Source organism: Cervus canadensis, chromosome 5 (assembly GCF_019320065.1).
Source record: "Cervus canadensis isolate Bull #8, Minnesota chromosome 5, ASM1932006v1, whole genome shotgun sequence".
Taxonomy (NCBI): domain Eukaryota; kingdom Metazoa; phylum Chordata; class Mammalia; order Artiodactyla; family Cervidae; genus Cervus; species Cervus canadensis.
The window spans coordinates 3981472-4237244 of record NC_057390.1 but is presented as its reverse complement, the minus strand read 5'-3'; the positions used below and the strand labels follow the sequence as shown (position 1 = coordinate 4237244).

Genomic DNA, 255773 nt, shown 5'->3' with positions numbered 1-255773 from the left:
AGCTTCTAAAGCAGGTCTGTCCAATAGGACTTTCTGCAATGATAGAAATATCCTTTATGTATTGTCTAGTATAGTGGCCACTAGTCACGTGTGGATGTTGGCAGGTGAGAATTCTACTACTGAACCACCAATGAAAGCTAAATGTTGGAATTTGAAATGTACAGAGCACAAATGAGGGACTAAGCTTTAAATTTTATTTCATTTTAATAACAAATTCAAAAGGCCACATGAAGCTAGTGGTTACTATTTTCAACAGGGCAGTTCTAAAGGATCAAATTGTTTTCAAGTAAACTCACTGCATTTCAGGATACAACCTACACATATTTAAAGGAAACCCAAAACCTCCAGCATCAACAATGTCAAATCTGCAACATCTGGCAGTCAGGAAAGATTTGTGTGCTCAGTTGCTAACTTGCGTCTGATTCTCGGACTATGGACTGTAGCCTGCCAGTCTCCTCTGTTCATGGGATTCTCCAGGCACAAATACTGGAGTGGGTTGCCATGCCCTCTTCTAGGGGATCTTTCTGACCCAGAGATGTAACCTTTGTCTCCTGCATCTCTTGCACAGGCAGGCAGATTCTTCACTCTGAGGCACCTGGGAAGCCCAATAAAAACATGTTGTTGTTCGGTCGCTAAGTCGTGTCTGACTCCTTGTGACCCCATGAACTTACCAGGCATGAAAAGAAGCAGATGAATGTGACTCATAGCTAGGAGGAGAAAATAGGTTAGTAGAAACAATCCCACTGGGACTTCCCTGATGGCTCAGCAGTAAAGAATCCACCTGCTAATACAGAAGACATGGTTTGATCCCTGGGAAGGGAAGATCCCCTGGAGGAGGAAATGGCAACCCACTCTAGTGTCCTGCATGGGAAACCCCACGGACAGAGAAAGCTGGTGGGCTACAGTCCGTGGGACACAAAGAGTAGGACACGACTTAGCGACTAAAAGGGCAACAACAAAGGTGGCATACGTAAATACTTGAACTCTTCTAATTTTTTTCCCTAGAGGAGGTACTTTCCCATCTCCTATGTTAATAATCACCTTCACTCCGCAAGCCTTCAACATCATCAGAAAGTTTTGAGGTTTGTACATTTTCCTCTATTTTTTTCAATTAATGCTAGATAGATCATGAGAACACTTTATTCAAAATAATCTTAGTATCTTAAGAGGAAATGAGAATACTTTGTTTTCCCTAAAATAACATTTTAGGGTGGTCTTTGAGAGCTCATGCTTCTTGTAACTTATTTTATCAGTTAGGTACAATTATATTTCACAGAAAATGTATCTCTTGGGACTTCTGCCTTTATCTAAAACAACTGGGACATGATTTAATTTTTTAGTATCTAGCTATACTTACAAAGTTTTAAAATCTTAATGCAACAAAATGAGAAAATGTACCGGCACAAATAATGATAAAAAATAGGAGATGGGAAAAACATATGGCACATATTAAAACGCACTTTTATGAAATTTGTTCTAACAAAATTTATTTATGTCTGTCAATAATACATTGTGGGGAAAAAATGAGTACTCATCTGGCAAAAACAGGAATAGTTTGTCTCTTCAAAAGTGAGATTACATTTGAAATAGACAGGCGAATAGTATATCAAGATCATCAGAGATCAGCTATAAAAACCTAGTTTATCTATTTCATCTGTGGAAAAGACAGGGAGATAAAGTCACTATTAGAGTTCAGAAGCCCTTGGGTTATTTAAGAAACGTGGAATATGTTAAACATTAAGAAATGCTACAAAGACTAAACAGTTCTTTTCCAGTTGGCAGAATAATGCAATTTTCATTCTTTTTTACTAAAAAACTCCTTTCTTCACTTTTAGCTAATATGGTCAACATTAACATAGTCGGATGGCCAAAAATAATATTATACCTGGTTAAGTTAAATGAGTGTTCCGAGACTGAAGGCTCCTAATAGAGAGAAGACAAGTTTAAACTGTATTAAACAGGAAAAGAATCGATACAATATTAAATATCAAGTGAGATACTCTACCCTTTCGGTTTTTGTTTGTTAACCGTGATTAGTTTTGGGGGGGGACTTGGAGAAGGCCTCAGGGAGGCCTGGCGTGCTGCGATTCATGGGATCGCAAAGAGACGGACGCGACTGAGCGACTGAACTGAACTGGACTGAACTGGATAAGGCCTGGCTTGTGGAGAAGGTATACAGGTCAGGAATCTGCAGTCACTGTCCTCTCCCTGTCATTCCCAGATTCAACCCAGACTGGATGGTGCAGGGCGGTCGGGGCTCCCCAGACTCTGCAGGCTGCGGGCGCTCACCCCAACAGGCCGGCTCACTCTCGCGGGGCTGCAGCAGCAGAACCCCACCAAAGGAGGCTCCCCGCACAGCGGCCCCTGACCGTGGCTGGAGAGCGCACCACCCTCCCAGCGCCCAAAAGCAGCTCTGCGGAGTAACGAATTCACTGATCTGTCCAGAATGGTGACCGATCCCTGGGAAAATAGCACACAAAAGCGGCAGTAAAGCAGCAGGTATCCCAGAGCTAAGGGAAGACAGCCAGAGGGCAAAAAAAAAAAAAAATGAGAGAGAGCGCGCGCGCGAGAGCGAGCTCTGCGCATGCGCACTGTACCCCGTTAGGGTGGCCACACGCAGGAAATAGGGGAAAAGTCTTGGAAAAGTGGGTGGAGGCTGGTTACTAGGAGACGGGACGCTCTGGAGGGTCGTCTAGGCGCTGCGTGGGCTTGCGCCTGCGCGGCGCGGATGGACCAGGAAGAAGCCTTTCCAGGGCGCCCTGTAAGGCAGACAGGCGGACGTACGCGACGCTACGTGCGTGTGTGCGCGCGCACGGCTTGTAGTCCCCGCGAGAGGGAGAGTCGAGCCAGGTACGCGTGCGCACAGGGACTTGGGGCGCGCGGGACGGAAGCGGAGTGAAGGCGCCGGGGAGGTGGAGGACGAGCCCCCTCAGGTACAGAGCGTGAGGGCGGGGCGGACGGCGACGCCGGCCGGCGCTAACCGCCCCCGCCTCCTTCCCGCCTGGTCCCGCCTCCCTCCTGCCCGGTCCCGCCTCTCTCCTGCCCGGTCCCGCCTCCCACCGCCCCCCGGGGAGGGGCCAAGTCGATTTGGGGTGGGAAGGGAGGAGGAGTGGGCGGAGGATGGAGACCTTGAGGGACCTGAATCCCAGGCGGAGACCGAGTCCTGGTAGTCGCCGGGATGATCTCCGGGGAGGACGACGGGCCAAAAAGCCCGGGGAGGGACCCACTGCCCCAGGTAGAAGCACGGGGATGCGCCGGGTTGGGGTAAAGCATCTCCTGGTCGGCAGGCCTTTGAGAGGGCAGCTGCAGGGGGCGGGTGTGGTGGGGATTAGGGTCTGTGGGCGACCCTTGAGGTGGATTTTGGCTGCTGGCGCCGCCGTGAGGGGTGGTAGCGGGCAGAGTTGAGGTCCAGGGAAACCCTCCCGGAACAAACTTTGCGCGTGTTGTCGTTTCTGGGGAGCTTAGGGTTGAGCTTATGTTCCTATGGTGACCGCTTCGCTTTCCGCCGCAGCTTTCCGCTTGGTTGTTGGGGGACTGTTCTCTTTAGAAACGCTTTGGAGTGGCGCTGAGGAATTTGGAAGTCAGAGATTTGGGGGTTCAACCAGGGTCTACGTGACCCCAGCTTCTCATTTCTGAGCCACTTTATAGACTTTGGGAGGTGAAGGGCCGAGATTACGTAGGCAGTTGCACGAAAAATCTCGTATCATTACAGTAGAAATTATACACAAGAAAGGCAGGGTAAGCTGGCTTTCCTTTGAAAAAGTGTTTTGAGATTTAAATTGAATAACTTTGCTGCGATCATGGACATGATACCTAAACACGCAAAGGAATACACTTTTAATTCTTTAAATAAAGTCAATAGCGATTTCAAGAAACATTGCATAGATGACAGTATCTCTGTGTTTGTTTTCCTTCTTCCAGTCTAGGTCATTATATCTCAGGATATTCGTTATTTTAAATTTCCTCTAGTGGTTTTCAGAATTTCAAATACACTTTTTTCTTTAACCCGTAAGGAAATAAACAGAATAATAATCGGGTTGAAATTATAAGAAAACAGATCAGTTATAACTATGAAATAATAGTTATAACGAATCTATTACAGTTTAGGACATAACTAACCTATTATAGTTTAGGACAGGGATACCTAGTGTGCTGCTGTTCATGGGGTCTTATAGTGGGACACGAATGAGCCATTGAAGAACAACATAACTATGAAAGGAAAGTGTCCCATTATTCAAATCTGCATCCAGGATAAAACTGATTTTTTGTTCGTATTTGAATTGATCAAGGAACTAGACAGACCATTTAGTCTTAATTAGTGGGTAATAACTAGGAAGGTATATTCATGAAATATTTATTTTAAACAATATACACTTTAGCATTATTTAATGGCAACTTCCAAAATAAATCTTGTTTACCTTCTGAAAAAAGTCACTGCTTATGACTCCTCTGAAGTAGACGTTCTCAGTCTCTTTCTTTTTCAGTTTGTTTCAGGATAATTTGCTTTTAAAGTACTCCAGTTAGAAGCGGTTAGAGCAGGTGTTATGTTTAAAATATTTATTTATTATTTATTTATTTGACTTTGACGGGTTTTAGTTGCAGCATATGGGATATAGCTCCCCTACCAGGGATCGAACCCAGGTTTCCTCCATTGGGAGTGCACACTCTTAGTCACTGGGCCACCAGGAAGTCCTGGAGCAGGTGTGTTATTTTTCATTCCCTTTTCCCATCATACTTGCCTCCTTGTCCCCAGATGTAGCCCCTATCATGACTTTTTGCTTTTCTTTAGATTTTCACTGTCATTGTATGTGAAGTTGCACTCTCTAGCTTGGCTCATTTTGAACTTTGTGTACTTGGAATTGTACTAAGTTCTCCTTTTATTTTGCTTCATTACTCAACATTGTTTTTAAGGTTGATCCTAGTTATCGCTTGTAATTAGTTTGTTGCTTGTTGTTCCATTGTAAGAGTATACCACAATTTATCTACTGTGCTGTTGGTGAACACTATAGTTTCTACAGTTTTGGGTAAATATAAACAGCACTGCTGTGAATTTTCTTACACATGTACCCATGATAATCCTTTGAAGTGAGCTAGTTAGTAAGGTGGGCTTCCCTGGTGGCTCAGTGGTAAAGAACTTGCCTGCCAGTGCAGGAGATGTGAGTTTGCTCCCTGGGTGGGAAAGATCCCCTGGAGAAGGAAACAGTAACACACTCCAGTATTCTTGCCTGGGAAATCCCATGGACAGAGGCACCTGGCTGGTCACAGTCCATGGGTCGCAGAGTCAGACATGACTTAGCAACTGAACAGCAAACAAAGTAAGGTAGTTCTCTTTGTCTTAGTTATGTTGTTAACATCAATCTACATTATTAAATTCTTTTGATTCAGAAAAGCCTCTTGACAACAAGAGGAAATGATAAATGATACTTCTCCTAAGGCCACTGTTTTAAGCTCCTTAAAAAAAGCAGGTTATTTCTTTACAGTAAGGTCTGGATTGGAGAGAAATGAGGAGCTTGGGCTTGGATGGAATGACTGGAGAGATTATTTCTTTTCAAGAAAAGTTATCAAGTGACCTTACTATTTCATTGGAAGTGAATGCCTAAAACATTTATTCACTTATTTTTATTATAAATACAGAAACTACCTCAAAATTATTCATAAAATTTTGTGTGGTTTTCTCCGTCCTTCTCTGTTAGTGAAGCTATTCCTTCTTACCTCAAAGTGTCTTTCAACCTAAACTTTTGGAGACAATTTCCTTCAAAGAAAACAAGTTGACCTGCTGTGAAACCAGATTTCAGAATCCCATATTGGATAACTCCACTGTTTTCAATTATTCAGCCAAAATATTTAATAGACTTTTGTTGAACACACATTATATGCCTGATATTTTGCTCAACGCTGATGAATACATTTTAAATGCAACTGATTTTATTAATTTATTTTAAAATTTTATTTATTTCTTAATTTACTTTTGGCTGTGCTGGGTCTTGGTTGCTTTGTGGGCTTTTCTCTAGTTGCTGCGATTAGGGGCCACTCGTTAGCTATGTGAGGGCTTCTTTTTGTAGCGGCTTCTCTTTTTGTGGAGCACAGGCTCTAGGGTGCACCGGCTTCTAGTAGTCGCAGCACATGGGCTCAGTAGTTGTGTTCTGGGCTCTAGAGCACAGGCTCGGCTGTGGTGCGCAGGCTTAGTTGCTTTGTGGCACGTGGGACTTTCCAGACCAGAGATTGAACCCATGTCTCCTGCATTGGCAGGTGGATTCTTTACCACTGAGTCTCCAGCGAAGCCCCTGATGATACTTTTTAACACATGATCTTAACTCCTATAACACTGAAAAATTAAAATTCTGCCAGGCAGGAACTTTAAATTTCTGTCCCTTCTTATTTAAATCTTCAGTTGACCTTGCTTTTTCTGTCTTGTCTCAAAGGACAGTGCACACCCTTTACCTGGTTTCCTCTTATTAGCTCAGGGGCCTTTCTTCACTAGCCCATATCTTAGGAATCGTCATTGTGTTTATACTGTAAGAATTCTTATCCTGGAGTACAAGAACTTTGGGGAATTCTTGAACCCCCGGAATGATTTGTAAACTTTTGTATGTGTTTGCATTTTCCTGAGGTCAGGACTCAGGTGCATTCTAAGTTGCTTCAGTTGTGTCCAACACTTTGCGACCGCATGGACTGTAGCCCGCCAGTGTCCTCTGTCCATGGGATTCTCCAGGCAAGAATACTGGAGTAGGTTACCATGCCCTTCTCCAGGGGATCTTCCCAATCCAGGGATCAAACCTGCATCTCTTAAGTCCCCTGCAGTGGCAAGCAGATTCTTTACCACTCAGGCCACATGGGAAGTCCTAGGACCCAGGGCTTTGCTTATTCCTGAAAGGGGTCCTTGACATACAGGAAATTAAGAAACAAGTTTTTCTCCCCTTGCTTTGGCCCTTCACCCTTTCTCTACCTCTTTTCTCACAATCAGGCTTTGTAAAAGAAGTCTACATTTTCTATTTCTTTTTCTTTACTATTCCTTCGTTTGTTAGTCCTCCTACCATTGAAACTACCTTATTTGAATCATCAAAATTTATTATTTGGGAATGGTTTTTTTGAGTACCAACTTTGTGGTAGGCATTCCTCTAGACATTAGGGACATAACAGTGACCAGACAAGTGCCTAGAATGCTTGGAGCTTAATTCCGGTAGAGGGTGACAGACAGTAAACAAATGAAGGTATAAATGATACAATTTCAAATCTTGCTAAGTGTGAATAACCTAGTGGGAGAGTAAATAGGAGAGAGGGTACTTTAGGTAAAAAAAATCAGGAAAGGCCCTTTGAATATTTGAGCTGAAGAGCTGAGGGTAAGAAGTAGCCATTCATGCAGAGGGCTGGGGAAGAAAATGTTCTCAACAGAGGGAAATCAAGGGAGGAGGCCCCGAAGTGGAAAGGATTGGCTTAGTAGAGGAACAGGAGGAAACCCAATAGAGCTGGTGGGTGAACAAACAAGAGAATAGGAGCTCTACTCGGGCATGTGAAGGCAGTGGCCAGATCAGTCAGACCTTAAAAACTTTGGTTTTTATTTTGATTGCAGTGGGGAGCCATTGGCGTGTTTTTGTGCAGGATCTCATTATTTTTAAGTGATTGTTTTGATCTTTGTTTGGAAAACAGGTCACAGGGAGCAACAGTAGAGGCAAAAAGATTGGTTAGGAGACTACTTCAGTAATCCATATGGGAGATGATGCTGATTTGAACCAATTAGAAGGCAATAATTAAAATGTACAGAAGTGGATGGATTGAGGGTATATTTTGGAGATACATTCAAAAGGGCTTGTTGATGGGTTTGATAAGGTTCAGGGGAAAACGAAACAAGGACAACTTCTTGGTTTCTGACCAAGTGCCATTTGACACAGGAAAGACCAGGAAGGAACATGGTGGAGGCAGGGTTGAGAGCAGGAGTGCAGTGGGGAAATTCAGAGGTCTGTTTTAACATGCTGAAGTTGGGATGACGGTGGACATGCAATAAACCCAACACACTGTGTTAGGAGCTTCAGTGGGAATATGTTTGTAGTTGGAGGGAAAGTGGAAAATATGTGCTGAGTCTTTTGGGGGAAAGTGAAAAAATGAAAGTTAATCATTCAGTCATGTCCGATTCTTTGCAACCCATGCTCCTCTGTCCAATGAATTCTCCAGGCCAGAATACTGGAGTGAGTAACCTTTCCCTTCTTCAGAGAATCTTTCCAACCCAGGGATCAAACCCAGGTCTCCCACATTACAGATGGATTCTTTACCAGCTGAGCCACAAGGCTGTTCATAAATTTGTTTGATAAGTGGATAAAGGTCACAATCTGATAGTATGAACTGAAACAGTGATGGTCATGATGGAAAGGCACGTGTTTGAGAGAGATTTTAGTGAGGAGATCAGTAGGAAATGATGGCCAATTAAATAAGTTGATTGGTGAGAGAAATTATTGATACTAATTGTAAATAACAATTTATATAACAGTTGTAAATAACAATAATATTTAATAGTTACTATTTATTGCCAAGCCCTATTCTAAGTGCTTTACATACAGTAAGTCCTCACAACAACTCTGTGAAGCAAGTACTGTTATCATTCCTATTTTATTTTATTCTTTAGATATTTATTTGTTTATTTGGCTGCTCTGGGTCTTAGTTGCGGCATGCGGAATCTTTCGGTGTAACATGTGAGCTCTTAGTTGTGGCGTGTGGGATCTAGTTCCCTCACCAGGGATTGAACCCACTCCTACTGCATTGGGAGCACAGAGTCTTAGCCACTGAACCAGCAGGGAAGTCACTGTCATCCCTATTTTAGAGATAAGGAAGCTGGGGCCAGAGTAGTAATTTGCCCATGGTCATGCAGCTGACAAGGGGCAGAACTGACGTTATGAACCGAAACAGACTGAGGCTACAGAGCATGCTCTTAACGACTGCTGTCTTGCTTCCCCAGTGAGAAGGATTGTGATTCTAGCTTGGGTGATAGTTGCTGATCGCAAAGTACTCTGTACTTTATTTACATGCCTTCTCTGACCTCTGTTCCATCCAGAGGTTATAGGAAGGTGGAAGATATTCAGGTGGCCCAAGGTGGAAAAACTGGCAGGCCAGGCATGGCCATTTCAGATAGACCGATTTCTCTCCCTCTTTATTGCTTCCAAAGCTAGTGCAGGGAAAGCAGCAACTCTAATATGATGGCTCACAATTGTCAGGTAAACTCTTGATCTCTATACTTTTAATTTCTAGACCTGACTGACAGTAAGCTTGACTGTTCATCCTACCAAAAGAAGAGGGAAGCTTCCTTTTCTTAAGTTAATGTTTATTGGAGTATAGTTGCTTTTCAGTGTTGTGTTTCTTGCCGTACAGCAAAGTGAATCAGTCATATGTATATACGCGTCCCCTCTGTTTTATATTTCCTTCCCGTCCAGGCCACCACAGAGCCCTGAGTAGAGCTCCCTGTGCTGTCCAGTTGGTTCTCATTAGTTAGCTATTGATATTCTGTCCATAGTTGTGTATATACGTCAGTCTCAACCCCCAGTTCTGCCCTTCCACCCTGGGAAGGTTCCCTTTTGTCTGCTTTAGTACACTGCTTCATTAGCAAGCTCTACAAATTTGTATTGACACCTTCCTGTTACCCAAAGAATTCTGTGCAGATTTTGTGGGCACAGAGAGCCATTTTGTGGGCTAGAGAGCTCTAGCATATTGCTTGTTCTTAAGATACTAATCAAATCCCTTACGATTATACAGTGGAAGGGAGAAATAGATTTAAGGGACTAGATCTCATAGACAGAGGTTCGTGACATTATACAGGAGACAGGGATCAAGACCATCCCCAAGAAAAAGAAATACAAAAAGCAAAATGGCTATCTGTGGAGGCCTTACAAATAGCTGAGAAAAGAAGAGAAGCGAAAAGCAAAGGAGAAGAGGAAAGATATACCCATTTAAATGCAGAGTTCCAAAGAACGGCAAGGAGAGATAAGAAAGCCTTCCTCAGTAATCAGTGCAAAGAAATAGAGGAAAACTATAGAATGGGAAAGACTAGAAATCTCAAGAAAATTAGAGATGCCAAGGGAACATTTCATGCAAAGATGGACTCAATAAAGGACAGAAATGGTATGGACCTAACAGAAGCAGAAGATATGAAGAAGAGGTGGCAAGAATACACAGAAGAACTATACAAAAAAGATCTTCACGACCCAGATAATCACGATGGTGTGATCACTCACCTAGAGCAAGACGTCCTGGAATGTGAAGTCAAGTGGGCCTTAGGAAGCATCTCTATGAACAAAGTGGAGGTGATGGAATTCCAGTTGAGCTATATCAAATTCTGAAAGATGATTCTATGAAAGTGCTGCACTCAATATGCCAGCAAATTTGGAAAACTCAGCAGTGGCTACAGAACTGGAAAAGGTCAGTTTTCATTCCAATCCCAAAGAAAGACAATGCCAGAGAATGCTCAAACTGCCACAGAATTGCACTCATATCACACTCTAGTAAAGTAATGCTCAAAATTCTCCAAGCTAGGCTTCAGCAGTACGTGAACCGAGAACTTCCAGATGTTCAAGCTGCTTTTAGAAAAGGCAAAGGAACCAGAGATCAAATTGCCAACATCCACTGGATCATCGAAAAAGCAAGAGAGTTCCAGAAAAACATCTATTTCTGCTTTATTGGCTATGCCAAAGCTTTTCACTGTGTGGATCACAATAAACTGTGGAAAATTCTGAAAGAGATGGGCATACCAGACCACCTTACCTGCTTCCTGAGAAATCGGTATGCAGGTCAGGAAGCAACACTTAGAACTGGATATGAAACAACAGACTGGTTCCAAATAGGAAGAAAAGTACGTCAAGGCTGTATATTGTCACCTTGCTTATTTAACTTATATGCATCATGAGAAATGCTGGGTTGGATGAAGCACAAACTGGGATCGAGATTGCTGGGAGAAATATCAATAACCTCAGATATGCAGATGACACCACCCTTATGGCAGAAAGTGAAGAACTAAAGAGCCTCTTGATGAACGTGAAAGAGGAGAGTGAAAAAGTTGGCTTAAAACTCAACATTCAGAAAATTAAGATCATGGCATCCGGTCTCATCACTTCATGGCAAATAGATGGAGAAACAATGGAAACAGTGACAGACTTTATTTTTCTGGGCTCCAAAATCACTGCAGATGGTGACTGTAGCCATGAAATTTTTGACACTTACTCCTTGGAAGAAAAGTTATGACCAACCTAGACAGCATATTAAAAAGCAGAGATATTACTTTGCCAACAAAGGTCCGTCTAGTCAAGGCTATGGTTTTTCTAGTAGTCATGTATGGATGTGAGAGTTGGACTATAAAGAAAGCTGAGCACCGAAGAATTGATGCTTTTGAACTGTGGTGTTGGAGAAGACGCTTGAGAGTCCCTTGGGCTCAAGGAGATTCAACCAGTACATCCTCAAGCAAATCAGTCCTGAATATTCACTGGAAGGACTAATGTTGAAGCTGAAACTCCAATACTTTGGCCACTTGATGCGAAGAACTGACTCACTAGAAAAGACTCTGATGCTGGGGAAGATTGAAGGCGGGAGGAGAAGGGAATGGCAGAGCATGAGAGGGTTGGATGGCATCACCAGCTTAATGAACATGAGTTTGAGTAAACTTCTGGAGTTGGTGATGGGCGGGGAGGCCTGGTGTGCTGCAGTCCATGGGGTCGCAAAGAGTTGGACACGAATGAGCAACTGAACTAAACGAGCTGAAAGATACTAATAACTGTGTGAGGAAGACCACAGAAAATGCATAGCTACATAAATTGTTGTATTATCAGTATCTTGGATGTCAGTGAAGAGGTGATCACTATTTGACAGAGAAGACAGAGAAAATCTGGTGAATTTGGAATTCAAGCCTTAGAAGTTTCTTTACTTTGGTGGAGAAAAGGGTGAGGGCAGGGCTCGTGAACAGAAGATAATATGGGGTTATCCCTGACGGTCCTGTGGCTAAGACTTCATGCTGCCAACGCAGGGGACCCAGGTTTGATCCCTGGTCAGGGAATTAAATCTCACTTAGCGTGACTAAGAGTTCTCATGCCACTTTTTTTTTTTTTTTAGTATTTATCGGAGTATAGTTGCTTTACAGTGTTCTGTTAGTTTCTGTTGTACAGCAACGTGAATCAGCCCAATGTATACATATCCCCTCTTTGTCACCACAGAGCATTGAATAGAGTTCCCTGCGCTATACAGTAGGCTCTCATCAGTTATCTGTCTTATTCCTGGGATCAATAGGGTATGTATGGTTTACTTGCCAAGTCATGTCCAACTCTCATGACCGCATGGACTGTAGTCCGCCAGGCTCCTCTGTCCATAGCATTTTCCAGGCAAGAATACTGAAGTGGGTTGCCGTTTCCTTCTCCAGGGGATCTTCCCGACCCAGGGGTAGAATGCAGGTCTCCTGCACTGCAGGCAGATTCTTTACCGACTGAGCTACCAGGGAAACCCCAGTGTATATATGTCAGTCCCAATCTCCCAATTCATCCCACCTCTCATTTCCCCCTTTGCTGTCTATATGTTTGTTCTCTACGCCGGTGTCTGTTTCTGCTTTACAAATAGGTTCATCTGTATGAGAAACTTTTTCTTTTTCATGTTTTATTTACTTTATTTTTATTTTTCCAGTCGTGCAACTTGTGGGCTTGCAGAATCTTAGTTCCCTGGCCGGGGATTGGATCCCAGCCCCCCCTGCTTGGAAATAAGCAGTCCTAACCACTGGATCACCAGAGAATTCCCGCTGAGCAATTTCTTGAAATGCAATATTTCAGAGCGACTGTGAATTTAAAAAAAAAAAAAAAAAAGGCATTTTAACAAGATTCCCAAATTGTTCATGTTTACTAAAATTTGAAAAGTAGTGAGGAATCATTTGAGTGTTATACTAAGTTGCATGTTTATAACTAGGAATATGTTTTTCAACAGAAACTATGTAAGAAATGGTTAGGATTTCAGCCTAACTGATAAAGGCCTAAAACGATTCATAATTAGAAATGCTGTGTGGAATCTAATGCTTACGTTCCAGGACAGGCAGGAACTGCTGGACTGGAGAGCAGAAAAAGCAGATTTGTATCTTGGTTAGAGAAGGGGGAAAAGAAAAATAAACGTATCAGACTGCTATGGGCTGATTTGCACAGGGTGTGACACAAGGTCAGTGACTGGGGATGCTGATCCTGTAATTTCCCAAGAGCCAGGTTCTGGAGCACAGCATCTGTGTTGCTCTGCTTGTAGCAAATTCTCTCTTAACATAATGGCAGCCTTGATTGAGAGAACAGATTATTTCCGTAAATTACACAGTTTCTAAGATACATAGTCAAGTGGAAAAAAGCACAGTGCAGAGTAGTATGTATAGTATGCATGTGTGCGTTCCAAGTCCCTTCAGCGGTGTCTGTCTGACTCTTTACGACCCTATGGACTGTGGCCTGCCAGGCTTCTCTGTCCATGGGATTCTCCAGGCAAGAATACTGGAGTGGGTTGCCATGCCCTCTTCCAGGGGATCTTTCTGACCCAGGGATCGAACCCATATCTCTTTTTTTTTTTTTTTTTTTGAACCCATATCTCTTATGTCTCCTGTATTGGCAGGCAGATTCTTTACCACTAGTGCCACTTGGGCAATCCCATGTGTAGTATGCTAAAGTGGAAAATCTTTAACACTTGTTATTTTGCTCATGCGCAAATATGTATGTAGAAAAATTCCTAGAAATGGAATTATTTGTACAGAAGCTACGTGAATTTGTAATGTTGCTAGATTTTACCCAGTTGTTTCCATACATATTGTATCAATTTACACTGCTACTAGTGATATTAGAATGCTAAGTTATATAACCAACTTTATGATCTTTGCCAATGCAATGGTTAAAAAATGGTATTTCAGTGTTGTTTTAATGTGTATCCCTCTAAATGGTGAGATTAAATATCTTGAAATGTATTTAAAAGTCATTTCTGTGAAATATCCTGGTGCATGGGTGCGTGCTCAGTCCTGTCCAACTCTTTTCAACCCGTGAACTGTAGCCTGCCAGGCTCCTCTGTCCATGGGATTTCCCAGGTAAGAATACTGGCATGGGATGCCATTTGCTCCTCCAGGGGATCTTCCCGACACACAGATTGAACCAGGGTCTTCTGCATTGCAGGTGGATTCTTTACCACTGAGCCACCTGGGAAGCCCCTTATTCTTGGCCAGTTTTATATTAGAGTATTTCTTTTCCTTTTTTTATTTATAGGCATTGTTTATATATTAGGGAATTTAGCCCTTTGTGTTATGGGTAGCAAATCTTTTTGTTAATACACAAAAACAGCAATGAACAGGTAGCTAGTGGCCGCCGTATTTAATATCATAGGCCTGGAAGTTGACCATGTAATTTGCTGCTGACCCCTGTTTCCTTAGATATGGTGGGGTATGTCTTTTTTAAAAATTGTGTTCAAGATTGTAGTTCCATATATAGAAAACACATGGAAAAAGTTTTGTAATGTAAAGTTTTAAGAAACTAAAACTTGATGAAGTCCTTTTACCTGGTGGAACAAGGTTAAAAACATTTTTTTAATTGAATGTTACTAATTTTCAAAATTTTAATTGTTGTGGGAAATCACATGGCTGTTTTAAACCTAAATGTCTCTGTATTATTCTCATTCTTTCCACCAGGTTACCACCAAAGAACATGATTTTGGTCTAGGGGCTCCAGTTTCTGAAGCTGAAAAATACCAGAATATTCTCCAGCTAGAGCAAGAAGTGAGAAATCAAGACAAATTCATCTCTACACTGAAATTACAGGTTATACTTAGCTTCTGTGCATATGTCCCTAAGTTAATTTGGGAGGGGGGCTTATATTAAAATAAGATAGAGAATAAATTCTCATTCAGTACTCATTTAAATTGTATAGGTCTAAAATCATTCCATTTTTATCTTAACCATCTTGAAAACACACAGAGTGAGTGAGTACAGACTATGTGCCAGGTATCAGATCAGATGTTTTTAAGTACATAATCTTATTTCATCATCCTGACCTTGTAAGACTGTGGTATCATTTCCACTTTACAGATGTGGAAGCTAAAGTTCCGAGAGGTTAAAGAATTATTATATTTGACTAATGAGTGACAGAGCTAGGATTTCCCTGAATTCCCAATTTAGTTAGAATTTGATTCCAGTTCTGTGAACTCCCAAGTTCAGTACTGTTTCTGGTCTTCTGGTGGAATAGCTATTAATGAAGCGAAAAGTTAGTCATTTAGTCGTGGCCAACTCTGGCAACCCCATGGACTGTGGCCCACCAGGCCCCAGGCTCCTCTGTATTTGGAATTCTGCAGACAAGAAACTGGAGTGGGTTGCCATTTCCTTCTCCAAGGGATCTTTCTGACCCAGAGATTGAACCTGGATCTCCTGCATTGCAGATAGGTTCCTTACCATTTTTCCGAGCCAACAAGGCTGTTAAAAGAAACTTTCTCTTCTAGGAAAATGGAGTAGACTCACTTTTCCTTACTCTTTCCACTAAGTACAGCTAAAACCCTGAATATTGAGTGTGAAGCAAACCTAAGAACACTAACAGGTGAGCAAAAGGAAGACTGGCTAGGGATCTCAGTGCACAATGAATGTTAGGACATGGTAGGGAGTTTCTGGTTTTTCTTTGTGCTCCAGGTTTCCCAGGCAGAGTACTGGAAAAACTAGCAACCAGAAATAAGGGATGCAGATTAAAAAAGGTCTCAGAAAAGCATCCCTCCTAGCCAAAGGACTAGGAAATGGGCTATCTAGCAAGGCAGATTACTCTTTGACAAGAACTGCCCACTCTTAGCAAATACCAAGGAGAAATCTAGCCCCATTCCTGCCAGCAAAGGCTGAATAAAGAGCCTGGAATAAAGAGCCTCATACTATAACAAGAGAGCCCACCTTGCCTCATCCCCTGCCATCCTGCTCCACAAGGCCCCCATCCCACCAGTGTTGTATCAAAGAAGGCTAAGTGGGGAACCAAGACTTTAGTGTCCATCAGGCAATAAGGAAGCCCCCAACCCCATATTGTCAGCAGAGACCATGTGGGGAGCCTAGAAGTCCACTGCCTCCTGGTAGTAAGAGATGCTTCCTATTTCTGTTTGCTGGGGTGATATCAGAGGTGACCTAGTGCAGAAGCAGAACCTTTACCACCCTACGACAGTAACAAGTCCACCCACCCACAGTGGCAGTGGGGAGTACGTGGGAGCAGTAATAAGATGCCTCTGTTCCTGCTCGCTCTGGTGGTATCAGCCAAGGTCTGAATTCTCATCCCTGCCTAGCAGTCACAAGAGGCCCCACATTTCCTGGGTGTTACCCGAGGCCCTGTGGAGAGACTGGACTTCCGCTCCTGTCCACAGTAGCAAGGCAGTGTCCCTCTTTTCTTCCTGGAGCAGTGTCACAGGAAGCCTACTGAAAGACACGAGTCGGTGTCTTAGACTGCCAGACCTCAATAAAAGATTAAAATCACTCCTCATCCCCCAAATCCGGATGATCTCAGTCTCTGTGAGAAAAGACAATGAAGAGGCACCAATGCAGAGATGCATCAGATATGACAGTTATCTGACAAAGATTTTAAATTAGCCCTCAAATAAATGCTTTAACAGGCAGTTTGAGCATGCTTGAAACAAACAGAAAATCTCATCAAAGAAACAAAAGATATAAAGTATTAATAGAGCCAAGTGGAATTTTGGAAGCAAACAAGATGTTCTTCAATAGGTGAATAGATAAACTGTGGCACACAGTAGAATATTATTCATTGATAAAGAGAAATGAGCTATCAAGCCATAAAAAGACATGAAAGAACCTTGAAAGGATATTGTGAGGTGTTAAAAGCCCATCTGAAAAGATCATGTACTCTGTGACTCCAACTTCAGGACCATCTGGGAAAGACAAAGTAAAGACTTTAGAAGATCACCGGTTGTCAGGGGTTTGGAGGGAGGGGTGAATAGAGCACAGTGGATTTTTTAGGGCAGTATATATTCTGTATAATACAGTAACAATAGCTACATGTCACTATACGTTTGTAAAAACCCACAGAATCTACAACCCAAGAGGTGAACCCTAATTGAACTCTGGACTTTACTTAATAATAATTTATAATGTTGGTTCATCAGTTGTAACCAATGTACCACACTAAAACAAGATGTAAATAAGGGGAAATCGGGGTGAGTGGGAGAGGGGAGAAGGGGTGTGTGGAAACTCTCTGTACTTAAATGGTCAATTTTTCTCTAAACCTGAAACTGCTCTGAAAAAAGTAAGGTCTGTGACCAAAAAAACACATGGGAGAAAAGATTTACAAATTATGTATCTGCTAAGGAGTTACTATCCAGAGTATATAAAGAACTCCTTCAACTCAACAAGAAAACTCAAAACAACTCAGTTCAGAAATGGGCAAAAGACTTGAGTAGGTGTTTCTCCAGAGAAGAGATACAAATGGCCAATAAGCATATGAAAAGATGATCAGCATCACAGTCATTAAGGAAATGCAAATCAAAACCACAGTGAGATATCACTTCACACCAATTAGGACCACTCAGTCAGTCAGTCAGTTCAGTTGCTCAGTCGTGTCCAACTCTGCGACCCCATGAATTGCAGCACGCCAGGCCTCCCTGTCCACCACCAACTCCTGGAGATTACTCAAACTCATGTCCATCGGGTTGGTGATGCCATCCAGCCATCTCATCCTCTATTGTCCCCTTCTCCTCCTGCCCCCAATCTTTCCCAGCATCAGGGTCTTTTCCAATGAGTCAACTCTTCGCATGAGGTGGCCAAAGTATTGGAGTTTCAGCTTCAGCATCAGTCCTTCCAGTGAACACCCAGGACTGATCTCCTTTAGGATGGACTGGTTGGATCTCCTTGCAGTCCAACGGACTCTCAAGAGTCTTCTCCAACACCATTAATTCTTCGGTGCTCAGCTTTCTTCACAGTCCAACTCTCACATCCATACATGACTGCTGGAAAAACCATAGCCTTGACTAGACAGACCTTTGTTGGCAAAGTAATGTCTCTGCTTTTTAATATGCTATCTAGGTTGGTCATAACTTTCCTTCCAAGGAGTAAGCGTCTTTTAATTTCATGACTGCAATCACCATCTGCAGTGATTTTGGAGCCCCCCAAAATAAAGTCTGACACTGTTTCCACTGTTGCCCCATCTGTTTGCCATGAAGTGATGGGACCAGATGCCATGATCGTAGTTTTCTGAATGTTGAGCTTTAAGCCAACTTTTTCACTCTCCTCTTTCACTTTCATCAAAAGGCTTTTTAGTTCTTCACTTTCTGCCATAAGGGTGGTATCATCTGCATATCTGAGGTTACTGATATTTCTCCCAGCAATCTTGATTCTAGCTTGTGCTTCTTCCAGCCCAGCGTTTCTCATGATGTACTCTGCATATAAGTTAAATAAGCAGGGTGACAGTATACTGCCTTGATGTACTCCTTTTCCTATTTGGAACCAGTCTGTTGTTCTGTGTCCCACTAGCTATCATCAAAAAGCAAAAAATAACAAATATTGATGAGGATGTGGAGAATCGAGTTATTTATGCATTGCTAATGTAAAATGGTTTAACAAAAAAGTTTGATAATTCCTCAAAAAGTTAAGTATAGAATTACCATGTGATCCAGCTACTCCATTCCCATGACTATCTTCAAACGATTAAAAGCAGGGACTCAAGCAGATACTTGTATTCCAAAGTTCATGATAGCCAAAATATGGAAACAACCCAGATGTCCATTGACAGATGAATGCATAAACAAAGTGGGGTATGTACAAGCAACGGAGCTTTATTCAGCCTTAATTCAGATAGGAGACAACAAGGTGGATGAGCCCTGAAAACGGTGTGCTCATTGATATAAGGTACAGGGCAAATATTGTATGATTCCACTTACAAGAGTTAGACAGATTCATAGGTGATTATTTAATGGGTACAGTTTCTGTTTATGATGAAAAAGTTCTGAGAATTAGATATGGGATGGTTGCACTATGTTTTGAATGTACTTAATGCTACTGAATTTTAACACTTAAAAATGGTTGGAGTGGAAAAAAAAATGGTCGGAGTGGTAAATTTGGGGATGTTCTATTTTACCACAAAAAAAAGTTTTAAAAGTACAGTAACTGAAATTAAAAACTCAATAAGCAAAAACATGGAGAAGAGAAGAATGAATCACTGAACGTGAGAGTAGAAACAGAGAAATTACCTAATGTGAACAATAGAAAATAGATTGAAAAAATTGAGCAAAACTTCTGGGATAGGTGGGCCTATAAGAAACGCTCTGCATTTGGATGGTTGGAGTCCCAGAAAGAGAGGTAAGAGAAGGTGGGGTTGAAAAAATATTTGAAGAAATAATGGCTAAATATTCCCCAAATTTGAAAGAAGGTGGGTGAAAACCTACTAGGGGTCTCCCAAAGAAATCTACCCTGAGACACTTCATATTCAAACTGAAAAGTATAGACGAAAAACATCCTGAAAGAAATGAAAGAAATAATTCATAATTTATAGGAGAGCACCAATTTAAATGATTGCAAATCTGAAAACATGGATAGCAGAAGGAAGTGGCACAACATATTTTCAAGTGCTGGAAGAAAAGAACTGTCAACCTAGTACATATTCTGTATTTAGAGAAGTTTCCTTCACAAATGAAGGGAAAATTAAGATGTTCTCAGATGAAGAAAACTGAGTTTGTTGCCAGCAAAGCTACCCTAAAAGAATAGCTGAAGGAATTTCTCTAGTGAAGAAGGAAGTGGTAAAAGGTGTAGTCTTGGAAGAACAAGAGGGAAGGAAGAACAATCCATAGAGCAAAAATATGGGTAACTTTCATAGAATTTCCTTTTCTACTTTTCTGAATTATGTCTGTCAAACGTATTTCTCAATGCATGCAAAGGGAATATTTAAGACAATTATTTTATTAATAGAGGAGGGTAGGGGACATAAAGGGAGGTAATAATTTTCACTTCACTTGAACTAGTAAATGTAGGCTGTGATGTGTGCTCAGTCACTCAGTTGTATCTGATTCTTTGCAGCCCCATGGACTCTAGCCCACCAGGCTCCTCTGTCCATGGAATTTTCCAGGCAAGAATGCTGGAGTGGGTTGCCATTTCCTACTCCAGGGAGTCTTCCCTACCCAGGGATCGAACTCGTGTCTCTTGCATTGGTAGGTGGATTCTTTACCAATTGTACCACCTGGAAAGCCCGTAGGCTGTGATAGCTTATGAATATAAATGAAACACCTAGAGCAACAACTAAGAATCTCTACAAAGAGATATACTGAAAATTGCTATGTATAAATCAAAATGGAATTCTAAAAAATGTTCAGGTAACTCAGAGGAAAGCAGGTAAAATAAAACAATAATTTAAAAAAAAAAACAGAAAACAACAAAAAAATCACACTTGAATCTTAGCATAAAAGTAAATACATTAAATATATGTAATCTAAATATACCAATTAAAAGAAATTGTCACAGTAGATTAAAAGAAAACATGACCTAGCTTTATGCTGTCTATGAGAAATTCACTTCAAATATAATGATATAGCTAGCTTGAAAGGCATTCAGACCTGAATGAAGAAATAAAACTTTCCCTGTTTACAGATGACGTGATCTTCTTCCTGGAAAATCTTATAAAATCTACAGTGTAGAAACTGGAACTAATTAATAGGTTCAAAAGGTCAGAATACAAGACAAACATATTGTATATTTGTATATTATAATTAAGTTGTAGAAATAAAAAATGCAATACCATTTACACTCAAATAGAAAATGGAATCTTTGGATATAAATCTAGCTAAATAAGTGTGCACTTACATTCTGAAAACTGTGAAATGTTAATAAGAGAAATCAAAGTAGATTTAAACAGATGTTCAGAGATTGGAAGCCTCAACCTAATAAAGATAACAATTCTTTCCAAATTGATATACAGATTTAGTGTGATTCCCATCAAAATCCCAGGAAAAAATAATTTTGGAAAAGAACAAAGTGGAAAGAGTCATTCTCCTTGATATTAAAACTTAATATATGGCTACAATAATCACGATTGTATGGTATTGCTAGAGTAATAGACTCAGGTCAATGATACAGAATAGAGAATCCAGAAATAGCCTTACACAAGTACAGCCAGACGATTTCTGGCAGAGGTACAAATGTAGTCTAATAAAGAAAGGGAGTCTTTTCAACAAAAGTTGTTGGATATCTTTTAGGGAAAAAAATTAGCCTAGACCTAAACCTCACACCTTACACAAAAATTAACTCAAAGTGGATCAAATGTAAAACAAAACTATGAAACTTTTAAAAGATAACAGGAAAAAATCTTCAGGATGTTGGACTTGCTGAAGAGTTCTTAGACATGACAGCAGAAGTATGATTCATAAAAGAAAAAGTTGATGATTTGAATTTCATCAAGACTTAATTAAGCCCTTTGCTCTGCAAAAGACCCTGTTAATATGATGAAAAGATAAGCCACAATCCCTGTTTCTGTCAAAGGACTCATATCAAGAACAAATGTGGAGGACTCTCAAAACTCAACAGGTTAAAAAAAGCAAACAGTTCAAGTAGAAAATGAACAAAGGATATGAAGATATATTTCACAGAATGAAATATTGTAGACAAACAAAAAGATGTTCATCTTTTCTAACAGGGAAATACAAATTAAGACCATGATGATATAACAATGCATATTGTTGAGAGCAGTTAAAATAAAAAGTAGTGATAATACCAAAATCTGGCAAAAATGAGGATCACTCATATATTCCTGATGGCAATGGGAAATGGTATAGCCACTTTGAAAATAGTTTAGTTCTTAAAATACTAAACGTACATTTACCGTACAACTCAGAAATTTTCCTCTTGGGAATTTATTCCAGAGATATGAAAATTATGTTCACTCAAAAACCTGTATATAGTTGTTCATAGAAGCTTTATTTGTTGTAGTCCCAAACTGGAAACATCTAAAATTTTGCTTAATTGGTGAGTGATTAAACAAACCACGGTAATCCATACTGTGAAATATTATTCAGCAATGACAGAGAACTGTTGCTCCACATAGCAATTGAGATATCAAGGGCACTGTTTTGAGTGAAAAAACCAGTGTCAACATATAACATGCTGTGATCTGTATCACATGACTCTGTTTATGTTATGTTGTTGTTGCTAAGTTGTGTCCAACCCCAGGGATTGCAGTGCGCCAGGCTTCCCTGTTCTTCACTGTTCCTGTAGTTTGCCCAAACTCATGTTGATTGAGTTGGTGATGCCATCCAACCATCTCATCCTCTGTTGCCCCTTCTCCTCCTGCCCTCACTCTTTCCTAGCATTAGGGTCTTTTCCAGCGTGTCGGCTCTTCACGTCAGGTGACTGAAGTATTGGAGCTTCAGTTTCAGCATCAATCCTTCCAATGAATATTCAGGGTTGATTTCCTTTAGGATTCACTGGATTAATCTCCTTGCAGTCCACGGGACTGTCAAGAGTCTTCTCCAACACCACACAGTTCAAAAGCATCAATTCTTCGGCACTCAGCCTTCTTAATGGTCTAACTCTCACATCTGTACATGACTACTGGAAAAACCATAGCTTTCACTATGTGGAATTTTGCCAGCATTTATTTATGTTGTCTACCTATTTATGTTGCATTCTCCAAACGACAAAATTATGAAGATTAATGACTGTTGACATTTAAGGGTGAGGAGGGAATGGCTGTGACTGCAAAGGAGTAGTGGGAGGGTGACCTTTGTGGAGATGGAATAGTTCTGTATCTTACGGAGGTGGTAGTTACAGCAGTTCACACAAGATAAAATGATATAGACCAATAGATACACGTTGTTCCAATGTCAGATCTCTGGGTTTGATATTGTGCTGTAATTATTTAAGATATAACTGTTGGAAAAACTGGATTAAAGGCACATGAGCCTCTCTACTACCGTTACAGCTTCCTGTGAACTTTTAGTTATTTCAAAATAAAAAGTTTTTTTTAAAATAAAAACTTGTGTTTGATTACCTGTTATCTGCCAGCAATTTAACTTGAACTTTTAGATCTCTCTAACTTTCCCTGCAAATTATAGGTATTCTCCCCACTTAACAGATGAGACTTAGGAGGCTTCATTTGTTTTTTTTTGAAATCAGATGCATCTCTTAGGATCAAGAAAATCTGGTAAATTGCCTCAGGTCAAGTGACTGGTGAAGAACTACAGCAAGCTTTAAACCTGGCTGCCTCAGTCCAAAAGCCCATGTCCTAAAAAAGAAAAAAACAAAAAGAAAACAAAAAAAACAAAAGCCCATGTCCTTTCTCACCTCCTGCTCTTAGTACTTGTGTCTTGGAATTAAGTAAAAGTAGGGCTTAATGTTGAGGTGAGGGGAGTATTTATTTATTTATAATGTTAAATGATAATTTAGCATTATAGGCTAGATAAATGATAAATGACACAGAAATGAGAGGTATGTTGATCCAGAGATTAGAAACATAAGCCCTTTAAAGTTACTTAGAATTTAGTGGAAGGGTCAAGGAAGTAAAGACATAATTATAATAGATCTTATAAAAATACTAAGATAAAACTATATAAGAAGCTTTTTATATATATAAGAGGTTACAGGCTTCTCTTCTCCAGAAGAGAGAAACCTGTAACCTCTCCTGGGGCAGTGGAAGGTTAGCAAACAGGTTTAGCGTGTTCTTGTTGCTCAGAGACATGGCGCTATAGAAGCCGTGAAGAGAGACAAAAAGACAGACAGACAAATTGAAGTTTGTTTGATTATCCCACATCCTGTAGTTTGAGAAAAATACTAGTAATGAAAGTAGGTAATGAGAGCAGGGGAAAGGAAAGAAACAGTGCAATCATGGATGAGAAGAGCCAACAGGATATCACTGCATGGTTTCTGTACTAGTTACTGAAGGTGAGCTGCAGGTTGTTTTAAACGTCCTAGAGGCAAAGGCAACAAAGAAATTGTAGTTAAATAGTTTATGATCCAAAGGATAAAAACAAGGAAGTACATTTTTTCCTGAAACCGGAGACCTGAGCAAAGTTCTTCATGAGGGTTCTGTCCTTTTTTAATTTATTGAAGTATAGTTGATTTATAATGTGTTAGCTTCTGATGTGTATAGCAAAGTGATTCAGTTATATGTATATTATTTTTCATATTATTTTCCATTATGGTCTATTACAGAATATTGAATATAATTCCCTGGGCTATACAGTAGGGCCTTATTATTTATCCATTCTGTATCCCTGAGGATTCTTACAAAGAGGGTTCTGTAACATAGTATATAGCACTTTTTCAATAAATTCCCTAATAGAGGTTTTAAAATCAGTTTGGCGAGATTGTTTCTTTTTTCTTAATTAATTTTTATTGGAATAGAGTTGCTTTACAATGTTGTGTTAGTTTCTACCATACAGCAAAACGGATCAGCCATCTGTATACATGTCTCTCCTCCCTTTTGGACTTCGTTCCTGTTCAGGTCACCATAGTGCTTAAGGAGAGTCTGTGTGAGACTGTTTCTTACAGTCTGTCTAGAAGTTAGGTATATACTGAAGACGGTGGAAAGGGCTTTACAGGCAGTAGGCCTTGGATCACAAATGGAATTTGTTCGTCTCATTCTCACTGTAATGAAGCACCATAAGGCTACAGAAATTACCTCAAATTTGCACTTTCAAAGAATTTTTAGCTGTTTTTGAGAGAAGACCAAAAAAGAAGAGAGTAGGAGGTATTGCTATGATAAAAGCTCAACTAAACAAATAAGTGCATTTACAGTTACCTTTTTGCTTTTTTTAAAGAAAAAGTTTCTTCACATTTTTTCTCCTTTCCTGGGTTTGACAACTTAAATTCTTTACATGTAAATCTCACAGGTTAAGGTGCCTTGTTTTACTGTTGTTTAGTCGCTCAGTTGTGTCCGACTCTTTGCAACCCCATGGACTATAGCCTGCCAGGCCCCTCCGTCCATGAGATTTCCCAGGCAAGAATACCAAAGTGAGAGTTGGGTTAAAATAATGACTTTTCTCATCTTCTTGAGCATAATAAATATCATTGTACTACACTTAGTTATATGTAACTCATGACCTTTAGGATACTTCCTTATATATGTGACAAATATTACAGTTTATATTTTTAAAGAAAATTTTGTTGATTTTGATAGTTTGGAAAGAGCTGTCTCTAGTTCTTTGAAAAGGGCACGGTTATAACAAAAAAAATAATGCTAGAGCTAAGAATAATGTTACATAAGGGGTTTAGCAATTTTAGATGCTCTTTAAAGACCAAAATTGTTTTTTCTTCTTTTTACATCTTACACCAACATAGTACCTTGGATATAGTAGGTACTCAGTAAATATTTGTTAAATATACAAGACAGATCTTATGGAAAAGGACCTTTGTGCCACCACTTTATCTCAGATATTTCTTTTATGGCATTTACATACTGTATATGTGTTTTCTTAAGTAAACAATACATTCTCCTTGAGCAGATACTTAACCTATCTTTGTATCTTTTGAATTTAACAAAATTCTTAACATATTATCCTTATTCAATGACTCTAACATATTTTTTTTCCTTTAAAGGCATTTGGATACCTTCGTGATAGAAAAGGCCCTTTTCTTCATCCGTTGATGGTTTGCTAGTGGGCTGGGAAAGGAAGCTGTGGTCCTCCACTTTAGTCAGCAAATACTTGATTGATTTGGTATCAGTATTTAGCTTAGTCAAGTAAGTTACTGATATGTTCAAAAGGATTTTTCTAAAGAGTTGACATATTTTGATAACAATAATTAGAAATTTAATTCTAAAGAATGCCTAATTGGTGATTTTAATGATAATATAATTATTTCAAGACTGGTTCCTTGTCTGCAGATACAAGTATTTGGCAATTTTTCTAAAAAATCAACGCTAAGTTTTTTTGTTTCTAAGCTGAAAATTGTCTTGAGAGTTACAGCTATATAAACCTTAAAAGTATTTAATTAGTATATATTTTTCAGATAGGTAATATAGTCACGTGGGATGAAATTCAGAAAAAAGATACATAGTTAAGTTTCCCTGCCAGGGAAGCAAACCTCCTTTCTTGAATCCAGTCACCTAGTTGTTCTCCTCAGAGGGAAGCTAAGGAAATCTTTTAATGTGATTATTTTCTTTCTCATTACAACAGATTGAAGATCTCAAACAGACAAATCATGGGTTGGAAGAATATGTTAAGAAACTCTTGGATAGTAAGGAGGTGGTAAGCAGTCAAGTAGATGATTTAACCAGCCACAATGAGCATCTTTGTCAAGAATTGATTAAAATTGACCAACTAGCAGAGCAACTAGAAAAAGAAAAAAATTTTGTGGTGGATACCGCTGACAAGGAACTTGAAGAAGCAAAGGTACTAGATTTATCACTAATTAGTTTTTTTTTAATTGAGGTATAATAGACATGTTACAATATGTTAGTTTCAAGTGTGCAACATAATGAGTCGAATCAGTTTTTTTTTTAAATTGAGGTATAATAGACATGTTACATTATGTTAGTTTCAAGTGTGCAACATACTGAGTCGATATTTGTATGTATTGTAAAATAATCACCGTAACAAGTCTAGTTAACCCCCAACTAACTACTGATCAGGATTTTAGTTCTATTTAAACATCATGCAATTATTAATTCGGGCTTCCCTGGTGGCTCAGTGGTGAAGAATCCGCCTGCCAATGCAGGAAACGCAGGTTCAATCCCTGGGTTGAGAAGATGCCCTGGAAATGACAACCCTCTCCAGTATTCTTGCCTGGAGCATCCCATGGACAGAGGGGCCTGGCAGGCTACAGTCCATGGGGTCAAAAAAAGAGTTGGACACAGCTTAATGATTAAACAACAACAAATTATTAATGCAGTAGGAAAAGTGACATACTCATTTATATCATCTGAAGGTTTTTTGGATTTGACATTGTAATTAATTGTCTATTCTAAGGATTAAATTATATTGTGCTTCATATTTTATTTCTTTAAAAAAATTTGCTCAAAAAATTTCCTAAGTAATATGTGCTCGTGCTCAGTGGTATCTGACTGTCTGCAACCCCATGGACTGTAGCCCTCCAGGCTCCTCTGTCCGTGGGATTCTCCAGGCGAGAACCCTGGAGAGGGTTGCCATTTCCCCCTTCAGAGGATTTTCCAACCCAGGGATCGAACCTGCAGCTCCTACATTTCCGCACTGGCAGTCGGATTCTTTACCACCGAGTCACCTGGGAAGCCCAAGTAATACATAGTCACAGTAAAAGCTTTAAGCAATGGGGATGTTCTATATGTAGAAGAGTTCTCTTTCTCCTTAATCCTTTTTTTTTCTCCTTAATCCTTTTATCTTCTGCAGAGGTATCTGCCAACAAATAGATATGTATATTTCCATTCTTCTTTTTTGTTTTCACACACACACACACACGAAATTTATTTCACACTTAAAGATGTTTTTCTTAAACCTCAGTTTTAAGTTTCTATGTGGTCATATTTATCAGTCTTGACCGACTTCTGAGTTTTGATCTTTGATGTTTTTGAGTTCCCACTCCCTTTTTAAAACATTTGAATATATTTTACCTTTTTAGAGCAGTTTTAGGTTCAGAGCAAAATGAAGCAGAAGGTAGAGAGATTTCCCATATACTCCTTGCCCCCACATATGCCTACTGTCCCCCATTATCAGCATCCCCCAGCAGTGGTGTATTTGTCACAGTTGATAATGAACTGACATCATGATCACCCAGAGTCCACAGTTTGCATCAGGTTTCACTCTTAATGTTGTACAGTCTACAATTTGAACAAATGTAAAATGACATATATCTACCATTATAGTATAAAACAGAGTAATTTCACTGCCCTAAAAATATTCCTCTGAAAATCTCCACCTAGTTTTGATCATTGTTTGGGAAGGCCTTCTCATCTCAAAAACAACAAGAATATCTTCCACAGTTTTAAGAGTTGTAGTATATATATTTAAAGTTTTAATCCTTCTGGAATTTCTTTTTGTTCTAGTATGAGGTAGAGTTGACTAATCCTTTCTTCAGTCACTGATTTGAAGTGCCATTTTAACAGCCACTAAATTCTTATATGTGCATAGATATGTTTCTAGACTTTTTGGTTTCATTGATTCATTTGTCATTTTCTATGCCACTATCATATTATTTTAATAACTAGCTTTATGATTTTTTTTACATAAAAACATTTGTTTATTTATTTATTATTTTAAAATTTTGACCTTGCTGGGTCTTCGCTGTGGTACATGGGCTTCTCTTATTCTGGAGCATGGGTTCTAGAGCACATGGGGTCAGTAGTTGCAGTGTGCGGGCTCAGTTGCCCTTGTGGCATGTGGCATCTTAGTTCCCCAAATAGGGATCGAACCTGCATCCTCTGCATTGGCAGGCAGATTTTTCAATCACTGGACCACCAGGGAAGTCCCATGATATTTTGATAAACATTTTATTTCTTGATTAAATTTTGGTACTCAACCATGACCTTTAGAAGATAGGAATTTAAGCAGTATTATAAGATGAAAGTTTCATTTCTCTTTGCTGTCTAATAGCTTATAGGCAAGACACAGAGTATGTCTGAAAGCCAAAAACCAACCTATTGAATTTTTAAGTGAAAACATGTGATTGATTTTATTAATCACTAAATTAATAAATTGTTATCTGTGAGAAGATAGTTTCCCAAAGCTAATTGTTGTTGCATGTTAGTTCTTGAACATCCTTTTAATGCATTCTTGGTAGCATATGATAAAGCACTTAATGATCTAGCTGCAAACATAAGTTATTAAAGACATTATTTATTATAGTAATTTGAAACATAAGAGCTAGTTATGAACACCAGGCTGGTATTTGCTTATCTGCAGTAACCTCACTTACTTAAAATGTGTAAAAGATGAGTCTGTAGTAGTGAAAAGTCTGAATAATGGAATACTCAAATACATGAAGTTTATTACACTATCTTCTTTAATAGTGTTGCCTGGAGGAGGTCCTTAGAAGAACTACTTGAGAGAGTAGATAAGAATGATTTGATTTGTGTTTAATTTGCAATTTATCTTATAATGGTTGCTGCCGAAGTCTTTGGAGGATATTCAAAAGTAACTTAGGACTTCCCTGTCGGTCCAGTAGTTAATAATCCTAGCTTCCAAGCTGGGAGCATGGGTTTGATCCCTGGTGGGGGAACTAAGTTCTCACATGCCATGTGGCCAAAAATATAAATAAATGTAGCTTAACTATTTTAAACATTCTTAATAAATTCTTTTGTTTGTATTGTTTCTTTTAAAATAATAGTTATCCTTCATTCACAGTTTAATGGTAAATTGAGTTCAGTCTTAATTATAAAAATTATCAAAAAACACTGAATTGATGTTTAATTATGTCTTTCTTGTTTTCTTCTTCAAATTTGAAATTAACAGCATTCCTTCCCAGACTGTGGGAAGCCTAGTTGGCCAAATTCTTCTATAAGGAGAATGCCTAGTTTTGAAGTATTGATTTTAAAGGGTTGTTAGAGTCTGTGTTCTAGAGAGAGAGTCCTCTTTCAGAATGAACCTTCTGCTATCAGAAAGGGAGAATTTCAGGAATGGAAAACATCTAAAATAAAAGATCTTGGATTTACCTAAAACTGAAAATATTAAATTTGTAAATGGAAATTCTGTCCATCTCAGAAGAGAGTGTTTCTAGGAAAGAGATATCCATATATGTATAATGTGGAAAGTCTGGTGTACTTGAGAATTGGAAAGCTATTTGTAGAAGAGGTGGGCTGCAGTTTTAGGGAGAGATAACATTGTTGATACAGGGAAAGTATTAAAAAGTTAACAGAGAGAGGACACAATGGAAATAGGTCCTTTTTGTTGGTGAAAGATCCTGAAATGAAAGCACCAACCTCAATGAACAAATGTGCCACGTAGAATGGGGATTAGAAAAAATGCATGACCTGTGCTGGGAATATGAACCCCAGTGCATGTTGTTATCATCAAGTCACTGGGTGTACAGTTTAGACATCCAGTCCCAGGGTAGAGAGTCTTTGTCTGATTTGTGAGATGAGACTTGAAACGAGAATTTCTAATCTGAGAGATGAGAATGTTTGGGTTCCTATACTGTTTAAGATTGTGCTTTAGGTATGTGGAAGTAGAGTCTGAGGCTAAAGCTACTGTTAGTTTGTCTAGAATTGAAATAGTATTAATTTTATTTACTCAGAAGAGTTTATTTTTAGCCATGTTTTTAAAGTCCACTGAGTAACTTCTTTCCATCATTTATTCCATTAAAATGTTTTGAGGAACTTCCCTGGTGATCCAGTGGTTAACACTTTACCTTCCAATGCAGGGGTTGCAGGTTCAATCCCTGGTCCGGGAGCTAAGACCACCTATGCCTTGGGGCCAAAAAACCAAAACACAAAACGGAAGCAGTATTGTAACAAATTCAGTAAAGGATTTTAAAGTGGTCCACATCAAAAAAAATCTTAAAAAATAAAAAAATGAAATGTTTTGTTTCTTCATACAGTTTATATTTCTAATTAAAAACGAGGCCATTATTGGATAGCATGACCGATTGAATGAATATGAATTTGAGCAAACTCCAGGAAATAGTGAAGGACAGGGAAGCCTGTTATATTATCTATAGCCATGTAACAAATTACTATTGAACTTTAATGACTTCAAACAACAAATATTTACATCTCACAGTTTCCAGTGCAACTTAGCTGAGTAGTTCTGGTTCATCATTTCTCAGGAAACTGTAATCAAGATGATGGTCAGGCTGTAGTCATGGCTTGACTGTGTACTGGTAGATTTGCTTTTAAGATGATTTATTCAGATGACTCTTGGCTTTTGACAAGAAACTTAGTGTCTTGGGCTTCCCTGGTGGCTCAGTGGTAAAGAATCCATCTGCAATGCAGGAGACTGGGGTTCGATCCCTGGGTCTGAAAGATCCCCTGAAGAAGGGAATGGCAACCAACTCCAGAATTCCTGCCATGGACAGAGGAACCTGGTGGGCTACAGTCCACAGGGTCACAAAGAGTCGGACACAACTGAGTGACTAACAATTTCGTTTTTCACTTACTTAGTTCCTTGCCAGGTGGACCTCTCCCTAGGTTGTTTGATATATTCTTTGTGGCAGCTGGCGTCCCTCTGCCACAGTGATCCAAAAGAAACAAAAAGGAAGAGTTTCCAGTCTCAAAATTTACACACTGTCACTCCCACATACCTTCTTAGTTAGAAGAGAGTCCCCAAGTATAGACAGCACTTAAGGGGAGGGGAATTAAGCTCCATTTTTTGCAGGCAAGAGGATCAGAATTTTGAGACATATTTTAAAGCTACCATGAAAAAAAAAAATAAAGCTACCATGACCATAAGCCTACTTTTATCTTTTCACTTTGAGTTTATCATATACGACTTAATGCAGTGCTTCCCAGAGTGTTGAACACAAGTTTCTGAAACATGAAGAAACAGAACTGTAATTTTATCATCACTAGTTTTGTCATACAATTTATATTTTTAATTAACATAGGGCCATTATTAGACTGGATCTCTGGTAACTCTTGTCATTACTGTTACTTTATATGTGATTCAGTCAAAAATACTTTAGAACCTACCATGTGGAAGACAAAGCATAAAGCCTGTGTATGTGTCTAACCCACGGCCCCAACCACACATACATTGATTCCCTCCTCTCTCTCCCCTGCTTCATTTTTCTCTAGCACTTTCCTCCTTCCTCCCTCCCTCTGCTGTAGCCACACTGACCTCCTTACTGTTCCTTGATTTAGCAAACAATCTTTTCCCTTTTGCTATAGCTGTATGCTTTGTCTGGAATATTTTTCTTCAGTTTTTCAATGGTTGACTCCCTCAGTGTGGACTTCCCTGATCACCCCATTTTAAATTTTATTCTTTGTAAACACTCCCAATATCCTTAAGGATATTACTCCTTTTTTCTAATGTACTATATAATTTATTTTTAGGTTTATTTTTTGTCATCTACCAACTAGACTATAAGGTGTCCAAAGGCAAGGATCTTTGTCTATTTCATTCCCTTTTTAAAAATCTAAAGTATAGAACAGGTGTGAGTGTTCATTATATTTTTCCTTGAATGACATAATCACTCTCTGATATATACTTTACCTATTATCTTTTATTTTTCTCTTTTCAACTAGAATGTTAGCTCCATGAGGGTAGAGGTTCCTGTTTTATTCCGTGCTATAACCAGCATGTGAGACAATCAGAAACACAGTAAGATCCTCATTGAACAATTGTCAAGTGAAGACAGTAACATCTTTTCATTTGGGCCAGTTATAAAATTTTTTTTCAGAGTGGAATAAGCATTAAATTTTTTTATCTTGATAAAAGTAATACATTTTTTTAAAATAGAAGAGTATAATGAAGAAAATAATATGTACCATAATCACACCTTGCTATACCTAGACATAATCTATCTTGCTCAGTTTACATACTATTGATTATAGTCCATCTGTATTTGGGATATGTATGTATAAATTCATTTTTTACCAGAATGTGTCATACTGGATAAAATTTTTGACAGTGTGAGTTTTTATACTTAATTTTTATGAACACCTTTACACATAGACCTATGCCAACAAAGTTCCATCTAGTCAAAGCTATGGTTTTTCCAGTAGTCATGTATGGGTGTGAGAGTTGGACCATAAAGAAAGCTGAGTGCCAAGGAATTGATGCTTTTGAACTGTGGTGTTGGAAGAAGACTCTTGAGAGTCCCTTGGGCTGCAGGGAGATCTAACCAGTCCATCCTAAAGGATATCAGTCCTGAGTATTCATTGGAAGGACTGATGCTGAAGCTCCAGTACTTTGGCCACCTCATGTGAAGAGCTGACTCATTGGAAAAGGCCCTGATGCTGGGAAAGATTGAAAGCAGGAGGAGAAGGGGACAACAGAGGATGAGATGGTTGGATGGCATCACCGACTCAATGGACATGAGTTTGAGCAAGCTCCAGAAGTTGGTGATGGACAGGGAAGCCTGGCGTGCTGCAGTCCATGGGGTCACAAAAAGTTGGACACGACTGAGCGACTGAACTTACACATAATTCAGAATAGATCCACATCTTTTTAGTGTTTAGATAGTAGTGAAAATTAAAGCATTGAAAATTATTCAAAATTATATATAAGCTTATCCAAACTGTACATGAGTTATATTCCATACTACAACTAACCCTTTAGTATTTCATAAACTAAAATATAACTGCCAGAGAAATCTTAGAACTTTGGTCTAAAGAATAAATGAGAAGAAATAATTCCAGAAAATTCAAATTTTAAAGGGAAACATTTTAGTTTGGAATAACAAAGGAGGAGGTTATAAATTGAGAAATAAATCCATTAAACTAATATGCCAACTTTTAACAGAGATTTACAGCTTTGCATAAAAACATAACCACTATTCCCTGGGAATGTACAGTCTAGTCATAGACTAAATATATGACTACAAGGCTGTTAAGACAGTGTCATAAAACTGATACAAAAAGTATTTTGTTGGTTGGATTGAATTAAACTATTAAAAGAGCTCACAGGAAAGAGTAATCATTTCTGACTTGGGAAAACTTAACTTCATTCTAGTCATTCTTTTGACTTCCTTATTCTCATCTTCAGAATTATAATTAGTATTAACATTTTCTTTTAGTTTATGAGCAGTAGTTTGGTGACGTGAAATCAATTAGTTTTTTATACAAAACATTAGATAATCTAAAGGAACTGCTTCATTTCATTCTAGGTTCTTTTACCATCAAAAGTAGGTAAATATAAAGGAATAAGTTACCTTTTCTCTCATAAAATATTTACTGTCTGCATGATTTTAAGTGGCTTCTGTTTCTTATGCTCTCTTTCCAACAAAAGCAATTTAGACATTTCCCACCTAAATAGCATTTTTTTCTGGCTTGTTTTTCAGATTGAGCTCATTTGCCAGCAAAATAATATAAAAGTATTGGAAGATACAATAAAAAGGCTTAGATCTGTAAGTACATTTTTCATAAATAAATGTTAAGGAATCACTTTTGTTCTGTTAGTAGGACTGCAAAAAGTTATACATATGTTTTGGCTCTCATGTAATTTGTGAAAAATAAAAAAGTGTTTTGTTTTCTAAAATCAGCACTCTCCCTGGTGGACAGGAGTCCTCCTATCTGTAAAAGCAATGCTGTTCTTGCTCCCTTTCCTTAGTCCGTCCTTTCTTAGAGCTAGAGAGAACTTTTGCTTGGTTTTATTAATGTTCTTAGCTGTTACTTGATTAAACTGATGTCTGTGAGTAATTTAATTCTCAAAATATAAGCTGTATTTGTTTACACATTAACTTTTATCCCTCTTAATAATAAATTTTTTAAAGTCAAATGTTGTTACTTAGTTCTGAGTAATATGTTCTCTTTAACAATGTGAGATGAAAGTTGCTCTGTTTAGGTATTTTAATGTTGTCATTTAAAATATTTGAAACACCCTCTCTAAAAGTATGTCTGTACTTTTATCCCAATAAAGTATTGGTAAATAAATGTAAAACAAATGCTTCTAAATATATTAAAGTGAATGGAAATGCACTTGAAAGTATATACAAACAGAACATCCAGCATTCATTTAATTTATTCAATTATTTTATTTTGTTCAGTAAATTTATTAAATTAATCCAACTTTAATTTATTCATTGAACAATTATTGAATAAAACTTGAAACTATAAATAGATGCTTTAATAGCATACAAGTTTCTCTAAGCAAATTAATTTTATTTCTAGAACTTGTAACTAGGTCTCTTATAAGAAACAATATTGGCCTCTGAAATTTCTTTACTATTGTTTCTTCAAAATTATTGTGTCAGCATAGGGACATTTTCAGTGAAATAAAAATACAGTACATTCAGAAATCCTGGAAAAGAAAGGTACTAAGTGCTTTTAATTTTTTTTCTAACTGCTTTTTAAAAAGTATTGCTGAATTATTATTTTTTGAATTATTTCAAAATGCTAAATTTATTATTTTTAAGGATCCTGTTTGCTTTCAACTTTCATTTAGAAAATGATGATATAGTTTAGCTTGAAATAATGGCCTAATTTTTTCCTCCTTGGCAAGATAATTTTAGAGACTGAAAAAGCACAAAATAAATCTCCTTCCAGACTTGATTCCTTTGTCAAAACTTTAGAAGCAGACAGAGATTACTACAAGAGTGAAGCTCAAAATTTGAGAAGGATGATCAGAAGTAGATCTAAAAGCCCACGACGCCCATCTCCATCTTCTCGGGTAGGTGTTTGGAAACTTGTAAATGTTTTGGAATTTTTTGCTGAAGCAGTGGGTTTTATTTTTTGATTCACCTAATCTGGAAATAATTCCTTTTAATTTGGCATGACTTGGTGTCTCAAGGAGAATGGGAGATGGAGCTCTCTTTGGTGGCACCGTGGACCATCAAAATTGGTCCTTTATCCCCAGCATTAGTAGTGGTTGGGGGGTAATCAGACAAATGTGGAGCAATCTGGGATGATGTTGTTTAAAAGAGAAGTGATTTTTAAGCTTTTTTTCCATTATTTCATTATATACTCATGTTTGCTTAACCAAAAATTGTGTGCTGCCACCAGTAGTGTGTGTGTGTGTGTGTTGTTGTTGTGTCCGACTCCTTGCAACTCCATGGACTGTATTAGTAACACATGTCAAGGAAGAATTTCACATTTTAAAAAAAAATTTTTGCTGAAGTATAGTTGATTTACACTGTTGTGTTTAATTTCACTCTGTACAGCAAAGTAACTCAGTTATACATACATATTTTCTTTTTCATATTTTTTTCCATTATGGCTCATCATAGGATATTGAATGTAGTTTACTTGTGGTATACAGAAGGACCTTGTTGTTTATTCAGATTTCTCATGTAATAATTGTAGGGTACAAACTGTGATGTAGAGCTTTTGAAGACAACTAGAGACCGTGAAGAACTCAAATGCATGCTGGAAAAATATGAGCGTCATTTGGCAGAAATTCAGGGTAATGTCAAGGTTCTCACATCTGAGAGAGACAAGACCTTTCTTCTGTATGAGCAGGTAAACTTATTTATACGTAAACAAAATATGTAAATACTAGCATTCAGGTCTGTGTGCGTGTTTGTGCGTGCTCAGTCACTTCAATCGTGTCCAACTCTTTGTGACCCTAGGACAGTAGCCCACTAGGCTCCTCTGTCCATGGAATTCTCCAGGCAAGAATACTGGAGTGGGTTGCTATTCCCTCCTCCAGGGGATCTTCCTGGCCCAGGGATCGAACCCAGGTCTCTCATGTCTCCTGCATTGGCAGGTGGGTTCTGTATCCCCCCGGGAAGCCAGCATTTATTTACTGCTGCTGCTGCTGCTAAGTCGCTCCAGTCGTGTCCGACTCTGTGCGACCCCATAGACGGCAGGCCACCAGGCTCAGAGATGGGTAAATTCTTTCAGTTCTGTGAGAATACTTAAATCTATTAATCAAATTAACATTTTGGAAGTACCTTTGTTCTTATGATGTTCTTAATGAAATATAAAGTATTTGTGTATGTGTACACACACATGTTATCCTCATACCCTAGAAAGATGATATACATGCATAGAAATAGCCTGATTTTTGAAATAAGAAATGAGAAAAGTGTTAAGTAACCGGATACAGTGAGTTCAAGGTGAAAAGATTTGGATTTGGAGGTTAAAAAATATTAACACATCACTTGTGGTGTACTGTCAATCACTTTAGGAATTGCCATAAAAATTTGTTTAATTTCAGAGAGTAAAATCAATTTGTCGTTTATCTGTATTTTTAGCTTATGATTGTACAACCCTTATTAAACAAATAGCTTCTTTACTCAATTAAACCCCATATATCACCAACATAATTTTTTCAAAAATATCAAATTTTATTAAGAATTGCAGCTACTAAGTGTAAGGTTCTGGGCTTGTTACTCTAAAAGATGGAAAAAATAAGACACTCTTTCCTATTTTTACATTCTAGTTAGGAAGAGAAATATATTGTGTTGTATCTATTTTTTGTTCTTTTAGCATAAGTAGTCTAGAAGATATTATAAGAAATAGAAGAGATGGGTATTTTTTAGTTTTGGCAATTAAGATATTTGCTGGACTATATGGAGTTTAAGTCCTGAAGGAAGGTGGTGTTTCTCTTATCTTGAGAGGGGTAAAAAGGAACATTCAAGCTAAAGGAATGACCTGAAACAAAGGGTAAAGGCAGGAAAAACAGTACGTGAATGAATCCATTTATGACTAGAGCAAAAGGTATATGTCAGTGGAGTGAGGTGGGAGCCAAGGCGTGAGAGGTGGACTGGACTAGAGCAGCAGCTTTCACACTTTTTCTGGGAAGGCCCGGATGAAAAGCAGCTTGGGCCTTGCAGGCTGTGTGAGCGCTGACCCAGCTGTCAGCTCTGTTGTTGCAGTGCAGCAGCCCCGAGAGATAACAAACAGGAGAATGAGTTTGTTCCTGTTATTCAGTCGCTCAGTTGTGTCCAGCTTTTTGCAACCCCATGGCCTGCAGCACGCCAGGCTCCCCTGTGCTTCAGTATCTCCCTGAGTCTGTTCAAACTCATGTCTGTTAAATCAGTGAGGCCATTCAACCATCTCATCCTCTGTCGTCCCCTTCTCCTCCTGCCTTCAGTCTTTCCCAGCATCAGGGACTTTCCCAATGCGTAGGCTCTTTGTATCATGGGGCGAAAGTATTAGAGCTTCACCTGCAGCGTCAGTCCTTCCAGTGAATATTCAGGGTTGATTTCCTTTAGGATATGGCTGTGTTACAGTATAATTGATTTATAGAGACACAAGTACTTGAAATTCCATAGAGTGGTGGGTGTGGGAGTCAGGTTAGACTGGGGTAAGAGAGTGGGTGATAAGGAACAGGCAGGGTGTACAAACCATGACACTTAAAAAAAAAAGCTGTCAAAGGAAAAAGAGACAAATGATGATAAATGGGACGGTAGGATTAAGTGACAGTTTTTCAAGATATGGGAGCCATGTGCATGGTTGAAGAAGTAGAGAAAGAGCCAGTGGAGAGGGTGGTATTTAAAGTGAGACAAATAATTAAAATTGAATTAGGGGTATCTTAAAAGACACTTCAGGAAATGAGGTCCAGGAGTCTGGTCAAGGCTTACCTATGAAATTGAAGTAATATATCTTCTTCTGAGACTTAGATACTAGCTGAATAGATAGTGAGCAAAATCAAGAGGAAGTAAGATAAGGGACGGAAGTAGCAGAGTAGGGTATGAAATCACCTGCAGATATGGGATAGACTTGGAACCCAAGGATAGTTGTTGAACCAGTATGTGAAGCACAGGTTGGGTTATCAGTAAGGATCAGTGGGCCTTTCTGTCGGGGTGAAAGTAGTCAAGACATGGAAATGGCACATACATTTTTGTAGAGGAATACTGGAACACTATGATAATATTTATTAAACCAGTGTTCTGCCTATATTGTGCTGATTTCAAATTTATTACAAAATGGATGATATATATTGTAGGTACTTCTTAGTAAAACACTCTCTCTTGCATTAACTGCCTCCAAATAAATTTTTTTAAATTTTTGGCAAAGATAGTGTAAACCAAACTTATGTTTGTAGATATTCATTTACATTTGGGGCATCGTTTGCATTTATTTGTGTAAGTTCATTAACGAATTATATCATTATCCTGCTGCATGCACATTAATTAATATAGGCTTGCATTTTATCTGGCTGGATAGAAGATAGCAGTCTTTATTTCTGTCCTAAAGCTTGTTAAACAGAAGTCTATGTATTTAAATAATAGGCACAGGAAGAAATTGCCCGACTTCGACGAGAAATGATGAAAAGCTGTAAGTCTCCTAAATCAACAACAGCACATGCTATCCTCCGGCGGGTGGAGACTGAGAGAGATGTGGCCTTCACTGACTTGCGAAGAATGACCACAGAACGAGACAGTCTGAGGGAGAGGCTAAAGGTTCGAAAGAATTTTATCTCTGTGAGGATCTGTGAGATGCAAAATAGCAACATTAAGAGCACCTTTGTTTTGTTTTTGTTTTTTAAACAGATTGCCCAAGAGACAGCATTTAATGAGAAGGCTCACTTGGAACAAAGGATAGAAGAGCTGGAGTGTACAGTTCATAATGTAAAGAAAAGTCACTTTCGCACTTTGGGCTATAAACTGTCAGTGGCTCCCCACTTTCCCCTTTTTCTGTGTTCAGAAAAGTTGGTTTTCTCAGATAGCATTTGCAATCCTAAGATGTTTAAGTTGGTGTATATGCTGTAAATTGTCACTTTTTCATTATTTATTTTCTTCTAAAAATGTGAGTAAAGTCTTTTTTGTGTTAGGTTGTGTATGCTTTTTGTGTATGTTCTTTAAAGAAAAACCATTAGGGATGCATTCTCAGTGATTTTAACACTTTTTCATCTTCCTATTTCATTAATGATTACATTGCCAGGGACAGAGAACCTGGCTTATTCTTCCTAAACAGTAGCTAGGGTAGAGAAAATTATAGCAAAATGAAAACCAATGAGAAAAATATATTTACTCTGAATTTAATTGTGAAGCATCACCTTTTTACTAGTTAAGGCTTTGAGATGCTGTCCATATATATTGGAGATATTATGACTATATAAACAGAATTAAGGGAATTCAGCTTTCCGTTACCAACTTTAATTGACTATATTTCTAAATTCATCTGTTTTATGTTGTATAATGAGTTTTTTTTTTTAAAGCAATCGACAGGAGTAGACAGAAAAAAACAGGGTTTTTTTTTTCATAATCCCAGTTTGTATGTGTAACTTGTTCATATTGAGCAACAAATAAGAAATCTTCTTGCAAATAGGCTATGTGTGCTATAGTTTAGCTGAACCAGATTGAAAATGTGCATCTACTGTGATAGGCTTTATGGATAAGCTGTGGGCAGCTTGCCCAAGTTCCTACTCTACAGTACCTTGTCCTTGTAGCCTCCAGAAGGTTCACGTCTAATCTGACCATCTCATATACCAGTTTGTACAAAGACAGAATGTCTCTCTTGAGAGATTACTGAGATGTTTTTAGTGATGGCAGTAACCTTGTCATTCTGCTTGTATAGCTTGATGATGAACGTATGGAGCAAATGTCAAATATGACTTTGATGAAGGAAACCATAACCACTGTGGAAAAAGAAATGAAATCACTAGCAAGAAAGGCAATGGATACTGAAAGTGAACTTGGCAGACAAAAAGCAGAGAATAATTCTTTGAGGTAAAGTCAATTACCGTTAAACCAATGGTTTACTATAAATAATAGCTCTGCTTTTTGAAGGATATTTTAGGGTGATAATTAAGTTATTTGTTGACTTTAATTTTTGAAAGGATTATTATGAAGCAGTAGTGGACACGTCAGCACACATTAAATGATTTCCTAAAGGTCAGTTACAGACTGACAGACTGGGAATGCCACACTTATAGGAATCAAACTTCTAGTAATTTTAATCTTGTATTTGCAGAAAGCTTCAGTATTTAGCTGAAATAGCGTTTACAAAGCCCTTCTGGATAAAGAGCATGTTTGACCTTGGCCTTTCACTGTTTAATTTACCTTATAACTTAAATTATGTTCTGGGATCTGAACAGAATAAGAAAACACAAAGGACAGGTTTGACCATAGCTTAGAAAAGGGGTGGTTTAACATCCAATAAAAGCTATAGCAAAGAAGTGAGAACATGTAACAGAACTTCTGTTAACTGAATGCCATGTACTGTGTAGCTGTTCCTACATACTGCTCTGAAGCAGGAGAAATTCCAGTTAAAGCAACCTACAGGCAGTGGTGTAGGGGAGTAAGTTTTTAAAGATCTCCATGTTAATAGTTTTACTTGTAGTGTCTATTGATGTGAGAAATAGAAATTCTACACATTCGCTCAGGTTGAATTTCAGTGTATCTATGAACGTGTGAAAAATAATAGTTCATGAGTGTGAAATACATTATTTAGTCTACAGATAATACTTGGTTCATATACAAATTCCCAAAGTCGCCTCTTTGGTCTTTCAAGGGTCTGTGGTACATATTGATGCATTGGAATCACTTGTCAGGACAGAGAATTACTCAAATTCTTTCCCTTCTTTCTTTATTTATTTTTAATTAATTAATTTATTTTAATTGGAGGCGAATTCCTTTACAATATTGTAGTGGTTTTTGCTCATACATTGACATGAATCAGCCATGGGTGTCCATGTGTTCCCCATCCTGAACCCCCCTCCCATCTCCCTCCCCATCCCATCCCGCTGGGTCATCCCAGTGCACCAGCCTGAGTGCCCTGCCTCATGCATCAAACCTGAACTGGCGATCTGTTTCACATATGATAATATACGTGTTTCAGTGCTATTCTCTCAAATCATCCCACCCTCGCCTTCTCCCACAGAGTCCAAAAGTCTGTTCCATACATCTGTGTCTCTTTTGCTGTCTCACATATAGGGTCATTGTTACCATCTTTCTTAATTCCATATATATGCATTAATATACTGTATTGGTGTTTTTCTTTCTGACTTACTTCACTCTGTATAATAGGCTCCAGTTTCATCCACATCATTAGAACTAATTCAAATGCATTCTTTTTAATGTCCATGGTGTATATGTACCACAGCTTTCTTAGCCATTCGTCTGCCGCTGGACATCTAGGTTGCTTCCATGTCCTAGCTATTGTAAACAGTGCTGCGATGAACATTGGGGTGCACGTGTCTCTTTCAATTCTGGTTTCCTTAGTGTGTATGCGCAGAAGTGGGATTGCTGGGTCATATGGGAGTTCTATTTCCAGTCTTTTAAGGAATCTCCACACTGTTCTCCACAGCGGCTGTACTAGTTTGCATTCCCACCAACAGTGTAAGAGGGTTCCTTTTTCTCCTCACCCTCTCCAGCATTTATTGTTTGTAAACTTTTTGATAGCAGCCATTCTGACCAGCGTGGGATGGTACCTCATTGTGCTTTTGATTCGCTTTTCTCTGATAATGAGTGATGTTGCGCATGTTTTCATGTGTTTGCTAGCCATCTGTATGTCTTCTTTGGAGAAATGTCTGTTTAGTTTTTTGGCCCATTTTTTGATTGGGTCGTTTATTTTTCTGGCATTGAGCTGCATGAGCTGCTTGTGTATTTTTGAGATTAATTCTTTGTCAGTTGCTTCGTTTGCTATTATTTTCTCCCATTCTGAAGGCTGTCTTTTCACCTTGCCCTTCATTTATTTTTTACTCTGATGCTTGAAAGGATATTGCAGGTTCAAGTGAAATAATAATAATAATAAAATAAGAACAACAACAAAGAAAGCCTTGAAAAATAGAGAAAGTTTCCAAGAAATTTAAATCACCCATGATTCCATAGCCCAGGGAAAATGCAGTAATATAGATTTGTTTTTCTAGCCAGAAGTGTTTATGTCTGTATATAAGCTTTCCATGTAATTGAGCTCATCCTATATTAAGTTATATATTTGGCCAGTTTCACTTAATCACATACCATAAATATTTTCACATGTAGTTGGAAGTTCTTTGAAAGCATTTTAGTGGTTTATTAAAAATATTCTGAAAGATAAATATATAATAAATTTGCGGGTTTTGTGTACATTTGTTTTCTTTTAACAGTATTATTAAAGTATAATTGACATACATATAGTAAACATTGCACATACTTAAAGTGTTCAGTCTGGTAAGTTTCGACCTTTGCACCTGTAAGGCTTTCACCACACTCAAGACAGAGGCCCTGTCCATCAGTGTTCAGAGTTTTCTCACGCCTGTCTATCCTCTTCCCCAGGGAACCACTGGTTTGCTTTCTGTCACAGAGACTTATTCAGATTTTCTAAAATGTTATTATATAAGTGAAATCATGCGGTGTATATGCTTTTATAGGGCTGCTTTCACTCAGCATAATTACTTTGAGATTTGTCCATGTTGTCACATACAATCAATTGTTCATTCCTTTTTATTGCTGAGTAGTGCTCCATTGTATGGACATACCACATGACCGTTTCGGCTGTTCCCACCTCAGAGCCATAGTGTGAACTGTTAGAGCATGCATACACACGTGAGTCTCTACATGGGCGTGTGCTCTGACTTCCCTGGGTAGACACCTGAGACTGCAGTGACTGAGTCACATGATGAAGATGTGTTTAATTTCTGAAAAACCCATTAAACGGTTTTCAAAGTGGTTGTGCTATTTTATTCTACATTTTCACCAGCAGTGATTGAGTGTGCCAGTTGTTACATATCCTCATCAATACTTCATATACAGTATCTTTATAGTTTTAGCCCTCCTAATAGGTATGTATTGTGGTTTTGATTTGCCTTCTCTAATAACTAGTGATTTTGAGCATCTGTTCATGTCATTTTGTGCCATAAATATATCTTCTTTAGTGTCTGTTCAAAACTTTTGCAAACTTTTATGGAGTTATATGTATTAATAAGTTGTAAAAATCCTTTCTATATTCTGGATATAAATTCTTTGTCAGGTACAATATATGTTTGGCATATATTTTTTCCCAGTCTGTGGCTTGCCTTTTTATTTTCCTAAGCATCTTTTAAAGAGGAAATATTTTTTTTTTTTTTTTTTCCAGTGGGTTTTGTCATACATTGATATGAATCAGCCATGGATTTACATGTACATGTACATGTTAAAAAGCAGTAAGTTTCACTTAATCAATAAGTGAAACTTACTGCTTTTTAAAAATTTATTTCCAACCTTTGTATTCTTTTAAAGAAATTATTGTCAAGCCTAAGATGAGATTTTTCTCCTGGATTTTCTTCTAGCAGCTTTATAGTTTCAGTTCTTACATTTAAATCTACAATCCATTTCAAGTTAATTTTTGTTTATGGTAGAAGGTGTAGTTCACCATTCACTTTTTTTTACATATGAATATCCAATTGTTCTAGCACCACTTGTTGAAAAGCTTTCCTTTTTTTCACTAAATGGTTTTGTAACTTTGTAGAATGTCAGTTGTCCATATATGTGAAGGTCTATTTCTTGATTGTCTGTTTTGTTTGGTGGATCTATTTCTATGTCTTGATGCCAGTATAACTTCCTGACTACTTTTTTAGTCCTCAAATTAGGTACTGTTAGTTCTCTAACTTTGTTCTTTCTTTAAAGTTGTTTTGGATATTCTGGTTCCTTGCATTTTTATTTAATTTTAGAATCAGCTTCATAGTATAAACAGAAAAGCCTTGGGAATTTGGAATTGGTGAAAAACCCCTACTCATGAACACTTCCATTTCTTTCTTTTTTTTTTGGCCATGCTTAGTGGCTCATGGGATCTTAGTTCCTGGACCAAGGATCGAACCTGGGCCACTACATTGAAAGCAGCAAGTCCTAACCACTGGGCCATTACTAGGGAACTCCTGTCCATTTCTTTATTTAGATCTTCAATTTCTCTCATAATGTTTTATAATTTTCAATGTATAGCTCTTACATTATTTTTGTCAATCTATCCCTAAGTATTTTCTGCTTTTTGATACTGATGCAAATGGAACTTTAGAATTTTACTTTCTGATTGCTTATATATGAAAATACAAATTTTTAAAAATGAAACTTTGTATTATAGAGAAGTTTTAGATTTACAGAAAATTTGTGAAGATAGTTCAGAGTTCCTACATACCTCACACCCAGTTTCCTCTGTTAATAACATTTTGCATTAGTATGGTTAATTTGTTAAAATTAGCCGATCAGTATTGATACACTCTAATAAAGTAAAGTCTGTAATTTATTCAGATTTCCTTACTTTTTCCATAATGTCCTTTTTCTGATCCAGGATCCCATACAGGACACCATATTACATTTAGTTGTCTTGTCTCCTTAGGCTTCTCTTGGCTATGAAAGTCTCAGACGTTCCTTGTTTGTGATGACCTTGACAGTTTTGAGGAATACTGATCAGGTATTTTGTAGAATGTCTTCCAATTGGAGTTCGTCTGATGACTTTCTCGTGGTTAGACTAGGTTATGTTTTTGAGAGAAAGGTCACAGCAATAAGGTGCCATTTTCGAGTATACAGATATTCAGGTGTCATGAGTACATCTTACCAATATGATGTATCACTGTTGATTTTGACTTCAGTTGCCTGGCTGAGGTAATGTTTGCCTTTTCCAGAATGTCATATAATTGAAATCATATGGTACATAGCCTTTTCACACTGGCTTCTTTCACTTAGTAATGTGCATTTAAGGTTCATCCGTGTGCTTTTCATACCTTGATAGTTCATTTTGTCTTATTGAATAATATTCTATCGTATGTATGTACCACAGTGTGTTTATCTGTACACCTACTGAAAGTCATTCGGTTGCTCTAGTTTTTGGCAATTGTTAATAAAGCTGCTATACACTTTCATGTGCAGGTTTTTGTGTGGACAGAGTTTTTATTTTTTTATTTAAATTTTTATTTTGTCTTCTCCTCACAGTTTGCAGGATCTTAGTTCCCTGAGTAGGTGTTGAACCTGTCTGTGCCCTCAGCAGTGAAAATGCAGAGTCCTAACCGCTGGGCTGCCAGAGAATTCCCAGAGCAGAATTTTTTAGATCAGTTCAATAAATACTTATGAGCACAATTGCTGAATCATATAGTAAAACTACATTTAACTTTGTAAGAAACTACCAAATTCTCTTTCAAAGTGAGTATGCCGTTTTGCATTTCCATTAAAAGGAATGAAGGAGACTTTCTGTCAGCATTTATTATTGTCAAATTTCTGTATTTTAGGCATTAAAATAGGTGTGTAGTGATCTCTTGTCATAATTTGCAATTCTCTGGAGAAGGAAATGGCAACCCACTCCAGTATTCTTGCCTATCCCATGGACAGAGGAGCCTGGTGGGCTACAGTCCATGGGGTCGAAAAGAGTCGGACACGACTGAGTGACTTCACCTTCACCTTCAATGACAGGTAATGTGGAATCTCTTCTCATATTGTTGTTTGCCGTCTGTGTATTTTTGGTGAGGTGTCTCTTTAGATCTTTAGCCCAATTTTTCAATTGTTTATCCATTTAGTGTTGAACTTTAAGATTTCTTTATATATTTTGGGTCATGTTTTTATCAGATAAAGTGAAAGAAAGTGAAAGTGTTAGTCACTCAGTCATGTCCGAGTTTTGCGACCTCATGGGCTGTAGCCCGCTAGGCTCCTCTGTCCGTAGGATTCACCAAGCATGAATACTGGAGTGGGTTGCCATTCCCTTCTCCAGGGGACCTTCCCAATTCCGGGGATTGAACCTAGGTCTCCCACATTGCGGGCAGATTCTTTACCATTAAGCTGCCCAGGAAGCCCTCTCAAATACATTCTCCCAGTCTGTGCTTTGTCTTTTTATTCTTTTAATAGTGCATTTTGCAGAGCAGAAAGTTAAAATTTTGACAGTGTTCAGCTTAGCAACTTTTTCTTTCATGAATTGTGTTTTTGGTGTAATATTTAAAAACTCGACTAAATCCGAGGGCAAATATTTTTCTCTTATGTTTTCTTTTAGAAATTGTATAGTTTAGCATTTGATACTTAAGGTCAGTGATCTGTGTTAATTTTTGTGAAAGCTGTAGTTTACTTAATTTGCATATGGATGCTCTAAAATTGGCATCACTGACTCAAAAGACATGAGTTTGAGCAAACTCTGGGAGACAGTGACTTACAGGGAAGCCTGGCATGCTGCGATTCATGGGGTCACAGAGTCGGACACGACTTAGCGACCGAGCAGCAACAAAATTGTCCCAGCACTTGTTAAAATACTGCTCTTGTGCAATTGTCTCTGCTCCTCTGTCAAAGATCAGTTGCTTATATTTGTGTGGGCCCATTTCTGGCTCTCTATTCTACTGGATTAATTTTTTTTTTTTTTGCCAACCTGTACTGTCTTTTTCCAACTTTGTGAATTATCCAACTTTGTCCTCTTCAGTATTATATTGGCTATTCTGGATCTTTTGTTTCCATGTGGACTTTAGAATAAGCTTGTTAATATCTGTAAAATAGCTTTCTGAGATTACAGCTGGGTTTGCATTGAATCTGTGGATCAAATTGGAAAGAACTGACATAATAATCTGGAGAGTTTCAATCCATGAACATGGAATATTTCTCTATTTATTTAGATCTTGGATTTCTGTCATCAGTGTTTTGCAGTTCTCTGTATATAGTATGTTAATTTTGGAAAGTTCTAGGTCATTGTTACATCAACTATTTCTCATGTTCTTATTCTTTTCCTTTTTTCGCCTTCTGGCATTTCAGTTAGACTCACAATTCTTGGATATTCTGTTCCGTTTTTGTTTTTTTTTTTCTTCTCTTTGCTTTTCAGTTTGGGAAGTTTTTATTGACCCATTTTTAAGCTCAATGATTTATTCTTGACCGTGTCCAATCTACTGATGAACCCATCAAGGGCATATCAAGGATCTTGTCATAGTATTATGCTATCATTTTCATTTTATTTTCTCAGAGTTTCCATCTCTCTTCTTCTTCTTCTTTTTTTTTTTTTCAATCTCTCTTCTTATGTTATCCACCTATTACTGCATGTTGTCTACTTTTCAGCCATGGTTGAATCTTGCATTGATCCTTCAGGCTGTTTTTGCTTGCCTTTTGGCATGCCTTGTAATTTTTTGAAAGCCAGATATTTTGTTTTGGTTGTTTAGTCGCTAAGTCGGTCTGACTCTTTTGTGACCCCATCAACTGTAGCCCGCAAGGCTTCTCTGTCTGTGGGATTTTCCCAGCACGAATACTGAAGTGGGTTGCCATTTCCTTCTCCAGGGAACCTTAACAGCCCAGGGATTGAACCTGAGTCACCTGCATTGCAGGCAGATTCTTTTTAGTTAATTGAGGAAAATAGGCCTGAAGAGGAGCATGTAGGGAAGCCTAAAGTAGTCAGTAAGAGAAACAAAAACAGGACAATAGAGACATGAAACACCTCTGGCATCTGCAGCTACAACAAACGTTGACCAAAGTTCAACACTTAGAACTTTGCCTTTGCCTTTTGCTTCTTTTCTCAGCTATTTGTAAGGCCTCCTCAGACAACCATTTTTGCATTTCTCTTTTCCTGGGAATGGTCTTGATCACTGCTTCCTATACAGTGTCCCAAACCTCAGTCCATAGTTCTTCAGGCACTCTGTCTGTCAGATCTAATATCATGAATCTATTTGTCACTTCCACTGTATAATCGTAAGGGATTTGATTTAGGTCATACCTGAATGACCTAGTGGTTTTCCCTACTTTCTTCAATTTAAGTCTGAATTTTGCAATAAGGATTTTTTAAATTTTGCAACAACCCACTTAGAATGGGCTAAAGACCTTAACAAACATCTCATCAAAGAAGCTATAGAGATATCAAATAAGTATATAAAAAGATGCAACACATCATACATCATCTGGAACTGCAAATTAAAACAAGATATTAAAACATAGCTATTAGAATGGCCAAAATCAGAAGCACAACAAATTCTGGTAAGAATGTAGATCAACAGGAGCTGATGGGAATTCAAAGTGTCACAGCCACTTTGTAAAGCTATTTGGCAGTTTCACACAAAACTAAACATGCACTTAACCGTATGATCCACCAATCATGCTTATTGATATTTACCCAAAGAAGTTGAAAATGTTATGTACCCACAAAAATCTACACATAGTGTTTGTAGCAGCTCTAATCATAATTGCCCAAGTTGGGAAGCAACCAAAATCTATAATAGGACTCTGAGCTAGAGATGGCAACTGTATGTCAGATCCCACATTAATGTCATACTGAGAACCTTCACTATATGATTTCTGGCCAGACAAATCACCTGTCAAGACGTTTTCCAAAATTACTCTAAAAATCTGTCATTTGGTTCTGATTATGTCATTTTGTGAAGGAAGCATTCTATTCTGTGCACTGAGTTTTATAATAGGTACAGATTTCTCATTTTGAATTTTAAGCCTTAGAGTCATTCTGAGGTAGCAAAGCATAAATTTCAGTCTCTGCTCTCAAACTTGCTTGTAATTTTCTTTGGTAAAATGCTGAATGGAAACTGTAAAAAGCCATCACTATACCTTGTAGCTTGGTTTATGAGTGCTGTCATCTGTAGAATTTTCTGTTTCACTAGTTTGAGTTTCTCTGGAAAATCTACTTAATTAAAAATAATTATCTATGAAAGCGTTATTTTGAGTGTCTCTGAATGAGTATTTCTTTAGAACTGGGCAAAGTGTGTACAACTGAGCACTAGTGGAGAGTGCAGTTTGAGAACCAAACGGTAATTTGTTTTGAGAATAAGACCATAAAGAGGAATCAGGAGAATCGCATGCTATGCCAGAACCCTTATTTTTAACACCTACTGAGGGTGCACAGAGGAGTTGGTTTTAAGCTCCAAAATAACCATTTGAAAAAAAGTACATCAGGTAGTTTATAATCTAAGCCCCTTTGGGCTTTGGTATAAAAACCTCCTAAATATATCTTGAATGAGTTTTCTGACATTGGAGGGCCTGTTAGAAGAGTCCGCAAAAGAAGATACCAGCTTTATTTCTGAAGTTTCTGTTTCTTGAATGTCTGTTTTCGGTGTGGGTTTATGGGTCAGTTTTAAAAGTCTGATTTGAGAACTTCTAATTGTGCATGCAGTTTTCCATTTTCCTATTAGATGTATTCTTGAGTTATACAGGGATCTTATGGCTATTTTGGAAAATATGCAGCTTCAGTATAGTTTAACAGGATAAGGATGGCCACAGTGCACACCAGAAGATTTTGTCACATCCTCTGCCTGTCTTTCCAGGACTTATTCATTGTCACATGAATTAATACACTTATTATATTTATGGCTCTTATATTAGCATGTATTTTCAAGAATATTTTTATTAAAGTAAGGTTGATTTACAATACTGTGTTGGTTTCAGGTATACAGTATAGTGATTCAATTACATAAATGTATGTTCCTTTTCAGATTCCTTTCTTATGTAGGTTATTGCAGAATATTGAGTATAGTTCCCTGTGTGATAGAGTAGGTCCTTATTGGTTACCAGTTTTATATATAGTAGTGTGTATATTTAATCCCAGCCTCCTAATTTACCTTATCCCACCCATCTTTCCCCTTTGGTAATCCAAAGTTTATTTTCTGTGTCTGTGAGTCTCTTTCTGTTTTGTAAATAAGTCCATTTGTGTCTGTTTTTAGATTCCACATATAAGCGATATCAGATGGTATTTTTCTTTCTCTGGCTTACTTCACTTAGTATGATACTCTCTAGGTCCATTTGTATTGCTGCAAATGGCATTATTTTATTTTTTTATGGCTGAGTGATATCCCACTGTATATATATACACATCTTCATCTGTTGCTGGACATTTAGGTTGCTTCCGCGTTCTGGCTATTGTAAAGTGTTGCAGTGAACATTGGGATGCAAGTATCTTTTCAAAGTGTGATTTTCCCTGGATATATGCCTAGGAGTGGGATTGCTGGATCGTATAGTAGCTCGGTAGCCCTATTCTTAGTTTTTTTAGGAACCTCCATACTGTTTTCCATAGAGGATGTATACCAATTTACATCCCACCAACAATGGAGAAAGCACTGGCACCCCACTCCAGTACTCTTGTCTGGAAAATCCCATGGACGGAGGAGCCTGGTGGGCTGCAGTCCATGGGGTCGCACAGAGTCGGACACGACTGAGCGACTTCACTTTCACTTTTCACTTTCATGCATTGGAGAAGGAAATGGCGACCCACTCCAGTGCTCTTGCCTGGAGAATCCCAGGGACAGAGGAGCCTTGGTAGGCTGCCGTCTATGGGGTTGCACAGAGTTGGACACGACTGAAGCGACTTCGCAGCAGCAGCAACAAGATAATAGGATTCATCTTTCTCCACACCCTCTCCAGCATTAATTATTTGTAGACTTTTTGGTGATGGCCATTCTGACTGGTTTGACATGATACCTGGTTGTAGTTTTGATTTGCATTTCTCTAATAATTAGCAGTGTTGAGCATCTTTTCATGTACCTGTTGGCCATCTGTATGTCTACTTTAGAGAAGTGTCTATTTAGATATTCTACCTAGTTTTTTATTGTATTGTTGATGTAGAAATCTTGTCTCCCTTTAAGTCCTTTTACCCTCCCCCATTTACTAGATACAGATTTGTTTTTTGTTCTACCCATGATTTACATTCCCTTAAAGCTGGTTTTCATGTTTTTCATTGATATTTCTTTTTTTTTTCATTGATATTTCTTTAGCGTAAGATTTCATGTGTTATATGAGCCATTGTTTTTTTGAATATTGTGTTTGTTCTTTCCTGGAATCCCTATTAGGTAAATATTGGACCTCGTCATTCTGTTGTTTATGTCTCCTAAACTTTCCTTTGTATTTGTTCCGTCTTTTTTTGTTTGTTTGTTTGTTTTTGTTCTGTCTTTTTATCTGTGCTCTATTATAGATAATTTCCCCTGATCTGGCTTTTTTTTCTAGCTTACTAATTGTCTCTTTAGCGGTATCTGTTTTGTTCTTAAACTTGTCGTTTGATGTCATTTAAAATTTTTATTTAAATGCTCTTAGTTTAATTTCCTGAAGTTCTCATTGGTTCTTTTTAAAATCTGCTGGCTCTTTTTATTATATATTTTTATTACACTTTTTATGTATTAGTATTTAAAATTATTTTAAAATTTCTGTTTAATCAGGCTATAATCTGAAGTTCTTTGAGATCTAATTTAGTTTGTGTGTCTTTTGACTCCCACTACGTTTGGGTTGTTTCTTAGAATGTTTTTAAGATTGAATTGTGAGCTCATTTTGTAAAAATTTGTTTTCAATTGAAAGATAATTACAATATTGTGTTGGTTTGTGAGCTTATTTTCGACAGACTCTTGTCTGGGGTTTAGTTTGTGCCTGAGTTGAAGTCATGTCCCTCCAGTAAACTTTTGTGTATTTCCACCAAGTTTTCTAGATTATATTACCGTCCTGGAACCAGATTTCATTTTGATTTCTTATCTTGAGATTGAGATTTCCCAACGAAGATGTTTAGTTATTTTTGTTACCCTGCCTTAGCAATGTTTGGCAAGCTGATTTCCTCTAGTCTGGCCTCTCCACTAATAGTATAGCTCTTAGTGGCTTTATGTGGGGGATCTTATTCCTAAAACTTGTGTTGCAGACATTTCTGTAGCCTCATCTTCTGTTTCTGAGTTAGAAGACAAGACTCTAGGCTATTGAGACAGGTAAACCCCAACCATATCTAATATAACATCAGTTCATAGTCTTATTACTCTGATTTGACACCAAAGGACTTCTCTTACAGATGGTTCTGAGTTTTGCTATACATTTTAAAGGATGCTTCTTACATCTTCTTTAGTATGTGTGTTTTGTGGTGAGAGTACTTTCAGATTATCTAGCTTCCATATTTCCAGAAATTGTAGTCTGTCTACTTATTTGTTTATTGACTATGAATTGCATGAGAGCAGGGTCCCTGCCCATCTAGTTCACCATAGTGCCTGCTACATACTTAGTAAGTGTTTGTGGATTCAGTGAAATACTGTTCATTACAGATTTATTTATGCTAATGAAAACCTGAAATGAACCCAAATGTCTAATATTAGGGGAGTACTTAAGTAAATGGTTATATTTACTTGAAAGCAAATGGCTATTGCTCATATAAAGCTTTTCAGTAGAAAATGATCCTTTGAAGGGCTAAATTATAAGACTGAAAAGTGTTAAAGATTGAGTATAGGTGAAAAAAATCTGAACTCAAGTTTGAATTTAGATTATGGTAACTTTATGCAAAGCAAAAAAGCACTAATGAATACTAAAGTTGTTTATGTTACAGTGATAGATTGAGGATCCCCTTTTACCCTTTATATTTCAGACCTCCTATAGTGTGTTTTTATAATGAAAATACTAAGAAGAAAAAATGTGCATTAGTTTCCTTAAAAGTTCTTAGATTTAAATACACTAAAAAGTTGATAAAACATAAAATTTCAGAATTAGTTTTATTATTAAAATGTTTACAGACTTTTATATGAAAACACAGAGAAAGATCTTTCTGATACTCAGCGACACCTTGCTAAGAAAAAGTATGAGCTACAGCTTACTCAGGAGAAAATTATGTGCTTGGATGAAAAAATTGGTGAGTTTTTTCCTGATGTTCCTTTTTGTTTTTTAAGTCTGGAAAAAAAAGTTTTCTTCTCTTCAGTTATAACATAGAGAAACTTAGAAATAGACCCTTAAGTTAAAAGTTTTTAGTCAAAAATCATGAGAAAATGTATTTTTCTTTGATAGTAAAATGTTTTACTTAAACTTAGATCCATAAATACTTAGACATGGCTTCATATTTTTCAATGAAGGAATAGCTAAACAAAGCAGCAGTACTTTGTAAATTTATGATGATCAATTTTAAACTTACAAGCTTTTATATTATATTATATCATGCCCATAGCTGTTGTAATGAAATGTATTACATATATACTATTTTTGGTAGAAAGTATACATAGATTTGGATATATCTATAGTTCATTTGAGTTTATAGAGAAGATTATTTTTATGAAGTCTCTTCTGATTGTTTCTTACCAGTGTTCTTTATCAAAATATGGTCATAACTTAATCTTCTTGTAACTTTAAATTAAAATTTTGGTCAGGACAATAAAAGTACTCATTTTAAAATTGAATAAGACTTTTAAAGTTTGCTATTATGCAGATCAAAAATATCTGACATAAGCAATTAGGTGGGTGGGGTGCTTTTTACTGGGGCAGAAAGTAAATATAAAAGGAGAATATTGAAGAACTCATTTTTGGATTTTAAGTTCAAGTAAAAATGTAGGGTAAGTAGGTAAATAGATAAGTTAGTATCTCAGAAGAGAAATCTAAGCTAAAGATACACATTTAGGACACACCAGCATGTAAATGATATTTTAAAACCGTGAAATCACCTAGGGAAAATGTAGAGAATGAGGAGAAGAGGATCCAGGACTAAGAAGAAGCCAAAGAAGTAGGAAGAAAACCCAGAAGTGAGTGTCATTTGGGGAGGCAAGAGAGCAATGTGTTTTAGAAAGGAGGATATGATCAATTGTCAGATACTTTCGAGAAGCGAAATAAGATGAGAATGAAAATATATTGATTGGATTAACACATTGGAGGTTTTGGAAACATGGGTCCCCCAAAAGTTTGAATTATAGTGTTAGATGAAAAAGATGGAGTAGTCTGAGGAATGATTGGGAATGAGATGGTATAGACAGGAGGGAACAGAAGTCAAACAGAAGTTTGGCTATTAAGAGTAGCAGAAAAATGGGGTGGTAGCATAAATGGGATGCTAGGAGATCCTAGAATAGGTTAGAGTTTGTTTTCTGCCAATGGGAATGAACTCAGATATCAGAACACCCAAAACAAGTGGTTTGCCTAGAAAAGAAACAAGATACATCCCTTTTGTATACATCACCCTCTTGTGATATGGAATTCCACTCTCAGTGCCGCAGTGGGTGGCCCTTAGTAGTTGTTTACCTAGAGGTCTAGTCACACCAACTTTCTTTGGGTAGAGATGGTCTAGACCAGTGCTCCTCAAACTTCAGGAGAGCTAAGCTCACTGGAGCCAGGCTCCTCGGAGTAGGATATGCCAGGGATTTTGTATCTTTCCCAGGGTGCTTGTTGAAACATAAATTGCTCTGCCCACTCAGAATTTCTAATTCAGTAGGTCTAGGATGGGACCTAAGGATTTGTATTTCTAACAAGTTCCCAGGTGATGCTGATGGTTCTGGTTGAAAAACCACAATTTGAAAACCACTTTTCTATACCAATTATATAGGACTTCAACACTGACACTGGCATTCCAGCATACTTACAAAGCAAATCAGACTTCTTGGGATGATTTTTTTCTAGGAATGTTTATAACAGTGCTGTGGAGAAAATCAGAATATTAGAAGATATTCGACTCCAATGATGACTTAACTGAATATATTTTTAAGATCTGGTAGTTACCAATTTATATGCAATAGTGATTTGAAGCTAAAGGAAGGTGAAATTAGAAGAGAAAAAAAATCAACATTCCATGTACTTTCTCCACACACCTTCCCCTCTCCCACCACACATTCTACTTTGAGAACTTGTTACATAGAACTTTCCTTTGCTGTTCTAATTCAAATGTGTTAATTGTGCTTTTTCATTTATAAGTCATTTAGAATGATTAATCTTCATTTTTAATCACTAACAACAAAAGCCATTTTAAAATTTGGAATAGAGTATTTTATCTTTAGTCATTGAATATAGTATAGGAGAATTTACTTTAAAAAGTACTTCACTCTGCTTGAACTGGAAAAATTTTTATCTTTTTTAAAACAATGCCTTTATGATTACACATTTAGATAATTTTACAAGACAAAGTATTGCCCAACGAGAAGAAATCAGCATTCTTGGTGCAACCCTCAATGATTTGGCTAAAGAAAAGGAATGCCTGCAAGCATGTTTGGATAAAAAATCTGAGAATATTGCGTCCCTTGGAGAGAGTTTGGCAATGAAAGTATGTTCTGAGAACTGTGATTTAAAAGAAATGTTTGAACTTGAATCTGAATAAAATAATAGGATTTTCCCAACTTTTTTTCCTTAGAGAGGTGAAACTTTAAAATCTGATTTTGAAATATTTCAGGATAGTCTTAGGAAATATGTGTTCAAATTCACTAGCTAATATTTTTAAATAAATTTTTCTCTCATCAATTTCTGATCAACTTTTACTAACAATAACTAATTCAAACATCTCAAAATGTAAAGCATAATTTAAAAAAAGCAGTGAGACTGATTTCTTTTTAAAAGCGCACCAGAACTTATATTTTCAAGTAGCCACCTTGGGAGGCAATATATGTCATTAAATACAATGAAGTTTATATTCAAAATTAGGATCATGTTTTTCCATCATCTTCAGCCTTTGAGAGTGGATCATATGGAACTGGTAAACAAATTGGGTGATAAACTTCATCCCACAGTTTTGTTGTTCAAACAATGACAAATAAAGGTGTTTTGAAATAATGACCCCCTTTCTAGCTCATAAACTGATTCTGAAGGCAATTCCTAAACTGTTTTCTACAAATGTCTTAAGCAAAGGCAGCATCACTGGCTTAGGGTCTTTCCCCTCTGTAAGGGCACTAACTTAGAGGGTCTTTCCCTCTAAGGGAACTAAGCCATTCACTCATCCATCCATCCATCCTTTCAACAAACATTTATTGACATGTACCAGGTATTACGTTAGAAACTGGGACTGAGTGGGCATACCTTCCAAAGGCCTGTGGTATAATTCAAAGCAAGATAAAGAAAGATGCTGTTATGATGGAATATGCCAAGCGCCATAATGGCACATGCACAATGTATGAGTGAAGTTTGGCAGAAACATCTGATTCAGGCCAGGGGTTGGATTAGGGGAGGAAGAATATCTAGGAAGCCTTCCATACGGTGATGGTGCTTATACTGCCCTGCAAGATGACTAGAAATTAGCCAGAAAAAGATTTAGAGAAAGGAGTGATCCAGAATGGTAGAGCGCTGTTTAGAGAAAAGGTGATCCAAACAAGTAGAGCAACTTATATGGAAGCCCAGTGGCTTTCATCAGAGAATTTGGTGAGATTTCTTGATAGATTTCATACTAAACTATCAAGAAATAGAGTGCAAGGAGGGGCATATGGGGGCATGAAGACAGGTAAAAGATAAGATGGGATAGATAAGCAACAAATCAAAAATACATGAGATGTTGAGTTTAGATACCATCATCATGGATGTAGAGGATCATTGAAATCATGTAAATGAGTTGTTACAATTAGATCTTTAAAGCATTATCCTGTCATTTGTTAATCCATTGTAAAAAGTGGGTTGTAGGGAAATGAGAGTAGTGATAGGACATAGTTAGGAGTAAAGTGATAAGAACTGTATTAGGAAGTGACAGTGTCCATGAGAGAAACAGATAGCTCTGTTTAGGAAGTAAGACTGACAGGATGTGCTTTCTGACTTAGGAGCCCAATGACTAGTTCCTGTGTGTGAAGTAGGAAACACAGGACACAGAGCAAGCTTAGTGAGGAAGGTTATCAACATGCCTTTGTGACATGAGTTGAATCTTGTATTTTAAGGTTTGCAGAGAAAATTGAAGTTAATAGATTTGGATATCATGAGCATAATTGAAGTTATCAAAGTACACGAGGTAGTAAATTTTGGCTTAACTGGAAAAGTCTGATTAATTTCACGTCTTCCACTCTGCTAACTGTACCAATATTATCTTCTCCTTCACAAAGAATATTGAGTTGCAAGTCCATTTCAAAATTGAGTATTATATAGGATTATGAATGTAAACACATCCATCCTATGAAGGGAAAACAGTGTTACACATTCAAAAGAGGAAACGTTCTATACAATGATATTTCAGAGCTGAATTTATAATACCTTTCAGTGAAAAATAGTAGTTTTATTAGTTTAATCTGGAGACTACATTGGAAAAGTAATTACTATGGAAAAGTCTATATTATAGTGAATAAAGTGAATTTGGTCTGGTAAGCATAGTTTTTTAAAATTTGTTCTACTACTTGATATCAATTAAAGTTAGAAAATTCAATAGCAAGTTCATAGACTTTTGAATCATAAAAGTCAGAATTATTTGTATAAAATTTTAGTTTGTTTCTTTTTTCTGAGTAGATATATGACCACCCTGTCCACGTTGAATTTTTAACAATTAACTTGAATCTATGTCTCTGATTGGACAAATATATTGAGATTGTACAAGGATTATCAAGTTGATAATGATATAAATTTTAAAAAATGGTACTATTAGGGTCACATTAAGAGAAAAATAGTCTAGGAGGATATATTATTGGATTCTATACAGTAATTTTGTTTGCCCGGAATACTTTTGCAGTATTTTTAGAGAATCTTTCAAGGAATTTCTTTTGATAAAAGAGAGATCTTTTTAGGCCTATAAGCCATGTTTAAATCTTAACCAAGTAACAGCTGTCAGAAATACTAGAAATTCAGTTAGCTTTTCAGAATTTATTTAGAAGTGTGTTAAGTTGTATTTCCAAAGCATTTGTAAATATTCCATAGTAAGCAGTATTTTCTCTTTGTTTTTCCTCCATTGGCTGTGATTCTTTAAGGGGTTTAACAGTTTTGCTAATGGATATTTTAACCATATACTTCAGTATCCATTATGGCCAGATATGGAATCTGTGCCATTCTGTCAGAAAACAGAATGGGAAACCAGAGCTAAAAATACCCTAGAGAGGAACACATGAGTAAGGACGTATCACACACACACACACACACACACACAAATACGCACACACACAGAGTTGTCTCTGATGATGGGAGCAGCACTGGTTGGGAACTACAGGTTTAATTTTCATCTTGTTACTTGGTTACTAGGAGTTGAAAATTTAAAAGGCAAAGTGAAATCTGGTTATTTTAGTGGAAGAATAATTTTTCTACTTTTTAAGGACTTAATGTCAGTGCTAAGTGTCTATGTGTAGTATCTGTTACTAGTTCCAGGATCAGCTAGTTTTTAAAGGAGGACATCTGGAAATGGTATTGATGGCATTAAGATATTCCCCCTCATCTCAGTCTTGATTGATTCCACTAATCCTACTCTCTCTCCACACCCTTGAAAAAGAAAAATAGAAATAATTTATTTCTTACACTTTTGCCCTAGGCCTGCTTACTAGCTTACACCTAAAATTAATAGTATACTTCTATAAGTAATCCCACTGTAACAGCTTTTTCAAGGTGATGTTGACGACTGATATATATGGTGTACTTTGTCAAGGTCATTATTCTTAATAACTAAATTTAATTTTACATGATTCACTTTCCTGGGTTTTATAACATGAAGAAGTAAGGAAGTAAATCAGTCCTATTTCCAGTAGAGAACCCAGTGCCAAATCATTGGGTTTCCTCCAAAAACAGAGTGCTTAAGGGGTTCTTATGTTGCTGGGTGACTGCACAAAACATCTTTTAATGGTATTTGATGTGATGATCTCATATCAATATACCTAAGTATAGTCTTTGTTTTGAGGAGCACAATCAATTGTTTTTATCCAGTACAGATACTCACATTGATAAATTAAGCATTAGTTTTAAAGTGTAGCAAGAATAGAACACAAGTGTTTAAAAACAACTGTAAATCAAAAAGGAGGTGGGAAATTCTTCTCATATATTCACTTTTAACAGAAATACAGTTTAAGATAATTTTGTACTTAATACTTATATTATTTTTCAAGGAAAAGACCATTTCAGGCATGAAGAATATCATTGCTGAGATGGAACAGGCATCAAGGTAAATCACTTACTCAAGAAAGATTTGATCACTTATTGGGGGGCAAAGTACTATGTTAGGTACAAAGATAGAAACAAGGGGCTTAGTGTTATGTATAAGATGCTAGCTCTCTAATGTTGGAAGGAGGCCTGAGTCTGTTTGAGGAAGTAAAGGGAAGATCTGGTGTTTGCCAAAGATAGGAAAGAGAAGAGCATTCAAGATAGAAAGGGTAGCAAAGAGCCATAGAGAACCACAGGTGGGGTTCAAAAGTCTCTGGAATGACAAGTAGGTAAATATGTTGGAACCCAAAGTGTAAGGGGAGAAACGAAGGAGAGGCTAGGCAGGCAGGCAGAGGCCTGTGATACAGACAGATGAGCCTGTGGGCAGTGAGAAATCACTAAAGGCTGGTGAGATGTCTTTTGTCAGAGAGATTGCACAGGCTGAATAGGTGTGAGAGACTGGCCTTAGGAGGCTGAGGGACAGGGGTGTGGTGTTTGTGAGGGAAAGAATCTAGGAAAATGCCAAATGCTAGTGATGAATACTAGACATGATGAACCTACATGGAAAAAGATTTTTCTTTGACTTTGAAGAGTTTCCAAGACCTTCTTGTAGGTATGTCTAGTAAGCAGTCAAATATGAGTCTAGAGTGTAAGGGGTGGCCTCTAGAAGCTGAGGCAGGGGTGGTCATTTCAGAGTTGTCTGAGTGTAGATAGGGTTGGGAGCCTCGGATATGAATAGGAACTGTCAGAGAGAAAGAAGTGCTGGCATGAGAAGAATCAGGAGGCTAAGAGTTAAGCCCTGAGAACCACTCATTTTCACAAGGGCAGAGGAAGAGGAGCATCTAGCATCTAGAGGTAGGGCAATGACTTTCTTATACTTGAACATCAGAAGTTTTGAATCTGTAACAAATCATTGACTACTGTGTGTATTTATTTGGCATCTTTTTCATAGTGTAATGTTGGCAACACAGAGAAACTTCAATGCACTATCTTTGCAGTATTTATTCCTGCAAATTTAAATGTGTTTAAAACTCTTTAAATGTTTTCATGCTGTCTATCTTCTGTCTCATGAAAATTTGTTATTCTGTTTCGGTAAAATGTCTCTTCTCCTGCCTGATTTGTGGAATAGACAGTCTACTGAAGCCCTCATTATGTGTGAACAAGACATTTCCAGAATGCGCCGGCAGCTGGATGAGACAAATGATGAGCTGGCTCAAATAGCCAGGGAGAGGGACATCTTGGCTCATGAGAATGACAATCTCCAAGAACAGTTTGCTAAAGCTAAACAAGAAAACCAGGTATACTTGTTCCTAGAATCTTTTTCTCTGAGAAAGATATGTTTCTTCTGAGCTACAGCCCTTGTTTCATTTCATAGAAAAGCTCAGGCTTTGGAACTAGCCATTTTTAAAATCTTTATTACACAGAAAATAAATGAAATTTTCAAACATAAGGTTAAATATTAGAGAACAGGGGTGTACCATTTGTATTAAATCTTAGGAAGTACTTCCTTAGTGAAGGGTAAATATTGGAATAAACTAGCAAATGAAGATAACCTTCAGAAATGGTGAAGAAAAGAGTAGGTTTATTTGATGGACTCTTTGCTCTTAATATGAGTATATTGACCATGGCACGTTATTTGGTCCTCTTTAGCACTGTGATTCTTTTTAGGAAAATTTCTCTTATAATTAGTTCATCTCTAAGCCAGTACAGTTCAGTTTTATCAAGAGCTCTCATTACCAGTATCACTTTTAATTTTATCATTAGAAAATTTTCCTTGAAAACTTTCTTCCCCCATTGAAATTCTTCAATACAAATGATTTCCTTCACTTTGCTGTCACTCTCAATGTGTTTAGTTTGCATCATAAAAGTCTGTATTTTTAAACTGTTAAATAATTTAATTTACATAATCAGATATAAAGACGCCAAGCTTTGTTAATTATTAAAAAGTTGTTTGAGGTGTTAAGGTATTTTTTTCAAAAGTTAATGAACACTGGGATCCTGGAACAGAAAAAGGACATTCCATAAAAATGGAAGGAGTAGGAATAAATTATGGACTTCAGTTAATAACTATCAACATTGGTTCATGAATTGTGACATGTACTATACTAATATAAGATGTTAATAATAGAGAAAACTGAGTATAGCCTATATGGGCACTCTCTATACCATTTTAATAACTTTTCTATAAATCAAAACTTTTAAAATAAAGGTTAATTTTTAAAAGTTAATAGCAGTAAAAACAAGAGATGTGAACTTATAGAATCTACTTTTGTGTGCTCTATTTACCGCTAAAGCAAATAGGCTAAAGCTAACTGTAACTAATATTTATGAAAATTAGATGAAAAGCTCTCATCTTTACCATGCAGTTATATGCTGTTAACTTTTTTTTTTATACTGATTTTCAATATACTTTACAAATTTTATACTGTCTTTTACATGAAATTTTTAATGTAGCTGGGATAAAACCACATACCACTTTACATCATGCTTTGTTCTACATGAGAAGACAACAGAGTGAAGTATTTAAGACTCACATGAGTGCAAGTCCCCCTTCCTGGCTGTGTGATCATATCAACTGTAAAAATGGAGAGTAGATGAGAATATGCCTGGCAAGAACTTAGAGCATCTAGCATTATCACTTGATAAATATTTTGTAACTGTTATTAGCTTACTATAACATCATAGTTGTTTGTTATACCTTAATAAACATGTTTCATAATCAGAAGAAAATTATTACCATAACAATATACAAATGTTCAAGAGTAAATTTTTCCTATGTTTGGGTCATAGGGCCCAAATGTAGAAGATGGACCCCTCTGTGTTGTTAAAAAACCCATATCATAGAAGATTTGGAAAACAGAAACCTTAAAATAATTTCTCGCTCAATACCACGATTTTAAACAAATTGAGATGTTTTTAGTGTTTAATCCTGATTTTTTCAAATATGCATTAACATTTTTCTCTGTTATTAAAAATTTTTTCCAAACTTTTTCATGGATGCATAATGTTTTGTGTGGTTTTACCACTAGGTGGATACTGTTATTTATTGCATCATTCACCTAATGAATAAATATTGTCACAGAGCAAATAATTCCTTACTAGACATTCCTTTTCATTAGGTTTTATAGATTTGCTTTCAAATGGAATCAAACGCTTATGAGGTGTAATTTTTAAATTAAGAAACCTTCTGAGTGGACATGAGTATAGTGACTACCCATGTATCCATCTCTTACCTTTAACAAAAGCCAACGTATTTGTCTTTCTTGTTTTTATGAGCTTTTAAAAATGTCTCTTAATACATCACCAGGTAGAAGATCACAGATTTGCTTTCCTCAAATTTACATTTATTCCAATAGTACATAAAAATGTACATTCCTTGCCATATCTTTGATTGCTAGTAAATTTTAACTTTAAGTATTATCCGTTTGTGGTTCCTTTTTTGTGAATTGTGTTTGGGTTCTTTGTCCACTTACTCTTAGGACTCCTGTGTTTTCTCACTGTTTTTATATGAGATTTATGTATTAAGTATATTAATTTTATTTATCATATTGTAAATATTTAAATATTTATGGTGGTTTTGATGTAGAACAATTTTCAGTTTTTTGTAAAATCTGTCTTTGTCTCATAGGCACTGTCTAAGAAACTGAATGATACTCATAATGAACTTAGTGACATTAAACAGAAGGTTCAAGACACTAATCTGGAGGTTAATAAACTGAAGAATATATTAAAGTCTGAAGTATGTATACATTTATTTTCCCTTTGGCCCAAGATAGCTGAATTTGCACAAGAGCTATTGATTGATTGCACTCATAGGAATGGCTGCATCAAGTGCATTTCTTTAATGCGTAGCATATTCTAATGTTGACAATTGTGTGTTAACTATATATTTAGAAGGTCACCAGTATCCAGAAAGGTAACTCAAGAATGCACCCCTTTTGTTTTGCCACTTAACCATTTTAGATAAGTAGAACCCTCCTAACTGGATGGAGGACAAGGGGCCAGAATCAACATGGGCTCACTTATATTTGGAAATGGTAATTGACAATTACAAACCTTTGACGAAAGAGGCTTCACCTGATTGCGTAGCAAATCAGAATTGATCACTCTGTTGTGGGACCATCTATTTCTTAGGGCCAGAGGGCAATGGCTCTCTTCTCCATTTCTCTGTTAGTAACCAGTTGACATAAAGCTGTAGGGCAGTTTTAAAAGAATGATATACAGTAAGTGCTACAGAAAGTTAAAGAGAGTAAAAATTGATGTGAGTAAAATTCAGTTTATGTACACTGTACCATGTATCTCCCAAGTACATACTCTGTACACAACTGTTATTTTTAGTACAGTAATAGGAAACACACATCTGATTCCTACTGGCACATCGGGAATATCTGAATCTTAAAAGCCAATACAGTAGATTAGTATGTTAACTTAATCAACAGACTTGGCACAGATCCTCCATATTGGTCAAGGTACCATTAGACCACAAGGTGGCGATATTAACTGAATTTCAACCAATCTCATGATTTATCATATTTGTGAGAACTTAAATCTTGATTTGAAAGTCTTATACAATTAGAGGTGTTGTTTATTGTAATTTTGGCAATAAATGTAGCCCGTGTTTCTAAACTGTTTACTAACAAGTAGGATAGAAAGAGATCAAGGGTCCTTTAAATTAATTATCAGAATTATAAATAAGTTTTTAGAATGGGTTAGTCAAACCATACTATTAAAATAATTTTTTTAAATGTATTTTGTAAAAGTAGCTTCATAATTATTATTCAACATAGTCTATTGTTTGTGGAGCTGATTGTTTTCTTTTAGAAATAAGCTCCTACTTTAGTCAGTCTATAGGGTCTAACAATGTGGTTCTTATTGTACGCCCAGTATATTCATTCATGTATATTTGGTGGGCTTCCCTGGTAGCCAACTCATAGGTTCTAACAATGTGGTTCTATATTGTACGCCCAGTATATACCTGAATGTATATGTATGAATAGTGTTTATCAGCATATTTTACTTCTGAGCAACTTCAGGCAAGTTGTTAGAACAGAGAGCAAAAGTGAGTCATAGAACAGCCTGTGGTGGAGAAGATTAAGGCTTGGGTTATGAATGAAAGGCAGGAACCAGATAGGAAATGCACCAAACCCAGAGATTTATCAGAAGCTGATGCTTAAGATATGCAAGCGGTCAGAAGCTCTGTAGTCACAGTACCGCCCAAAAGAGCAGCTGGAACCCCGGAATACATAGATACAAAAGGTCAGGTCAAGGCAGAAACTCAGAAACCAGACCAGCAAGTAGTCAGCAAGCAGATATATAGGGAAAAGAGGCAATGAGGAGTCTTGTTTAAACCAAAGCAAATGTAAAAACATATTCATTGAGGTCTGGAAGATAAGAGTAAAACCATAGCCGTACTAGAGTGTGTGTGACTCAGGAACCAGGGCAGATCCTTGGCCCATTCCCTTTTGTTAATTATTAATGGACCAATTTTCTAAATTGAGAGTATAGATAGGATTCCTTGAGGTTATGCTATAGATGGTCCTCTTGACAAGTAAATTCCTAGTGACCTGGCAAATAATGTTTAATTTGCATCATATGTTTAACATTTTACTCTTTTAAAGTAACACGTAAGATTTACTTTTTAGGAATCTGAGAACAGGCAAATGATGGACCAACTCCGAAAAGCCAACGAAGATGCTGAAAACTGGGAAAATAAGGCCCGTCAAGCAGAGGCAGATAACAATACCCTCAAATTAGAACTTATCACTGCAGAGGCAGAGGGGAACAGATTAAAAGAAAAAGTAGATGCCCTCAATAGAGAGGTCGAGCAGGTAAGTCTGGGAAAATATGCTGGTTGTACATCCTGCATCATATTTAAAAGAGTTTTGTTTAGCTTTCCATAAATTAAGTGTATAACAAACACTTAGGTTATCTAAGTATACTGTGAATTGTAGTCTCTCTGTTAAGTGTTCTCCACACTGTTTCTCTAATCTTTTACCTAAGTTAGAAAGTTAAGTCGCTCAGTCATGTCCGACTCTTTACGACCCCATGAACTGTAGCCCACCAGGCTCCTCCATCCATGGGATTCTCCAGGCAAGAATACTGGAGTGGGTTGCCATTTCCTTCTCTAGGGAATCTTCTTGACCCAGGGATTGAACCCAGGTCTCCCGCATTGCAGGCAGACGCTTTAACCTCTGAGTCACCAGGAGAGCCATCTCTTACCTAACCTGCAACTATTAATAGAATAATCTTTAGCATTTTAAAAAATTAGAAACTATTTCAAGCATACAAAAACAGTGTCCTCCCCAAAAGTAATATAAAAGGCCCACATAAGCCCATGTCCAAGGTTGAAGATGCTAACATTTTGCCATTTTTATAAAGAATATATTTATCATTTAAATAAAGTGTCTCTTTATTTAAAGAAACAAAACATTGCAGACCCAGCTCCACATCCTTTTCCTCCCCCGCTCTTGTGGTTGGTGTGTAGAACTTTGATGTCAGTGTATAACTCTCTTGCATGTTTGTACTTTATCTACATACCTGTCACCCACAAATGATGTATAATGTTTTGTGTGCTTTGAGTTTTGGGGGGTTTTGCTGTTTTCTAAAAAACTTTATTAGGGTCTAGCTGCTTAACAATGCTGTGTTGGTCTCTGCTATCCAGCAGAGTGACCCAGCCATGCGCACACATGGACCCGCCCTTCTGTGGACTTCCTTCCCGTTTAGGCCACCACAGAGCCCTGAGTAGCGCTCCCTGCGCTGTAGAGTAGGTTCTCATTAGTTTCCTATGTCATACATGGTCTCAGTAGTAAGTATGTGTAATCCAATCTCCCAGTTCATCCTATCTCCCCCTTCTCCCCCTTGGCACGTATGTTGTTTTCTCTACATGTTTTCTTTCTGTGTCTCTGTTTCTGCTTTGTAAATAAGACTGTCTGTACCAATGTTTTTTTTCAGATTCCACCTGTGTATGTTAATATATATTTGTTTTTCTCTTTCTGACTTACTTTGCTCTATAATAGGCTCTAGCTTCATCCACTTCATTAGAACTAACTCAAATGTGTTCTTCTTTATAGCTGAGTAGTATTCCATTGTAATATATGTACCACATCTTCTTTATCCATTCCTCTGTCAATGGACACTTAGATTGCTTCCATGTCCTGGTTATTATAAATAGTGCTGCAGTTAATTCTGGGGTGCGTGTATCTTTTGGAATTATGATTTTATCTGGATATATGCCCAGGAGTGGGATTGCTGGATCATATGGTAGCTCTATTTTTAGTTTTTAAAGGAACACCCAACCTGTTTTTCATAGTGGCTGTACCAATTTATTGAGACATTCCCACCAACAGTATAGGAGGGCTCCTTTTTCTTTGCACTCTCTACAGCATTTATTGTTTATAGATTTTTTTGATGATGGCTATTCTGACAGGTATGAGGTGATACCTCATTGTAGTTTTGATATGCATCTCCCTAATAATTAGTGATGTTGAACATCTTTTTCATGTGCTTTTAAGCCATCTGTATGTCTTCTTTGGGAAAATGTCTATTTAGATCTTCCACCCATTTTTTGATTGGGTTAATTGGCTTTTTTTTTTTTAATATTGAGCTGCATGAACTTCTCCTATATTTTGGAGATTAATCCTTTGTTGGTTGCTTCATTTGCAAGTATTTCCTCCCATTCTGAGGGTTGTCTTTTTGTTTTGTTCATGATTTCTGTTGCTGTGCAAAAGCTTTTAAGTTTATTTAGCTATTACTTTTTTATTTAGCTATTTATTTATTTAGCTATTTACTTTTTATTTTCACTATTCTAGGAGGTGGATTGAAAAAGATCTTGCTCCAATTTATGTCAAAGAGTTATGTTTTCCACCAAGAGTTTTATAGTATCTGGCCTTACATTTAGGTCTTTAATCCATCTTGAGTTTACTTTTGTCTATGGTATTAAGAAGTGTTCTAATTTCATTCTTTTACACGTAGCTGTCCAGTTTTAACTTCCTGTTTTAAGTTTCATAGAGTTCTTCTCTTATTTTTTTTCTTTTCTTCTCCTTCCTTTCAATTTGCTTCTTTTTCCAGTTTCCTACTGTGGAAGCTTAGATTATTGACTTTAGATCTTTCTTCTTTTCTAATAAATGCATTCACTGCTACAAATTTCCTTTAGCTACTGCTTTCACTGCATGCCACTAATTTTGATAAGTTATGTTTTACTTTAGTTAAAATATCAAAATATTTCTCTTGAAATTTCTTTTCTGAGCCATGTGTTATTTAGAAGTGTGTTGTTTAATCTCCACATATTTGGGGATTTTCCAGTTATCTTTCTGTTATTGATTTCCAGCTCAATTTTACTGTGGTTGGAGAGCATACTTAGTATGATTTATATTTTTAAAAATTTGTTAGGCTGGGACTTTCCTGGCAGTCCAGTGGTTGGGACTTCACCTTCCGAAGTGCAGGGAGTGTGGACTCAGTCTCTGTTCCAGGAGCTCAGATCCCACATGGCCCAGGGCCAAAAAACTAAAGCATAAAAAAAAGCATCAATTTTGTCACAAGTTCAATAAAGACTTTAAAAATGGTCGACATCAAAGAAAATCTTTAAAAAATTGTTAATGTATGTTTTGTAGCCCATATGTAGTCTCAGTTCAGTTCAGTTCAGTTCAGTCGCTCAGTCGTGTCTGACTCTGCGACCCCATGAACCACAGTACGCCAGGCCTCCCTGTCCTGGCGTATGTAGTCTACTTAGAGAATATTCCACATGAGCTTTAGAAGAATGTGCATTCTGCTATTGTTGAATGAAGTTTCTAGAACTGTCAGTTCCAGCGATTGGTACTGTCCAATTCAACCGTGTGGTTACTCATTTTCTGCCTGCTAGATCGGTCAGTTGCTGATAGGAGCATGATGTCGTCTCCAGCTGTAGTTGTGGACTTATGTGTCTCTCCTTGCCACGCTATCATTTCTTCCTTTATGTATGTTGACATGTTGTGTTGTTAGGTGCATACACTTTATGGGTTGCTATGTTTGGTGAATTAAGCTTTTTATCATTATTTAATGTCTCCTCTTTATCTCTGGTAAGTTTCCTTGCTCTAAATCAGCTTGTTTAAAATTAACTACTCCAGCCTTCCTTTGATTTGTGTTTGCATCTTTATATTAAAGTGAGTTTCTTGTAAATACATATAGTTGAGTTTTGTTTTTTCCCCATTCTGACATCCTGATGTCCATTCACATTTGCAATGATTATAGATATAGTTGGGTTAATAATTATCATATTTGTGACTGTTTTCTATTCATTGCCCTTGTTTTATGTTTCTTTTTTTTCTTTCCCTCACTTACTGCTTTTCTGGTTTTAGTTGAGCGTCTTTTATGATTATATTTTATCTCCTAAATTAACATATCAATATACTTCTTTTTTTAAACTTTTAAAGTGGTTACCCTACAATTTTCAGTATACACTTATGACTAAGTCTGCATTTTTAAATAGCACTATATGACTGCAGGAATAGTGCAAGTGTCTTTAACGTTGTGTTTGAAATTCCTCTCTCCCATCCTTTATAACATTACTGTCCATCAGTTTACTTATCCAAGAGCTATAATCACTGAATAAATTCTTGCTATTGTGTTGAACCAACTGTTATCTAGTAAATTAGTTAAAAATAAGAAAAATAAAAGATTTTATTTTACCTTAACTCATTCTGTCTCTAATGTCCTTCCGCTATTTGTGTAGATATGAGTTTCTCACATATGTTATGTAACTTAATTGAAAATCTCTTTTCAACTTTTCTTCCAAGGAAAATCTACTAACAACACAACCCAGGGATCGAACCTGGGTCTCCTGCATTGCAGGCAGATTCTTTACTGTCTAAACCACCAGGGAAGCCCATGACCACCATCAGTTCAGTTCAGTTCAGCTCAGTCCCTCAGTCGTGTCTGACCCTTTGAGACACCATGGACTGCAGTACGTCAGGCCTCCCTGTCCATCACCAACTCCTGGAATTAACCCAAACTTAGGCCTGTTGAGTCGGCGATGACATCCAACCACCTCATCCTCTGTCATACCTTTCTCCTCCTACCTTCAATCTTTTCCAACATCAGGATCTTTTCAAATGAGTCAGCTCTTCGCATCAAGTGGGCAAAGTATTGGAGTTTCAGCTTCAGCATCAGTCCTTCCAATGAACACTCAGGACTGATCTCCTTCAGGATGGACCAGTGGATCTCCTTGCAGTCCAAGGGACTCTCAAGAGTCTTCTCCAACACCACAGTTCAAAAGCATCAATTCTTCAGTGCTCAACTTTTTTTATAGTCCAACTCTCCCATCCATACATGACTACTGAAAAAACCATAGCCTTGACTAGATAGACCTTTGTAGGCAAAGTAATGTCTCTGCTTTTTAATGTGCTGTCTAGGTTGGTCATAACTTTTCTTCTAAGGAGTAAGTATCTTTTAATTTCATGGCTGCAGTCACCATCTGCAGTGATTTTGGAGCCTAAAAAAATAAAGTCTGTCACTGTTTCCACTGTTTCCCCATCTGTCATGAAGTGATGGGACCAGATGCCATGATCTTAGTTTTCTGAATGTTGAGCTTTAAGCCAACTTTTTCACTCTCCTCTTTCACTTTCATCTAGAGGCTCTTTAGTTCTTCTTCACTTTCTGCCATAAGGGTGGTGTCATCTGCATATCTGAGGTTATTGATATTTCTCCAGCAATCTTGATTCCAGCTTGTTCTTCCTCCAGCCCAGCGTTTCTCATGATGTACTCTGCATAGAAGTTAAATAAGCAGAGTGGCAATATACAGCCTTGACATACTCCTTTTCCTATTTGGAACCAGTCTGTTCCATGTCCAGTTCTAACTGTTGCTTTCTGACCTGCATGTAGGTTTCTCAGGAGGTAGGTCAGGTGGTCTGGTATTCCCATCTCTTTCAGAATTTTCCACAGTTTGTGGTGATCCACACAGTCAAAGACTTTGGCATAGTCAATAAAGCAGAAATAGATGTCTTTCTGGAACTCTCTTGGTTTTTTGATGATCCAGATGATGTTGGCAATTTGATCTCTGGTTCCTCTGTCCTTTTCTAAAACCAGCTTGAACATCTGGAAGTTCATGGTTCATGTATTGTTGAAGCCTGTCTTGGAGAATTTGAGCATTACTTTACTAGCATGTGAGATGAGTACAGTTGAGCAGTAGTTTGAGCATTCTTTGTCATTGCCTTTCTTTGGGAGTGGAGTGAAAACGGACCTTTTTCAGTCCTGTGGCCACTGCTGAGTTTTCCAAATTTGCTGGCATATTGAGTGCAGCACTTTCACAGCATCATCTTTCAGGATTTGAATTAGCTCAACTGGAATTCCATCATCTCCACTAGCTTTGTTCATAGTGATGCTTCCTAAGGCCCACTTGACTTCACACTCCAGGATGTCTGGCTCTAGGTGAGTGATGATACCATCGTGATTATCTGGGTCATGAAAACGTTTTTTATATAGTTCTTCTGTGTATTCTTGCCACCTCTTCTTCATATCTTCTGCTTCTGTTAGGTCCATACCATTTCTGTCCTTTATTGAGCCCATCTTTGCATGAAATGTTCCCTTGGTATCTCTAATTTTCTTGAAGAGATCTCTAGTCTTTCCCATTCTATTGTTTTCCTCTGTTTCTTTTCACTGATCACTGAAGAAGGCTTTCTTATCTCTCCTTGTCATTCTTTGGAACTCTGCATTCAAGTGGGTATATCTTTCCTTTCCTCCTTTGTTTTTCGATTATCTTCTTTTTCACAGCTATTTTGTAAGTCCTCCTCAGACAGCCATTTTGCTTCTTTGCATTTCTTTTTCTTGGGGATGGTCTTGCTCCCTGTCTCCTGTACAGTGTCATGAATCTCCATCCATAGTTCATCAGGCACCCTGTCTGTCAGATCTAGTCCCTTGAATCTATTTGTCATTTCTACTGTATAATCGTTAGGGATTTGATTTAGGTCATACCTGAATGGTCTAGTGGTTTTCCATACTTTCTTCAACTTAAGTCTGAATTTGGCAATGAGGAGTTCAAAATCTGAGCCACAGTCAGCTCCTGGTTTTGTTTTTGCTGACTGTATAGAGCTTCTCCATCTTTGGCTGCAAGAATATAATCAGTCTGATTTCAGTGTTGACCATCTGGTGATGTCTATGTGTAGAGTCTTCTCTTGTGTTGTTGGAAGAGGGTGTTTGTTATGACCAGTGAATTCTCTTGGCAAAACACTATTAACCTTTGCCCTGCTTCATTCTGTACTCTAAGGCCAAATTTGCCTGTTACTCCAGGTGTTTCTTTTTTTTAAAATTTATTTATTTATTTATTTTTATTTTTTTTTATTAGTTGGAGGCTAATTACTTCACAACATTTCAGTGGGTTTTGTCATACATTGACATGAATCAGCCATGGAGTTACATGTATTCCCCATCCCGATCCCCCCTCCCACCTCCCTCTCCACCCAATTCCTCTGGGTCTTCCCAGTGCACCAGGCCCGAGCACTTGTCTCATGCATCTCACCTGGGCTGGTGATCTGTTTCACTATAGATAATATACATGCTGTTCTTTCGAAACATCCCACCCTCACCTTCTCCCACAGAGTTCAAAAGTTTGTTCTGTACTTCTGTGTCTCTTTTTCTGTTTTGCATATAGGGTTATCATTACCATCTTTCTAAATTCCATATATATGTGTTAGTATGCTGTAATGCTCTTTATCTTTCTGGCTTACTTCACTCTGTATAATGGGCTCCAGTTTCATTCATCTCATTAGAACTGATTCAAATGAATTCTTTTTAATGGCTGAATAATATTCCATGGTGTATATGTACCACAGCTTCCTTATCCATTGGTTGCTGATGGGCATCTAGGTTGCTTCCATGTTCCTGGCTATTTATAACAGCTGCTGTGCATGAACATTTGGGTGCACGTTGTCTCTGCAGATCTGGTTTTCCTTTCAGTGTGTTGCCCAGAAGTGGGATTGCTGGGTCATATGGCAGTTCTAATTCCAGTTTTTTAAGAAATCTCCACACTGTTTTCCATAGCGGCTGTACTAGTTTGCATTCCCACCAACAGTGTAAGAGGGTTCCCTTTTCTCCACACCCTCTCAGCATTTATTGCTTGTAGACTTTTGGATAGCAGCCATCCTGACTGGCGTGTAATGGTACCTCATTGTGGTTTTGATTTGCATTTCTCTAATAATGAGTGATGTTGAGCATCTTTTCATGTGTTTGTTAGCCATCTGTATGTCTTCTTTGGAGAAATGTCTGTTTAGTTCTTTGGCCCATTTTTTGATTGGGTCATTATTTTTCTGGAATTGAGCTGCAGGAGTTGCTTGTATATTTTTGAGATTAATCCTTTGTCTGTTTCTTCATTTGCTATTATTTTCTCCCAATCTGAGGGCTGTCTTTTCACCTTGCTTATAGTTTCCTTTGTAGTGCAAAAGCTTTAAAGTTTCATTAGGTCCCATTTGTTTAGTTTTGCTTTTATTTCCAATATTCTGGGAGGTGGTCATAGAGGATCCTGCTGTGATTTATGTCAGAGAGTGTTTTGCCTATGTTCTCCTCTAGGAGTTTTATAGTTTCTGGTCTTACATTTAGATCTTTAATCCATTTTGAGTTTATTTTTTGTGTATGGTGTTAGAAAGTGTTCTAGTTTCATTCTTTTACAAGTGGTTGACCAGTTTTCCCAGCACCACTTGTTAAAGAGGTTGTCTTTTTTCCATTGTATATCCTTGCCTCCTTTGTCAAAGATAAGGTGTCCATAGGTTTGTGGATTTATCTCTGGGCTTTCTATTCTGTTCCATTGATCTCTAGTGCCATACTGTCTTGATGACTGTGGCTTTGTAGTAGAGTCTGAAGTCAGGCAGGTTGATTCCTCCAGTTCCATTCTTCTTTCTCAAGATTACTTTGGCTATTCGAGGTTTTTGTATTTCCATACAAATTGTGAAATTCATTTGTTCTAGTTCTGTGAAAAATACCGTTGGTAGCTTGATAGGGATTGCATTGAATCTATAGATTGCTTTGGGTAGAATAGCCATTTTGACAATATTGATTCTTCCAATCCATGAACACGGTATGTTTCTCCATCTGTGTCCTCTTTGATTTCTTTCATCAGTGTTTTATAGTTTTCTATGTATAGGTCTTTTGTTTCTTTAGGTAGATATACTCCTAGGTATTTTATTCTTTTTTTTTGCAATGGTGAATGGTATTGTTTCCTTAATTTCTCTTTTTGTTTTTTCATTGTTAGTATATAGGAATGCAAGGGATTTCTGTGTGTTAATTTTATATCCTGCAACTTTACTATATTCGTTGATTAGCTCTAGTAATTTTCTGGTAGAGTCTTTAGGGTTTTCTATGTAGAGGATCATGTCATCTGCAAATAGCGAGAGTTTCATTTCTTCTTTTCCTATCTGGATTCCTTTTACTTCTTTTTCTGCTTTGATTGCTGTGGCAAAACTTCCAACACTATGTTGAATAGTAGTGGTGAGAGTGGGCACCCTTGTCTTGTTCCTGATTGCAGGGGAAATGCTTTCAGTTTTTCACCATTGAGGGTGATGCTTGCTGTGGGTTTGTCATATATAGCTTTTATTATGTTGAGGTATGTTCCTTCTATTCCTGCTTTCTGGAGAATTTTTAATCATAAATGAGTGTTGAATTTTGTCAAAGGCTTTCTCTGCATCTATTGAGATAATCATATGGTTTTTATCTTTCAATTTGTTAATGTGGTGTATTACATTGATTGATTTGCGGATATTAAAGAATCCTTGCATTCCTGGGATAAAGCCCACTTGGTCATGGTGTATGATTTTTTTAATATGTTGTTGGATTCTGTTTGCTAGAATTTTGTTAAGGATTTTTGCATCTATGTTCATCAGTGATATTGGCCTGTAGTTTTCTTTTTTTGTGGCATCTTTGTCTGGTTTTGGAATTAGGGTGATGGTAGCCTCATAGAATGAGTTTGGAAGCTTACCTTCATCTGCAATTTTATGGAAGAGTTTGAGTAAGATAGGTGTTAGCTCTTCTCTAAATTTTTGGTAGAATTCAGCTGTGAAGCCATCTGGTCCTGGGCTTTTGTTTGCTGGAAGATTTTTGATTACAGTTTCAATTTCCTTGCTAGTGATGGGTGTGTTAAGATCTTCTATTTCTTCCTGGTTCAGTTTTTGAAAGTTATACTTTTCTAAGAATTTGTCCATTTCATCCAAGTTGTCCATTTTATTGGCATAGAGCTGCTGGTAGTAGTCTCTTATGATCCTTTGTATTTCAGTGTTGTCTGTTGTGATTTCTCCATTTTCATTTCTAATTTTGTTAATTTGGTTCTTCTCTCTTTGTTTCTTAATGAGTCTTGCTAATGGTTTGTCAATTTTGTTTATTTTTTCAGAAAACCAGCTTTTAGCTTTGTTGATTTTTACTATGGTCTCTTTAGTTTCTTTTGCATTTATTTCTGCTCTAATTTTTACGATTTCTTTCCTTCTGCTAACCCTGGGGTTCTTCATTTCTTCCTTCTCTAATTGCTTTAGGTGTAGAGTTAGGTTATTTATTTGGCTTTTTTCTTGTTTCTTGATGTAAGCCTGTAATGCTATGAACCTTCCCCTTAGCACTGCTTTTACAGTGTCCCATAGGTTTTGGGTTGTTGTGTTTTCATTTTCATTCATTTCTATACATATTTTGATTTCTTTTTTGATTTCTTCTATGATTTGTTGGTTATTCAGAAGCGTGTTATTTAGCCTCCAGGTGTTTGAATTTTTAACAATTTTTTTCCTGTAATTGAGATCTAATCTTACTGCACTGTGGTCAGAAAAGATGACTGGAATGATTTAAATTTTTTTTAATTTTCCAAGACCAGATTTATGGCCCAGGATGTGATCTATTCTGGAGAAGGTTCCGTGTGCACTTGAGAAAAAGGTGAAGTTGATTGTTTTGGGGTGAAATGTCCTATAGATACCGATTAGGTCTAGCTGGTCCATTGTGTCATTTAAGGTTTGTGTTTCCTTGTTAATTTTCTGTTTAGTTGATCTCTCCATGGCTGTGAGTGGGGTATTAAAATCTTCCACTATTACTGTGTTACTATTAATTTCCTCTTTCATACTCGTTAGCGTTTGCCATACATATTGCGGTGCTCCTATGTTGGGTGCATATATATTTATAATTGTTATATCTTCTTCTTGGATTGATCCTTTGATCATTATGTAGTGTCCTTCTTTGTCTCTTTTCACATCCTTTATTTGAAAGTCTATTTTATCTGATATGAGTATTGCGACTCCTGCTTTCTTTTGGTCTCCGTTTGCGTGAAATATTTTTTTTCCAGCCCTTCACTTTTAGTCTGTATGTGTCTCTTGTTTGAGGTGGGTCTCTTGTAGTCAGCATATATAGGGGTCTTGTTTTTGTATCCATTCAGCCAATCTTTGTCTTTTGGTTGGGGCATTCAACCCATTTACATTTAAGGTAATTATTGATAGGTGTGGTCCCGTTGCCATTTACTTTGTTGTTTTGGGTTCACGTTTATACAATCTTTCTGCATTTCCTGTCTAGAGAAGATCCTTTAGCATTTGTTGAAGAGCTGGTTTGGTGGTGCTGAATTCTCTCAGCTTTTGCTTGTCTGTAAAGCTTTTGAATTCTCCTTCATATCTGAATGAGATCCTTGCTGGGTACAGTAATCTAGGTTGTAGGTTATTCTCTTTCATTACTTTCAGTATGTCCTGCCATTCCCTTCTGGCCTGGAGGGTTTCTATTGATAAATCAGCTCTTATCCTTATGGGAATCCCTTTGTGTGTTATTTGTTATTTCTCCCTTGCTGCTTTTAATATTTGTTCTTTGTGTTTGATCTTTGTTAATTTGATTAATATGTGTCTTGGGGTGTTTCGCCTTGGGTTTATCCTATTTGGGACTCTCTGGGTTTCTTGGACTTGGGTGGCTATTTCCTTCCCCATTTTAGGGAAGTTTTCAGCTATTATCTCCTCGAGTATTTTCTCATGGCCTTCTTTTTGTCTTCTTCTTCTGGGACTCCTATAATTCGAATGTTGGGGTGTTTCACATTGTCCCAGAGGTCCCTGAGGTTGTCCTCATTTCTTTTGATTCTTTTTTTCCTTTTTTCCTTCTCTGCTTCATTATGTTTCTACCATTTTATCGTCACCTCACTTATCCTATCTTCTGTCTCCGTTATTCTACTCTTGGTTCCCTCCAGAGTGTTTTGATCTCATTCATTGCATTACTCATTTTTAATTGACTCTTTTTTTTTTTTTTTGCATGGCTTACTTTCACTTTTTATTCTAGGTCTTTATTAAACATTTCTTGCATCTTTTCAATCTTTGTCTCCAGGCTATCTATCTGTAACTCCATTTTGTTTTCAAGATTTTGGATCATTTTTATTATCATTATTCTAAATTCTTTTTCAGGTAGATTCCCTATCTCCTCCTCTTTTGTTTGACTTGGTGGGCATTTTTCATGTTCCTTTACCTGTTGGGTATTTCTCTGCCTTTTCTTCTTGTTTAGATTGCTGTGTCTGGAGTGGGCTTTCTGTATTTTGGAGGTCTGTGGTTCCTTTTTATTGTGGAGGTTTTACCCAGTGGGTGGGATTGGACGATTGGCTTGTCAAGGTTTCCTGGTTAGGGAAGCTTGCGTCGGTGTTCTGGTGCGTGGAACTTGATTTCTTCTCTCTGGAGAGCAATGGAGTGCCCAGTAATGAGTTTTGAGATGGGTCTGTGTGTTAGGTGTGACCTTGGGCAGCCTGTATGTTGACTTTCAGGGCTATGTTCCTGCGTTGCTGGAGAATTTGCGTGGTATGTCTTGCTCTAAAACTTATTGGCTCTTGGGTGGTGGTTGGTTTCAGTGTAGGTATGGAGGCTTTTGGACGGTCTCTTATTACTTAAAGTTCCATGTAGTCAGGAATTTTCTGGTGTTCTCAGGTTTTGGGCTTAAGTCTCCTGCCTCTGGATTTCAGTTTTATTCTTCCTGTAGTCTCAGGACTTCTCCAACTATACAGCACCGATAATAAAACTTCTAGGTTAATGGTGAAAAGATTCTCCCCCGTTAGGGACACCCAGAGAGGTTCACAGAGTTACATGAAGAAGAGGAGAGGGAGGAGGGAGATAGAGATGAGCAGGAGGAGAAAAAGGGGGACTCAAAAGGAGAGAGACAGATCTACGCAGTTGTCTGTTCCCAGAGTGTTCTCCGTAGCCCAGACACCCACAAAGATTCACAGAATTGGATTGGGAAGAGAAGGGGAAAGGAGGAAACAGAGGTGTTCTGAGGTAGAAAACGGAGAGTCAAAAGTGGGAGAGAGTAATCAACACACTCCTGAATAAAAATGGGAACTGAATATTGGATTCTTAAATGTTCACAATTTATATCATATACTGAAAAACAAAAATTAAAAATCTAGAGTAGAGGTTAGGCTATTAAAAATACTATATTAAAAACAAAAACCAAAACACACAAAAAAATTTTAGAAATATATATGAAGTTCGGTTTAAAAATAGGGCTTCTCTTCTTTTTTTTTTTTGGTAAGGTTATAGTGTAATGAAAATGAAAATTAAGGAGTAGTAGAGGAGTAATAGAGGACTTTGAAAAGAAATAAGAGAAAAAGAAAAATAGAAAATAGAAGAGAAAAAGGAAAAAAAAAGAAGAAAAAAAGAAAAAAAATTTTTTCCTAATTAAAAAACTCGTAAAAATCTATGAAAATGAAAGTTAAGGAGTACTGGGGGAGTAATAGGGCATTATAAAAGAAAATAAAAGAGAAAAAATTAAAAAAAATTTTTTTTTCTTACTTAAAAAAAAAAAAAAGTAAAAATATATCTAGGAATTTCTCTGGAGCTGTTGTGGTCAGTGTGGGTTCGGCTCAGTTTCAGATAGCTCCTCGTTCCAGCTTACACTTCTCGATATCTACAGGCCCCTTCCGGTGAAGTCGGTGTTACCTACAGGGATTTTGATCTGTTGCACCGGTCCCTTCTGAAGCGGTTCCCTTTGTTTATTTGGCTTCTGTTTGCCGGTCTCTTCAGTGCCTCATTTCTGCGCTGCGGGGAGGGGCTGGCGCTGCTTCCCCGCCCCCCCCCCCACCCGTCTATGCCGCTCAGGCTCCCAGCCGTTCTATATGGAGCATGCCCTGCGCTGTGCGTGGTTCCAGCCCTCGGGTGTTCCACAAAAGCGCGGAATAAAAAGCTGCACCTGCTTTTTGTGCCTTCCCCGTCAGCGCGGTTCAGGCAGCCAGGGGCTTGACGGGCGCACTCTCCCTGGGTGCGGCGCGCCTACTCTCTTCCGCTGTCCCAGTCTCAGTTTCCGCCTGCACCAGTCGGGTGCATGCACCTTCTGCCCTCTGCGTCTCCAGCCCCAGTCCCTGCCCGCGCTGGTCAGGTGCCTGCGCCCTCTGTCTCACCGCGACCCTCCTGGTGGATGTCGACCATCCAGAATCTCAGGAGGTCTTTGATTAGAAACTGGAGGCCTGTTTGCAGTGCGGTAGGGGATGTGGTCCTTGGGGCCGAGCCTGCCCCTTTCCCCTCACCCCTGTCTCCAGCCTCCGGCGGGGCTGGGCCGGCCCGCAGCCTGCAAGCTCTTCTCTGGACTTGCTCGGTCCCTTTGTTCTGCGAACGGCCGGCAGTGTGTTCGGGCTGGTTAATTCTCTCTCTCTCTCTTGCTATCCCACAGTTTAAGTCGGTAACTCACAAAAGCTCCCTCCGATTGTCCTCAGGGCACTCAGGCCCGGTCCTTACCCTAAGCAATGCCGCCCGCTCCTCTCCGTTCCGCCCCCACTTGCTGGTGGCGGATGCGGGTGTCTGGAGTACTTTTCTGCTGGGAGTTGCTTTTAGGCTCGTAATCTGTAGGTTTTATTTATTGTTCCCCTCCTAGTCAGGCTGCCCTCCGAGATTCAAACACTTCCCCCAGACCCGCCAGTGCGAGGGTTTCCTGGTGTCTGGAAACTTTCTCTATTAAGACTCCCTTCCCGGGACTGATCTCCGTCCTTAGCTCTTTTGTCTCTCTTTTTATCTTTTACATTTTGTCCTACCTCCTTTTGAAGACAATGGGCTGCTTTTCTGGGTGCCTGATGACCTCAGCTAGCGATCAGAAGTTGTTTTGTGAAGTTTGCTCTGCGTTCAGTTATTCTTTTGATGAACTTGTAGGAGAGAAAGTGGTCTCCCCATCCTATTCCTCCGCCATCTTGGCTCCTCCCCCCCAGGTGTTTCTTGACTTCCTACTTTTGCAGTCCCCTATAATGAAAAGGACATCTTTTTGGGGTGGTAGTTCTAAAAGGTCTTGTAGGTCTTCATAGAACCGTTCAACTTCAGCTTCTTCAGCATTACTAATCAGGCATAGACTTGGATTACCGTGATATTGAATGGTTTGCCTTGGAAATGAACAGGGATCATTGTGTCATTTTTGAGATTGCATCCAAGTACTGCATTTCAGACTTTCTTGTTGACTATGATGGCTACTCCATTTCTTCTAAGGGATTCTTGCCCACAGTAATAGATGTAATGGTCATCTGAGTTAAATTCACCCATTGCAGTCCAGTTTTGTTCACCCTTGCCACCTCCTGTTTGACCTTCCAATTTGCCTTGATTCATGGACCTAACATTCCAGGTTCCTATGCTATATTGATCTTTACAGCATTGGAACTTGGTTCCATCACCAGTCACATCCACAACTGGGTGGTGTTTTGCTTTGGCTCCATCCCTTCATTCTTTCTGGAGTTATTTCTCCACTGATATCCAGTAACATATTGGGCACCTACCAACCTGGGGAATTCATCTCTCAATGTCCTATCTTTTTGCCTTTTCCTATTGTTCATGGGGTTCTCAAGACAAGAATGCTGAAGTGGTTTGCCATTCCCTTCTCCAGTGGACCACATTTTGTCAGACCTCTCCACCATGACCCATCCATCTTGGGTGGCCCTACATGGTATGGCTCATATAGTTTCATTGAGTTAGACAAGGCTGTGGTCCATGTGATCAGCTTGGTTAGTTTTCTGTGTTTGTGGTTTTCAGTCTGTCTGCCCTCTGATGGAGAAGGATAAGAAGTTTATAGAAGCTTCCTGATGGGAGAGGCTGACTGAGGGGGAAACTGGGTCTTGTTCTGATGGGCGGGGCCATGCTCAGTAAATCTTTAATCCAATTTTCTGTTGATGGGTGGAGCTGTGTTCCCTCCCTGCTATTTACCTGGGGCCAAACTATGGTGGAGGTAATGAAAATAATGGTGACCTCCCTCAAAAGATCCCATGCATGTACTGCTACAGTCTGTGCCCCCAACCCTGCAGCAGGCCACCGCTGACCCACCCCTCTGCTGGAGACTCCTGGACACCCACAGGCAAGTCCAGGACAGTCCCCTCTGGGGTCACTGCTTCCTGGTGCACACAAGGTTTGTTTGATCCCTCTGAGTGTCTCTGGCGGGAATGGGGTTTGATTCTAAACGCGAATTTGCCCCTCCTACCATCTTGCTGGGCCTTCTTCTTTGCCCTTGGATGTGTGGGTTATCTCCTCACAGCCACTGCAGTGCTTACCGTCTTACTAGGGTTTCACTGACCTTGGACGTGGGGTATCTGGTTGGCCTTATTTGTTTTCCTTCCCAGAGATCATAGTTCTGTACTACCTTTTATCTGTTTTCTGAAAACTGATTTTTCCCTCCTATATTTTGTTCATTTTTCTAGTTGTTTTGGCAACAGGGTAATTTAGACCCTGTTAATCCCTCTTGTCTAGATAATAGCTGTTTTAAGGCCCTTATCTGCTAATATCATCTTTTGTCATTTTGCATCAGTTTACATCAACTAATTTTGATGCTCGTGGATCACTTTTCCTGTATCTTTACATGTCTGATATATGTATTTTTAAACTGAATGCTGGACATTGTGAATTTTACTTTGTTGAATGTTAGATTTTATTATCTTCCTTTAGAAAGTGTTGGATTTGTTTTGGCAGGCTCTTAAATTACTTGCAGATTAACTAATACTTTCAAGATTGTTTTTAAGCTTTGGTAGGCAGATCTAAAGTAGCCTTTCCTGTAAGACTAGTTTAGCCTCACACTAAGGTGTGACCCTTCCAGATTCTCTATTAAATGCCCACTCCAGGGTGTTCTACACTAAAGAGTTTCTTAATGAGGGTGAAAGAGGAGAGTGAAAAAGCTGACTTAAAACTCAACTTTCAAAAAACTGAGATTATGGCATCTGGTCCCATCACTTCATGACAAATAGAGGGGGGGGAGGAATGGAAACAGTGGCAGATTTTATTTTATTTGGCTCCAAAATCACTGTGGACAATGACTACAGCCATGAAATTCAAAGACAGTTGCTCCTTGGAAGAAAAGCTATGACAAATCTAGACAGCACATTAAAAAGCAAAGACATCACTTTGCCAACACAGGTCCGAATAATCAAAGCTATGGTTTTTCCAGTAGTCATGTACGGATGTGAGATGTGGACCATAAAGAAGGCTGAGTGCTAAAGAATTGATGCTTTCAAACTAGAGAAGACTAGAGAAGACTAGTGCTAGAGAAGACTCTTGAGAGTCCCTTGGACTGCAAGGAGATCAAACCAGTCAATGCTCAAGGCAATCAACCCTGAATATTCATTGAAAGGACTGATGCTGAAGCTCCAATACTTTGGCCAGCTAATGCAAAGAGCTGACTCATTGGAAAAGACCCTGATGCTGGGAAGGGTTGAAGGCAAAAGAAGAAGAGGGTGGCAGAAGATGAGGTGGTTAGGTAGCATCACCAACTCAATGGACATGCATCTGAGCAAACACCAGGAGATGATAAAGGACAGGGAAGCCTGGTGTGCTATAGTCCATGGGGTCGCAGAGTCTACCATGACTTAGCAACTGAACAATGAACCACCAGGGTGTTCATTAAGAACTTTTCACTTTCACAGGCTCAAACTTTGTCCCCAGCTTTGGCCCATTTGTTACCAGCTGACCTTGACTCATTTTCTTTATGTTTGGCATGTGAGAATTTCTCTTTCTTACCTACAAGTTCAGCTATAAATTGCAAAAATAATTTTTTTTCTATTTTATCCAGAAGATTTTTCTCTTAGCTTAATCAGCAATTTTACTAGAACCTGAAACCTTCCATACATTCTTTTCAAAACATAAAACTGATCACATAACCTCCTCTGTAAGATCATTTAGTGGAAGTAAAGACCTAAATTTTATTGATACCTGGGTTACCAGGCTCTGTTTTATAGGTTGTACGTGTTTTCAACTGTGTCTCTTTTCACTCTTTTCTGTGGTCTCTGAGCTCGAGACATAGGAACCTTTTCTCTGCCCTTGCTTCACACTTGGCATCCTCCAATTTGAAAAGCCACCTTCGCCTCACACATTGTGTATCCATTTGCTTTTCAGATCTCAGTTCAAGTGTCATTGACTCAGAGAAGGCTTTCTTGACTTCTCTGATCCTTTCAGTCTAGGTCACTTCCCTGTGTTATAGTTTTTTTCTCTAGAAATGTTTGCCTAATCTGTATCTACATATTCAGCTATATGATTATTTTATTGACCATGATTCCCCCATAGTCTGGAAGCCTCATGAGAACAGAGACCATTACCATTGGCTATGCATCTAGGCACATTGTTGGAACATAGAATATACCCAAGAAAAATGTATGGAATGGATGGATAGGTGGTTGAGTGGGGTGGATGGATGGATAGAAGTTTGTTTGAAGAATGTGTGAGTAGTTGTATGAGTGAAGAAGGAAGGAAAGGAGAAAGAAAGGAGTGAATTTTGGCCAAATAACTTATTCCAGGAGCAATTTTTTTGTGTGTTGTACTTGTAAAAACGCTTATAAAAGCAGAAAAATTTCTTGGCTTGCCTCTTAGTTCTCTTAGCCTCATATAATAGCAAATAATTCTCTGTAGATGGCAGCGCACTTACATAAGAACTTTTTCTGTAAAAAAAGGGGGGGGGAATTATCTTGAATATTTGAAATTTATTTATATAACTTGAATCTCATAGTACAGTGTTTAAAACATGCTCTCATTTTCTATAATATGGATATATCCTTAACTTATAGTTACCCAGTCTATTTCCCTCAGAGGCATTAGTGTTAGAGAGTTATCAGTCCTCATTTTATGATACTATGATCCATATCAGCATGTCATTCAAGAATGGGAAGGTAGGCACAGTGAATGAAACAGTGGCTAATGTTTTATCTTTAATAGCAGCAATATTTACATTATAGAATAATTGTAACTGTGGCAAATATAGACAGAACTACAAAGATGTATATGTCTCAACTAGCTTTGGGGCTGAGACTTTTGTTTTCTCAGTACATTAAAAAGAATGATCAGCTGACCACTTTACTCATGGATTTTGTATATGAAAACTTGAAATTGATCTTTCCCAGAATGTTTTGTACATACTCTTACCATCTACATAAACTAAAGTTCTTTATAGGGACTTCCCTGTCCTTGACCATTTCATGTAATGTCCTTTACCATTCCCTGTCTCATGGTTAAGGCTCCATGCTTCCACTGCAGGAGGCATGGATTTGATCCCAGTTTGGGGAATTAAGATCCCACATGCCATTTGGCAAGGCCAAAAAAAAAAAAGAGAGAGAGAGAGAGAAAGAGAAAGTTCCTTGTAATCTAAAAGTAGTGTCATTAAAAGATTTGCCTCACTTTGTTTTCCGTGTTGTGGGTTTTTCCCATGTTAAAAAATATATAATAATTTGTCCTTGCAGCACTTAAATGCAGAACGGTCTTACAAGTCCCAGATTGCTACTTTACATAAGTCTGTTGTAAAGATGGAAGAGGAGCTTCAGAAGGTTCAGTTTGAAAAAGTGTCTGCCCTTGCAGATTTGTCTTCCACAAGGGAACTTTGCATTAAACTTGACTCAAGCAAAGAACTTCTCAATCGACAGCTGGTTGCTAAAGATCAAGAGATAGAAATGGTACGTCATACATTTTTAAATGGTTCTTTTAGTAATGTTATCACTGTAAAATTTTTGTAATTTTAGAAAAACAAACTTTTTTTTTTAATAAAATGCTACAGCAAAGGTATGTCTTTCAACTTTAGATTTTATTTTTAAAGTCCAGGATATTAATTTCTGCTGTGTTCCAAACCATTCAAGACCATAACAGAGATTTTTCCTTTGTGTGCTCTGCATTTACTTTTAGTCAAAAGAATGATAAAACACACTGACATACCAGTCAGCAAAGAACCACGAGGTTGAGGTTTATCTAGCTAAATTATAATTTTAATGATATTGTTTTAAGCTAGATTTACTATTTGGCTGAGTTCTTTTCAACTGTAATTCACTTGATTTTATCTACCATGTGCCTGATGCCTGCCATCATGCTTGCCATGTGAACATAATATTCAAAAGGTACAGTCCCCCTCCCTCAAAGACCTCCTGGTATTGACATACAAATAATTTGGGGTGAGTGTGATACTAATAAGAAATACTCAAAAAAAAAAAAAAAAAAAAAAAAAAAGAAATACTCAAGGTTTCAGAGAGGAAATTCCCATTGGCCTGTGGGTGTCAGAGAGGAGTTCATAAAGGTGTACTACTGAACTCAAAAGGAATGAGGGAATAGCTTAGGCAATGGTATGGAGGTATAAATATAAATATAAACTCTGGAGTGAGCAGTAAGTTATTTGCAGTGGCCAGTGTAGCATGAACAAGTGACTGAGATGCATCTGAAGAAATAGACGGGACCTGAATCCTAAAAGAATGTATGTTAAAGTTGCATAGTATAATTGAAATATCAACACATTTTGGCTATGTTTACATTTCTGTTATTATCACACCCTGTTGAACTCCCTTATTTTGTTAGCCTACTGCTTGTTAGGAGGATATGATGCATTTGAGAATGATGTGTCTTGTTGGCTTCTGTAAGAAGTTCCATGTAAAAATGGATACACAATTGTCCTTAGCAGCATTCTTCATAATTGCCAAGAAGTATAAATAACTCAAATATTCATACATCTATGCAAGGGAATATTATTTGGCAGTAGCAGTAATGAAGGACTGATAGCTGCTAAAACATGGACAACTCTTGAAAACATTACACTAAGTGAAGGAAGTCAGTCACGTAAGACCACACACACACACACACACACACACACACACACACACACACACACACAGTATGTTTCCATTTATGTGAAATGTTCAAAATAAGGCAGATCATACAAAACAGATGAGTTATTGCCTAGGGCTAGTGCTGGGGCAGAGGTAAGGGAGTGACTGCTAATGTGTACTGGGTTCCATTTTTGGATGGTGAAAATGTTCTAACAATAAACTGTGGGAATGCGGTATGATCACATAGCTCTGTTAATACTGTGTTGGCCAAAAAGTTTGAATTTTTCCGTAAGGTGTTACAGAAAAACTCAAACAGACTTTTTGGTCAACCCAATATACTAAAAATCATTGACTTGTACCATTTGAATGGGCGAGTTGTATGGTATGTGAATTACATCCCAGTGAAGCTGCTACCAAAAAAGTGATGCTCCGTTTTGTATTCCCGCCATCATTGCCTATTTTAATGTTAATCAACACGCATTAAGACATTTGCCAATTTAATAAACTGCAGCATTGGTTCAACCAAAAGAGGTTTTTCTCCTCTGAATATTTAGCAATGTCTGGAGGTATTTTTGATTGTCACACCAGGGTTGGGGGGTGTTGTAGACCTCTAGTAAGTAGAGGCCAGGGATGCCGCTCAGCATCCTGTAAGGCACAGGGCAGCTCCCTATACCAAACAGTTACCCAACACAAAAGATCAGTAGGGTCAAGGTTAAGAAATCCTGGATTAGAAATACCATTTTGCTTTAAGTTATGTTTCTTTGATTATTAATATAAGATATATTATTCTCTATGTTTACTAATTAGCTAGCTATATTTTGTAAATTTTCTGTTCATATCATTAGTTCATATTTCTCATGAATTAGTTCATATTCCTTTTATTAGTAAGATATTAACTATTTACTGAGTTTATTTTCATCTGGTTTTTTTCCTTGTAAATTTTGGTTGTTTATAATGACTATGGATGTTTGTTTTTGCTATGGTCAGACATCATTTTAAATTGTATCTAGTCTAAAAAGTTCTTACCCTACCTGCCTGCCCCTTTCCTAATAATTCATTTTTATAGACTTTCTTTTCTCAGCGTTTCACATTAAATTTTTGAATATATATATATAATTTATTATAATGTATATTATGAGATAAAGAATATTTTTTTTCTAAATAGTGATGTCTGGTTTCCCTCCTTTTGGAGAAGCATTTGGAGAATGTATTTTAGGCTCAAGATAACCTTCAAAAAGTGAAGTGTTTCATCGGACCATACAAGAGAGGGAGTGTGAGATTACTCCTTATCTTTCTTAACCATGGAGTATGATGACATTCCATCAGGAAGTTAGGCATTTGTAACTTACCCAACTTGGGACAAAGCAATAGTCACAGATACTACCATGTCAGTCTTGCCAAAATATATTATAAGAAATAGCAAAGCTGGAAATTGTTTGACGTTTGGGATTAATAACTCTTAAATTAATGAACCTTCTAATACTATCAGAGAGTTGGGAAGTGATACTGTGTATGTGCATGTATCTCCTAAGAAGGACGCAATTTCAAATCTAGAAATTAAATGTGGTTGTCAGTTCATAACAGATAAATTTTATGAGTCTCTGATAATACCTGAGTTAAGTAAACAAGTGGGAATAAGTATAGATATCTTCCTATCATTGTGCAGATGGAGAATGAGTTGGATTCTGCTCGTTCTGAAATAGAACTCCTCAGGAGTCAGATGACAAATGAGAGAATCTCCATGCAGAATCTAGAAGCTTTGCTGGTGGCCAATAGAGACAAAGAATATCAGTCTCAGATAGCACTTCAGGAAAAAGAATCTGAAATTCAGCTTCTCAAAGAACACCTTTGTTTGGCAGAAAACAAAATGTGAGTTGATTACCAATATGATAACATTAAGTCGTATTTCTCAAGTTTTCGGTACTTTATAGGTTAGTGAAATTTTAAAGCTGGAATTTAGACGATTTAATGTCATAGTTTCCTATTAATTAAACTGAGAACCCAAAATGTTGTGATTTGTCTAAGATTTAGTACCTATTTCTATTATGTGTGTCTAATGCATCTAATGGAGAAGGCAATGGCACCCCACTCCGGTACTCTTGCCTGGAAAATCCCATGGACGGAGGAGCCTGGTAGGCTGCAGTCCATGGGGTCGCTAAGAGTTGGACACAACTGAGCGACTTCCCTTTCACTTTTCGCTTTCATGCATTGGAGAAGGAAATGGCAACCCACTCCCGTGTTCTTGCCTGGAGAATCCCAGGGACGGAGGAGCCTGGTGGGCTTCCATTTATGGGGTCGCACAGAGTCGGACACGACTGAAGCGACTTAGCAGCAGCAGCAGCAATGCATCTAAATTTAAATGTAACCATCTTTGTGTTGATTGTTTCCAACGGAGTTTTGGGTCTAATAGAACCTCTACTGATCTAACATATTGCCTTTGGGAAATATTATAACCAGCTTAGGAAAAAAAAGCACTTCTGAAACCAGAAGGATTTTTCTATTATGGGCCTTCTTGGTATTGCTACCCAGTCTCTTCACTTGTCACGTGGTATTTCCCGGTGCACTGGGCACCTGGAAGCACTACTGCATTCACTGAATGCTGGAGACTTCCCCCAGAGCACTGATGGTGACTTTTTTTTTAAAGAACGCCTAGTACTGTTAGCACCTTGTTACACCACTGGAGGCTTAGATGGAAATGCCTGCCTGCATGTGTGTGTCCTGGATGTGCTTAGTCGCTCAGTCGTGTCTGACTCTCTGGGACTTCATGGACTGTAGCCCACCAGGCTCCTCTGTCCATGGAATTCTCTAGGCAAGAACACTGGAGTGGGTTGCCATTCCCTTCTCCAGGGGATCTTCCTGACCCAGGGATCAAACCCCAGTCTCCTGCATTGCAAGCGGATTCTTTACCATCTGACCTACCAGGGAAGCCCCCCGCTGCCTGCATAGTAGATATTTTATTTTATCACCTTTGTCACCTGTCACAAAACCTGATGGGGGACCCTTAGCCTCTGTTCTTATCCATCCCACCTGTAACACCTTTTCATCCAGCCTCAGCTCTGCCCTCCCGTCTGAGTAGGGACGTGGGGAAGGACAGGAATCATGGTCTCAGGAACTGGCCACTTTTGGGAGCCCCTGACTGAGCACAGGCTGCAAAACCAGGGCTGGTTTCCTTCAGAGACTGTTTTTAGGTTGTGGCAGCTGTAACTGAGTCACTCTTTTCAGTCACTGCAGCTGGGCTTTGGACTGGACCTTCAGAATGATCCAGTTCTGTAGGATCATTTCCTCTAGCCATAGGTGGAAATTGCCTCAGTGAAGTATGCCAAAACTCCCACCTTAAGGGGCTACACTCTGTTTTAGACGGGCTGGTGAGTAGTGTCACCTAGAACTGTTAAGCTTTATAAACGCCTGTGTTCCTAGTCTCTAGAGTTTAGACTCCAGCAGTCCGTAGTGCAGTCCTGAAAGCCAGCAGAGAGGAGAGAATGTTCTGGCAAGAGTGGTCACCTCTGTCATTATCTTCCTCCTGGTAGTGTACTTATCACAGGGTTTTGGAGGCATTGTTTAGCCTTAAGGAAGATCCTGTTAAATTGAAGAGATTTTGTCTTTAACAGTTGGATATATCAAATTTCATTACACACACATATAAGGCATTTGGTCAATTAGATATACATATATGCACCAACTGCATATTTATTATGGTGCTAGTGAATTCCAGTGTTATATGCATTGGAATATGCACATCATACCGTGAAATAAACTGTAAAAATGATCTGCAGTGAATTGATAATATAGGTAGATAATAGTATTACCATATCTAAAAATAGGGAAAATGAAGTTTAACTAATTGAATGGGGCTGAGACAGCTTAAAGGGCTTTTAGTAGACTACTTTGCACATTTACTGCACCTAAAATTGGCATGTTTTATTTTAATTTATTTTATTTGTATAAAATTGACATATTTTAGATGCACCAATACATCTGTAAAAATCAGAGTGTTGCTTGGCCTCAGCTGAGAAACCGTGGCCAACGTGGTTTCAGGTGCCCTAGGAATACTTTGGTATTCTGCCTTTAATCGACCGTCATTCACGTTCTATATACAGGGCCATCCAGAGTAGGGACGTGGCCCAGTTCAGGAACGTCGTGACGCAGCTGGAAGCTGACTTGGACATTACAAAGAGACAGCTAGGGACAGAGCGATTTGAAAGGTAGGTTCAGCAGCCTGGAAAGCACTGTTTCTGGGATAAAAACAGACTTTGGTTATTTCATGGTGATTAGATTTTACGGTATGATTTGAACTGCAGTTTTACAACAGTGTTAATAATGTTGCTGGATATAAAAGTTCAGTTAAAGTGTCCCTCTTTTGCTTTAGGGAGAGGGCTGTGCAAGAACTCCGCCGCCAGAATTACTCAAGTAATGCTTATCATTTGAGTTCCACAATAAAGCCAAATACAAAATGTCACTCACCAGAACGTACTCACCATCGATCTCCTGACCGAGGCCTAGATCGATCATTAGAAGAGTAAGTGGCTTAAGGATCCATTCTTTAGGGAACCATATAGCAATAAGCACTGAATATTTGAGGGAGTGAGAAAACTCAGTAACCATCTACCATTAATAGTGCTTTTTAAACATCATTATATAATTGGATATGTTGACATTAAAAAAAAGTATTTTGATAATTAGTGTCATATAAATATGTTAAAGAAATATGTCTATTTTATCTAAAGTTTACATAAATTTTTAAAATCTGATTTTCTTTAATTTCTATAACATACATTTTTATATACTTTTCATTAACAAACTATTGGCTAAATATTGTAGCCCCAAACATACATATACTCTAGGAAAGTAATAGGCTAATTTTTCAAAGGAAAATATTTTAGCTGTATTCCTAAATGTCAGAAACTTTTTAAAAACATTTTTATTTAGAAATAATTTCAAACTTAGAAATTAAAAATAAAACAATGCAAAGAACATCTGTACACCTTTTATCCCTACTCAGTTATAAAAATTTTACTCCGTTTGCTTTTTCTGTGTTTATGAGGCAGTATGAACTGTCTCAGACATTCACACTCTTGCACTTTCTCCTCGCTGTCTTTCTCTCTTGCCTCCTCCCACCCACCCACTCCCTGCAACAGACATTTTTAAACAATAACCGGTACCTCCAGTTGGAACCATCCTCACAGGTTTCTCTCTTGCCTCCTTCCTTTCTGTATATGTATGACACCCATTTTTCTCCAGTGAGAGGCCTCAGTTCAGTTCAGTTCAGTCATTCAGTCATGTCCGACTCTTTGCAACCCTGTGAATCGTAGCACGCCAGGCCTCCCTGTCCGTCACTAACTCCCGGAGTTTACTCAAACTCATGTCCATCGAGTCAGTGATGCCATCCAACCATCTCATTCTCTGTCGTCCCCTTCTCCTCCTGCCCCCAATCACTCCTAGCATCAGGGTCTTTTCCAACGAGTCAACTCTTCGCATGAAGTGGCCAAAGTATTGGAGTTTCAGCTTCAGCGTCAGTCCTTCCAATGAACACGCAGGACTGATCTCCTTCAGGATGGACTGGTTGGATCTCCTTGCAGTCCAAGAGACTCTCAAGAGTCTTCTCCAACACCACAGTTCAAAAGCATCAATTTTTCGGCGCTCAGCTTTCTTCACAGTCCAACTCTCACATCCATACATGACCACTGGAAAAAACCATAGCCTTGACGAGACGGACCCGTTGGCAAAAGTATTGTCTTACTTTTTAATATTTGCTGTCTAGGTTTGGTCATAAACTTCCTTCCAAGAGTACGCGGTTTTAATTTCATGGCCATGCAGTCACCATCTGCAACGTGATTTGAGCCCCCCAAAATAAAGTCTGACATTGTTTAAACACCACATAAAGAATCTCAAACCCATCTACTTCTCCCATGAAGTGATGGGACCAATGCCATGAATCTTAGGTTTTCTGAATGTGAGCTTTAAACCAACTTTTTCTTTTTTTTTTTTTTCCTTTTTTTTTTTTCCCTTGTAACCAACTTTTTCACTCTCTTCTTTTACTTTCATCAAAGAGGCTTTTTTAGTTCCTCTATCACCCTTTCTTCTGCCCATAGGGTGTTTGTCCATCTGCATATCTGAGGGTACTTGACTATTTCTCTCGGCAATCTTTGATTCCAGTTGTTGCTTCTTTCCAGCCCAGCAATTTCGTCATGTGTACTGCTGCATATAGGTAAAATAAGCTGACATATAAGAAGGTAAATAAGCAGGGTGACAATATACAGCCTTGACGTACTCCTTTTCCTATTTGGAACCAGTCCAGTTCTAACTATTGCTTCCTGACCTGCATATAGGTTTCTCAAGAGGCAGGTCAGGTGGTCTGGTATGCCCATCTCTTTTAGAATTTTCCACAGTTTATTGTGATCCACACAGTCAAAGGCTTTGTCGTAGTCAATAAAGCAGAAATAGATGTTTTTCTGGAACTCTCTTGCTTTTTCGATGATCCAGCGGATGTTGGCAATTTGATCTCTGGTTCCTTTGCCTTTTCTAAAACCAGCTTGAACATCTGGTCAACATCAAAATGTTCACTCAACAATGATAACAGTTATTCCTCTGCTCAATCCCTCTACTCAAAATCTAAAGTACTTTCAAGATTTATTCATCTATGAACTACAATAAACAGTCCAACTTAGAAAAAAGTTCAAAATCTGTTTGCAATTCTTCCTTCCTGTCCCATACATGACCTTTCCAAAGTCTTGAGGGCATATAGTCAAATACTGTGTTCATAAATTATTTGGATTATTTTTTTTCACTCTCACTGTGATGATGGTATACATTTAAAATAACAGTAGATTCATTTGTTTCAGTTTGCTTTCATTTTTCATTTTTCTTTATTATGCTGAGATGTCCTAGCCAAGAAGAGATTTTCTGTTGGAACAATGTTCCATTGTTCAAATTTTCTTTGTGTCTTTAAGGAATGGTTTGTAGTTTTTCTTTAAATAGGTTTTGAATATTTCTTGTAAAATTCACTCCTGAATATTTTGTTACTTTTTTGTTATTATTGTAAATGGAGTTTTCTCCATATATTATATCTTCAAATGATGCTACTTTTGCATGTTAATTTCCTAGCATGTTATCTTGCTAAATTCTTTTATTTCATTAAATTTCATTATTAATTCTTTAGGGGTTTCTAGGTATACTATCATGTCATCTGCAGAAAGAGATATTTATTTCTTCTTTTCCTATTTTTATCTCTTGAATTATATTCTCTGGTTAATAGCATTTGCTAGTATCATCAGAATAATGACAGATAGTCGTGGCAAAAGTGGAATTTCTGTTTTAATTCTGACCTGTAGTGGGAATACCTATTTTTGTTGTTTTTTTTTTCCTGATAATTAAGATACTAGTTTTATGATTCATGTTTATATGTTTTATGGTATTAAGGAAATACCACTTATTCCTATTTTTTTTAAGATTTTTTTTATTAGGAAACTTTTTGTCAAGGACTTTTTTTTAGCATCTATGAAGATATGGTTTTTCTCTTTATAATCATTAATATGTGGATATATTAATTAATTTTTCAACTGTTGAACCATGTTTGAATTTCTGACGTACATGAGAAATTGGTCATAGTCTATTATTTTCTTAGTGTTCGGTAATATTTTATTTATTTTAGATTTGTATATCAATATTCATAACTGATATTGACCTGTATTTATCTCTTTGTGCTTTTTCTATTAAGTTTAGATATCAATGTTATATCTGCTTCTAAAAAAATAATTTGGAAGTTTTTGTTACTGTAGTTTGAAACAAGTTATACAGTTGGGGATTATCTGATTTCTAAAGAGCCTCGACTCTTTTTTTTGTGGGGTGTACTTCCTTGGTAACTTTTTCTATTTCTTCTTTGGAAATTAGTCTTTTTAAGCTATATCTGTTTGTGTAAAAATTATCGAGGCTTTTAACTCTAGGTTTTCAGCTTTATTTGCACAGAAGTAACGAATGCAATATCTTATAAACTTTTAAATTTCTTCTGTGTCAATAGTTATATCCTGTTGTCATTTCTTATTTGTGTATATGTGCTTCTCCCTTTTGTTTGTTGATTACCTTAGCCTGTGGTTTGTTTACTTAGTTCATTGCTTCAAAGAACCAGCATTTTGATTTATTGATTTAATCTATCTTCTTTCTCTACCTTATTAATTTCTGTTTTTATTTACATTAGTTCCTTCCTTGTGCTATTTTTTCATTTACTTTGTTGATTTTTTTTCCCCTAGGTTTTTCAGTTAGAAATTTAATTCATTTATTACTATTCTTTAACTTTTATCAATGTAGATATTCAGGGTTATGAATTTTTCTGTGATTACTGCTTTCAGTATATCCCACAGATTCTGATATATAGTGTTTTCGTGATCATTATTTTTCAGAATTTCTTTAATCTTTGTTTGTATTTTCATTTTTACCCAAGAGTTATTTGATAGAAAATCTTTTAATTTTCAGTGAGAAGAGTTTTTTGTTTGTTTTGGTTTCATTTTTAATTCTCAGTGTTATTGTGTATATTATTTGTAATATTTCTATTTTATAGAAACTACTGATGTTTTCTTTATACTTTACTACATGTTCACGTTTTGGTAACAGTTCATGTACACTTGAGAAGATATATTCTTTCTTATCAGAGTATAGTATAATATATCCAGAAGATTTACCTTTTTAATTTTACTTTGTTCTTTTATAATGTCATTTAATTTTTGTTCACTTGTTTTACTAAGAATGGCATTTTAAAATTTCCTATTACTGGTATGTTTTTATTTCTTCTTATATCTCCTATAAATTTTGTTTTATATAGGTGGTTTGCTGTTTTATCTGTTGCATAGATATTCTGAATTGTCATATCTTCACTGTGAATTTGGCTTTTACAAAATGTTATTTTCTGATGCACTTAATTTTTTTGGAAGGAGGAAGGACTTGACGTCTACTTTGTCTGGTACTAGAGTTACAGCTCCTATTTCCTATTTCCTTGGGTCCATTTGCCTGGTAAATCTTTGTCCATGTCTGTTTTTGAATCTCTGCATTTTAAATGTCTCTCTTTAGATAGTATGGATTTGAGTTTGACTTTATGAACCATTTTGAAATTCTTTTTTTTTTTTAATAGTGAGTTAAGTTCCTTAACATTATGGATATAACTCTTAAATTTGGTGTCAACTCTGTCATATTATATTATGATAACTGTTTACTATGTGATATTTGCTCTAATTCTTTCTCTATTTGGTTATTCTTCTTTGCTTATAACCATTTCTTTTGATATTCAGGAAGTTTAGTGTCTTCTTATAATAATTTCTTTTCTATTAATACTTTTAATAGTGTCCTTAAAGTATCCCTTTTAAAACTTTTAAGCTTTTGCTGTTTGTTTTAAATGGTACCTTTTGACTACCATCTAATATCTAGACATGGGCTTCCCTGGTGGCTCAGCAGTAAAGAATACACCCGTGAATGCAGGAGACGCAGGTTCAATCCTGTCTGAGTGGGAAGGATCCCCTGGAGAAGGAAATGACAGTCCACTCCAGTATTCTTGTCTGGGAAAGTCTTATGAACAGAGGAGCCTGACAGGTCCATGGGGGTCAACAGAGTTGAACACAACTTAGCGACTGAATAACATCGTCTAGACAACAGTCAGTGTACTTAATTTACTTTTCCCAACAGCCAGTCTGTTTCCTGTTCCTATAATGTTTTCTTTTCAGGTTGCCATACAAATGGAATCATGTAGTATATAGTCTGCAGTGGCTGACTTTTACCCAGCCACTGGGTAAAATATTAGATTTTTATAGTAGAGATTTATCCAGGTTGTTGTATATAGCATATATCACTGGATATTGCTTTTAACTGCTGAATAGTATTCCATTGTGTGGCTGTAACAGTTTTGTTTTGCTCTGTTTTACTCTTTATTTTGAAATAATTAGTCTCATAAGCAGATGCAGAAATAGTGCAGATGGTCCCACATATCCTCCGCCAGCTTCCCCAGTGGCCATGTCTTACAAACCACGAAATTGACATTGGTATAGTTAACTAGCTGATACACCTTATTCAGTTTTTGCTAGTGTGTGTGCAGTTTTTTTTTGTTTTTGTTTTTTTACATACCACACATAGAACACCACCACAGTCAAGGTTCTGAATTGTCCCATCAGCCCCAAGGAGCTCATTCCTTCACAATACCCTTCCATGGTGACATCCTCCCATCCACCTCCCTATCCCCGAGCAAACTCTACTTTCTTCTCTATCTCTGTAATACTGTCTTTTTGAGAGTGTTGTGTAAATGGAATCACACACAGGATGTAGTTTTGTGAGAGTGATTCTTCTCTCTTAGCACAATGCCCGTGAGATCCATCCAGGTTGGTGTATAAAGTCAATAGTTCTTTCCTTTTTATTGTTGAGTCCATATTATTGCATGATATGGATGATTCACAGCTTCTGAAAACTGGGTGATAAAATACATTATATCTGACTTCCTTCATAGAAGCTGAGGGGAAAAAAATCCCAAGTATTGCCAAAGTAACACTAGAATACATTTTTTAATACATCATAAAATCATTGAGTTAAAATATTAATCTACATAACTTTTTTCTCTCTTATAGGAATCTTTGCTATAGAGATTTCTGACACATGGAAAGATTCTTCACATCCTTGGGAGAGGTCAAAGTTTCAAACTGATTTTTTTTTTGCTATATGATTGCATTTATCTTTTGAATGCTTGACAATGTTAAATGAATTTATTAACGCCATGCCTCTGAATCTCTGTTTTCATGTGCCGTGCCATACCGCAGTGATCTGAGATGACTTATAAACACAAAAATGTATATGGCCCTTTCTATCCATACAGTAATAGTGAGTGTAAAATCTGCTTACTTCACTATTGACGACTGTTGTGTTAACTATCCGGAGTAAATAAAGAAGCTTATAAAAAGAGGGCAAAGTGTTTTAACAAAACTGATTTTTTTTCCTTTGTGATTTATGCTTTCATGGCTGGACAAATTGTGCCAAAAGAGGCGCAGTTTACCACTCCTGGCCTGGGACCCCATATTCCACTTTGGATCCAACCTGACATGAATTCCGGGCCATGCTCTGACTCCAAAGCAGTATAGTAGGCGTGTGTCAGGGTTTTTAAATCCTTAGTGTTGTACCATTAATTAGCATACATTTCCTACAATTGTTTACCCCTACTATTTTTAGAAAGGTAGGTAATACTATCTCTGTCAAGAATGTAAGATTATTTTTTAAAAAATCTGTACTTTTCATACGTTTTCCTTTAAAATATTAAAATACTGCAATCAACTTAATTGCCATTTTATTTATTTATTTTTGCCTGTGGCAGCTGTCTATAATGTAGTGTAACAAGTTCAGTGATGTTTCTTTTTTTCCCCCAAAGTCTCCAAAGTCTCTTACCTTTTCTGTCCATAGACTTCAATTTTATGTTGATATTACAGTCTGAACACTATTGTATTTTACTAATACAAGTTATTTGTACTCTTGCCATTTTAATAAAAAAAAAGTCCTGCCATTAATAGTATTCATATGATGTAGACAGTTTCTTATTTTATATAGTCACTACTCATTATGACTGCAGTAATGCAGGACAGTGCCCTGATTTAGGTCTTGTTTCGTTAGCACTCCGTTTCACCGTAAATTCATGCTATATACTCACTTTACTTTGATTTTTAAAAACCTTGAGTTTACTCCTCTACTTCAGGACAGTCACTATAGATTGGTTTTAAAAACTGAGTAATTAAAAAGATGACCTTTTATAAACATTGTGTAGAATAATATGCAAAAAGTTGTTCTTGCTAGTATTAAATAATATACCAGTGAATATGCAAAATTAACCTTTGCTAGGTTGCAAAGCACTAGGTCATCACAGCAGTCATTTTAGTCTCTCCACCTCCTAAAAGAGCTGACAAGGAGCTGAGTGTCAATCTGTTGTGTGCACTTAACACAGATTTTATGTGGAGAGGGCAGTAGGAGGAATGGGGGCATGACAGAAAAAGGAAGACGTTTCCATGCTTGATGAAAAGTATACTGTACTTGACTTGTGCCATCAATTGCGGAATACTTAAAAGGAAAATTATACGGTGAGTATAAAGGGGCCAGTGTTATCCAAAGGTAGGGAAACCTTGACTGTATTCTGTGTTAAAATTCAAAGAAAAGATTATTTCTTATGGTAATATTTTAAAACATTCTTTGTTCTAAATGAGATTCTAATTGCTTGAGGTAAACATATAATAGGCTATTGATATGGTAAAGATGCAATGCAAAAAATGCAATAAAATACACAATACAAAAGCGATATCAAACATATTCTTTCTTGATGACAAAGAAGTCTCCTGGAAAAGAGCTCTAAGTTTTGAAATGCCATGTTTAATACAAAATATCCACTTTTGCTGAAGTAAGGGTGTTTTAAAAGAAGATTAAATATCTGATTAATTAATACCCTCTGAGTTAAATGTCTCATAGGCACTGAGTCTGAATATGCCTAAACTCAACTCAGCAATGTTTCCTCCTAGCAGTCCCTACCCTGGTTTCCCACGGTGGAATGCCACATCAGCCACTGTGACAGACGTCTGAAAGTCCAAATGCCATCTCAGGTCACTCCCTTTCCTTCTCACTCCACACAGTCAACCTAAAGGTCACTTCCAACTTTGCAACATTACCTAAAGAAATTAAAGAAGACCTAGATAAGTGGAAAGACATCCTGCATTCATGGATTGGAAGGTTTACTATCCTTAAGAGGAAATATTCCCCCAAACCTATTATTTTTGCAGAAATGGAAAATCAAATCCTAAAACTCACATGGAATTGCAAGTGCTGAAGTTATAGAACCCTTTTAAGAAAATATTGAAGCAAATTTTCATGACTTTGTATTTCAGAGTGGTCTCTTAAATATGATTTAAATGATGAACACTATCAAATACAGATAAATTGGACTTAATCAGAATTTAAAAAACCTCTCCATCAAAGGACAGTATCAAGAAAGTAAAAGGCAACCCAAGTAATGTGAGCAAATATTTGCAGATCATGTATCTGGTAAGGATGTCCTCTCCAAGCTAAATAAAGAGTTTTTACAACTCAACAACAAAAAAGAGATATACTTTCAGTCATACTTCCATCTAGTCCATTCTCCACACTGTAATCAAAGAGTGTAAACACACACGTATGATGATCACTTCCTTCTCCATACATAACACAGTGCGAGTACCAAATTTATCATTGGAGTATAGTCCAAGCTCTTTAACATTTTATACAGCCCTCTTGATTTGTTGGGTTTTTTTAATCTTTTCAACTTCATACCTTACCATCCCCCCACTTAAAATTATGTATTACAGTTTTTCTCAATTGCTTTTGATAACAGTTTGTGCTCTTTTATCTCTTGGCCTTTGCACATGCTGTGGATCACTCTGAATCACTCCTTTTTCTCTTTCCTATTCCCCTCCCAGCCCGGAAAAATTCTTGTCTTAACGTTGTGTCCTCAACACCAAGTACAGAGCCTGGCACTGATATGTGTTTAGTAAATACTTGTTTCTAAAAGTAAACGTCTTTTTATTTCTTGTCTGATTTCATGTGTTATTCTATTAGCTATTAATGCTTAGAGAACGCATGTGCTCCATTGCATTCTTACTGTATCCTCTTGTTTGTGTGTCATGCCATTGGACTGTGAGCTCCATAAAGGTGGCTCCCAGTTAACATGTGTTTACTGAAAGAGGGTGCATTTTAGGTGGTATGGTTCATAACCATAGTCGTAGTTCTTGAGTCCCACTGCTTGACTTTACGTAACTGTGTAGTTGGGCAAGTTAGCACGTTCTCTGCTTTATTTTCCATATCTGTAAAAGGTGTATTTATAATAGTACCTAATATCAGTTTTCATTCCAATCCCAAAGAAAGTCAGTGCCAAAGAATGCTCAAACTACCATACAATTGCATTCATCTCACACACTAGTAAAATAATGCTCAAAATTCTCCAAGCCAGGCTTCAGCAATATGTGAACCGTGAACTTCCAGATGTTCAAGCTGGTTTTAGAAAAGGCGGAGGAACCAGAGATCAAATTGCCAACATCCGCTGGATCATCAAAAAAGCAAGAGAGTTCCAGAAAAACATCTATTTCTGCTTTATTGACTATGCCAAAGTCTTTGTGCGGATCATAATAAACTGTGGAAAATTCTGAAATAGATGGGAATACCAGGCCACCTTAGCTGCCTCTTGAGAAATCTGTATGCAGGTCAGGAAGCAACAGTTAGAACTGGACATGCAACAACAGACTGGTTCCAAATAGGAAAAGGAGTACATCAAGGCTGTATATTGTCACCCTGCTTATTTACCTTATATGCAGAGTACATCATGAGAAACTCTGGGCTGGCAGAAGCACAAGCTGGAATCAAGATTGCCGGGAGAAATATCAATAACCTCAGATATGCAGATGACACCACCCTTATGGCAGAAAACGAAGAACTAAAGAGCCCTTTGATGAAAGTGAAAGAGGAGAGTGAAAAAGTTGCCTTAAAGCTCAACATTCAGAAAACTAAGATCATGGCATCCGGTCTCATCACTTCATAGCAAATAGATGGGGAAACAGTGGAAGCAGTGTCAGACTTTATTTTGGGGGCTCCAAAATCACTGCAGATGGTGACTGCAGCCATGAAATTAAAAGACGCTTACTCCTTGGAAGGAAAGTTATAACTAACCTAGATAGCATATTAAAAAGCAGAGACATTACTTTGTCAACAAAGGTCAGTCGAGTCAAGGCTATGGTTTTTCCAGTGGTCAGGTATGGATGGAGTTGGACTCCAGAGTTGGACTATAAAGAAAGCTGAGCACCAAAGAATTTATGCTTTTGAACTGTGGTTTTGGAGAAGCCTCTTGAGAGTCCCTTGGACTGCAAGGAGATCCAACCAGTCCATCCTAAAGGAGATCAGTCCTGGGTGTTCATTGGAAGGACTGATGTTGAAGCTGAAACTCCAGTACTTTGGCCATCTCATGCGAAGAGCTGACTCATTTGAAAAGACCCTGATGCTGGGAAAGATTGGAGGGCAGGAGGAGAAGGGGACAACAGAGGATGAGATGGCTGGATGGCATCACTGACTCAATGGACATGGGTTTGGGTAAACTCCGGGAGTTGGTGATGGACAGAGGCCTGGTGTGCTGCAGTCCATGGAGTCGCAAAGAGTCGGACACGACTGAGTGACTGAACTGAACTGAATATAAAAATAGAATCATGTGGTTTAACTGAGCCAGTACATCCAAAGTGCTTAGTATCAGTAGAATGCCAGGCATACAGTAGGTGGTCAGTTGATGTTTTTATAATGTTGTTGAGTTAAAAAAGAAATCTGTAGGCCTCAATATCAAGAGAGAAAACTTGGCTAGAGAAAGAGATTTGTTAGTCCTCAGCAGGTATGGTAGTGGAGATCAAACAAATGAAAAGATATGGAAAAGGAAAAGCAGTTTAGGAAGGATAAGATCAGTTATGGTTTACCAGATGGCTCAATTGTAAATAGTAGGTTACAGCCTTAATAATGTAAACATTGAAATATAAATCTAGGCAAAATTACAAAATTAATTAATGAGAGGATGAAGGAATGGGAAAGAAGCAATGTGTCATAAAGGCCTTGAAAATAAATAAAGCAAATTCTCTTTTGTAGTTGTAAGTTAATGCTAACACCTAAAACTGTAAAGCCAAGAAATAGTGATGTAAGTATATTATTTTTTAAAAAAGGAAGCAATCAGCTAAAAGAGGTAAAACTGGTTTCCTCTGGGAGGGAAAAATTCAGGGATGGAAATGAGGCTGCCTGGAGTCTCTTCTTAATAATCTTGGGGAACTATCTGAATCTTTTGTAATTTTGATAAAAATTAAAATACATAAATATTAAAGTTTTTGTTCTCTTTTGTTTAAGAGAGAAAGTGAGAAACAGATCAGTAGCTGGAAGGCTTTTGAAATGTTCTCTAATCCCATTAGCCCTAAATTAGTTTGCCCTTCTCTGTCCTCCCATTAAAATATTTATCTTTTAAGGTATTTATCACATAATGCCTTGTATCATGGAGAAGGCATTGGCACCCCACTCCAGTACTCTTGCCTGGAAAATCCCATGGATGGAGGAGCCTGGTAGGCTGCAGTCCATGGGGTTGCGAAGAGTCAGAAACGACTGAGCGACTTCACTTTCACTTTTCACTTTCATGCACTGGAGAAGGAAATGGCAACCCACTCCAGTGTTCTTGCCTGGAGAACCCCCGGGACGGGGGAGCCTGGTGGGCTGCCGTCTGTGGGGTCGCAGAGAGTCAGACACGCCTGAAGTGACTCAGCATCAGCAGCATCAGCCTTGTATCATACCTATTTGTGTACTTGTTTTCATTTTCTAATAGACTTTGAATATTTTAAGGAAGGGAACATAGTTTCACCCATTTTAGTTTTTATCCCCAGGCTTCTCCTACTCAAAACAGTCCTTTGTACGTCATAGGTAGTCTTTAAATATATGTTGAATGGCTGAAATTGTTTTTAGCTAGGTTCCCACATCGTGTACGTTTGCTTTGTTTCACCAAATATAATACTGGGGTCCAGTTTTTGTATTTTTCCATCTCTAACCATGCTGAAAATGTAAGTGGGTACTTAATAAATGCTAGGATAGTTCACAGAAGCAGTATCAGAGCCCTAAATTTTGAACAAGATAAGATTAATCAGTATGCCAAAACTAATTTTCCGAAACAACCTACATTGCTCTAAAGTGCTAGAGATATAAAGTGGAACACACACCTATTATACATTTACAGCACTTTAATTACCATTTAACATTCTTTCCATTATTTTTACACATCATGATCTTTTGTCTGTGGTGTTCTCTGGCGCTGAGAATATACACACTTCGTTCCTATCCCTCAAAACATTTCCTTTGAGTCAAACCTCCAGTTCCTCCAGCCCTCCTCTTTCCCTCCCTTTATCCTTCCTTTTAATGGCCTTATTGAGGTATAATTCGCATGCCATATATTTCACCTATTTATAAAGGATGTAGTTTGAGGGTTTTCAGTATATTCACAGAGTTGTGCCACCATTGTCACAATCTAATTTTAGGAAATTTTTGTCACCCAAAAAGAAACACCATGCTTGTTCCCCTATTGCCTTCTACACACTCAACCCCCTGCCCTAGGCAATCTTACTAATCATCTTTCTGCTTCTCTGATTTGCCTGTCATGGACATTTCACATAAAAAAATGATACAACATGTGGTCTTTTGCCACTGGCTTCTTTCACACAGCATGTTTTCAAGGGCTTTTTGTGTTATAGCAGGTATTGGTTCTTCTTTAATTTTTATTGCCAAATTATATTCCATTGCATGAATATACCATATCTTATTATCCATTCATGTGTTGATGAGCACTTAGATTGTTTCTACCTTTTAGCTATTATGAATAATAGAATGAACATTCATGTACAAGTCTTTGTGTGAATATGTGTTTTCTAACCTCATAGATGTCTTTCTAGGTGGCGCTAGTGGTGAAGAATCCGCCTGCCAGTGCAGGAGACACGGGTTTGATCCCTGAATCCGGAAGATCCCCTGGAGTAGGACATGGCAACCCACTCTGATACTCTTGCCTGGAAAATCCCATGGACAGTGGTGCCTGGCCGGCTACAGCCCACTGGGTCACAGAGAGTTGGACACACGGAGCAAACACACATGCAACCTCATAGGTAGGAGAGAACTTCCTAGTTCATATGGTGATTTAGGAACTGCTCATCTGTTTTCCCAGCAGCTGTGCTATTTTATACTCCACCGGCAATGTATAAGGGTTGCAATTTCTCTGTATCCTCACCAACGCTTGTTATTGTCAGCCTTTATTTTTAATAGCCATTTTGAAGTGGTATTGTTTTGACTTACATTTCCCTAATGGCTACTGATACTGAATATCTTTTCTTGTGTTTATTGGTCATTTGTATGTCTTCTTTGGAGAAGTGTCTATTCAGATCCCCTGCTCACTTATTAACTGGGTTATCTTTTTATTATGTTGTAAGTTTTCTTTATGTATTCTAGATATTAGACCCTTATCAGATGTATGGTTTGTAATTATTTCTTGCATACTGGGCTGTCTTTTCACTCTCTTGATGGTATCACTTGTAGTACTAGCTTCTAATTGTTCAAGTCCAATTTATCTATTTATTTCCTTTTCTTAGATGTACTTTTTGTGTTGTATCTAAGAAGATACTGCCTAACTCAAGTCTTGAATATTGATTCCTATGTTTCCTTCTAAGAGTTTTATAGCTTCAGCTCTTAAGGTTAGTTCTATGTTGTTGTTTAGTCGCTAAGTTATGTCCAACTCTTTTGCGACCTCATGGACTGTAGCCCACCAGGCTCCTCTGTCCATGGGATTTCCCAGGCAAGAATACTGGAGTGGATTGCCATTTCCCTTATGTACAATGTGAAGAAGGGATTTAGATTCATTCTTTTGCTTATGGATATTCAGTTGTCTGGGCAACATTTGTTATAAAGACCTTTCCCCTTCAAATTGTCGTTGCATCCTGATGAAAATAAGTTAACCGTAAATGTGAAGGTTTATTTTTGGACTCTTCTGTTCTGCTGACCTATATGTCTCTCTTTATGCCAGCACCACCCTGTCTCAATTACTAGTTAATTTTGAAACCAGAAAGTTTGAGTCCTATAATTTAGTTGTTCTTTTTTTTTTAAGACAGCTTTAGTTACTTTAAGTTGCTTTTACTTCCATATGAATTTTAGAATCAGTTTTTCATCAACAGTGACAGGAAATGCATTGAACTTATAGATCACTCTGGGAAATATGGCCATCTTAACAATCTTCTGACCCATGACTATGTGATATGGATACCTTTCTGTTTATTTAAGTCTTCTTTAATTTATTTTGACAGTGTTTTGCAGTTTTCAGTGCACTCCTTTTGAAAAATTTATTCCAAAGTTTTTTGTCCAGTTTTATTAAGAAATAATTGACATAATCACTATAAAAGTTTGAGGTGTACAGCATGATGGTTTGATATACATATATTACATATATTGTGAAATGATTACCAAAATAGGCTTAGTTAACATCCCTCAGCTCAGTAAAAAGAAAAAGTATCTCCCTGTGAGAACTCTTGAGATGTACTCTCTTAACAAATTTCCTATAAATCATGTAGGAGTATCAGCTAAGGTCATCATGGTTGTACATTCCATCATTAGTGTTTATTTATCTGGTCCAACATCTATTGGATCATCAAAAAAGCAAGAGATTTCCAGAAAAACATCCACTTCTGCTTTATTGACTATGCCAAAGCCTTTAACTGTGTGGATCACAACAAACTCTGGAAAATTTTTAAAGAGATGGGAATACCAAGCACCTGACCTACCTCCTGAGAAACCTGTATGCAGGTCAAGAAGTAACAGTTAGAACCGGACATGGGACAACAGACTGGTTCCAAATTGGGAAAGGAGTACGTCAAGGCTGTATATTGTCACCCTGCCTATTTAAATTATATGCAGAGTACATCATGTGAAATGCTGGGCTGGATGAAGCACAAGCTGGAATCAAGATTGCTGGGAGAAATATCAATAACCTCAGATATGCAGATGACACCACGCTTATGGCAGAAAGCGAAGAAGAAGTAAAGAGCCCCTTGATGAAAGTGAAAGAGGAAAGTGAAAAAGTTGGCTTAAAATTCAGCATTTAGAAACTAAGATCATGGCATCTGGTCCCATCACTTCATGGTAAATAGATGAGGAAACAATGGAAACAGTGACAGACTATTTTTTTAGGCTCCAAAATCATTGCAGTTGGTGACTGCAGCCATGAAAAAAAAGACGCTTGCTCCTTGGAAGAAAAGCTATGACAAAACTAGACAGCATATTGAAAAACAGAGACATTACTTTGCCAACAAGGGTCCAATAGTTATGTATGGATGTGAGAGGTGGACTATAAAGAAAGATGAGCACCGAAGAATTGATGCTTTTGAACTGTGGTGTTGGAGAAGACTCTTGAGAGTCCCTTGGACTGCAAGGAGATCCAACCAGTCAATCCTAAAGGAAATCAGTCCTGAATATTCATTGGAAGGACTGATGCTGAAGCTGAAGCTCCAATAATTTGTCCACCTGATGTGAAGAACTGACTCATTGGAAAAGACCCTGATGCTGGGAAAGATTGAGGGCAGGAGGAGAAGGGGATGACAGAGGATGAGATGGTTGGATGGCACCACCAATTCGATGGACATGAATTTGAGTAAGCTCCAGGAGTTGGTGATGGACAGGGAAGCCTGGCACGCTGCAGTCCATGGGGTCGCAAAGAATCAGACACGACTGAGCAACTGAATTGAACTGAACTTATCTGGTAGCTAGAAGTTTATACCTTTTGATTACCTTTCTTCAATCCCCCCTCCCCCAACCCTAGCCTCTGGTAACTGCAAATCTGACCTCTTTTTTCTATAAATTTGTTGGGGGTGAGGGTTGGAGGGTTTTTTTTGTTTTGTTTTGATATTTTCTATATTCTACATATAAGTGAGATCATTCAGCATTTGTCTTTCTCTTTCTGACTTATTTCACTTAGCACAGTGCCTTCAAGGTCCATTGTCGAAAATGGTAGAATTTGCTTATTTTTTTATGATTGAATGATATTCCTTTGTATATACATGCCATACTTCTTTACCCACTCATCCATTCATGGACACATAGGTTGTTTCCTTGTCTTGACTATTGCAAATAATGCTGCTCTGAGCATGGTTCTAGTATCTTTCCAAGTTAATGTTTTCATCTGGATATATTCCCAGAAGTAGAATCACTAGATCTTATAGGAGTTCTATTTTTAATGATAAACCTTCAGAATATTTCGAAGTAGCTTTTTTTACTTCTTCTTTTTATAAAAAGGGTGTTTTGCTACATCTACTGCTTCCCTGATAGCTCAGTTGGTAAAGAATCTGCCTGCAAAGAAGGAGACCCCAGTTCGATTCGTGGGTTGGGAAGATTCGCTGGAGAAGGTATAGGCTACCCACTCCAGTATTCTTGGGCTTCCCTTGTGGCTCAGCTGCCACCTGCAATGTGGGAAACCTGGGTTTAATCCCTGGATTGCAAAGATCCCCGGAGAAGGAGAAGGCTACCCACTCCAGTATTCTGGCCTGGAGAATTCCATGGACTGTCTAGTCCATGGGGTCACAAAGAGGCAGATACAACTGAACGACTTTCACTTTCACTAATGAAAATAGAGGAATGAGATGATGGTGAGTTTCGGCTCTTGATGAGGAGTGAAAAGTGTTAGGCCTTTGACAAGTGTATGTGCTCAGTTCAGTTCAGTAGCTCAGTCATGTCTGACTCTGCAACCCCATGGACTGCAGCACGCCAGGCCTCCCTGTCCATCACCAACTCCTAGAGCTTATTCAAACTCATGTCCATCGAATTGGTGATGCCATCCAATCATCTCATCCTCTGTCATCCCCTTCTCCTCCTTGCCTTTAATCTTTCCCAGCATCCGGGTCTTTTCCAATGAGTCAGTTCTTCACATCAGGTGGCCAAAGTATTGGAGTTTCAGCTTCAGCATCAGTCCTTCCAATGAATATTCAGGACTGATTTCCTTTAGGATTGACTGGTTGGATCTCCTTGCAGTCCAAGGGACTCTCAAGAGTCTTCTCCAACACCACAGTTCAGAAGCATCAGTTCTTCAGCACTCAGCTTTCGTTATGGTCCAACTCTCACATCCATACATGACTACTGGAAAAACCATAGCTTTGACTATATGGACCTTTGTTGGCAAAGTAATGTCTCTGCTTTTTAATATGCTGTCTAGTTTTGTCATAGCTTTTCTTCCAAGGAGCAAGATGGGCACAAAAAGAAAAGAACCCAGATTCATGAATAATAGGAGTTCCTTTCCTCGAGGAGAGCTTATCATTGTTACTTTCTGTTAAGGTGGGCAGAGGTGTGGCAGGGACAGTCAGACAAGGGGCCAGTGAAGCCAAGTAAAGAAGTTCTAGAGGCCCCTGATGCATGGGGAAGCTCTCCTTATGAGAAAGGTCAGCTTTTCAGCTGGAAACACACTCCTGGTGTCCTCGATGAGTCCCTTCTCTTTCAAGTCTGTAGTTTAATGTTGGGGAGAAACCTACATCTCTTTAAAAATTTAGATATAATTGATATATAGCACTGTACTAGTTTCAGATGTGCAATATGATGATTCATTATTTGTATACTTTGTGAATTGATTACCACAGTGCATCTAGTTAACATCCACCACCATACATAAGTACTAAAATTTCTTTTTTTATGATCAGAACTTTTAAGATTTAGTCTCTCAGCAACTTTCAAATATGCAGTCCAGTATTATTAACTACAGTCACCATGCTGTACATTACACCCCCATGACTTATTTATAACTGAAAGTTTGTCCTCTTTGACCCTGTTCATTTATTTTGCCCACCCCTTCCCTTGCTCCCCACCTCTGGCAACCCGTCTGTTCTCTGTGTCTGTGAGCTCTTTTTTGTTTTGTTTTAGATTCTACATGTAAGTGAGATCATGCAGTATTTGTCTTTCTCTGATTTATTTCACTTAGCATAATGTGCTCAAGGTCTATCCATATTGTTGCAAATGGCCAGATTTCCTTTTTTTTATGGCTGAATAATATCCATTTTAGATACACACCACAACATCTTTATCCATTCATCCATCAATGGACACTTACATTGTTTCCATATTTGGCTACCGTAAATAATGCTGAAATGAACATGGGGGTTCAAGTTAGCATTTTCATCCCTTTGGATAAATACCCAGAAATGGAATTACTGATTCATATGCTAATTCTATTCTTAATTTTAGTATCTGCACCAATTTACATTCCCACCAACAGTACACATTCCTTCCCTTTTCTCCACATCCTCTCTAACACTTGTTATTGCTAGTCTTTTTAATAAAAGCTATTCTAACAGGTATGAGATGATATCCCATTGTAGTTTTGATTTGTATTTGCCTGATAATTAGTGATGTTGAGCATACTTTCATGTACTTGTTGACTATTGTATGTCTTCTCTGGAAAAAGTGTCTATTCAGATCTGCCCATTTTTTTAATCAGATTTTTTTTTTAGTGTTAAGTTGTATGGGTTCTTTATGTATTTTTCATACTGACCCCTTCTCAGACATATGATTTGCAAATATTTTTTCCCGTTTGGTAGGTTGCCTTCCATTTTGTTAATGGTTTCCTTTGCTGTGCAAAAGCTTTCTATGTTTTAAATTTTTTGTTGCTGTAGTTCCAGGAAATTTTACATCTCATACTTGCACATTTAAGTGTAAAAAGAAGACCAAATTTCATAAAGCCTCAACAAACAAGAAAATATAAAATATGTAAATATTTCACTTTGCCCCTCAGGAAATTAAGAATTTTTATGTTTATTTTGCTTTTGGAGGTAATGTTAATTATATGCATGGTAACATGAACTGTTATCTATTAGGACAAAATACAGCATCCTGTTTTAGATTTAAGGAAAAATTCTATCTTTTGCTTGCTACCTCTTTATATGTGTTTTGTTGAACTGGATTTGAACCAGTTTTATCTCGGTAGGAAACAGACATTACAATAATTATTAAGGCATTTGCATCATCTCTTAGGCTATGGCATCTGATATAATAAAGAGGCCATTTTACAATATTCTGAATTAGAAGACTTCAGACTCCTCAATAAGACAGAAATCTCTTCTTCTTCCTCAGTTTTCTTAACAGACTATGGAATGTCAAGGATTGCTATTAGAGTTTCTTTAATGATATTTCCATCAAAGTCAAGGCAACTTGAAGTTAGCCTGGCTCGAGAGAAGCTAATTAACTCCATCTGTGCTTGTCTGTAATTCAGGATAACAGCCTCTAGACTAGTGGTCCCCAACATTTTTGGCACCAGGGACAGGTTTCACGGAAGACAGTTTTTCCTCGGACCAGAGAGAGGGATGGTTTCAGGTTAATTCAAGCACATTACATTTACAGTGCACTTTATTTCTATTATTATTACATCAGTTCCACCTCAGATACCAGAAGTTGGGGACCCCGTCTCCAGACAAATAGACCTATGCTTTGGCTCACTACTAATGAGAGTGATGGAGAGAACTAGGGATATGCCTCATGGTCATCTTGTTTTCAAAGGAAAATGTTTTTATCTGTATTTAAGTGTAAGTCTAATTTGGTATTCACTTTCATATAGTTCTTCCTGTTTTTCTTTCATTGAACTGTTGCAACATTTTTCACCAATTCAGACTCAAGTACCAGTGACTCTGATCTAGTAGTGAAAGTGAAGCGAAGTGAGATGTTCAATAAATATCTGCCGAATGAACAAATGAGCGAAACCTATTTTTTACATTCTTGAGGGTGAAAGGTTTACCTCAGAACTTGCCTGTAACTCTGAGAGCTCACTGGAATTGCACTGCAGTGCAGGCAACCTTCACGCGATTCCCAAACTTCTGCCAAATGGCTGGTAAAGACTCTGCTCAGCCGAGGGATTCTTTTCAACTGCATTTACATTTTTGAAACATGGCCTATTTCTCTCCACTTTTGAAAAATTTCTAGCTAAGCAAAACATAGCTTAGGTACATCTCTGTAGTTGTCGTTCAGTCACTAAGTCGTGTCTGACTCTTTGTGATCCTGTGGACTACTGCCCGCTAGGCTCCTCTGTCTGTGGGATTTCCCATTGGAAATGGGTTACCATTTCCTACTCCAGGGGATCTTCCCAATCCAGGGATTGAACCTGAGTCTCCTGCATTGGCAGGCAGATTCTTTACCGCTAAGCCACCAAGGAAGCCCATCTAATGTAGTTACTTATTTAATAATTTCCTCAGAAAAAAGCAGACAGTGGGTCTTGGCAGAAGTGAGTGCTGAAGGCAGATCTGAAGAAGATGGTCACAGACAGGAAACAATTCAGGAACTCTTCCTTAGTAGCTCAGGGTTGTAAGATTCAGTAATCATGCTAACCCAGGATGAAACAAGTCTGTGACCATTTTCAAGATCTTCTGTGCAGAAGACAGTTCATCCTAGGTTTTGTAGGCACTGATGGAAGGATTTGATGGCTTATATTAGAAAAAAGTTATATTGAATGCCTTAAAAAAAAAAAAAAACCTTTAGTAGCTCCACAGACAAGTGAATACTTTTTATAATAAGTGATTGAAAGTTTTGGTTTTCTGTATGAACTCACACAAATTTATATAGTATGTGTCCACATAAACCTACAACTTTAGTTTCCTCTTGGAAGAACTTTCTACGTGTTTCTGTTCTATGTTTGGGGTTTTTGGCCATGAGTCATCTCGGATCATAGCTTCCTGACCAGGAGTCGAACCTGCAGCACCTGCGTTGGAAGGCAAAGCTTTAACCCCTGGACCATCAGGGAAGTCCCCTTCCATGTGTTAAAAAGTTCTAAGCTGTGTTATGGTTAGAATTTTACACTTGGTCCAGGTAAAAGAAAAAAAGGTTTTTTTTCTTCCAGTTCTGTACCTTGATTGAATTATGGTGACTGCTAGAACTGATCTTTCATTTGATTATTGCACCCCGCCCCCCGCAGCATCTTTCAAATCCCCCTGCCTACCTACACACCTCAGTCATTTGTGAAGTTTGAATTGTTCCCAGATAAGGGTTTTCTGCAAGTAGATCAAAGATAGATTTCTTCAGGTTTCACCAAGCTCCCATCTGGCAGCAGGTTAGCCTTCAAAGGTTTTGAAATAAACACCTTCACTGGGGCAGGTGGTTCATTCATACATGAAGCAAAAGAACAGTATCTCCCTTTGTGGCTGTGAATGGAAGATTTATGCAGGTTAGCTCTGATGAGAATGAATAGGAATCGCCTATTTGAGGAGTTGCCACATCATCAGAACCAAACAGGGAAGATGGTCATCTCTCTGGGTTCTTCTCTGTGCTGTTCTTTTTATTGCTTATTGTTTCAGAACTCTCTGGGGTAAAATGGAGCAGACATCTCTGGATTCTACAATGAGAAGTAGGACTTTTTCCTTTTCTGGCGAACAATGTCCTTGTGACCATGATCTTATAGGATCATAAGTCTAGTATCTGATAATGTCAGATACACTTAGAAAGGCTAGAAAATGTCACCTATAGCAGGGGTCCCCAACCTCTGGAATCTAATGCCTATGATCTGAGGTGGGGCAGATTAATAATAATAGAAATAAAGTGCACAAGAAATGTAATGCACTTGAATCATCCCAAAACTATCCCCACACCAGTACCCCTACCCCGGTCCATGGAAAAATTGTCTTCCATGAAACTGGTCCTTGGTGCAAAAAAGGTTGGGGACTGCTGAATAGGGATGAGGGAAGAAGTATTTGATTCCAATTTTCTGTATTTCATTATTAGAAAACTCTAAATTAAAATCTTAGCAATACTTCATAGAGTGCATTTTTGGCTATAAAGTATAACCATGTAGAAAAGGACAATGAAAAAAATACCCATAAAGCCACTGCCTGGCTGGGTCAAGATCCAGGGAGCACCAGCATCTTAGCAGCTTCTAGGATGCCCTGTCCCAGCTGCTCTTCCTTTCTCACCAAATAGCCAGGGTCCTGATGTCTGAGACTCCTAGTTTAGTATAGCATATTTGGAGACTTGTATAAATGGAATCCTAGTGTATGTACTATTTCCTTTTCTTCACTCAGTATTTTGTTTCTGAAATTTACTTACATTGGTAAACATAGTTTCCATTTTCTTTGTTGTGTATTATTCCATTGTACAAATATGACACAATTTATTTATGCGTTCTCTGGTAGAGATATATGGATTGCTTCCTGATTGGGGCTCTTAAGAATGATGCTGGGGACTAACCTGGAGGTCCAATGGTTCAGACTTCACCTTCCAATGCAGGGGGTATGTGTTCGATCCCTGGTCAGGGAACTAAGATCCCACATACCTTAAGGCCAAGAAACCAAAACATAAAGCAGAAGCAATATTGTAACAAATTCAATAAGAGACTTTAACAATAGTCCACATCAAAAAAATCTTAGATGTGGCACATATATACAATGGAATATGACTCAGCCATTAAAAAGAATGAAATAATGCCTTTTGCAGCAACATGAATAGTCACAGAGAGTGTCATACTGAGTGAAGTAAGTCAGACAGAGAAGGAGAAATACCATATGACATCCCTTATATGCAGAATCTAAAAAGAAATGATGCAAATGAAGTTATTTACAAAACAGAAACAGACTCATAGACTTAGAAAGTGAACTTCCAGCTGCCTGAGGGGAAGGGATAGTTAGGGAGTCTGGGATGGTCATGCACACACTCCTGTATTTAAAATGGATAAACAAGGACCTACTTGGAACTCTGTTTAATGTTATTTGGCAACCTGGATGGGAGGGGAGTTTGGGGGAGAATGGATTCATGAATATGTATGGCTGAGTCCCTTTGCTGTTCCCCTGAAACTGTCACAACATTGTTAATTGGGTATACCCTAGTACAAAATTAAAAGTTCAAAAAAACAGCAATACAAAACAAATATTAGAAAAAAAAAAGAATGCTGCTATGTGAACAGGTATATACATGTCTCGGTGCACATATGATACATTTAGAAGTGGAATCCTGGATTAAAGAGTATGAATAGGTTCACCTTAGTAAATAATGCCAAACTTATTCAAGGTAATTGCACTAATTTACACACCCACCAACAGACCAAGGGAATTCACAGTGCTCCACAAGCTTGGTAGTATCCATCTTTTTATTTTTTGTCATGGTGGTGGGTGTAAAGGGCTCCCCAGGTGGCGCTAGTAAAGAACACCCCTGCCAATGCAGGAGACATAAGAGACTCGGGTTCGATCCCTGGGTCAGGAAGATCCCCTAGAGGAGGGCGTGGCAACCCACTCCAGTATTCTTGCCTGGAGAATCCAATGGACAGAGGAGCCTGGTGGGTTACAGTCCGTGGAGTCACAAGAGTCAGAAAAGACTGAAGCAACTTAGGAGCAGCAGCAGTGGGTATAAAATGGTATCTCACTGTGGCTGTGATTCACAATTCCCTAGTGACTTAACGTGGTTGAACCCCTTTTCAGATGCTTATACCCAACTGGTTTAGGTAGTTGTGAAGTTCCTAATCAGTCTTTTACTTACTTTTCTGTTGGGTTTTCTATCTTATTAATTTACAGATCTATATATATTCTGGAAACAAGCCCATATATGTGTTGCAAATAACCTTTCCACCAAGGATTGGTTTTTCACTCTCTTAATGGTATCTTTTAATAAACTTTTTAAAATTTTAATAATGTCCAACTTATCAATAATTTCCTCTAAGGATATGCATTTTTTCTGCCCTATTTAAGAAAATTTTTCTTACCTTAAGGTTATACTGGTGTTTCATATTTTCATCTATAGACATTATTTTCTTGTTAATTTTAGATATCTGGAATTGATTTTTATGTAGAATTGAGGTGTAAGTATTGAGATTTTTTAAAACTTCATATAGATTTCCAATTAACTGAGCACTATGTGTTGGAAAGACTGTCTTTCCATTACTGCCTTGTCCTCTTAAGTGCCTAAATGTGTGTGTCTTTGTTTTGGGCTCTCTATACGATCCCATGGGTCTGTTTTTCTACCTGACAAACATCTCATCTTTATAATTATTGTATCTTTACAAAAATGTCCTGCTACCCACTAGAGCAGGTCCTATCATATTATTGTTCTTCTTCAAAAGTATCTTGACTTTTTCTTTCACATTTCTGTATAATTTAAAAATCATTTAGTGATGTTTCATATAAAATATGTTATGATTTTTAACCTACTACATCAAATTATGTATACATTTGGGAGAATAGACATCTTTCTAATACTGAGTCTTCTAGTCTATGAACATATGTTCTTCTATTTATTTATTTTCTTGGTAATATTCCATAGTTTTCTGTGTTAAGGGGTTGATATGCTAATTTTTAAGTATTTGTCACTAGGTATTTGAATTTTTTGATGCTTTTATACATGAGTATGTGTCATTTTAAATGTTTAATTTTTAAATTCTTGCTGACACATAAAATTCATTTAGATTTTGCATTTTGACCTTGTACTATATTTAGCAACCTTGCTAAAAGTCACTTACTCATTCTGATAATTTAGTGGTAAATTCTTTAGGACTTCATAAATATATTCAATCATTTCATCTGTGGAAAAAAATTTTATTCTGTCACAATTCTTATACATTTAATTTTTCCTAATCGAGTACACTGGCTAAGACCACCTATATGAAGCTGAATAGAAGTGATGATAATGGATACCTTTGTCTTTATGATCACAAAGGAAAATTTTTCAGCATTTCACCGTTAAGCATGATGCTTTCTGTGGGTTAATGTCCTTTTTTTTCTTCAAAGATACTGTTTATCAGATTAACAAAGTTAACTGCAGTTCCTGATTTAAGAGATTTAATCCTTGAATGGATGTTGAAATCTATCAAATGTTTTTCTGCATCTGTAAAAATATTTTGATTATCATATCAGAAGTTAATTTAACTGTGTAGTCAACTTGGTTTTCACATGGAAGCTTTTTATATACAGCTAGATTTGATTTGTTAATATTTAATTTGATAAAACTGAATGAAACTGAGTTGTGTAAAAGTTCATCCTTATAATGGCCTTGTCAGATTTTGGTATTAAGATTAAGCCAGGCTCAAAGAATAAATTAGGAACTTTCAGGAAGAGATCAGAGTGAAGTGATTTCTCCCTTAAATGTTCAGTAGAATTACATTGGTGAAGCCATCTGAGCCTGTAGTTTCCACTGTGGGAAGGTTTTCAATTACAAACTCATCTTTAATAGTAATAGGACTCTTCAGATATCATTCTTCTTCAGTTGGTGTTAGGTATTTGAATTCCTTTAATAGGAATTTGACCATTTAATTTAGACATAAAATTGTTCACGTGTGCATTTGTGTGCTCAGTTGCTCAGTCATGTCTGACTTTGCGACCCCATGGACTGTAGCTTGGCAGGCTCCTCTCCCATGGGATTTTCCAGGCTGGAACGCTGGAATGGGTTGCCAATTCTCCTCCAGGGGCTCTTCCCCACCCAGGATCAAATCCACATCTCTTGTGTTTCCTACATTGTCAGGTGATTTTTTACCACCACACCACCTGGGAAGCCCAATATGTTCATAAAATCCTGTAATTATCTCTTTAATATAATAAGATCTACATACCCCCTTTTTCGTTCCTAATATTGACTATTTTTGCCTTCTGTCATTTTTTTCAGGCTCACCAGGAATATATCAATTTTATTAATCTTTTCATAGAATCAATTTTGGGGTTTGTAAATCTTTTCTACTGTGTTTTTATTTTTCTATTTCATTAATTTCTTCTCTTTTTTTCTATTTTCCATTTTCAGTATCATTTGCTAATATTCTGCCAAAATTTTTAAGGAGGGATGCTGAAATCAGGTTTTCAGTCTTTCTTCTTTTCTAATGTAAGTGTTTTGGACAAGTAATACTTTTCCACTAAGGCAAAGTATTTAGGTGCATCTTATAAGTTTTGATATGTCATATTTTCATTAATGACTGCTTAAAAATAATTTCTAACTTCCATTGTGATTCCACTTTGACCCATGGATTATTTTATTTCTTAATTACCAAAGATCTAGAGATTTTTTTATTATACCCATTCTTTTTATTTAAAAAGTTATTTATTTTTGGGTGCGCTGGGTCTTTGTTGCTGTGTGTGGGCTTGCCCTAGTGGCAGCAAGCTGGGGCTCCTCTCTAGTTGAGTCGTGTGGGCTTCTCATTGTGGCGGCTTCTCCTGTTGCAGAGCACAGACTCTAGGCGCATGGCTTCAGTAGCTGTGTCTCATGAGCTCCAGAGCTCGGGCGTCAGTAGTTGTGTTGTACGGGCCCTGTTGTATGGGCTTAGCTGCATGGCAGGTGGGATCTTCCTGGACTCGTGTTGGACCCATGTGCCTGCCAGGCAGATTCTTAACCACTGGACCAACAGGGAAGTCCCTATTATACCCATTCTTGTGCATGTGTAGTGGCTTTGATTTGGAACACAATAGAACGGGAAAGACTAGAGATCTCTTCAAGAAAAGTAGAGATACCAAGGGAACATTTCATGTAAAGGTGGGTACAATAAAGGACAGAAATGGTATGGACCTAACAGAAGCAGAAGATATTAAGAAGAGGTGGCAAGAATACACAGAAGAACTGTACAAAAAAGATCTTCATGACCCAGATAATCACAATGGTATGATCACTCACCTAGAGCCAGAAATCCTGGAATGTGAAGTCAAGTGGGCCTTAGGAAGCATCACTATGGACAAAGCTAGTGGAGGTGATGGAATACCAGTTGAACTATTTCAAATCCTGAAAGATGACACTGTGAAAGTGCTGCACTCAATATGTGAGCAAATTTGGAAAACTCAGCAGTGGACACAGGACTGGAAAAGGTCAGTTTTCATTCCAATCCCAAAGAAAGGCAATGCCAAAGAATGCTCAAACTACCACACAATTGCACTCATCTCACACGCTAGTAAAGTAATGCTTAAAATTCTCCAGGCCAGGCTTCAGCAATACATGAACCATGAACTTCCAGATGTCCAAGCTGGTTTTAGAAAAGGCAGAGGAACCAGAAATCAAATTGCCAACATCCTCTGGATCATTGAAAAAGCAAGAGAGTTCCAGAAAAACATCTACTTCTGCTATTGACTATGCCAAAGCCTTTGACTGTGTGGATCACAATAAACTGGAAAATTCTGAGAGATGGGAATACCACACCACCTGACCTGCCTCTTGAGAAATCTGTATGCAGGTCAGGAAGCAACAGTTAGAACTGGACATGGAACAACAGACTGGCTCCAAATTGGGAGAGGAGTACATCAAGGCTATGTGTTGTCACCCTGCTTATTTAACTTATATGCAGAGTACATCATGAGAAACGCTGGGCTGGAGGAAGCATAAGCTGGAGTCAAGATTGCTGGGAGAAATATCAATAACCTCAAATATGAAGATGACACCACCCTTATGGCAGAAAGTGAAGAAGAACTAAAGAGCCCTTTGGTGAAAGTGAAAGAGGAGAGTGAAAAAGTTGGCTTAAAGCTCAACATTCAGAAAACTAAGATCATGGCATCCGGTCCCATCACTTCATAGCAGATAGATGGGGAAACAGTGGAAGCAGTGGCTGACTTTATTTTTTGGGGCTCCAAAATCACTGCAGATGGTGATTGCAGCCATGACATTAAAAGATGCTTACTCCTTGGAAGGAAAGTTATGACCAACCTAGACAGTATATTAAAAAGCAGAGACATTACTTTGCCAACAAAGGTCAGTCTAGTCAAGGTTATGGTTTTTCCAGTAGTCATGTATGGGTGGGAGAGTTGGACTATAAAGAAAGCTGAGTGCCGAAGAATTGATACTTTTGAACTGTGGTGTTGGAGAAGACTCTTGAGAGTCCCTTGGACTGCAAGGAGATCCAACCAGTCCATCCTAAAGGAAATCAGTCCTGGGTGTTCATTGGAAGGACTGATGTTGAAGCTGAAACTCCAATACTTTGGCCACCTGATGTGGAGAGCTGACTCATTTGAAAAGACCCTGATGCTGGGAAAGATTGAGGGCAGGAGAAGGGGACAACAGAGGATGAGATGATTGGATGGCATCACCGACTCGATGGACATAGGTTTGGGTGAACTCCGGGAGTTGGTGATGGACAGGGAGGCTTGGCGCGCTGCGGTTCATGGGGTTGCAAAGAGTTGGACACAACGGAGCGACTGAACTGAACTGAACTGAATGAATAATCATGTTGAACATCTTTTAATATATTTATTAGCCATTCATATAAAGAAATGACTGTTTAAATCTTGTGCCCACTTTTAATGGTGTTATTTTTTAAGGTAGTGAGTTATGAGTTCTTTTAATATTCTGCATGTAAATCTTTTATCAAATATATAATTTGCAAATATTTTGGTTGCTTTTCTATTTTTCTAAATTAATTTATTGGGATTCTAATGTCAGTTTACTGAATAGAGGTTCTGGTGATGTCTATGACATGTTATGAAACTCTGAGATGAAGAGGTAGTTTTGGAAGCAAAATTCAGTGGTCCAGCTGCTTAGGTGGCCAACACTTCCTCAAGATCCTTTTATGCAATGTTTATGTAATGTTTTGTATCCAGGAACTAAGTAAGCCTGCTTTATATGCATTCATATAGTTCTATTAAAACATATCTGCTACAGTGGTTTCTGTACAATATGGTACAAAGAGTAACACATAGTTTTAAATATTTTTTACATATTTACTTTTAAGTTGAATTTACTTAAAAGTAACATTTATCACTTTTTACTTTCTTGATGGTGTACTTTGAAACATGGAAGTTTATAATTTGTGATGAATCCCAACTTCCCTTTTATCACTTGTGACTTCTGGTGTCATATATAAGAGATCAGTTCATAAATCAAGGTCACCAAGATTTAACTGTGTGTTTTCTGCTAAGAGTTTTACAGTTTTAGTCTTAATTATATCTATGATTCACATGAGGTAATTTTTGTGTATGACATGAGGAAAGAATCTAAATCCATTCTTTGGCATATTGAATATCCAGTTGTTCAGCAACATGTGTTGAAAAGACTATTCTTATCTCATTGAATCATCTCAGCATTGTTGTCAAAAATAAATTAACCATGAGTGTTTATTTCTGTACTATCAGTTCTGTTCCCTCAATACATATGCCTGTCTATTGCCAGCACCACGCTGTCTTAACTTCTGTAGTTTTGTAGAAATTAAGAATGAACTTTTAAAAACTGAGCTATGAAGTCACCTGGGTCGATATAAAATTCACAACTTTGAAATGTCTTTGGAGCACGGACTCCTGGATGTGTTCCTTGTGCATCACGGCTCAGCTCACAGAACAGCAGAGCATCTTCTGAGAGGTTCACAGTGGCTCATGACTGACCTTCATTGCGGGTTTTCTCTCCATCATAGTCTGTTTGTAGAGTGAGCAGAAATGTGTTAGTTTAGTGAAGTCTGCTCTCAGGTCACAAGGGAAGACAAGCCACAGGAGAACACACCCCTTGTACCACTTTGTATGGGGCTTCCCAGGTGGCACTAGTGGTGAAGAACCCGCCTGCCAATGCAGGAGACATAAGAGATGCAGTTTCGATCCCTGGGTCAGGAAGATCCCTTGGAATAGGAAATGGCAACCCACTCCAGTATTCTTGCCTGGAGAATCCCATGGACAGAGGAGCCTTATGGGCTATAGTCCATGAGGTCAAAAAGAGTCAGACATGACTGAAACAGGCATAGAAGCAACATGGATGAAACCATAGGCAACTAGATAAAAAAATACAGTCAATAGGGACTTTCCTGGTGGTCCAGTGGTTAAAACTCTGTGTTCCCAATGCAAGGGGCACAGGTTCAATCCCTGGTCGGGGAACTAAGATCCCTCATGCTGCACGGTACAGCCGAAAAAAACAAAAAAACAAAGTAAAATACAATCAATAAAACTTTCAAATATATATGAAATAAATGAGATTCACAGACATGCAGAATAGCAAGAGATCATAGAGCTGGCATTGAAATGGTGAGCAGCTGCCTAGAGAGTTATCATGTCAGAAAGAGGCCCTCCAATTCTTTGAAGAAAGTCTTCAGATCCACTAAGGCCTTGCAAGCCCATACATCATTCCCCCTTTCCTCTTTTTCCATGGAAACAACGAAGAAATTAGTCCTCATCCTATTTTCATTCCAGACACTATTTTTAGTGTTACCATTTGCTACAGAAACACTCCCTTCATTCTTTCACCTGAATGTCATAATTTCACTGACAGAGCCACGGAAGAGCTGCTCTGGCAGTTAGCAGAAGAGGGTTGCCTTATGAACATGTTTTTGTTCTAACTCAAGCAAAAATAAGGAGCTGCCCAAGCAGTGACAGAAAATCTTTCTGTAATTAAAAAAAAGAAAAACACTTCTATGGTGGATGAACCTAGAGCCTGTTGTACAGAGTGATGTAGGTCAGAAAGAGAAAAACAAATACCGTATATTAATGCATATATGTGCAATCTAGAAGAATGGTGCTGATGAACCTATTTGTAGGGCAGGAATAGAGATGCAGACACAGAGAAGACTTAAGGGTGGGACAAATTGGGAGAGCAGCACTGACATATATATACTACCATATGTAAAACAGCTAGTATAACGCAGGGAGCTCAGCTTGGTTCTCTCTAACAGCCTAGAGGGGTGGGAGGGAGATTCAGAGGGAGGAGATATAAGTGTACTTAAGGCTGATTGGAGTTGTTGTATGGCAGAAACCAACACAACATTTCAAGCAATTATCCTCCAGTTAAAAAATTTTAAAAATATGTAAAAAACCTCCTCTACATATTTATTTATACTTTATTTATATTTATAATCTGTCAAATGAATAAGATACTGCTATCAAACAGTAAGCTCCTATTGAATGAATAGGAGTGTCTCTCCTTTGTCCTACCAAGAAGATAAGCTGTCTGTCAAGTTTTGCTGGTGATTTCCAGAGATTCAGGAGGCTACAGAATTAGGCAGAGGTAAGCAGATGCTGTTAACACACCTCCCTTTAGCAAAGTCCAGCCATCGGCATGTAACCTTGGGCTGTTCTCGTCCCCTCCAACATGAGGTTGAAGAGTCTGATCACTAAGATCCTGGACAGATCTCATCTTCCACACTGTAATTCCAGTCACGTAGCACATCGTGCTGGGGAGGCAAGACCAGCCCCAGGGAAGCTTCATCTAAATGAAAGTCGTGAACTGCATTGGGTACTCAGAAACACAGCAGTGTGTTCATTGGCAGGAGCGATCGCTCTTATTCAGTGCCTTGCATTTATACTCCCACATTTGTTCTCCTTGCTTCTAAATTAGTCAGTGTAAAGACTTTTAAAAGATTAGCTGGTTTAAAGCCACATTTGCAAAAGGAGCTATGTGGGCCAGCACATAAATCAGATACATGCTTATTTTATTTCTCTGGGATAAAACCAAAAGAAAAGTAGTGGTTTAGACTTTTTCTTTCTAAGAGTAATTAAAGTCCTCATTTTTCTTGTGGAAAATATCATTCCATATAAACACAGCATCAGCACCATGAGGGGTTCCAAAATAATCTTCCAGATTCATCCCCAGTCCAGAAAGCTGATATCTTTGGATAAGAAATTCTTTTGGGGTTAGAGTAAGGGTTAAGTATGAAAGTGCAGAATTTCATGGAAAATAACATAACTACTGATAAAAAAAACAAAACTATGATTTTTAGAAGCTGTTACAAGAGAACACACTTTCTAAAAGAGGGAATAATCTAAAATAAATCTTATAAAATTGGGGTGAATTAAAATGAGCATTTTTGAGTTATCAGAAGATACTGCTGTGGACATTACTGAAAGGTCTATAAATTGCTGTCTGTGTATGTATACTCAGTTGCTCAGTCTTGTCTGACTCTGTGACCCCATGAACTGTAGCCCGCCAGGCTCTTCTGTCCATGGGATTTCTCAGGCAAGAATACTGGAGTGGGTTGCTGTTTCCTTCTCCAATAAATTGCTGATCGTATTCAAATGACTGCCCAAGGCTTCAAAATTTCAGACTGTCAGTGTTCCGCATTTGCCCCCCGCCACCCCCCCACCAAAAAGTGCATGGAAGAGCCTTAGTTAAGAGTCTGAATCCTAGTTTGAATGATAACCTCCATTTAAAATATTAAGCTTGGAACCTCCCTGGTGATCCAGTGTTAAGACTCCACACTCCCAATGCAAGGTGCTCAGGTTCAATCCCTGGTCGGGACACTAGATCCCAATTTAAAAATTTTTAAAATATTAAGCTTATGCAACTAGGATTCAGTCAAATGCATGTCCAATGGGACCTCTTCTCTAGACTGTGCCAGTGAGTAGGCATGGAGAAACAGACTTTCCAGCAAAAAGACAAGGGGATTCTAAAATAAATTATTAGTATCCTATTGTTGTAGTAACAGATTACCACAAACTTAGTGGTTTAAACAATACAGTTCAATGATTTTACAGGTCTGGAGGGCTTTACAGGTCTGAAATCTGCTGTTTGTCTTATTAAGCTAAAAATTAAAGGTTTCTGAAGGAGTCTGTTCCTTCTGAATCCATGAGGGGAGAATCCACTTCCTTACCTTTTCCTTGAGCTTCTAGAGCCCACTTTTCATGGCTTGTGGCCCCTCCCTCCACCTTCAAGGTCAGCACTGTTGAGCTGAGACCATCTCAGGCTCCATGTCTCTGGTCTTCACTGCCTCCCTCCTCCCTTTTAGTACCCTTGTGATGATAGTGGGCCCACCCAGATCATCCAGGAAAATCTCCCTATGTTAAGGTCAGCTGCTTAGCAGACTTACTTCTATGCCTGGTAACTCTAATTTTCTATGGAATAAAGAAGCAGAGCCATTTGTTTGGAAGAGTGTGATGGGTGGGCCTGAGAGCGGTAAGAGCTATTGCTCTGAAGAACAGGAGAAGCTGCTGCCCAGGGATGAATGGAAGCACTGTCCACTTGTGTCATTCTGACCCTACAGCCTAAGAAGCCTTCACACCCCGTGACTCACTAGTGCCTTCGACCCATTCACAGCCATGGACTCAGGGCCTCCTCTCTGGATCTCTCCTAAAGATATAAATGCAGACAAATTATGGACAAGGCATTTGTCAGATAATTTTGTATCATACTTTTAAACTGGAAAACATGCAGTAGAGAGATAGTAAGATGAATAATGACATATCTATCTAATGGATATCAGTCGGTTATTAAAAAGTACATTTATGAACACTTGATGATCACATGGGAAGATACTTGGGTTATGATGTAGCTGAAAAAATGAAGACACAAAATTGTGTATTTGGCTTAATCTCAACTAGGCAGGAGACATCTGAGTCTGCAGGCTAACCCTAGTGTCTTTTTATAAAAGAAAAATTGGAAGGAAAAACAATAAAACGCCAACAGCATTTTCAATATAAGAATTGAATTTCAATATAAGAATCATATCTAGAATATATAAAGAATTCCTACTGCTATGTAAGTAAAAGATAGTCCAATAGAGGAGCCAAAGACTTGAATAAGCATTTCAAAAATAAGATATCAAAATAGCCAATGAAAAGATGCTCATCATTTGTTATTAGAGCAATGAAAATTAAAACCACAATGAGATACCACTACAACACTAGAATGACTAAAATTAAAGAGATTGACAATACCATATATGCAAGGATGTGGAGAAACTGAAGCTTGTGTGTGTATCATGGCCCATGTGTGTGTATAATGTGAATTGGCCCAACTACTCCAAGAAAATGTTTGGTAGTATGTATTAAAGTTGAACCTACATATGTCCTGTGATCCAGGATTCCACTCTTGGATAATAACCAGAAAAACTGAGTGTTTATGCCCACCAAAACATATATGAGAATGTTAATAGCAGATTCATTGTAACATACCAAGCTTGAAAACAATCCAAATGCCTAAGAAGAGTAGAATGGGTAAACTGTGGTATATCCATACAATGGAGTACTATGCAGCAATGCAAAAGGAATGAACTGATACAACATGGATGAATCTCACAGACATCATGTTGAATAACAGAAGTCAGATACAAAAGAAGACATACTGTGAAGGTCTACATATACCTATTCATGAGCCTTAACACCATAGGTCACTAATCTATGGTAAGAGAACGTGAAATAGTTCGCTGAGTACACTGACTGCAGAAGGGTACAAGAAAGCGTCCCAGGGTGCTAAGAATGTTCTAGATCTTGATGCGGGTGATGGTTGCATGAGAGAAATGATATGTAACTGAAAATTCAAGCTAAATACAGAGATGTGTGTCCTTTAGGTCAGTTATACCTCAGAAAATAAAAACAAGACCAAATCCTGCAAACAACAACAGCAAAAATCACTGGCAAGATTTAGCCCACCCTGAGACTGTAAGATTTTATGAAACTTATCATCCATGATAAATTTCTAGCAGAAGTGTAACCTCCCAGCCCCAGCTAATGCTAAGCCAGAATTATCAAATATCCCTGAAATACCTTGCTACAGATCAATGAACTGGCCAAAATGATAAATAGTATCTACATTAGGAAAAAAACATTCCATCAGGGAAAAAAATCAGAATTCCCTGAACTTGTTCTGAACATAAGCCCACTTGGTCTCTTAACGTGACATCTAATTTATAAAATAAAATGTTTTATACATTTATGAAAAAACATTCAGAACCACTGAAATAAAGGTGTGATTTCAAGGCAGAGCCTTATGACTCTTGTAATGGTCTTGAGAATAATCCCTAGTTACAGTGAAAATGCACAAATGCATGAAGCTGCTTGATTGTGTGGACAAAAATGTACCTGACTGGGTGTGTGTGTGGTGGCAGATGATGCTATGTGAATAACAGGCAAGGAAGGAGGACAGTGACACAGTTCAGTTCCACCTCTGTCATCAAGGCTCACCCAGGCAACGGGCTTGCTGTCATGAGAAAGCTGACATCTTTTTTGGCTAGTTGGCTCCTGGCTGGTCCTCGACTCCAATCCTCATCTGGCCAGATGGGGGGTCTGTATTTTTGGAACCCAAGGGGAAACAGGCGGAACGAGTGTCTTATGAAGACCCCAGAGCAGAAGCCTGGGGTGAAGCCATTTCTTGCAGAAGCGTCTCTTGGTACCAGCCTGGGCTACTGAGCCTGGTGCCTCTGGTGAACCCCCTTCTTCATCCCACCAGTGATAGCTCTCTGGTCTAAGTGATTATTCAGTAGAGAGGAGACTAGACTTAAATAATCTTGCTTTCTGAGATCCCAAAAGATGCTTCTTCCTAAGAGTGGGGAAGGGTGAATGTCCTTTCTTTTTTAAGCATCTTCAGTTTGTAGCATTAGATGCCGTTGGCAGAAAGGTGGGCTGCCCAGGGGGCGCACTGGTAAAGAATTGTCCTGCCACTGCAGGAGACACAGGAGATGCAGGAGACACTGATTCCATCCCTGGGTCAGGAAGATCCCCTGGAGGAGGAAATGGCAACCTGCTCAAGTATTCTTGGCTGGAAAATCCCACAGACAGAGGAGCCTGGTGGGCTACGGTCCACAGGGTTGCAGAGTCGTACATGACTGAACGACTGAGCACACAGCAGAAAGGCAGCCTATTCAGTGCCAGGACTGCAGACTGTGGGTTCAATCCTGGCTCTGCCACTTCCTTCCTGCCGCACCTTGGGTACCCGCCTCGTGTCTCCACAACAGGGGGATGACAGCAGTGCCTCATCTGTAAAACGGGATAATCGTAGGTCTTGTTTGATAGAAATGCGTTCCCAAGTGAGATGCAATACATTCATTGATTGATACGGACCACTTTTGAAGTTTTTTTTAATTGAATTTGTTACCATACTGTTTTTATGTTTTGGTTTTTTGACTGTGAGCCATGTGGTATCATAGCTCCCCAGGGATCGAACCCACATGCCCTTGCATTGGAAGACAAAGTCTTCACCACTGGACCACCAGGTAAGTCCTGAGGTAGCCAGCTTTAGCTCTTTCTTTTGCCTTATCAGCGAGGCTCTCCTTCCCCAGGAGGGAGCGTTCAGGGATAGATGAGCGAGATTTTTCTGGAGTTCCAGAATAAACAAAGAAGCAAAAACCAAAACCAACCCTCTGCTCGTTGCTTTGTGGTTATCTGTGCAAGATTCCAGAAACTCTACATGGGGGCTGTTTCCTTGAAACTGTTGGCAAATGGTCACTGACATTTTAGCCTTTTCTCAACCTGGCTTCAAGATTTGGCCCAAGAGGCATTATAGAGGAAAAGAGCTCCCTTGAAGGGCACTGGAGGAGCCCTGGGGCTGAGGAAGGGGGAGGGCATTCTTCCTTTCAACACTTTTAAAGCTTGCTCTACCAGGACCGGATATTTTCCCATTTTTCTAACCTGTTCACAAAGTTCCCCTACCCTTTCTATTTTGGGTGTTGACACCATGTTCTTTCTCAGCCTTAACTAATCACCAAGAACTTTTGGTTTTGTCCTCTCAAAACCTCTAGGAACTTCAAAAGCCACCCACAGCACACACAAATAAAGCCAGAAGTTTATGATAGTACAGAAACAAATGAAATCCTTACTTAGAAAGGCAATATATGGAGTCAGTAAATATTTAGGAGTTACAACAAAATAAATGCGATTTTTAACAGCTAGGAGCCAGAGGCTCAAGGTGGGAGAGAAGAGGGTGCAGGTTTGTTTAGAGTTGTTCAGTTTAGTTTGAGGATTCTGAAAAAAGCACACACACCGCTCCCCACCCGCCCCCCGCTCCCCGCCAGTCCTTGTCTCTTATCTTCATGAGTCACCTATCCATTGTGAATGCAGGTTATTAAATTGGGGGGCTATAGACTGATTCACAATATATTTTTATTCCTTTCACGCAGGAAATTTAAAGCACTTAACAACGGCAAAAGGGGTTTTTAAGAGAATGGCTTATTCCAAAGGGATTATACAAATTTTATTTTCATAAGTAAACTTCTCTTTATTTGCTCAAGTAAATGCGATCTGTCTTTAACTTCTTTCTGTGCCCTCTGGTGCTTAGTTGCTTTCAGCGTGTCCAACTCTTTATGACCCCATGGGTTGTATGTAGCCCGCCAGGCTCCTCTGTCCAAGAAATTTTCCAGGCAAGAATACTGGAGTGGGTTACCATTTCCTCCTCCAGGGGATCTAGCTGATTCAGGGACCGAACCCATGTCTCCTGCATTGCAGGTGGATTCTTTACCACTGTGCCACCTCAGAAGCAACTTAACCTCCTTACGCTGCCTCTGATGCTTTTATTTGGGATTTTGCTCCTTCAAAGCCAAGAGTGGAGAGAGACCCTTCCACCATCTTCTTCCCTGGCTCTTTTGCAGATAGCGGTACAAACGCGGGCTTCTTGGGTCTTCAGTGACCTCAGGGAAAAATCCCCAAACCCATCACCTAAGATGTGGTGCAGATTCCGAGTGTGCCCATATAAAGGCTCCAACATAGCTGAAGATTCAGATGTTGGTCATCAATCGACACGCTGCTAGCATGAGCTCTTCTAGCTGGCATGGAAGCTTCTCAAGGGTCAGCAGCAGTGGCCTCCGTTCCCTGCAGGTCACAATTCACGTGGGTCTTCCCTCCCTGCAGGTTAAGCTCCCCGCTCTGCAGGCACGTGGCCGGGGTAGGGGCATCTGGGGCTGTGTGATGGGCAGGCCCAGGCTTCAGGGCCAGCTCTCTGGTCACCCCTGAGCGACCACCCGAGGCCAGCACATTTCCCAAGACAATCTCCTTACCTGGACCGATCGGTCTCCACAAGAAATTAAGGCGAGGCTGCGAGGCCGCTGGCAGCCCCTTCTTCCCCATTTGCAGTGTCACAGCAATGATTCACCCCGCGAAAGGGCGGCAGCTTCCCTAGTTAGCCTGGAGACGCTCCGGACACACAAGGTTATATAGAAAACAACTTTTACTTCTATTCAAACACACCCTTCCCACTCACGGCGCCCTCCCTCCGGCCCGTGGCCGGCTTGGCGAGGCGGATGATGAGCGTCCCGGGCCCAGCGCCGTCGGGCAGCAGGGCCCTCAGGTGACCCCCGAGGACGAGGGTGCAGTCGGGGCCGCAGGGGCGCGGAGCGGGGGCACCTCATCCACCGGACCGTCGGGGTCGCCCGGGGGAGGCGGGGAAGAGGGGCTACGCCCGGCCCTGAGCTCCGACAGCGACCCCGCGCGGGCCGGCTTAGGCGGGGTCTCGGTGGGCTGGTGAGGGGGGTCCCCGCCGGCAGCCGGGCCCGCGGGCGCCACCCCCACGAGCTCGCGGCCCAGCGCGGCCGGGCGGCGGGAGCGGCGCGCCGCGGGGGAGGTGCGCGCGGCGGGCGAGCGAGCGGAGCGAGAGGAGTGAGGGGAACGGCGTCCGCCCCCGCCGTGCCGAGAGCAGCAGAGCCGAGCCGGCGCGCCCGGGCCGGGGAGCGCGCCCGAGGCCCGGCGAGAGCCAGCGCCGGCGCCGGAGGGTCGTGCCCGCGCCCGCGCCCGGGTCTCGGGCCCCGACCCGGCGGCGGCGGCGGCGAGGCCGGGCGGCCACCTGCTGCGCCGCGTGAGGGCCGCGCGTCCGCGCTCCCGGGGCCCCGCCGCCCCCACCCCGCGGACCCAGAGCCTCCGGCGCTTCGCGGAGCCGCCCGCGCTCCCGCGCAGGTACCAGGGCGGGGGGACTGGGGCGGGGGTGTCGGAGCCGGGGACCCCCGCAGCCACGCGGACGGAGCGCCCTCCCCGCGGCCGAGTCCGGCCGGACGCGCTCCCCCAAGTGCCCGAAGTTTCCCTTTGCTCACTTCGCCGGACTTAACTTTGAATCGTGAGGTGACGCCTCAGAAAACGCACGACGAGGGGAGTCGGTGTGCGGGGGAAATTGTTGGTGGACGAAGCGTCGGTGCCTCCTGGCGCCAGAGGCCGCGGCAGGGGAGGGGAGTGGACGGTCGTTAACTCTTCTGCTCCAGGTAATGCTTTATTTGTTAGACACGTTTTAGGCTTTGGTTGCCAGTGAGGGGTTCTGCGTTTGATCTAAGAAATGCTTACATTTTTAACCAACACTTATTTGTTGAACGGACGCCTCCTCTCAGACGGGGCGTTAATAGGAGGTGAACGGTGATCAAAGCCTGAGTGGTTACTCCAGTGGAGTAGTTGCCAACCAGGCTTTGGCTTTTGAAATGCAGAGTGTAAAGGAATACCACCGTTGGGGTTAGACTCGTGTCGGGACAGGCGGCAGCTGGCACGGTGTCACTTAATTTTGAGCTATAAATCCATCAAGTGGGGGACGAGCAGCTGAGTGCCCACCCCGCACCTTCCTCAACTGATAGCTTAAAATATCCCCACTCCCTATTCCAGCCGGCGCGCTTCCTTCATTTACATAATTGGGGCACGTGACCGTGGAATAGACTCTGTTTAGACCCTGGTCTCCCTGGAGCTCACACCTGGGATGATGGAGCGCCGTGATCACTCCCTAGAGCCACGTGAGGCGGTAGGAGTGTGGGGAGAAGCCTATCTAGAGCCTGTGCAGTAACATCAGCGGCCCCTGACTGTGGGGCCGGTGGAGGACGGAGCTGCGCTGGTCTCTCCTCTCTGCCCCAGTGTTGTGCTGAGCCATACTGGAGCCTAAGGTAGAAGGAAGATCAGTACTGCAGATCCTGTCTTTATTTAAAATTGTCACGTGTTTGTACGGTGTGGCTTCTGTGTTCATTGTGATGTTTTGAAACAGTCCATTGTACCGTTTGTCTCCAGGAGTTTTGGTACCTCCTGAAATTTTCTGCCTGGAGCGAGGGCCTCCCTTGGTCCAGACTTGCCTCCTGGGCGAGTTTCTTAGCTTCTTTGAGCAGCTGTCCTCAGTGAACAAATTAAAAAGTGGCACCTCCAGCGCTGCTGCGTGGCTCACACACAGCATACGGCCGCTGCGTGGGACAAGGCCCCTAGGGCTCAGAGAAGTGGATGTCCTGTTCATATTGTTGTTCAGCTTGGTCATCTTGAGCCGGTCACCAAAGCTGGATGAGTCTTGGTTTGACTTAGCAGAATGGGAGTGCCGGTCGCCAGCTCAGGGGCTTAAATGAAACTGTGGGTGAAGGTGCATTGCCCTCCTGGAGGGTAAGTGTTCTGAGGTGGCACAGTAGGCTGGGTCTGCCTGGGCAAACTTGCAGCCATCCACTCTTCCTTGGGAGGTTAGCTGCATGCCTGTGCACAGACATGCTTATAAACTCTGCTTGTGTTGCATGGAGACCCCGAGGAAGCCTTTCGATCCGAGTGGAGATGTTTCTTGCCCGGGGTTTATTGTGGAGGGCTGAAGGTCACCAGCCTCCCAGTTGTCATGTGCAAAGTTTTTTGGGTCAACTTAGTTTTTTAGGTGAACTTAATTTCGCTGCCCTGAACAAGGGACTTTGGTTCCCTTTTGATATGTCTAGTCCTAGGTCTTGATTGTGGTTTTCCTGAGCCTAATTCAAAGGATGTTATCTGAGTCGCTATCTAGCTTAAAGCAGCTTAGTCCCCGGAAAGTCAGTCTCCGTTTCTTCAGGTCGCTGTCTGGGGCCCTTTCTCACTGCAGGTAGTCTCCAGGCTCCAGAAGGTTGCAGCACTTCAAGGTGTGGGGAGCGTGGTTTCTTGCTGTCATCTGATGGGTTTCCCACCACTGAGCCTCCTTTTTCTGTTTCCATTGAGCATTGTCCAGCCAGCTGTCACTGGAGTGAGACACAGTTGGGGACCCGGCTCCTGCATCTGGCACTGAGGTCTCCACACCCTGTGTCTCCAACAGGTCCCTGCTGGGCACCTGGGAACCTGCCCAGTTTGTGTGGAATAGCCCAGGTCCCCAGTCTGAGTGGTCCTGTGTTCCCAGCAGTAAGCAGGACAAATTCCCCCCAGCCTTCCATGTCCCCCTCAATCCCCTGGGGTTTTTCTTCCCTCACTAACCCCTCTCGTCCAGGCTGGGTGTAAAGGGGCTGGGGGCTCCAGATTCCTCTCTCCCCGTATCGGACGAGCTTTTTTTTTTTTTTTTGACATGAAAGGCAGGAATCTTTCTTAGGTTGTATCTCCTGTCCTCTGGACTTGGGGGCTTAGAGTAAAGCTCTTGATGTATAGAGGGAATTTCAGCATCTTGTATATCTTAACTCCTCCCCTCCCTGGAGAAACCAGATGCACCCTGGAGATGTGGGAAGGAAACAGGGGGGCAGCAAACTGGGGAAACAGACCAGAAATTCCCTTCCCCCATACCCCATCTTCTGGGCAGGTCAGCTTCCATTATCTGCACTGGACTTCTTATCACCTGAAAAAGACTAGAAAGACTGTAGGGCTGGAGTTACCAGGCAGGGATGGGGAGGAAATGGAGAAAGAGTAGCTTTGAAGCTTTGGTGGTTGGAGGACAGAAGAGTTGTCTGCCTACACGCACTTGAGCTCAGGCCAGTAGACCAGGTTCATATGCTTTGGTGTTTTCCAAACAGTCATGCTATTTATGCCACTGATGCTTCATCATCAGAACGATCCACTGTATGCTTGGCATTTACCAAAAGCAGCAGGAAAAATACCAAAAATAAAGCTTCACAAGTCCTGGCTTTTGTTCACACTTTGTGGATAGAAGGCAAAGTGGTCAGGGAGGGCTTCTCAGAGGAGGTGAGACTTTAAGTAACATTAAGACTTGGCCATATGTGAGATTAAAGAGAACTTCCCATGGGGAGGACTTCTTTTTTTTTTTTTAACTTTTTAGTTTGTATTGGGGTATAGCCAGTGAACAATGTTGTGATAATTTCTGGTGAACAGCATGGGGACTCATACATATTCATGGATCCATTCTCCTCCAAACTCCCCTCCCATCCAGGCTGCCACATAACATTGAGCAGAGTTCCCTGTGCTATACAGTAGGACCTTGTTGGTTATCCATTTTAAATACAGCATGTATACCTGTCCATGCCAAACTCCCTAACTATTTCTTCCCCCCACTGGGAAGGACCTCTTGAATCCCTGAAGACAGAAGACTCCCCAGGAGTGGTCTTTGGGGCTCACCTCTTAGTTGACTCTTCCTGGCGTCATGCTCATCCCTTTTGTTGTCAGGGTACCTGTATCTGTATGTTGGACCATAGGCACGGTCAGCATTCTAAATGCCTGGCATTTTCCCCCAACTGAATGGAAATCAGAGGAATTCTCATCTAATCCTGTTATTCTCAGTTATCTGCACCTGGAAGTGCATTTCAAACTTTCAGGTTAGGTAAATGGTCCTTAAGGCACATCGATGATTCTAGGGAATTACTGCAGCATCCTTTGTGTTGCTTTAATATGCTATGACCCATAACCCTGAGCTCAGCAGGACACTCACCAGTAGATCCCAGGGAATGCTCAGCAAATTTAGCAGCAAATTGACAAGAAATGATCGGACGGGTGTGGCCTTGCAGCCAGGGACACCCCTACCTGGGTTGGCTCCTGGTGGACAGTGGCACTGTTCCCCTGCAGATCTGGGTAGGAAGGGCTCCCAGACATCTTTCTTATGATTAAGCTATCTGTGAAAAGAAATTGCAAAAGAGCCTTTTGAAAGATGAGGAGTAGGATGTTATTTATTTGCTCAAGTGTCTTCCTAGCCCCGGTGTGGGATGGGCTTTTCAGTGTATGAAGGTTGAGAACTTCTGGAATACCCACTCACCTCTGGGTTCCAGACAGTAGTCTCTTTTTTTTTTCCTGTCCCCAGATCCTCATGTCTGTGGGAGGCAGCAGAAGCCTTAGCTCAGCTGTGCAAGTTTCCTAAGAAACTACTCAGAATGGCTGCCTTGAGTGGGGGTCGTGAAGATGTCAGAGGTGTTTTGCTTTCTTAAAGCAGGTGGTCCAGCAGAGGCGGGCAGTCAGGGCTCTGGTTTCCACTCTGCCACCTAGAGTCCCTGTGACCCCATAGCATGGGGGTGGGGATTCACGCATACCAGCATCCCTTGAGATTCTGTATCAGCGGAGAAAATGCCTCATGAATTATTTGTAGTGGTTACTCTTCCATTGTCTTTCTTAATAAGCAAAAGGGCATTTATTTTGATTCCCGATTAGGATCCCCTAGGGGATTCCCTGGTGGCTCAGATGGTAAAGAATCTAACTGCAATACAGGAGACCTGGGTTTGTTCCCTGAGTCGGGAAGATCCCCTGGGGAAGGGAATGGCAGCCCACTCCAGTATTCTTGCCTGGGGAATTCCGTGGACAGAGGAGCCTGGCGGGCTATAGTTCACGGGGCTGCAAAGGGTCAGACACAGCCTGAGCGACTAACACTGCTACACATAAGACCCCCTGATAAAGGATCCTAAAGCAACGAAGGGTCTGGGGTCTGATGGCGACCCAGGACAATGAGCAAGTCTGCTGTGGAGAGCACTGCTGAGCCGGCCTAGTGGTAGATGTCCTTATTGTGCTCCGTCGTGTCTGACTCTCTCGTGACCCCATGGACTATAGCCCGCCAGGCCCCTCTGTCCATGGGATTTCCCAGGTAAGAATACTGGAGTGGGTTGCCATTTCCTCCTCCAGGTGGGAAATGAGCTTGATGCAGTTTAAAGTGAGGAGCCAGGGCAGAGAGATGAGGCAGGTAGCAGAGGTAGGGGAGGGTGCAAGCAGGTGGGATCCCCTCAGCACCTGAGTCCTAGGGCACACAGAATTCACGTGCTGTCTCCCTCTGCAGTGTCAGCTTTTCCTGATAACATGGTTACAAGTACTAACAGCCGGGCTACTGATGGAAGGTGCCCTGGACCAGTCACCCCCCCCCACACACACACACACGTGTTCTGCAGGCGAGATGTAGGGCCAATTTTGCCCTGCCGCATCTGTGACCTGCCGATGAGCATGACAAACAATGGTGGCTCAGAGGACCACGTTGAGTGTCGCCCATGGGTAACGGAATTACAGTCAATATCAAGTCCCTGTTGTATATTTAGTCTCCTGTAGATGAATACATAGTGAATATTTAGTACCTTTTCAGCACTGAGTGTATCATGAATATTTACTGCCCAGCTGCCTGGGTATATTTAGCACCTCGTGAATATCAGGTGTCTGTCCATCCTTCCACACCTCTCTGTGTTGTATGCACACATGCTCTCCTTACTGAGTGTTTGTCTCTACTTTATCTTAAGAGAGTCCTTCATCCTGTTTACTGTCCTCTGTGGACACGCTGCTCCGAGCCTTGCAGACTGCTCTCGGCTCCTCTCTCTCTTGGTCTATGAGCAGCTCTGGGGCCAGGCACAGCCTCAGTACCCCATGGGTGCCGGGGCAGGTGTGGTGGGCATGGGGGCTCTCTCCAGGGTCACTTGAGTTCCCTTCAAGGCTCTGCAGCCCATGTGGCAAGTGCAGTGAGCTGCTCTGAAGCAGCGTCTCCCCTGGTGCCGGCTCTTCTAACCTGGGTTGGATACTTAACTCCTAATCCCCATGTTCCATCAGCTTGCCTGCTTAATTATTCATTCTTCCTCCCACCGTGCTCCCCAACGAGTGGTTGCCATTGTTCAGTCGCTCAGTCGTGTCCGAATCTTTGTGACCCCATGGACTGCAGCACACCAGGCTTCCCTGTCCTTCATCATCTGCCGGAGTTTGCTCAAATTCATGTCCGTTGAGTTGGTGATGCCATCGAACCATCTCATCCTCTGTTGCCCCCTTCTCCTCTTGCCCCCAATCTTTCCCAGCATCAGGGTATTTTCCAATGAGTCAGCTCTTTGCATCAGGTGGGCAAAGTGTGAATATTCAGGGTTGATTTCCTTTAGGATTGACTGGTTTGATTTCCTTGCTGTCCAGGGGACTCTCAAGAGTCTTCTCCAGCACCACCATTCGAAAGCATCAGTTCTTCAGCCTGGCAGCAGGAACTTTCTCTTGGGTTCTTCTGAGTGGAAGATTCATGACTTAGAAGCTGCAGTGAGAGGAGGAGGAGGAGGATGGGGTTTGTTGGAGGTTTGACCCCACCCACTCGATGTCTGAACCTGCACCCCTCCGCCTGGTGATCCACCTCTGTGCCCTGGGGCCGTTTCCACGGGGATAGACTCAGCCCTGTGTATTTGGTGTGTTGCTGGGTGTCAGCTGCATGCTCCATTGGAAATCGGATCTTTCAATCATCACCTATTAGCGTTTCCAGTGTATTTTCAGGGTGTAAATGATTCTTAATGTACGAACACAAAACATCTTGCAGATGTTGAGTCACCTGTTTTCCGAGACTCAGCAGTGTCATCTTAGCGAGTGTCATCGCGCTGCGTCGGGCCTTCGTGGGCGAAGACGAGTCTGTGCATCAAGGGGTTCTGGTCAGCACGGCTTATTGGGCGCCACGTTCTAGAGCTGAAGTTACTAGGAGCGGTTCACAGGCAACCTCGGGGTCTCTCGGTGGCGGCGCGAGCACTGCAGACAAGACTTGGTCAGGCTGGCAAGCGGGAAAGGCCTGGAAGTTGGCGAGCCTGGCTTGGGGCCAGCCTGCCCGCCATCTGGGGCCCTGACGAGACTTGTGTTGGGCTCCGCCCTGGCAGCCTGCCCTTTGGCTGCCCCCTCAGGTGGCCCGAGGCCAGGTGCCGCTTCCACCCAGCAGACCTGGAGGCAGAGTGTGAGCAGGCGTAACAGTAACATCGGGGGCAGCATCTCCCCCCAGTCCTGGGGGGTGCCGGGCAAAGTATGCACATACACATGCATTCACAGGAGTGTGTCATTATGGCTGCCAGTAGGGAGGTGGGGAGGAGGGATAGTTCGGGAGGTCGGGATGGACATGTGCACACTGCTGTGTCTAAAACGGATGACCAACGAGGACCTGCTGTCCCGCCCAGGGGGCTCTGCTGAGTGTCATGTGGCAGCCTGGACGGGAGGGGAGTCTGGGGGAGAGTGGGCACGTGTGTGTGGCTGAGCCCCTTTGCTGCCCACCTACTGCAGCATTGTTAATCAGCTGTACCCCAATACAAAATAAAAAGTTTTTTTTAAGTATATATTAATACAGAGAAGTAACGTCTACATTGTTTTCTGGGCCACCTTTGCAGAATGGGTTGCGTGTGTTGAGTCTCTTCTCCACGCTATTGGATACAGCCTGCAGCACCAACTCTTCTGGCTGCAAAGGACTCCTGGTCAGGGCGGCCCCCACTTACTCAGCCACCCTCTGTTGGATGGATGTGTACCGAGGCCATTTTCAACCTTTTGTCCTTTAGCCCCATGAAAATGAAGATCATTGTCTGTGCTCTTTTGTACGTCTGTCTGGTTGGTTCCTTCCAAGTCCATCTCGTAAGATCGATTTCCTGTGTATACACAAGCCTCTTCCTTTGCTATGTCCTGCCAAAAGTCTGTCTGTCTTTTCATGCTAAAGTTTTCTTCCCATGAGATTTCATGTATTTTGGTCAACAGCATCTTCAGCGTCTGTGCTATTCAGGATTTGCTCCAGTTCCTTTAAGCAGAAGACGATTTAGTGCAGGGAGTTCAAAGCTAACAGAATTGTTGAAAGCTCAGCCTCCAACCAGACCTGCAGGGCTGTCCTGCTGGGAGCTGCCTCCCTCCCCAGACCTACCGCACAGGGGGCAGAGGAGAGGAGACGGGGGTCCCCCCCTGGGTCTCAGCATCCACACTGAGGCTCGGCATCCATCCTGAAACTGCGGCCAAAGGTCTGGGACCCCCACACCCCCACGTAGGAAAACGGATGCGTCCATGGTGGTGCCTTAGCAAAGCGGGACAGTAAACTCTGCCAGGGGGGCAGCGTGGCCTGGACAGAGGCTGGGAAGTGAGGTCTTGGTTTTCTAGCCTCAAGCAGGCAGTGAACAAGCTAGGTGGGGTGAACTGTATTTCAACCTCTCTCTCTCTTTTTTTTTCTTCATAATTTGTACATTTTGTCTTCAATTTGATGCATACAGAGGTGAGATTCACAGAATTTAGCCTTGGGTTCCGAGGGCCTGGTTCCTGCCTCGCAGAATCAGTCATTCGTCCTCTCCGGAGAATGTGAAGGTCGTTTCCCAGATAAGGTTTTCATTTCAGCCCCCTTCTCTTCAGAGTTCTTTTGCCGTGACCCTAGCCCCCTTCCTGCTCTCTCTCAGAAACCAGATTGGAAGCTTTCCCAGCCTGAGCTTCAAATGGATTTAAAAAAAAAAAAAAACCCACTATATATCTGTATCTGTATATCTGTGTCTATCTCAAGGTGAAGCCACATAGAAATAATTCCTGTAGACTTGCCTTTTAGATAGGCCAGGTATTTGAAAATCAACCCCCTGACCCCAGGCCTGCCTGCAGGATGGCGTGGGCCGGGGCCGGGGCAGGGGGCGTGCGGCTCTTTCCCTTGTTGGGGACGCCGGGCCGCGTTGCCCCTTCAGGCACTGTTACACCCCCATTGGACAGCCCTGAGCGCTCAGGCGTGGGTCGGAAGCAGGAGTTAGGTTACTGCTAAGTTAATAGCCAATTTTTCCCACGAGCCATAATTGATCAGCAGGCAGTGTATGAACCATATTTCTCCCTGCCTTTTCCAGCAGGCTTTTGTGTGTAATTAGTGTGAATTCAGGTGTTTGCAGAGTTCCAAACTCCCCCTCTGAGTCGTTTCTATATTTTCAGTTGTTCCAGGAAAGAATGCTTGAGGAAGGATTCCAGGAAAGACTATGTCCTTAGCAACCCACAGTTCACGGGGGGCCGGTGTCAGGGGGGAAGCCACCAGCCTCGGGGTGCACACACTCTGCCCCTCGTGGTCCTTGCCTCCCGTTAGACAAGCAGTCTTTAAAACGAGCTGATGCCCCCTAACTGAAAGCTCTGGGGTGGGGGGTGGTGAGGGGGAGCCTGCCCCCCTAAGTCCAGGTGGGAGCTAGCCCTTGGAGCATCCAGCAGCTCATGCTGTCAGCACGGCGCATCAGAGAACCCGTTTTTTATGTATTATTTTCAGGTTTCTTTGTGCTGGGTTTTTGTTGCTGCGCTCAGGCTTCCGGGGTTGTGGCTCACGGTTCAGTCGCTCCGTGGCAGGTGTGATTCTTAGTCCCCCGACCAGGGATAAAATCTGTCCCCTGCATTGGCAGGCGGATTCTTAACCACTGAACTGCCAGGGAAGTCCTCCCCAGGTCTTTTTTTTTAAAAAAGCAAAAATAATAGTGATTCACTGTATCCCAAATGATGTGCCTTAGCTTTCAAAGGCACCTGCTTTCTGTGATTTATACGTGACAATTATTTGCCGTTCTTTAACTTCAGGAGGTTGTACGTTGACTGTGTTTTAGGAAGTACACTGAATTGTTTTAGCGGCAACAGTTGTTTTTCTTTCAGTTTTTTCTAAGCACGTACAGGGAGATCCTGAATTTTGTGTGTGAGACATATAGTCACAGGATAATTCAGGCCGCGCAGTGCATGACCCCCTCCCCTAATCTCGTGCTTTCCGTAGTTACTGACGTGTGGGTCTGTGTGTGATCAGAACAGTCTCTTTCCCACCCAGAGAACAGGTGGTGTCGAAGCCTGTTCAACACCACGCATCATTTTGGGTCTTTAATCCGCAGCGTCTCATTCAATCCTTACGATCACCTTGTGCATTTTACAGAGAAGGACACTGAGGCCCAGAGAAATCGAGTAACTTGGCCAGGGCACCTCAGCTAGTGAGCCGCAGAGACATAGACTCGCCTCCACTCTCTCTTCTCTCAGGAGATACACACAGGCTCAGTCGTGTCCTAGACTGTGGCCCGCCAGGCTCCTCTGTCCACGGAATTCTCCAGGCGAGAATGCTGGAGGGGGCTCCCACGTCCTTCTCCGGGATCTTCCCAACCCAGGGATCGAACCCGCGTCTCCTGTAGGCAGATTCTTTACCACTGAGCTATCTGGGAAACACCTCAGGAGATGATTTCCCTCTGGAAATAGGCCGTTTGCTCATTAGCTGATACTCCAGGTGCTGCCAGAATTGCTCTCTACCCCCATTTTTATCCCCATTTTCCAGAGGAGCAAACTGAGGTGCAGAGAGGTTATTTGGAGTGGAGATTTGAACCCAGTGTCCTCTCCTTGTCTCCTATTTTAACCTGTCTGGAACTGTTAGCTTAGAAATGGCCAGGAAGTGTCCTTAGAACTGGCCCAGGGTTTCACTCAGTGGGAGTGAACATTCTTGGGCAAATTACCCCCCGGGGTGTGCACAAGGTCTGGGCACCTCCCCCCACAGTCACCTCACTGATTCCCACCCAGGAGCGGAGTCTCTGGGGACCCTCCTTTTTCTCTCCCGTCTCCAGCACCTGCAGCGGCTCCTGCAGGACAGCAAAGCAGGGGAGGTGGGTGGGAGCCAGGCTGACCCAGTGGGCCTTGGGCTCCCTTTCCTGCAGGGCTGTTGTAAGAAGCAAAGGCAGTTTGTGTGGAAGTGGCAGATGTGTTGTGACCAGTGGACGAGAGTGAGTTAGAAAGGATGTGTTACTGTAATTAAGCCTTACTTCTTTCTGTCTCTCTCTTGTTACGATCATTCATTCATTCATTCATTTTGGGCTGTGCCGGGTCTCTGTCGTTGCTGGGGCTTCTCTTTGGTTGCGGTGAGCGGGGGCTGCTGCGCAGGTGTGGTGCCGGGACCCTCATCGTGGTGAGCCCTCTCGTTGCGGAGCACGGGCTCCAGGGCGCGTGGGCCTCCGTAGTTGTGGCGCTGTGGATCAGTAGTTGCGGCTAGGGTTAAGTTGCGCCGCGGCACGTGGAGTCTTCCCGGATCAGGGATTGAACCTGTGTCCCCTTCATTGGCAGGTTTCACCACTGAGCCACCAGGAAAGCCCACTCCCCCTCTCCTGCTCTGTTTTAATGTTAAAACATTCCAGTTAAAGTTGAGCAAGACCTCGTGACTGGGAGCTCTGGGTGCAAAGTCTGACTTTCCCGTTCGCCAGCCGTGAGGCCTCGCAGCACCTCTGTGCCCGTCTGGAAAATGGGGATGTGACAAGCCCCCCACCCCTGAGGGCCGTCGTGTGGACCAGCTGGAGTCCTCGTGCCTGCAGCGTGCCATTGGAGAGGATAAAACCTGAACGAGTTGGAGCCCCGGGTAGCTGAGCCTGGGCGTGCCCCTGGCACTCTTGGGTACATGGGGAATGACATGGTCCTACAGCTTTAAAGAACATAGAGGATTATCCCTGTGTGGAGGTGAGGAACCAAAAGCTCAGGAGGGAGATGTGGCGTGTGCGCCTCTCCCCATCTGGGAGCCCTAGCAGGTGTAACCGACCACCTGAAACCTGGGGGTGGGCGAGGGGCTCCAGAGCTCCAGACAGGGACCACTCCCGGTCTCAGCACCACATCAGTGGTTGGGTGGCGTCAGGGTGGCTGCCTGTTGGGTCTCTCTGGCTCCGGGGGGCGATCCCAAGTGAACTGATCACCATGTGCTGGCAGGATTGGCTGAGGGAGCAGATATGCCCAAACATCACCTGTTCTTGTTCCACCCCAGTTCCCAAATAAACACTTCTGTTGTAACATCAACACGATATTACAGCAGTTCTTTGCTCTTCTCATGGACATACAGTCTTGTGTGCGGAGTTGCAGTGTAAGCTCCTTGCTGCCCATCAGAGTGGAATTCCCATCTGAATTTCACTTCAAGACACAACATCCAGGATGGCCAGCCATGGTGTTTGGTTTCTTAAAGGCTGTCAGTTCTCCCGTAAAGCCAGGGTTCCTGGTTTTTCCGAGTAGGAGGGTCCCTTTGTAACACTGAACAAGTAGAGAAACATTCTACGTGACAGCAACTTCATTTTCAATATATCAGTATGTCAATGAGGAAAATATATGTAAACAAAAAGATAGCATGAATTTCAAGGCTCATCTGGATGACTTATTTTATTGATCACATCTGCATGTATTTAAGGGCTTCCCAGGTAGCACAAGTGGTAAAGAACCCACCCGCCAGGGCAGGAGACACAGGAGTCCCATGTTCGATCCCTGGGTCGGGAAGATCCCCTGGAGGAGGGCATGGCAACCCACTCCAGTCTTCTTGCCTGGAGAATCCCGTGGACAGAAGAGCCTGGCAGGCTACAGTCCATGGGGTCACAAAGAGTTGGATATGACTGAACAACTAACACTGACTACTTTTTCACATGTATTTAAAAATAAGAACCTGTGTATGTATGTGACATAATATTGATGCCATTTATAGATAATGCTTGTCCGTCAGGGATTCACATGTAAAGAACTGAGGATTTGTGTTTGGAGATTTCATTATTTATAGGCTTTCAAAAAAGTAGAAATGCCCTTTTGCAGTTTGCCTTTTCCTCTTGGGTACTTTGCTTGTAATTTCAGGAGGTTCCACCAGGGGGTGCGTGAGTTCATGATGCTTCTGCAGTGGATGAGGCTCCACTCCTGCTATAAAACAAAGTGTAGTTTTCTGCACCCAAATGTTTCCTTTTCAGCACAGGAAAATGCCTGGAAAATCCCATGGACAAAAGGAGCCTGGCAGGCAATATAGTCCATGGAGTTGCAAAAGAGTTGGACACTATTTAGCAACTAAACAATCTTAAATAAAAGAAAACATAATTTAAGAAAATGCAGTCTAAAAGAGTTGTAACTGAACATTAAGACAGATTTAAAAGATGTACTAGGCTAAATAATACTAAAATTCCAATTATTAATTGCTGCTTAGTTTTCTCTGTTTCAGGCTTTATTTATTTATTTGTCATGCCACATGGCTTGCAGGATCTTAGTTCCCCAACCAAGGATCAAACCCAGGCCCCCAGCAGTAAAAACCCCAAGTCCTAACCACTGGACCAACCAGGGAATTCCCAGGATTTATTTTTTAAAAAGCAATCCCCAAGCATCAGCTACCGCACTCACTTCCAAAGGGTCTGAAGTGTCACAGCCCAGAAGAGCTTTAGGATTAGAAATATACAGGCTGCTTTAGCCACTTGGTGCCTGTGAGGCACCGTGGACCCCACTGTTTTTTACCTGGACCCTAACAGAAGGCTTTGAGACTCTTGCAGACGCATCCTTCTCTCAGCAGCTCTGTCTCACAGGCTGTCTTGTTGACCTGTGAGGGAGCTGAGTGTCAAACTAATTTGAATATGATATATAGAGCCAGGAAAATCAGGCAGAAGCTCCTCAAACCAACCTATTGGTTCATTTAGTAGTCCCACTGATAAAAATTCACTGCCATTCACTCTATTCCTGTTCCTTCAATTCACATTTATCGAGGTTCACGGCGCTCACGGGCTTCCCTGGTAGCTCAGCTGGTAAGGAATCCACCTGCAATGCAGGAGACCCAGGTTCAATTCCTGGGTCGGGAAGATCCCCTGGAGAAGGGATAGGCTACCCACTCCAGTATTCTTGCCTGGAGAGTCCCCATGAACAGAGGAGCCTGGCAGGCTATAGTCTTTGGGGTCACAGATAGTTGGACACGACTGAGTAAGTAAGCACAGCACAGCATATGACACTTGATCTACACAGCATCAGCGTATCAGCATGAGGGCGATGAGTGTGATGGATGGGGGCAGCAGACCCTCTGTGGCGGGGCCCTCGATCTACACAGCATCAGCGTATCAGCATGAGGGCGATGAGTGTGATGGATGGGGGCAGCAGACCCTCTGGGGCGGGGCCCTCGATCTACACAGCATCAGTGTATCAGCATGAGGGCGATGAGTGTGATGGATGGGGGCAGCAGACCCTCTGGGGCGGGGCACTCGATCTACACAGCATCAGTGTATCAGCATGAGGGCGATGAGTGTGATGGATGGGGGCAGCAGACCCTCTGGGGCGGGGCCCTCGATCTACACAGCATCAGTGTATCAGCATGAGGGCGATGAGTGTGATGGATGGGGGCAGCAGACCCTCTGGGGCGGGGCACTCGATCTACACAGCATCAGCGTATCAGCATGAGGGCGATGAGTGTGATGGATGGGGGCAGCAGACCCTCTGGGGCGGGGCCCTCGATCTACACAGCATCAGTGTATCAGCATGAGGGCGATGAGTGTGATGGATGGGGGCAGCAGACCCTCTGGGGCGGGGCCCTCGATCTACACAGCATCAGTGTATCAGCATGAGGGCGATGAGTGTGATGGATGGGGGCAGCAGACCCTCTGGGGTGGGGCGTGTGGGGCCTGGGTCCTAGAGACCCTGGCCGTGCTGGAAACTAGGTTCCGTGGGGAGAGTCCAGGGAACCCTGCGGGGCTCATAGTGGGGCCCGGCCCACAGGCCCAGTGGACACGGACAGCATGGTTCTGAGAGCCCATGATAGTTCTCGGGGCCCACAAAATGTCATTTCTTTTCCCTTTTTTAATTAAAGAAATTAAAAATCTTTTTTTGGCTGCACTGGGTCTTTGTCGCTGCGTGAAGGCTTTTCTCTAGTTGCGGTGAGCGGGCTTCTCGTTGTGCTGGCCTCTCTTGTTGCAGAGCACAGGCTCTGGGTGCTCAGGCTTCAGCAGCTGGGGCTCGTGGGCTCGTAGGTTGTGGCCCACAGGCTTAGTTGCCACGCAGCATGTGGGAGCTTAGTCGCTGGACCAGGGTTCAACCTGTGTCCTCTGTGTCGGCAGGCGGATTCTTAACCACTGGACTACCAGCAAAGTCCCAGAAATGTTTCAATCTTTTAAAACCAGAAGGAAAACACAAACTTTAGGTTAAAGAAGATGTTTTAATATGCAATAATATATTCATCTTTATCTCAAAGCAGTTGTAAAATATGGGCTTCCTTGGTGACTCAGTGGTGAAGAATCCGCCTGCCAAAGCAGGAGACACGGGTTCAATCCCTGGGTCGGGAAGATCCCCTAGAGAAGTTAATGGCAACTCACTCCAGTATTCTTGCCTGGGAAATCCCATGGACAGAGGAGCCTGGTAGGCTACAGTCCATGGAATCCCAAAGAGTTGGACACTACTTAGCGACTAAACAACAGCAACAAATTGTAAAATATATTTAAAGGAGGTTTTTAAATCGAGGACGGGACCCACGAAGGCAGAAGTGCTTAGCGCCCTAGAAGTCACAGTGCACAGTATTTGGGAATGTGGCGGGGGACCTGCTGACCCTGGGAGATGCCTCAGCAGGGTCACAGAGGCGGGGCTGACCCAGGCAGGACGGGGCTGCTCGGTGGCTTGGCTTCCCCACGCCCAGGTGCAGAAAGGGCCTGGAGAAAAAGCAGGGACCCTGAGAAGCCCCCCTCTTGCCCCCAAACCTTGGCTGTAGCCCATTTGATGAAGGCAAACAACCCTTGTTTCTCAGGCTCAGGACCAAGTGCTTGGGTGCCTGAGGCTTCAATGTCATTGGGATGGACACACTTGGCACTCTTAGGCCCTTCCGTGTCTTAGCTAAACCAGAGAAGGTTGTATTTCTCAATTATGGGATTTTTTGTTTTTTGGTTCTGGTTCCAGGCTGGTCACTTGGGGCTGACTGCACCTCTGAATGTGTTTCCTCATCTGTAAGTTGGGGCAGTAACTGAATTAGACCGTGCACGTCAGGCGCCTTCCTAGCCCAGCGCCTGGCCTCCAGCTGTTGTCAGATGTTTCCTTCTCCTTTGCTTGTCCACGTCACCTCATTCAAGGGAGGCCAAAGAGATGGAAGGCACTGGCCTGGGCCTACGTGGTCTTGGTATCAGCCCGCTTGTGGCTGCCCTGGCCTCACCTACCCGGCTGACTCAGGAGGTCTGGGTGGGACTGGACTTTGTGTGAACAAGCTTTGCACGTGGACCTGCCCTGTGGCCGAGCCTGAAAGCCTTGGCCTTCACCTGAGCGTGTCTGGGCCGTGGTTGGGCAGATCTGATTTCTCAAACCGCAGCTCCCACTTTGCTGTGGGAGGGAGGAGCCCAGGACCTTGTCTGGGGAGATTCCAGGCATGCTGGGCTGGCCTGCACCCCATCTGCGCCAAAGAGACACAAGCTCTCCTTTGTGCTCAGCCCCGGAGGCCTCCCTGTCTTCCGGGAGCCGTCCTTCCTTCTGGCTTCTCCACACCTCGGGCCTGCGCTTCCAGCTTCCCTCACTGTCTGTCAGCACCCGGCGTCCCCGCCGGAGCACAAAGGTAGACTGGAGGAAGGGCTCCTCCATAACCCAGTGGAAAAAATTTTTTTTTCAATTCCTAATATTTTATCTTATTTATTTTTCACTAATTTATTTTGAAATTGAGGTATAAGTGACATATTAGTTTCAGGTATACAACATGATGATTCAATGTTTGTATATATTTCAAAGTGATCACAATAACTCTTGTTAACATTAGCTACCATACATTCATTCCAACTTTTATGTAATGAGAACTTTTAAGATCTACTACTCTCTTAGCAGCCTTTAATATGCAATGCAGTATTCTTTTGGGGGGAGGGGGGGGGAGTGGACTTCTCTAGTGGCTCAGTGGTAAAGAATCAGCCTGCCAGTGCAGGAGACTCGGGTTTGATCCATGCACTGGGAAGCTCCTCTGAAGAAAGAAATGGCAGCCCACTCTGGTATTCTTGCCTGGAAAATCCCATGGACAGAGGAGCCTGGAGGTCTCCAGTTCATAGGGTTGCAGAGAGTCGGATGTGACCTAGCAGCCAAACAACAACATTATTGATGAAATCAGGTTATGGGGTGAGGATCATTTCTACAGTAAGAGGCACCTCCACTTGGAGGAAGGAGCTGGCGCCAGTGAGCTGGGACATGGGCAATGAAGTTTAAAGAGGAGACTGTGAAAACTGCGGAGGAAAACGCTGGCGCCCCCTAGTGGTCACAGCCCTGCGGAGTCTTCAGGGGTGGCCACTCAGTGAAGGCTTTGGAACCAGATGTGCTTGGCTTGGGGGACATTGCAGAGACAGCACCTATGTGCTAAATGTGCACAGTCAGCCTCTCTGCCCCTAAGAAAGTCAGAAAATGTGATGGGGAAGTTGTTCCACTCATGACAGAATCAAAGATGGGGAGAATGCTAATGGAAAATGTATGGAACCTGCATGAAGAACAAAGAAAGTTGACCTGGAGACCCAAGAGAATGGTTCTGTAAATGAAGGTATTTAACACTTTCCTGCAAGTGCTAAACAATTTCCTGTAATACTATTGTGTGTATTCATGTTGTTCCCAAATTAATTCATGGATTTAATGCAATTCCCAGCCAGCATCTGGATGGATAACCTATCCAATATTAAAACATATTATAAATTTGTAAGTATCTAAACATTTTAATTTGGGGCCAGGAATTGAAATCATACCCATGGAACAGAAAAGAAGGTCTGGAAAATAGGAGTTAACATTTAACCACTTGGAAAACCATCATGTTTCTCACTCATGTCAAACCCCAAAATATATTCCATGTGGGTTACAATTTTAAACGTAAAAATGAAGTTATTAAATCCACTTTAGATAAGAACTTAAGAAATTATAAGATGAACTGCATGCCACAACAACAATGATCCCGCATGCTGCAACAAAGATTGAAGATCCCCTTGCTGCAGCTAAGGCCTGGCATAGCCAAATAAATAAATAAATTTCTTAAGAGAAATTATGGGATGAGAAACATTTTTCTACATGTCCTATCAGAGGCAGAAGCCACAAGGCTAAAATTGTTTTGTTTCTTCATCTGGGGGAATCAAAGCTTTAGTATGCCAAAAGGGAAAAAAAAATCCAAAACAAAATAAAAATTCAGTTGATAAACTGAGAAAAAAATTTAGCAACGTGTATGAAAAATAGTGTTACATAAACAACTCTAATAATAAATATGAAGAACTGTTTACTTTTTAAAGATTTTTTTAATGTGGACCATTTTTAAAGCCTTTATTGAACTTGTTACAATATTATTTTGTTTCTAGTCTATGTTTTTTGCTTTTGGGGCTTCCTCATGGCTCAGATGATAAAGACTCTTCCTGCAATGCAGGAGACCCAGGTTCTATCCCTGGGTTGGGAAGATCCCCTGGAGAAGGAAATGGCTACCCACTCCAGTATTCTTGTCTAGATAATTTCATGGACAGAGTTGCCTGGAGGGCTATAGTCAGTGGGGCCGCAAAGAGACACAACTGAGTGACTAACGCAAGAAGCATGTGGGATCCTAGCTTCCTGACCAGGTAGTGAACCCTCACCCCGAGCATTAGAAGGCAAAGTCTTAACTACTGAACCACCAGGGAAGTCCCATGAAGAACTCTTTTTATGAATGAACTGGCCGGTAGGAAAGTTGGTGAAGGATGTGAATTCATTCACATGAGGAAAAGTAATACCAGGAAATGTGAGAGAGTAGTAAAGCAATAGGCACTTAATAAAATTAGATACCATTTTTTTTGCTATCAAATTAGCTATCAAATCTAGACAGTGTATTAAAAAGCAGAGAGATCACTTTGCCAACAAAGGTCCATATAGTAAAAGCTATGGTCTTTCCAATAGTCGTGTACGGATGTGAGAGCTGGACCATAAAGAAGGCTGAGCGCTGAAGAATTGATGCTTTGAACTGTGGTGTTGGAGAAGACTCTTGAGAATCCCTTGGACTCAAGGAGATCAAACCAGTCAATTTTAAAGGGAATCAACGCTGAATATTCATTGGAAGGACTGATGTGGAAACTGAAGCTCCAATCCTTTGGCCACTTGATGCGAAGAGCTGACTCACTGGAAAAGACCCTGATGCTGGGAAGATTGAAGGCAACAGGAGAAGGGGACGACAGACGATGAGATGGTTGGATGCCATCACCGACTCAATGGACATGAGTTTCAGCACCCGGGAGATGGTGAAGGACAGGGAAGCCTGGTGCTGCAGGCCATGGGGTCAAAAAGTTGGACACAACTGAGTGATTGAAGAAAAACAGCAGTCAAATTAGCAAATGTTGGGGTGTGTGTTGTTTCTGTTTGTTCCTGCGGAGGATGTCATTTGGTGCAAGTGTATGGCAACGACTCTCATATACCTTTCGGAGGGGAAGAAGATACACACTTTCTGCCAAACTGTTTGGCAGTTGTCCCAAAAACCTTAAAAGAATTCCCCTTAAAAGAATTCCTTCATCTTGGTGATTTTACTCCTAGGAATTTTCCCCAAGGAAAGAATTAAATCTGCCATCAAAAAGATTTCTATGCAAGGATGTTCATCACAATGTAATTTATAAAGATGAAAATTTGGAAGCAAGGTTAAACCCTCAGCAATGGGGAGTGAGTCACTCACTAATGGAACCCTCAGGAGTGTTTCCGAAGGGTGCTTAGTCACTAGGGCACTTCATGAGCTACGGGTAAATGAAGAGGGCAGGAGGGACAGTGGGTGAGTGCTGGAGGGGGAGCTGGGCCTGTGGCAAAGAGCCCGGGGCCAGAGTGAAGATGAGACATGTGCTTGGGGGATAGGCTGGTCTTCTCTTTTGTCAGAGCCAATACTGGGTGCAAGGCCCTGTCACGTAGACTCAGTTTGGAGAACAGGAAGTTTTGGGTGGGCTGAGCAAAGGAGTGCCCAGGACCAGGAGGTGCTCACCCAGGGTTGTGGACCACCTCTCTGCCCTGGGGCCCGGGTTCCACCTGGCCCCTCCGGAGGCTTCCCCTCAGGGACCCCGCCCCCTTCCCCGCCACCCACCCCCAGTGGGGCTGCTTGCCCCTGCTCCATGCTCCGTGTGTCTGAGGATGGAGTTCAAAGCCAAACAAAAACATCTCAGTGTATACAGTTTTTAAAAAGTCAAAATGTAAAAGCTTTTAAAAGAGGGGTTATAGTCTATAGGGGCTTCCCTGGTGGCTCAGATGGTGAAGAATCTGCCTGCAGTGCAGGAGACCCTGGTTTGATTCCTGGGTCAGGAAGACCCTCTGACGAAGAAAATGGCAACCCACCCCAGTATTCTTGCCTGGAGAATCCCATGGGCACAGGAGCCTGGCGGGCTACAGTCCACGGGGTCCCAAGAGTCGGACTCGACTGAGTGACTCACACAGGCAGCTCCTGAAGGACTCCAGACAGCCGTATCCGCCCCGGCCCCAAGCAGCCCTGGTCCCTGTGGTCCAGTAACAGGCATGACGGGCACAGGCCTGCCCCGCTCAGCCCGGAGGGTCCCGGGAGCAGCCTCCCACGCGCTCTGGAGCCAGTCCACCGTGGGACTGTGCTCTGGCCTCCCGGGTGCTCCTGGGCTCAAAGGAGGGGCTTGGCCACCTCTGGCTCCATGCAGAAAGGGGCATGCCCCTCCGGCCCACGCCTGCACCCCCTCGTCGCTGAGCCTTGGTCCCCTGAGCCCCGTCACGTGATGTCCTTTTCAGCCTTTGTCACTCTGATCACCCAGTCCCTGGGCCAGGTCAGGAAACGGACACTCCCATCCAGGCTGACCGCCCCCCGCCGCTGCCCCGAGCCCCCACGCCAGTTCTTCACCCCAGCTGCCCACACTGACAGCCCCGAGACGGGGCAGGGAGCTGACGCCCGCTGCCGGGGCGCTGCTCTGGACCACAGGCTACTTGTCTGCTGGCACCTGATGATTGCCTGTCACGGCTCCCGGGGCTGGGGACGGGCCCTGGGAGCAGCCTGGGCCGAGATTCAGCCTGCCTTCTTTCTCAGGGATCTTAACTCTCGGGACAAGACTCTCAAAACCGGAACCAGGAGGAAGGGCAGGGGTGCTGACTGCAGGGCACTGCGCCCCAGGGCAGCCGGCCTCCCTTTCTGTTTGAGCGGAGATGATAGGGAGGCCGGTGGTTGAAGGGCTCTTGAACTCCTGAACTCAGGAACCTGATCCCTGAGAGCTGAGAAGGGGGCAGGACAGGGCTCCCCTTCCAGTTTTTAAAGACGTCTCCTTGGAAGAGGAAGGAAGGAAACAGTAGGTCCACCTGGACCGCGTCCACCCGGATAATCTTAGAGCCGCGGTGGGGTGGTGGCGGGACCCAGCCTCCGTAACCCGAGGTGCGAAGGGTGAGCCTCAGGGAAGCGCTTTCGGAAGCGCCGGCGGGCTCAGCCCCGGGGACCTTGCGTTGCTGTGGCCGGGAGGAAGGGGCGGCGGAGCTGCTTGGGGCCGGAGCCTGGGAGCGCCTGCAGCGGCGGGGGCGGGCTGGGAGGCAGGGGGTTAGGAGAGGGTGGAGGAGGGCGGGGTGAGGATGAGGGTGGATGAGAGGGCAGCGGGAGCATCCGGGGGCGGGGACCCCGTCGGCGGGGGCTGCCCTTATAGACTTCAGGGGTGGGTGGGAGAGGCGGGACGCTGCGGGTTTCGCTGGAGCCGCCTCCTTTTGTGCGCCTTTCCCGCGTGTTTTCCCTGGTGGCGTCCACGGGCCCCTGCACAGCGGGGCGCCTTCCCGCTGGAAGCCGGGCTGCTGTCTGCACCGACTGGCTGGCTGTGCGGTGCCTGCGGCGGCGGAGGGGGAGACCGGCTTCCCAAGTGGAAGGTCCGTTAGAGGAACTCCAGGACCACCGGTCCCCGGGTTCGCTGGTTCTCACCTCCGACCCCGGGCTGCTTCCTGACTTTGACTCCTGGCTCCTGACCACAAGCGGGGCACATGGACAAGGCGGCCAGCCCCACACTGGTCCGTGGGTCACGGGGAGCCACACAATGATAACAGGACCTGCAATACAGAGCTGATTTCTAAGCCTGTGAAAAACAGGGCACTGTTCCGTCTTGTGGAAGGGGCTCAGAGGTTCCAGGTAACTTCTCCCAGGCCCTCCTGCTTCTGGATGGTGGAGCTGGGGTTTGACACCCCCACACCCCTGACTGTCTGTCGCTGAACTGCATTCCCCCAGCACCTTACACCTGGGCACCGCGAGATCACGGGCCCCAGGCAGGTGCCCTGCCCACAGCTTCCGTGTAGCTCATTTAATCCTCAGAACATCCCTGCAGTGGGTTCTGTTCTGATCGTTTCTTCTGATCACCGTGAGGCTCAGAGTGTGTAAGTAACTCGCCCAGCCACACACATTGGTCAGGGTCCTGCTGCTGTTTCAGAGAGCACTCCTCATGACTCACGGATGCCTGGACCTGCCCTCTGATGGGAGGTGTGGTCCTTGGTTACTAGGGGGCTTGGCCCTCCAAGCCTGACCAGCATTCCTTGCACCTAAGCACGTCTGATACCTACTCCTCCCCTCCCTGCCTTGAGGTTCCCTGTTCCCCAAACATCCCGGGATGCCGCAGACCTCAGCCCCGTGTCCTCTGCCCATGGGCTGTCCACTCAGCATGCCCTCCTCACGTCCAGGGCAGAAGTAACTGCTCCTATACCGCCCCCCCCCCCCCCGCCGCCGGAGCCCTGGAGCTGTCCCCCCACTGTGGGCAGGACAGAAACATCTATGAAGTTCTTTGAGGGTGGAGACTCTGCCTGAGGTCCCGCGGACAAGGAAGAATAACACAAGATAGATGTTCAGGAAATGGTTTTGAATTAGGCTGAATTGAGCTTTGAGATGTAAATTCTCCCTGCTTTTCTGATCTAATGCCTTTTAGGTTTGAGAATGTTGGCAGGGTGAGAAATTTTCACATGCCATACGGGTCTCAATGGTAAACAGTAAGACAGGTTCAATTTTTAACTCCAGATTTTAACTCCCAGACTGTGTACTGTCAGCATATAGCTGGACATCTCAGGGTATTCACAGAGTTCAAAATCAGGGCTCTTCCCCCGCTCCGTGTGATTTGTGGAGGTGATGCCAGGCCTCCCTGCAGGCCCGAGGACCCCTGGCCCAGGGCTGATGGGGTGCCCGTGGGCGCCTTGTGGCCTGTCTCCTGGCCCCTGCTTCTAGGCGCCTCCAAAATGAGTCAGAGCATGTGCGGCGTGGGCTTGTGCGGGTGGCAGGGAGCCCAGAATTAGCTCAGCTGCTTCAGCAGGGCTGCCGTGGGGAGGGGGCGGCCGTGCCAGGCGGGGGCGAAAGGCAGGCGGCCTGGAGCCACAGCGGGGGTCTCTCTTGGGGGGCCATCCCGGGCCTGGGAGGGTTGGGGGAGTGGGAGAAGACTGTCTGTACCTGGCACTTGCCCAGCTGGACGAGCAGTGGGTCTGAGCAGCACAACTGAGACAGAGCTGGGCCGAGTGGGCATGGCAGGTCACCCCCGAGGTGCAAGTGGCAGACAGGAGAGGCATCAGTGTGCTCACTGCTGACCTTCAGCCCAGAGCCTCTGCCTGCCTGCAGCACACCTGGGTGGCCGAGCCTTCCTGAACCCATGCCTGTCCACCGTCCGACAGCCCGCCCTCCTCCAGCTGCTGTCCTTCTTGTGTTCTTGCGTGGTGAAAGTCGCTTAATCGTGTCCAGTTCTTTGAGACCCTGTGGACTGAAGCCCGCCAGGCTCCTCTGTCTGTGGGATTCTCCAGGCGAGGATACTGGAGTGGGCTGCCATCCCTGTCTCATTTTGCAAACTACCTTTTTGTTCAAAGGAATGAGCGGTTAAGGCTTTAATAAACTGCCAAATGCTTTGATGTCCCTTGCACCTTTCCCATTCTCCCCAACCTCTGGCACAGGTGTGTGGTCCCAGATGCTGGTGGGTGTCACTTCCAGTTACAGCACAACAAGGGGTGAGGAGGGGCCTGGCACTTGTGTTGCCATCAGATGAGTCAGCCAGGTGGAACCGTAAAGCATTTAATCACATGGGTGTCAGCGTTGTTCTCGAAAGAACATTTTTCCAGGACCTGGTATGCAGGATGGGCACAGGCTGTTACCGCTGCGGTTTTCACATCGCCATGTGAGATGCACGCGAGCAGCGCTGTCGGTGTGCTTGGGGTTTCTGTGGTTTTAATCATGTGAATTGAACAGTTTGGGGAAGAAAACAAAGTGTCCGCAGGTTTTCAGGCTGGCCCCGCTTTGAGGCTCAGCAGGTAATTTCTGCCTTGGAGTGCCGGCCTGGCCATGGGCACCAGCTATTGGGTTCAGGAGGCCGCGGGGGGCCACGGGCACCCTGTCCGGCAGAGGCTTGGGCAGCTCCTGTTCCTGCAGTCACCTCCTGACCCTGGCACTGATCTGGGCGTGATGTTGGACACACCTGGACCTCGCACACCAAAGAGGCACAGTGTCAGCTGTGGGCATCCCAGGGCAAGGACCACATCTGGTCAGCTTCGTCCATTTGGTGCCCGACCTTGTGCTCTGTCCACGGAGAAGGTCCAGGCTCCTCAATCAGTGCTGCGGGTTGGCACCCAGGGCCAAGCCTTGGGGGCATCCAATGCACCACAGTCTGGAGAAACAGCTCCATCTTTACCACCATCTCTTTCTTCCTCCCTCCCTCCCTCCTTACTTGCTTCCTTTCTTGTCATACCCTTTGGCATGCGGTATCTTAGTTCCCTGACCAGGGATTGAACTTCTGCCCCCTGCAGTGGAAGTTCTGAGTCTTAACCACTGGACCGCCAGGGAAGTTCTCAGAACCATCTTTTTTTTTTTTTCCATGGCACAGCTTGCACCCCGCAGGCTTGTCTGGGCTCCCCATTAACTGTGAAGTGAGTAGAGCCAGAATTAATGAGCCCCTTTGAAGGATGAGGCATCTGAGCTCAGGAAGCGTTAGGGATGTGCTGTGTTGGGAGCAGACTCACAGGCATGTGGGGCCCCCGCCTCTTAGATCCACACCCAGCCCAGGTACCTGGGCTTGTCCCACCAGGACCCCTTCCCATCAGGCCGCCTCCAAAACTCTGGGTGTAAACACCCCATAAGTGAGACCCCACCTGCAGAATCTTGGAGCAAGAATAGACCCAACTTCTGTATTTTCCAGATGTGAACACTGAAGCTGAGATGAGTGAGGAATTTGCAGTAGGCTCAATATTGGAAAATTTATTTGGAAAGAATTAAAAAAAAAAAAAATCCCAGTCAAAGTTTATAGTGCTCGGCCAGCAACCCAGGTATGACATTCGTCTCATAGCTGCTCTGTGCAAACACAGCTGCGTGAGCCTCAGGCCTGGAGGCTGGACATGGGCTGCTGTGTCCTCCACTTCCTGGCAGCCACATGGGGTTGAGGACAACTTCTCAGCCTTTCTTGACAAATGAACAGTTTCTTATATTTTCCTGATTCTCTTTTTTCTGCAAGGTCACGGGAACCTGAGTCCTGAGTGGCCCCTTTTGCTGAGAGGTTGTTGTGTGCACCCTTGAGCTGAACAGTGGCCCTGCATCACCTGATTCAGTCCTGCCGACTCCTTGGGTGCAGTCGTCAGCGCCACTCGGCAGCAAAGCCCGGGTCCCCCTCTAAACAGGCCTGGGCCTGGAGGACGCTACGCCCACACTCCGGCGGTGGGTGGGGTGGGAGGGAGGAACACCTTAACGCCTACATGAGCTGCGTGGCTTCCAGGCTGCTCCTTGTTTGGGGAGAACGACTGTCATGGTGAGCCAGAGCTGACTGGTTCCAGGGGTCCTAGAAGTGGTGGTTTGGAAAACAAGGGACTTCTCAGGATGCGTTCCAGAGAAAATAACTGCTCTTCCTAAAAAGCATGTGGGGTGTCCTGCCCCAGGGTGGTCCTGCCCACCCCCTCTCCCAGAGGTCTCAAATCTGCTCCATGGATGGAGCCTCCGGAGGAGGGCATGAGCCGAGGTGGGAGGTGGTGCCAGGCTCGGGGAGGGAACAGCATTCTCCCCAGTGCGATGTGGAGGAGGAAGGACAGATGACAAGACGGGCTTACTGCTGGTGGAAGTTTAATTAAGCCGGAGGGTTGAGAACCTGCACAAAAGGCATCCATTTCCTCCTTCAGGATTCAGTTACCCCTTTTGAAAGCTGCCTGAGCCCTGCTACCCACTCTTTCTCCCTGTCGTCTCTCAGCCAGATCACTGCTCCTTTGTCATGCCTGCCCATGGGTTTTGGACCTGGGGACAGGCTCTGTGAGTTCACAGGTGGCGCGGAAACAGGATTCCCCAGGCCGAAAGGAAAGCGGGGAGAAGAGCAGCTGGCCAGGTGCTCGGGCGCACTGGCAGATGGAGGATTCAGCGCCAGGCTCCGTTCCCCAGGAGGCCGGCTTAGCCTGGAGTCAGATTTCCAAGGGCCTTCGCAGGTCGGAGCTGGAATGTGCAGGGAGGGGCTGCCCGCTTGTGCCAGGCCCCCTTTGCCCCTGTCACACAGCCTGACAGCTCCTCTCTTTGCACCTGGAGGCTTCCTGAGTGGTTTGATGGCAGTTTGTCCTTGTTTAGTCCCTAAGTCATGTCCGCCTCTTTGAGACCCCATGGACTATATAGCCCGCCAGGCTCCTCTGTCCGCGGGATCTCCCAGGCAAGAATACTGCAGTGGGTTGTCCTTTCCTCCTCCAGGGTAACCAGCCAGGGATTGAACCTGGCTGGCGGATTCTTTAGTGCTGAGCCACCAGGGAAGTCCCTGATGATAGTTGCCAGGGTCCAGACGGCATGGAAACAGCCCCTCCGGGACCCTCTATCTAAAAATCGTGACTGCGTCCTCAGACTTTGACAAGCATTCTTCCCTACCTGCCCACCTCTTTTTATGAAAGTGAGAGTCGCTCAGTCGTGTCCAACTCTTTGTGACCCCATGTACTTACTATACAGTCCATGGAATTCTGCAGGCCAGAATGCTGGAGTGGGTAGCTGTTCCCTTCTCCAGCGGATCTTCCAAACCCAGGGATCGAACCCAGGTCTCCCACATTGCAGGTGGACTCTTCACTAGCTGAGCTACGGGGAACACTGCAAAGCTGTTACATGTAAATCAAAAGAAAAGTGAAGAAAATAATTTCATGAACAAATAAGCTCCCCATGAGAAGCCCAGGGAATCTAATATCATAAGGGAAATACCATGAGGAAAATTTTAAGAGTTTGCTACTGCTGTTTAGGGCTCTGGAAAATATGAATTTTGTGGCATGCACAGAAACCTCATACAGAAATTGCCTGACAGCTCTCTGCCAATCTCTTCTAAATCTTTGCCAGATAGTTCTCACAGGGGTGTCTGAGGAAGCAGAGTTTCTGAAACGCTGATTCACTGTGTGAGGCTTAAATTCAAGGACATACTTGTCCAGCCTCTGCTGTTAGCATCTCTGTTAAGCTTTGAAACAGAGTGTTGTTTAAAAGCTTGGAGCAAATTTGGGGCAGTGGGCTTCTTCTGTGTAGACCTCTGAGCCTTTAGGATTCTTCTCTCTCTCTCTGTTAGTCACTTAGTAATGTTCGACTCTCTGTGACCCCATGGACTGTAGCTCGCCAGGCTCTTCTGTCCATGGAATTCTCAAGGCAAGAATACTGGAGTGGGTAGCCAGTCCCTTTTCCAGGAGATCTTCCTGATCCAGGGATCCAACCTGAGTCTCCCACATTGCAGGCAGATTCTTTACCATCTGAGCCTCCAGGACCCCGCCTTAGTGTTCTTCTGGCTGGTCCTAAAAGTGAATGCAGGGACTCTGTCCAGGCTGAGAGAAGACTGGCAAGGTGTAAGTGACATTCACTTATGCACACACGACTTGTACTGGACATGGTGAGGTTCAGGCCACTTCTCAAGTGGATTCTGGGCTTTGCTGCCCTACTGATGGAGGCAGTGCGGGGAGTGGAGGCGGGGAGGGTCATTGGATCTGTGAGCCACTTGACATCCGAGCCTTGGCCTGTTGTCCAGGGCAAGCGGCAGCTTGTACCAGGGAAGGGAGGGGGCGGCTCTATCGGGTATTTTGTCTGCCCGATTGACATTCACAGCAACAGAGTGAGTGTGAGTTTGGTAAAATCTTCCTGTTCCCTGACAAACTGTTAGGGCGACAAGCCGTTGGCAGGCTGTGGATGGGAGGAGCCCTGGTGTCAGCTGGCAGGGTAGCCGGGGAAGACTGCCAGCCTCCCCCTACCCAGACCCCTGTTTGCAGTGAGGGGCAGACATCTGCTCAGAAAATAACTTGTTGAGGGTTGACCTGGTCCTGTCCTTGCAGGAATAATGGCATGTGACCCATTTCTGCCCCAAAGCTGAGGATTTGAAATTGTCAAAATGGGACTCAAGGACTTCCCTCGCAGTCCAGTAGTTAAGACTTTGCTTTCTAACACAGGGGGTGCAGGTTCGATTCCTTGTTGGGGTGCTAAGATCTCACTTGCCTCACAGCCACAAAACCAAAACATGATGCAAACAGTATTATAAAAAATTCAACAAAGGCTTTAAAAATGGTCCACATTAAAAAAAAAAAAATCTTGAAAGGAGTAAATGAGAACCTGACTCTTGAGGGTGACCTTGGGGCTCTCCAGTCCACACATTTGGGCTCCTCTGTGCTCATGGTGGGTTTCCTGGATGAGATGGCCAGCTTTGAATGAGGAAGGAGCACTGCCCACTTCTGCTCTGGCTGTGGCTGAGCTCAACCAGAAAACCTCTGGGAGCATGTCCTTGTACTCCAGCCTTCCAAACTGCAGGTCTCTACCTGGTGTCAGAGATGAGGACTGGCTTCATGGTCCCCTGGGTTTATCTGAAAGTGTATTTTACTCCTGATGTCTTGCCAGATTTGCACAGGTGTTTAACAGGTGTCAAAGCATTACATTTTCTGTTCAAAGAAAAACTCCGTCATCAGCCTTCTTTGTGTGGTCTTAGGGTAGGTAGTTCATTTTGCAGTTTTCTTCCATACAGCAGCCAGAGTCAGAATATCAAAAGACTTCCAGTCCCAGGCATGGTGGAGTAATAAATATTGAATTTACTCTTTTTCCAGCAATTTTGATGATTGATTTGATTTAGTTGCTTAGTTGTGTCCGACTCTCTGCGACCCCATGGACTCTCACCTGCCAGGCTTCTCTGTCCGTGGGATTTCCCAGGCAAGAATACTGGAGTGGGTTGCCATTCTCTTCTCCAGGGGATCTTCCCGACCCAGGGATCGAATCCAGGTCTCCTGCACTGCAGGTGGATTCTTTACTGACAGCCTCCAGGGAAGCCCCAGTTTTTGGTACTGGGAAAAATATGTGAAGCAAGTGTTTTCAGGAATGGAACAATACTGAGTGGTCTGTGATTCTAATGGAAGTATGTGAGGCAAGCTCCACATCTTCCCGGGCTTGCTGTCGAGGAGGAACCAAGGCATAGTGGAGCAGAGACCAACAGAGAGCTGGGCAGAGGAAACAGAGGTCAGAATTTTGGGGTGCTGTAGCAGCTGGAATCTGTGGGACGCAGTGTATTGGGGAGGAAGGTTCGGAGCAGAGACTTCAGAAACCTTTGAAGTGGTTGCCTAGAGTCTTACATAATACTGAGTTGTGTTTACATAGGACAAGGTTCTTGGAGGCTCAGCAGAGTACAATTACTCAGGAGCAAATAGTGAGCTAAACAAAAATTCTGGAGGTCACGCGGTCTTAGGAGACTTAGTGCTCTATCCTGCCAGACTGAGGAGCTCTTACTAAACCCCTGAGATGACAGGAACGTCGCCCCTTAGGAACAGGGTTACTTTGGTCTATAGAAAGGACCACACGTAACCCGTGATATTAATAACAAGACCTAGAAACAAGTCACATTAGGATTACGATGATGTATCAGTCACCCAGCCATCTGCCAGAATAAAACTCAACACTATTTAAACCAAGTGTTATCTACAATATCCAGCATACAATAAAAAAATCGCAAGACATGTAAGCAATGTGACCAATAGCAAAAAGAAAAAAGCTCATTAGATACAGACTCATAGAAACATAATGAGAAAGCAGGTAGGAATTTGAATGGAGAAGTGGAAATTTAAGAAACAACCAAATTGAAATTCTAGGACCAAAAAATACAGTATCTGAAATGAAAAGTTCATCAGATGATTCCACAGCAGCTTGGGCTCTGTAGAAGAAGTATCAGTGAACTTTAAGGTAGATCGGTAGTAACCATTCAAACTGAAATAGAGAGTGAAAAAAAAATGTGAACAGAGCCTCAGTGCCATGTGAGAGGTCATATCAAGTGATCTGACGTTTAATTGGAATTCTAGAAGGAGAGAGACTGGGCAGAAAAATGTTTGAAGAAGTATCATCAAATTTGATGGGGAAAAAAAAATCTCAACACACAGATTTTAGAATTTCAAGTAACCCCAGGCAGGGCAAACCCTGAGAAAACCACACCAAGACCCACCAGAATTGGGTTCTGAAAATAAAGGTTTAAAAGCAGCCAGAAGAAAAAAGATATGCAGTTGACCCTTGAACAACATGGGTTTGGACCGTGTGGGTTCACTTATGTATGGATATTTTTAAGTAGTAAATACCATAGTACGTGGTCTGTGCTTGGTTGAATCCATTGATGCAGAGGAAGCACAGATACAGAGGGGTGCCTGTAAGTTATACACAGATTAACCCCCACGTCATCCAAAAGTCAAGTGTATTACATATAAGGTAACAAAAGTAAGGATATAATTGACTTCTTACCCAAAACAATGCAAACTAGAAGACGATGAGATGCCGTCTTTAAGGTTCTGAAAAAAGTTGTCTTTCAAAAATAAATGTAAAACAAAGACATTTTCAGATTGACAGAAGTGGAGAAAAAATTGTTCCCTGGAGACTATTAATACAGGAATCATTAAAGGAATCTTCAGCCTGAAGGGAAATGCCACCAGATGTAAAATGGATCTATATAAAGGAATGAGAATTGCCAGAAACTGGAAATATGTGGTAAATATAAAATAATTTGTTTTCTCATTTTGAAGTTTCTTTGAAAGACAGTTGATGGTTTAAAGCAAAAATAATAAGCTATTTGAGCTTCCCTGGTGGTCTAGTGATTGGGAATCTGCCTGCCAATGCAGGGGACATGGGTTTGACCCCTGATTCCGGAAGATTCCACACGCCTAGGAGCAATGAAGCCTGTGCATCATTCTGCTAAAGCCCACACACCCTACAGCCCGTGCTTGGCAATAAGAGACGCCACCTCAGTGAGAAGACCGTGCACCGCAAGGGAGAGTGGGCCCCACGTGCCACTAGAGAAAGCCCACTCACAGCAGTGAAGACCCAGCACAGCCAAGAAATTAAATAGAATTGTTTAAAAAGGCAGCCAGGAGAAATAAAAGGCAAGAAGTTTGGACAGAAAGGAAGAAGTGAAATGATCTTGTTTGCAGAAGACCTAATTCTAAGTAATCTATACAGATGCTACTAGAACTAAGAAGTGAATCTAGCAAAATCACAGGATAGGTGGTAAGTAGGCAAAAATTAATCATGGTTCTATATACTAGCCAGAGAAATTGGAAAATGTAATTTAAAAACGTGTCATATTGTGCCAGCCCTCTGCTCAGAACCTTCTGGTGGCTTCCTACTGCACTCAGAATAAAATCCAAAGTCTTGTCCACGTGCTTCAAGGCCCTCCTGCTGCGCACCCTCCTCCCTGCCCAGCACGACTCTCCTCTCTGCCCAGCCCGCATCATGCCCTCACTTCCCCCCACTGCCTCCCCACGGTACACTGTCCCCTGCTTCCTCTGGGTCTCTGCTCTGCCATCACCTTCTCAGAAAAGGCCTTCTCGTCACCTGATGTGAAATAGCACTTCCCTTACTTTTAATTTTTATTGATCTGTCTGTCCGTGTCAGGTCTTACTGCAGCATGGGGATTCCCACTGCGGTGCGTGGAATCTAGTTCCCGCACGCGGGCTCCGTAGTTGTGCACAGGCTTGGCACAACTTGGCACAACGTCCCGAGACACATAGGACTCAGTTCCCCGACCAGGCATGGGACCCGTGACCCTGCATTGCCAGGACGATGCCTAACCACTGGACCACCAGGGAAGTCCCCGCGTTGGGTTTCAGAGCCCTCACCACCGACACAGTGGATATTTGTTGGTTTGCCGCCTCTCTCCCCCTTAGACCGTGAGAACAAGGACTCTGTCTTCTGTTGTTGTTCACGGCTGGATCTGCAGCGCCTAGTGTGGTGCCTGAAGCTTAGTGAATGTTTGTTTCGTGAATGATTGAGAGCAAAGTATAATGCTGATCGGGACAAGATACTGGAGGGTACTGGAGGGTAACCGTCCTGAAATGGCAGTTGTTGGTTCAGGAGGCTCTTGAGTTCACTTAGATCTTTTTTGAAAACCTATGTGATTTTACCATGAAAGAAACACTTCCGTTTAAAATCATGATGTCTTGCCAAGTCCTGAAGCAGAACAGGGCACATCTATAGAGCAGGGGTCTCCAACCTCTGGTATCTGATGCCGGGTGATCCAAGGTGGAGCTGATGGAAAAATAATAGAAATAAAGTGCACAGTAAATGTAATGCGCTTGAATCATCCTGAAACCGTCCCCCCACCCACACACATCCGGTCCGTGGAGAAATTGTCTTCCACGAATCCAGTCCCTGATGCCAGAAAGGTTGTGGACCGCTGCTGTCAGGCACCTCTTGTCTGCATGACACCGCATTGCTTACAGAGTCCTCTCCTGGGCTTTGCCCCGGGCTGGCACAGGGCCCAGTGGTACAGAGGATATGACGGGATGCAGAATTTCACTTACCTGCCTACGGCCGGCCGTGCAGACGAGCTGAAGCCAGGAGACTGGATTTCAACCCCGCATTCCTTTCCACTGCACCCCATGATGGGAATCGGGCCCCATAACGGTTTTCACATGGTCCCTTGTGGACAGGGCAGCCCTGGGGTCTGAGCTTCCTGAGGATAAGCCTTCTGCTGTCTCTGCCCTGTGCACGTGAGGCAGCAACTGGAGGAAAAAGAATTTTCCAGATTTCTGAGCTCTGTTTTGGAGGCAGGATCTGGGGGAATGGAGACCAGGGCCAGATCAACATTAGTCAGGCCTCAGGTGTCTTTCATTGTATGAAATGGCACAGGAAGGGCCCTGCCGGCCCTGGGGTGGAGTGAGGGCCCCACAGACCCCTCATGAGGGCTCTGGAATGTGGATTGGCTTCAGCTACGAAGAGGAGAGGTCTGGGGGGCCCTGCTCTTGCCACACAGGCCACTTGGAGCTGCAGGGAGGCCGGTGGGGAGAAATAAAAAAAATTCTTCCTGATTGAAATATGTGTTAGTAAGCAAGGGTCAATGGCAGATGAAAGGCTAGGCATCCGTGTGTGGTCACCCACCCACTGGATCCTCAAAATGGACGAGAAAAATGCCTCTTCCACCTTCCCAAATGAAGAAGCAGGCAGAGAATGATCCTGTGGTTGTCGGAGGTTATTCCCATGGTAGATGGAAGGTCCGGCATTAGATCCTGGGTCTTGGGCTTGAACTCCAGGTCAAGGTGCTCTCTGGGGGAATTCCCCGGTGGTCCGGTAGTTGTGTAAGACTCTGAACGTCCACTGCAGGGGCTCCAGGTTTGATCCCTGCTCAGGGAGCTAATTTAAAGAAGTGTTCTCCAGGACAGCTGCAAGTCTCCATGGAGAATGAGTGGGACGGAGAGTGATGTGTGACAACTCTAATACCATAATCGTGAGGAGGCAGCTTCCCGTGGACTGTTCTGGAGGAAAGATGAATGAGGTGGCCCCAAGGGAGGATAGGGCTGAAATGAACTCATGTGGGTGTGTGTGAAGGAGTGGGTACATCAATTCTTCCTCTTGTGCGTTTGGTACCTGCCTTCTCCATGGCCCCTCACTTTGTGTGACTCTCTTCTGGGGATCATTTCACTTGTCCTCCCTGGACAAGCCTTAAAGCCTTAAAGACAAGCCTTTAAGGCTCTGACTCCACAGGGAGGCTGTTGGGAACTCAGGGTATCGCTGACGGTGGGTTGAAGGCAGCTCTGAGCTCCCCTGCAGGAGGCTGGGGCTCCCTGTTTTTCAGATGTCATTCTGGGAGTCAGACATCAGACAGGAGCACCACGCAGGGAAGCAGGACTGATGGTTGCAATAGCATTTCTGATCGCAGGACCACATACCTCTGTGTGTGTGTGTGTGTGTCTATGTGTACCTGTGTGTGTCTGTGTGTACCTGTGTGTGCCTGTGTGTGTGTGTGTCTTTGTGTAGGGGCAATGCTGGAAAGAGTGTTATTTTTCTAACTCAGTGATGCATCAGAAATAAAAATTACTACTAAGATCCACTTGCAGAATAATTGCAGGGTGAGGCATGTTAAGAAGCCTTAGCTCATCCTCAGTGCTCAGACTTAATGAGAATACAAATGTTTCTCATCAAAAGTATATTGTTGCTGCTGCTAAGTCGCTTCAGTCATGTCTGCCTCTGTGCGACCCCATAGACGGCAGCCCACCAGGCTCCCCCGTCCCTGGGATTCTCCAGGCACGAACACTGGGGTGGGTTGCCACTTCCTTCTCCAGTGCATGAAAGGAAAAGTGAAAGTGAAGTCGCTCAGTCGTGTCCGACTCTTAGCGACCCCATGGACTGCAGCCTACCAGGCTCCTCCATCCAAGGGATTTTCCAGGCGAGAGTACTGGAGTGGGGTGCCATTGCCTTCTCCATATTGTTGCTTTAGGGAAAAAAAAATCTGTTCCTGCGTTTAAGCATTTGCAGTGATGTAAACCTGTCTCTCGCCCATGAGCCTGTGGAGCTGTGGCCTCTTCCTTCAGGTGGAATTGTCTGACACAGTGAAGCCCGTTGTTGTTGTTGTTTAGTCAGTAAGTCACGTCTGCTCCTTGTAACCCCATAGACTGTAGCCCACCAGGCTTCTCTGTCCATGGGATTTCCCAGGCAAGAATACTGGGAGTGGTTTTGTTTGCTGGCATCTAGCTTGGTATTATCTATAACTCCTAATGAGTTCCTAGCCATAATCGTGGTAGTAACATTTGTTGTTGTTCAGTCTCTCAGTTGTGTCTGACTTTTTGTGACCCCGTGGACTAGAGCACGCCAGGCTTCCCTGTCCACTAACTCCCGGAGTTTGCTCAAACTCGTGTCCGTTGTGTTGGTGATGCCATCCAACAGTCGCATCCTCAGTTGCCCTCTTCTCCTCTTGCCCTCAATTTTTCCCAGCATCAGAGTCTTTCCAGTGAGTTGACTCAAATATATGTTTGCAATGCTGTCACTGCTTTGTGTTTAATGCCAGAAGGGTAAAAGGAACCAGCTCTGGGTACACGCAGCAGCTTGGCTGAATCTCAGAATCGTCTTGCTCAGTGAAAGAGGCCAGCCTCAAAATGTTACGTACTGTGCCATTCCATTTTTGTGACATTCTCGAAAAGACAGGAGCGCAGTGGGAGAGAACAGATCAGTGGTTGCCAGGGGCTGGGGGGTGGGAGAGGCGGATAAGGGAGCAGTGTGGGGGACGGTTTTCAGGGTGATAGACCAGTTCTGTGTCCTTGCACTGGCGGTGGCTGCATGAATCTAGGCAGGTGTCAAAACTCAGGGGACCGTCATCAAAAACAAGTCACATATACTGGTTAAGAATTTTAAAATAATTTCAGAAGGGTGAGCAGTGTCCGGGTTGTCCGGTCCCTGAGGACAGGTTCGAGTCCCCTCTGCTCCTGGAAGTAATTAACTCTGTACTGAGAGGTTTAGGAAGATTTCCCAACCCAGGCTCACTTCTGCATGCTGGTGTCCTTTGATGGTTGTCAGGATGCACGAAAGGTCACAATCTGATATTCTCTCTTCTATGACATATCGTGGAGGGACTTCCCTGGTAGTCCATCAGTTAAGATTCCGAGCTTCCAGTGCAGGAGATGCGGGTTTGATCCCTGGGAGGGGCTTTCCTGGTGACTCAGATGGCAAAGACTCTGTCTGCAATGCGGGAGACCGGGGTTTGATCCCTGGTCAGGAAGAGCCCCTGGAGAAGGAAATGGCAACCCACTCCAATGTTCTTGCCTGGAGAATCCCCATGGACAGAGGAGCCTGGCAGGCTACAGTCTATGGGGTCAAAAGAGTCAGACACAACTGAGTAACTAACACTTTCACTTGGGGGACTAAAATCCCACATGCTGCCCAGTGTGTCCAAAAAAAAATTGTCGTAGAGTTTGCACCTCTGCTCCAGACCTGCCCTTTGGAATACATTTAGGATGCACGTTTAAGTGATTTTTTTTCCCCCACATTCAAGATTTTCTTTTGTGTGAGTATTTATATGAATGTTTATATGATTTTGTGAAAGTCGCTAAGTCGTGTCTGACTCTTTGCAACCCCATGGACTGTATAGTCCATGGAATTCTCCAGGCTAGAATACTGGAGTGGTTAGTCTTTCCCTTCTCCAGGGGATCTTCCCAACCCAGGGATCAAACCCAGGTCTCCCGCATTGCAGATGGATTCTTTACCAGCTGAGCCACAGGGGAAACCCAAGAATACTGGAGTGGGTAGCCTATCCCTTCTCCATCAGATCTTCCCGACCCAGGAATCAAACTGGGGTCTCCTGCATTGCAGGCAGATTCTTTACCAACTGAGTTATATATGATTGTAAGCGATTCTGTGAAACTGATAAATTGAGAACAGAGATTCCTTTTCAGCTCTTAGTTTATTCCTTTGAAATCTTTTCTCCTTTGGAAACATGTCCAGAAGGGTGAACCACCTTCACGTGTCTCTCCCCAGCAAAGCCAAGTCCCCTGTCTTGAACAGACTCCACCATCCAGGCATTTGCCTAAATTTGAAACTGGGGTCCATCTGTGTCATCTCCTTCATGCCCTCCATTAGGCACCACACATTGTATATTCTGTCTCCTAAATAGCCCTGCAATCGACCCCTTTCCTTTCCACCCAACTCACCACCCTGCTATCCCCTTTAGCTGCGATTTTTCTGATATTCAGGTTCATTCAACTCATTCTCCTGCTGAAAACCTTGTCAAGCTCTCATTCGCTTTATTATTTAATTTATTTATTCATTTTTGGCCCTGCTGAGTCTCCACCGCTGCACAGACTTTTCCTCCAGTTGCAGAGAGTGAGGGCTGCTCTCTCGTTGCAGGGTGCAGGCTTCCCACTTCAGTGGCTTCTCCTGCCGGAGCAGGGGCTCTGGGCCGGGCAGGTGGGCTTCGGTCGTTGGGTGACAGGGGTTCAGTAGTTGCTGCTCCCGTCCCCAGAGCACAGGCTCAGTAGTTGTGGCGCATGGCGCAGGGGATTAAGTTTTCCGAGGCATGCGGGATCTTCCCGGATCAGGGATTGAACTTGTATCTCCTGCACTGGCCGGCGGATTCTTTTACCGCTGAGCCACCAGGGAAGCGCCTCTCTCAGTATCTTTAGAACAGAGTCCGAGCACCTTGACGTGGCTTCATACCCTTGAACCATGTAACTCTTCTCTGCTTGTTTGTCAGGTTTAGTCTCCGCGTCCACCCACCCCCAGTCCAGCGCTCAGCGTGTTACCCGTGCGCTTGCAGCATCCTGTTCCCTGTCCTTGGAGCCGTGCCTCCCACTCCTGGCCACACACAGTATTTGTGTGGCAGGTTTTCCATCCACCTGTCTGTCCTCAGCCTGCATGTCACGGTCTTCTGGGCTGAGCATCCCTCCTTGCTGGCCTGAGAATGGCCCACTCTTCTGTCCTGGCCACTGCCCCGCGGTGCCATCCCCGTCCCCAGGTTGTTGCAGACAGAGGCCTCCCTGCGCCGTCACTGCTGTGTCCTGGCGCTGAGCGCAGCCTCACGCTGGAAGGCACTCAGGGAAGACCTGATGATGAAGGGCCAGAGTCATCTGGAAAATCCCAGAGCCAGAGAACAGCAGGGACGAAATGACCTTGAGGGGCCAGCCCCTGCCTTCTGATTTGCCTACAGTCTAAGCAGGGAAATGATAACCTTTTATATACTTGAATAATGGTACAGAAACTCCAGATGCCCCTGAGGGAAAGAATGGGAGCTGGAGGGGTTGAGAAAATTGCACAGAGCTCCCTTTGGCAGGAAGTTTCTTTTCTTTTTTTTAAAGATTTATTTATTTAGCTGCACTGGGTCTTCATCGCTTCTCGAGGGCTTTCTCTAGCTGCGGAGAGGGGGCCTTCTTCTCTAGTGTCGGTGCATGGCCTTCTCAAGGTGGTGACTTCTCTTATTGTGGAGCACAGGCTGCAGGCACGGGGGCTTCGGTAGCTGCAGTTCACAGGCTCAGCCCTTGTGTTGCACAGGCTTCCTTGTCCCGAGGCACGTGGGATCTTCCAGACCCAGGAGTCGAACCTGTGTCCTCTGCACAGGCAGGCAGATCCTTTCCCGCCGAGCCACCAGAGGGGAGCCCCTCTGCAGGAGGTTTTGCCTCACTCCTTTTGCAGCGTGTCACATATCTGCCTGTCCTCTCACACTGCACAGGTCACCGCCCACTCACCAAGGCTGAGCCCCACGCCCACCCCACGCCCTCTGTGGGTGACGTCAGGGGGCCTGGAGGCTTTCGTCACATTCCAGGGAGGATCTCACCTGCCGCTGCGTCACATGGCCACCGCGCCCAGCAGCGCTGTCTGTCACTTGACCCTCACATGGTAGGCCTGAGCTGTCGCTTCCCTGCTCTAGCTGACATTGAAACGCCTCCCAGCTGGGCCTCTGTGTCCATCCCCTACTGTGTGGTCCTGCGGCCAGATCGTCTACCGCAGGGATCCCCAAACTCTGGGATCTAATGCCTGATGATCTGAGTGTAGATGACGTAATAATACTAGAAATAAAGTGCACGATGAATATAATGCACTTGAACCATCCCCAAACCACCACCCCAACCCCACCCAGGTCTGTGGAAAAGTTGTCTTTGATGAAACCAGTCCCTCTTGCCAAGAAGGTTGGAGTTGGGGGGTGTCCACTCCTTCCTCCTCCTCTTTCTTTCCCCCAGCACCTAAAAAAAGATGGCTATCCACTTGGAAAACATGGTGTCTTGAGTCCAGGTTTGGGCTCCGTGTTGCTGATTGGAACCTAAGATGCTGAAGACAGCCCTCACCTGGGGTGTGCCCCGCAGCCCTAGCTGGGAGCACGTGTCCTGCTGAGAGCCTAGACCGGGGTGGCCGGGGGAGCCGGGGGACGCTCTCCGCTCCATCAGGTCTCTGTGGTCCTCCTTCCTTGGTTCTCCTTGGGCCGCGGAGGGCTATGCCTTGTACCCAGGACTGACTCTGCTGTCTCTGAAGTCGTGTGCAGCCAGCCTGGTCAAGGATGGTTTGCCCTGCATCCCACAGCCGTCCAGACTGCCACAGAGAGGGACCCTGGAGCGCTGGCAGGCTCTGCTGACTTCACAGTCCTGCCAGGCCAAGGGCCTGCCCGCTCTTGTTTGAAGCCTCGTCTGATTTCCTGATTAAAGCAGACCGCCAGGAACACGGAAGTCTCATGGTCTCGGCTCATGGGCACTGCCTATGTGGCCCGGCCCCTCGTTTGCCCCGGCTCCCCTCTGACCAGCCAGCGTGGCACGTGGACAGGCACCGGCCTTTCTGGGCCTCTTCCCTCATCTCTTTAAGGAGGAATTTGCATGAGGTGGTGATCACTGATTCTCTCCAGAAGTTTGATTTAATAAAGTTACTGTTATATCTACTGGGAGTTAGCGTCCGGGCAGGGAGATGAGGCACGCACATCTACTTTCCTTCCTCACTGGGTCCCAAAGAAATGATAGACAATGAGGTGAAAAAAAAAGAAGCAAGTGACAATACCCTCAGCAAACCATAAATGCAGAGGAGTCCCTGGAAGATAAGAAAGGAATGGGTTGCTAAGAAAACCAGAGCAGAGGATGCAGCAGCTCAAGACCCTGGAGAGAAACTTTTCATGGAGCCCTGGAGAAGCTCCAAGCTCCTGAAACACAGAGAATGAGAATTGAAACTGCCTGGAGCAACTGCCCCACCCCCCAGGAATCCCCAGCGACACTTATTGCAGAGCAGAGTAGCCCAGAGCAGATCTTGCCTCCAGGATGAAACCGAGTGTTCTCTGAAGAAGGTAGACAGACTGCCTGGACAGTTCCTGGTGATGGTGCAGGCTCCGAGGTAACCTGAGACCTCAGAACAGACAGAGGAGAGATGACGCTCTCCATGAGGCTTCCCTGGTGATGCTCGTGGTAAAGAACCCACTTGCCAATGCAGATGTAAGAGATGCGGGTTCGATCCCGAGGTCAGGAAGATCCCCTGGAGGAGGGCATGGCAACCCACTACAGTATTCTTGCCTGGAGAATCCCCATGGGCAGAGGAGCCTGGTGAACTGCAGTCCATAGGGTCGCAAAGAGTTGAATATGACTGAAGCGGTTTAGCACACACGCACAGGAGTGAAAGACATCATGTGCTTTGCAAATAAAGCTTTCTTATTTGCAGCAGCCATAAGTGACAGTCCCAGGCTGCCAGCCTCCTTCCCACCTACCCAGCCTCCCATCGAAAGGAGAGGCCTGAGGGAAATAAATTCTAGCCAAATTTTAAGAAACATATTGCTAAGCTTCTGGAGAGAAGAAACATCTTACCAGAAAGAACAGAATCAAATTGGCAGCAGACTTCTCCTCAGCCCCACTGCTGGTGCCGTATCTGCCACGTTTGAGGGAGAGAAACTCCAACCTGGAAAGCTACTCCTAGCTATTAATCAAGTGTGAAGATCTATAAGGATATTTCTGTGCCTTGAGGAACTCAGAAATTCACCTTTACATCCCATATGGGGGAAAAAAAGAAGTCAAAGCGGTCCTCCAGATAAAGCAAAAGAAAAAGCAGCAATCCAACAACAAAAACAGAGATGGCTTGGTGGGCAAGAAATGGTGGCAGCCAGTGATCCAGAAGACGGGAAGATACCTGGAGAAAAGTGGAAATGCTTTAATAGACCCTGACTTTTAATTTTTATTTATTTATTTATTTTTTAGACCCTGACTTTTAAAAAAGTTAATTAATTAATTTATGGCTCTGCTAGGTCTTTGTTGCCTCAAAGGCTTTCTCTAGTTGTGGCAAATGAGGGCTACTTTCTACCTGCAGTGCTGGGGGCTTCTCCTTGCAGTGGTTTCTCCTGTTGCAGAGCATGGGCTCTAGGCAAGAGGACTTGGTGGTTGTGGAGCACAGACTTAGTTGCCTCATGATACATGGAATCTTTCCAGACCAGGGATTGAACTCACATTCCCTACGCTGGCATTCAGATTCTTAACCACTAGACCACCAGGAAAGTCCAAATAGACCCTGACTGTTGGAGGTTCTTGGACTGCAAGGAGATAAAACCAGTCAATCCTAAAGAAAATCAGCCCTGAATATTCATTGGAAGGACTGATGCTGAATCTGAAGCTCCAGTACTTTGGCCACCTGATTCTATGAGCTGACTCATCGGAAAAGACCCTGGTGCTGGGAAAGATTGAAGGCAAAAGGAGAAGGGGGTGGCAGAGGATGAGATGGTTAGATAGCATCACCGACTCAATGGACGTGAGTTTGAGTGGACTCTGGAAAATATTGAAGGAAGGACAGGGAAGTCTGCGGTGCTGCAGTCCATGAGGTTGCAGGGTCAGACACGACTTAGCCACTGAACAAGAACAACAGTTGAAACGTCTCGGGTCCAGTGGAGAGGTTTCCTTTCCAGTGGACTGACCACGCCATTTGCTGTCCAGTGAGTGGTCCCCTGGCCTCCCAGCCGTCCCAGTCCTGGCTGTGGGCTCTGACGTCGTCCCCTGCTCACCAGGTGCAGCTGTTTCTGCCTCTGCGACATGTTCCCAGCTCCCCGGGGAGGAGGAGGTGGTGTTGACACAAGCGGGGGAGTGGAGGGCGGGAGTGGGAAGAGCTGGGCGTGGTTTGGGAAAGGAGCATGCCCTCGCTGCTTAAGCGGGCTGCACTTTGTCACTTGGGGAGCTTTAGCATGCCTGATGCCCACACCCGTTCCTGGCTGATTACATCAGAGTTCCTGGGGATGGCGCCCAGCGACTCTGCTGTGTAGTCCCTGGGAGGTCAGGTGAGTTCAGATAGAAGTAAGGATTCAGAGCCTTCACTAGGCTTCTGTGGGGCTTCCGCAGTGAAAGACAAGCTGTTCACACTGAGAAGATCAGAAATAGGTCCCAGAGATGTATTTCTTTTTAATTATCCTTTCATTTATGTGAGTAATTAAAAAATAAAAAGTAAACACAGTGACATATAGAGTAAAAAGCTGTTATCCACCCCCCAGAGATAAGCCGGTACGTGTCTCTCCAGGCCCTTTATGCAACAGGGTGTGGGACTAGGGCTCGTCTGCACTCCGACTGAGGACAGGTTTGTGGTGCTGCCACAGGTCCTGTTTCCAAGAGCTGGGATCCTAGTGGGAGAGAAGGTCCTTGGAGGTGTCTTCAGGCAGCTCCCTTCCTTCCCCACCCCGCCCCCTGTGCATCTGGAGGTGGGGGGCGGGGGGTGCCTGGGAAGGGCCTCTCTGGATGGACGGCCCTCCTGCCAGGGCCGCGGCCAGTGTGAGGGCTGCACACGAGGAGCCTGGCCCAAGGGGTCCCCAAGAGCGTGTTGACCTACAGTGAGGAGGTGGGCACAGGCCAAGGGCAGTGTTGCTGGAGGCAGGCGGGAGTGGGGGTGTGGAGGTGGGCCCTGGCCCCAGCTGGACGGACCTGTCCTTGGAGGCCCTGTCCAGTTCCAGGCCAGGCGCTGAGCTACACCTTCCCCCGTAGGCCTGTGGGCCTCTGCTGGCCAGGGACTAGAGGCACTTCCTTGTGGAAAGGATTCTACCCTGAGGTCCATGGATTGCACTGGAGTGTTTGATGCTCAAAGGGATGGGCTATTTAGCTGCTATTTCAGAGAGCCTGGAAAAGCTATGGCCGAGATGCAGGGAGGTGGTAGGAGCAGGGTGGTTTCTGCTTCACTCTGAGGAGTCTGGCTTGTCTGTAACTGGTTCTACATATATACATGTGTATATACACATATATGTGTGTGTGTGTGTATAATATATACATGTTATAGATGAACGCATGTAATGTACACATTGTATATCAACATACACACATGCATGCATGTTGGGGTTTACATTTTTTGCAAATTTAGATCATACTACATTTGCATATTTTTCTGCAGATCTTTGTTGACATTTCATGTTTTATAAATACTTCCAAGTCAGCAAATGGATCTGCTTCATTTCTTTTAATCACTCTTTAGTATTCTAAATAGTTAACTATTCCCAAATCAAGTGTTTATGATACAATTAAGGATTTTAAGTTAAATTTAACTTTTTCATTAAACTTTTTCTTTTGTTTAGCTGATTAACAAGCAATGTGAGAGTTTCAGGTGAACAGCTAAGGAACTCAGCCCTTCCTACACGTGCATCCATTCTCCCCCAAACTCCTCTCCCATCCAGGCTGCCACATAACATTGAGCAGAGTTCCCAGGGCTATACAGTAGGTCCTTGTTATCCATTTTAAATATAGTAGTGTGTACATTGATATGGCTAAATTAAATTAAATTAATACAAATCTGGCTGCAGGGAATATATTTGCTCATTTGTCTATTTGTTTCTATAGAACAAATTCCCAGAAGTGTAATTGCTGTGTCATAGATTGAAAGCATTTAAGATTTTCATAGAAACTGCTAAATGGTGCCGAACGGCTGTCCAGCAAAGCTGGGCCAAGTTTACACCACCAGCAGCATACGGGTGTGCCCATTTCTCACACTCTGCCAAAGACAAGGAGCACTTGCCTTTTAAAACTTCGAGGTGTCTGATTGTTGTGTTTGGTTATCCTGGGGATTTTTTCTATGCTTACTGGCTATTTCTTAATGTGTGAATTGTTTTTCCATAAGCTTTGCCCACTTTTCAATGGAATGTTTGCATTTTCTGTATTCCTTTATAAGAGCTCTTTATAAATCAAGAATATATATTCCCTATCTTATGTATATTGCATATATTTTTTCTTAGGATAACTCGACTCTTCAGCTTTAATGAAAGCTTTCACAGTGTAGAAAAGGTTTGGAAGAGATGAAATAAGAAGCCACCTACTTTTAGGATTGGGAAAAACCAACAATGAAGGGGCTTATCATTCACATACAACTTTTCAAATAGGGTTTAACTTTACCAATTAAAAAAAAAATCCAGGAGTCCCATTGTTATAATTACTAGCTGGCTTTTGCTTTGTTTCTCCTCCTACTTTTAAAATACTTGAGATATAATTCACATATCCCCACATATTTTTCACCACCACAGTCTAATTCCAGAATATTTTCTTTGCCTCAACAAGAAACTGCAGTCCATTAGTAGTCTTCCTTAAACACTCAGTGAAGTATACCAGTGAAGCTGTCTGGACCTGGGCTTTTCTTTGTGGACAGTTTCAAAATTCCTAATTCAATCTTTTTAGTCATAATCAATCAATTAAAATTTTCTTCCTGATTCAGTTTGGTAGTTTGTTTCTTTCTAGGAATATGTCTTTGTCATCTAGGTTATCTAGTTTGTTGACATCCAATCATTCATAAAATTCCTTTATAATCACTTCTGTACAGTCAGCAGTGATGGTCCCTCTTTCATTCTTGATTTTAGTAATTTGAGTCTTTTCATTTCTCTTGGTCAGTTCAGCGAAAGGTTTGTCAATTTTGTCCATCTTGTCCAAGAACCGACTTTTGGTTTTGCTGATTTTCTCCATTGTTTTTCTCTCCTCAGTTTCATTCATTTCTTCTCTAATCTTTATCATTTTTTCCCTTCTGCTTGCTTTCAGTTTCGTTTGCTTTTTAAAAAAGATAACATAGAATGTTTCAGCATTCAAAAATTTAAGATTATGATATCCAGTCCCATCACTTTATGGCAAATGTAAAGAGAAAAAGTAGAAGTGGCAGACTGTATTTTCTTGGACTCCAGAATCACCGTGGATGGTGACTGCAGCCATGAAATTAAAAGATACTTGCTCCTTGGAAGGAAAGAATGACAAATCTAGATAGCATATTAAAAAGCAGAGACATCACTTTGTCAACAAAGATCTGTATCGTCGAAGCTATGGTTTTTCCAGTAGTCATGTATAGATGTGAGAGTTGGACCATGATATGAAGGTTGAGCACTGAAGAATTGATGCTTTTGAACTGTGGTGCTGGAGAAAACTCTTGAGAGTCCCTTGGACTGCAGTGAGATTAAACCAGTCCATCCTGAAGGGAATCAGCCCTGAACACTCATTGAAGGACTGGTGCTGAAGCAGCTCCCACCAGTGACCCGCTTCACACGTAATAGCGTGCATGTGTCAGCGATGCTTCCTCAGTCAGTCCCACCTTTCCCTTCCCCCGCTGTGTTCCACGTGCCATTAAATTCCCTTGTCATTTCTTTACCTCCTTTAGGCTTTATTTTCTTAGTAGTTGCCCTTGGCAATTTAAATTTATACCAATCTAGTGTAGATTAATTCCAACGTAATTTAATAGTATATCGACAGTTTGCTCTAATTCCATTTCCTCATCCCTATTCAGTTGTCGTACAAATGGTATCTTCATGCACCATGTGCCTATTAACACAGAGTTATGGTTATTGCTTTATACAACTGTCTTCTATAAATAGAAGGAAAAAAGAGTTACAAACAATACATTTCTATTATTATAAATGACTTTTATATTTACCTATGTAATACCTTTACTGGCGCTCACTTATTTTGTGTGGTTTTGAGTTACCATCTAGTGCCCATTAGTATTTCCTGTAGGGCAGGTTTGCTAGTGTTTACCTGAGTATGTCTTAGTTTGTCTTATTTTTTTTCCTTCGTTTTTAGCAATTGAGGTGAAATTTATATAACATAAAATTAATCATTTTTTTTTATTAGTTGGAGGCTAATTACTTCACAACATTTCAGTGGGTTTTGTCATACATTGATATGAATCAGCCATAGATTTACACGTATTCCCCATCCCGATCCCCCCTCCCACCTCCCTCTCCACCCGATTCCTCTGGGTCTTCCCAGTGCACCAGGCCCGAGCACTTGTCTCATGCATCCCACCTGGGCTGGTGATCTGTTTCACCATAGATAGTATACATGCTGTTCTTTTGAAATATCCCACCCTCACATTCTCCCACAGAGTTCAAAAGTCTGTTCTGTATTTCTGTGTCTCTTTTTCTGTTTTGCATATAGGGTTATCGTTACCATCTTTCTAAATTCCATATATATATGTTAGTATGCTGTAATGTTCTTTATCTTTCTGGCTTACTTCACTCTGTATAAGGGGCTCCAGTTTCATCCATCTCATTAGGACTGGTTCAAATGAATTCTTTTTAACAGCTGAGTAATATTCCATGGTGTATATGTACCACAGCTTCCTTATCCATTCATCTGCTGATGGGCATCTAGGTTGCTTCCATGTCCTGGCTATTATAAACAGTGCTGCGATGAACATTGGGGTGCACGTGTCTCTTTCAGATCTGGTTTCCTCAGTGTGTATGCCCAGAAGTGGGATTGCTGGGAAAATTAATCATTTTAAAGTGAACAGTTCAGAGGCATTCAGTACGCTCACCACCTCTCTCTTCTTTCAAAGCATTTTTTTTTTCACTCAGAATGGATATTCTGTACCTGTTAAGCAGTTGTCCCCATTTTTCATTGTTTTTTTTTAATACTGTTTCTGTTTGTTTTTCTGACTGTGCTGGGTCTTTGCTGCAGCGCGTGGGCTCCTCACTGGGGCTCTTCGCTGCAGCAAGTGGGCCTCGTTGCCCTGCGACCTGTGGGTTCTGACTTCCCTTCCAGGGATTGAACCCACGTCCCCTGCATTGGAAGGTGGATTCTTAAATGCTGGACCACCAGGGAAGTGCCCTCATTCTTTCATCGTTGTAGAAGAGTTTGCTGGGTCTAGTGTTGTTCATCCATAGTCTTGTTCTTTTTTAAAAATTTTTATTTTTTTTAAATTATGAAACTATGAAGACACATTCACAGGAGACTTGGAAAATACAGAACAGAGTTACATATAGTTCCACTATATATTGCAATTTTTTTAAGTAGATAAATTAAGATTTTTAGTTGGAGTTTCAGTATCAAACTCTCAAAAATGAATAGGACGAATACATAGAGAAGTAGAGGATGTTGTAGACCTGAGAAGCTCTGTGAACCAGTTCAGCGTAATTAAGATTTATACAGTTTTCACACAACGATAGGATACAAATTCTATACAAGTTCCCACAGCACAGGCTTTTGCTTTTAGCAGTTTGAATAGTTCATCCCGCTGCTTTCTGGCCTTGTGACTTCTGATGAGAAATCAGCCATTCATCTTATCTTGGTGCTCAGTCTGTCAGTTGTGTCCGACTTTAGGACCCCACTGACTGCAGCCTGCCAGGCTCCTCTGCCCATGGAATTTTCCAGGCAAGAATACTGGAGCGGGCTGCCAGTTCCTTCTCCAGGGCATCTTCTCGGCCCAGGGGTCAAACCTTCTTGTGTCCACTGCACTGGCAGGTGGCTTCTTGACCACTCGCACCACCTGGGAAGCCCGTTGGTCTTACTGAGGACCCCTTACAGGATATGAGTTCTTTCAAGATTTCCCCTTGTCTTTGACAGTTCGATTAGATGTGTTGCAGGATGGATCCTTTGAGTTTATCCTACTTGGAGTTTGTTGAGCTTCTCAGATGTATAGATAAATATTGTTCTCAAATTTTACAAGTGTCCAACTATTAGTTCTTCAAATATTCTTCCTACACCATTCTCTTCTCTCCTTCTCAGATTCCTGATAAGCATATATTCATATGTTCAGTGATACGAATTTTTCCGCATTGTATCTCTTTCTGTTTCTCAGGCTGGTTAATCCCAACTGCTGGATCTTCAAGTTCACTGAATCCATTTAAATCTTCTCTTGAGTCCCTCTAGTGATTTTTTAAAAATTTGTTATTGTACTTTTCAAGTCCAGTTTCTATTTAGTTCTGTTTTATAATTTCCTTCTCTTTATTCTTGTGTATTTGGTGAGATAGCATTCTCATACCTTGCTTAATACACAGTTTCTTGGTTCTTTGAACATAATTAAAGTAGCTGATTTAAGTTCTTTGTCAAGTAAGTCTAACATCTGGGTGTCCAGTATATGGATCACACTTATTTTCCTTTGTATGTTTAGTAAGTTTGTGGAACATATAAAATATATTATGTGGCAACTTTGAATTTCAGATTCTCCCTAATTCCCCAGCATTTGTTGTTGTTGTTTGTATTGACTTTTCTGAACAAATTTTATAAACTCTGTATTTTTTGTCATGTGTGGCCACTGAAGTCTCTACTTTGGTTGGTTTAGTAATCAGCTAGTGATTGGACAGAGACTTCCTTAGACATTTTTTTTTTTTTTTTCCTTAGACATTTAGAATCAGCCATCCTCCCAGTCTTTGCTGAGGGACTCTGTACTCAGACAGACAGATGACAGCTCTGTCTAAACCCTGACTTCCTACTTGCACAGAGAGCCTCAAGGACAGCAGAGGTGAGACCTCAGCGCCTTCTCAGATCTCTCCTGAGTGTGTGCACAGCCCTTCATGTGGTCTTCTAGATTCCTAGGAGTATGTCGGGCATTTCCTTTTAAGCATTTTAAATAGTCTGTTGTTTGTCCCTAGGTGGCTTCCCTGGTGGCACAGTGGTGAAGAACCCGCCTGCCCATGCAGGAGACACGGGAGATGCAGGTTCGATCCCTTGTCAGGAAGATCCCCTGGGGAAGGAAACGGCACCCCACTCCAGTATTCTTGCCTGCAGAATCTCATGGACAGGGGAGCCTGGTGGGGCTGCAGTCCGTGGGGTCGCAAAAGAGTCGGACACGACTGAGCACAGCACGGCATAGTATTGTTTGCCCTAACTGTATCCACTTGCCTCGGTAAAGTTGAATATTGACCTTTAGGGGGAAAAGAGCTTTTTATGTCGAGTGAACTCTGACTCAGGTCAGACTGGGCTTTTTTCCCTTGCAAGCAGGCTTCTCTAGGGAACCACTAAACAGATTAAACAGTGACAATTCTCTGAGAGTGGAGGTTTGAAGACACTCCAATCCAGTTCTTCCACATCTGTTGGCTGCCAGGCTACTCATTTACACAGTAATTGTGAACCTGGTGGTTTGCAAGGCTACCAGGGTGATGGAAAGCCAAAGGTTGGAATAAGGCAAGTTAAAATGCCACAACACTTACTGTTTTAACTGAGATTTCAGCCATGGAATAGATGCTCCATGGAATGGTAAAGACTTTGGCTAATTTCTAGAGTTTTGACAAAGTTGACTCTAACTTTTTATTTATTTATTTTTTGCCAGTTTTTTAATTGCTTTTGTGGAGGATCGATTTTTGAAGGTCCTTATACCACCATTCTTGCTGATGTCATTTGCTCTTGATTTATTATTATTATTATTAATAAAGATGTTTAGAATCACATTGAATGTTTGGCATCATCATATTTGGTTAGCTAAGAAAGCTCAGTTTTGCCACTAATTCACTGTGTCCTGGGGAAAGTGACAGAATCTGTCAGCCTCAGTTCCACAGCTTGAAAAATGGTTGGTTGCCTAGTGAAAGCTTCAGTTTTTCCACGTCTGAGATTCTGAGCTTCTAAAGGCCATATTTTCACCCTCATTTTCAGTTCTTTCTTATGCAGCTTTACTGAGTTAATTTTTAAAAATTCTTACCATACCCTGTCAGTCATATTTTTGTGATAATTATTTCATTCTGAGTTGTAAACATCCTTCTGATAACATCATTATGGCTCTTGGCTGTTATCTATTCCTGCTGAGAGACTTTAAAAATGCAGTTGCTATGTATCTTACCATAAAAAGGGGGTTACTCTTCTCACTGTTGTCCGCCCCCACCACCCCGGGTTAGCAGCTCTTTGGCACGAAGTAGGAGATGCTTTTAAACGGGCCTTGGTACAGGGTAATGGTACCCAGGTCTGGAAGTAAAATGCCATAGCAACCGAGCCACACATCCCATGCCCTAATATAACTGCTGATGAATTGACCCCAATTGCAGATTTCAGCCTGCCTTGATCGTATCATCTTTGTAAACCACAGCCTCTATGCTTGGTCTTCAGCTGCCTTCTGATGCTACAGGTGGCTAGTCGCCATGGACACCCACCCACTCCCCACACGCCTGTGCCTCTGGGTGCCAGGTGCCCTCTCTCTGCCCTCCTTGCACCCAGCTCAGTGAGAGTGTTGGTCAGTCGTGTCCGACTCTTTATGACCCCACGGACTGTAGCCCGCCAGGCTCCTCCGTCCATGGGATTCTCTAGGCAAGAATACTGGAGTGAGTTGCCATTCCCTTCTCCAGGGGATCTTCCCAACCCAGGGATCAAATCCAGGTCTCCCTCATTGCAGACAGATTCTTCGGCATCTGCGCCGCCAGGGAAGCCCCGATCAGCGGACACTGGCTTCCAGCGTGGGAGGACGGGGCACGGCGTCTGGCGCGACTCCCCGGAAAGCCCAGTTCCATCCCCCGTTTCTCAGCTGCCTGCAGGTGGGCCCCAGATCGTCACTTGTGCCTTCCTCTTTGCGCTGAAGTGGGCCTGGGTGGCAGGAGTGGGACAGGGGTGTCCTGGTGGTTTGGCCAGGCTGGCCGGCTCTCAGGGAGAAGGTGGGGGTCCAGTCCAGCCCTGCCATCTTATCTTTCCTCTCTTCCTCTCTGCCTGTCCGGGTCTCAGACTCAGAGCTGCTCATCCTGGCAGGAAGGGGCAGATGTCTGTCCTGTGCTTCCAGGGCCCCCTTGGCACCAGGTTCTAACCCACAGTCCCGCTCACGCCCCCTGCTGGCCGCGGTCTCCAGGCGGAATGGACCCCCGGGGACCTGCAGCCCACCCCCCAGCCGCAGATCGGCTCCCGTGGGCGCACCGTCTCCGCATCCCGGGGAGCTGAGCACGGGACAGCCAGAGCAGGCCTGTGTGGAGGTGGTGTGTGGGCGCCATGTGCTGCGTTCTGAGAGATGCCAAAAATATCGGTGAGCCGCAAGCCCTCCCCTTGGCTCCAAGCGCCTCAGGCATTACATCATTTCATCCGGGCCTGCGCGGCGGCTCCGGTGACAGGCAGGACACTGAGGCCCGGCCGGTGAGTGACAACCAGGGCTCCCCCGCAGACAGCAGCTCGGGGCTCTTCCCGTCCTACTCAGGCCCAGGCTCATCCCTCTGTTCGGGGTAGAATTTTATCACCTCTGGTGGATCGCCCGAATCGTGCTTGGTGTTAGTGTAAAGACATGTCCCTTTCAGGCGGCGCGGGACCAGGGGGGCCACGTGCCTGCTGGGAGCCAGGCCCCAGGCTGATCCCCACGTGCAGGTCGCAGGCCACCAGGGTGGGCGCCCAAGGAGCAACTTGGTTTTCCTACAGCTCAGCTTCATGTGCACTCTGAGCCCTGGGAGCCCAGAGCTGCCCAGCTCAATCTCAGCGGGTATGGTGTTTCTTCCAGCCCTCAGCCCCTGGCGGCTGGCAGCCGGGCTCCGGAGAGTGAGCTGTGCTGCGTGGTGTCCAGGTGGGCGGAGTGGGAGGAATGCTGCGGGCTCAGTGCCTCTGTCCAGTCCATCAAGACCGCCATCCTCCTGCCTCTGCGCCAGTCGCTCTGCCAGGCCTCAGCGTTCGTGTGGAGTCTTCCTTTTCTCTGGTCCCTCTGAGCCCTCTGGCTCCCCTGGAGCCCGGGAGTCGTTCTGGAGCTGCGATCCTATGGGGGCCCAAGACACCGTGACGCATCAAAGACTGGCTTTCCTGGGCCCCCTCCTCAGCCCTTTCATCCACGGATCTCGCTGTCACCGCTTGTCAGCTGGGTCTGGCTCCTTCTGAAGCCCTGGCCCTTCCTTCTTTGCCAGACTGTTTTCCCCTCAAAGGGAGAAGCGTTTCCAGCAGAGGACACTGAGTGTGTGCAGAAAGTGGGACAGACCTCAGCCATGGCTTATTCCGCCGGTTACCGAGCCGTTCCGAGGTGATGCTGAGGGACCTCCCTGGCGATCCAGGGGTGGAGGCTTCGACTTTCAGTGCAAGGGGTGCGGGTTCACTCCCTGGTCAGGGAGCTCAGATCCTACATGCCTCTCAGCCAAAACACCAATGCATGAACCAGAAGCAGTGTTGTAGCAGATTCAATAAAGACTTTTAAAATGATCCACATCAAAAAAACCTTTTTAAAAAAATGTGATTCTCTGAAAAGAAACAGTACAAATGAACTGACAAAACAGAAAGAGACTCACAGAGTTAGAGAACCAACTGTGGGGGAAGGATGGGTGGGAGGGACAGTTAGGGACTTTGGGATGGACATGTACACACTGCTGTATTTAAAATGGATAGTCAGCAGGGACTCACTGCATAGCGCGGGGAACTCTGCTTGGTGTTATATGGCAGCCTGGATGGGAGGGGGGTTTGGGGGAGAATGGATACGTGTGTATGTGTGGCTGAGTCCCTTGCTGTTCACTAAAACTATCACAACATTGTTTGCTACTTGGCTATACCCCAATACAAAATAAAAAGCTTTTTAAAAAAGAAAAATTAAAAAAAAAAAAGTGATTCTGATACAGAGGGGTCACACCTCTGCCCTTTGTAAATCTTCTGTGAACAGACTCTTTCTTTACTGATACCCGCCTTTTGTTTGCCCCAGCCTTTCCTGTCCTGAAAGTGTATCTAACTGTTGTTCCAAAGATCTAAAAATAGAACCAAAGCATGTCTGGGTGGCTTGACCTGACTCATACAGTTCCTGTTTCCTCCAGGAATTACTTGGGACTCTTTATTTTGCAAATAAGGCTTGCAAAGGTTTGTTGGCTTTTAAAAAACCCATGAGACAGACTTTGTAGCTTAGTAACTGGAAAATCACTGGTAACTGCCTTCAGGAACAGTTTGATCCAGGACTCTAAGCAGAGTCCCCAGGTGCTCTGCTTTTCCTCTTTACCTCTTGGTGCTTCTTTCCTCTCTAAACTCATATCCTTCCAGACCCAAAAGAAAAGAAGTATTCTCTTTCAACAATTCCATAAATGCCCTGAGCCTCATCTCCTGGGCCTGAAATGAGTCACATGCCTGTCCCTGAAACAGCCACTCTTGCCAGGGTGTAGAACTGCGTTGACCAACTGTGGTTCCTGACTTGGGCCACGTCGTGTGTTGAGTCAGGCCTTGGCAGGTTCTTACTGAGTTCCTGGGTGTCTGGGCCTGAGTGAACCCCGTTTCTGCCCCTGCTGGAAGAGTAGGCCCTTGTACTCAATTGTTCAGTCGCTAAGTCATGTCCAGTTCTTTGTGACCCCATGGACTGCAGCAGACCAGCCTTCCTGTCCTTCACTATCTTCCAGAGTTTGCTCAAACTCATGTCCATTGAGTCGGTGATGCTATCTAATCATTTCATCCTCTGTTGTCCTCTTCTCCTCCTGCCCTCAATCTTTCCCAGCATCAGTGTCTTTTCCAGTGAAAGCATTTCCCTTCAGGTGGCCAGAGTACTGGAACTTCAGCTTCAGCATCAGTCCTTCCAGTGAATATTCAGGGTTGATTTCCTTTAGGATTGATGGGTTTCAGATCCAGGAATGGAGTCGCTGCCTCTGCCATCAGTTTCTAGTGACAGGCAGCCTAAATGGTCTTTAACCCTCTCTCCCCCAGATGGGCTCCTGTTTGTGAAAAGCTGTATTCCCTCAGTTCTCCTGTGTTTGACCTTTTGTCACTTGAAGGAAAACCGTTTGTTACTGAAACTGTAGAAATGAATGCAGAAGTGTGCTTTTTTTTAAAGTGTTTTTTATTTTAGTATAATTGCTTTGCAATGTTGTGTTGGTTTCTACTGTAGAGCAGCATGAATCAGCTATAAGTAAACACATATCCCCTCTGTGTTGCGCCTCCCTCCCACCTCCCACCCCTCTGGGTCATCACCGAGTACCGGTCTGAGCTGCTGCAGCAGCTCCCACCAGCTGTGTGTTTCACACATGGTGACATACAGGTGTCCATGCTGCTCTCTCAATGCGTCCCATCCTCCCATTCCCACCCTGTGTCCACAAGTCCTTTCTCCATGGCTGTGGCTGTGTTCCTGCCCTGCACCGAGGTTCATCAGTACCAGCGGTGGGGAACAACCGTTCTCTGCCCTGCCTGCATTTGAAGTGACCTGCGGTACCCTGCCAGCAATTGGGCCGGGGCATGATCTGAAGATCAGGAGTTGTTAAAGCTCCCCAGGGGATTTTGATGTGCAGGCAGGGCTGAGAACCGCTGCTGTAAAGCAGTGGTTCTCAACCCTTAACCTGCAGAGGGATCACCAGGGGCCCTTGGCCCAGGGCAGACTTTGAGAGCATAGATCTGGGTGGATGGAGTCGGAGATTCTGCGCCTCTCATCAGCTGCCAGGCGATGCTGAGGCCGCAGGTCCCCTGGCTGCCCCTGGAGTGGCAGGGCCACCGGGGTTCCATTCACGAGGCCTCCCGACATCCCCGGCAGATGCACACACCACCCTCGGCCCCTGCTCACCCTCAGACTCCATCCCCCTGGGCTGCCTGCAGGAGAAGGCGGAACCACAGGCTGCTCAGACACCCTGCCCACAGCAGCTGCCCCGCGGGGGCCTTCCAGGCAGGTGAGGCACCAGTGCCGCGGTTGGTCAGCCTGTCAGCGCCTCACGCCATGAAGCAGAACGCTCGGTGAGCTTTCCTCTCCGAGGAGCAGAGTCAGTAGGGTGCTCTCCTCTGTTGCTCAGCGGGGGGCGTATCAGACTGGACCGCAGGGTTCCCTGAGCCCCCTGCCCGGGGACTCAGAGCCCGGGGCTGAGTGGGACTGTGTCTACCAGGAACTCGGGGCTGCCCTTCTGGCTGCAGCTGGCTGCCTTTGGGGAGAAATGTGACTCAGTGGAGATGGAAGAGGGCCCCCTGCCTGTTCGGCCACCTGACTCAGCTGCCTTTCGGCAGGAAAGCCTGCAGCCATCCCAGGAGCAGGCAGCGGAAACAGGAGTCCCCTAGGCTCCACCCTCCACCTTGAGCCTGCGCTAGTGCCTCGTGCCGCTGCCGACCGTCACCCGGCGACGCTCCTTCTCCAGTGCACGACTCCGAGTGGGCGGGCTTGGATGGAATGCTCGTAATATTCAGTTCAGCTAACATCTAAAGAGGAAATGCATGTGGAATATGTACAGCAGTTCTTGGCACATGTAAGCTCCGCCGGCATCATGCCTTGGCTCGCTCGGAGGTAAAGGGTGAGAAATTCCCGGAGTCCTCACTTGTTCGCGGGATGCCACCTGTCTACACAGTCTGCCTTCCTCTGGTCACCTTCCTGTGCATCCGTCAGCTAAGGACTTCACGGGTGCTCCCCCACTGACTGAGGTGCCGTGCCCGTTGCTGTGTGCGCTGGTGGCCCTGGCTAGTCCAGGAGGATGTGGCTTGTGTGTTGCACCGTATTAATCAGTCACGACATGTCCTACATGCTTAGTCGACTCTTTGTGACCCCATGGACTGTAGCCCACCAGGCTCCTCTGTCCATGGGATTTTCTGGGCAAGAATAACTGGAGTGGGTTACCATTTCCTCCTCCAGGAGATTTTCCCGACCCAGGGTTCAAACTCAAGTCTTCTGCATTGCAGGCAGGTTCTTTACTGCTGAGCCACTGGGGAAGGCCTGTATTAATTAATCACTATGCACTTATTAAGCACCTACTGCATATTTGGCTTCTTGGAATACATAAAACAATCTAGTTGATTGGCATTGTTCTTAGAGACTTCGCAATCTGATTGAGGAGGCCAGCTATACACATTAGCTACCAACTGGTATGGGGCATCTATTAATATGTATATATACAACACCCTCCTCCCACCATGGCAGTATTGAAGAAAATGGGAACTTGGCTGCTTCTCCAAGGTCTTTAAAATACTGAGAGGATGGAAAAATTTGGAATATTAGATGTCCTCACATAATGAGCCAAATGTGTGTTCAGATTGCTCCATGTCCTCACTCTCCAAATGTGATGTCTCCAAATTGCAAAATAGGAAGATATTTATGTCAAACCCAGCCAGCCCACACATCTGAATCACACAGGAGCACTTTGTCAAAGCATCTTACCAAATGGCTCAAACGGAATCCAACTATTTGAGAATCCCCCCCTCCTTAGGAGAAACTTAATAAAGCAAATTACCTTATTAAAAGTGATTTTGCCCTTTTTTTATTATTATAATTTTTTTGGCCACACCACATGTCATGTGGGATCTTAGTTCCCCAATCAGGGAATTGAACCTGGGGCCCCTGCATTGGAGAGGTGGAGTCTTAATCCCTGGACCACCAGGGAAGTCCCTGCCCTTAGATTTTTATAAGCACAGGTGATGCTTTAATATTTAATATTAAATATTTAATATTCATTAAATATTTCCCAGCATCTATTGTGTGTAGATATCAGAGATGAAAAGAGCTTATATCTGCCCTGAAGAAGTTCACATTCCAGGAGAGGAAATAATGTGAGTGGGCAGGGACTCAGAGGAAGAATGTGAGGTGCCCAGCAAGTTCTGAGGTTTCTTCGGGTCGTGGGCAGAGGCACTGGTGTGTGTGGATGAGGCATTCCCTTGGGTAGCAGAGTATCAGGTGTGGCTACGTGGGGTGGGGGGTCAGGGGGAGGTGGCGGCAGCAGGTAAGATGGCCAGGCCAGACTGGAGGGACTTCTGTGATGTTGTCATTGCCACTTCATTTTTCTGGCTCACAGACAAGCAGTATAGTGACTAGATTTTGAAAATATATTTTCCATAGATGTTGTTCTCAGCTCGAGCACGTCTTTTCCTCTGTTAGTTAACAGAAGCATCTTCACAGAAAAATGAGGTTTGGACCAATTTTACAGACCTGTGTTTTTCCTGAAGTAATCCGATAGCCTGTCAGGTATCAGAGTTCACACCACTCATATCGGACTTGAGACAGAGTCCCAGAGATGGAAGTGGTTTGCCCCGAGTCATTCAGCTGGTTAGTAGCTAACTAGTGGCAGTCAAGGCGAGAATCCAGTTCTATAGATTCACTGCGATTTCTGCCAATGACGTCGACAGGCTTCTAGCCAAGTGCTGCTCCAGGCCCCTGGCAGTAGCTCCCTGGAGGGCTGTGTGGTGAGCAGTTCTGAGAATGATGCTGTGGTTGAATTACTGATGTCTGCCAAGGACAGGTGATAGGAGACACCTTGACCTGGGCTTCTTAGGAGTCAGCTGCCCTCGTGGGGCTCACAGCTGGATGAGGTACAGGCCTTGATTTCAGCATCAGATTTTCCACTTACACCATTCTGGACCTGCAGGGACACTGACCAGGCCCAGAGCAGGGCTGGCTGTAGCGAGCGGCAGGGCGGCTCAGGTTCAGTGCTCTGAGTGCTGAGCTGGCCTCCAGTGGGGTGAGCTGCAGCTGTGGGTCTGTTGGACTTGGCCTCTGGGGAGAGAAGGCTACTGGCCGGGACCGCTCCTTAGAGACATCCACCCTGAAGCCAAGCCCATCCCTGACACTTCAGTGGTTCGCTCTGCCCCTGACCCACCTCACGGGAGACAGGGACACTCCCGCCAGTCCGTTGTCCCTCTCCCTAGAGAAAGCTGAGCTGTTGGCAACATCCAGGCAGCTGAGAGCATCTTTAGAAGATTCTAAAGAGTCCAAGGGCAGGTGGGTGTAAACTGCCAGCAGAACACTCGGCAGTTGTTTTTTCCCACTGCTTTCTTTAGTTACCATCAAGTACACTGGTTATGCTTGATTATTTCAATTATAAACCAGTCAACCAGAACTTTCTTTGGACGTGTTGATGCTGAAGCTGAAGCTCTAATACTTTGGTCACCTGATGTGAGAACCAACTCACTGGAAGAGACCCTGATGCTGGGAAAGATTGAAGGCAGTAGGAGAAGGTGGCAACAGAGGGTGAGATGGTTAGGTAGCATCACCAACTCAACATGCATTTGAGCAAACTCTTGGAGATAGTGAAGGACAGAGGAGCCTGGCATGCTGCAGTCCACGGGGTCACAAAGAGTCAAACATGACTAACGACAACAATGACCAGAACTTTATATATATGGATGCGTTTTGGAAAACAGAAGAGGAATCTAGGACTTCTTCGGCACCGTCTTCAGAAGTCACCCCTGCTGCCTGCTGCTCCGCAGTTTTCATAATACAGTCACACTTGCCATTCGGAGCCTTCTGTCAGCCCTCTAGACGTTGCCTGGAAACCACCGGCAGTGCGGTTAGCAGCCTTCGTGCTTTGCAGGAGCTCAGGTGCAGTTGCAAGGCTGGGCGACAGGAGTCTCTTACTTTGAAGTGGCAGCTGCAGGTCAGCAGAGAGGACGTCACGGGGAGGTAGCTTTGTGGGGGGGAGGGCGTGGCCTGTGTACCTGCCAGGTGTGGTCACCAGCAGGGAGTACTGAAGCTCTGGCTGCCGCAGCGTGCCCTGGGGCAGGTGCCCGCCTGAAAGGAGGAGCCTTGGGAAGGGCCCAGGAAAGACGTTCATCAAATACATCCAGGCCCTGCAGCAACAAGCTTGAAGAGGGAATAAGGAGAAAGCCAGAGCAAGGGAACAAGCGGTTGTGGGGCGGGGGGTTAGACATTCCCCCAGGGCCCTGAACCCTTGCTCAGATGGGGTGATTAGTGCCCTTTGCCCAACTCTGTCAGGAGCACAGGGAGGCAGAGCCCGGGCCTGTCAATTTCCACCCTCAGCTCAGAGGGAGGCGGGTGGCAGCTCCAGCCCCACCCTGGCCGTCCACGTGGATGGAGGGAAGGAGGAAGTGGCTGTGTGTCTGAGCTTCCAATGCCCTGTGCTCCACACCTGCCCGGAGGCCCCACGGGGCTGCAGCAGTTGGCAGACGCCTCCGTGTCCTCGGGGCCCGAGTGCTGCTCTGGAAACGGGAGCAAGGCTCTTGATCGGCACCCAGGGGTGACCCGAGGGCCCCTTTGGGGAAGGGGAGGCCTTCTGTCCTTCCGGAGAATGAAAGTGCCGGAGGCCCCCTCCGTGTTCACGAAGATGGCTGCCTTTTACCAGTGCATCAAGCCTGAGCCCAGGTGCGCCCCTGAGAGCTGAGAGGTGGCGGGGTAGATGGAGGGGCTGAGAGGGAGGGGGGCCCGACCCTGCACCCCAGCCCCCAGGGCCTGAGGGCCCTTTCAGTACCTGTTGTCGTTTATGACCCCCTTCCTTACAGATGTCACTGTATATATTATATATCTCCTTCAATTATGTGAATTCTGGAACAAAATAATGATTTTCTTTATTTTCTTTGTGACACATGCATATATTGAAGCCGGGGGGAGCAGGGTGCTAAGGTGAAGGGGATGGGGAGTGAAAGGAAGAGAGAAGGGGAGGGGAAGGGGGCTGGAAGACAGAGTGTTTTCCTCTGAACATCCCATGCCTGAACAAGGTGGATCCACATGGCACAGTCTGTGTCCTTTTGGTGGAGAGAAGGCAGCAAAGGGCAACGTAAAAGGTCGTTAGAATTGTTCCTGGAACTAGCGATCAGCCCCAAAGGGCTTGTTCTTTTTTTTTATTTGTTTAATTTTTTAAAATCAAGTATAGTTGACATACAATATTTGTAAGTTACAGGTGTATGATATAGCGATTCACAATGTTAAAGTTTATACTCCATTTATAGTTATTATAAAATATTGGGTATATTACCTGTGCTGTACGGTATATCCATGTAGCTTATTTTATACCCAATAGTTTGTACCTCTTAATCCCCTCCCTGTCCATTGCTTCCACTTCCCGTCTCCCCACTGGTAACCACTCATTTGTTCTGTCTGTGAATCTACTTCTTTTATGTTACATTGACTAGTTTGTTGTATTATTTAGATTCTGCATGTAAGTGAGATCATACAGTGTTTGTCTTTGTCTTCACATAACGCCAAAGGGCTTGTTATTAACTGACAGACTTGCCGAGGGTGGCGGCCTGCTCAAGTTCTTAGGGAGCAGAGGCCAGTGGACCTGCAAAGCCACCTCGCCCTGCTGCAGGTGACCTCATCCTTTGAAAATGTTTGGCCCTTGGTGCTTCCACCATGATAGTACAAAGGGAAGCAGAGCTCCAATGTGGTTGAAATGCATTTGCAAGTGTAAGTAAACAGCTTGCATGTCTTGTACACCAAATGGAAAATGCCAGTATGGCAGCCTCTATCCAACCAAGCGATGGTCACGTCTGCACATCACCTGGGCTGGGTGGACGGTCTTGGGAAACAAATATTGCCACTTTGTCAACATACATCTGGAGGTGCGGGGGATGCTGGGAGACCTGGCAGACCACCCACTCCCCCCCAAACCTCACTTCCTTCTTTTGCTACACAGCACAGGAATCCAGCAACCAAAGGCTTCCTTGTGAACACACATCTTTGTACTGTTGCAAAGCCCTGTGCAGGAAAGTCACCATCACTGTTATTGTTTCATTACAATCTTTTCTTTTTTTTACTTATAATTATTCAACCTCAGTGTCTGATGCTGCCTGTTTTGAATGGACCAGAATAGAGTGGTGGTGTGATGTCTCCTCATTAATAGACTTTGGAGCATGACTTCCTAATTAAAAAAGAAAAACAAAACAAAACTTCAGCTTTGCATCTGCTGTGCTACAGAAATGCCAATCACATATTGAACATCCTAGATAAATTTAGCCTTAAGAACTTTCTTCATGTCCTTATTTTTGGTAGACATACAGAAAAGAGGGGAATTTACTACCTAAAAAAAACTCAAGTTAAAAACAGACCAGCCCTCATAAAGCTTCCCTGCGCCCCGGGCTTTGGGTCCATTCATCCCGTGTGGGTAGTGATTAGCACAATTCCCAGCTCACTCAGAGACTGGAAGTTTCCAAGTTAGATCACATCTTGGCAAGATACCCCAGCGTTAGAATATGTTTTCCCAGGAACTGTCCAAATGCAGTTTCTGAGGTTGCAAAGTTCAAGGCTTACCTCTTTTATTTGTTTATTTTTGGCTGAGCTGGTTTTTTGCTGCTGCGAGGGCTTTTTCTCTAAGTTGTGGCGAGAGGGGCTGCTCTCTGGTTGTGGTGCCCGGGCTTCTCATTGCAGTGGCTTCTCTAGTTGCAGAGCCTGGGCTCTAGGGCGTGCAGGCTTCAGTAGTCTCGACTCCTGGGCTCTAGAGCTCAGACTCAGTAGTTGTGGTTCACAGGCTTCGCTCCTCTACCACTTGTGGGATCTTTCCAGATCAGGGATCAAATGAGCGTCTCTGGCATTGGCAGGCAGATTCTTTACCACTGAGCCACCAGGGAAGCCCCTTACCCATTTTTGAAATTATGGTTTTGTAAACCTAGCTCATAGATTTGTTTTATCCTATTAACATAAAAACATCTAAACTAGCGTTTTAAAAATCTTATATGAAACTATTCATTTCTGAGCAAGGGAAAACAGGTAACTCCTGTGAAAGCTGTCATGTATTGCGTGAGCCTCATTGAGGAGCATCCATGCAGACACAGGCTGCATACGTGAACGCAGGTTCCTGTGTGTGTCTGTACATGTCTGTAGGAGGGTATGCGTTCCCAGCTAAGTAACTTACCAGTGTGCTTCTTCATAAGGACTCTGAGTACTGCAAAATCAACTGTTGCATACGTTTCAAAAAAATGGTATCATTTATCTTACATGAGACACTACCTATATACTTATAAACTATGCTGTTTGTCTGGCAAAGAAACAGGCTAGCCACTTGCGGTCCACTGCCTCATTCCCTCTGGATCCTCTCCCTGTCCCTTTCAGCCCCTGGCTGAAGGGAACCCCAAGGACAGGAACCAGGCATCTGAAGCAGGGTCCTCCTTGCATCCACGTTCCTTGACTCCCAAAGGCTCTGCCTGGTTCTAGGGCAGGTGATGTCTAGGGAGCCAAGGACAAAAAAATCAAACTAAAGAAATGTGACATCATTTAGCTAAGTCATGGCCCTTTTTTTTTAATGTATTTATTTTTGGCAGTGCTGAGTCTTCGTTGCTGGGTGTGGGCCCTGGGGCTCGTGAGCTCAGTAGTTGTGGTGCACAGGATGAGCTGCTCTGAGGCATGTGGACCCTCCCGGAACAGGGCTTGAACCCGTGTCCCTTGCACTGGCAGGTGAATTCCTAACCAGTGGACCACTGGGGAAGTCTTAAGTCATGAACTTTGAAAGACGTCTGTCTTGAAGACGTCGGCGTGTCCCCTGGTCTTGGGAACTGTGGCTGGGTAGTAGATGCTGAGTCACTTTCCTCAGAAGGTGATTCCTTTGTCTAACACATGTTGTAAGTGCCTCTGATTCATTTGCTCATTCATCCATTCATTCATTCAACAGTCTTTTTTGGGGACCTCCTGCGTGGCAGTACCATGCTGGTATGTGTTCCCTATTCTCAAGGAGTTAGTCTGCAAGTTTGACATCTTTAGCCAGATTGGCGATGACTCACTTCTCTAGGTCAAGCCTCATTTTAGGTTTTTAATAAGACTGTCTATCAATTACTGGTCTCTAGGAAACTGGCCTCCCTGTAAGTTCCCTTGCTCCCGTCCTGCTGTCCTCTGAGCACTATGACTCAGTGTTGGAGTTCTTGGTTTTCAGCTCTTTGCTCATCTGATTGCTTTGCTTTCTTTTTTTCAAGCAGTGTTTTAACTGTAGTTGATTTACAGTGTTGTGTTAGTTTATGGTGTACAGCAAAGTGATTCATGTATATATATATATGTAATATATATACATACACACATACCTACACATTGAGTTGTTGTTCAGTCGTTAAGTCGTATCCAACTCTTTGCAGCCTCATGGACTGCAGCACGCCAGGCTTCCCTGTCCTTCACCATCTCCCGGGTGCTCAAACTCCTGTCCATTGAGTCAGTGATGCCATCCAGCCATCTCATCCTCTGTTGCCCCCTTCTCCTCCTGCCTTCAATCTTTCCCAGCGTCAGGGCCTTTTCCAGTGAGTCAGCTCTTCGCCTTAGGTGGCCAAAGTACTGGAGCTTCAGCTTCAGCATCAGTCCTTCCAGTGAATGTTCCGGGTTGGTCTCCTTTAGGAGTGACTGGCAGTGTTCCATCGTGTGTATATACACACCGCATCCTCCTCCAGTCATCTGTTGATGGACATTCAGGTTGTTTCCGTATCTTGGCTACTGTAAGTGGTGCTGTCATGAACACTGGGGTGCATGTCTTTTTGAATTATTGTTTCCTCTAGATATATGCCCAGGAGTGGGGTTGCTGGATCATATGAAAGCTCTATTTTTAGCTTTTTAAGGAACCCCCATACTGTTCTCCATAGTGGCTGTACCAATTTACATTCTCACCCACAGTGTAAGAGAGGATTCCCTATTCTCTACGCCCTCTCCAGCGTTTGTTATTTGGAGCCTTTTTAATGGTGGTCATTCTGACTGATAGAAGGTGATAACTCATTGTAGTTTTGATTTGCATTTCTCTAATAATTATCGATGCTGGTCATCTTCTCCTGTGCCTGTTGGCCATCTTTGTGTCTTCTTTGGAGAAATGTCTATTTAGGTCTTCTGCTTGTTTTTTGATTGGGTTGTTTTTTGTTTTTGTTGAGGTGTATGAGCTGTTTGTATGTTTTGGAAATCAAGCCCTTGTCAGTTGCATCATTTGCAAATATTTTCTCTCAGCCTATAAGATTGTCTTTTCATTTTCTTTATGATTATCTTTGCTGTGCAAAAGCTTATACATTGATTAGGCCTCATTTGTCTATCTTCACTTTTGTTTCTATTGCCTTGGGAGACTGACCTAAGCGAACATTGCTACAATTTATGTAGGAGAAAGTTTGCCTATGTTCTTTTTTTTTTTTTTTTTTGGCCTATGTTCTTTTTTAGGAGTATTATGGTGTCAGGTCTTATATTTAGTCTTTAAGCCATTTTGCTTGTCTTTGTGTATGGTGTGTGGGTGGGTTCTAATTTCAGTGATTTACATACAGTTGTTCAGCTTTCCCAGCACCACTTGCTGAAGTAACTGTCCCTCATTGTATATTATTGCCTCCTCTGTCAAAGATTAACTGACCGTAGGTGTGTGGGTTTATTTCTGAGCAATTTCTTTGCTTTCTTTTCTCCATATGTCACAGTGGATCTACTCCTTCTCCTCCCTGTTGTTCCCGACAAGTGGATAAAGCAGGTTTTATGCACACACCTGGAGGTGTACTCTGAAAGGTCAAATCCTCTGGTTTTGGGCATAAAAGTGTCTATCATGAAGCAGTAAAGCCAGCACAGTTTTCGAGCAGAGATTTCTCACAGGAACTTTACAAGCCTTACACATTCCCTTGCCTCAGTAATGTGAAACTTCTTTTTCTAAAAAAAGGTACAGGCAGATCTTGGTGTGACTCACTAGAGAACAATAGTCAAGTCACAGTTTATTTTTGTCTTTTTCCCCAAAAAAAGGAAAAATTGATTAAATGTATAGGGAAGGTGAGCAGGCTTAAATCCTTAAAGGGGAACCAGATCACAGAATTGTGCAAACAGATATGTGATGAAAACTGGGGAATGCGGTGAACAAAAAGGTCAGGGCTTCTCACTGTGCATTGTGGAAGGCGCTGGCTCCTCTGATCACACCTGCCGGCGGGAATGAGGGCTGAGCAGAAGTTAGTAAGAAGGAAGTGGAGCATGAGAGCAGGGAAGAGCATTCAAGCAGAGGGAACAGCATCTGCAAAGGTCCTGGGCTGGAGGAAATGAAGCCTGCAGGGCAGGGAGAGCAGGGGGGCACACTGGTGCTGATTGTGTGTGTCACTGAAATCCAGATGACCTGCTCGTCTGTCCATGTTGAGATTTACCCCGATAAATACTGCCCTCCAGTCCCACCCACCCCTCCCCGCTTCCATCTAAGATCATATCCTTCCTCCCCTCTTATCGGCTTTACTGTGGGTTTGCTAGAGACACAGTGTATCATGTCTTCTTTTCCAAAAATGTCTTTACTTCACCTTTTTATCTGGTGATTCTTTTTTTCTAGCAGCTTTATTGGCATATAATTTATATAACCATAGAGTTCACCTGTTAGGAGTGTGCAGTCAACAGTCTATTTCCAGAGTTGTGCAACTATGAACAGAATGTGATTTGAGAATGTATTCATCTCCCCTTCTGCTCATTAGCATCCCTTCCCATTCTCCCTCCCTCTCCAGAGCACCCCACTCCCAACCCTAGGCAGACACTAACTTACTGTCCGTCTCAATGGATTTGCCTATTATGGGTATTTTAAAAATATTTATTTATTTATTTTTGGCTGTGCCGGGTCTTGCTTGCTGCACGTGGGCTTTCTCCAGCTGCAGCGAGCAGGGGCCGCTTGCTCTTTGCGGTGGGTTCTCTTACTGCGGAGCGTGGGCTCCAGGGCGTGAGGGCTTCCATAGCTGTGGCACACCAGCTGAGCTGTCTGGCAGCACGTGGGATCTTCCCAGACCAGGAGTCTGAACCGGCATCCGCTGTGTTGCAGGCAGGTTCTTAACCGCTGAACCACCAGGGAAGCCTTGTTCTGGGTATTTTATATAAGTGAAATCATTCAGCTTGCGGACTTTTGTGTCTGGTTTCCTTTGATGTAGCATAATGTGTTCAAAACTAACCCACAGTGTAGCATGTGTTAACACTTCATTCCTTTTTATGGCTGAATTATATTCTGTTGTATGTATGTATCCTATTTTAAATGTATTCATCAGTTGTTGAGCTGTTTCCACTTTCTGATTATAAATAATGCTGAACATTGGTGAATACATTTTTCTGTGCATTTCCCCCCATTTTATTGTTGTACAATACACATAATATAAAATGTTGCCATCTTGACCATTTTTAAACATACAGTTTAGTGATATTAAGTACATCCATTTGTTGTGCAACCAGCACCACCATCCATCTTCAGAACTCTTTTCATCTTGCAGAACACAAACTCTGAACTCATTAAACCCACTCCCGCCATTCCCTCCTTCCCCAGCCCCTGGTAGCCACCATTCTGCTTTCTGAATCTGTGATTTTGATTCCCCAACACAAGTAGTGGAATCATTCAGCATTTGTCTTTTGTGACTGGTCTGTTTCACTTAGCATAAAATCCTCAAGGTTCATCCATGTGGCAGCCTGTTTTAGAACTTCTTTCCTTTTTGCAGTTGGTAAGAAGATACTTGTTTCTGTCATTTTGCTATTGGTTTTCACTATGCTTATAGGTTTTTTATCCTTCATTTCCTGTATTACTGTCCCCTTTTAGTTGATTTTTTAGTATTTATTTTTATTTATTTATTTATCTGCATCAGGTCTCAGTTGTGGCATGTGGGATCCCTGACCAGGGATCAAACCTGGGCCCACTGTATTGGGAATGCGGAATCTTAGCCACTGGACCACCGGGGAAGTCCTGAGTTGGGTTTTTGTGGTTGTTGTTGTGAAGCTTTGAAGTTCCTTTCTCATTTCCTTCTGTCCGTGTTCTACAGCTGTTCTGTGGTTACCGCAGGGATTACATTGAACATCCTAAAGTTATGATACTCTGATTTGGATTTGTTCCAGCTTAACATCCACGACACACAGAACCTCTGCCCCTTTACACTTCTGTTCCTCTTCCTTTCAGTTGCTGATGCCACAGAATAACATCGTTAAGCGTTGTGTGTCTAAAAACATAAATTAATAATTTGAAAAAATATAGTAACCTCTTAAATTAGAAAACAAAATGTGGAGTTACAAACAAAAGTTACAGTAATACTAGCTCTTAGACTACTAATAGCTCTTTAAAAATGTGTAAGTCTCTTAAATTAAGTGGAAAACAAAAGTGGAGTCATAAATCAACCATAAACCAGTGTTGACCCTTGAACATTGAGGCTTGTTGTTAGGAACAGCAACCCTCCACACAGTCCAAAATCTGAGTCTAGCTTTACAATTGGTCCTTCATATCTGTGGCCTGTCCAGGGATTCCAGCAGACATGGATCATGTAGTACTACAATACATATTTGCTGAAAAAAAAAATCCACATATAAGTGGACCTGGGCAGTTCAAACCCATCTTGTTAAAGAGTCATCTGTACTAGCTTTTATAATTTCCCATGTATTTACTTCTACTAAGTTTTTAAGTTAGTTTTTTAAAATTATAGTTGATTTACACTATTATGTTACAGGTGTGTAATATAGTGATTCACAAATTTTAAAGTTTATACTTCATTGATTATAAAATATCAGCTATATTCCCTGTGTTGTACAATGTATCTTTGTAACTTATTTTGTACCTAATAGTTTGTACCTCTTACCTACCTCCATAGTACCCCTGCCCCCTTCTCCACTGGTAACCAACTTGTTTGTTCTCTGTATCTGTGAGTCTGTTTCTTTTTTGTTATATTCACTAATTTGTTGTATATTTTAGATTCCACGTATAAGTGATATCATACAGTATTTATCTTTGATTTATTCTTCCAAGCCCATCAGTGTTGTTGCAAATGACAAAGTTTCATTCTTCCTTATGGCTGAGAAGTATTCTATTGTGTTTATCTTCTTTATCTATTTTTAAAATACAGTTTCAAGTTACTGTCTAGTTCCCTTTTATTCCAACCTGTAGGACTCCCTTGAACATTTCCTGAGGGGCATGTGTAGTGATAATGGACTCCTTCATCTTTTATTTATCTAGAAATGTCTTAATTTCTTAACATACTTTTGAAGGACAGCTTTGCCACATTTAGGGTTATTGGTTGACATTTTTTTCCTTTTAGCACTTTGACTACATCCCCCTTCTGCCTTCTACCCTCCAGAGTTTCTGATGAGAAATTTGCTGATAATCTTACTGGGGATTCGGTGTGTGTGATGATTTGCTTCTCTCTTGTTGCTTTCAAGATTCTTTATCTTTGGCTTTCAACTGTTTAATTATAATGTATCTCAATTCATTGAGCTCCTTAGATGTTGTTATTTGTGTCTTTCATCCAGTTTGGGAGGTTTGGGGCCATTATTTTTTCAAATACTCTACCCCTTTCTCTGTCTCCCACCTTCTTCTGCAACTCCTACAATGTGCATTTTGATCCATTTGATGGTGTCCCATAGGTCCGTTGTATTTCCCTTGTATCTCAGACAGTAAAGAATCTGCCTGCAACGCAGGAGAACTGGGTTTGATCCCTGAGTTGGGAAGATCCCCTGGAGAAGGGAATGGCCACCCACTCCAGTATTCTTTCCTGGAGAATCCCATGGACAGAGGAGCCTGGTGGGCTGCAGTCCATGGGGTTGCAGAGAGCTGGGCACGACTGAGTGACTCACACTTTCATTTTCATAGGTCCCTTATGCTCTGTTCAGTTTACGCCAGTGTTTTTCTTCCAATTCCTCAGACTCTAATTATCATGACCTATCTTCAAGTTTTCTGATTCTTCTGCATGCTGAAATCTGCCTCTGAAACCCTCTACTGAATCTTTCATTCCAGTTACCATTTCAGTTTTTTTTTTTTAAGCCCCAGATTTTTTCTTCCTTTTTAGGCTTTCTCTCCTTTTATTAATACTTCCATTTTGTTCATACATTATTTCCTTGAGTTTCTCTACTTCTTTAGTTCTCTGAGCATCTTTAAGATCATTGCTTTTAAGTGTTTGTCTAGTAGATTAGCCACCAGATCTTTTTTCAGGGACAGATTCAAAACTGGACATTTGAATCTAATAATATGGTAACTCTGGAAATCAGTTCTCCCCCTTCATCTGGGTTTGCTAGGCTCTATTTTTTGTGCCAAGGATCGGCCTGAGGTTTTCTAAGATCTTCTAAGGTCTTTGAATAAGCCTGTGAGTTTCCCTGGGCATATGCAGTAACTTGCTCATTTCCCCCATATACACAATAGCTTTTGAATGTCCTAATGGTCAATGTCTGGCTCCCAAAAGGGGAAAACAGAAAACTGAACCGGGGAAAGGGGAAATGGGGCACCCAGCCCAGCCCTTTAAATCTCCTGGAGGTTAGTGCAGCTAGATGGGGAGGGGCTTGCAACAGTAGGGAGGGTGCAACAGCAGTGGCAGCCCACCGCCTTGCCACTCTGTCATCGTAAGCACCAGTCACAGCACAGATCTCTAGTATTTGGAGAACTGGGTCCTTTTGCCCACCATGGTTCCTTCAAGGCATGTGCAAGCTGCTCTCAGATGCATGGCTGCCTGTCAAGAGAGTTGGGAATGGCAGTGAGTAGATGCTGTTGAACTAAGAGCTGAAATTGACAGAAATTACCTGCGATTTACATACCAGCCTTCCTCTGGGAGTTGCAAGCCTTAAATGGACTCCGAAATAGCTACACCAGACAGATTCTGCAAGTGTTGCTGTTGTCTAGGTGGGAGAGAGTTTCCTGGTGCCTCCTACTCCATGGTATTCCTGGAATCTTTCATAGACATATGTGTTTATTTCTCTAGGGTAAATACCTAGGAATGGAATTGCCAGACTGTATGGTATCTTTATGTTTCTTGAGGTTTTTTTTTCACAAGGAGCTGTTTTCCAAAGTGTCTATAATGTTTTGCATTTCCATCAACAATGAATGAGGGTTTCAATTTCTAAATGTGCTTGCAGACACTTGTTATTGTCTATCTTTCTATTTAGCCAGTCTAGTGAGTGTCAAGTAGTATCTCACTGTGGTTTCAATTTGCAGTTCCCTAGTGATGGGCTTCCTTGGTGGCTCAGTGGTAAAGAATCCACCTGGAATGCAGGAGACATGGAAGACCCCCTGGAGAAGGAAGTGACAACCCACTCCAGTATTGTTATTTGGGAAATCCCATGGACAGAGGTGGATTACAGTCCATGGGATCGTAAAGAGTTGGACACAGCTTAGCGACTAAAACAACAAAAAATGGTCAAACATCTTTTCATATGCTTGTTGGCTGTTTGTTTACTTTCTTGTACAAGTATCTGTTTAAATCTTTCATCTACTTTGAAATGGATGTCTTTTATTATTGTTATAAGAATTATTTATGTATTCTGGATACAGATCACTTACCAGATACATGATTTGCAAAAATTTCTCACAGTGTGCAGGCTCCCTTCACACTTTCTTGATAGATAGGTTTGAAACAAAATGTTTATAAATCTGGTAAAGTCCAACTTACGTTATCTTCCCTTTTAGTGTTGCATCTCAGTAATCATTGCCTAGCCCAAGATCATAAATTTATTCCAGTATTTTCTTCTAAGAGTTTTTATAGGTTTAACACTTATATTTAAATCTGTGATCTACTGTGAGGCAATATTTATGTGTAGTGTGAGGTAGGAATATAAATTATGTTTTGAATGTGAATGTCCAGTTATTCCAGCATTTGTTGAAAAGACATATTCTTCCCACATTGAATTGTCTTGGAACCCATGGTCAAAATCAACTGGCCATAAATATATTTTATTTCTGAACCCTGAATTCAGTTTACCTATATGTCTATCTGTATGCCAGTACGATGCATTCTTTTTCTATTTTTTATTTGGAGGATAATTGCTTTACAATGTTACAATGTGTTGATTTCTGCTGTGCCATAATGGGAGTCGGTCATAAGTATATACATATATATCCCCTCCTTCTCGAGCATCCCTCCCATCTACCCCTCTAGTTGTCACAGAGCTGGGCTCCCTGTGTTATATAGCAGCGTCCCACTTTCTTTCATTTTTAATTGGAGGATAATTGCTCTCCAGTGCTGTGTTGGTTTCTGCCGCGCAGCAGTGTGAATCAGCCATAAGTACACGTGTGTCCCCTCCCTCCTGAAGCCCCGTCCCACCTGCCCCCAGGCCCACCCCGGTCGGTTGTCACAGACAGGGTTGAGCTGCATGTGTTACGCAGCGGCTTCTCACTAGCTGTTTTACGTATGACAGTACCATGCATTCTTGACTGCTGTAGATTTGTAGCCAGTGTTGGAACTGAGAAGTGCGAATCTGCCATCTTTCTTCTTCACTTTCAAGATTGTTTTGGGTCCTTTGTATTGCCATATGAATTTTCAGTTCAACTTGCCAATTTCTGCAAAAAGAAAAACAAAACAAAACAAAAATTTCCCCTGGGGAAAAACAATCCAGGTGGGATTTTGAGGAGGATTGCATTGAATCTGTGTATCAATCTGGACAGTATTGCCATCTTAAACATATTTTTTCATCTGTGAACACTGGATAACATTCTGTTTATTTGTGTCTTCTTTAATTTCTTTCAGCAGTGTTTTGTAGTTTTCCAAGTACAGGTATTCTGCCTCCTTGGTTAAATGTGTTCCCGAGTAGTTTTTTCTTTTGTATGCTATTGTCAATGGAATTTTTTTTTTTACTTCATTTTTGGGTTGTTTACCCCTGGTGAGAGAGTACTGGATGTGACAGGCATCGAAGCTCTTTCAATCGAAGCATTGAAAGTAAGGGCAGTGGTAGGCAGATACCTTACAAACAAGTCACTGTTGACAGTTGTGGTGAGCATTGTAAAGACAGGCACAGAGGCTGAGAAAGAGTATCAGATGTGCGCATGGCCTGGAGGGTGGTGTGGAATGAGTGGGTCTCTAAGGGTGAACACGAAGGCTTTTTTGTACATAATTATGGACTCAGGGTCATGTTCTCAGGATATAGATGTTTTTCTTTGCATTGTGTAAATAAGTATAATGCATGGGTATCTTTAAAATACCATAGTAAAAACCTGTTCTCATTCTTCACATGACTAAACTTCTGTAGAATTTTTTAGTATGAGCTGCAGCTAATAATGGAATTCTGCCAAAAACTGGGGAGAAGCCTGTGGTGAGTTAGGGCTCGGAGAGCGGCAGTGGGAACAGCCCCCACAAGGATCTTTCTTTGGATCCAGGACTCCCTTGGATTCTGTAGGCGCCCAGATGCACACTCATGAGTGCTGTGTGGAGGGGGCTGGAGGCTGAGCACCCTTTTGAGTTAATGAGAACCCCTGAAGAGGCCCCCTCAGGCCCAGATTTGAAGAACAAGTTTTTCTGTTCTTGGACTTGAGCTGTCAGAGCAGCGGAGTGGGAGAGGGGAGGGCAAAAGCTGGTTGAGGGAGTGTTGGGACCACTCGACCTGAACCTTGAGTCCCAGTAAGAAGCAGAAGGGGTCCTGGGAGATACTGGGCATTTAACACACTGTTTTCCTAAATAAAAGGGCTTCCCTGGTGGCTGAGACAGTAAAGAATCAGTCTGCAATGCAGGCGATCTGGGTTCAATCCCTGGGTTGAGAAGATCCCCTGGAAGAGGGCATGGCAACCCACTCCAGTATTCTGGCCTGGAGAATCCCATGGACAGAGAAGCCTGGTGGGCTCCAGTCCATGGGGTCCCAAAGAGTCGGACACGACTGAGCGACTAACACTTTCTAATTAAGGTTCTCCTGGTTTTTTCTTGAACTTCGCTCAGGTGGGGGAACGTGTATTCAGCAGCACAGGTTATTGGCTCAACAGAGAAGACATTCCCTTTATAACAGCTGCAGGGTGTTTGCGCCTGAAGCGTCCAAGTGGAGGGGCTGGTTCTCCATCCTCGCAGCCCAAAGTCTCAGGGGGTGGACATGCCTCCGTGGCCTGGAATATAGTTTTATCTGTTACTTGGCAGCAGCTTTATTCATGGTGCATCGAGCTATGGGTCAATGGGAAGATCAGGGCTCATTTAGGAGCCCAGGTGTTTTGATCTCTGATACTCGTGGCTCTGAAGTGATCTGTTTGCCCAAGGAGACTGTGCCTTCATGGGACAGAATGGACTATCCCTAGGGTATACGGTTGTGTGTGTTCTTGTCTGCAGTTGTGCAGAGGTGTGAGCCCGTGGTGAGAACGAGGTGTAGAAACCAACAGCTCTTCTCAGCGGGTGCTTGTATGTGCTGCATTCTCAGTCCCATTCAGTTAAAGTGTTACTGCCTGTGTTTGTAGATGAGGAAACTGAGGCTCAGCCCTCGTCAGTGCTAGGGTGCAGCTTCAGCTCCAGGCCTACCTTACTTTCAAGTCTTTCCCTTTTCTTCTGCACCATATTGACTGGTTCAGTCAATCTTGAAGGAGATCAACCCTGAATATTCATTGGAATTGACTGATGCTGAAGCTCCAATCCTTCGGCCACTTGATGCGAATAGCCGACTCATTGGACAAGTCCCTGATGCTGAGAAAGATTGAGGGCAGGAGGAGAAGAGGGTGACAGAGGATGAGATGGCTGGATAGCATCACCAATGCAATGGACATGAACTTGGGCAATCACTGGGAAATGGTGAGGGACAGGGAGGCCTGGCATACTGCAGTCAATGGGGTCGGACACAACTCGGTGACTGAACACCAACAAGCGCACCATATTGCATTCTTATTCATAAGAAGATGTTTGGGACATAAAACGAGCAGGTTTTCAGACCTCCCATGTGCGGTGAGCCTGGCTTGTTGTCGCTTTCTCTGTGGGGTGACTTTTGGCTCCGAGCGTGAGTCTGTTAGCACCTTGCATCTGGTGCTGCTCTCTGCATCCGGGGTCCAATAGGATGTACCTCCAGCAAGAAGAGCCCCAGGCTGTCCTCTAGAGTCCCCCGCCCTCCCTCCAACCTGCTCCAGAGCCCCCTGCCCTGGCACAAGGCTTTATCACAGCCACATCATTCAACCCAGGGAGCAGCATGTCAGAGCTCGTGGGTCTGTTCCACACTCAGTGGGGTGGATGCCCTCCTGCACACCCACCTCAGAGGCTTGTGCACACACTCACGTATGCCTTCACATGCTCAGCCCTTCCCAGCAAGGAGCGTTTTATAAAACGTGTGGATTCTGTGGCAAGTTTTCCATCTGAATTCTCAAAGTTTATAAATTTATAGCAGTAAAACTATTGGGTAGGGATTTCCCTGGTGGTGCAGTGGTTAAGACTTCACCTTCCAATGCAGGGGGTAAGGTTCGATCCCTGGTTGGGAAGCTAAGATCCCACATGCCTCCTGGCCAGAGGACCAAAACACAAAACAGAAGCAGTATTCTAACAAATTCAATAAAGACTTTAAAAAAATGTTGTGCAACAGCAACAAAAAATGTGCAGAAGTGGACAATTTGAAGGTAATCTCATGGTTTCTTAAAGGCGTTAGTTGATAAATTATAGCAGCCTCAACCCCTGTTCTCTGGACTAAGATGCCCCGTCTAACCCAATGGATGGTCTCATGGGGCTCTTTTAGCCTCTGGACTCCAGCCTGATCCCAGACAGGGGCTACTCGGCAGGCGGAGCCATCTCCCTGGAGACCGGTGTCCTTTGGATTTCCCAGCTCCCCTTAAGCTTCTCTGGGGACAGCTCAGGATGCTCCACTCCACTGGGTCAACATCGGCCTCACACAGCCCTGCAGCCCCAGGCTTTGGAAGTGCCTTCCCATGCTGGGGATACAGCCAACATGCATATACAAGCTAGTGTCTCTGCTTCACTATTTTGGACCAGTTAATTTTTTAACTTTTAATTTTTAACAACAAAATTTTTAACAACAAATTTTTGTTGTTGTTGTTCAGTCCCTAAGTCGTGTCTGACTCTTTGTGACCCCAGGGACTGCAGCACGCCAGGCTCCTCTGTCCTCCACTGTGTCCACAGAGTTTGCTCAAATTCATGTCTATTGAGTCAGTGATGCCATCCAACCATTTTGTCCTCTGCCACCCTCTTCTCCTGCCTTCAATCTTTCCCAGCATCAGGGTCTTTTCCAATGAGTCAGTTCTTCGCATCAGGTGGTCAAACTATTGGAGCTTCAACATCAGTCCTTCCAAAGAATATTCAGAAGTGATTTCCTTTAGGATTTACTGGTGTGGTCTCCTTGCAGTCCAAGGGACTCACAAGAGTCTCTTCCAACACCACAATTCAAAGGCATCAATTCCTTGTTGCACCATCAAGGAAATACCTACCCAATAGTTTTACTGCTATAAATTTATAAACTTTGAGAATTCAAGTGGAAAACTTGCCACAAAATCCACACATTTTATAAAATGCTTCTTTCTGGGTAAGGCTTGGTGCTTAACCGTCTTTATGAACCATATCTCACATCCAAACATGACTACTGGAAAAACCATAGCTTTGACTATATGGACCTTTGTCGACAAAGTGATGTCTCTGCTGTTAATAAACTTACCTGATACCTAATACATGATCTCAATTTCAAAATGAGAATACTTAGAATGCTTGGGGATTAAATGAGATAATTCAGATGATAATCTATGTGTTTGATAAGTCTCTGCAGTTGTTAACTCCAAATTCAGACAATAGAAAGCTGGAGCACTTGTACTTTCTAGCTCACTGGCAACCATGGAAGATGGTACCCAAGGAGGTAGTTGGTACTTATCCATCCTCACCATTTTTATTCTCCTTGCTCCTTGTATTTTCCTGCTTTTCCTTCTCTACTGCATCTTCCTTCAAATACTGTGGTAGCTTCCCCTATAGTAACTTTAAGCATCTGGAGTCTATGGGATCAAGGATTTTGATGGAGTTTGCATTCAGTCTGTAGATTGCTTTGGATAGTATGGACATCATAACAATAATAAGTCTCTCATTCCATGAACATGGGATGTCTTTGCACTTATTGACATTATTTTCAGTCTTTTGGCAACATTTTTTAGTTTTCAGGGTATAAGTCTTTTGCCTCTTTGGTTAAATTTATTCCTAAGTACTTTATTGTTTTTGATACTGTTGTAAATAGAATTACTTTTTGAATTTCCTTTTTGGATTGTTCATTTTTATTTTGTCAAAACGACTGATTTTTTTGTGTGTTCATTTTGTGTTCTGCAGCTTTGCTGAATTCATTTAGTTGTTCTAATAGTTTTTTGTTTGTAGGGGGTGGATCTTTAGAATATAAGATCATTTCATCTGTGAACAGATATAATTTTACTTTTTCCTTTTCAACTTGTATGCCTTTTATTTATTTTTGTTGTCTATGTGCACCAGCTAGAACTTTAGTACTGTGTTGAGTAGATATGGTGAGTGTCTTGTTCCTGATATTAGAGGAAAAATTCAGTTTTTCATTGTTGAGTGTGATGTTAGCTGTGGCCTTTTCATATATGGCCTTATTACATTGAGGTAGTTTTCCTTTATTTCTAGTTTTTTAAATTTTTTGTCATAAAAGGTGTTGACTTTTGTCAAATGGCTTTTTTGCATCAGTTGAGATGATCATGTTTTTTTTTTCTTCATCCTGTTGCTCCAACATTTTTGTAAAGTCAAATTATATCAAAATCAGGAAGCAAGACTTACGAATGCTTGTTCACCTTTTAAGGAGTTGGCTGATCAGGGATGGACTGTTTGACATTAGTATTGAAGGAGACCTAAATATTAGACTCAAGTCTAGCAAAGACCTGCAACTTCCTTCCTCTGTTAATTTTTTTTTAAATTTCTCCCATCATTTCCCATTGTGTGCTGTGTATAAGTGATAAATATTAATTCATTAGTTAAATATTTAGCTCCCTTTTAAAGTGGGAAAATTCATAATGATTGCCAGTAAGAAATAGCTTTCCAAGTAAATGATGAGTTAGTCTGTGTAGGATAGAATGTGCTGTTTTAAAAGTCAGCTATGAAAAAAAAAAAAAAAAGTCAGCTATGGGGACTTCCCTGGTGGTCCAGTGGTTAAGAATCCTCCTGCCAATTCAGGGGACACAGGTTCGATTCCTGGTCTGGGAAGATCCCACATGCTCGCCAGGCAGCTAAGCCTCTGTGCCACGACTACCGAGCCTTCACTCTAGAGCCCGCGTGCTGCAGCTACTGAAGCCCTCTTGCTCTAGGGCCTGTGCTCCGCAACAAGAGAAGCCTGCAGACTGCAACAAAGCGTAGCCCCTGCTCCCTACAAGTAGAGAAAGCCCACATACAGCAGTGAAGACCCAGCACAGCCAAAAATAAATATATTAATTTTCTTTAGAAGTCAGCTATGGAAGGCAGGGGCACAGCTCAGTACTCTCTAGCAGGAATATTGGCCAGTAATCATTTATTTGAGTTCCATGAAAAGTCAGAGGTTTTTAATTTAGGAAGAAGCCAAGTCCTTATGAATTAAATGATGCTAGTATCTGGGATGATTCACTTTGAAATGACCTGGTGGAAGTGGGAGGGGGTAAAGGGTCAAGATGAGCAAGAGTCATATGTATTAAGTTCATTATACATTCTGTGTACTTTTGTTTGAAATTTTTCATAAAAAGTTCTGAAAAGAAATAAGGTAAACAAATGATGGTGCAGCATCCAATCAAAACATTATGTAGCCATTACAACAACACATCAAGGATTTTACTGACATGGGATAAGAAAATCAGGAAGCCAGTCTTACTGATGTGGTGTATGTGTGCTTGTGCACATAAATATTTTCACAAAAAAGTATTGGAAGGAAAAATATCAAAACATTGGCTGTGATTGGTCTTCCTTGATCGGTGGGATAGTGAGTGATTTTCTTTCTCTGTGTCTTCCAAACTTTCTACGGTGAACAAGAGAAAAACGTAATTTCTTTTTATTTTAAGTTTTTTAGATTGGATTACAGTTGCTTTACAACGTTGTGTTGGCTTCTGCTGTACGGTAGCATGGATCAGCCCTGTGTGTACACACGTCCCCTCCCTCCTGAGCCCCCTCCCGCCCCACGCCGCCCCCAGGTCGTCCCAGAGCCGGAGCCAAGCCCCCCGTGCCTTACGGAGGGGCCCCGCCAGCTGCCTGTTCCATGCGTGGTAGTGTATGCAGGTCCATGCCGCTCTCTCAGTTCCTCCCGCCCTCTTCTTCCCCCGCTGTGGCCACAAGTCCATGTCTCTATGCCTGCCCTGCAAATAGGTTCATCAGTACCATTTTCTGGATTCCACATATACGCGTTAATACACGGTATTTGAGCAAAGCATAATTTCTGAAAATGTTTCTTTCGAAGAAAGAAACGAAATCTGCATTGTATAAATTGGTGAAGCTTTCCCAGTTTTATGTTTTCCATTAAATGGCTCCGGTCAGTGGTTAGATGAACACTGATGTGGTTACTAATCTTGAGCCATGGACCTGTGTTTTGGCCTCTGTCTTTGCCAGGGTCATGGGCAAAAGTCAGTCACCACCATCTCGGTCATTAACTTCAGTTAGACTTCTTCCTCTCACATGGCTTTCTCCCTGATTTTTAGTGAGCTGGACATGATTTCCACGAGGGTGATGGACATTAAGCTTCGGGAGGCCGCAGAAGGCCTCGGGGAGGACAGCACAGGTAAGGCCTTCCTTCGCTCTCCCTGCCCTGGGAGGACCCTTGTTGGGTTGTGGGGCTGGGAGAGGGGCTTCCGAAGCAGGGCTTCAGGTTCTCTGCGTGGAGAGTGGGTTCAGTTCAGTGTATTCAGACGTCCCCAGGCCCCTCACAAGGGGCTGGAGAGCCCATCTAAGACTGTGGACAGCCACTTGAGGGCCGTGCTCCTTGGCTTCTCCATCAGACACACCAGGGACAACGTGTGTGTGTGTGTCTGTGTGTGAGAGAGAGAGAGAGAGAGAGAGAGACCAAGAGAGAGATTAAGTCCTTTTCCTCGTTCCTGAAGGTGAACACATCCCCAGGTTTAGTTGACAGAAGCAGAGGAAGAGAGAGGCAATGGAATCATTCCTTATCCGGGAACATCCAGAGGTTTCAGTGAGACATTGGGCGAAGTCTTGGCTGGTCTAAACATCCAGAAGAAACAACAATATCAAGAGAGAGCCTTTGGTGCCTCTTTTATGGCTTTTATTCTCCTTCCAGAGACCTTTATTGTGCTTTTCTAGGGAGCTGAATTCCAAGTCCATGAATCATCATCTCAAAACACACTCCACAAGTTACCCAGTTATGTGACTGGTTTACTGTTATCTGTAGACTGCTGTGTGTCTTGATAGAGGTGGAAAATTGACCTTAGGAAACCATGTGATCTCCCCACATGAGACTCATATCAGCTATTTGTATTCACCTTATTTTTGTGACAAAGGTTTCCATTTCTCTCTCTGTTGTTTTAAGTCAAAGTACTAGTAGTGATAGTAGTTCAAGTGAACAGCTTCCAAAGATATTAAACCCTAGCTCTTAACTCTTAGCTTCAGATACTAATTTCGCTAAAGACTTTATTTCATATAATACAGATAGATTTTTCTTACTATGCTATATATTAGGATTACTTTTTTCTCTCACATTTCAGTAGATGCAGTGGTAATTTTCTTTTCAACAAATGGTGCTAAAGCAATTGGACATTTGTATGTAAAAAAAAAAAAATGAAATTTGAGACTTCACAGTTGGTTTAAACTCAAATGAGGCTACAAAAATTACTTAAAATGTATAATTGGCATAAATGTAATACTATAAATCTTTTAATAAAAGAAAACATAGGAGCAACTATTTATGACCTAGGATTAGATAAGAGTTCTTAGATACGATACCTCAGACTCTAAAAGAAAAAGTTGATAAATGGGACTTTCTCAAAATTTAAAACTTTTGTTCTGTGAACGATGCTGTTAAGAAAATGAAAAGTCAAGTCACAGACTAGGAGAAAATATTTACAAATCACATTTGACAAGAGCACTTAAAATTTGACAGTAAGAAAACTAACAACCCAATTAAAAATAGGTAAAGGATTTTTAAAGATGTTCTACTTAAGGGGATATGCAAGTGGCAAGAAGCACATGAAAAAACGCTTAACATCAATAGTCATTAGTTAATGCAAACTAAAAGCTATGATGAGATACCACTATACACCTATTAGAATGGGGGGAAAAACCAACAGAAACACACTTGACAATAACAAATGCTAGGAGAATCCAAAGCAGCTGAAACCTCCTATACTGCCGATGAAAATGCACATGTTACGCCACTTTGGAAAGTACTTGTCAGTTTCTTATAAAATTAAACATGCGCTTAGTCTATGGTTCACCAATCTGACTCCTAGGCATTTACCTAAGAGAAATGAAACCGCATGGTTACACAAAAGCCTATAGCACTTTTAGTTTTGCTTACCACTTTGTTTGTATCTATACAATGGAACCAACTCTTTGGGACCCTATGGACTATAGCCCGCTTGCCAGGCTCCTCTGTCCTGGAAAGTATACCAGAATACCAGAATGGGTTGCCATTTCCTGCTCCAGAGGATCTTCCTGCCCCAGGGATCGAACCCGAGTCTCCTGCATCTCCTGCATTGGTAGGCGAATTCTTTGTTCACTGTACCACCTGGGAAGCCCATACAATGGAACAGTACTCAGCAGTAGTTAGGAACAAACTCTTGATTGTTGTAACAACATGAAGGAATCTCTAGCGTGTGGTGATAAGTTTAAAAAGGCAGAATCAAAAGGATGCATACTGTCTGAGTGACTCTATGTGACATTCTGGAAAAGGAAAAACAGTAAGAGCAGAGAAGATATTAGTGGTTTCCAGGGGTTAAAGATAGGGGAAAGGTTTGAGTATAAAAGACAGCACAGGGGGGTGATGCGTGATTTTGTGATCCAATCAGTGTGATTTTGGTGGTGATTATTCAACTCTGTATACCCCCAAAAGAGTGAATTTTATTGATAAAATTTTTAAAACAACTTTCAAATGATGTACAGTAAGTCCCCTACATACAGACCTTCAAGTTTCAGCTTTCAAAGATGGGAACGTGTGTGCCAGCCCCGTATGACAGTTGTTGCACTGTACCTGCTGTTCTTTTTAAGGTACTGCGCTGTAATATTGGCCTTCCCGGGTGGCTCAATGGTGAAGAATCCTCCTGTGATGCAGAGAACACAGGAGATACTGGTTCAGTCCCTGGGTCACAAAGAGTCAGACACGACCGAAGTGACTTAGCACAGACACGCACACATGCACTATTAATATATAGCCAACTGTATTAGTGGGGGCCCTAGGCTAACTTTGTTGAACTTATGAACAAATTGTGCTTGTCCAATTGTACATGTTCTTGGAACAGAACTCATTAGTATGTAAAGGGACCTACCGTACCAGGTTTGAGAAGTAATCAAGTGGATTTTTTAGAAATAAGTAAAACTATTACGATGAAAAATTCATTTGATGAGTTTAATGGCAGATTACATCAGCCTGAGGAAGATCACAAGGAAGTACACAGAATGTATCATAAAATGGTAAAAGGAAGGAAAATACAGAAAGAGGACAAGAAGCATGGAGGTAAATAAGAGGGTATTAATGTGCATTTGAGCACTGTCTCAGGAGAGGAAAGAGTAGCTGAGAATTTTTTGGAATTCACTTAAAAAAAAAAGATGAGCCAATCTACAATTTAACAAACTGAATGACTCCCAAGAAGGATAAATAAAAGGAAATCCACATAGAATGAAAATATAGAAAACCAAAGACAAGAGTGAAAAATCTTAAAATTAGTCTGAGAGGGGAAGAAAAAAAAAAAAGGCCCTTCAGAGAAGCAAAAACCTGACTTGTTGACCACACAACAGAAGCCACAAAGCAGTAAAATGATGTCTTCAATATTATTAAAAGAATAACTTAGAAAAAGTAACTGCCAACCTAGAATGTTAAACCTAGAAAAATGATGTTTCAGGAAGGAGCTTCAGGAATAAAGTCATTTTCAGATAAACAAAAACTGAGTTTGTCACCAGGAGATCCTCAGATTCCAAAGGAATCTGCCTTCAGGCAGAAGGAAAAGCATACTCTATGGAAGGTTTGGACAAAGAAGGAGTGACAAGCAGAGAGGATCAGAAACAGGCAGACACATCTGAACAAACGTGAGGGACTTCCCGGGCGGTCCAGTGGCCAAGATTCTGTGCTTCCAATGCAGGGGGCACGGGTTCAATCCCTGGTCGGGGAACTAAGATTCTACATAATGTGCGGTGTGGCCAAAAATTAAACAAAATAAAAATTTAACAATAAACAAATAAAAGCAAATGAATATGGAATAGTATCTTTGGGTTTTTAAAGATCAGAATGAAAACAGTAGGGCATTAAATAAGATGAAAGTATTCTAACTGACTGAAGAACTGACTTATTTGAAAAGACCCTGATGCTGGGAAAGATTGAAGGCAGGAGAAGGGGACAACAGAGGATGAGATGGTTGGATGGCATCACCGACTCAACGGACATGAGTTTGCATAAACTCTGGGAGTTGGTGATGGACAGGGAGGCCTGGCATGCTGCAGTCCATGGGGTCGCAAAAAGTCGGACACGACTGAGTGAACTGAACTGAATTGATTCTGACTTTCTTATTTTGTTCCATAATAGAATGTGTAGTATAATTTCTAGGGTAACCCCTGAAAGAACAGAGATAAAAGACAAAGTTTACAAACTAGAAGTGGAAAAAAATAGAATGTTCTTTTAAAGTCAGTTAAGCCAAAAGACAGAAAGAAAGATTTTAAAAGACCACAAAGATGGTAGACTTGTTTTTTATTAACATGGCAGTAACTAGAATAAGGGCTTCCCAAGTGACTCAGCTGGTAAAGAATCAGCTTGCAATGTGGAAAACCTGGGTTTGATCCCTGAGTTGGAAAGATCACCTGGAGAAGGGGAAAGCTACCCACTCCAGTATTCTGGCCTGGGGAACAACAGTCCATGGGGTTGAAAAGAGTCAGACACGGCTGAGCGACTTTCACTTTCAAGTGATTCAGTGGTAAAGAAGCTGCCTGCCAATGCAGGAGAAGTGAGTTTGATCCCTGGGTGGGAAAGATCCCGTGGAGGAGGAAATAACAACCCATTCCAGTATTCTTGGCTGGCAGATCCCATGGAGAGGAGTCTGGTGGGCTGCGGTGCATGGGGTTTCAAAAGAATAAGACATGACTTTGCGACTAAACAACAAACTAGAGTAAGTGGCAGTAGCTAATTATATTACTGTTCCCATCAAAAGTTAAAGATCAGATTGGTTTTCTAAAACTCTGGTGGTGGTTTAGTCCCTAAGTTGTGTCTGACTCTGTGACCCCATGGACCCCTTCAGGCTCTTCTGTCCATGGGATTCTCCAGGCAAGAATACTAGAGTGGTTTGCCATTTCCTTCTCCAGGGGATATTCCTGACCCAGGGATGGTACTTGTGTCTCCTGCATTGAAGGCAGATTCTTTACCACTGAGCCACCAGGGAAGCCCACTCTAAAACTCTAAATCTCTTAAATATAAGGATTAGAAAAGTTTAAGGTAAAAGGATAGAAGAAAATGAAACTTGCAAACACTGGGCCAAAGAAAGCTGGCATGGTGTATCAATACAATACAAAGCTAGCATTGTATCAATAGCAGTCAAAATAAAGTTTAAGGCAAAAAGCATTACTATTACTAAAGAGGGTCATTTCACAAAAGGTTCACTTCCACAGGAAGATATTAATTCTACCTTTCTATGACATTTATCAACATAATGTCCAAAGTTATAGAGTAGGAATTGGCAGTTAAGTAAAAAGATAACTCTACAATCAAAGTGGGTTATTTTTAATACACCTAATTGATACGACAAATGTATTAAAAATTAAAGACATAAAGTACTTGGACAACACACTTAAAAAGACCTTATCCTAATTGATGTATATGGGCCAGTGAAGAGAATACATTATTTTTAAGTACTCTAGGAGCATTTTCAAATTTATGTTAAGCCATAAAGCAAGTCTGGACAAATTTCAGTGGATTCAAATCATGTAGTGTGTTCACTGACCACAATGCAATTAAGCTAGAGTTCAATAATAAAAATATTGCACGAAATATTCAGTGCAAAAATATTGCACTAATTCTTTTCTCATGTGAAAAGAATTAACAAAGCCAGACTTTTTTTTTTTAAGGCAGATGAAATTGACAAACCTCCTATGTGATTGATCCAGGAGAAAAGGAGGTACAGATAATACCAGGGCTGAGAAAAGGGGGCTATATTATAGATAGTATAGATGCTAAAATAAAAGGCTATTATTAGTAACTATGTGCCAATACATGTGAAAGCATGGGAACCTAGAGTTTGTCATACAGAGTTACATTGTCAGAAGGGAAAAAACAAATAATCATATATTAACACATTATGTGAACCTGAGAAAAGTGGCACTGATGAAGCTATTTGCAGGACAGGAATAGAGATGCTGACATAGAGAATGGAGTTGGGGACAGAGTGGGAAGCACTGAGAGAGTAACACTGAAATATATACACGACCGTGTGTAAAATAGACAGCTAGCGGGAAGCTGCCCACAGCACAGCCAGCTGAGCCCGCTGCTCTGGGATGACCTGGGGGAGGGGGATGGTGGGAGGGAGGCTCCAGAAAGAGGATATATATGTTTACAATAGCTGATCCACGATGTTGTACAGCAGAAACGAGCACAACGTTGTAAATCTACTGTATCCGAATTACAAAATAAGCAATAAAATAAAATTAGTGATGAACCTGGGGGAAAAAAGAAAAAAGTCAGATATTTAGAAAAATAAAATGAATTCAAGAAGCAGGAAACCCAAATAGTTCCTATAGCCATTAAACAAATTAAAAAGCCTAGTAGGTGAACAGATATAACACACATAGGCCCCCACTGTAAGGCCAGCTAATCATGGCAAATCAGTGTTTTGCGACTGTACTTCGGATCTTTGCAGCCACTCCCTTTAATTCCGAAGCACTATCTTCGACCGTAAAGGACTGTGAGGCTGCGTGTTTGTTCCGCCCTTCTGGGATACATATCTGTCTGTCAACTGGCAAGGCCAGATAGTGCCCCATGATTCAGAAAACCCTGAGGAGCCTTTCCAGATAATCCGCTCTCTCTGAGGCCCATCAGGCTTCCCTGGCAGCTCAGTTGGTGAAGAATCCGCCTGCACTGCAGGAGACCTGGTTCCATAGGCCAGTATTTTTGGGCTTCCCTTGTGGCTTAGCTGGTTCCGCCCGCAATGCGGAAGATCTGGGTTCGATCCCTGGGTTGGGAAGATCTCCTGGAGAAGGGAAACGCTACCCACTCCCGTATTCTGGCCTGGAGAATTCTGTACAGTCCATGGAAACTGTACAGTCCATGGGGTCGCAAAGAGTTGGACATGACTGAGTGAAGACCCATCAGTTAATAGCATGAACATTTTGACATTATAAAGGTGGGGAAACCTCCACTAGAAGTTAAGAAGGGATTTCCTTGGTGGTCCAGTGGTTGAGAATACACCCGCCGGTGCAAGGGACAGGGCTTCCATCCCTGGTCTGCGAAGATTCCATGTGCCACGGGGCAGCCAAGCCCTTAAAAGCCCTCGAGCCCTGGAGCCTGTCCTCCACAAGAGGAGCCCCTGCAGTGAGAAGCCTGAGCACCGCACCTGGAGAAAGATGGGAAGACCCAGAGCAGCCAAAAATTAGTTAATTAACTAAGAAATATTTTAAAAAAGAAGTTAAGAGAACTTGACTGTAGAACTCATTTCTTTTGGGGTATGGATATACTCCCCTTAAGGTAATAGAGGTATTCCTGCTATAGAATAATCCTAAGAAATTCTCCACGTGAAGGCACGATCATGTAAACTTCCCAAGGCAGGCATTAATGTCAACAAATTATAAAGATCCTACTTATTTTTTAGAAAGGAATTCACTTTACAAAATGACCTACTTATCAAATGAATCAATTGTGAGCAAATTTTCAGGATATATTAGGCAGCATCCTGATAACCTGTGATGTTCCATCCTTCTGTTCTCATATTCAGAAGGAAAGGAATCAACTTTGCTGAGCTACTGAAATCTCAGGATCCTGAATATGATGGGAATTTGTGGATGAGGACAAAGGCGATGCCAGAGAAGAGATCACGAAATGTTTAAAAGGGTAGGCCAGCAGTCCCCAGGCTTTTTGGCTCCAGGGACCAGATTCTTGGACAACAGTTTTTCTATGGACCAGGGTTGGAGGGATGGTTTGGGGATGATTCAAACACATCATATTTATTGTGCACTTTATTTCTATTATTATTATATCAACTCCAGCTCAGATCATCGGGCATTAGATTCCGGAGGTTGGGGACCCCGGTGCAGATTCTGACACTCCAGGAAGCATGACAGCATCAGCAGTACCTCCACCAGTTGACGGGTTTTCTCCCCAAACGTTGTTAGCTCATCACAGCATTCGGCACTCCAGCAGCGCCTCTTGCCTGAGGCTGGGCCTCCTCTGATTGTCCATGGTGCCTACATCCATGCTAAATGAAGCACTTGAGGATTTTTTAAAAATTTATTTTATTGAAGTATAGCTGATTTACATTGTTGTGTTAATTTCTGCTCTACAGCAAAGTGATTCACCTTATACACACACACGTATGCTTAGCACTTGAGGATTATTTTGAAAAATGATTTGGGTTATCATTATAGCCTTTACCTCGCCAAGACTTTTTGCTTTGGACTATTTTTATTTTAGGGATTAAAATCTGATTTGGTTTATACAATGGAATATTGCTCAGCATTTAGAAAAAGGAAGACTGGAAAATGCATGCATCTCCATGGAGGGAAAGGAGCACCACACAAGCATGTATGCTGTGTGATTCCACCCAGGATGTGCTGTGTGGGTTCAAGGATGGGCAAAACAAATATGGTAATATAAATCAGAACAGTGGTTGCATCAGAACAGTTTGGGATGGACATGTACACACTGCTGTATTTAAAATGGGTAACCAATGAGGACCTACTATACAGCACAGGGAACTCTGCTTAATGTCAAGGGGCAAGCTTGAGTGGGAGGGGAGTTTGGGGAAGAATGGATCCATGTGTATGTGTGGTTGAGTCCCTTTGCTGCTCACCTGAAACTATCACAACATTGTTAATTGACAGTGTGAAGTGAAAGTTGCTCGGTTGTGTCCGACTCTTTGCAACCCCATGGACTGTACAGTTCATGGAATTCTCCAGGCCAGAAGACTGGAGTGGGTAGCCTTTCCCTTCTCCAGGGATCTTCCCAACCCAGGGATCAAACCCAGGTCTCCCACATTGCAGGCGGATTCTTTACCAGCTGAACCACAGGCAAAGCCCAAGATACTGGAATGGGTAGCCTATCCCTTCTCCAGTGGATCTTCCTGACCCAGGAATCGAAGCGGAGTCTGCTGCATTTTATACCCCGAGGCAAAATACAAAGTTTTTGAAAACAAACTCAATAAATTTAAGGACTTCCCTGTTGGGCTTCCCTTATAGCTCAGTTGGGAAAGAATCTGCCTACAAGGCAGGAGACCTGGGTTCGATTCCTGGGTTCGATCTCCTGGAGAAGGAAATGGCAACCCACTCCAGTATTCTTGCCTGGAGAATCTCATGGACAGAGGAGCCTGATAGGCTACAGTCCACGGACTCGCAAGAGTTGGACAGGACTTAGCGACTAAACCACCACCACCGTTGGTCCTGTTGGAGGAGGAAATGGCAGCCCACTCCAGCATCCTTGCCTGGAGAATCCCCATGGACAGAGGAGCCTGGTGGGCTGCAGTCCATGGGGCTGCAAAGGTTGGACACAACTGAGCAACTCACACACACTGTTGATCCAGTGTTTAAGACTCCACACTGCCAACACAGAGGGCCCAGGCTCGATCCCTGGTTGGGGAACTAAGATCCTGTATGCCCTGTGGCAAGGCCAAGGGATAAAAATAAATAGATCAGTTTGGGAAGGAGGAATATAAATTTTAAAAAAGAATATATTTAATAACCAAGGAAATGAAAGACCTGTTGAAAATGATTCATTTCAAGTAAGAGGAAATTTTCGTGTGCTTTTGACTCTGTGATCATGCTCCAAAGCTTTCTTGACTCCTTCATTCAAGATTTGTTTTCAGGTGTGCAAAAATGGTATGCTGTGTGCTTCGTGTCCTCCTGTGTGGGAAAAGGACTTATCGGAAGTGAATAATTGATGTTTGGACAGAAATCTTACTTTCTCTCCTCACGCACATCTCATCCATGTTTGGCAGATACTTATATGCATTCTTTCTGCGTAGGAAAGAAAAAGTCCAAATTCAAAACGTTTAAGAAGTTCTTTGGAAAGAAGAAGAGAAAGGAGTCGTCTTCTTCCACAGGAAGTAGCACCTGGAAGCAAAGTCAGGCGAAGAACGAGGTCATGGCCATTGAGTCGGGACCAGTGGGCTACGACTCAGAGGATGAGCTGGAGTAAGTTGTCTTTTCCGTCCTTCAGGCTTGTGTGTTCCAGGGAGCAGAGGAAGACACAGGAGGACCCAAAAACTCAGGCTTGTTGTCATGATGGACTTCTGAGCCCACTCTCCTCCTAAATAATTCCACAGAAGATGTTTGAGATTCTTCCACAGAAGTGATGTTTTCTGTCTTTTTGTACATAGGGATGCAGAAAGTTGGTGGGGGAAGATTGTTAGGTACCTTCTATGTGCCAGGTGTGTACGTATTAAAAGTCTGCAATAAATATAGGAGAGGAGGTAACAGTGAGCAAAACAAGCCTGGGAGAAATTTCAGAAAATCCGCCGAGTGTCCTGTTCTTCAGGGTGGCAAGATTAGGATGTAATCCCTGATTTCATTTGACTTAAAACTCTTTTTGAGGACCTGGATACTGTACCAGAAAAATACATCTCTCTAAGCCTAAACCTTGAGTAACTGAATAAGAAAATTTTCCATTAGAGAGGAGTAGGGGGAAGGCATCTTACTTTACTTCTTAGGAAAAATCATCCAAAAAACATTGTTCTCTACAAAATCTGGGAAAGTTGCTCGGTCGTGTCTGACTGTTTGTGACCCCGTGGACTATACAGTCCATGGAATTCCCCAAGCCAGAATACTGTAGTTGGTAGCCTTTCCCTTCTCCAGGAGATCTTCCCAACCCAGGGATCGAACCCAGATCTCCCGCATTGCGGGCAGATTCTTTCCCAGCTGAGCCACAATGGAAGCCCAAGAATAGCGGAGTATGGAACCGGGGTCTCCTGCACTGCAGGCAGATTCTTTACCAGCTGAGCTACCGGGAAGCCAACCCAAGTCTCCCGCATTGCAGGTGGACTCTTTACCAGATGAGCCACAGGGGAAGGCCCTCCCTCCAAAAAAAAAACATTGTTAGGAAGAACAAAACCAATAGGTATGAAATATGGGAAAGTCTAGTGAAGAAATCCTTATTTCCTAACTTGTACTTCATCAAAATATAGTTACAATGCATATGCTTCAATTATTCTAGCAGTTATTTCTGTGAGTAAAAGGAGGGAAAAAAACAACAGATTTGTTGCCTTGTCAGACTTTATGTTTCTTTTAAACAACATTGGCACCTTAATTTGAGAATAAAACTCTTTGGGAGGCATAATGACCCTGGAATTGGTTCACAGACCTTACTGAGACAGGGTCACCGGCTCCAGAATCCCTGGGAAGGGTCCCGTCTCCTCCCTCCTCACTGTCTCCTCGCCCATCTCTAAGGGAGTAGAAATTACACTAGTGTTCCATTCCCAGGTGGCGCTAATGGTAAAGAACCCGCCTGCCTGCCAGTGCAGGAGACATGAGAGATGTGAGTTCGATCCCTGGGTTGTAAAGTTCCCCTGGAGGAGGGCACAGCAGCCCACCCCAGTATCTCCTGTCCTGGAGATTCCCATGGACAGAAGAGCCTGCAGGGCTACAGTGCGTGGGGTCACAAAGAGTCAGACAAAACTTAAGCAACTTTGCACGTGGGTACGGAAATAATACTGACCACTTGGTGGCACCAAATGACTAAAGAGGAGCGATTAGAGTTTTGTCTTTGAGTGTTTTTCCTGGTGTTGGCGGGGAGCAAGAAGCACCCACGTGTAGCTTGAGAAGAGCGAGCTCTGCACGCATTTTTTAAAAGGCAGCTCCAGACGCTCAGGGAGCCAGAGATGATAATGTTGCTCACTTTTACATGTCTTCACTGGGCCGGCCCCAGGGACATTATAACACTTGCTCCCCCCACCCCCGCCCCCGCACACCCTGTCTCTCCACCAAAACGCAGACAAGAAACGAGAGCATAGCTGGAGGGGTGAGCTGGGCTGAAATGACCTGTCCACTTGTCCATCTTCTATCGCCAGCGTCCGTGGACAGTGCGCTTTTCATCCTTGTGTTCTCAGCTCCTGGCGGGGGCCAGTCAGTGACTGGTGGAGGCTCCCTGGAGTGCTGCTAAAAGAGGAAGCTTGCTGTGGGGTAGGGGCGAGGCTCAGGAAGCAGAGATGAGACAACATCTTCTCTTTTTTTATCCCAGATTTACTGAGAGATCACTGGTAGATAACACTGTGGGAGTTCTAAAGCGTACACTGTGTTGATTTAATGCACTTACACATGGCCAAATGATCACCACCATAGCATTCAGTAATACCTGCATCACGTCACCTAATTACTATTTCTCTTTTGCGGTGAGAACGTTTAAGATCTACTCTCGTAGCAATTTTCAAGTATGTAATATGGTATAATTAACTTTAATCATCATGCTGCACCAGCTGTGCTGTAGCCCCTGAACTTACTCACCTTATGGCTGGAAGTTTGTACCCTTTGACAACATCTCCCTGTTCCCCCTACCCCCCAGCCCCTGGTAACCACCGTTTAATCTTTGTGTCTGTGTTTGCAAAGTCACTTCAGTTGTTTCCAACTCTTTGCCACCCTGTAGACCATAGCCCACCAGGCTCTCCTGTCCATGGGGTTCTCCAGGCAAGAATACTGGAATGGGTTGCTTTCTTTTTTAGATTCCACATGTGAAGTCATGGAGTATTTGTCTTTATCTGACCTGTCTCACTTAGCCTAATGCCTTCAGCGCCCATCCATGTTGTTGAAGATGGAAGGATGTCCTTCCTTCTCGTGAATAAATAATATTCTGTTGTACTTCTGTATCACACCTTCTTCATCCGTCCACCCACTGAGAGACCCCTGGGTTGTCTCCATGTTTTGGCTGTTGTAAATAGTGCTGCAGTGAATATGGGAGTTCAGATGTCTCTTCAAGATCCTGTTTTTATTTCCTTCAGATAAATACCCAGAAGCAGAATTGCTGGATCATATGATAGTTCTGTTGATTCTTTTAACGTTTTGAGGAACCTCTATGCTGTTCTCCATAGCGACTACCCAGCAACAGTGCAAAACCGTTCCCTTCTCTCCACATCCTTACTATAACTTCTCTCCTTTAATTTTTGTAAAAGCCATTCTCATAGACGAAGTGATGTCTCTTTGTTTTTGATTTGCACTTCCTTGATGGCTGGGGATGTTGAGTACCTTGTCACCTGCCCGTTGGCCAACTATTGTCTTTGACAAAATGTCTGTTTAGATCTTCTCATTTTGTAATTGGATTGGGTTTTTGCTGTTGAGTTATATGAGTCCTTTATAAATGTTACTATTTTGGATATTATCCCCTTACCAAATACAAGTTTGCAAATATTTTTTCCCCTTCAGTAAATTACCTTTTCATTTCATTGATGGTTTCCTTTGCTGTGCAGAAGCTACTTAATGAGATGTAGTCCTACTTGCTTGTTTTTGCTTTTGTTTCCTTTGCTTTGATGTCAGATTCAGAAACTCATTTCCAGATGTCAGGGTGCTTACTCCTTATTTTTTCTTCTAGGAGTTTTACAGTTTCAGGCCTTACATTCAAGCCTTTAATCCATTTTGATTTTTGTGTATGGTGTGAGATAGTGATCCAGTTTCATCCTTTTGCATGCGACTATCCAAGTTTTCCAAACACTGTTTACTGAAGAGACTGTCCTTTCCCCGTGGTATATTCTTGGTTTCTATGTCATGGAGTAATTGACAGCATAAGAGACAAAAACTTAAAGGTGCTCTTTAGTCTCTGTGAAGAGTCCGTGAGCCTGCTAGACTTTGCAGAAACTTCTCATCAATCACTGTGGGCAAAAAGGCCCACTATCGGGGTTTCCCTGGTGGCTTAGAGGTATAGAATCCACCTGTCAATGCAGGGGACACTGGTTCGTTCCCTGGTCCAGGAAGATCCCACGTGCCTCAGATCTGCTAAGCCTGTGTGCCACAACTGTTGAGCCTGTACTCCAGAGCCCGGGAGCTGCACCCGCTGAAGCCTACGTGCTCTAGAGCCTGTGCTCCACGGCAAGAGAAGCCACTGCAGTGAGAAGCCTGCACACCACTCAAGAATCGCCCATGCTCTCCACAACTAGGGAAAGCCCACATACAGCAACAAAGACCCAGCACAGCCAAAGAAAAGAAAACAAATTTACGAAGAAAAAAGTCCTACTCACCGAGGTGCATTAATGCTGACAAACCACGTGAAACCCTGTAGATTTGAAAAAGTTGATGCCCATTTATTGAGTCAATGTGGTTATGCTTCTTGAGTCTCTTAATCTATTGGCTTGGCCAAAAAGTTTGCTTGGGTTTTCCTTAAGCTCTTATAGAAGGGACTCTTCTGCTGGTCCAGTGGCTAAGACTTTATGCTCCGAATTCAGGAGTTCATGGTTTGATTCCTGGTCAGGGAACTAGATCCCACATGCTACAACTACTGGTTTGCATGCTGCAACTAAAGATCATGCCTACTGCAACTAAAACCAGGTGTAGCCAAATGAACAAATATTTTTTTAAAAAGAGACCCTATAGAAAACCCTGTCCCACTTTTTCGCCAACCCAATGTAGCAATTTTACTTCACCACCCCACCTTCCCACTTTGTTTCATGTCACTGATCTGATGGAGACTATCCCACAATCTCCATTTGTTTTCTTTTGGTGTGATTGATCGCATCCCTGTATTCTCTGAATTTCTTGTAAAGTAGTAGATGGATCTGGATACTTAATTAGAGGTGGATTCAAGATGGTGCTGGTACTTGCTGACCCATCACATCATTAGGCACCTGCTTTCTGCTTGTCTCACTTCTGGTGATGCCGAGACTGAGTCGTGGACTCAGGGGTTCTTTCTTATCTGATCCCTCCATCAACCCTTATCTGGTGGTTTTTATACCTGTTGATGCTCACTCAGTGCTCATCTACTTTTGCTTTATTGACTGCGCCGAAGCCTTTGACTGTGTGGATCACAGCAAACTGGAAAATTCTTAGAGAGATGTGAATACCAGACCACCTGACCTACCTCCTGAGAAATCTGTATGCAGGTCAAGAAGCATGGATATGGTAGCATGGAAGCAGGGAAGCATAGAACTGGACATGGAACAACAGACTGGTTCCAAATTGGGATAGGAGTACATCAAGGCTGTATATTGTCACTCTGCTTATTTAACTTATATGCAGAGTACATCATGAGAAATGCTGGGCTGGAGGAAGCACAAACTGGAATCAAGATTGCCAGGAGAAATATCAATAACCTCAGATACACAGATGACACCACCCTTATGGCAGAAAGGGAAGAAGAACTAAAGAGCCTCTTGATGAAAGTGAAAGAGGAGAGTGAAAAAGTTGGCTTAAAGCTCAACATTCAGAAAACTAAGATCATGGCATCTAGTCCCATCACTTCATGGCAAATAGACGGGGAAACAATGGAAACAGTGAGAGACTTTATTTTCTTGGGCTCCAAAATCACTGGAGATGGTGACTGCAGCCATGAAATTAAAAGATGTTTGCTTCTTGAAAGAAAAGTTATGACCAACCTAGACAGCACATTAAAAAGCAGAGACATTACTTTGCCAACAAAGGTCCGTCTTGTCAAAGCTATGGTTTTTCCAGCGGTCATGTATGGATGTGAGAGTTGGACTATAAAGTTGAGCGCCAAAGAATTGATGCTTTTGAACTGTGGTGTCAGAGAAGACTCTTGAGAGTCCCATGGACTGCAAGGAAATCCAACCAGTCAATCCAGGTTTCTCTGTTCATGGAAATTCTCCAGGCAAGAATACTGAAGTCGGTTGCCATGTCCTCCTCCAGTGGATCTTCCCAACCCAGGGATCAAACCCAGGTCTCCTGAATTGCAGGTGGATTCTTTACCAGCTGAGCTACCAGGGAAGCCTGATATAAGACTACCAATTAATAATATTAGACTTAGAATTACACTGAATCACCAGGGAAGTCCCAATCTTTATTTATTTTTATGCTCACATTATCCCATCTTATGGTACTGAGGGTCACTTCAGATTAGTTCCTTGTTCTTTTGATGTTTTGACATTCCATTTGTTTCTGAAGGGTTCTTTTCTTTCTTGCCTGTTGAGAAATTTTAGATTATTTTGCACATTTCCTGCACTAGACCTGTAATCAGCCATTTCTTCACAGGTTCCTTTAGCGTGAAGTGGTTTTTAGAGACCACAGCTTGCCTGCCAGAGCTGATGATTGTTAGTTGTTCAGTTACTCAGTCACGTCCAACTCTTTGTAACCCCATGGACTGCAGCACATCAGACTTCCCTGTCCATCACCATCTCCCGGAGTTTGCTCAAACTCATGTCCATTGAGTCGGTGACGCCATCCAACCATCTCATCCTCTGTTGCCCCCTTCTTCTCCTACCCTCAATGTTTCCCAGCATCAGGGTCTTTTCCAGCAAGTTGGCTCTTTGCATCAGGTGGCCAAGGTATTGGAGCTTCATCTTCAGCATCAGTCCTTCCAATAAATATTCAGGGTTGCTTTCCTTTAGGATTGACTAGTCGGCTGTCATTGCTTCTAAGCCTTTCCACTAGATATAGCTAGGAAATGTTTTTTTTTTTTTTAAGAGAGAAAAATAAATCATTAATTCACTAATATTTCCAGTTCAGATTTAATTTTACAAAAATTTTACTTCCTTAATTCTTTGTTTGAATTCATTTTTCTCTAATACTGGAAATCTTGGTTCTTAATGAGACTAACAAAATTATTTTCTTCATCATATAATATACTTACAATAATTTTATTACACCCTTCCCCACACAGAGGTTATATACTATAAAGATCATTCTGTGTTGTTTTTTTTTAAATCAACATTGCTACTAATATAAGAATTAAAATTTGCTGTCTTTGTGTTTTTGGGTCTTAGAATGTATCCTGTTATGGATGCAGAGTGAAGAGTCGCTTGGATATCAAGCTAAAGTCTCTTGAAATCATTCTTTTCTCTGTGTGGTTATGCCAACAACCTGATATAAAATTAGACTTGTTTGTTTTCTGGTTTTAGAGACCAATTGATTTCCCTTCTTGTTTGGTTTCGTCTTTTAACTATGCCAAATGTTTACATAGTTTCAAAGACAAAATTGTAATTGTAAGTAAATACTCTGGAACCCTATCTCCCCATCTTGTTCTGTTCACCAAGGAGACTGTTTTTATTCATTTGTTCCTCAGCCTCCATTTTTTATTTTTGAAAGAATATACATGGGAACTTTCCTGGGGGTCCAGTGGTTGAAACTCCTTGCTTCCAATACAGGGGGTGCAGGCTCAAGCCCTGGTCAGGGAACTAAGATCCCACATGCTGCCCAGTGCAGCCAAGACATTAAAATAACAAAAACAAAAGGCCTTTTAAAAGACATACACAAACACACGTATGTTCATACATGTCCGTACCCTGCTCCCACTCAGAGCTAACCCACCATAAACACAGCTCATGTTTATTTTTCCCTTCGTAGGCTCTGGTGTCGCCTGTAGCCAAGGACGCGCCTCACCCCCTGGTCACCTGCAGAGCCTCTGTTATCTCTTACCTGACGTCCCATAGCTTATTCATCCACCGACTGGGGGGCATGTGGTCTGTCTCCCGCCTTTTGCGTTTATAAATGCTGCTGTCATCGGTGGCCTTGAGCATAGGGCATTTTCTGTCTTCACGGTGGGTCTTTTCCACGCTCTCTTGAATTCTAGTCACTTGCAGAGCGGAGGTGTTTGGGCAGTGATTATGGTTTCAGAGGCTGGGAGGGAGCCCCAGGTGTGCCTGTGACCTTTGTGACGAGTTGTTGGCAGAGGGGCCCTCCTGATTCTTTCACTGGGCCTCACTCTCTCCCAGACATGTGAGGACACTTGTGAACCTCAAGTTCCGCACTTACACACTTACTGTGCTGGCTGGAAGTGTTACTGACCAGGGTTCTTGGCCTCCTTGGGCTTTCCAGGTTTTGCAGGTGGTAAGGAATCAAGCTGCCAATGCAGGAGACACAGGGGATGCAGGTTCAATCCCTGGGTCGGGAAGATCCCTTCGAGAAGGAAATAGCAACTCACTCCAGTATTCTTGCCTGGGAAATCCCATGGACAGAGGAGCCTGGTGGGCTACAGTTCATAGGGTCGCAAAGAGTCAGATATGACTGAGCAACTTAGCATAATCAATAGAAATAGAGGCCAGAGAAGAAATTCAGGCAAGGCTTTACATGGGCCCCTGCTAAAACAGGAGGAAATGACAACAAGCAATAGTTTCTCTTGCTTGCTGGTTCCTTGAGAAGGGATAAACTTGTTCCTTATATGGGGTGAGGGTAGAGGTGTGTCCAGGGGTCGGGCTAGAGGGGTGGCTTGGGTGGTTTGCCCACCCCTTAGCTGGAGCTGTGTGCAACGGACATGCACAGCCCCCTGCTCTTGCTCCCCTCTCTTCAGAAGTAGCAGTTGGGTTTTCTGGTCTCTTCGTATCTTCTGTCCAGAATTTGCCCCAGCTGCATATGCGTGCAGTTATTTTCAGTCCCATGCCGTTTCCTCGTATTTTGTTGCTCTCGAAGAGGTGTGCCCAGGTGCAAGCATCGCAGCTCTACCGCGCAGGGCCCCAGGGCCCGGGCGTCTCACATCACCAACCAGCGCAGTTAGGTCTGTGGTGGAGCAGGGCACACACAGGCGTCCCCAGGGTCTCCCAGGGGACAGGATGCCCAGGGCGGGGTGGGGGGGCAGCGCTGGTGCTGAAGATGGCAGTGTCTGCGGGCCGGGCTTTCCTTCCTTCTCTGTCTCGTCTGAGTCACCTCCTTCCACCTATTGTTCAGGTTGCCAGTGCCACTAGGAAAGTCTGACACGGACTGCCACAACCTCTTAGGACGTTTGTGAACATCCTGTGGGTTCCGTTTCCAATTGGAGCCTGGAGCTTGGGGCCGGGGAAGGGGCTGCGCCGATGACGCCCGAAGGGCCTGCCATCTACACACTGGCCGAGTCACACTAATAACATCACCAGTAGTGGGGGGGGGGGGGCGGGCGTGGCTTTGCACTTGGCGGTTTTCATTTCATAAATTGTTTATTCATTTATTTTCGGCTGTGCTGGGTCTTCCTTGCTGCCCGGGCTTTTACACTAGTCTGTGGAGTGAGCGGGTTGCAGCCCTCGGGCTTCTCGCTGCGGTGGCTTCTCCTGCTGCAGAGCCCGCTCCAGGGCTCTCGGGCTCAGTGGTTGCTGCTCCTGGGAGGGAGCTCCGGCTCGAGAGCTGTGGCCCAGGGCTTAGCTGCTGCGAGGCATGCAGGGTCTTCCTGATCTGTTCTTTTGTTGTTAGTCACCCAGTCATGTCTGACTCTGAAACCCCGTGAGCTCTAACCCACTAGGCTCCTCTGTCCTTGGGATTTCCCAGGCAAGAAACTGGAACATTCCCTTCTCCAGGCTATCTTCCTGACCCAGGGATTGAACCCATGTCTCCTGCATTGCCAGGTGGATTCTTTACCACTGGGCTACCCGGGAAGCCCCCAATCCTCATTTCAAATTCAGGAATGTGCTCTGGACCACATGCCTCTGTCCAGCAGGCCCTCATTCTCCTGTGCAAACACGGCCTCCAGCCCCCCAAGGGAGTGCATGCTCGCCCACAAGGGACGACCTGAGCCTCTCCGGGCGTGCAGCATGGCCCACTCCACAGCCTGCCAGGCAGCCCAGGCCCCCTGCCAGCCCTTCCTCTCTGCAGGCCTGCTGTTCTGGACTTCTCACCTCATCAGACCTTGGTTTTCCCCTTAATGAAAAGAATTCACACCACCTTCAGATATGTCAGGAAAATTCCTAGCTCTACAAAGCTTCCAATAGTTGACCGTGGTATTTGATGGAAACTAAACGTGGCTAGAGGGTTGCTGCAGGATGTGCCCTTACCCTCATACCCCTACATTCATCCCGAGCCCCCCTGGGGGAGAGACGGGGGCACACCCATAGTCACAGCGCCTCTTTCTTTCTAGGGACTCGAGGGGCACTCTGGGAAGCCGGGCCCTCTCCCACGACAGTATTTTCATCCCTGAATCGGGGCAGGACCCTCCTCGGCCCGTGCGGGTGTTTTCCCAAGAAAATGTGTGCGACCGGATTAAAGCTCTGCAGGTAAACTTTTCTGGGCAGCGGATATGCATTGGGAAGTCTTAAAATGATTCGTGCTTTTCCTTGATATATTTTAAAGCCTAATCGAATGCACATCACAGCTCTCCCAAGACTCGCCCAGTTAGTTACAACTGGACCATGTCTCATTCTCATTTATAACCACTCACTTTCAAGATGACAGCGGGAGAACTGGTGGCAGACACTGAGTTTATTTAGCTCCCCGGCCTGGGCAAGAATGTTAAAAATACCTCCAGAATGAAGGAATTACAGCAGGGGAATTTGGGGAGAAAAGTCACTGATGAAAACTACAGCAAATGTTCTTTATTCCAATCTAGTTAAAAATACAGTGCAATGTGAAAATGGGGCCGCCTCCTCCTCCCGGGAGCCTTCCAACCAAGCGGGGAGATGATGCCGGCATGAGCTCTGAGGATGATGGTCTGCCCAGGAGCCCCCCAGAGATGTCCCTGCTTCATGACATTGGTTCCGGCACTACCATAAAGGCAAGTGCAACCCGCGCCACCCCGGCTCCCTCCCCCTCCTCCCCCTGCCTCCACCCAGGGCCATCGGGGACTCTGGTGGACGCTGTGTGTGTTCCCCTAAGATTCCCGTGACGAGTCATGCTCAGTGCAGCCCGGAGGGATTCCAGCCAGCTCCCTGGAACCCACTGTCGGTCCTTGGGCTGTATTTATTTTCATTCTTTGAGCAGAAATTCAGGTCTCATTCAGGGATATGGTTTGGGGAACATTTTCCATGGTGGCTGTAGATCTGACGCAATCAACCTCATTTTTCCTGTCTGAGCAGATGACCAGACCAGGTATTCCATTTAAAAAAGGGAAACAGCTTTGAGTCTGCTTTCTGTCATCATGATATTTGGCTGGAGGGAGAAGGGGGCTTCCCAGGTGGCTCAGTGGTAAAGAATCTGCCTGCCAGTGCAGGAGACGTGAGTCTGATCCCTGGATCTGAAAGAGGATATGGCAACCACTCTGGTATTCTTTCCTGGGAAATCCCATGGACAGAGGAGCCTGGCAGGCTGCAGTCCGTGAGGTCACAAAGAGTCAGACATGACTGCGTGAGTGAGCACAAGAAGAGAGTGGTAACACATGATTTAGTCTAGGCTCCTGCATCTGAGTTTGTTGGTTTAGGGGTAGAAATGTGAGATGTGGCGCTGGTGGACAGGGCAGCAGGGAAAGTTTGACAAGCAGGAGAGGTGTCTCTGACCCCATAAGGTGGGGAACTGATCCCAGAAGCCCCCCATCCACTTTGAAATCCAGGAGGAAGAACTGAGCCTTTTTTCCTTGTATACAAACAACATAGCTCACAGTGCCACCATCTGAGTCCATAGGGTGGGCTGAATGATGAAATATTTATCACTGGTGTTACACGAATGCATAAATGACGAAACAGACGATCATTTTCCCTTTGTAGACAAGCCTCCTGGTGGGGTGGGTGGAGTTGGAATTACCAGTTCCACACCCACACCCTGCCTGTGTGCCCACGGAGGGTCTGAGTGCCCTGGTCAAGGGCCATCCTTGGTGGAGTTCTGCAGATTCTGTACTGCTCTGAAATAGATTCAGCAGCACTTCAGCTGGGAAGCTCAGAAGCTCCCCTGCAAAGGCAGATTGTTGTTCAGTCACTCAGTCGTGTTGACTCTTTGCAACCCCATGGACTGCAGCACACCAGGCTTCCCTGTCTTCCACTATATTCTGGAGTTTGCTCAGACTCATGTCCATTGAGTCGATGATGGCATCCAGCTCATCCTCTGTCATCCCCTTCTCTTCCTCCCTTCAATCTTTCCCAGCTTCAGGGTCTTTTCCAATGAGTCGGCTCTTCACATCAGGTGGCCAGAGTTTTGGAGCTGCAAATTCAGCATCAGTGCTTCCTGTGAATATTCAGGGTTGATTTCCTTTAGGATCGATTGGTTTGATCTCCTAGCAGTCCAAGGGGCTCTCAAGAGTCTTCTCCAGCACCAGAGTTCAGAAGCAGGAAAAGGAGTATTTACCTGACTTGGGTGTGGCTGTGGGTTCTCAGAAGGCAGAGGAAGGGCTGTGGTATAGCTGAGTGTGAACACACCCAGGGCAGGGGTTCCCACACAGCAGGCCAGAGAATGACTCCTTCCAGAATTCTGCCCTGCTTGCTCCACGAGCAGGTCAAAGGGCAGCGGGCCACCCATACCTGCTTTCCCAGCTGGACAAGAAAGCAGAGAAGACACGGGGGAAGGTGTGGCCCATCTCCTGGACTCCAAGCCCGCCCTGCACCCCTTAGGTGCAGGGAAGAGGTGACAGGCTGATGGCCGTGTAACACACATATCTTGGCATCTTCATTGGCGGAGCCTCAGGAATGGGTGTGATTTCGTGTGTTTTATACCCTGTGGTGGGGGAGCGTGAACCGCTATAGGCTGACTCACCTCCACCCCATCCCATGGTTCTCTGACTTTCCCAGCAACGTGGTTCTCTGCATTTAGCTGGGACAGACAGCACAGGAGAGTTGGTAGCTTCTAAATCTGTTAAGGATTCAAGTGTGAACCCAGCCTCAAACCCACAAAGTGCTATGATGCACAAATTCCATAGTCAGCTGACTGGGAGCCACTCATCCAGGGCAGGGCTGACCTTGTCCTCCTCAACATCCCTCCTTTCGTAGTGACGTTCTTTTTTTTTTTTTAATTGGGTAATAGGACCCATTCACTGGCATCATCGGTAACCAAAATTTGAGCCTTTAAGACTTAAAAAAAATAAAATATTTATTACTGTGCTTTTGAAGATGCAATGACCGTATTTTGTGCCCTGAAAGTTTTTAGGGCCCAAGGAGTCAACCAAGAGGGGGAAACAATGCACTCTTAAATGCATTTATGTAACACACAGCATTTGATATAATAGAACCATGAACCCCAAAAGGATGGGACTGTGGGCTGTTTGATCTTTTCCTGTTGTGACACCTCACACAGGCCCACTTGCTCAACAGAGAAACTTAATGAAGATTATTATGAAAAAAAGGTCTTCAGTAAAATGTATTTGGTGACACTGCCAAGGAAACACTTTCTGGTGGAATAGGTTTTTCAGAAAATATATGGGATTATTTTTAAAATTGCATTACCATGTGAGGTAACAACAGATGATGTTTGCTTAGGTAAAAGGACACCTCAGAGGTCCTTGCCTGGGTTTTCTGCCATTAAGTAGCTAACGGGGGGCCCAGGGTGGCAAACTGGCAGGTCTCATTTGCTCTGGGTGATGAAGGAAGAGAGCAAGGGAGACGGTAGCGCTCTGCCGGCAAAAGGTGACACATCGTCACTGCCAGTGAGGCCGCAGCCTAGATCCGTCACCTCTGGGGTCTGGCGGGGCACGGGATGGACTCGGGCAGCTCCGTGCCTCCCCTTCTCCCCCCAGACCTGCCCCGTGCAGGGACCCGTTCCCCATGCACCACACTCCACCCCCTCCTCCGTGGCAGGGCCCCTCTTTGTGAGAATGGTCAGGGTAAAGTAGCTGTCACCCAGGGTCACCCCACAGAAGCCTCTCAATCCCAGGCTACTTCCTCAGGGCTCTTTGATCCATAGTCCCCCAACAAAGAGCAACTTGTTAGACTCTTACTAAATGCTCCGCTTCCAGAATCATCCAGAAGCACAGATTCCAGGAAAACTGGGGCACTGGGAGCAAGCAGTGAGCTCCAGAAGCTGCCGGCCCGCAGATAGAAAGACAAGTCAGCTTCTCCTCCTCTCCCGGATCTCAGCCCAGCTCACGTAGTTGCTTCACAGCTTGATTCTCCTTGATCAGGAAGTGGCCCCAAGGACTCTCAGAACGACAGCTCAGACAGAGGCGAGGGTCCAGTTCCCTTTCAGGAAGACGAGCAGTGATGGCCCAAGTTCAGTGTCAGAGACGTTCAGCTCCTTCCCAGACCCCCTCCTCAGAGCCAGGGTGGACCATCTGCTCGGACGGTGCACTCAGGGGAGCCCCATGAAGAGCAGGCAGGGAATATTGGTCCTTCAGGTTTACAAAGGCGTGACCCCGGCCCATGTAGTCACTGGGGATCGCTCTCGCTTGCGGAGTGAGAGTCACCCCATGTGCAGAGCAGTTCGTCTTGTTTGCTCTCTTGATTCCCAGGCAGTAAGAAAGAAGACCCAAATCTCAGCAAGCGTGCATATCACTGTCCCTCCAGACAAAGGGTTCTGACATGGAGTCAGAATGACATGGACTCATCCTGCTGTGACTTTAAGGAGAACTACCTGGGGAAGACATCACCTGTCCAGTCACAGGTGACTTCCCGAGTCATCAGCGATTGGGTGGGAGTCAAAGCCATGGGCACAGAGGGAGACATGGCCATGTCTTATGGTTCATGTAAAAATTTTTTCCTATTTTATTCCCGTACGAACCCAAATCGATAAAACCACAGAACTAAAAGAGATTATATTCACTTAGATTCCTCTCTCCCTCACTTTATTTATTTATTTTTACAAATAGATTTTTTTAAAAAATTTTTTGGCTGCACAGCATGTGGGATCTTAGTTCCTCGACCAGGGATTGAACCTGTGCCTCCTGCAGTGGAAACTTGGAGTCTTAAACCACTGGCCTTCCAGGGAAGTCCCACCCCCTCATTTTAGTAGTTGTCTTCTCCCAGTAGACAGGGATAAACTTCATACTTGCATCAGATCAGTTCAGTTCAGTCACTCAGTCGTGTCCGACCCTTTGTGACTCCATGGACTACAGCACGCCAGGCCTCCCTGTCCATCACCAACTCCCAGAACTTACTCAAACTCATGTCCATCAAGTTGGTGATGCCATCCTACCATCTCATCCTCTGTTGTCCCCTTCTCCTCCCACCTTCAATCTTTCCCAGCATCAGGATCTTTTCCAATGAGTCAGTTCTTCACATCAGGTGGCCAAAGTATTGGAGTTTCAGCTTCAACATCAGTCCTTCCAATGAACACCCAGGATTGATCTCCTTCAGGATGGACTGGTTGGATCTCCTTGCAGTCCAAGGGACTCTCAAGAGTCTTTTCCAACACCATAGTTCAAAAGCATCAATTCTTCGGCATTCAGCTTTCTTTATAGTCCAACTCTCACATCCATACATGACTACTGGAAAAACCATAGCTTTGACTAGACAGACTTTTGTAGGCAAAGTAATGTCTCTGCTTTTTAATGTGCTGTCTAGGTTGGTCATAGCTTTTCTTCCAAGGAGCAGGCGTCTTTTAATTTCATGGCATCAGATAGTAGGAGATAATTATGTTAACAGGCCCCTGGCCACCTGTATCATCGTGTTGCTGCCTCATTCCTGAGAAGACCATTGACTAAATCATATTGAGGTGCATAAACTTATGGTCTTGAGTTAAAATGTAAACATTGCACCACCTCACACCCATTATGACAGCTACTGTTAAAAAAAAAAAAAAACCAACCCAGAAAATAACAAGTGTTGGTGGAGAGAATACAGAGACATTGATACCCTTGTGCAGTGTTAGTGGAAATGTAAAATAGTGCAGCTGCATGGAAATCAGTATGATGGTTCCTGAAAAAAATTAAACATGAAGTTACCTAGTGTTAGAAGCGTTAGTTGCTTAGTCATGTCTGACTCTTTGCAACCCCATGGACTGTAGTCTGCCAGGCTCCCCTGTCCATGGGATTCTCCAGGCAAGAATACTGGAGCATTCTTTCTCTTCTTTCACACTCCTGGGCCTTCCCCATGACTTTCAGAGATGGGGCCAAGCCAGACCCCACCCTCGGAGGAATCGGGCTGGTCAGTTTCATGGGAGAAAGTTCCTTGTCTGAAGCACCTGTGCAGCTGCTGTGGGTGGGCGAAGGCAGAGTCACCCAGCCATGGAGCACCTCAGACTCGGGTTCCTGGAAATGAGTGATGGGCCTGCAGGGTTGACCCACCATTTCAAACCCCGAGCCCACAGACGAGCATGATGAAAGGGGAGGCGGATGTGCTGGCTGTGCTGTTTGCTGTCTTATCAGGAGGCTGATGCTTGGCCTGTCTGCTCCCTGTCCCCTGAAGGTCTGTGTGGTTTCCTCGTCCCGGCCGCAGTCTCCAGACCAGCTCTTCTCCAGGCAAGCGAGCGAAACTTCCACCTCCCCTAGGACCTCGGACAGCAGCATGGTGCCCGTGGCTGACTTCGATTACCCGCCAGAGTTCTCCTCCTGCCTGGACAACTCTGCGGCCAAGCACAAGCTCCTCGTCAAGCCCCGCAACCAGCGATCCAGCAAGATGAGGCGGCTGTCCTCGGTAACCGGGCAGAGGCAGGGTGGGCAGGCCCCAAGCACCCAGACACCCTGCTCCTCCCCTGCAGGGTCCCCATCCTCTGAGCCACCACCTACTCCGTGAGACCTAAGATCTGTGGGACCACGATCAGACTCCAGAAGCTGGGGGTGCTCGGGGTTTCAACCCAAGTCAGATAAGCCCCTCCCAACAAAAACACTTATATATTTGTTCGGTCATTCATTCTGTAGCATGTGCCAAGAACCTGCTGTGAGCCATGGGGCCCCTCGTTTCCACTGCCTTCAGTGTGATGTCCACACTGCAGGCCTGGCATGACCAGGCCCTGCCTGCTTATCTCCTCCTGTTCTCACTGAACATGTTTTGACTTCCTTTCTTCTTTTGGAGCTCAGCAGGTTGTCACCCACCCCAGGCCTTAGGACCTGCTGTATCCCCTGCTTGGGACACCCCCTATTCAGCCCTTTGGGGGGATGGGCTCCCAGGTCCTCCCTATGAGGTTCCCCCTGAGCATCCTGTGGAAAGCAGCCCCCCTGCCCATCACCGTGGGCACTTTTTCCATGGCACTGGCCACACACAGATGTGACCTTTGTAAATGGAGGCACTTAGGTTTCGCTGATGGTTGAGACAGTAAAGAATCTGCCTACAATGCAGAAGACCTGGATTCAATCCCTGGGTCGGGGAGATCCCCTAGAGAAGGAAGTGGCAATCCACTCCAGTATTCTTACCTGGAGAATTCCATGGACAGAGGGGCCTGGCAGGCTTCAGTCCTTGGGGTCACAAAAAGTCGGGCATGACTGAGTGACTAGCACTTTTTCACTTTCTGTGAGAAGACTGTGCTTCTAGCCCCAGAGAACACTAGTCACAGAGATGCCATCCCCGTGGATGTTAGTGGAATGCCTGAATGAATGATCAAACAGGTGAGTGAGTGAACGACCAGGAAGAAGCTGAACAACTAGAATGGACACTGCCTGGGGAGAGGACCCCCCTAGCACAGAGGGGTGGTGCCCTGTAAGGATGGACCCCTCCTTAGAGGTGCTGCCCAGGGCAGTCGTCAGCTTGTCCCCCTGGGAGCTGAGAGCTCCCTCGTGCAGTGAATCAGGTTCACGGGACAGTTATCACCCTCACCGCTGCCGTGCCTCATCCCCAGAGGAGCTGAGACACAGGGTGTGGGGCCTGCCTGGCCACAGAGAAGGACAGGGCTAAGAAAGGGATACTCAGAGATGGACATCCCTTCCTCCTTCCCTCAGGACAAGATCATGAGGTATTGATGAGGTACCAGGGCAAGCTGGACACTTCAGCTGGAGGCAGTGGGTGGGCCCTCTCAGATTCCAGGGACGCCCTGGAGAGAGTGGCTTTTCCTCTGGGCATGTGGAAGGCGCTTTTCTTTTTTTTCCTCCCTGTCTGTCTCTTGCTTATTATATTATGGAAGTGGTTTATAATTTATGTGTCAGAACTAAAATTCTAGAGTTGATATAATTGCTTTACGGACTAGATTTTAAATAAAGGGAATAGTGATGAACTCAGAGATGGTATAATTTGCCCAGTCATACATAAGTTTTGTTCTTCATCTAAAGGTTTACATGAAGTAACGTAGGATTTTCACATTCTTTGATTGTGGAAGGCGGTTTTTAAACTCAGGCCAGCAGGATTGAATTCCGAGGGAAATAACGCTGCAGAAAGGAGGAGGCCATGTTACCTTCAGGCTAATGTCCTGTCCTGTCCCCCCCTGCAGACTGGGGGGACCTAGGTATTTGGGCAAATGCTTATGTTTGCAGTGTCTCTCCAGTTAAAGGCTCAGTGCCATGGGGACTTGCACGACCCAGTAACTCCAATCTGCCTGTCCTCATGCTGACGGCAGCCACAGGACCAGGGCAAAGCCAGCTCCCTCTGGCCCTCAGGTCTGAGCTTCCTTCCAGTGGGGATGTCTTTTGCCCTGGAAGCGGGTGTGTGTAGCCAGCCACTGCCTGGCCAGGACTTGGCAGCAGGAAGCCTAGCTCATAATCCGGGTGGAAATATATCATCCTCTCTTACTGTCCCCTGGGCAGAGCTCATCCTCTTTCTTTACTTTTGAACTTGACTTAGCTTTTGAACCCCATCTTTTAGAATAAGAAGATTTCAGACTGATTTACTGATTTACACAGACTGATTTAGGCAGTCTGTGTAAACCCAGTCATTCCTCGATTTAAACTCTGTCTTCTGCACATCTTGCCCCCTTTCTGGGTCAGGAGCAGACATGGATACGTTTTTGGGGGTGTCTGTATTTTCTGGATTGCACAGAGGTGTCACCTGTGTCACTGTTGGGTCCATACCAGCTTCCTCCTTCCTGGCCCCCCACTGTAACCCCTTTGGAGCTGCCAGTGGCTCAAGCTGGATGTACCCAAGCCAGGCCTGCTCCTCAACTTTATGCTGACTTAGCCTGAGTTCCAGTCATTTTAAGACATGACCCATATCCTAAAGGATTTCCACATCAAGGATTTCCCGCAGTGACAAAAGACCAGTAAAACCTTGCGTGCTTGCTAAGTCGCTTCAGTTGTGGCCGACTCTTTGCAACACTATGGACTGTAGCCCGCCAGGCTCCTCTGTCCATGGGATTCTCCAGGCAAGGATACTGGGATGGGTTGCCATGCCATCCTCCAGGGGACCTTCCTGACCCAGGGATTGAACCCACGTCTCTTACATCTCCTGCATTGGCAGGTGGGTTCTTTACCACTAGCACCACCTGGGATAACCCAATAACACCTTAGGAACCTGCAACCTTTGAAAATTCTTCTGGGAGTTTCACATATTCCTCTTTTTAAACCAGAGGAATAGGGTTGTGCATCTTGGCACAGGTGGCTTTGGTGTCGTCACAAACATCCCAGTTATCTTGTGTGAGCAAGCAGATGCCAGCTGGAAAGTGTTAAAACAACAACAGATATCGCGGACAGTCCCCTGGGTGTCTCCTAAAAAGACGGGAGGAGGTCACTGCACGTGTGCAGCAGCCAGGGTGAAGCTTGACAAATCTGAAGACAGGCCTAAAGTCTTATTGAAACACCAGCCTCAACGCTCTTAGCCTTTTGGTCATTTACACATTTGCTTTTGAATGATCTTGCTTACCTTGATCTCCTTTCCTTCCTAAAAGAGGAGGACTTGACTTTGTGGATAGCAGGGAGGAAGTAGACTAACTGTAGATTACAGAGACCTTTCAGAAGAAAAATAGCAGGAGTGTTAGTCTCTCGGTTGTGTCTGACTCTTTGTGACCCCGTGGACTGTAGCCTGCCAGGCTCCTCTGTGGGATAGTCATTCCCTTCTCCAGGGGATCTTCCTGATCCAGGGATGGAACCCAGGTCTCCTGCATTGCAGGCAGATTCTTTGCTGTCTGAGCCACCAGTGAAGCCCCAAGGCTATGTCTCATTGTCACACCACACCAGGCGAGGCTTTCTTCAGGAGTGAAATTGGAGATAGCTCTGGAGGTCCTGGGGGAACCCTGGAGGTGAGCGGAGGGGCAGCCAGCCGACTAGTCACTCAGATCCAGAATCTGGCACATACAGTGGCAGGGGCTTGGCTTGACCTGAGTAGGGAGTGGGAGAAATAATTTAAAACCGAAGAATACAAGACTTCAAATTTAGCTGAGAAGTTTGGGCTTTGTCCTACAGAGATGGTTTGCTATTGACTGTGTTGGACATGACATTAACTGGCTTTTAGGCAAACCAGCCCGCCTTCACTATGAGTGCACAACCCTGGAGAAAGAGGGCACTGACATGGGACATGGGCTCGGGGGCAGCATGGGGGTCAGGGGGAACAGCTTTGCCCCTCAGCCACCTATTAGCTCAGTCTTGGCGGAGCCAGGGACCTCTTGGAGCTTCCAGTTCTCCAAGTGCAAAGGGGACATGAAAAGAAAGTGAAAGTGTTAGTCGCTTAGTTGTGTCCAGCTCTTTGCAACCCCATGGACTTTCTGTCCATGGGATTTCCCAGGCAAGAATACCGGAGTGGGTTGCCATTCCCTTCTCATGGGCATCTTCCAGACCCAGGAATGGAACCCGTGTCTCCTGCATTGGCAGGTGGGTTCTTTACCACTGGGCCACCTGGGAAGCCCTATGGGGAGGCCATCAGCTTCCTAATATTCGTCCATTGTCCCTTTACTTTCAGAGAGCACAGTCGGAATCCCTGAGCGATCTGACCTGCACCCCAGAGGAGGAGGAAGACGATGAGAAACCGCTACTCCAAGTCAGCAAGGAGGAGCCGCCCAGCTCTGGGCAGCAGGAGGCAGGACAGGACGGAGGCTCTGAGCCAGAGGGGCCGGCCACCGTGCTGCCACCCGCGGGGCCACGGCTACGGCGGGCGCGCCTGCGGCACTGCCCGGCGCTCACTGCCAGCACGGAGGAGGAGAGCCCCCCAGGGGAGAACCCCTCCAGCCACCCGGCCACCCCGGAGGGCACCCCAGAGGCCACCCTAGAGGCCACCCCGGAGGCCACCCTGGAGGTCATGGAGGTCACAGAGCCCCTGTCAGGCCGAGCTCCCCACTCGGAGTCCCCATTCCGCCCAGAAGGCTCCCCCCACCCTAATCCCGACAGCGAGAACCAGAGGGAGGACGTGTCCTTGGAAAGCGCGTGTCCCCCCGGCGGGGACACAGCGGATGAGGCGGTTTGTGCATCGGAAGACAACGTCGAGGGTCGACTGTCTCCCTGCGTCCCCGAGGGGGACACGACCCCTCCTGAGCCGGGCCCAGCCGCCAACCCGGAGACGCCTCCTGGTCCCGACGGAACAGACAGGGAGGGCCAGAAGGAGACGCTGCCGACGCTGGACTTGCCGGCGCCCGAGGGTGCAGGGCTAGAAAGTCCGGCCGCGGCGCCCAGCCCGCCGCCCCCCAAGAGCTGCCTGAAGCACAAGGCCCCCTCGCCGCCCGCCTCCGAGGCGCCTCCCCAGGTGCCCGCACCCCGATCCCCAGAGCAGGGGCGTCCCCCAAAGGCCGAGCGGGCGGGGTCCCCCTTGGGGGCCCCGGAGCGCAAGACGGAGCGTGGAGGCTGCGAGGCGAGCGGGGCCGCCAAGAAGTTCTCCGTGTCGTCTGGCCGGGAGTGGCCGCGCGCGGGAGGCCGCCTGCTGGAGCCCCGTGTCCCGGCTGTCCGGCTGCCGCTTCTCCGGAGCGGCCCGGCCTGGAAAAGCGAGGCCGCCCTCGACGACCTCCCGGCGGCCCCCGAGCCCCAGGGCCCCAAGCCCGGCCCTCGGAAGTCGCCTGCCCCGGCCGAGCGCGGCTCTCCGGACACGGCCCACCCAGCTGCCCAGGAGCGGGCGGCAGGCGGGGAAGGAGGCCCTTTCCCCGTCAAGCTCCGCTCCACGTCTCTGTCCTTCAAACACAGAGAAGCCCCCTGCCCGGAGGGGAAGGCCATCAAGAGGTACAGCGCGGAGGTCAGGCTGGAGAGAGGAGGGCTGAGCTTGCTGTCCAGAGACGACAAGGGGCCTCTGGGGAGCGGCCCCTCCACCCGAGGCGCCAGGCCCCCCAGTGAGCCCGGGAAGGCCAAGACCCGGCCCATGGAGCAGCTCAGTTCCAAGCCGCCCCTGCCCAGGAAGCCCTTGCTACAGACCCTCACGCTCCCGCAGCTGCCTGCGCCCCCCGACACCAGCTCTGGGGACCCCGAGAAGGTGGGGCTGCCCGTGGAGCCCCGGAAGGAGAGCCGGGCTGAGAGGAGGTCACCCCACAGGGCAGCTGGTAAGAGACCAGGTGGAGCGGCCTGGGGAGGGTATGTGCAGAGGGGCAGGGGGAGATCAGGTCAGCTGGACCGTCTCTCTGGGCATCCGTGAGGCATGTAAATGCTTTCGGTGAAAACCTTGCTGCCGGAGAACTGGAAGAAAACTAAAAATTTCTGTTGACAGCACTGATGTATTTGATGAAGAGTTAGGAATGGAGGGGATGTCCCTGGTGGTCCACTGGTTAATACTCCTTGCTTCCAGTGCAAAAGGCACCAGTTCCATCCCTGGTTGGTGAACTAAGATCCCATGTGCGGTGTTCAGAGAAGTCAGAAAGATGTAGGAACATTCCAGGAGGAGGTGGGCTCTTCAGTGGACCACTCACATGCTGCTTCGTCCAGAGGCCCAGACTCCCGGGACATGTGTGTTCTCTGGATGGAGGTCCTCCTGGGGCCTGAGCTGGTTCTTGGTAATAAATGAAGCATCTGGCTCTGCTATCACTTAGCATCATTATGACCTTTCCTCCCAAGGAAAAAGCTCCTCCTATTTAACAGCCAGGCTCCCAGGGCCCAGCCTCACACAGGAAGCATCTCCTTTATTGGAGTCACGAGTCTGTGAGTTCCTCAGTGGGTTAGGCATGAACTGTCCCTAAAGGGAGATGGTGTTAAGGTTTGGGTAGAAAGTAAGAAAGTTCTAAAGCAACTGCCTTTTAAAATAAGACACAAAATAGAGGACCTTTCTGTGTCTTTGACATGCGTCACTATTTATAGTGTCTCATGAAATCTGTTGGAAACAGATATTCGGCAGAGCTAAAGAATCTCTTATGGCTGATTTCTTTTATTTATTAATGGCAGTTGGTGTGCCAAAAATGGAACTAGGCATGCAAGGTGTGTGTGTGTGTGTGAGGTATGGGGGCCCTAAGGAGAAATTTTCCGTGGTAGATTTTATAAAACAGCACAACTTTCAGGATATTTTAAGTGGGTGCTGTGAGTCTAGGCCTCCTTTAGGGCTCATTGTGGAACAGCTGAAATAGAAGCCAGTTCTTAGGGATCCCACACCCTAAATGAGAGATGAAGGGCACACACAAAGACAGGTTCAAAGACGCTGTGGTCTTTCTCCTGAGATATTAGTAAAAGAACAGTGTGTGAAGGGCTCTGTGTGGACACAGTGGGGGAAGCAGAGGGTGGGAGAAACTGAGAGCAGCACTGAAACACGCACGTCACCATATATGAAGTATTAATGGCAGCTAGTGGGGAGTTGCTCTGTGACACCAGGAGCGCCCCCGGTGCCCCGTGACCACCTGGATTGGGTGGCGGGTGGGAGAGAGGTTTGAGAGGGAGCGGTTACACGTATACTTACGGCTGATTCGAGCTGTTTTATGGCAGAAACCTACACAACATGGTAAAGCAACTATTCTCCAATTTAAAATAAATTTTTTAAAAAATCAGAAAATTTAAAAAAAAAGATAGTCAGGGGCTCTAAATTCCTAAGGCAATGCCCAAAGATGCAGGTGAAGTTTCCAGGAAAACATCCCCAAAAGAGCCACCACAGGTAACTTTCCTGATTCAGACCCCTTGGCTCCACTGTAATTTGCGTTGCTGCTGTTGCATTAGAATAATAGGGAGCTTTGGGGGAGGTTCAAACTGTAACTGGTGATCACTCTGCAAATTTACAGATTATTGAAGCTATTATAGAGTGACTCAAAAAGCCACTGAACTAGCCATGGAGGAGGGGGCTACAGGTAAAACCCTGACGTCAGCACCGTCCACCTCCGTGGCCTAGAATTGAAGATGTCACGGGCTTGCCAAATGAATGGAACTTAAACACAGGATACTCGGCTTCATGGTCAGAGCTGGAAAAGAAACTTCAGAGGGCAATGCTTGACACATTGACAATTTATAATTTCCTCTGCCTAAGCTGGGAGGGTTAGGCCTTGTTCATTGTTAAGAACAGTTGGCTGGAATGGTCTGTAGTTAGAGATCATAGAAAAAACAATCTGTTTCTTTTTTTTCTTTGATTAAGGTGGCACTAGTGGTAAAGAACCCACCTGCCACTGCAGGAGACGTAAGAGACGCGGGTTCCATCCGTGGGTTGAGGCACAGCTGAACACAACTGAAGCAACTTAGCCCAGCACATAAAGTACAATATACACTTACTCATTTCTTTGCTTAAATAGTGGAAGAGAATTGTCTCATCTGTCTAACTTTATTAGCATTCCCTAAGCCATGGAAATAACTGACTCGAGTGAATTCTGGAGGGGAAGAATCTAGGTCACTATAGGGGGCACAGGGAGTGATTTTCATATCTGTGCAAAGAGAGGAGATAATTCTTACATTCTTTTGGGAACTGACCCTCTCAGTTGTTGTTTAGTTGCTCAGTCGTGTCCAAATCTTTGCAACCCTGTGGACTGTAGCCCGTCAGGCTCCTCTGTCCATGGGATTCTCCAGGCAAGAGTACTGGAGTGGGTTGCCATTTCCTTTTCCAGACTTGAGGCATGAGAGCCAGCAGAGGGTGGGGCTGCTCTCTGGTCCCACCTGGGACCGTGGAGTCTGGGGGCTGCCTCCCACAGGCCAGAGCAGAGTCTCAGAGCCCCGGCTCCAGAAGCCCATTAAGTGAAGCAGTCTCCACTCCTTCCCCAGACACTGGGTCTGCCTGTGGTTCAATTCGTTATTATAACTTCTGCTACCTTCCTTGCTCCCAAATTATAGCAGCTGAAGGCAATTAAATTCACATAAACAGATAATAAAAAGTTGTAATACATATTATCCAGTTTTCTAGAAAGGCCTAATTGTTGCTGTTCATTATCTCGTTATGACAGCACCTTATCCAGAGCCCCAGATGGGCTGCCACCTCCCCTGTCCCCCTGAGGGGGTGCGACCATAAGCTGGGTGATGGAGGGGCCCCAGATGGGTTGTTGCAGTAAACAGGATCCCAGCTTGCCCCCTGGGCTGAGTCTCACAGGGCACCTTGGGGTGTTCACTGTGAGCCCAGCACGTTTGTGCTCGTCGGCACGAAGGAGACCTATTAATCTGCTCACTTCACTTGCCGTAGCAGGTGAATGGCCCTGGATGTGTGCAGGGCAGTCCCCACCCCCTGCTGGACCAATCTGTGAAGGTGAAAGTAGTAGTCACTCAGTCATGTCCGACTCTGCCATCCCATGGACAGTAGCCCACCAGGCTCCTCTGTCCACAGAACTCTCCAGGCAAGAATACTGAGGTAGATGGCCATTCCCTTCTCTGGGGGATCTTCTCAACCCAGGGATTAAAGCTGGGTCTCTGGCCTTGCAGGCAGATTCTTTATTGTCTGAGCCAACCGGGAAGCCCAAATATTGAGGAGCAATCACCCAGCATGGGGCTAGAACCCACAACCCTGGGATTAAGAATCCCATGTACTGCTGACTCAGCTGGCCGGGACCAGTCTGTCCCACAGTCTAAATTACCAGGCTGGAAGCACCTTTCTGCTCACAGGATTAGAATTAGCATAGGAAAAAATGGTGAAATACTAAACATATATAGAATAAAGTCATCACTTTTAAGTTCATTCTCTAGATGTTATTCCTGTTCACCTTCCTTCTAGTTGTGTGTGTGTGTGATTTATCTTCTATGTTGTGGTGGACACTTGTTGGATATTTTGGATAGTAGCTGGATAATGTGCTGTTCTGACCCCGAAAGGCAGTCAGGAAGAGCCTGGCAGCCTTGCCGTCCAGGAACCTAGGGCCTAGGGAGGCAGCAGGTGGTGAGTGTAGGTAGATGTCCCTCTTGTCTTTGGATGTCAGGGACATTTTCTGAAGGAAATGAGTTCAATGAGGTTGTCACCTTCTCTAATGGCAGTTATTTCAGTGTATTCAAGTTTGTTTAAGTAGAATACAAGGAGTTTGGTGGGGTTTTTTTTTTTTTCTTTAGGTGTCCTAGAAATATATTCATGTCTTTTATTCTTAAAGAAAACCAACTTCATTCATACCTACCCTTCTTTTTATCCTTCTCCTTCCCCCCACGGTCCCTTCCTGGCAAGTAAGTGTTGCCCACACTCTGGGCCTCAGTTTCCCTGCCTTCTCTGGGCTCCTCAAACCATGTGCATCTGCTTATCCCTGCCTGCTTCCCAGTGCGGTAACTCTCCCCCCCCAGCAGAGCCAGGATGGGACCCATACCCCCTCAACAGATGTGGTGCTATTGTCCTGAAGATCGCCTTCTCTCACCACACTGAAGCTCCAGTACTTTGGCTACCTGAACAAAGAGCCAACTCACTGGAAAAGATCCTGATGCTGGGAAAGATTGAGGGCAGGAGAAGGGTGAGACAGAGGATGAGATGGTTGGATGGCATCACTGACTCAGTGGACATGCGTGTGTGATAAGTTGCTTCAGTCCTGTCTGACTCTGTGCCACCCCATGGACTGCAGCCTGCCAGGCTCCTCTGTCCATGGGATTCTCTAGGCAGGAGTGGGAGATGGTGGAGGACAGGAGAGCCTGGCGTGCTGCAGTCCGTGGAGTCACAAAGAGTCGGGCACAACTGAGTAACTGAATAACTGACTACAAAGAGGTAGCAAGAGAGAATTTTGGGGGGTGTTGACATTGTTCTGTGGCCCATTTGTGGTGGTTGTCACAAGAATCTTAAGTCTATATTCAAACCCAGAACTGTATGACAGAAAAATGCATCTCACTGTACGTACATTTTTAAATCTTTTAAATGACACAAAAAGATGTAGTAGCCTCCTCTCCACCCACCTCTGAACCTCCCTAACTCCCTTCCACACACATACACATGCAAAACGTATCACCACTAATAGATTCATCCCTACTGTTTCTCATGCCGGTTGTGGTCATAGTTACAGCAATATTGACCGGCGGTGCAGCAATCTGTTTGTTTTTTTTTTAGTTTTTATTTATTTGGGGGGCCACACCAATGGGGATGCAGGATCTTAGCTCCCCAACCACGAATTGAACCTGCGCTCCCTGCAGTGGAAGCACAGAATTTCAACCGCTGGACTGCCAGCGAAGTCCCCAGCAATCTTTTTTTATTTTTTAATCATAAAAATACTGTCCATGTTAGCTTGCAATTAGACGTTTTCACTCCACAATAAAGAGTGGGCATCTTTTCTGATCAGAGTGAGCCACTTGTCCTCATTCTTTTTAAGGGCAACAAGTGTGTGTGTGTATGTGTGTGTGTGTGTAGTCGCTCAGTTGTGTTTGACTCTGTGACCCCATGGACTGTAGCCTGCCAGGCTCCTCTGCCCATGGAATTCTCCAGGCAAGAATACTGGAATGGGTTGCCATCCCCTTCTCCAGGGGATCTTCTCAACCCAGGGATTGAACCCGGGTCTCCTACATTGCAGGCTGATTCTTTACCGTCTGAGCTACCAGAGTACATTTACCATATTATTTAGCCATTTCCCTGCTGAAGGGCATTCCGATTGCTGAAAGGGTTTTTTGGTTTTTTTTTTTTCCCTTTTGCTAACACTGCTGCAGTAACCATCCTTGTTTGTTTTAGTTCTGTGTGTTCACACAATCATTTCTCTAAGCTAGGCTAGAATGTTTTTTGTTGTGGTTTTTTTTTTGTTTGTTTGTTTGTTTGTTTTTGGCCACGCCTTGAGATTTGTGGGATCTTAGTTTCGTTACCAGGGGTCAAACTTAGTTCCCTGACCAGGGGTCAAAACCGGGCCCTCAGCAGTGAAAATTTGGAGTCATAACCACTGGGGAGTTCTATCTCTAGGATAGATTTTTTTAAGATGTATCTATTTTTGGCCGCGCTGGGTCTTCGTCGCCGCTCGGGCTTTTGTCTAACTGTGGAGAGCAGGGGCTGCGCCCTAGTTGCGGTGTGCGGGCGTCTGGTTTCGGGGCTTCTCTTGTTGCTGAGCACCCCCAGGCGCATGCGCTTCGGTAATTGCAGCACGTTTGCGCAGTAGCCGTGGCTCCCAGGCTTCGTCGCTCTGCGGCGTGTGGGAGCTCCCCGGGCCAGAGGTCACGCCCGTGTCCCCTGCCTCGGCAGGCGGGTTCTCAGCCCCTGGACCCCCAGGGAAACCATAGGATAGATTCTTAAAAGTGGATTTTCTGGCTCACCGAGCTAGGAAGTTTTAATTTAATGGACAACTTCAGATGACCCTCACAAAGGTTGCACAAGTTCACACTTCTGAGAGCAGAGATGAGACTGTTTCTTCACCTCATCAGCACTACGTGCTGTCAGTCTAGTTTTAGTTTCCGTTTTTCCTTCTGGTGGATGAAGATCAGTCATGTTTTACACCTTGGTCAGCACACCCTGGTCATCCTGATGTGAAGGTCTTTATCCTCCCCCGCCTGCCCCCAGGTCCGCGCTCAGCACCTTTAACCGGACACCAGCAGCGCCCACTCCTTCCAACTCTCTCTTTACTCTCTCTCCCCAAGTCGTGGGTCTAACCCTGGAACTTTCCTCTTTAAAACTTGTGAATGTCTGCGGGCATCTAGGCTGCTTCTGTGTCCTGGCTGTTGTAAAGAGTGCTGCTGTGAACACGGGTACATGTGCCGTTCTCAATTCCGGTTTTCTCAGGCTGGAGCTGGTGAGAAGTTGCTGAATAACACAGGGAGCCCAGCTTGGTGCTCTGTGATGACCTCCAGAGGTGGCGTGGGAGAGAAGCTCAAAAGGGAGGTGATATATGTGTACATGTGGCTGATGTGCATTGTTGTGTGGCAGAAACCAACACAACATTGTAAAGCAATGTTCCTCCAATTAAAAAAAATTTTTTAAATCCTCTGGATGCCTCCCCATTATGTTTAGAATAAAACTCACACTCCCATGTAAGGCATTTAAGGCTGTTTAGATTGTGGCCAAAGTCAACATTTCTGCCTCCCCAAGTTCATCTGCCACGCCTTCCTTCCCTCTGAAGTCTCCTCCAGCCCCACCCCTGCCAGCATCTCCGGAGAACACCAAGGACTTCACTTCCCTGTAGGATGTCTGTGCTGGGGGCGAGATGAGGCAGGGGAGTGAGCCAGGCAGGCACTGGGTGGGGAGGCTGAAGAGCCTGGGTTTGGAGGTTTGATTCAGGGGTCCACCCCTCAGGGGCTGTGAGATTCTGAGCAAATGAGTTTGTCAACCTCTGCGTCTTAACTTCCTCCTTTGTGAAATGAGATTAGTAGTAACTCACAGGGCAGCAGGAGCCTTTTAACTGCAGACTGTGATGTGGTTTCATACCATACAGTCACGCTTCCCTAAGGAGGTACCGAAACCTCCTCTTGGCTGTGCGGGAATGGGATTCTCCTGTCCCAGCTTTTTAAAAATTTATTTATTTAATTTCGGCTGTGCCGGATCTTCGTTGCTGCACACAGACTTTCTCTAGTTTCAGAGAGGGGGGGACCACTCTCTAGTTGCAGCGTGCAGACTTCTCACTGTGGTGTCTTCTCTTACTGCGGAGCACGGGCTCCAGGGTGAGCGGCTGCAGTAGTTTCGGCTCCCGTGCTCTGGAGCACAGGCCCGGTAGTGTGGTGCTCAGCCTTAGTTGCCCCGAAGCCTGTGTTATCTTCCCCGGTCAGGGCTCAAACCCATGTCTCCTGCATTGGCAGGTGGGTTCTGTACCACTGAGCCACCAGGGAAGCCCTCAAAATTATTTTCAAATTACAGTGTCCTTCCATCCTCATATCCATATAAGGCAGGTCAGGGAGGATATCTATATCCTGGCAAGTCAGGGAGATGGGTTGTGTCTGTGCTCAGAAGTCTTAATTGCACAGACAGTGGTGGTTGAGCAAATGAGCTTTCAATCCAGGTTCCTCCATCACAGCTCTGTGCCCTGGAGACTGTTACTGGCTCCCAGGTCACCACTGTGAGGTGTGGGAGTTGGACTGGATGTTGGTACAAGGTCTGCCAGCCCTCACATGCTGAGGCCTGGGCTCAGGCCCTGAACTCACGCAAAGAGCCTGGCCAAGCATCTGACCCTTGGAGCCTCCAGTTCACATGCCCTTGGGTGACCAGATGCCCAGCCCTGCACATCCAGATCCAGATGTGGTTCACACATTTTTCTCTAAAAATGCTTTTTCACAAATTTTATCTACGAGCCATAGAGCCTTAAAAGAGTTATATGAGTGAGTGAGTGGGTTAGTGTTAGTCGCTCAGTTGTGTCCGACTCTTTGTGACCCCATGGACTGTAGCCTGCCAGGCTCCTCTGTCCATGGAATTCTTCAGGCAAGAATACTGGCGTGGTAGCCATTCCCTACTCCAGGGGATCTTCCCAACCCAGGGATTGAACCCAGGTTTCCTGCATTGTAGGCTGATTCTTTACCATCTGAGCTACCAGGGAAGCCCCATCCCAAACTGTTATAGTTGGCGCTTTATCAATGAACAGAGCAGACTTCAGGTCCCCATTCGGGGAAAAAAATCACAGAAATTCCTGCTCTGGAGCCTGCACAAAGCCCGGCCCTGGACAAGGACTGCCCCCATGTCCCCTCCACAGATACGCTGGGTTACCGGACCCTGGTCAGTGTTGACCCGGAACACTGTTTAAGTCCATCAGCTCATCAGCCCTTTTCACCAGGACTGGATTCGTTGTAAAACCTTGACACGCTGATAGTTATCATCACAGTTTAACTGTGTCCTATGTGGGTCAGTGGGCACAAGATGCTGTACTGACCTGTCTGTGAGCCAGGGGCAGAGGGCACTGTCCAGGCCTTGGCAGCACTCACTTGTTATGATGTAAACACTCCAGGGGGAGACTGTGAAAGCAGCAGGAGCTTTTTTTCCCGGACATGGGTGTGGAGGTTGAGAGAGAGGTGATGAGTGGCGAAGGGAAGGTGGGTTCTGAGGAGCTGGGATGCCAGCAGTGCCTCCTGACCCAGGAGGAGGGGAGCAGCATAAGGACAGCCTGCCCGCCGCGCCCCGAGAAGGAGGCTGGCAGACAGACACAGCAGCGCTTCTCTGAGAGCTGCGGCGTACCATTGCGTTCGGAGAGGCAGGTTCTCTGCCCCTGCTGGTCTGGGGGCTTAGTTAGGAAATGAAAGTGGGAGGAGGGATTCAGGGTAAGCCTTCAGAGAATTCAGAGGAGGAGTAGGAGGGCGGGGGGCAGCCGTAGAAAAGACAAGTGGTCCCAGGACCCCAGGCAGCATGGAGTCCCGAGGGGGAGTGAAGAGGATGAGCAGGGACTGACTTCCTCCCCTGGTCGCTGCCCAAACACCGCTTGAGTCCTGATTAATTTGGAGTGCTTTTTTGGTTTGTTTGTTGTTTTTTTTTTGGTTTTTAAAAAAGATTACATGATGTAGTAGGGGCTTCCCTGGTAGCTCAGTCAGTAAAGAATCACCTGCAGTGCAGATGAGCCAGGTTCGATCACTCAGAATAATTTTGTTGACTGAGATAGTAAGTTTCAGCCCCTATCAAAGCCCTCCTCTTCTCCAGTCTCCTTGTCAGAGGTGAAGGCTGGCGTGTGCTGGGTGTTGCCGGGAAACTGTGTGGCCAGACATCAGGGGCCAAGAGAGAGCAGAGAGCATGACCAGCCACTGAGCGTGAAGAGATCTGAGAGGGATAAAATGACCCCTCCCTGCAGGAAAACTCCAGAAAGACAGAGATTATGAGTACTCTGGAAGGAGGAGCTGGGAAAGAGGGATGAGGCAGGCAGATTTTTGGTGAAATACACAGCCTGCCTCCTGTGTGCCGAGCAAGTGATCGGTCCTCTGGACGAGAAACAGAATGCAGAGTTACATCTTAGATAAGCTGATATTAGAACAGCACCTGGTATGTAGTCGCTGCCGGCTATTTGTTAAGTAAATAAGAAGTTCTGGTGACCAAAAGCATATGTCAGTGGGGTGGTCGGTCAGCTGGCAGAAGTGTTTAGTACCAAACAGTGGGGCAGACGTCTCAGGAGAGTTCCCGCAGGGTTAGGAGGGGGAATGTGTCCAACCGAGTGACCGGAACAGGATTCCTGGAGGAGGCGATACCCAGGCGGGAGCTTGGTGGACGTGAAGGGACGATCCTGCAGTCGTTGTCCAACCTCACCCCCCTCCCTGCCTCCAGCCCCACTCACACTTACTCCCCACGCAGTCTCCTCCAGAGTGTACCCAGGGTTTAAACCTGTAATGGACAAGGAAAAGGCCAGGAAGACCCCCTCAGTTGGCCCACCCTGCCCTTCAGCCCCTCTGAGCTGGCCTGCGCGCCACTGTCTTTTGTCCCCTTTCCTTGCCCGTCTTCTCAGCCTAGAAGTTTCCTTCTTCAGGTGCCAGTTGCAGACAGTATCCTCAGCTCCCCCCCATCGGTGTTACCCCATGTCCACAGCACGCTGTGAAGTGCAGCGAGTGCCAGTTTCTGCCGCGTATTTCTTTTTGGCTGCATTGGGCCTTTGTTGCTGCCACAGGCTTTCTCCAGTTGTGGCGAGTGGGGGCCTCCTCTGTAGTTGTGGCCTGTGTGCTGCTCATTGCGGAGCATGGGCCCTGGAGCACAGGCACTGTAGCTCTGGTGCAGGGGTTGAGTTGCCACGTGGCATATGGGGTCTTCCCGGACCAGGGATCAAACCTGTGTCCCCGGCATTGGCAGGCAGATTCTTAACCTCTGGACCACCAGGGAAGCCCAGAAGTCTTTAAAGAAACAGTTTTTTCTTTATCATCTTAGTTTTTAAGCACAATCCCTGCCCATAGCAAACAAGGAGTGGATGAATGAATGAATGAATGAATGAATGGGAGGGAGGAAGAAGGGAAGGAGGGGTGGGGAGTAGAAATGCTAGGCTCTGGCTCAGAGTAGAAGGTAGGGCTGGATTACACATTTGGAAGCAATCTAAGCAACTGTGAGTGTTGAAGTTAGGAGTTGAACAGAGAATACTTGGGAAACAAGAGAGAAAGGTTGAGGACCAGGAGCAAGGGGGAATTCCAGGTTTATGAGCAAGAGCCCGGCAGGGTTCTGGAGGTGGGTGCCCACAGGAGATAGGCCCACAGGGGCTACATGGTCACAACTGAGCTGCAGGGCTGAAACAGCCGGAGGACAGGCGAGGCCCCAGATCTGCGGTCCAGTGGCTGGGCGGATGGATGGCGTGGTGCTCACATTGGGTCTGAGTCCAGCATTAGCTGGAGAGACACGGGCAGAGGCTGCTGGAGTTGAGGGCAGAGGGGAGTGGAGAACGGGGGCTGCAGGGAAGTGGCGAGGTTCTGGAGACGTTTTTCTCTGAGCTGTGGGAGACCCGAGCGCTTTGCACAGTCGGGGAAGAAGTCAGCTCCTGGGGAGAGCCTGAGAGGGCAGAGAGGAAAAGGGGTGAGTCGCAGCGATGGAGCAGGTTCTCAGGGGCCAAGGGCAGGTCCGTGCATGTGCAACCCTGGTGGGAGGCAAAGCTCACGGGCGGTGGCTCTGTCTCTGACCCCTCCTCGGTGACCGGGGATGGGAGAAGGGGCTCCACGTTGAACTGGAGGCAGTAGCCAAACCAGACAGAGTAAAATTCTAAACACACCCGATCAAGGGGTGATGTCTGTCAGGCCACAAAGAATAAGGGCACTGTCTCGCCCTCGATGTCCCCGTGTGTGTGTGACATGGTGTGGCCTGTACTTGCTGACGGCGGTGCCCTGTGGACGGGAGAAGCAGGAAGAAGCCAGGCTGGAGATGGGGATTCGTGTCCATCTGCTCTGTGGGTGGTGGGCAGATACTCAGGGAGGCCGGCTCATGGGCCTTGAATTCAGTGAACTTTCTAGATACAATGAACTTTCTAAATAAGTGAGAAGCCACTTATTTGATCACTTGGCTTCCTTGAAAAAAACAAACTGGCTTCTTTTTTCTGTTGATGAAGGGAATAAATTCTCATCATAGGAAATATAAAAACACAGAAGAGTTGAAAGGCAAGGGAAAGGGGGAACGACCCACAGTTTTACCACCCAAAACAAGCACTGTGAACATGGAAGGAAATTCATCACAGTGTTTTGTTTTAAAGGCATTTTTTCTCTTCTCTCCCAAACATCAAGGAAAACAGTCTTGGCTTATTCTTGGTGTCAGTGTCCACAGGGGAAGATTGTGCTTACAATTTATAAAAGAAAGGAGAAGCATAGTGTTCCAAGCATATCGAGTATTGGGTAGTATATACTGGTCCCAAGTGACAGGCCTGTCTTAGAGAAATCTTCTCTATCTAGGTACTGACTCTTATCTCATTCCCTAACATCCCATAGGAGGAAAATTGCTTTTAAATGTGTGAATGGGAGCAGTTGCATTTGATTTTTTTGTGACTCAGACAGGAGAGGCATAATCTCTTTGAATCATCTTTAACTAAGACCCTGATGCTGGGAAAGATTGAAGGCAGGAGGAGAAGGAGGCAACAGAGGATGAGATGGTTGGATGGCATCACTGACTCAATGGACATCAGTTGAAGCCAACTCCAAGAGATTGTGAGGGACAGGGAAGCCTGGTGTGCTGCAGTCCATGGGGTCGCAGAGTCAGATATGACTTAGTGACTGAACATAACATAACTGAAAAAACAAAGTCCCTGAAAGAAAAGGACTAGTGTCACCAAGGAGGCTTGCGGACCCCCACCCGCACACCCACCCCAGAGCCCCTGTGCAGTGTGCTGTGGGTGGGGGGAGTCACGCCAGGCTGGAGGTGACGAGGATTGCTTTGTATGACCTCTGTCTTTACCCTCAGAGAAGGTAGCAGGGCCTGGAACCAACGGCCAGCCCACGCCGCCCTGGATCCCCGTGGGGCGCCAGAAGCGCCGAGGACCTCTGGAGCAGCCCCCCAGCCAGGAAGACAAACCTGGGGCACGCACCTTGAAGTCTGACACAGGACGGCCGGCCAAGGCACCCGAGAGAACCCAGGTGCTTAGAGTGGACCCTCCGTCTCCCCGTGTATGCAGGGGAGCGCCCCAGGTGGGGGCTGGGGGCTGGGACCCCATGGTGGCCCCACGTCCTGCATGGTCATTATAGTGACCGTGGCCTGTGATGACAGCTGATGTCTGCCCTGTGCCTGCGCCAGGCGGCCAGGGCGGCAGAGGAGCCGTGGACCACTGAGGCAGTGCAGACAGCCCTCTGCTCCCCGGCTCCTTGGCAACATGTCTCAGCATCTGGAGAAAGCGACCCGGGGTGAAAGTAACTTCTCATTTGGATGCTAGGCAACCATGTCAGCAGCCCCGTCTTGACTCATTTTGCAGTAAATGACCGAGCCCTGCATGTGCTGCTGCCCCGGCCACCCACTGGGGTCCGTACTCTTCACCAAGGTCCGTAGGGCTGGACCGTGGGGGTCCCTTGTACACTCCAGACTGAGAACAGTTTTCTCCAACCCAAGCGACGGTGCTTAAAAGCAGGCTGAGACTCACAGCTTTTGTGTTCCCCCCAGTCGCCACGGTAAAAATCCCAAATCATGTTGCAGCCATGTGGGGAAGTGAGCCTGAGCTTGTAGTTGAGCCTGCTTCTCTTCATGTTCACCAAAACTGCTGCCATAGCCAAGCTTGGAAAACCTCCTGCAGGCTTAGGGAATTTATAAAACAAATAGTCACCAGTGATCCTGGCATCCACGGTCATCCCAAGTGTCCTAAAAGTCATAAAACTATCTTCAAACATAGTTCCTTTCGCCTTCCAGTGGAACCTGGCCCTCTGACCTGGCCATGGCCAAGGATAGGTCAGGAGCCAGGGGCAAATCCATCCTGGAGGCTAGATGGCAGTCAGTCGTGAGCCAGAGCTCCCCAAGAAGGTGCCAGCAGTATGTGCCACGTGGGTGGAGAAGCCTTCATGGCCCATCACCTGTGGTTATGTTTGTCCCCGTCTGAATCTCAGGTGACGGGACAGCGTGTGTCTCTCTTGTGTCCTGACAGGAGCCTGTGAAGCAAGCCGACTTTGTCCGCAGCAAGTCTTTCCTGATGACCCCAGCCAAGCCTCCTGTGGACCAGAGGCAGGGGACAAAGCTCCGCCTCCAGGAGGGGCTGCAAAGAGGAATCTCCTTGTCCCATCAGAATTTGGGTATGAAGCCCAGAAATAGTGCTGAGCCCTTAGAAATGCATTTCCAGGTTTAGTCCTGCTTTGTCTTGTTCTGTTTTGTCTTTTCTGAATTACTTGCTGCCACATTAATTTTTAAAAAAATAGTTGTGGTACATGGAATCTTTAGTTGCGGCGTGTGAGATCCAGCTCCCTGACCAGGGATTGACCAGGCCCCCTGATTGAGAACGCAGAGGCTTAGTCACCGGACCACCAAGGACGTCCTGCCACATTGATCATTCAATTATTATTTATTATTATTATTATTATTTTTACTTATAGAAGAGTGACTTTATTTCCCTGGTGGCTCAGTGATAGAGAATCCACCTGCCAAAGCAGGAGATGAAGGTTCAATCCCTGGATCAGGATGATCCCCTGGAGGAGGAAATGGCAACCCACTCCAGTATTCTTGCCTGGGAAATCACATGGACAGAGGAGCCTGGTGGGCTACAGTCCATGTGGTCTTGAAGAGAGTTGTTATCTAAACAGCAGTAATAATTGCTTTATAATGTTGTATGTTGATTTTTTTAAAAACAGCTTTTATTGAGATAATTATTTACATGGCCCCCCAAAAAAAACTCACACATTTTAAGCATACAATTCAGTGAGTATATATTTATCAAGTTGTCCAACCATCGCAGTCCAGTTTTAGACCATTTCCTTCACCCTAAAGAGCTATCCCATACCCATTTACAGTCATTCACCATGTTCACCTCCAGCTTAAGCAACCACTAATCTATTTTCTATCTCTCTGTATATTTGCCTTTTGGTGGGGACCTTTCTTATAAATGGCATCATAAAATATGTGTTCTTTTGTTTCTGGCTTTTTCGCTGAGCATGATGTTTCTAGATTCAACTTTCTTGTGGCATGTAACCGTATTTTTCAGTTTAGTTTTCATTTTGCTAAAACATACATAACAGAATTCACCATCTTAACCCTTTCTTAAGTGTCCATTTCAGTGGTGTTAAGAATATTTACCCACAGAGTTCCTGCAGTTTGATCATGAAAGTTTCTCTCAACTCACCACGTTGCTGGAACTGTAAATTATCCTATGCCGACATCTTCTTCACACATTTGCACGTTTTATGTTTGAGACTACGGTTAAGACTCTAGACATGTTTTTTAAAAGGCCTCCAAGAAGCTTAAGTGCAAATCCAAACTCGTTTCTCACGTTTCCATTTGTTTTGTCTTCTGTCCAGCAGCCCAGTCGGCAGCGATGATGGAGAAGGAACTGCATCAGCTGAAGCGAGCCAGCTACGGCAGCACAGACCAGCCCTCCTGGATGGAACTGGCCAGAAAGAAATCGCAAGCTTGGAGTGACATGCCCCAAATTATAAAATAGGTTTACCAGTGCTCTGGTAAAGAATGTCTACTTCCTTGACGAGTCACTTCCTTTCAAACTGCCACTCAATCAAGGCAAACAAACTGTGAAACTGAAGAGCGATTTTATCATCAGGTTTCGAGAGAGCAAGCTCAGGGAAGAGGGCGGAACCAGGCAAACGAGTCGGACGGACGCTCGGCCGCGGCCCCGGGCCAGAGACGCCCGAGGACAAGAACACCATTGAAAAGGGCCAGGGCCGAGGCTCTGTGCCCACAGGTATGAATGCGAGTCTCTCAGAGTCCCCCGGAGAGAGGGGGCTCAGGCAGGGGAGGAAATGCAGATGAAGCGCGGATAGGGAACTCAGGTGGTCTTCCAGGAGAACGCGTGCCCGCGCCGCCACCAGAGATCAGCTTGTGTCTCTGGGCCCCCGTCCTGCCTGCGGAGTCTGCCTTCTCCTTTCACGTTTACCGTTAGGCATGACATTCATGGTGAAACAGAGATGTCGTTTTTTCCAAGAGCAGCTATCGCACGGTCCACTTTCCTGAAGGCAGCCAGCCTGCGAAGGAGTGGAAGGAACACAGCAGGCTCCATCGACTCATAGACTCCTTCCAAAATCAGTTTTTAAACTTCTCCACTCGTCATCCATGTCCTTCACCATTGAACAATGCATTGCCTGTCGAATAAAAGGTTTCAGACCTGACACACGTGTGTGATTTTTACTCAGGCTGAGAGAGTGTCCTCTAGCAACTGAGTTACATGCAGTGTGTGGAGTTTCGTTGAATAAGAGAGGTCATGGTCAAACTTCATGTTAGGTTGATTGGGGAGTTTGGGTTGTATGAGATCCCCCCCCCCCACAATAAAACTTTGTTGTTCATTTTTGGAAATTAGAAACTACTGTAGGATTTTGGCTCTTTACAACTATTTGATACAACCTATTAAAAATATAAGATTTCCTTTAAAGTTGCCACTTTTCAGCATCTCGTTAATCTAACCTGTTTGTTTCTATTGAAACCTATGTTATCAGTACATTAAGCAGGATGAAAGTGCAGAAGCCAGCAGAGTAAGAGGATATATTTGAAATCTCATAATTATGTCTCAATTATATAACACCTCTCTTTTTAAAAACCTTTCCAGTTTGTTCCTGTGAACAAGCTAATCTCCATGGGAATGTGTGTAGCTGGGGACAGTTAGCCTTCGGAATCAAAAAGATTTCATATATAGTATAATTTCATTTTATATACCCTAAGTTCTGCTCCTTTTATTGTATTTTCCATCCTCATGAATATTTTTCTGTTAGAACTACACTGCTTTGTTGGGTCTGCCTGTATTGAAAAAGTCCTGGGGTAGTTGTTTTTTCCCCCAATCAAATTGATCTGTTAATTGCATTAATTAATTAATTGCATTCTCTTAGAGAACACCAATGCTGAATTCCCTGGTGAACGTGCTCTAAGCAAGAACTCCCTTCATCCAGTCTTGCTCCAAAAGACTTGCTCTATGAATAGCTTTAACTAAGAAAAAACTGTGTTGGCTATTACTACTCAACACCATGGCTTCTCCTGTTAGCAGAACATTTCAGGTGAACCATTTTGAGGCAGTGGATTTCACTGTAAGATCAAAGGTATTTGGTTCCATTTTGTTCAAATACAGGTTCATACCCTCTGTGTGTTTCAGGACTGGCTCTTGTTCTCTCTGGCCCCTGAGAAGTTAAGAGAATATAGAATTTTCAGACTCAGGGAATTCACTCGGGGGGTGATATTGAAGCTGCCACCCTTCCCTCTGCCCTGCGTGGAGGTGGTGACCTTCTTCCCTAACAAGAGGAGTTGAGACAGAGACCAAAATTTAAGATGATGTGGGCAGTCTAGAATGGCAGCTGAGATGGTAAAAGCTGAAAGTAATTGCCAGCCTCGGTTTTCCTAACAGTGAAGACAGTAGTTCCTGAGTCTCTCCTCTGTCCCAGGCACTGCTCTGAGTGCTTCTCAGATTATTGTTTATAATCCTTCCCACAATCCTTCAGAGATAAGACCCTATCTCCACTTTGCAGATAAGGAAACAAGAGGCACTTTATTGCGATTAAGGTCACCTATCCAAGTTCTCATAGCAAAGCTCCTGGAAGTGACCCCAGGCCCCGTGCTTTTAACTACTACCCTTGAGTGGATCCCCATTTTTAAAAAGTAGTAGTGTGGAGGTGAGTGTGTCCTCAGAGACGTAACACAAAAGGAGCACTAGACTTGCCTGGAGGGCTCTTGCCTGGCTATAGACTGAATTTTTGTGTCTTCCCAAAATTCATAGGTTAAATCTGAATGCCCAGTGCAACGGTGTTAGGAGGTGGGGCTTTGGGGAGATGATTGGATCATGAGGATGGAGCCCTTATGAATGGGATTAGTGCCCTCATAAAAGAGACCCCAGAGAGCACCCTTGCCCCTTCTGCCATATCAGGATACAGTGAGAAGATGGCCATGTGCATCCAAGAAGAGGGCTTTCACCAGGTACTGAGTTTGCAGGCACCCGGATCTTGGACTTCCTGGCCTCCAGAACTATGAGAAACCAATTTCTGTTGTTTTTAAGCCATTCATTCTGTTATAGCAGCCCAAACAGACTAAGGCATGTGTCCTGGGGATAAGGTACCTCATGATGCTTCCCCTGGTGACCACCTTCACTCCCATCCTTCAATTCCATAAAAGGACTGGAGAAAGTGTGAGGATTCCTTTGTACTTTGTAATCCTGATCACCGACACAGACAACAGGGTGTTTCCATTCATTCCTTCACTTCATTCAGTGCCCCACCTGTGTGTGGATGCTCTACCAGGGGACGAGGGGCACCCTGATGAGCAAATGGGCAACCTGCATTCTATTTATGGGAGGTGCACTGAGTCAATAACCATGAAAATGAGGGAAACACGTAACAAGAGAATTGCGTGCAATGGTGGGCCTGAAACAGAGGGACTTGGTTGTGGCCGAAAGTCTGCTGGAGATTGGGTGGTTAGGAAAGGGTTTGCTCAAGAGATATGTGTGTGCTCAGTCGCTTCAGTCATGTGACCCCATGGACTGTAGCCTGCCAGGCTCCTCTGTCCATGGGATTCTCCAGTTAAGAATACGGGAGTGGGTTGCCATGACCTCCTCCAGGAGATCTTCCTGACCCAGGGATCGAACCCAAGTCTCTTGTGTCTCCCGTATTCTTTACCACTAGTGCCACCTGGGAAGCCCTTGCTCAAGAGATGACTTAATTATAGAAATGAACCAGCCATGCAGAGATCTGGGGGAAAACACTCCAGGAGGAAGGAACCACTCTACCAAGTCCCAGGCCCTTGAACTTGGCCTGTTCTAGAACAGTGTATCTGGCATGCTCGGGATGAGGGGAAGAAGGTGTGGACATCAAGAAGCAGGCCATGTGAGGAGACAGGTTTGTTCTCAGTGCTTTGGAAGTCAGTAAAGGTGAATGATGGAGGGGAGGGGATTTATATTTGAAGAAGATGGCTGTAGCTGATGGATGGGAATGGATTATGTGGAGACACAGTGGAAGCATGAGGCTGGAAGGCTGTTGCCATGGTCCACGTGGGATCATGGTGGTCTAGACTCATGGTGGAGGTGGAGAAAAGTGGGAGATTCAAAATGCTTTTAAAAGGGTAACGTTCATGTGCTGGTGGATATGATTTTGAAAAGCAAAGTGTGGAAATGGCACCTACTTTTTTAATTTTGAGTATTTGATCCTTTGATTTCAATTCTGTGCTACTTATGCATTTATTTTTGCCTATGCTGAGTCTTGGTTCCTACCCACAGGCTTTCTCTAGTTTCAGTGAGCAAGGGC

At 43.4% G+C, this 255773-nt stretch overlaps 2 protein-coding genes across 12 annotated transcripts; both read left to right on the top strand.

Annotated features, from left to right (window-relative positions):
• Window positions 1-2790: 2790 nt before the first annotated feature.
• TSGA10 (testis specific 10) lies at window positions 2791-95878 on the top strand. 6 transcript variants are annotated; one of them, XM_043467901.1, is made up of 20 exons: window positions 2791-2933; window positions 14651-14779; window positions 26089-26304; window positions 33821-33886; window positions 34981-35148; window positions 35781-35936; window positions 38657-38827; window positions 38918-38995; window positions 39945-40096; window positions 52741-52856; window positions 55081-55235; window positions 58957-59012; window positions 60120-60288; window positions 62619-62729; window positions 64633-64818; window positions 83607-83816; window positions 86617-86819; window positions 89048-89152; window positions 89317-89466; window positions 95546-95878. In XM_043467901.1, exons 5-20 carry the CDS (start codon window positions 35098-35100, stop codon window positions 95568-95570), a joined length of 2094 nt encoding a protein of 697 aa, XP_043323836.1. In that variant the 5' UTR covers window positions 2791-2933; window positions 14651-14779; window positions 26089-26304; window positions 33821-33886; window positions 34981-35097; the 3' UTR covers window positions 95571-95878. The 6 variants fall into 6 exon arrangements, with proteins under 6 accessions (XP_043323836.1, XP_043323834.1, XP_043323833.1 ...); XM_043467898.1 differs by lacking the exon at window positions 2791-2933 and adding an exon at window positions 3024-3235; XM_043467899.1 differs by lacking the exons at window positions 2791-2933; window positions 89317-89466 and adding an exon at window positions 3023-3235.
• A 31356-nt stretch (window positions 95879-127234) lies between these two features.
• On the top strand, window positions 127235-252668 carry CRACDL (CRACD like). Of its 6 annotated transcripts, none has more exons than XM_043467894.1 (10): window positions 127235-127373; window positions 205153-205232; window positions 214828-214996; window positions 224769-224904; window positions 225237-225401; window positions 230887-231114; window positions 235234-236791; window positions 249322-249494; window positions 250487-250631; window positions 251847-252668. In XM_043467894.1, the coding sequence occupies exons 1-10, from the start codon at window positions 127327-127329 to the stop codon at window positions 251987-251989; spliced, it is 2844 nt and encodes a 947-aa protein (XP_043323829.1). In that variant the 5' UTR covers window positions 127235-127326; the 3' UTR covers window positions 251990-252668. The 6 variants fall into 6 exon arrangements, with proteins under 6 accessions (XP_043323829.1, XP_043323830.1, XP_043323832.1 ...); XM_043467895.1 differs by lacking the exon at window positions 127235-127373 and adding an exon at window positions 127401-127975; XM_043467897.1 differs by lacking the exon at window positions 127235-127373 and adding an exon at window positions 127992-128274.
• The last annotated feature ends 3105 nt before the right edge of the window (window positions 252669-255773 follow it).

Bases quoted from the DNA above. Each gene is read 5' to 3' on its own strand.
- CRACDL (XM_043467892.1), top strand. From the start codon at position 186,058: ATGCCCTGTGCTCCACACCTGCCCGGAGGCCCCACGGGGCTGCAGCAG. The intron at 225,402-230,886 runs GCAAGTGCAACC...TGTCCCCTGAAG, and splicing joins GTTCCGGCACTACCATAAAG to GTCTGTGTGGTTTCCTCGTC. The intron at 236,792-249,321 runs GTAAGAGACCAG...CTTTACCCTCAG, and splicing joins GTCACCCCACAGGGCAGCTG to AGAAGGTAGCAGGGCCTGGA.
- TSGA10 (XM_043467898.1), top strand. From the start codon at position 3,179: ATGATCTCCGGGGAGGACGACGGGCCAAAAAGCCCGGGGAGGGACCCA. The intron at 3,236-14,650 runs GTAGAAGCACGG...TCTTTCCACCAG, and splicing joins GGAGGGACCCACTGCCCCAG to GTTACCACCAAAGAACATGA. The intron at 83,817-86,616 runs GTACGTCATACA...ATCATTGTGCAG, and splicing joins AAGATCAAGAGATAGAAATG to ATGGAGAATGAGTTGGATTC.